Source organism: Chlamydotis macqueenii, chromosome 13 (genome assembly GCF_036417535.1).
Source record: "Chlamydotis macqueenii isolate bChlMac1 chromosome 13, bChlMac1.mat, whole genome shotgun sequence".
Lineage (NCBI taxonomy): Eukaryota > Metazoa > Chordata > Aves > Otidiformes > Otididae > Chlamydotis > Chlamydotis macqueenii.
Genome location: NC_141568.1, coordinates 11,402,002 through 11,624,845, shown reverse-complemented (window position 1 = coordinate 11,624,845; position 222,844 = coordinate 11,402,002). Strand labels below are relative to the sequence as shown.

At 38.0% G+C, this 222,844-nt stretch overlaps 9 protein-coding genes and 1 long non-coding RNA gene across 16 annotated transcripts; 5 read left to right on the top strand and 5 right to left on the bottom strand.

Moving 5' to 3' along the window:
* Window positions 1-9,135: 9,135 nt before the first annotated feature.
* LOC147599100 (uncharacterized) lies at window positions 9,136-9,932 on the bottom strand. Its single transcript, XR_015260064.1, has 2 exons — window positions 9,757-9,932; window positions 9,136-9,243 (listed from the first exon to the last, which is right to left on the bottom strand). It is a non-coding gene; the product is annotated as an uncharacterized LOC147599100 (long non-coding RNA).
* Window positions 9,933-10,005: 73 nt separating this feature from the next.
* On the top strand, window positions 10,006-14,776 carry PDCD5 (programmed cell death 5). The gene is made up of 6 exons (XM_086758429.1): window positions 10,006-10,118; window positions 11,250-11,290; window positions 12,469-12,530; window positions 12,977-13,068; window positions 13,311-13,382; window positions 13,765-14,776. Exons 1-6 carry the CDS (start codon window positions 10,053-10,055, stop codon window positions 13,810-13,812), a joined length of 381 nt encoding a protein of 126 aa, XP_086614555.1. The 5' UTR covers window positions 10,006-10,052; the 3' UTR covers window positions 13,813-14,776.
* A 1,401-nt stretch (window positions 14,777-16,177) lies between these two features.
* Window positions 16,178-59,173, bottom strand: ANKRD27 (ankyrin repeat domain 27). Of its 2 annotated transcripts, none has more exons than XM_086758007.1 (29): window positions 59,084-59,173; window positions 50,730-50,860; window positions 49,457-49,567; window positions 47,243-47,399; window positions 45,591-45,745; window positions 45,219-45,278; window positions 45,069-45,122; window positions 44,912-44,977; window positions 44,756-44,832; window positions 44,171-44,292; window positions 43,240-43,318; window positions 42,224-42,356; window positions 37,672-37,764; window positions 36,714-36,841; window positions 36,200-36,282; window positions 35,316-35,431; window positions 34,442-34,534; window positions 33,883-34,080; window positions 33,508-33,567; window positions 33,284-33,403; window positions 29,626-29,670; window positions 26,875-26,997; window positions 24,895-25,092; window positions 23,604-23,723; window positions 22,844-23,023; window positions 21,843-21,951; window positions 20,389-20,470; window positions 19,735-19,807; window positions 16,178-17,877 (listed from the first exon to the last, which is right to left on the bottom strand). In XM_086758007.1, exons 2-29 carry the CDS (start codon window positions 50,829-50,831, stop codon window positions 17,626-17,628), a joined length of 3,189 nt encoding a protein of 1,062 aa, XP_086614133.1. In that variant the 5' UTR covers window positions 50,832-50,860; window positions 59,084-59,173; the 3' UTR covers window positions 16,178-17,625. The 2 variants fall into 2 exon arrangements, with proteins under 2 accessions (XP_086614133.1, XP_086614134.1); XM_086758008.1 differs by having other exon boundaries at window positions 22,844-23,005.
* A 106-nt stretch (window positions 59,174-59,279) lies between these two features.
* Window positions 59,280-63,565, top strand: RGS9BP (regulator of G protein signaling 9 binding protein). The gene has a single exon (XM_086758340.1). The coding sequence runs from the start codon at window positions 59,758-59,760 to the stop codon at window positions 60,469-60,471; it is 714 nt and encodes a 237-aa protein (XP_086614466.1). The 5' UTR covers window positions 59,280-59,757; the 3' UTR covers window positions 60,472-63,565.
* Window positions 63,566-70,721: 7,156 nt separating this feature from the next.
* On the top strand, window positions 70,722-75,189 carry NUDT19 (nudix hydrolase 19). The gene is made up of 3 exons (XM_086758067.1): window positions 70,722-71,426; window positions 72,861-73,068; window positions 73,825-75,189. The coding sequence occupies exons 1-3, from the start codon at window positions 70,722-70,724 to the stop codon at window positions 74,049-74,051; spliced, it is 1,140 nt and encodes a 379-aa protein (XP_086614193.1). The 3' UTR covers window positions 74,052-75,189.
* Window positions 75,190-79,886: 4,697 nt separating this feature from the next.
* Window positions 79,887-117,134, top strand: TDRD12 (tudor domain containing 12). 2 transcript variants are annotated; one of them, XM_086758205.1, is made up of 30 exons: window positions 79,887-79,937; window positions 81,144-81,305; window positions 81,609-81,745; window positions 83,186-83,305; window positions 84,693-84,748; window positions 86,204-86,289; window positions 87,322-87,520; window positions 88,141-88,217; window positions 90,904-90,962; window positions 91,701-91,761; window positions 92,891-92,995; window positions 93,392-93,577; window positions 94,272-94,425; window positions 96,041-96,168; window positions 98,390-98,581; window positions 99,642-99,770; window positions 101,570-101,687; window positions 103,637-103,770; window positions 103,862-104,082; window positions 104,829-104,928; window positions 106,684-106,871; window positions 107,194-107,404; window positions 107,929-108,021; window positions 110,147-110,316; window positions 112,593-112,714; window positions 113,728-113,782; window positions 115,425-115,538; window positions 115,631-115,784; window positions 115,878-115,944; window positions 116,301-117,134. In XM_086758205.1, the coding sequence occupies exons 1-30, from the start codon at window positions 79,917-79,919 to the stop codon at window positions 116,384-116,386; spliced, it is 3,705 nt and encodes a 1,234-aa protein (XP_086614331.1). In that variant the 5' UTR covers window positions 79,887-79,916; the 3' UTR covers window positions 116,387-117,134. The 2 variants fall into 2 exon arrangements, with proteins under 2 accessions (XP_086614331.1, XP_086614334.1); XM_086758208.1 differs by lacking the exons at window positions 90,904-90,962; window positions 91,701-91,761.
* Window positions 117,135-119,642: 2,508 nt separating this feature from the next.
* SLC7A9 (solute carrier family 7 member 9) lies at window positions 119,643-130,261 on the bottom strand. Its single transcript, XM_010124785.2, has 12 exons — window positions 130,157-130,261; window positions 129,387-129,534; window positions 128,441-128,683; window positions 127,730-127,855; window positions 127,301-127,400; window positions 125,431-125,475; window positions 125,169-125,292; window positions 123,433-123,536; window positions 122,535-122,631; window positions 121,597-121,746; window positions 120,840-121,014; window positions 119,643-119,896 (listed from the first exon to the last, which is right to left on the bottom strand). Exons 1-12 carry the CDS (start codon window positions 130,259-130,261, stop codon window positions 119,832-119,834), a joined length of 1,482 nt encoding a protein of 493 aa, XP_010123087.1. The 3' UTR covers window positions 119,643-119,831.
* A 13,078-nt stretch (window positions 130,262-143,339) lies between these two features.
* CEP89 (centrosomal protein 89) lies at window positions 143,340-181,629 on the bottom strand. Of its 5 annotated transcripts, XM_086758252.1 has the most exons (21): window positions 181,536-181,629; window positions 179,511-179,617; window positions 178,062-178,217; window positions 177,431-177,450; window positions 177,249-177,349; window positions 175,995-176,100; window positions 174,365-174,396; window positions 173,083-173,137; window positions 170,429-170,647; window positions 169,911-170,053; window positions 169,517-169,567; window positions 168,436-168,519; window positions 167,384-167,491; window positions 166,139-166,250; window positions 164,289-164,469; window positions 163,203-163,370; window positions 162,489-162,630; window positions 160,413-160,502; window positions 152,262-152,431; window positions 149,996-150,097; window positions 143,340-145,769 (listed from the first exon to the last, which is right to left on the bottom strand). In XM_086758252.1, exons 1-21 carry the CDS (start codon window positions 181,572-181,574, stop codon window positions 145,541-145,543), a joined length of 2,415 nt encoding a protein of 804 aa, XP_086614378.1. In that variant the 5' UTR covers window positions 181,575-181,629; the 3' UTR covers window positions 143,340-145,540. The 5 variants fall into 5 exon arrangements, with proteins under 5 accessions (XP_086614378.1, XP_086614376.1, XP_086614377.1 ...); XM_086758250.1 differs by having other exon boundaries at window positions 177,249-177,450; XM_086758251.1 differs by having other exon boundaries at window positions 174,365-174,393; window positions 177,249-177,450.
* Window positions 181,630-182,642: 1,013 nt separating this feature from the next.
* Window positions 182,643-185,208, top strand: FAAP24 (FA core complex associated protein 24). Its single transcript, XM_010121188.2, has 4 exons — window positions 182,643-182,760; window positions 183,419-183,558; window positions 183,866-184,018; window positions 184,660-185,208. The coding sequence occupies exons 1-4, from the start codon at window positions 182,649-182,651 to the stop codon at window positions 184,900-184,902; spliced, it is 648 nt and encodes a 215-aa protein (XP_010119490.1). The 5' UTR covers window positions 182,643-182,648; the 3' UTR covers window positions 184,903-185,208.
* A 1,853-nt stretch (window positions 185,209-187,061) lies between these two features.
* RHPN2 (rhophilin Rho GTPase binding protein 2) lies at window positions 187,062-217,662 on the bottom strand. The gene is made up of 15 exons (XM_086758209.1): window positions 217,487-217,662; window positions 206,434-206,549; window positions 203,206-203,334; window positions 200,461-200,536; window positions 199,367-199,444; window positions 198,572-198,696; window positions 197,476-197,642; window positions 194,983-195,170; window positions 193,522-193,678; window positions 192,947-193,066; window positions 192,654-192,848; window positions 191,887-191,963; window positions 190,906-191,052; window positions 189,895-190,050; window positions 187,062-188,598 (listed from the first exon to the last, which is right to left on the bottom strand). The coding sequence occupies exons 1-15, from the start codon at window positions 217,553-217,555 to the stop codon at window positions 188,347-188,349; spliced, it is 2,052 nt and encodes a 683-aa protein (XP_086614335.1). The 5' UTR covers window positions 217,556-217,662; the 3' UTR covers window positions 187,062-188,346.
* Window positions 217,663-222,844: the final 5,182 nt, after the last annotated feature.

Below are 222,844 nucleotides of genomic sequence, written 5' to 3'. Positions count from 1 at the left end.
ATATGTAGCTTAACTAGAGAACGTTTCTGGTAAGAAACAGAAAGAAATAAAACCCAACATGTATTTAACTGCGTGGGATTTTTGGCATAAGTGAGTAAAACAAAAAAAAAGCCAATAAAACTAAATTTCACCATTAGAGTTAACTGACTACATAAATCGGGTATGCTGCAGGAAGTTACGACATTAAGCAGTTCCTCTTCAAAACACAATTGTGCTTTCAAGAATAAAGTCAAACACCAGTGTTAGCCATATTTAAGCAGTATATAAATCACTTATTTAATCTTAAAACTCATTCTGAGATTAAAGAAAAGCCAAAAAAAATACTCTGTATTAGTCACTTAACTCAAACTTTATGAGACTGAATAGTAGTTACTTTTCTTATACAACAGTGCATTTTCCTTATACTTCCCACCCAAGACTGTGAACAACTTTATAAACACAATATTGTACCTTCCTGACATCCTTTTAGAGAAACTGGTTGCCTTTGTGGGGAAATGGCAGTCCGGTATTAAGTAGAAAGGCTACAGGAGGCTCAGAATGAAAAATCCACCTGCTCTGCTATGACAAGAGTGACCTTCTCCATTTCATCCTGGAAGTCACTAAGGAGATACAAACCACCAGCTTCACACATTTATATATTATCTCCCTTTATGTCTCATACTGTGTCCCCTTTCAATCAAGCAGCGCGCTATTGTCAGCTGCACACTGGCAGTACTTCCCTTCCTCACCAACAGTGAGCAGCAATTTCAGACTGACAAATTTCTTTGGGATCCAGGGCAGTACTTTTCTATTCACCCACAGAATGGAATAGGCACAAGAACTTTCAAAAACAAACCATCTGTGCCTAACATGCATTAAAGCATGGAAGAGAGGAAAAAACGCTGAGGAAATGCCATCTGAGGTAGAACAGTGCTACTGATAAAGATGTGGTGGCACAACAGAACAGCAGAATCACTCACCTGAAACAAAATAAGTTCATCTGGAGTACTAAACAGGAATTGTTTCTCCCATGCCTCAAGTGTACCTGAGATTTCAAGCATTTTCAATTCTAGTTTGGCATAAAACCCGTAACGCAAGAAGTTGCTGTATCCGAATTCCAGTGCAGGCACAAATGTCTTGATTAGGATGAAATAAAGGGGTCACTCTTACATCCATTTTTCTAACATAATTGAATCTTCATTATAATTAGCAGTAATAATAATGAATACACCTTTTTTTTTAATTGAAAAATATTACAGATGTATTGACATAAAAAGTTGAGATAATGCAAATTCTTAGGAGATGTTTTCCTCACAAATGGCCTTGAAATCTCTATACAAAAGCACGCCCCTGTATGGGATGTTATCTTCAGTGCTTTTGTGGTGGCTTTTTTTTTAGTCCTAAAAAAAAAAAAAAAAAAAGAAAATTTGTGAGGTCTATGGATTGTGTACAGAAAAAAGGCCAGTACAGATTGGGATGGGAAGAACCCATAACTTGGTCACAAAGATTTATATGGTTCCAAAATAAAAGGAACTTTTCCAACATTTCCCTAACCAGTAGGATACTATGAAGAATCCACAACTAGTACTTGATCAAAATTCAATCAAACAATTTTGTGGAATCATTTTACTGAGTTCTGTTTTCTACATCCACAAGGGTTTCTCTCCATAAAAACTTTTTAAAAATATACCAGGAACAGAAGTACATTTTGAAAGGTCTTTCATTTCTGCCTCAAAAATTCAAAATACATTTTAATTAATTTAGACAAAAATGTGCTTCTAACTGGCTTTAAAGATGAGCATCATTCATGATTTCAGATGCAGAATTCAACCTACCTTATTTTAATCAGCATGTAGACAGAAAACTCAGAGATTGCACAAGGATCTTTTATTAAAATAGATACTTTATACTGTTGCTTGTTAAATAATAAAAGGTTGTTGATTTTTATAGTTCGCTGCCCTATGGTAATCATAGACAAATACTTGAGACTCTAATCCTATTACGAACTCTGCACATCAGTGGGAATCTAAACTGGTGCCCTGGATACCTGTACTGTCAGAATCTTTCTGACTTCAGCCCATCTCCAGAAGTCCATATGGGCACTGACTTTACAATACAAGCTCCTCAGCTCTTCTCCTTCACAAGTTAATTGAGATGGCAGAGCTAGAGAGTATAACATATATTACACATTGTTTGCTTCCTTTTCCTGACTGTTCAACTGCATTCTCTGAAGTTACATCAGGGTTCTCTGAATGTTCCAGACCATTCTCCCATTTACAGCATCTCCCTCTATTTCTGCTAGCTCTAATTTTGGATTTGCCAGGTAAGAAGTATCAGTTCTCACACTAAAGCAAGAGTTCTTTCCTTCCTCTGGCCTTGAATTACCTGTGTGCATCTTCTAATACAGTAATTGGAAGTTTCCCTCTTTTTTCTTTGTAAAAGCCAGGACTTATAACTGTTAAGAGTACACCTATACACCCCAGAACAAGCCTCTCGACCAGGCTCACAGGCTGTACAGATTGCTGCCTTGCAAGCCTGGAGTGCAAGGTAAGGAGAGTTTCCCGAGATCTCACATGATCGAAGATACCTGGTGGTCACACACAGCATCCATCGCAACCGATCTGCTGGTTATGAGGTTCGCCTGTGTGATCAGGTGATGGCAAGGCCAAGACAAAATCATAATCTCTGCCAAAAATTAATTTATGTTTGAAAATTACTGAATTACAGTCTTTGTAACTTATTGATTTATAGCATCAATGTAAATTTTTAAAGAAACATAATGCCAAATATTTGATAAAGAATTCGCATTTTACAAATTAGATTTCCTTTAAAATATGAACAGGAAATATTCTGAGGAAAATCTATCCTTAACCTTATGGAACTGCACTGTAAATACTGAGGCAGGAGAAAAGAATTATGCTAATCATTCTTCCTGTTTTACATGTACCTTGTAGCTGAAGGGCAGGATGGCTTAGGGAAGAGTGGTACAATTTACTTTGCTTTTGATCAAAAGGCAAATGTGCCCGAAGCAGTGAGTGCTCTTGACTGCGCATACTCCACAGCTGGCCTGCAAGGGGGAGAAAGAGACTGGAACTCCCCTAGGATATTTTACTATAAATAACTATAAACACATATCAATAAAAAAATTAATATACCCCTCTGGAGGAAGCTGATATGTCATCTGGAACACCTGACAGACATTACTCTCAAGCAGCAGTTTAAACTTCCAGGAAGGGTTCGGCCCTGCTGCACTTCTAGACAAAGGAAGCTCTTCCTACGCTATTTACTTCCCAGTCATGATTCTGCAAGCGTCTTGGCACACAGCTCTGCAGGATCCAGCCCGAAGTGACAAGATAGTCCCTGTGCTATTTTAGACAGTTTGTACATTGTCATTTTTTATAACAACATTTGTAGCTCCCTTTCCTCACATGCAAACATAAGTGATAATCCTTTCCTGTATAATTTTGCAAACTAAACCTAAATTATTCAGAAGTACAGCTGCTGTTGTCTAACCCTTGGTAGCTCTTTATAAAGCTTTCTCACTAGACTTCATTTTTTTTTCTTGGAATCTAGCAGTCGAATGAGCACAAGAAACACCTTCTGTCACGCTAAGAGCAGAATCCTTCCTCCAAAACTGAAAAAATGATGACATTTTCAGTATCTTTCAGTAGTTTGTAACAATCACTTTCTAGTTTATTTCACCTAGCTGGAAGACCTTTTCTGCTGTCAAGCACAGTGTGCTATAAACAAGTCTGAGAAGGTTAGACTAAATGTTTTAACTACACTAATTATGTAAATGGATGTACTTTTTATGCAGTCAGAAACACCTCCTACATAACTTACAATCAAATTAAATGAGCATTAAATGAGCTATACATACATACATATAAGTGAAATCTGAGGTGTGTTGAAATCAGACAACACAGTAACAATAAATCCTCACTCAATTACACTCTAGTGGTATAGTCTGTTTTCCCTGGCTGGTGCCTGACTACTTATCAAATTAATTACATTATTAATATTCTCAGTAAACAGCTTGATAATCTTTATAGAAAAGCTTTTCTTAAAAATCGTAAGGTTTTAGGGGATAGTTTTTCTAATAATCAGAATTTTGACTTATGTGACTGACACAGAAAAAGTAATTTCACTTTAAAAAAAAATGACTTTGGTAAATGACTTGATATTACTCTCTAAACATCCATTTTTCTCAAATCTATGCTTTATGCCTGTAACTGCCTTAATAAAATGTCTATCTGAGAAACAGACTGCTGGTTTTGCGTTTGATACATAAAACACAATGAGTGCATATGCCTGACACTGAATCTTAGTAAACCTTGCTTAGAGTATTCTTCAATTGTTTGTATACATGCAGTAAACAGAAAAACTCAATTCATTCTTGCTTGTATTTCCTATTTGTAAGCACAATTCTCTAAAACTTCAATATTTTTTATTTCGGTCATCACATTTCTCTGTGTTTCAGAATTCTAAAGTCTTTTCACCTCGGCAGAACTAGCCAGAAGAACACAATTTACACTGTCAGAATTTGCAGATTTGGCAAAGAAAACATGCCTGCCCAGTTCTGCCCAGGCTCCAGCAGAAGACAGGCAGGTTTCTGGCCAGCTTCTCACCATCCTGCCTAAAAGGCTGTTGAGAAACTCAGTCTTCCAGATTCCACAGTTCTGGAAGCACGTCATATGGACTTGGGTCCTATGGCTTAGGATGTTAAGGCCTCCAGGGTCTGGGGCAGACAACCGCTACAAAATTGGGGAGCCCACACCTGCCAAGGCCAGTAGCTCTGAAAGCCACAGACGGACTGAGCCAGATCCAGTGTAACACTCTTCCATAGAGATTTTCTAGATTTGAGAGGGGTTTGCTTTTAAGTGGTACAAACCAAATTTTTAAATATCACACATCAGCACATTTCACAAAAAGGTACTTACCTCAAGTTTATATAGTGTATCCTTTGAAGATATTGGGTTTTTTAAATAACTATGAACAGCGTGACAGTACCGCACACTGGTATCTGTGCTCATTTGAGGTGTCTCACACTGTACATCAGAATTAGCACATGTCAGTCAGATCAACAATTGCTGTAAGAAATATTCTGGTGTAGTGACTAATAAAGAATAATATACTACCTAGAAGGGCAGAAGCACATTTAAAGTTTTAAAGTAATTAGTTCATCTTTGAAAATTAAAGAAGCACTTGAGTGACACAAACCTAATCTAATATCTTCATTTGGCTGACTTCCACTTTAAGCTCTTACGTGTTAAAAATACTCAAGCATATTATCACTGGCAATTTAGAAACCAAAGCTTAGGTTTCTAAATTGGCTGCAATCAGGGCATATGCAAAACCTATACAAGGGAATGCAGAGAAAATATTCTTGTTTCTACAGCCCAAGGAATCAGTAAGGAATGATGCCTCCGTGAAGGAGTCATCATCTTCCTTCGTGGTATATGAAGGTGTGGTGAGAAAAGCTGAAGGCAATCAGTCTAGCTCTTATTTAATTCTATTGTAAATAATTCCAGGTAAAAGACTGCTCAGGCAGCAGATTGCCTCTTTCCTTGTAACAGTTTTAATATTCAATATTGTCCTGCTTCCACAACCCTTTCTTAGAACAGCTGCTGACTCACGTGTTTGTGGAATAGAGGTCAGCTCAGATTTCCTCACCATACCTTGACCTAAGCAACAGTAAATGACAAAAGTAAAAAAGGAGGAAGCAGTACTTTTTATCCTAGTCTCACCTTTCCTTTCCCAGCTCTACTCTTTCAATCACCTTCCTCCGTAGCATTCTATGCAATCTGGCCTCCATTTACTCTTCTTCCTCTCTTTTCATCTCTATTCATGAAAGAGCAGCCTAAAGGGCTAATGGACAGTGAGTTAAAGGGGGTTAACTTAAATGTTTTTAATGTGCATCTTCTATTCCACGGGCTCTTAATTAATTGAATAATTAGAACCAATATTGTTTCATTCTATTTGAAGTAGATTCTCTTCCAGAAGCTAGAGCAAAATGTAGTAGTTGGAATGCAATAAATACTTCTCTTAACAACGAAAAAAGAAAAAAAAAACTAGCGCACTTCTTGTTCCTGTATCATTTCCAAAAACAAGTTAAAAAAAAGGCAATCTTTTATCTTTGTTACTAAAGAAAGCAGATACTGAATACACAGCAGAGAACTGCTAGGTTAATGCATTTTATTTTTACACGGTAGTATCTTTTAATAGAGCCACACTTCAAATTTATCAAATTTAAAGGATATGGAAGGATTTGTTTGGTGTTGCTTTGGGTTTTTTTAAAAGTGAAAATTAATTTTGGTGGATGAGAAGGGTATACAACAGTATCTAAATTTAGCAAGAGTTTTAAAACTCCTAAATTAACACTTAACAAAAATGACAGTATCTAATTTTATCACATAAACCAATACTACCGGCAACTACAATAGCTTTACTTTAATTTAAAGAGATGTTTCTAAATTGTCTACTCCCTATTATTCATAGTTCTGTGATTTACCTGGGAGCTGTGGAACATGTGTTTCAGAACAAGCAATGTTCAGCTGCAAATACAGCTAAGGAAGAAGCACAATCCTGAAGGGCTTAACTTGCTTGGCTAGGCTGAATACAATGCACTGTTAATACAGTTGTTCTGTTCAAATCAATTCCTAGTTTGAATCTGAAATATGGTAAGAAAATCCTTAAGAAAAGACAGTAAGACAATATAGTCAACATTTGTCATGAATCAAACCAACAAATAAGTGACTAACTGCTTCATCTTGTCAAAATTGAACAATACAGTAAACACTATTATAGGAGAATATGATGATATATTAAAATCCCAAAAGAAAAACAAGAAGTTGTTCTAATCCATAGTCCACCCCTAACTTCATATATGTGCTGACAATGCAGAGTTCATGTTTTATTTGCTTTGTTGTGCTCCAGCTCATTAAACCCAGCTGCTTCATATTACCCAGAAAGAGAATGAACAATCCAAGGTATAAGATTTTAGCCAAAAAAACCCAAAGGCATTCATGCTCTAGTTCTTCATAAAGGAAAAGAAAAAACATTCATTGGAGATGTTTAAAAAAATTAAGACATCAAAGCATACAAAGCAATAAAAATCACATTAATGGCTTCAGCCAGGTTAAAGTAACTAATGGCACTTCTGTAGCAGAGCAAATCCATGCGTGATGCCAATCCTAAAGGAGGAATTATATACACATAGATATCAATTTCACCAAACTTTCCCATGGGCTGAAAGTCACACATGAACTCAGGTACTTTTCAGGTGCTGGACTTAAACCCTGATTCAGTTCCTACTGAAATCTGTAAGATACCATCATTGGCTCCACAGCTTCAGCACCAGACTTTAAATGCATATCTAGCATAAGCTGACAAATGCAGAGTATTCCCCTTAAAAATACTATTTTTCTCCAGTCATATTTAAAATGTTATTATTTTACTGCCAGAGTGAACTATTTTTCATCCATTTAAAAAAAATGCTAGAAGACTTTAGGAAATAATTTTTAGATTAATTTAACTAAATTACGCACATACAATAAAAAAGAATTAATCACAGTAACAAATAGAGTAACAATGTTCCTTTAGATAACTGTCCTCTTTCCTAAAACATTAGTCTGACTATAACGTGCATGATCAGAACCTGAATAGAGAGATTAGTTAGCAATATGTAACATTTTCTATTCTTCACACAATATGTTTGTTATGTAATGCAGTTAACATAATTATGGTACTTACATTACCTATGATATATAATATATACTAGGTTGCACTCTAAGAGATGCACAGTTATCAAAAAAGATGTTTAAAAAAATAGAAAAAACTATTTTTAAAGCATTTCTTTTGTGTTACCATTCTTCATCAACATAAACAACACGCAGAACTCTGCGGACATATCAAATGTGTATAAAAATTTCAGGAATCCACTAGTTCTACATCACAATTAAAAAGCAACTCAATCAGTATTGAAAAACCTGTATTTTATCCCTTCATGTTTTCACATTAAGAGCCGTCCAGTTTGCAGCACTAATGATATATACTGCTAAGCAGATGAAATAGAAACTAGGCAGCTGACTAGCAGAAAATGAAATACAACCTAAACCACTGTGCTACACGTCTCCCGATTTTTAAATGAACCAAACTCTTCTTTTTTGCTTCCGGATTCTCATACTGTAACTGACAATAACTGGAATGATACCTTCTCAAAACTCATCAACTGCCAGCTCACTGCTAATAAACTCCTTCAAAACCACTTATTAAGATATAACCTGTGAGTGTGTGAGCAAACAATGTGCAATCAAGCACGCAACACAAATAGCTATAATGCTAGATGAAGTATCAGGATTACTGCAGCTTTTTCGGACTGAAGCAAAGCATATGGTGGTATAATGGAGCATGAATTCACAGCCACAGAGATGTACGATATAGATTAAAGCTTCATCTGTGAGGACATACTGCACAACAAAAAAGAAACCTCAACATTTTTTTCTGTTTTATGGCATGATGAGCAACAAATACTCTTTTGTAGAACTAGGGCTCCCTCTGCTGCTACCATGCAAACAAAAACCAAAACCTTCCTCGAAATCCACTAAAAAAGTACTCCTGAAATAGACCTTGATTTTAAATTTATCAAGATATAAACATGCTTCTCAGGCTAGCTGGATGGATGTAAGCTTTTCAGGTAGGACTGACAGGCTCAAGTTATCCATTCGGAGCATGCAGCATGGAAAGCTCCAAAGAAAATTAATTCCACTCCACTAATTCTGTCTGCATTCACTGCAGGGGTTCTTAATCAAAAGTATTAATTTAACATGCACTTGATACTGTTCATTACTTTTAAAAACTAGATCAGAAATATTTGGTAATGCATCTTTATAGAAACCTCTATTTTTAGGAAGTTCTGGCTTACGTGTACCGGTAGAACACCTTTTAGTATTCAAGTTGTTTCTTTGTTTAAATTAAATCTGTGAAAAACATACAGCCTTTAACAAGAATGTGTGACTGACCAACATTAAAAGCTGAAACTTGAGATGTCAAACTTCCTCATTTAGCATGACTGAAGCTATCAAATGAATACGTTGAAAACAGTCGCCTTGAATTAGCATTAGAGTAACTTTGTACCCAGCCTGACCAAGGCCAGCACCTTTTGTCAGCTTTCTGTACTGTTGGATTCCAGAGACAGGGCCAGACCTCACAGCTGAGGGGCAGGAAGCAGTATCATTTCACGCTTTTCTTAGTCCCAATCGCCAGCTGTGGATTGAACATGGAAGGAGTGGTCATGGCACAACAAGTTATTTTTTGGGGACTCATAGCTGAACAGCCAAGCTGAGCTTGGCAAAATATCAGTCAAGGCTGCACATGCGGGACGTTTAACCAAATCCTGCCCCTTCACTCCCTCGCCCTTTCTTTTGAGGAAAGTGGAGGACCTATAGGAGACACATAGCCGAAGTGCAGTCAGCCCAAGAAGGTCAGTGGCTGTGACAGCTGTAGTAGCCCACAATGACACAGGCAAACGGCCACAGCACCCCAACGCCGTTCTGCAGCCTCGCAGCAGCTCACGGGCCGTCACGCACCCATTCGGCACTGCGGCCTCACAGCCACGGAGCCAGAGAACAAGCAGGCCTGACTCGGCCTGGCTGGGGCTCCTTATGCCAGCGGCTTCCACCAAGGGGGCTGTAATTGCCCTGCCCCTTCCCAGCATCACCGCTGCTACCGCCGCGCTGGAGAGATGAAGCTGCACGCAGGCTCACCAGCCTGAGAGACCTGGAAATTGCACAGAAGACGCCAGCAACGCTATGAACCACTGCATGGAGCGCGGCTGGGGACAGCCGGAGGTCGGGCCGGAGCCGCCCCAACCCCGGGAGGACCACCAACCACCGGCCCTTCCCCCCGCGGCCCAGGCGGGGCCGGCCGTGCCGCCCTGCAAGGGGAGGCCCAGAACCCCCGCCCGCAGGGAAGCCCCGCCCCGCGCTCAGCGTCGCTTTCGGCGGTGGATTGGTAGCGCCTGGCGCTGGCGCAGTGCGTGGCGGGCGCTGCGGCTGCGCGGCCGGCCCTCAGCCATGGCGGACGAGGAGCTGGAGGCGCTGCGGCAGCAGCGGCTGGCCGAGCTGCAGGCCAAGCACGGGGTAAGGCGCGGGCCGCGCCCCCGCTGCCCACCACCGCGCCGGGGAGAGGCGGGCGCTCAGCGGGTGCGGCAGGGCCTGTCCCTCCGCCCGCGCCTCGCTGGGGCCTGTGCGGCGGCCGCCCCTCGGGAGGGGGAACGGGGGAGAGGAGGGGGCGCGCTCTGTGGAGGCCTCTCCGTGAGTAAAGGCTTCGGCTCGAGGCCGGCGGCGGGAGCGGGAGGCGGCCCGGCCGCGCGCAGTGCCCTGGCTGGAAACGTCCCCAGCGCGGCCTCGGGGCCTGGCGCCCGGCGGGGTGAGCGGGGGCCAGGCCTGGCGCCCCCCCGGCCACCTCCGGCTGCGCTCTGGGCCTGCCTCCCGCTGCTTGCCTTGGCTGCCTGGCTGCCGCCTTGGAACGTTCAGCACGAAATCGTTCGCTCGGCCGCCTTCTGTGCCACTCACAATTTTACGGATTCCCAGCATCAGCCTTTTCCGTCACCTCTGCTTTTTCAGCTGAAGCGTACCAGTCTGTTCCATTGTTCCTGTGAAGGGATCTTCCATCCCTATGATCAGCCTCACTTTCTCTCTGTATGGTTTCCCATTCTGCTTTCACACGTTGAAATGTTACCTAGAAAATTTGAGGTGCAGATTCAACAGGAAGTTTGCTTTTTTTTTTTTTCACTTATTTTTTTAATTTGCTTCTGAGTAGTCATCTCGGATGCCTGTATTAGTCCCAAAATACCATGCTAGGATTGTGTTTTCTTCTGTATTGATAAATACAAAGCGTTACCTTGAATTTCATTTGTCCTTAGCTTACTTCAATTGGTTTTAAATGCGTTTGTCTGTTTTCTGGCTTTTGGGAAGGTTTATTATCGTAGACCTAATGGCAAGGCCTTTAATGTCCAAACCCACAACAAGCTGTGGATAGATCCAGTAGCACTAGTCATCACACTGGTTTGCATTCTGCTTTGTGAGGAGAGCACAGTATGGCGTGTTTATTTGCTGGGGTAGCAGATTCTTATTTTCAGGATCTCATCCACGGTCAGGTGGTTTAGCAGGCAGATTTAGCTGACGTTGACTCTGCTGGAATATTTAAACTTACTGTCCTGTGTGAAATGGTTTTGGATGATTGTTTTTTTTTTTAATCTAATTCTCTAGGATCCTTCTGGTGATTCATCACAACAGGAAGCAAAACAGAGGTATAAATGAGAACTATTGACTTTTGGTCTTTAATTGTTTTGAATAGTTTACTTTTTTTTCATATTTAATTTCTTTGGAATACTCATCTGATTTTTCATATTGTTGTTGGAAAAACCACCAATAAAGAAACTGAAACATTGAAGATTAATCCAAGAATAACTGAAATCCGATTGATCCAAGTGCGACTCCCAGGCTGTGACTATACTGGATGATGTACAACAGAGCTGTCAGGCAGTCTGAACCCTGACTGGGGTGGGAGGGCATGAAGGAAAACAGCAGTAGCAGCTCATTTTGACTTTGGGAGTCAGCTGAGTGCAGTAACCTCAAGACCCTTAGTGAAATACTAGGATCACTAGAAGCAGCCTCATTCCCACTGCCACCTGCTTCTGGAACTCGGAAACCTTGGCTTTTCAGGGTGGGTGAGAGTTGGCCATAAGAAAATCTTAAAGACTGGCAGAACTGGAGTTTTGTGTGAGTAATGAGTTTGCGTTTGGCTCTGTTAGTGCAATGGGAACATGCTTTCTACTTGATTTGATTTTTCTGGGACATGTACTGCAGTTAAAATTATGAAACAAAACTATTCTATGTCAGAGCTTAGTGCGGGAACAGCGTTTAGTATTTGCACTAAACAAAAAACGGAAAATAAGTGTTTGAAGAGAGAGACTTTGCATACAATCCAAGTTTGTGTTAACGGAAATGCACAAACTAAAATTTCAATTTTGCAACTACTTACTCAAATATTGTAAGTATAGGAAGACTTATTGAGAAATTCTAAATAAATAATGAAGTTTGGTTCTGTCTTGCAATTGCACGGACTGTTCCTTATGCCTGCTATACCATACACTGCCTTTGGTGAAATTCCACATGGAACTGAATGCAGAATCTTTACAGGGGGTGGCATGGTTTTTGTCTTTAAGATGTAATAACAAACAGTATGAAGGTGTAATTAGTAAACTGCATGTTGATTTCTTGGAAGATGTTGTCAGTTATGTAACTTTGTCAACATATGTACATCTACTTGTGACAGAAAGTGCTATAAAAGAAATCGTGCAAATGCAGTTTGAGGGGACCTAAAGAAGTCACTTAGATGAAAGTCTTCTGTAGTTTGCTGGTTTGTGCATATTATTTTAGGTATCTGAAATCTCGCTTTTAATGTGTGGTTAATTTTTCATTACAGAGAAGCAGAGATAAGAAATACTATTTTAGCTCAAGTTCTTGATCAAGCAGCTCGTGCGAGGTGTAAGTATCCAAGTCACTTTCTAATAAAAAATTCTCATCTGGTCTGCTCCAGTGCTGCTCAAGTCAAGTGCGTATGTGCTTGTATAGAGGCCAGACTAAAAAAATGTTGTTGATGGGAAGATAAAACTGTTACAGCTTTTCAGTTGGTGATATCAGTGATTGGAGGGAAGAGGTTAACTGACATCTGAATTATGTTAATTTTTTTTAAATGATAGTAGTAATTGTAGTGAGAGTCAAAATCAATTAATTAGGAACAAATATTGAAAAGTAAGAAATATAACTATCTTGTATCTTTATTTTATATAAATGAAAATGCCTTTTTCAGTTTATCTCATGACCCTGGTGTGACAAGATTGTTTCATGGGGCATTTGTCGCTTTCTAGTTAGTAGTGAAGGTATTTGAGTGTGTTTTAAAACAAAATGAACAGAGCTTGTTTTTGTTGCAGTAAGCAATTTAGCACTTGTGAAACCAGACAAAGCAAAAGCAGTAGAGAATTACCTTATACAGATGGCAAGATTTGGACAGCTACCTGGAAAGGTGAGTTATGTTTTTCTAATTCTTTCTCACATATATTCATTTTCAAACCTAATTCACTCTTAAAAGAAAGGATGTTTTTCATATCTGTAAATTAAAGAACTGAAAAAGGCAATTGAGAGCTTCTAAATACTATTATGTAATTCCATCAAACGTCTTTTCTAAGAAGAGAATGTGTGATTCACTTCTTTGATAGAAAGCATCTCTCAGAATGTATTTATATGGCTTTTCTTTTGCTTCCCTAGGTATCAGAACAAGGTTTGATAGAAATACTTGAAAAAGTGAGTCAGCAAACAGAAAAGAAAACAACAGTAAAGGTAAGCTTAATTTCCTAAATGTAATTTTTTAATAAAATACAGCGGAAAAATTGCATGTATCAGACCGCTTCAGTTCAGGGTAGAACTTAACTTTGTATTTACCACCTCTCTTACCTACACTGGTAAGTACTGGGATTAAATCGTAGCACTCCTTACCAGTAGTGTAATTTGCAGGTGCTGGCACTGGGATATCGGTGTTCTGCTGTGAGACAGACTACGCTGTGTCTGTCCTGTGCCATTATGCCGGGCAGGGGGAGTGTATGGTGTGAGCATTCTGCTCCCATGCAATATATTCATTGTCAAACGCACTGAATTTGAAAGACCTGATCTACGTTGGATTTACTGTGACCCTTCTATTTTCACTTCATGTGTTTCATTTCAGTTCAACAGAAGGAAAGTATTGGATTCTGATGAAGAAGATGATTATTAATACTACTGTAAGACTGTCTGCCAAACAAAAGACCTGGGAAAAGGCAACATACTGTTATCATGCAGAAAGCACGATCTGAAAATGTTTACGCTTCTTTGTTTGGTTTTTTTTTTTTTAAATAAACAGGCCAACATATGAACTTGTCTTGTAAAATAAATCTGAGAGGGGATTTTATAACTTAAATTTTTGTAGTGTAAGAGGCCTGAGAAGTATGGGGTTCCCCACTGATAAGTTAGCATGAACATTTTGTTGCCCCTTACTGTGTGTAAGCTATGCTTTCAGCAACTGCACACACTTAACTTGCTGTTATTGGAGATGGCATAACATAAGGAGGAGCTAAGTGTAAAGCTGGGAACAGCCCCTCCCTGTAGGATTTTAAAGACTTACCTCCAGGCTCTAAGTCGCAGGGGTGTTGTTAGAACCGAGATTTCTTGAACCACTGAAGGAAGCCTATCCAGCAGCTGACTGGCTCTCAAGTCCTGACTGGAAATTTATAAAATAAAGTGAAGGTATCAAAGTTCAGATCAGATTTGAGGACTTCATATCAGGGAGTCCGTGTAAGGAAATTGTAACCAGCATGCAATTGGACCATTCCCCTGTGAAATAACCAAGCTATCTCAAAAAAAGCAAGTTAACTGTGTAATACAGCACTGTCCAGACACTCGGTATTGTATATTCTTACAACTACCTCCATTTTTATCAAATGGCTGGAGTGTTTCTTACCTTGAAAAAAAAGGCCATTTTCCTAAACTTTCTGCAAATCTTGCATGCATAAAGTAAAACTGAACTTGTGCTACACATTTATTCAAAAATATGGTATGGAAATAAATAGGATAAATACTGTAATGTGCTGATAAACACTATCACCACAAAACCCTTTTCTGACATAATTTAACAGGAATGTGTATGATCCCAACTGCAGTGGTTTTTTTTGGAACAGAATAAAATTGTGCACTAAAAGTGAGCGCTAGTGGGTGTCCATCATCTTCTGTGAATGTGGTTAAAGTATTTTAACAGTTGTTACTTTTGTTTTATTTGGACTAGACTGGGTATTTTGCTTGTCAGTGTTTGTAATTAGGATTCCACAACTTTAGAAATATCATGTGTATGCTAGACTTCTTCAGACCAATGACACTCGCCAGTATGAAGAGTTTCAAGCCAAGGTGTGCTGACTGATGGTTTAAAAGTTTTCCCATTCAGGCTACAGATCTATCCTACACACCCATGCTTCACATTCCCATTCCCAAGTTTATCAAATTCTACTTGTAACAACATAAGGTTTATTGCCTTGCTGTTCTCCTAAAATGGCTGTTCCCAGAACCTCGGTTGTCAAAATGTGAAATAATGCTTTGGATTTTTTCAAAATTAAACTGGACTGTACAGTAACATGTTTTGCGGACAAATCGTGTCATGAAGTTGATTTCAGTCAATTTGCACTACAGATTGCTCAAGGAAGCTGCTGGGGTACTCCCTTCAAATCCTATTCCAGTTTAGCCTTTGATCATCATATCTTTGAATATTAAGGTATTTTTTAATTACAAGCTTGGTTAAGCATGTCAAAGGAAACTTGCAAACGATTTCATTTACCTAAATGTTAGTCATTATCTTTCCATCATTTAGATTATAGTTGAACAGTTTGGGATTTAAGTGCTTTTTTTTTTAAATATATATGCTATAAATCCAAAATGCCTGGAAATAAGCTTTAGACTGAACACTGAATAAAACTGAAGCATGGCTCAGTCACCTAAGTAGCCTCAGGTTCACCTGATAGCATAGTATCACCAGTATTAAAAAGCTAATAAACTGATTTTTCTCATCCATATTGTAAAGAAGTCTGAAGAATGACTTAGTTAAATACATAGTATAATTAAAACACAAGCAAGTAGTTTGGAAATCAGATCTATGAAAGTTTACTTGTATCTTAAACTTTGTAAGTAATATCTAGGTCATTTTTGCTATGGGTAAAGATAAATTACTCTAGGTCATCTTTATAATGTCACAAGAAAAAAAATCTCATTCATATCTCTTTCCTCTTGGTCTTCTGGCTTGTAATAGCTGAACATCCATCCTACTTTTTTTTTTTTTTTTTTTTCAAATGGGAATGTAGAGCTAGAGGAGGAAGTTACATGAGAAGGTTTGGTTTCACCAAGGATTCTCTGTTGTACACCTTTGTGCTTTAAATCCAAAACCACACAACCTAATAATAGTAATCTGTGAATGCAGGAGGGGAAGAACTTGAGAGTAAATTCCAACAGATCCCCCAGTCTACACATAGACACAAGGTGAAGTCTTCAAATGTGTACCAAAACAAAGGAAGAATGCATAGAAGACTCAATGCTTTGAGAAAGGCACTCAAAAGAAAACAGCATTTTCAAGAGTTATTTTACTAGTTTTTTCTTTCCATCATTTGGCACAAATCCAAGGCACATTAGAAAATCAGATGAACTCATAAATTATTAGAAAAATAAACACAGGACCCTCATCTCCAAATGTCCATGTGCACTTACTGCACATTTTACCTCTTAGATTAAAAAGCTATTTGAAAAAGTCACCAGTATTTCTTCCAGCTTTGTACTTTGCCAGGCAGTTTTCTAATACCACAGTTAAAAGAATTATTCATACAAATAGTTTAAGAAATAAAATGATAGCTGGATGTGATAAGCCAAGAGTAAGAAATACTGCACTTAGAAACCTGGCTTGTGCTGTTTACACATTCTCTTACCATAACCAAAACAGTAGAAAATCAAGTCCAAATCAAAGCAGCCATCTCAGTTACTGGCGAGCTTTCAATTCTTCAGTGATCACCTCAAGGACTGGGGTGATATTTGGCCTATTCCAACAAATGCTTACTGATGTGAGAAATTCAGAACTGGAATTTCACCTTTTTTAAGAGCAGTCTGGAGCAGGCTCCTAAGCAGCAGTTTTGTCTCCAGATGTTGCCTAGGTTCAGATTCATCAATATTTGTGCATTTTTTGCATTACTTGCTTTGAGGAAGGGAAAAAAAACCAAACAAAACTATTTTTTGTATCCTTATACGTGTTTGCTTCTGCGTATATTTTTTGGTTATGCTGTGAACAGTGAGTCCAAAGTTTAGCTTTGTCAAGGGCTTTCTACTTTTTCCCCAGTATCTTGGCTCCTGTATAAGAATTTGATCTTGCAGATCCAATACAGGGGAGCATTGCAAATAAATTAGCAAGGATTACATTACATTAATAGCACATATAAATTTCTTAATGCGGCATGGCAGATGTTGTGGACTATTGTTTTCCTAGCTACTGGAATATACAGAAATATATACTATAACAGTTTGTAACATTACAATAAAAATAGAGACATCTCAGTTACCTTTGCCAATAAATACCTTGTTATCCAATATATCTTTACATATATAAATATATATATTTATATATACTTATCCAATGTAGTGATAAAAACTGAAAATGCAAAAATTACTCAAAGACTTTTAAAAACAAAGTGGGTGGCTGAAAAATACAATACAGGGTTTGGTTTACCGTTACATATAATTTTTTTAGTAAGTGCTAAGTAGAATAGGAAAGTACTTTTGCTGTCTACATCTCTGTACGTCCCTGTTCATTGAGATCAGTAATGATCTGGCTGTGTAGTTACCTCCAGCATAAACAGAGGATTCAGTCTTCGAAAGTGCTAGGAATATTCCGTTTCTGCTGAAGGGTCATCCTTGTATTCTGTTTTGAAGGCAGGCTTGCAGGTGTCACTGAATTCTTTGATATATAGTGAATGGTTACTGAAATTAACACCACCTCAGCTTTTGGTATCAAATTCGCACTTCCTTGTCAATGTTTTGAAAGCAAGTCATCACAGCAGTCTCTGGATTGTGAAATACTATTATCACTGACATGCTCTGCTGAAAGTGGCACATTAACAGTGTGTCTTCGGTGCATTAATTTACTCCTGCGAGGAACTTCTATCATGTCATCATGTTTCACAAACTCAGCACTGCATCCTGCGTCAATAATCTTAACTTTGCTCTGGTCCAGTGTTTCAACAGATTTTAACTTGGTTTTATCAAAGCTTTTAATAGCTAACTGTGAGGATAGAAAGATGGTGTATTAAAAGCATTATCTACTTTCTTCATTACAAATAAGTAAAATGAATATCATTTCTTGAATATAATTACCACATTAATTTCATAGTATTCTTTATACTGAGAACACAGCCAAGGATTAAAAATAGCATACTTTGTAGGACAGTAATTATATTTGGTCTACATATGAGAAAATAAGAAGAGGCCAACTTGCCCCAGGCTACACACAAATCAGTACCAGAACTGAAAAGATAATGAAGGCATTCCAAAACTTATTTTCACTGCACTATCCCAGTATCATCCTAACTCTTCTAAACACCTTTTGTAATGCAAGTCTCAAGGTACTTGAAAATAACAGCCATTTCTTTTAACATTAAGAAACACGTAAGTAGTAATACAGACAGGCTAAACAGGCACTGCTGAAGGCAAAGGCAAAAATTCCTCGCTTCCAGATCTCATCTGTCAGGGATGAGACGCCTACCCTTCCCACCTCCCTTAAAGAGTCTTTTTGGTCATTCCAACTATTCTTATCTTCCATTTCCATCTCTGCTCCTGATCTTTCCTTTTCAGAGTGGGTGCCTCTCCTTGATTACTGGCCACTCTGCAAATGTTAAAATCACTAAGAGAAAAGAGAGAATCCTAGCATGCTGGTGACAGATTTTCTAAGATAAGAACTGAAGGCAGAAATCAATTATGATACCGTTTTACTGAAATAATGGCAACAATATTGAAAATGTTTCAGACTGAGATTATACATGTTTAAACCCAGCAACAATTTAGAGCTGTATGACCTCTAAATTCACAAGGCCACGACAGTATCTCGTGATTAAAGTGCTTATCTATCATGGTCACGTATCAGTTTTTTGACACTTGCTGTACTTGCATGACATACTGCCTTCAGCGATCCACAATTATAAAGTCTAAATCCCATGTTTAATTAAATAGTAGAATATTATCATTAATACTAAGAAGAATTAATAAAATATTACATTTTATAGCAATCATTTGCCATTCTCAGGAGTTTTGCAAATGGTGATAATCTCATAAAGGCCTCTACACAACAGGACCGTATTCCATTCTCTAGATGGAGATGAGTGGCAGAGTCTACATTTCCAAGGCTATGTCAGTCTAATAATGGGCAGCTACTGAACTAACCTGGTAGGAAACTGTTTTCTTTGGAATAGGTTAGTTTTTCTCTTGATTTAGTATGCTGAAATGGCTCACAGAAGGTCCAATGAGAATCAAAGCCAGTGTAGTGTAAAGGAGGAAAAGGGAGCACATGCTATGGTTGTAGGGCAGCATCCAACAGTCAGATTGGCACAGGGTGCCATGGTACCCCCAACCATGGATGAATTGATTACATAGATTTGTGTCACAGCTGACAACACAAGATGCAGCTTGCTATCACCCTTGCAAACAACTTCCTCCTACAAGCAGACTTGTCACACAAATCCCAATTTTAATCTACTGAAAAATTTATCTCTTGTAAATAGCATCTCTGCTTGGCTACAGCTCTGATAAGCTGTAGAGTTTTTCAAGCCTTGGTATAACCTAGATTTTGCTAGACAGGACACAGAAAACAAGACAGAGATGAAGCCTGCAATAAGAGGCTTAAGAGGTTTAAAAGTAAGCATAAGATGTTTAAGAGGTGTTACAGAATCACCATTGAAGTTTGAACAATGATGAGACATTAGCGATTTAGCAAACAGGTCAGAACCTTTGTGATTCACCAACCACCACTAGTAAAAAAAAAACAAAAACAAAAATACTTTCCTGTTATATGTATCTATATTAATAGCAGACAAAACAAACATATTTGCTGTATTATACAAATAATTCAAGCAAGATTTCCACTTACCTGATGCAATAACTGATAGTCAAAATTAGGGACACTTTTATCTCTTGTTATTGTTCGCCGTAAATGTTTTGCTCTAAAAAATATTTGAAAGAAATTAAATTTAACTACACAAGTCTTTCCACAAAAGTCTCGTTCACAGAAAATCCACAAGGCGGCACTGTCTCAACACAGAAAGGCTGCACTCTGACACCACCTTCTCAAAATGACAGCCTACTAGTATTTCCTGTATTTTATCACTGAACAGACTGCAACGCTTAAAAAGATCATAGCCAAAACCCAGCCACTGAATGAAGCACTAAGATAATGTTTTTTTAAGTGGTCTAGCTCTGAAATTCTCAATTTAAGGCACACCAAGTATTAGTGCAAAACCATTTAAATTTAAATTACTTCTGCAAGTACTCCTTCGCTGAGCAGCTTTTCCCTCCTGCCTCACAGCAGGTCACTGCTGTTCACCACCCAGGACTATGTCATGCCTAGAACATCTGTCTGGTGGTACGAGTGTGCATGCCTCGGAGGAGTCACATCTACTGTCAAATGAGTCCTATGTGATCTGTAACAAAGCTTAACCCACTTTTGGGCTTTATTAACGGCTGCATTGGTTGCTTGCTTAATGGGCAACAATAAACATACTTCTGAGGAAGCTTCTATACTTACTTGTTAAATCTGTTAATTGATTGGACCAGTTGAAGTTGTCTGCTTACGGGATCATCGGCTTTCTCACATGGCTTAGAATTCGCTAAGGGTTTAAAAGAACACGCAGCTAAAATTACAACCAAGTCACACTTGAAACAATTGAAACAACTGAAAAAACACAGTTCTGAATGAAAAGATGCATCTACTGATATTAGATTTAAAATTTTACTGTAAAACTATAATAGTAATAACTATTACTATCAGAGTCACGATTTATCTTTGGAAATTTTAAAGCATTTTAAGTCGCAGGAGTAAGCATTCTTCATCAAATTAGCATGACTGGCAAAGCTTCTGAAGAGACCATGTAATTTTGGACTTTGAGGCCCTTAATTCCAATTTTTACAAACCTGAATTAATTAACACATAGGTGGTATATCACCTCTTCATTAATATTACTTACTCATTCTTTTAGAACTAGTCTCATAATATTTGACAGGATTCTATCAATCTTTGACATCAGCATACTATGATTAATTTTGGTTTTGTATTAATGAAATAATTAAAATCTTTCCTAGGGAAGCAGGCAAGAGTTATTTTTGAAAAGCCTAACAAACTCATGGATGCTGAAATGGGCACTACTCCCGCTCCTCACCTTCCCTAATTCCTGCTTGTGCAACCTCACTGTCTTCTTTCCACAGTTCTGGTGGCAACGCAGGTCCTTTGCTATGCTGAGTTGTCTCGCTCACCACAAAACTTGTTACACCCCTTGCCTCAGATTAGTGAGCTGTATCAGCCTGAAAATCTAAAAACCTTCAGAGCCGGCCTAAGGAAAGTAGTGGATAAGAAAGACCAGAATCTGAGGGCAGCAGGGAAGAGGTGAGGATGGACAGTGAGTAACACCATCTCTTTTAAGTGGCAATAAGACATTACATCAGCTCAGCTGTGTTGTCAAACTCTACCACGTGTCGCAACATATTTGCTGCCATTTACTGAAAGACTTCTGCGAACCATGCTTAATGGTTTAGACAGTTACCTCTGTAGCTCTTATTTCTGTTCCAATAGTATGAGACACAGGTAACTAAGGGTGAGGTCACTCCCTAACCTGTTTTAGGGCAATGTAAATGACTAGAAGTGACTTAAATGAATCAATTCTACTTCCACTGAAATGGACAATTATTACATGGTTAATTAAATCATCTCAAATGTGGCATGTTTTTTAAGGTTAAATGGTTTTGTATGTAAAATACACACACACCCCCCAAAAAGTGAAAACTGAGTTTGCGGCAATGCCATGAATATAATGCAAACTCTGCTGCATTTAAGTTATAGTATTTGAGGTGCTACTTGTAATAAATATGCAAAATAGTTGTCTGTTCTTTAATTATATGTAAATAAATTATATAAAATATTTGATATAGTCGCATAAGAATTTCTAAATCCCTTTTTATTCATACCCGTGGAAATACAACATATACCTTTTTTTCTTGTCTTGATAGTAGCATGCTGCTCACACTCCTTTTCTCTCTCTGCTGATGTAGGTACATAGCTTGGTGCTGCTTCCAGCAACTTAATGATATTTGAATCCTTAATTTTAAAGGTTTCCAGGTTCACCATTATTAAAGAAAAAGAAAAACATCAGTACAATTTAGGATTCTAGTCTATGCAGAGCGTATTAGTTAATTGCTGCCAAAATGAATGTAACACAAAAATACCTCATCATAAATACAAACTTTCAATTGTATCCGGAAATGTACTGTACTGGAGTGATGATTTTGTGGTCTTGACCTATTATTTTAAACTGTATTATTTATGGTTAAGCTAATTTCAGTTTAAATGGTAATACACATAACTAAAATTGATTCAGTACAGAATTTTGTGGTCATTATGCTACATCTCAGAGGCTATTTAAGCACATAAAGATAGGGACCATGCATCAAATAATTTAAAGAGCAAAATAATTCTTTAATATTACATATTATGTTATTGCTATTAATAAAGAGGAAGGTTAGACTTATTGATGACAAGATAAAAGGTATCAAAAGGCATGAAGGGCAAAAGATGGTGGGTGGAACAAGAAGGATTGCTAGCAGTGTAACTGATCAGTGAAAGGTGTTCATTTTTCTACATTCAATATTTCTTCTGCTCTGTCTGCCATTACTAGCATAGATTTTAATGTCATTTTCATTCACATATGTGCTTTCACTCTCTCTAGACTAATCCTTTTTGTCTAGGATAAGTTAATTTAGAAACACAACGGGTTTCATATACCACAGGTATCATACGTTCCATTGAACAATAAACAGCCATCTTAGTCTCTACATACATCATAGTCTCTACGTACATCACGCATAATTGCTAAATACAGAAGTCTTGGCAAATACTGTTGTGACAAATAGTTACATTTGTTTTCTTTCCTACATTACACATATGGATCTTTAGGAAAATCTAACCTTAGAAATGAGCTTTCTGCACTCACCGGCTCAGCACAGTCTGCAGGGGTACAGTTCCTTTCGTTCCGTATGTGCGTCATGGCACCGTTCTGAAGTAGCAAGTCTACCAGGGCTTCATTCTTTCCTATCACAGCCTCGTGCAGTGCTGTATTTCCTTTGGCATTTGAAAGGTTAACAGAAGCTCCATGCTGGGCAGCAAGATAAAACTGAAGTTATAAAGACAGAGTAGCATGAAACGGAGATAACACATTACTATTCTGTTTTTCTCTCCTTTTATTTTCAATGTATGAATGAGAAAAATGCAACAGAAGCCTTCTAGCTGTATACAAATGCAGAAAGCATATGCTAGCCATCACCAGTTCAACAATAAACCACCTGATCATATTAGTTCCTCCTCTCTCATGGCCACAATTTCATGGATCAGCTAATTTAATTTTTGCATGTATCTATGGCATATTCCAAGTTTAAGAGATATTTAAAAAAAAAGAAACCAGTAACAAAAACTGCAAAAAACCCTATGCGATAGAATCATAAGCAAGAAAACCTAACACCTGCCACAAAAAAATGTTCCATAAAAACAGCTAGCTGTGCAATAATGTTTATTTAATAAAAAAAAGTGAAGGGAAGGGATTATTGAAAGGAATGAGATAACCAATACTCTTACCTTTTCCCCAAGTAGTTTTGACAGAGAAATGCATAACTAAAAATACTGATCCTGAGTACTGGGTAAGCATAGACGTCATCTAAGAAATACTATTCTGAACATTCTGTTTTCAGTAACCTTACCTGTAACAACAAGGCAGTAGTCTCATACTGACCATTCAAACATGCATAAATTAAAGGAGTATTTCCATAAATATCCTTTTTATTTTGTTTAGCATTGTAATCCATCAGACGCTTTACCACCTATTGAAAGAAGTAACAACTCTTTAAGATACCAGCTAACCATAATAATGCAGTGAAAGCCCCTCCCACCTTTTTCTTAAAGAAACCATTTTTTTTTAATCTAGAATGAAAAAGAGATGGAAGAAAAAAGTATGGAGAAAACAGGTTTCATCTTTGCCAAACAGACGATAACCACAAGCATCTCTTCCTAACATACTTGGTTTTGTATTTTACAACATGCTTTTTTAAAAAAAAAAATTAAGCAATGCAAGAAAGGCCAGAAAATAAAACTCAAAGTATATGAAAAGCATACATTATCAATAACTTAAGACATCAAAAACAAGCCACCACAGCAGCAGTATCCTTTCCCCCTTTCCAAACTCATCAGAACACTTGGAATGAGTTCTTCATGCTGTAAATACCTCCTGAACTAACCTTCATTAACCTACAAGTTTGAGTTGAATCCTCATCATCATCTTGCTTCCCCAGTGCTTTGTCTCCCTATCATCTTCACAATTCTATTTTTTTTTTCTCTTGCAGTCCTCAGCTCCTTATTCTTAAAACCCAAGTTTTCCACTTTTCTGCATATTCCCATTTGCCTGTCTGCACCTGCTTTTTCATGATCATTATTTTTCCCCTCTCATTCACTCTCCCTCCTGTTTTAACATCCTCCTCTTGCAGCTTGTGCTTCTCCTTCACTGCTTATGATTCCCTGATTTGAAGTCAGGGATGAGGTTATCCGTCCCAGCTCCACTTGGCTCATAATCTACTTAAATGAGTTACTCTGTTGAAGATACAGTAAATACTTAATAGCGTGGCTACTGAAGATACCAAGTCTATTGCATCATAACCTCATTGAACAGAGGGAATGGAGAGAAAATTCAGGAAGATTCAGCTGCATAAGGCATTTTTTAAATGTTTGAAGTATGACAGTAGCTAATTCACTGTGCTTTCATGAAACCATTATTTTAGGTAATTTAGAAATAAAAGGTGCCTACTGAAAACTGTTGCAGTTGAAAGATCCCCTTTCCATCTGGAGATTTTAGACATTGAAAGAAAAAACAGAATCACCAAACTAATTCTCACTGTTACTGGTTTAGTCTTATTGCTGAGCTGTTGATAATTTCACAAAACAGCTTTTTGTTGGTGGTTAAGTGTTAAATAGCTTGCATTTATGAAGAGGCTCAGTTACCTGGAAGTGGCCTTTCTGGCAGGCTAGATGTAGAGGAATGGCATGTTTTGCATTCTTGGCACTGATACTGGCTCCATGTTTCAACAGGAGAGAGACAAGTTCAGAGTGTCCATGAAGTGCAGCCATATGCAACGGTGTAAAACCATCTTGGTTTGAAACATTTACTCCAAGTCCATTAGCAGAGATCCTTGCAAATTTCTGTTGAGGAAAATACACACCAAAACTATATAACTGATCATGCCACTTTCTGCTGACCAAAAAGCAGCTAAATACCTGATAGGTATACACAAAACAGGCAGATGGACATTACAAGAACTTCTACAGAGCTTAATTTGAGACCCTCAGGAGAAGAGTTAGCAAACCAGAGCAGCTCGGTAGTATTTTTGAACAGAACAATGAGTTTTGTTTTTCTCTTTCTTCCAACATGATAGCTTCATATACAGAAATTTCAGGCAAAGTACTCATGATATTAAAAAGAGGCTACAGGTTGAGACGGAAGTAAAACTCTACAGTTTTTACATAGCTGTTAGGATGCTTTTACACATGGAGAGTAAGTGTTAATATTATGAGTTATTTTCATTCATACAGACATTACACACCTATTTTACTGCTACATGAAGCTCAACGTCATAAGGATAAAAACTAAAATTAATTTTATTCATGTGGAAGTAACACTGGCCCAGAGAATAGACTCCCATGGGGAGTCAAGATAAGGAAACTGTCTGGAACACAGCTTACACAGCAGTACAGAACATTGTTTTTTTTACTCCTCTTGCAAACTGTTAGGTGCCTAACATTTATAGCAGTAGACAATCTTTCATCCTGCCTTTCCTCAGTGTGCTTTTAAATGTGTGCCTACCTAATACAGTGGTTAACATTAGTTAACAAGTTCCTTCTACTTTTCATTCAGTAGGCAACTAAATTCTACAGCAAATGCCATTCCTTCCCCTGTTATCAACAAAATGAACTCTACAGTCTCAGGCTCTGGCATCTTTAGCACATGATCCCTGTACACAAACCATGCTCTCAGAGAATAAAGCACAGAGTGAATGTGAAGCATTTAAGGACAACTAGCATATTCTCAACCTGCACAAAATAAACATAAGGTAGCAGTGAGGAATTTAGAAGAAGTTAAGCCAAACCATCTCACATTTTCTCTGTTAAGTGATATGGATACTGTTACCTCAAAGCAGCCAATACACTGAAAATTTACACTTTGTTTTATTTTGCAATGACTTATCCAGTTATGTATACTTTCAGACATAGTAATATATTTTCTTCCTGAAAGGTAAGTAATTGGTTTTCTATCTCCAATAAGTTGAGATCATTCATTATTTAAATGAAAAAAAAAAAAAAAAAAAAAAAAAAAAGTATTGTAAAGCCCGATTCTCCTCTATAGTCTGTGATAAATAAGGGAAAATTAAGTCTTTGCAATTTAAAAGGAAGTCTTTGCAATTATATGGAATCTCTGAAGAGGTTTTAGATATAGCTTGTATGAAAGATGTCAGGCATTTAAAAAACATACTTTATCAGCATTACATTCATTATAGGATTATCAGGTATTCCATGCTAAACTGATTACTACCAGCTAAGTACATACTTTGTGACAGTTAGCAATGCAAACTGTAAAAAGAACGAGGAGAAACTGAGGCTTAGAAAAAGATTTTTCCCATTTATTCAAAGTTGTCCAAACCTTAATGACAGCAGTCCACATATTCTAAGACCAAACTGCAAAGTTTTTTCACTCCATTAGATATTGAGCAAATTTTTGAACACTGTTCCTGTATCCAAAATTTTCTATAGTTCAATTAAAAAGAGAACAATTTCACGACATCAAACTCTTGTTACAATCTGTATATATTTAATTGCTTTTTAGACAGAGATACAGAGGTGTTGGGCAATATAAATGCTACTTCCCTAAAGCTAAATGTTATATTATGAGAATATAAATTATTCTTTTTACAGAGTTAATATTCCAACCTTTTGTGCTGGCCCACATTTTGAGCACTGGCATAACGGATGGCAGAATTCTGGTTTTGATGTACTGACTGCATCGTCCTCATCTTCTAAGTCTTCTTCCACCCATTCCAAGAGATAACGTACCTGCCATAAAAAGCAAGTCCTCCTTTATAGAGTCCAAAGGTTCCACGTCCTAATAAATCTGCATATGTAGACAGTAAGATTTTACAAACATACACTTGTGAATTTCTCAGGGAGGCTCTACAGCTACCTCCTGGCATCAGCTGCCCACAGGCCAAATTAAAAAATCAAATGTTATTGTTCACAAAGCAGCTAGAAAGTTCACAAAGAACAGCAGTGAAGTAAATTATAAATGACTTCCTGCTGTCTAACCAAGACTTCAGTATTCACCTATTCTCAAACCATACTGTCCCAAAATATTTCTCACTATAGACACAGAAAATTTACCAAAGTGGACTAGATTTTATTTTCAAAATGTGAATTAGTTGCCATTGAGTCGCTCATTAAAATAACTGCCATTGATTAATATAATTATGTCCAATCTAAAGCATACTTGCTTTTGAAGTTTACAAGTGCTACGAGGCAACAAATGTCTTCTGGCTTCCTGGACAATCACAGCATAAAATTTATCTTGTTTTTTTTTTTTCTTTTTTAATTTTCCAGTTTCATAGCACTTTTTTTTTTTTTTAATGCCTCCTCTTGCAAAGCTCAATTGCCTGTCACAGCGGAAATCTACAACAGCACTAATGACCCTACTACTGTTTCTGTTCCTATGGAGACAGACCTCAGGCTGTCAGAACAAGATAAATTTTTTAAATAACCATGTTTTTTAATAGATATGCAAACTGTAACCTTTGTCATCCAATTGGACAATTCTCTTTAGAATCAACAGTTTTACATGAACTTGAGTAATGGGGAAAGTAAAGCCACAAAAAAGAAGGTGATTCTGCCATCTGAATGCATAGATTAGATTTTGATATGCTTGTCATTGCTGATATTTGTCAGTGCTAGATGCTAATTTTCCAGCAAATTAGAGCACTATATTTAATTTTCTTTAAATATTTTCATAATGCAGTTTAGATTTTTCACAAAGTCTGTGAAAAGTTAATTATAATGCATTCATGTTTACTACTTGCCAGGAAGATGGTAAATATCACTGTATGTATTGCTGTTTCTTGAAAAGTCTTAAAGGCTGACCTGACAATAATTACTAAGACTAAGTTACATTGTAAACCAGGATAATGATATTTACTTAACAACTGAACAGTTCTTTCCTCTATCAGGTGATAAATTTATTTGTTTCTATCATCTAACTGGAATAAAACATGACAGAATCAATATTAACTGTATATGTTTTGTGACACATATTATCTATTTTATTATGACTGTGTGATGCTTCACTAGCCCCTGGAACTCCTGGCACGTATCACCTAAACAAATTTTTCAGAACACTCAGCCAGCAGAGAAACCCTGCATTCTCACATCAGTTCACAATTTTGTTCTGTGAACTACAATTAAGAAACATACAGCCTTATATACATTTACAAAGACAAAACTTCTAAAGATTTCTGTGTCATCTTCAATTTTTCAGTAGAATGTCATTGGAAGACCCTTATTGTTCAAATTTTCAGGAATAAAGGGCAATAGTAACTAAAAAATACATCAAGACAGGTGGTATGTATCACAAATTACAGAACATCAACTCTGAAACTGGTATTATTATAGCCAAAAGCCATCTATTTGAAGTGAAATCCAAACTACAGAAAAGTTGTATGCTCCTGAGAACTTCTCTGTACTGACTGGTGTCACCTACATTTCCTCTCTGCATGAAATATTAGTAAAAAGGTATCACAACAAACAAAATAAGAGCCCATTTTTAATTTGTAATACCTATGCACAATTATTACATGCAGTAAACACACAATAAAGAGTAGATAATATTCTAAGCATTAAAGAAGCTGGCAATTTAGGAATCAAAAAACACTTGTGGATTTTAAATACACTATATTAGTGGAATGTTTCCTAAGTCAAAAAAATGCAAACTGTAAACCCCACCATTAAGGTGCACAGCACTGACACTTGAAGCACATGCATAAATTCACATATGGGTAAAGATAAGACACACTTCTGTGACATAAGAACAATTGACCAGGAATAACAAGAGTTATTGGATTTGCTGTCGAAAATCTTGTTTGCCTGAAAACTCACCTATTTTGCCTTTTATTTTTTGTTTTAAGCTGCCTGCATATCCGGTCCAATATTGTGACCTCAGCATAGAGATCTTTTTACAGTTCTGCGATGCACCATGCTCCCTCCATCTAACAACAGCACTTGACAGTGCAGCTTGAGCACCTGCAAGCAAATAATTTGCTCTTTCCCACAATATTTATTTTCAGCATGCTCGCCCTGAATGTTATTCTTCCCAAGTTCTTTTCATCTCCTAGAGGTGACTATGCATATATTTTCAAATGACAGGCCTGCACAAAAGAATTATTCAATTTAAAGTAACTTCTTTAGTGCAAGAGGTCACGGACATGTCAAAATAATGGGCCTTAAAGCACCGCAGGTAAAATTATTTGAGGACATGGAGTGAATACTCTTTGTAGAAAATTGTCTGAATTTGATTAATTGTTGCTGAAGGAAGCTATCACCCAAAGCACTCTTCACTTAATATTATTTACAAATAACTTCCTCAATTTGAATGAGGTAAATTGAAATTCAATAATATTCAACAGCCATACTAAGACTCACCATTTCCAGGTCCCCATCAGCAACTGCTCTTAGGAGTTTTTCCACCTATGTATGAAGAAAATTTATTTGGTTTGTTAGTAGCTATTAAGCTGTACACAGAAAATCCTGTGTCCTTTACTAACCTCCTAAGCTCATGTGGTAGGATTACTGCTGGCCCATATCATAGTTGTTGATAAAGTTTTACAGGAAAAACCTTCTTCCTTTATGAAACAAAAAAGCTATGCAAGGCCTGTGGCCATTTAATGATCTCTGACTTGCTTAGTTAAAGATAAACAGTAGTTAGTTAAACAGAGGACACATAGTCCACACATAAAGCCATATAAGCCGATATACATTATTTTGCGGCTTCAGCAGTAGCTCACCATGCATTTCTGTTTTGAACCTAACGTTAAAAATCCCTACTCAAGACAAATTCCTACCCTGATAAATACTAGTTCTGTTTTGACTCTTGCTGAGCTACCAGAAGCACAAAGGATGGCAGGTTTTATTTTGCTATTAGAGAAACAAGAAGTTAAGATTAAAAAGATGCTTTTCAATCGTTCCCTTCACATCTGCAGATAACTGGTTTATTCCTACGTTAGAAAACAAACATTTACAAATCTAATTTGATTGCAGGCATGAAATGTGTTTTCTTACTTAAAATCTGAAAAGATATAAATATCAAAGGGTATGCATTAGCAAAAGCCAGGTCTCTTCCACTTAGAGAGTTATTCCAGGGCACCAGCATTAGAGCAATTAAGTACGTGTAGGCTCAGGCCAGCTAATGCCCGAGTATGACTGCTTGGTGCAGGTGTTCTGTTTATGAGCTCTGCAGGGGAGAAAGAGGCAAGTGGGGGAAGAAGAGATGGAAGATGCTCTGCAGTGCACTGATGCCATTCCCCTGAGCCTTCCAATTGCTTGTGAAAGTAGGAGAATGATATGTACTTGTCTCACCACTTCTCTGATTCTCTACTCTGACATGGAGGAGTTGAGACCCAACCTGATAGAAATGGGATAGGTGCCAGTAAAAGGGCAAGGAGAGCCCATTAGTACTATCAATAGGCAAAGTGTCCAGCCTCTGCGGATTGCTGAAGAATCATTTAATAAGCTTTGTGAAAGTCTGTTTCAGCATTAGAGCAAATTATTCTAGCGCTGTGGCATCACCAAAGATGCTGCTGTGTAAACAAAGTTGTTTCAATATTAAGAAACATCTTGCAATTTGAAGATCTCAGAGTAACAGCTACAGTCACATTTCAATCTTTTTCTAAAAATCGCTGTCTGCTGACTGTGATAGCCATGTTTGGTAAAGCAAGCAAGGAAGAACGAGACTAAAAGGAAGTTGTGTTTTACTGGTCTGATCTTTCTTCAGGGTTTTAGCAGCAGAACAGGACACATCTACAGGTGAAAGATCAGACGCCAGATTGAATCTCTCCATCTAATTTTATTTCTTTTTAGGAAAGTTGCTAGGTTTTATTTTATTACTACCTTTCTAATACAAGGTGAAGCTCCTTGACGTCATGCACTAGGCACTCAAGGCAGTATTCCTCTTGCCTAACTCTGAATGTGTAGAAGTTAGCTGTCTAAATCTAAGCCAGTCATTTAAATACCCTCTCTGGTAACTACAGAACAGAATGCAGTCAACAAATGACACCTGACTGCAACTCAGGTGAAACTAAGCATGTCTGAAATTAATTCTTTTCTGGAGTTATAGATTTCTCTCCACTGACTAAGGAGGGAAAATAGGTATCTAAAGCTAAAGACAATTGTCTTTCAGACATTTGAAGTTAGGTGAGCCAAATCCCAATCTCTACACTTATACATTGAAAATGGACTATATATAGGACAATGTCACTGGAGAATGTAAAGGTCTTGATGATTTTCAGGAGCCAGTCTTATCACTTGCAAGGCACCTAACAATAATAGCAAGTGACCCACATGCTCTGATAATTTCTTTCCAAAAATAACAACTTCCTTAGAATTCTAAAAACTGCCTCAGGCCCAAGCAGTGGAGAAGCATACAACATCTGTTATGCAGCTCATAGATAATTTAGTAAGAGTACTTAGGACAAAATATCTGCTACATGCATTTCCCCATCTTTCCAGTTTGCTTTCTCTCTCCTCCATGGAACAGAAGTACCTTCCTTTAAATGTAAAATAGATAAATCTACTGCAATTCACTCTCATGCTCAGTTTTTCTGTTGCTGAAAAAAATTGTGCAAGGAGTGATTAGTTCCAACAGAGGAAGTTCCAAATTTACATGCCTGGCTCTTTTACTCTCTCTTTTCTAAGTTGTAAATAAGCCACACACCAGACATATATCATGACTGGCTCATTTAAGTGAAGAGTTTAATTCACAAGCAGTATTGATTAATAAAGATCTAACTGCATCTCCTTAATCCATGGTCTAAGCCTTGAATTCTAGGAAACTGACCTTATCAGCTTCCCAGTACTTCCAGTGGCATTCCCTTCATGGAGTGCTCTCAGGATTAGGCCCTTGCCTCCTTGCTTAGTAAGAATAAGAACAGTAAGCCCATGTGAAGCCTGGCAAACAGAAATGAGCTAAAGCTGGATTAGAGGAGAAGGTCATTAACCCCAAGAATCTAAGGTGTAAGCTGCTTGTAAACTTTTTCCCCAGTTTGAACTACAGTCTTAGCTCTTAGGTGTGATAGGTTGTTCATTTAAGGAAAATTAAACCCTCAATCTATGAAGTGAACTTTTATGTACACTAGACCTTATTTAGAATGCTTGACTCTGTACAAACAGGGAGGTACACTCCTCTACTGAGGCTCTCATAGAGGAACAGGTAAGTGTGAAGTAATACTGCCCAGTCAAACTTTGTTTTTGAGTTTCTTAAACATTTAAAGAAAACAGAAACTTTTGGTAAGAGAAGAACCTTTTAATAGCAGGAAAAAGGAAGAATTTGAATGCAGAGGTGATATGGAGAGAAACAAAAATACGAAGGAAGTAAAATTGGAAAAAATGGAACAGGGGGACTGGGACAAAAAATAAAGAGAAAAGTACCAGAAGGAAAGGTGATACGACAGTCTTAGGAGGGGATAAATGGAAAGTATGGATCTGAGGTCCCACGTGAAACAATCCAGAGGACGGCATCTTGGTTGGTATGAACAGAGCAAAATCAGCAAACACAAGTAAGGTACTTAGTATATAGCGTGTACTAGTTCACATGTTACAAAATTGATTTCCTATGCCTATTTTGAAAGCTTGTCTTAACGTTCTAGTTTGTTAAGTTGTTTGCCAGTATGCCTGTACTAGTCTCTTTTCTGTGGCAGATTTTGTAAGCTAACAATAGCATATAATTCCTGGACAGAACAGCAAGGTCCTTGGGGCACTGACTCAGAGAGTTATTCCAGGGCACTGCCATTATAATTTTGTAAACTTCAACAAATTCTCAAATTACATAGTTAATTGCAACAAATCTGAACAACTACTCCAAATAGGCTTTCAGTTTTTCCCCAGAAATAACCAGCAGAGCAGCTGAAATCATACAAAAACAAGTGATAGATACTGAGATAACAAGCACCTGAGGATAGCATCATACAATTTTCCAAACCAGACAGAAGGCTGTTACTGAAGAAGCAGTTCAAAACTGTATTGCAAGATATCTCTCCTCTAGCTTCCTTAACTTTGCTTATTGTCAAAACTTATACCTCAGTCTTACCTCTTTATAACTATTTTTTACTTCTTCTTGCCTTATATCAGTTGATGCTGATGACAGGCTTGAGACAGATGATCCTCTGCTGAAAGCTTCTGTTGAGCGCTGAGGAGACCTAAGTGGTGACTTAAAGTTGTTAAAAAAATCAAACAAACGGAGTAAGTTACATATCAGATTAAGCAGGTTAAATATAGGCAAAAAAAAGTTTAGCAGCTTGCACTGGTTATTACCTCGGAAGCACTCTGTCCTCTTTCAAACGTTAGATAATTTAATTCCATCAACGACAAAATCTGCATAAAAATATTAATAAAGAGAACCAATGTTAGTCCACTTAAAGAGGGATCTACTAACTGAAACTCAAATTAGCCAACAACCTAATATTAGTAACAGATTATGACTGAGCAGATTAAAAGTACCCATTTACAAGTTTATGTTCTATACCACAGACTGTATTCATGTGATTAGATTTAAAAGTCTTCCTTAAAGGCAAACACACACTTCCATTTTAATAGTACCAGACCACAGGTTCCTATTAGCAAGTAAGCTTCTACACTTCCATGGAATTGCAGCAGAAAGAAATCAGGCTAGAAGATAAAGAAGAATACCTTGGAATTTAATGCACACTGTAGGGAAGTCTCTTTCATTCGGTTTTGAATTTCTGGATTTGCCCCATTTTGCAAAAGCACTTCTATGATCCCTTGATAGCCCCAGCGAGCAGCTATATGGAGAGGAGTATCTCCCTTTTCATTACCAATATCCAGTCTACAGGAATGTACATCATAGTAGACTAAAGCTTTGACGCACTGGAAAGAAAAGGAAAGCTATCAATAAATTATAGTATTGCCTCTCAATTCATACAATGTGTGCAATCCTAAAAAGGTTTTTTTCATTGCTGCTCACATAATCTGCCCTAAAGGGCAGGCTTTTCTGGTTCAACGTTATTAAGCAAAGAGTTAAATAACTAAATTTGCACAATACTACTATCTTTAATGTGAATGTGTAATAAAATTGCTATGAACTGCTAGGTCCTAATTTACAGAGTTAAATAGTTAGCCTCCAAATTTTTTTATTTACTTTTAAAAATACATTAGTGCAAATTTGCATCACAGTTTAATTCCATTCCATTAGAATGTCCATTTAGTTTGTCACAAAACAATTACTTACATCCTCATGACCATAAGTGCAGGCTAAATGAAGTGGAGTATTTCCACTATTGTCTTGAACATCAGTACTTGCCTTATAGTGCAATAAGAGAAGCTTGAAAGAAAAATAAAAGTACACATTTAAATAACTAAAAAATTAATGGACAAACAATTGTTACTCTGTAGATTCCTTTAGGTTTCTGGCATGATGAAGCACTTCATGAAAAACTAGCTATGCCTCTCCTGCTTCAGACACCACCCTCTTGGCATTACAGTACTGTATTGGCCCTACCCTAAGAACCAAATAAAAGCTACTTCTTACATATTCATAGAAAAAAAAAGATTCATCTACTGCAGCAAACACTGCAATATATATACTACATGATTATTTATCCTGTATTTTAAGAGTCTATTTAAGTGAAGACACGGCTTAATTTCAACAATGCTAACTGAAGAATCTCAAATTTACAAAATTCAAGTGCACAGTAATTAATGCAGTTATACAGTCTGTCCTAAACACAACGCAAAGTCATTTAATTCATTCCAATGACTGCAACAGTTCTTCTGTCTTAATCAGGAGCAGAGATAGTAACAGGCTCTCCATTTGCATTATGTGTTATAGATTTGTATTAATAAAATGGATTAATTAATCAGGCATGCACAGCTGTCAATTGCTTGGTTATTAGACATGGCCGAAAACTTTGCAGTATAGGAAAAAAAATATCATGCAAACTACAATGATAAAGGATGCTCAGTTCTGATAGAGTAAACAGCTCTGGTGAAAGCTTCTCAGAACACCTAAATCACAGTAACAGTAGAATAGCTTAGTAAGAGTAATATTTATTATTTAGCTTAAATATTTATTTTCATTCCCAATTAAGCCTTTTGGTGCTTACTGTAACATTTTGATATCCCTTCTGACAGGCAAGGTGAAGTGGAGTTGAACCATGGTAATCTGTAGCATTGACAATGGCTCCTTTGGCTACCAGTAAATCCACTAATGACGTTTGTCCTTGAAAAATATGCAGACATTAGAAGAAAGAAGTAAACTTTGCACAAGAACATTGCTACTTTTCAAATTCAAACATGAACTATAAAACAAAATACCTGCATTTCTGCTTTCTATGTTTCTATATACTGTATATTCACTCCCTTGGTATTCAGGGGATTTTTGTTGCAGATTACTCAAGGTTAAAGCTCCATAAAAGAACCTCCAGCTAAAAGCAAAGTATGCTTATATCTTATGAGTAAGAAGAGAACAGAAAATAAAGACGTCACACAAAGCACTCTCCCATTGAGAGTCAAGATAAAAAAAAAAAGGAAATTATTTATTAAATAAACCTCACTAAGAAAATTAATACATCTTCTAATAAATGTAACATCAATGGCACAATGAACATTAAAAGACAAGAGATGGTACAGATCTACCATGCACAGCCAGCTGCAGGAGAGAGAAAAAATTAATTCCTCAAACTGTCAGTTCTTTAAAACAAGATTAGTTTCTGATGATGCATTTTTACTTTTTTCACAGCTGAAGAAAGAATTACTGTGGTAACCACTAATACAAAAGTCAACAGCCAGCAAACAATAACTTAGCCATAAGAAATTGAGCTTAAAAGAATATACAACAATTTCAGTCCATGCCAAGATACCAGTTTCGATAACAAAGAAAACAAATTGATACAAAATTCACTCTTTAATCAAAGCTGGAAAACATGCGAACATAGAGATAAGGAACATAAAGAGTAGAAAAAAACTAGCAAAGAAAACCAATACTCACCACAAATAGCAGCTATATGAAGCGGTGTATATCCCCGGTCATCTCGGGAAAATGGAGTAACAATGGAAGGATCATTCAGTTTCCTTTAAAACACAACAGTTTAAAAGCAGCTCAGTTACCTATGCAGCAGTGGTAAGGAGGAGAGAAAGAGAAAAATTGCCAAGGCCAACAAAAACTGATTTTGGAACTTCTTATCCTTTATCTTTTCACATTGACAAATTATTCTATACAGAGCTTTACATTTATTAAGAGATGTATTTTTGTTCAAGATGTGTAAGTTAGGTTAAAGAGAAGAAACATTTCACACCACATTTACAAAAGGACATACAGCCTCCATTACAAAACGGGCTGGTTCCAAGGCATTCAGTATTCTCACAATATTTCTTTTCCAAACCACACATCTCCAAGTGCTACCAACTTCCTCTATAACTAAAACCAGCACACTTTCTAAAGTAAATCTTAGCGTAAGACTTTTACATAGCTTTGTGTATTTGCGGAGATGAAAAACGCTTACCCAGAAACTAGCTTCTCACATTTGTCACAGTAACAGAGTGGATGACACATTTTCTGTACAGTATCCTTATCACTGTCACCTTGACTTAGTAACCGCTCCACTTCCTCTTGACTACCTGAAGCAATATGCTACAAAAAGCCAAGAGAAGAACGAGAATGAGAAACCAATGCGAAAAGCCTCCTTTTAAAAGAAAAAACCACAAACAACAACAACAACAAAAAAGAGTAATTTACTGAAGCACAAAACAAAAAGAATCAATTATATAAGACACGTATTCACGCATTAGAAAGCAGAAATGAACAATTCACAGCACAAAACCCCCTAATGGACATTCAGTATTAAAAAGAATCTGTTCTTGGCTTACTTAACTTTCTATAAAAAAATTACAACTATTCCTATTGTTCTCTTTTGATTCAGTCACAAAATTGAGCTCCCTCTGTGCAAAAACATGTCTATAAAATTACTAAGTCTCCAGCCATAAGCTGTGAACACGTATAATTAGAAGTTCTGCTTTGTGTTCTTGTATAGGCAAAATTCTTTTAGAATGACAATGTGAGATTAACACATAATATGAAGTAGCTGCCAGGTGACTATATTTAAATTACTTTAGAATTTTTTTTCCAATTTCAAGCACTAAAAGTTATGAGAGACAACCAGATAGTAATATCACATCTGTGCATTAAATGGGCCAATCAATGCCAACAGCAGTAGCGTTTTATCCTCATTTGCTTCTGTATTTCTCATAATATGTGCTGAAATCCATAAGATTATATTAACTTAGTAATGTTTTGGCACAGAAATGCACTAGATTCAAAACACACTCCTAGCATCTACTAAAACACATTTTGCAGTACTAATGTAATTAACATTGCATTACATTTCAAAAAAATGCAGAAAGGAAGGGATATAAACATGCAATACATGAGTATATACATATCCTGCCATAAAAGTTATTAACCTTAAATAAGCAGTCTATTGGAGTAGCAGACATCTGGGACAGTAAGTTCATCCTTTGTCTTAAAAGCAGCTTGTCACACAGTCTCTCAGATTCCTGAAAATTAAATATATAGATCGATTATCTACATATTCGTTTACAGGCAAAAGTACTTTAACAGTAGAATTAACTTCTAAAAATATTAAACACTGTATTTACCACTTGCAAATTATCAGATGCACGTAAAACCTAAATCAGTTTCACGTCTAGGATTCCGAGACCTAAAAGGCTGCACACCTGCAATAAGTAGATGTTCACCAGAATACTCCTTTACTGTAATTCTCCATGAACTAACTGAGCATTAATGAAATTATGGTTGAGCCATCTAAAAAAAAGAACACAGTAAATCTAGAAAATACATTATAAAGACAAGAACTGTAAGAGATGCAATGCAGCTTTCTTACAAGGAGAAATTAGGATTCTTCACTCTGGAAAAAATATGACTGCTACAGCAATCTATAAAAATTAAAAAAAGTCCAAAGAAAACATGTAAAGAATTAAATTTCTTTGGATGTTATTTCTGGATAATGACTATCTCCCTAGAAATGGAAAGACTCCCAGCATCCATCAAACTGAAGACCACTGCATTTGAGATCGTCACCCACGTATCAGATAAACTTTGATGATTTATGATGCTGGCTATAGCTTCTGCAATTAAGTCCGTAAAGATCAGATACAAATAAGTAAAAAAAGTTCGACTTGGCCCTTAACATTAGAAAGTCAGCATGAAGTTTATGGAACCAGTGAACTGCAAATAAACAAGATTATTTGAACACCAAAAATAAAGAGTTCAGATTTTCTAGAAGTTTGATCACTCAAGTCTAAACAAACCTCCATTGTTACAGCAAATAATGTCATTAAAAACATTAACAAGGTCTAGAGATAAAAGTTCAGATCTGTACTTCACAGTTAGCCGTTTGTATTTAGAAACATGAAGATGAAAAATATAAGCCAATCTTTTCAAAACTAGGTACTTTAGCTAAAGATACTCAAACATATATTTTCAGAATTACAAGGTGCATAACACTGATCTTCTTGGATACATTCTTCAGTGTGATCAGGAATAACTTCCTTAAGAAATACTCAATAAAAAATTGTATTAAGTAGAAAAATACATTAAAACTTTACTACTGATACAAGCTTCTGAAGTCTTATCAGAACTTCTAATATTAATTGCTTGTAGACAGCTTTATACTTTCACTATGGAGAATCTAAGTAACCACTAGCAAGACCTTGTGTAGTTTTAGTACTGTTCCAGTGTATTTTACAAGAGAAGCGTTCCCCAAGTGGAATAATTATTTCAAAGAGTCGCTTGAGACAGTAATCATTATGTAGTGCTATTATCTTATTTGTTATATAAATCAGAAAAAAAAAATTAAAAATAAAAAGTCTATCTCAGGTAAAACTTTGTATCTTTGAAAGTGAAATACAGAATGGCAGAAGAATCGCATCTAGGTTGAAGTATTAAGCAAGTTTGGGCCTTCAGACAAAACTCATTCATACCAGCTTTACTTGTACTCCAGCAATTTAAAAAAAAAAAAAAAGAAAAAAAAAAGAAAAAAATTGCTTTGAGTGGGACTCTCAGGTATTTTAAATCTACATTGTCTAGAAATACATATCCAACATGAATGATCTTCCTACCTAACATTACTCTCTGCACTAGAGACATGAAATATTTGCTCCTATGAGGGTGTACCTGCATAATGATCCATTCAAGGTGACTTTCACAGATTACAACTGATGACCTGGGGAAAATTACCTCTACTCCCCTTCCCCCTCAAAACACTTTATTAGCCTCAGCTTGTGTTCAAGTCTTCCTTTCCCGGCTTCTCCCTCCTGCACTCCCTCCATGCCAACTTCATTGCTACCTACAACCCCCTCCACACAGGAACCAAGTGCTGCCTCCATCTCCCTACTGCAGACCTTACTGCAACCCTCTGAACTGGAGGGTCTTATTACACGTTAGCTGTGCATAGGAACTTCACTAAGATCCAATACTTATTAACTGGAATTCTCATTAAGTAAGGCTGACAACTCCCAGAAATTAAAACGGAACCTTTCATGCCATCAGTTACACATTCCTCTCCTCCCCACAACTAAAATATCTGTTCAAGACTTGGGTGACTTTGGGTGAAGGGATTTGGCAGGTGTCTCCTAAGTGCAATTTTCTTATTGACATAAGGGTGATAATATGCCTATTATCCCACAGGGTACATTAGTTCCCTGCTGAGTTTTCTTTATGTAGCTAGCTTCATTAGGGATTGGACAACAACATTACTCAGCTGCCAGAAGCTCCATCTGAAGCCAGCTATAAAATTAAGTGTAACCACATGAGGGGCTGTAATGAAGCCCCAGGGCACAGCAATGTTCCTGCTCACTTAAATCCCACAATCCCTTCCAGCACTATCTGGAAAAGCAAACCATGGGGCATCACCTTCACAGCTGTTGCTGCCTTAAACAGAAAGTTGATCTCTTCACCATAAAAATAAAGGTGTTATCTCAACTGATAAGTCCATGGAAGGAGAGCAATGCTAGCAGAAGTTCCTAGCATGTTCCTCTACCTGCTCACTGCCCTTTTTCAATTCCTGTCAAGGGGCTATTTGCTACCTAGTTTCTTCATCTTCAGTGTGTACCACTTTATTCTCTCTTACCCTACACTAGAGAAAAGGGTGATCTAGCTCTTCCTTTTTGAGCTGTGCTTTGGGCACAGGGTGACTCACTTCCTTGTTTTCAAGGTTCTGCTGTTTTCCACCTCACCTCAGGGTGCTGCCTTCCAGCCATGTTAATGCCTGGGAAAGGTAACATAGAAGAGAAGTTCCTGTTGCACACTCACTGTACCCACATTGCAGTGAAAAAGCTGAAGGCTAGCACTCTAGGTCTGGTGCTGATCCAGCTGAGGTATGGACAGAAACACTTACTGCTTAGTCTTATATTGGTGCAGACACTAATATAAGAGTACGAAACTGGCCTTGTTTAGACTTCCCAAAGATGTAGTTCATCTTTCACTATAGATGCCTCTCGAAGAAATAAATATAATATCTTAATGGCAGTGGCATTTAAGTTATAATCACTTGAGGGCAATCCCAGTATTAAAAAAAAACCTGCTATCCTTTACTCTATAAAGAGGGATAGAATCAGGCATTTAATAGGAAATAGTTTTTATTCTAGAAATTTAAGAGTAGCATATTCTTTTTTCAGCTTGCTGGCATTGTATTGTTGTGGAGGACAATTGTACTTAGGTTCCAGTTGTTCATCCAGACCACCAGCATTGCTATTTGTACACTGATTATTAATGACAGCCAAGTGACTGCAGAAAGCAAAACTGTTTGCCAAGTTTTCCTTTTAAACTAACATTTTTATTTTTTTAAACATAATTCAATACAGCATTACAGACAAGAAATACTACAGTCTCTTTATACAAAATTAGTGCTTTTTTTTTGGAGTGTACAAAGCAAACCTATGCATGACAGGTTCATGCAAGAGATCCCACAAAATAACAAAACCAAGAATAACAAAAGGCTAAAATATTACTTTAAGTGCTTCTTCTTTAAGATTGTGCCCCAGGTTGTCCCATCCCAAGCCCTGCACACTGAGCCATTATTCTGGCCCCTGCAATTAGACTCCAGTGCTTTGTAGCTGGGCAGACTGAGACACGTTGAATTCACTCTGGTTCCAAGTTCACTTCTTTTGATTTCCACATCAGATCAGGAAAACCTAATTTTGCAACAGCAGAAAGTTTTACAGGAGCAATAAGACTGGATTGCTTTACTACATAAGATACAAAGTTCTTCAGCTACAGAAGTTTCTAAAGTCACATCAATATCATACTTGAGGGGCCTGCAGGGATTTGACCTGATGGACAGAAGGCCTATAGCTACCCAGCAGGACGTAACTCAGGCATCCACAAACTCCCTGCCCCTGCTAGGTTAGAGATACTGAGAGCCAAATTTAACCTTCAAACACCACCTGCACTCCATCCAAGTTTAAACTATAAACTTGGTACAACATAGTAATTGGCACTGCAAACACTGAATTTTTAGAGTATGAAGATTTACTGAGTAATTCTAAATTACACTCCAACCTCCATTCTGCTAGCATACCTGAGCTTTTTAAAGTTATTTAAAAAAACTGTTTAAGCTATGCCTACTCTTAAGTCCTGCACTGCCTTCACAATCATGACAGAGAGCAAACAGGAGATACTACTGAAGACTCATCTTGAAAACAGTGCTGTTATTTTTCCTCTATTCATATGAAGAGGCAGACTTGACATTTATCTCCTTCATCAAGAAGTATACAATACAAAACAAGTATTGCTATAGGATTAGGACTTCATTGTGATCATGTAGATCGTTTTAGTATTTGCTTCAATTATAGTTACCTCAACACATTTCCTTAAGTGCAAAAAAGGAACTCTTATATTAGCTGTTGGCATCCTCTGAATGGAATTTACTCCTGCAGTGGTACAGTCCTACAAGCTTACCAAACACAAGTTTCACACATTTTAGCAGTAGCTTACTGTTGATCTGTCAGAGAGGTTGCCTTGTCGTATGTATTCTATTGCAGCCTCAATTGAGGTTAGACAGTATCCCAGTTCATCCTTCACTGAACTGCAAAGCCTGAAGTTCTTTATGTAACTCAAGTTGGCCATCCTGAAACAAAAAGTTAAAGCCATGAACCACTAAATTAAGACAACACTATCATAACTATCTTAATATTGCAACTCATCTCAGGCAATCCAGGAAGACAATAGGTGTGTTAAGAAAAAGCTTATAGAAACACTGTTAGGCTAGTAATACTATGGCAGTTCTGAGCTTCGTGGACAGATCAGAACTCTATTTGTCTCTCAACTATTCAATGAAAAGTTATTAATTGGATATAAGGAATATAAAGGACATAAGGATAGCAGTGGCAGATTGTTTCACACATTTCAAACATGTTAATGTTTCAAGTACCATAAGGACCAGTGTAAAGTGATAGCTACAAATCAAAGGAAAAACAGCAACCTAAATAACAACCTCTGAAATATGGGATACACCAACACTAAATTTCAGTTCAGGTACAGGTGGAAGGTTTAGATATACTTTTACTAATAGTTAGGAGACACAAACATAACGGTATAAACTAGCAGCAAGCAATTAAACATTCAAATCTAGTTTCTCTGTATCAAATTTATCAAACATCTAGAAGCTGCATAAAGATTTCACAGCTCCTAACACAGACAAGGACGGACCAGCCTGTGAAGTCTGTACTGACATGTAGATTTGGTATAGACAGCCTCTCACTACCACTTCTTTCTACGTTAGGAATCAAACCAGCAAAAGACACAGCACTTGAATGTCTGATAAGTCCTTAATCTGGTCACACCTGTAATAAATCTTTGCTGTTTGTTCTACTATAGTTTTCTGCATTACTGAAGGTGTATGAGAGGCTGATTATGAGTTATTACTACATGTTCAGAAACATTTGCCCTTACAGCAGCATTACATATAAGATGACATGATGGAGCTCTGTATAACCAAAGTAGTTACATACCAGTTTGGGATTTCTGTTTTTACAAGTAAATACAGCAAAACAGAGAGAAGATCATCTGCACACATGGTTTCCATGTTAACTAAAAAAAAAGAAGTTGTATCTCATGTTAGTCATGTTATCGTTCAAATCAAGAGTAATACCTATAAATGGAATTCTACTTCCTAAGGCTAATGGCCAGCTCTACTAGTACAGAATGCATTCAGTAACCTTGGCAGCCCTTCAAATAGTCTCAATCTCCCTCTAAAATAGGCTGCCAGAACCCAAGAAACAAATAGTTTGTACCGTAGAAATCACAATATTTGACTAGCATCCCCTCCTTCCTATATAGGAAGAGCCAAGCTCAAGATTCCTGAAATTCTTGAGGGCAATGAGATCAAGTAGTAAGTTCTTTGTACTACTCCATTTGCTTAGTGGAATTATCTTCTCTCTCTAGGCTAGATCAAACAAATACCAGCTTAAGAGGTCCATGCTTTCCTATTACAGAATCATTTCTGTAATCTATAGCACCACTCTGAAGGCAGCATATAGAATTTTTGTCCCCCACCACTACTGTACTTTGCAGTAGGTGCATTTCAAGATTATCAAGGAGCATGGACAAATAAACAAGAATGATCTAGCAGCAATCCTCAGTGTTTAAAATGGATCATCCACAATTCTGCTGCATGAGAAAGTGTCCTAGCACATACAAGCTTCTCACATGCTTTAGCTAAAACATAGCTACCCAAGTACCCCACCTCACTCCATGAGAAACAATGCTGAAGTGTCTATCTTGTGTCCATTTCGCTTTATTTAGGGACCTGGAAGGTAGACTCCAGTCCAATTGTGTTAAATCCACAAGTGCTATTCAAATAGCTGTTTAAATACAAAAACACTGTGTGTGTACTGGCTAAGAAAAAAGTTAAGTTAAATTATTAATTCACTAGTTACTGACCTCTTTGGCTAGGAGATTGCATAATAATTTGTACCACTTTCCATAGACAAAGTAACTTCTGTTGAGGGGAAGTACATTTGTTCAACTGACTGAGTTCTCTCTTTGCACGTGGTATATTAAAACTACAAGACAATTTGAAATAAATGGTTAGCATATCAAGTTCCTGTGCAGGGTGTCATAGAATCATAGAATGGTTAGAGTTGGAAGGGACCTTCAAAGGTCATCTAGTCCAACTCCCCTGCAAGGAGCACGGACATCCCCAACTAAACCCGAGTTCTAATTTATTTAGAGCCAAAATGAAGAATGGTATTAAAATAAATATTTCCATCTCTACTCCAAGTACATTGGCATTTCTGTACCCTGTAGATGGAGAAGGAAGTATAAGAACATAAAAGCAAAGAAAATAATGATCAATGCATAGACTGCCCTAAAGTGACACTTGCAAAGCTTTACTTTTCCATCTCAAAGGAACAAAGTATAAGAAAAACTTGCTATTGTCTGAAGGAAGACAGTTTTTGGCTGGCCTGAGATCTATATGACAGGATCTCAGTGACTCCTCGAAGAGTCCACAATCATCCCTCTCACCTGAACTCAGGCTTCACTCCAATGTCTTTTTGCTGCAGGTCTTGAAGGCTCCTTGTAATTTTGTTAAAAGCAGCATCCTGATCAATAGAAAGGCAATAAGTTTTTTTAAATGCACTAGATTAATGTAACTAATCTTCAGGAATCAAACAAACTTACCTCACTTGCCTCAATAGTCCCTACATATTTAAAGACTAGGTCATAAATAGCATGGTGTATATACATCTGTGGAAAAAAAAACACCACAGTACTTAAGGCATGAAAGGGAGAGTTAAAAATAGTTTGCTAATTATTTTCCTTCATTTCAGATGCTTACTTCAACTGCTTGTTTAATCAGATTCATCTGCTCCTCTTGCTTTGCAAGCATCTTCTAAAAAGGAAAGCCATACAAACAGCAAGAAAAAGTTAGATAATCTATTGCTTAAGTAACACTGTGTACTATGTATTTAGTGGAGTACATGTTTACCAAGTGTGAATCTCTCAAAAGATGCTGGAGACATTTGGTATAAAGTGCATTGACAGAATCCTAGGGGGAAAAGAAAAAAAAAGCACTCAGACTCAGGTTAATCTGACTTGAAGCAACAAAGCATAAATAAGAAAAGAAAGGAAGCTCTCTCTGCCTTCGAAGTGTGCACTATGGTAAGATTTTTAGCTAGAAAAATTGTCTTTATCCAATAGTTAAGATGTGGTAATTCACAGTTAAGAATTCTACTTTCTCCCTTCCCACCTTCCTCAACTCTAGACTACTCTGACATAGAAAAGCTCAATAATAAAGATAACCGAAGCAGCAAAGTGAATCATATTTAGTAAATTAAACATCCAGAAGCAAGATACTGACTATGTAGTGGCGGAGGCTTTTCCTTTCATGTTCTTTAAATGTTCTATAGAAAGATCCTATGTACTTATCAAATCTCTCACAGTGCCTTCCCAAGAATTCTCTAACATCTTCAATATTTTTAAGAGAATAAGTGTTTGATGAAGCTGTAGATTCACCTAAAATAAAAGCCAAGAATTAGCACATAGGTGTAATATATATGCATGGTAAAGTATATTCTGTTCCTACCTAAACAGCCAACTTGTGTGCAATGAAACATTATTTCAGCTTACCATACCTTTAACTGAAGGTATTGCTTTTAATTAAAATAATTTAATGCATCACATTTAGGGTAGGCTCTATTGCCTTGTGTGTCAAGTATTTATTTGGAATAGGTCAGAAAGGTTTCACATGCTTTTTTTTTTACCCTGGGGGTAATTTTTTGCTGCATACACAACTCAATCTGAGTGCAAGTCAAGCTCAAAAACAGAAAAGCACATTACAGCATTGACTGAATGCCCATGCAGGAAGTCAGTGTGCTGTGAGCTGTAAAAACCCCATCTTGGTTTTTTACATAACCTATCCTTTATTTAGGCACACTTTCTCTGAATGGGAGAGCAAAATTGCTTCATGTAAACATTAAATCAAATCCACTTTCCTTCTGAATATGACAATTGGATCCCTCACTTAAAATTCATATTGCTTTTCCAAATTTTTTTTTCTAGGGAAGTCTTTCATTTGCAAAGGCAGCTAGCCAATAACAGGGTTAAATATCATTACTGAAATTACTAGTTACCTCACTTCTGAAAGACTGCTATACAACTACATTTATTAACAGCCAAAAAAAGGAACACTACAAGAATAATTTTTTAGGTTTAGATTAATATTTATAGAATTTAAGCCTATATGTATGCCAGCTTTTTTTTTTTAAATAAAGTTTCATACTTCCTTCACAGTATTTTCACACTACCCTAGTATTACTTCACTTCATCATCATTTCTTTCAAATAAATATTCTTATGTATTTAGGAAGAGTAGATGGTTTTATTTCAGAAAAAGCATATGTTTTAAGAAGCTTCTGTTCCTTTTAATTAGTAAACACAGATTGTTATACAAAAAAATCACACAGAAATCCTATTATATTCACAGCTTTAATAGTAGCCTTGGAAATAGCATTCCAGCCTTATCAAGAGCACTTTCTGTACTAGGACAAAAATTAACACATTCAACTTAATGAGACAGACCACCATCAGAAGTGTTGCTAAATAACTACGCTATGCAACCTCTGACTAAGTGATCAGGAAACAATTTACCTCTCCAGTTTTTTGTGCATCCATCTTGCATCTCAAAACACATGTCACATTTAAGACTAAATTCCTTTTTTAAGCAGTCAGCACTAAACTGAGCATTGCTAAAACTCATGCTGGATCAAGTATTCTGCAGAGCATTTTTAGTGCCGAGACTGGGGCATAGACCCTACAGAATTAAGTTTGCCTGGTAGCAACTTAGAATTTCTCTCCAGTAGCATACCAACATCTGCCCCAGCAGGCTAATAAATACCAAGAGCTTTCAAGCAAGCCAATGCTTTTTAGAATGAAGGAAGTATATTAAGCATATCAAACATATTAATTTGCTCACTGTGCAAACACCACCACCAACCTACACTTCAATACTTACTTGAGCTTTCTGTTTTTTCCAACGGATGAGCTATGCACAATATACTAAAACTTTCTTCTTTATCATTGTAAAATGTTTCCTCAAAAAGAACAGGTACTGAGAGATGATAACTAAAACCAGTTCCTAAAATGATGAGGTTTCCTTGTATGAAGATCTCCTGAAACAAAACAAAAAACAGATCAACTGTAAAACTCCACCAGAAGAAAGTTACTCTTTGGCTTCTGCATTGCATAGTTACATATCCACAGAAATAAGAATCTTGCAAGACAAGAAGGCCCCAGATTCAAGAGATTTCATATTCTCACGCTGTGTAGACACTGAAACAAAAACTCCTTCAGTCTACAATGGCCAGCTGACCTCGCTTATACCTACTTTCTTTACAAGTCTACTGCTAGAGGAGGCTTCAGACAATCTCCAAGGTCTAAGTGACTATCTGCAGATTTTAGAGCACTTTCAGTAGAAGGGACATTGAAAAACAACCTAGAATTGAGGCCTAAAGTCCAGCTTCAGAAAAAAAACACACATCTTGTCTACGTTTTTCATGCTGAACTTTATCTCCCCAAGCTGCTCCAGTGAGGACAGCTGCAGTAGGAAGCTCTAGATGACAGCCTGCAAACAGGTGCAAGCCTTTGACACTGTCTCCCACGGTATTCTCCTGCAGAAGCTGGCAGCCCATGGCTTGGATGGGTACACTCTTGGCTGGGTAAGGAGCTGGCTGGAGGGCCGGGCTCAGAGAGTGGTGGTGAATGGAGTTAAATCCAGCTGGCTACCGGTCACAAGTGGTGTTCCCCAGGGGTCGGTGCTGGGGCCTGTCCTCTTCAATATCTTTATTGATGATCTGGATGAGGGCATTGAGTGCACCCTCAGTAAGTTCGCAGATGACACCAAATTGGCTGGGAGTGTGGATCTGCCTGGGGGTAGCGAGGCCCTACAGAGGGATCTGGGCAGGCTGGAGAGCTGGGCTGAAGCCAATGGGATGAGGTTCAACAAGACCAAATGCCGAGTCCTGCACTTTGGCCACAACAACCCCAGGCAGCGCTATAGGTTTGGGGCGGAGTGGCTGGAGGACTGTGTGGAGGGAACGGACCTGGGGGTACTGATTGATGCTCGGCTGAGCATGAGCCGACAGTGTGCCCGGGTGGCCAAGAAGGCCAACGGCATCCTGGCTTGCATCAAAAACAGTGTTACTAGCAGGAACAGGGAGGTAATTGTCCCCCTGTACTCGGCACTGGTGGGGCCGCACCTCGAGTACTGTGTTCAGTTTTGGGCCCCTCACTGCAAGAAAGACATTGAGGCCCCGGAACACGTTCAGAGGAGGGCTACGAAGCTGGTGAGGGGTCTGGAGCACAGGCCTTATGAGGAGCGGCTGAGGGAGCTGGGATTGTTCAGTCTGGAGAAGAGGAGGCTCAGGGGAGACCTTATAGCTCTCTCTAACTTCCTGAAGGGAGGTTGCAGTGAGCTAGGGGTCGGCCTTTTCTCTCGTGTAGACAGTGATAGAACTAGAGGCAATGGTTTCAAGCTGCGCCAGGGGAGATTCAGGCTGGACATTAGGAAATGTTACTTCTCGGAAAGGGTAGTCAGGCACTGGAATGCACTGCCCAGGGAGGTGGTGGAGTCACAGACCATGGGGGTGTTCAAGAAACGTTTGGATGTTGTGTTGAGGGATATGATTTAGCTGAGAAGTATTGGTGATGGTTGGACTGGATGATCTTTTAGGTCTTTGATAATAATTCTGTAATTCTGTGAAGATCTCAGACTGTACTGCAAAGTTACAAGTGAAAGAAGTGACCCTATGCAGTTAGCACTGGTTACCATGGCTTGCTGCTACATTGGTCTGTTTCTACTCCACTTACTGAACTGAATTAATACATCAGGTCTCAGATACAACTCGGTACCTTTAACAAAATTCCTAACACTCATAAAACACAGATAAATTGACAAAGCTGCTTTGCCAAAGTAGTAAGATGAAATCAGAGGCAGTGTTACCATCTGAATAAGACAGATATTCTTGTGTACATGCCAAAATACAGCTTTTGCTAGAAAGTAGTATATCCCTGAGAACTTTGGCTTAGATGGGCAACATACTATTGTCAGTTAGCACTAACTCCTAGCTACCTGTCCTGTAACCACTACTTCATACTATCAGTCACCAACTGCAGAGAATCATTTGTTGCAGTGTCCCCAGGCAACATTCACATATTAAAACAGAAATACCTTTCCATTTAAGGTCTGAAAATTTTCTTCTAGAGGCTTCAGAACATAAGATTCAAACTGGCAGGCAGAAAGACTGTTGCTTGAAAGGCTTCCTTTGCATGGAACTAACACCTAAAAAAGTTAGATCATGCTTTAGAGAGAAGTGTCATGTATCACCAGCTAAACCCCAATAGTTTTTGGCCTTTAGAAGCAAGTAATTGAATCTAGCTTATAGGCAAATGTATAGCAACTATAAGCACTTTTGTTTAAATAAATTAAAAGGAAAGGCCACTGACAGACACACAGTCCAGTAATTAACCTAGAAGTTTCAATTACTGACTTATTGAAAAAGGATGACAGATGTAACTGAAACTAACAATACTAAGAGAAGGAGACGAACACTTGAGTTACTTAGCACCAGTCACCCAAATGACTCCAAATTACGCAGCTAATAGAAGTGAAGTACATTTTCAAATTGAAACAAAAATCCATCAGAAAGAAGAAAATCTAAGATAATAAACATCTTTGGGCTACTGCACATCAACAGATTGGCAGTTTGAAACAAATTCTAGATTTGAAAGCAACATATTATGAATACAACAAACATTGTATACTTGTTGAAAAACATCTCATTGTCAATGAGGAAAAGCATGAAGCTAGTGGTTCTTTCAGTACTCAGAAGCTTTCAGAAACGGTGTTAGAATACACACAGAACTGGTGAATAGATTTTAGCATTTCTACTGATCACATCACCATCTCAAGTAACACACAGCTGAGAGAACACTGTCTAATTTAAGGCTTAATTTTATAATTAGGTAACTATAAACTCCAAGTTAAATGGAGTCTCCACAGACTTAATTTTTGATGAAGACTAACTGCAGAATACCCAGATCAGAAGTCTTAAGAACTAGAATTTTTTTTCCAGCTCAGTTCAGTGGATTTTGCTCTGTAAAATGCTGTCAGAAACAAGTGATTGTCTGTCCACCAGGGATTTCAAAAGGTCAATCCCATTTTAAGTTACAAGCAAGCGGGAGAATATGTAACTTCAGATCACAGCAAAGAAAATAAGCTTCTGTAAAATTTAAGAACATCAATTTTGACCATTTACTACCATACAATATATCAAGAGCTCCATATTAGTAAATAACACACAGCTTAAACTAAAAGTTGCTCTGTTTCACTTCTAAGTTTGGTAGGCTTGCACTAATCTTTAACTTATGCCTGCTGTGACACTTGTCAATTCATACAGCTACTACCTAATAAGCAGCTTTTAAACATACTTATTTGTACTTACAATACCATGGAATTCTGCAACCTTGCTGCACAGATCAGGACGCCGCTTCTGAATGGCCAAATAAAATGGATTTTTCAAGATATCTTCATCATACATAGCCATATGGACTTCAGATATTCCAAGGAGATTTTCTGAAATACATATGGAGAATAGTTAACACATCATACATGGTGTCTATTAAAACATAACATTTGTGACTATCTAGGGGGCAGTTTGAATTCCCTTGTCTAAAAGGAAAAAACAATTTTATGTCTTTGATGTAAGCAGTCAATAGCACGCTTAACTAATAAGAAGATAACTATGGTTCCTCAGAAAGATTATTTTCCATGAATATATATTTCCAATTACATAGTTATTTTCATAATGTCTCCTTAGGCCTTCCACATGCTGGAGTCTAACAACACATTAAGTGTTTAGACAAAACTTAGGAGAGGAGGAAAGAAGTTAAGATCTACATTATTACCACTTTGATATACAAGCTAACTCACACTGCTAAGATCTGAAACAAGCCAAGAGATACGAGTTAACAGCTTTACACCAAATACTATTGTATCACAGGACAGTGATGTAAGACTTAAATGGGCATACCGCAAAAACAACTCACCTGTGTAATGATTACTGACTGACACACACCAACAAGATAGCATAACAGGAACCCTTGTGTAAGGAAATCCTCAGCTTTCCAAGGAAAGTTACAGGGAAGAGGTACACCAAGGATATATTAAAACTCATGTCATAATTAAGAAGTTACCACAAAATGCAGTAATTGTGGTCATCTCTACTCCCATGGAAAAAGTCTCAATGATCTGAGGTCAGGCTGATGCCTAACATTTGGCAAAACAGTGAGCCAAAAAGTGACTGGAGATAGCTTTTCCAATGCCTACAGGTTGGATTTCTATCACTAGGTGTGTCACAGGGGAAAAAAAAATGATGTCTAGAGGCATCAGACCCTTGACTGCTTGCCTCATCAATTCTAATTCTGTTAGAAAAACTATGACACATCCTAGACACAAGGCCAGGAAAAGCCCTAGCAAGTCTCTTCTGGAATAATTTCAGAATGATTTTATTCATAAGAACTGAGATTAACAGTGTTTCAAGTGCTTAATTAACTAGACTGTTCTATGCCTTTTCTCCTCATCCAGCTTCCCTTAGCAATCAACAGAAGTTGCATGTTATACTCATGCAATTTCAGCTACATGACCTAGGAAAGAGCGTGCACAGCAGCAGAACTTTAATTTGAGCAAGCCACTGACACAACCAATATTCCCCAGTTTTCTTAAATGTAGAATTATACTTAGTACATTATTTGCTCAGTGTGAGCTTGTTATGCTTGCTTTGTAGCACCTGTAACATCTTACTACCTAACACCATACTGTTACTAAAACATGCCTTTCTCCGTAGATCGTGGAAGAGACATGAAACCTTTGCACAGCAGTTTAACAGTAGAAAAAATACACACCCAACTCCCACTGATTTTTAGATAGCCTTTGAGTTCCAGCTATGCTGCTAACTGATCTATAGTCTGTTAACCAATCTACAGTCTAGTCCCTTCTTATAATTAGGCACAAGGAGAGTTCCCCTTAAACAGCTAAACACAAACATGATCACCTAAAGCTGCAAGCAGTTTCCACTCTAAAGTTAGCATCAGTTACTCACAGCTTGGACAACCTCAGCCTGAACCACTGAAGTTCAGCAGTGGCAGATAACTGCCTCAAGCAGAGTTTTCCTGTGAAGTTGCAGATAAAATGGTTCATACACTTTCAAAATACACAGTAAAACTAAGAGCTTCTATGGAAGAACACTAATTCAGTAGTCCAAGAAGTGTGTTCTCTGGAGCAAAGATCTGAAATTTGTCAACACAGAGGGGAAGAAAATGTTTGCTCATTGACACCTTCAAAAGACTAGCCAAGTTCAGTATTTACAAGACTTCAAACCTAGAAAAATGTACAGCTTTGGACAAGATCTATCCTACCACAGTGCCTGAGTACACAGGATCATAATCAGTAATTCCACAGCTGATGAGTGCTATAAACATTTCCTGGCAGGCAGCTGCAATCCAAGTTCAAGCTGTGGGCTTCTTCAGCCAGTGGTGGGGGAAAGGAGAAAAGGCAACTCAAGCCCAGCAGCAAGCCTGTCACCCATCTTGAGCAGAAGCAGATTGCAAACTCCGAACTGCTCACCACATGCCTATTCCTACACAGCAGGAAATCACCACCACTAGCTAAATTAGTACTGTTTAAAGAATCACAATTCTAAATTTCCTTCCCCTTTCTCTCTCCCTTACCCCTGCATCTGCTTACTGCTATATTAGTGAATAGCTATCACATCCAATTAAAATGTGGGTATGAAAAAGAAAGGGTGGAATACTTAAAACTGAAACAGTTACTATACTCACTTGGACCTCCCCCACCTATCCACAGCATTCTTGAGAGAGACAGAAGTGTGAATGTACAAGCAATCTACAGTTTAAGTAAGTACAGAAAAAAGGACTTTATACTAAACTTAAGTAGATTAAGTCTACAGAATCAAGACAGTATATTAAAGCACCCCCTCCCAATTTTGTCTTAGGCATTTTTTACTTTAAGTCAATTTCTTTCTACCCCAAAAGTCAAATGCATCTGAAAATACTGGCTAATGCATTGTCATAATTTTAGGAATGCATTAGAATACTCCATTGAGAGATTGTCGGCAGAATACAACATCCAACTTCAACCTAATTTAACTTGGGAGGGGTGGGGGGGTGGCACCAGAGGGGATACAAACTCACTCTTCTAGTTGCACAACATGAGGAAAGCAGGAAATGTACAAAGCCTTATAAGCATTAAACAGCTCTGGTAACATATCACAAAAAGCCCACTAAAAATTGTCACAATTCACTATGAGATTTATTAAATTCTACCACGCTGAGTTGTAAAGCAATACACAAATACTAACGTTATATAAAAGGTTTAAACGGAATCACACAAGTGTGTGACTTCATGCCTGTAAATACAGAAATAGCTCAAATTACTGGAAGAACAGAAGCTAATAAGCATTATGTTACTGTTGTAAAAATCCACAGTGATAACACTAAAACACCCAAATCCTTTTTAGATTAAAAGCAGAGTGATAATTCCAACATTACAACTCATGGTACAAGGGACAGCTAAAGCGAAAAACATACCATGGAACCTAAGCACATTACTTTTCTCCAAAACACTGGGAATGAAGTCTCATAACCTTCAGTACTGAAAACAATGAGCAGGATTTAACTCTGACAGTTTATTTTGTCATTGATGCTGTTTTCCTTTAGAGACAGTCAAGTGATGTACCTTTTACAGATCTACCAGGTTTCAGTTCCTTTTAAGAAGGATTTTGAAATTTAGAAAGACAGCCATTAAAGATGTCACTGTAGTTGCATTGCTACTTGGCAGTTCCATCATGTCCACATTCAGTTATCTAACAATTCACTCAATTCTTCGGCACATTATCTTCTGAATGTCCTGCTATACCACTAGTGAAGACCCAACGAAACACACTGCAGATAAAATGCCTTTCATAACAGAATCGGGGATTCTGTATACAAACACTTCATATTCAACGTTGAACACTACAAAATTCTGTTTTCACTAAGGCATTTCAAGGACACTTCGGCAGAGAAAGGACAAAAGAATAGCTACCAAAGTTGGTAAAAATTATTAGCCTAGTTCAGTAACCTGAGATCTCTCCAAGAAAGCAAGTTACATTGGGATGCTAACATCAAGTACACCATTGTCCTCTCCACAAAAGTCCAGCTACAAAGCAACAGAATGCCACATTCTCCAAAGTTTTCACACCAGATCCATTAGTATGTCATGTTCAAGACTCAAATTCACTGAATTTTACTTGCATAGCAATAATGCACAATTTCACTCCTCCTTAGTTTCACATGACAATTTCATCTTAGCTTGCAGACTCTACAACAGTGACAACTAAAGCTTAGTAAACCAATAACTAGAACATCACTTGCTGAAAGGCTAGAAATAATAAGAAAACCAAAACAAGCTGCAACTCAGTACTCAACTAAAAGGTATTTAGCTCAGAGTAGCAGACACTTCTGATAAAGTTTATATGTGTATTTATCATACTAGCAAACTGCAGAGATCTGCAGAAAAGAAATAAGCAGCAATTGTTCCCCAGTTCTAAATGAGTTTTTTTTAAAAAGTGCTTTCTCCCCCCTCGCACCCCCTGTAAGAGCACCACTTGTTAGCAGGAATAGCTGAAGTTAAGCATATCTTAAAGCATTTTGCAAGCAAACAGTGGCATTTAATTAGTATCAGTCCAAATAAAAACACATTTACCACTTCAGCTACTGTTTTACCTGCACTATTACTCCTCATATTTACCCCACTTCCAGGCAAAGATGAAAATCTAGACTTGAGCACTCAGAATAAAAACAAAAGATCCTTTCTCTGTTTCTGAGCACACAAGAAACCTTACTTCCTCCCCTAAGCAAACGAACACTGAGCATCTTTCGGAAATAGCTAAAGAAACACGTTCCAGAGCACCTTGCTCACCATGAGGGAGCAAAGGAGGAAACAATCTATTCCCACCCATTTTAGATTGAGCTACAGCTTGTATTGATTTTGAGAGAGTGAAGTATGTCAGAATAACACCTTTGAATTGTCAGATTAGAGTGGTGAATTTGCATCAGTCAGCTCAAGATTCCCTAGCAACCAGGGGAAAAAAAAAAAAAGTTTTTTTTGATCCCAGAACATATCTGACAGCAATAGAACAGGGTCTGGAAAAGAGGGGTCAGAAGCATTCCAGGAAGAAGCACCCCCGCTTCAGACACACATTTCTTCTAGTGAAGGTTAAGAGCTAGCACAGGATCTCAAGATTTAGGTTTCATCTCTGTTCAACACCCAGCAACAACTCTGGCTCTCCTACCACTGCTCCCACCATTCTCAGACATACATCCCCCAGAGACCCCAGACCCCACAGCACCTGCCAGCAGCAGGGCAGTACGGCACAGATCAGTTTCTACCACGTCCTCTTGCAGCTTTTCATTATGACTGCCCTTTGTAAACTCTAAAACTGAGCTCATTCTTTAAAAAGAAAGCGGCTCACCCTTTGTATTTTAACAGTGTACCTGCACCATAGTTTGATGTGTACAGATTCTTACTTGCCTCAGACTTGAGGTCACAGAACACACTGGCTTAACTCTCCACAGTCACTAGGTCTTTCCTCCAGAGAAAGCAGATGTTAGCACGAGCAGCTCATCCTTCAACAGGCACACTTGCCACTTTTACCCAGTCACTTCTGCCGATTTTTGAAATAGTCTTACTTGTCATTAGCCAAGTACTAGGAACAAGCTGCATTCTCCTCTTCACAGCAGAAGAGAGACTAGACTCCCATTTCTCAGTTCTTGTAGGTTTAGAAAGCCACCAGAGTAGCTGCAAAGAATTGTCCTTCTTTGGCTTACAACTATTAAAGCTGCATTAAGTTCTCAGGTGGGGAGCCCTGAGCTACTAACAAGCAAGCCCTGGAAGAGAGTGCAGAAAGTGCTGATCAGTGAACCACATAAACAGTGACAAGGAACACATTTAGAGGAAAAACATTAACAGAAAGTACAAAGTTCCCAAAACAGCTTCTCAAGCAAGGATACTTCCTCCAAATATTAGTGAGCTGTATTTAAGGCCACCTCCTCAGGCTTGCAGAGGTGCCAGCAAATGCATTTTTTTGGAACAAAAACTAAGGAGTTGAAATACAAAGATAAACAATGTTTTACTTAAACCAATTATTTTGATCCTTTAGTTACTGAGACCAAATAATTATGTAACTCCTCAGCCTGTGTACTGAGGGTACAAGCAGGCCTGAACACTGTACTACTGAGATGTGAGTCACAGAAGGTAACAATTTTTTGACTAGAGTTACAGACCACCACTGTTCATAGCAGACCACATAAGGTTAGTATCAACTCCAAGACTAGTGGTAAGTCTGTAAAGAAACCACGTATGGAGGGTCAGAGCCAGCACAGGCCACCCACAGGGAACTGAAGCCAGCAGCCCTGTACCTCACTTACCTTAGTTTTGATTGTCCTTAAATCAGACAACTTGCTCCAAAAGCAAGTCCATCAGGCAAGGCTTACCAACCACTTCAACAAAACAGCTTTCTATCTACCTAAAATTCTACTCTAAAGTCTATTAAAACAAGAATACAGCATTTAACAAGTAGTGATGTTCAAGAAGCATCACAGAATACTTTGCAAACATTTTTAAGGGTACTACAACAGGAAAATATGGTCATTAACATCCACTGCAAGAACACCTTTCCACCGAAGCAGGAAATACATTTCTCCTCCTAGTCTTCATGCTGCTTCCTAATTCACTTCTAAGGATTTTTACACTTCATTATAGTAGTTTTCCCTGAACAATATTTCAGCTAGTCAATACCTTGTTTGAAAGCAGTATCAAGATTTGGATTTTCAGAACATCGTGTCTGTGTGATAAACTACAACTGAATTCTAAGAGTTTCCACAGTCTACCCAAACTGGATAACTGCATGTAGCTGAACTTAATTTAGAACTAATTTAAATAACAGCCTCTTTCTTCCCACATGACACACCTAAATATGTATTTAGGCATTATCTGATACAGATTATAACTGCTGTCACCTTCAGGTTTAAGTAGTGACACGTTCCTGAAATTATACCACTCCCTCCCCTTTTCAGCTACTTTGAGCGAGGCTGTTTCAAGACTCTGATGTGCCACAATGACCACTAACGTCAGTGATATGCGGCAGACTTGAAGCACAGCTACTATACGCACACACAAATATGCATAATTTAGATAGCAATAAGCTTAGCACTTAAGTCACACAGGACTCCAGATTCCAACCCAGAGCTAATCCTTTTTCCACCTGACAATGATTAAGCAATTATAAGACTTCACTTACAATCAGGTCAAAATCACCCTGTGTTTCTTTATTCCTACAAGGAAATACGCATTACCTATTTGCTGCTTCTAGACTACCAACATATAAATTGGTAGAGAGCTGCTCAGTTTGCTCTGCAGTAACTCAGCAATCCACAGAAGTTAAAAAGTAGTTTCTTCCACAGGTGGCAACTTGCAGCAGAAGCTACATATGGCTTAGAATTAGGGCCAAAATTAATGCAAAACAACAGAAAAGTCAGTGGAGTTCAAGCTATAAAGATCCAGAAGAAAGAACACAGTCTAGACAAGACTCTTCAGGTCAGGCTCAGCACCTGAAAGCCAGGCTGCCTGGACTCTGCTCCTCACAGGAAATTATCTGGCTCAGAGCACATACTGCACTACAGAGGTGGCATGACAAGGGAACGGATCATGCTCCCCTTCTCACAGGAATGTCTTCACACATTTTTTAAGTTACTATAGCATCAAAAAAACACTCCATTCCCTACAAACACCGAGGCATACATAGCAGCATATGTCATGACAAACAAGTTCTCCAGAAGCTCACTTTGGCAAAGACATATCATGTGCTAGAGACAACACAGTTTACTTTACTGTGTACTCATCAATTCAGTTCTTCTGGAAGGTTCAAATGTACACACAAACAGCCTAGTGTCCATCACTGATTGTTATACTGCACATGCACAACAGTGGCCTGTTAAGCATCACTTCTGCTAGCAGAGCATGTCTTGGACTTTCTGATGTGCAATTGCTTGACCTGAGCCAACTGCAGACATTCTGGATCACACAGTGCACTTCCCGCAGGACTTCTATAAACACCCCGTGGGAAAGGCGAAGCCAAGAAGAGTTCTCTCCCCAGCACTGCCCCGTGGCGCCCGCGACGCTGCGGGACACCCTCTGCGCCGTGAGGCCCGGCTGGAGGCGGGCAGCCCGCACCCCACGCAAACAGCCTAGGCAGCGGGGGTTAATGCTCAACGACGCATTGAACGTTTCTACCGCTTCACGGGAGCGGGACGGCGGGCAGGTGCCAGCCGGTCGCGGGCAGTGGCAAGTGCCGCCTGCCCGTGCGGCCGGAGGTGCCGGCGGGCGCCCGAACGGCACAGCAGCGAGCACGGCCTGACCCCCGCCCGCCGCAGGGCCCCTCGCGGTCCCGCCCGGGAGCAGGCCGCGCTGGAGCCTCAGCGCACGGCACGCGAGGGCGGGCGCGCCCTGCCCCCCTCCCCCGTCACGGAGGGGCGGAAGGGGATCAGCGGCACCACTCCGGCGGCGGCGGTCCCGCAACCGCGCCGTAGACAGCCAGTCCTCCCGCCGAAGAGCGGGGCGGGGACGCCCGAGGCGGGAGCGCTACTTACACCGACAACATTGTCTCCCTTCCTCCCCGGCCGCCGAGAGCCGCTGACGGCCCACCTCCCCCAACCGCCCCGCGCCTCAGCCAAGCCCTACCGGGATCCAGGGCGGGCCCGGCACGGCGGCAGCGCCGCACGAAGCCAATGGCCGACCGCCGGCGGAGACCGAGCGAGGAACCAAGCAGCCGCCGCGGGGTCGGAGCACGCGGAGGCGGAGCCTGCGAGGGTTTATAGGGCCGGTCCGCGCCGCGCCCGGGAGGCCGCGGGCGCTCCCCGCGCGGCGCCACGTGACTGCGCGGGAGCGCAGCTGGGGCGAGTTAAAGGCGAGCGGCGGCCGCGGGGCTCGGGCAGCCGGGGACAGCCGGTTTCCCGGCTGTCGCTCTCCAGAACTTCATCCAGCTTTTTTTTTTTTTCTCCGTTTCTTTCTCCTTGGCGTCTGCCACTTTTCAAAGCGCAGCGCCCGATCGCAGAGAGCCCCGGCTGCCGTTCCGCGCGGAGCGCAATGAGCCGCCCCGGTTCCTCTGCGCGGTGGCCGTAGCAGGCGCGGAGCGATGGTGCCAGCCGCCCGCGACTCCCCGCAGCCCGCCCGGGCTCCGAGAGGCGTCGGCGCCGCTTGAGCAACCTGAGACGCGAGGCGGGTAAGAGGGTGCCGAATGCATGCGCGACCCGAGGCTGCCACACGTGTGCTGGTAGCGTCCGGCTTCGGCAGCGCCCTGGTCCCGGTACCGGGTAATCGGGGCGGAGCGGCGGGGACGCGCGGCCGGCGGGACCATGGTGAAGGAGGAGTGCAAGGCGCTGCTGGACGCGCTCAACAAGGTGACCGCCTGCTACCGGCACATGGTGCTGACCATCGGCGGCACCTCGGACTCCCAGAACCTGCGGGAGGAGCTCAAGAAAACCCGGCAGAAAGCCCAGGAGCTAGCGGTGGCCAACAGGAACAAGCTCACCACGGTCCTGAGGGACAAAACCGTGAGTAAGGAAGACAAAGCCGAGTTCGAGAGGCTATGGGTGATTTTCTCCACGTGCCTAGAGATTCTGGAGATCGACATGAGGAGAGCCTTGGAGCTAGGCCACGAGTTCCCGCTAAACGTCCCCAAAAAGCACCTGATCCAGACAGGCATGAGCGGGGGAACCTCTGGCGTGGCCGCCCGGGCGATGAGCGTCCAGAACATGAAATACGAGGCTGAGCACAATATAGACGTGGTGGATTTGAAAGACCTCGAGAATGAAATCAACCAGGTAGGAGAGATGATGTATGAGATGGAAATGAAGGTCAATGTCCCGCAGTGGACAGTAGAGGCTAAGCAAGACCCAGGGGCTGAACTAAAATCCACCATCAGCGTGGGCGCTTCTTCTATTGGCATGATCTCCGTGGAGGAAAATAAATCCTTCTGCGATATCAGCAAGGTTCTAGCTGGGATTATTTTCTCCGCTGTGCTCATTATCGCTATTGTCCTGGCAGTGTGTGTGGTAAAACTCTCTTAGGGTGGTGCAGGCTCTGACAAGAGCGACCCCCCCTACCATCTGTCTTTGGAGTGTTTCACGCCTCACCTTTCAACCTTTCATTTCAAAACGGGTCACTTGGATGAGCTGAGAATTTTAACCTAGCACTTGAAAAAACAAAGGAAAACTTTTGCCTCTCAATATCCTAAAATGCACGATTTGTTTCCTGCTGCTTTTTGAAGAAAAGAGATGCAAATCAGCCTGCAGAATAGGATATCTTCATTTGCTGGACTTGTAACTGTTAACTATGAAGTATCAGGGTATTATCACCACTGACTATAACAGAGATTTGTCTGCTATTAATAGATCACTATTCTCAGACGCCTGTATTTTTTGTTCTTGAATAGGCTCTGGTGTTTGCTGCTGGTCACTGTTTACAGCATGTGAGAGTAACACAAACGTGGAGGCTAACGCAGGTGTTTGGTCTCACAAAGTGAATAGAATATGGGGTTTTTCTCATCAAATACACAAAATATTATTTAAGTGGAGGAAAAGAGGAAAGATGAAAACCCCAATAAATGAACGTAAACAACCTCTATTTTAGATAAGTTAATGGTTGGGGAGGGAGGAGATGTGGAGGAGGATCGGGAAAACAGAACAAGCAATGTTTGATACCAAAAACTGTTGATTTACAGGGGATTGTACAGAACTCAATTGCAGGGGTTGGCAGAGAATATGCGAATGACTAATGGCTTTCCAAATCCAGAGAGAAAAAAAGGGAGAGTTGCATACTCAGAAAAATACTAGCGAGCCTCGTGGTTCTCATCCACATTTACCATTTACCACGATTTTGTCTTCCCCTGCAAAAGGCTGATTCTTGCCACTGGTTCAAATTTTTATTTCTGTTAGAAGGAAACAGTTTGCACTTCACAATTAACTATGAAATAGGAGCAATGAATCTACCCACAGCAGAAGCAGTAATTTTTGAAAAGAGATTTTGGCAAACAAAAGTGATGTCGATTTAAAGCTGACCTTGTTAATAATCCAAAGAGATCCCCTCTCACGTTGACAGGCAGGGACTGATGCCTGCATATGTACAGTCATATTTCTGCAAGCTCCTGAATTCTTTGCAGAAATCTAGACAAAGCTAAAAACGTGTCTCAGTTTCGTATCTCATTCATGTCTGCTTAATCATTTGGGAAACAAAAAGCCTGTAGGATTGGTCCGATTTGATACACTGCAATTCTGGGAGGTAAATGCAAGGGTAGCATAAAACTTTCTAGTGCTTTCCTATAAAACTGTCAACATTGAAATGTAAAATTGGGGGGTGGGGGGGACAGATACTAACTTTGCAGAGCAGCTCTAGAATGCTTTGTAAAAGGGCCTATATATTGTGGTATTTATTATGTAACTTATGGAAACGTCTTCTTACTGTCAATACGCACTTTCCGTTCACAAATGCTTGGTACATACTTAATAGTGCCATAGGTGTATGAGGCACTCCACAGACCCTGTAATATTGGGGTTTTAATAAGCTATTATTATTCTGCACTGATTATTATAGATACATTATCAAAAAGTAACAGACATATTTTATGAAGTTACTAGACAAGAGTCTTCATGCTTGTTAAAAAAATTATGTTGACAACACTCATAAACAGATAGTATTTTTGAGTTAAGAACTAAACATACTTTGAAAAACTGCAGCAAACAGTTTATTCTTTAAAACTTAAGACAACTGGATTTGAGGAGAAAAAGTGTGTGACAAATTTGAATCTGGTCACTTGTAGGTGAGAAAAAAATAATGTAGGTAAGAAAATACAGTAAGTGGAGGCCTGAATTAAAGGCTATAGACTATCATTACATTGAAGGATAATGCGAGTTCTGCTCGTTGATCCAGTCTAGCGCCATTCTCCTGGGAATTAACAGTTCTGTATAAGACGACCCCACTTTCCTTTCTATTGTACTTCACTCATTCCACAGGATGTGTTTTATACATAGTTAAATCTAGGTTCGTAGGGATCCCCGGCAGCATTCTAACAAAGTCAAGCCTGTATTTATCGGTGCTACTGTTTGTCTAGACAAGGTGTAATTGTTGTGTGTTGATTTAAATGAGAAGATCTCCTTCACAGTCATATTGAATAAGCATATTTATGGCAAATACAGCAAAAGCTGCAGGAGAATGTGCATATTTGGATTGCCACCAATAGCCATTAAGGATTTGTGAGTATTTTCACTGTTTGCAGTCTCCTTTTACTTAGTTCACAGGCAGGTGGGTGAGAAGTTGCACTCCATTCTGTGCTTCTTGAAAACTCCATGTTCCTATTGAAATCAGATTGTTTAATCACATGTTCTGAAAACCCAAGTAATGTATGTCTGGTGTCTGGTGGATAAGTAAATGGTTACACAGCATTCATTATCTTGGTATCCTGAAGTGGGTATGCTGTTTATCCACAGTTAGTTGTATAGAAGAGGTTTTTAAGAATAAGTAATCTCATCTTCAAAAGCAAGCCTGAGTTAGTTAACTGACTGTAAATTTTCAGTCTGTTGCATTTTTTTTGGAATTTGGATTTTTGAATACAGGACTCAATGAATTTATATAAATAGCCTATAATTATGTAAGTCTTGCTTTATTATGGATATGCACACAATTAGTATTTAAAGCATTGGACCTTGGAAAAATAATGTCTTTTCAAATCTTAAGACAAAGCTAGCTGCAGATTTACTCATCATTAGTTTGTTCCTAAAAATCTGTATCATCTTATATTTAGGCTATCTGAAATTAAAAGATTGTGTAGAATTCTAACAGAGGATTGGCACCATCTAAATGGATAACGTTCCCACCATTAACCTCCTACACTTGATACAAGTGTACGCTCAATGTGACAGTGTTCAGGCACAACAGTGCACAAAATCAAAACAAGATGAAACCACCATTGCGCAAAAGTACTGATGCTTCTTTTAAATTAAGAAATAAAGAGATGTTGTAGGTTTGCAGTCTTGCTTTTTTTTTTCCCACCAGAATGCGACTGGAAGGAGACTCAAAATGCTATTTTTGTAAGTGAAAAATGGGAAGTCAAACTCCACAAACCTCTGTATTTAAATAGCACAATAAAAATGCAAATACTCTCATGCTGATCAGTGAATGAGAATGTTATTGTGTTTTCAGTACAAAAGATGATGGCCATTGCTTAATTTCAGTATTGTTCTACTTCAGTTCTTTTGTCTTTATTCACAGGATACACACATTAAATTTGCTGTACACTAAATCTTATTCCTGACTTGAATTATACTGGTTTTGCCTGTGCATGGGTGGTATTTTCTACACTTTGAATAATTCAAACTTGTTACTGTCACTATTTATTTAATTTAAAATAAAGTACATTCTTATAACTTACTGGTTGGCTTGCAGCAGTAATTAAAGCCAAACAAAAACTGGAATATTAATACAGCTTTTCAGTAAGCTCTTCTAAACAAAAAGTTCCTATTTCAACCACAGGAATAAAAGTAACATGTTATGCCCTCTCATTGCAGTTTTCTTCACATAAATGCACCCTTCTCAAGCTCCCAAAGTTGAATATAGTGATATAGCTTAAATTTATACTGCAAGGGAATCAGTCTGAAAAGTTAAGAAATCTCTACCTTAGGAAAGAGCTACAATAATATTCAGCATAACAGGGATGACGTTGCCTTCAGCACTGCTGGTTCAGTGTTGCTAAGTATGGAACCATTGGCTTCGGCAATTTAAAACTAGAGACCATATTAGACTAGACTAACGTATTAGATCCTCCCTGTGTTAGGATCCAAACGGTGCCCCTTTCAGCCAGCAAAACTTGCATTTCCTTCAGCAAAAGATATACACAGCCTAAGGAGTACAAAATTTGGTCCTGTGGAATTAATGGCAACAACAATCAACAGTTGTATCAAACTATCAGAACTGAATCTGTTAAATGCAGCAATTTGTAATTTTATTACAGGACTTCCAGTCTATCACCTTAAAAACACTCTCCACCATTTTTAAGTTTACTAACAAAATGAACACAGAATCATAACTAAAGTGATTCTCCTTATGTTGTAAACAATGTAACATCAAACTTCAGTGCTTTGAATAAGAAATAAAATTAGTTTCAAAATTCTTCATGTAAATATGAAAATATTTTAATGTGAATGTATCAAATGCAATTATTTAAAAACAGACTAAACAACTGATGTCATTAGCTTTCAGATTAAAAATTAAACACGTGCTTGTTATTTGTAGTCTGAACGGATTGGTTATGGGCTTTCTTTTCGTTCTCTTATAAGGTTTATGTACATTCTCCAGAAATACCTTGTATTTAAGTGCCAATGGAACTCCTCGTCAACATATTTACCCTTCACAGATTTTCATTACGTAAAAAGTCATTCAGTAAGACCAGTGGATTACAGATCTCTAAGTGCTTTCTCTCAATACGATTATGTAAGTCTTTTAATGCAGGAAGAGATCTGGACAAAATAGTCTACACGTGAGCAGCATTTGCTATGGTAAGCATACAATAAAAGTGGGATTAGAAAATAACGTCTTTTATGCAAAATTATCTGCATGTGTTGAGGGAAGGACAAGAAAAGGAAGGCGATGGATGTGTGTCTCCATCTTATGTTAGCAAAGTATGCTTTCTGTTAAATATAATAGCATCACAACGTTAAACTGTAATTCTGTATAAGGCAGTATCTTACATCCAGTGGAACAAAGAATATAAAATATCCCTGAGTGGAACAGACTATCCATTCTCTGATTAATTCAATACAGAATAAGAGTAAAAATATTTTTATTTGCTACATGTTGATACCAATTTTACAAAAGGCAACCCTTTTCTCTCCCTGTTTCACACTACAAGGGACTTTCCATTGGAAGCAGGTGGTCCCAGAAGGCTGGATTCTCTCATCCATCCTGACAGCTTGCTGCTGCAGTACAGTGATGCAGCTGGAAATCTAGCGTAATCAGCTACCACTGAATAAACCTGTGGAAAGGTGAAACATCACATGGCATTTAACTAGCATGAAGGCTCTTCGGCATCTTCTCGTACAGCCAAGTACAAGCATTTCATGCTGGAAGCAATGTGACTAGAAGTCATGTAGGCAAATACTAATAAAATTACAGCATCTCTGAAAATCTGCCACCCACAGAGCCTAGTTAGCAAAAGCAATTACATTTATTGCTCAGTTGCAGTAATTTTTTTCAGAGTATCTACTGTGGTTTTCCTAAGTGTCAGAAATTGACTTCTTGAGTCTCCTCAGGATCAGGTGGGGTTTTTTGTTCTGATTGAACTGTATGTTTTATTTTATTTACACTGTATTGCATGGCATTATTTATCATATACTTACTTATTTATCATATACTTACATAAGATCTTCACTAAATTAAACAAACAAATCCTCTAAAAGCTAGTTCTAATTCAACTGCACAGAAATGGAAGTCACAATCATAGTACAAACATGTGGTCTGTTATTTCAGTCACTTTTTCACTATGCATTAAAATAATCACTGAAGTCTATGATCAACCAAATCTGTCCCTTGCATACAAATGCTCAAAGAACATACACAGTCAAACTCATTGATATATCACAGCACTAAGGAATTACATTGCAATCATGTGTTTTTTGTAAGAATAGTAAACATCAGGTCATACAGCCATGTATAATTGTGTTGAGAAAAAAAAATATTTAAAAATTCAACTGCAATTCCTTTGTATGGTCTTGAAGAATCTATACATAAATAGCATAAACCTTGAGGGAAATACAAGTGCGAAAGGTGGAAATGAGAAAAGACGACGAAAGAAAGTATTTAACTATTTATACCATATAAAATGACTGAGTACCTGACACACCAAACATGATACTCTCTCAGCAACTTAATCTAATATGCTAATTGCATGTGTAACTTTATATATAAATACACATTTGAGTTCTGGGTCCTAGACAGAGTGGTCTGAATCATTACTCATATAAGCCATCGCTATTGAGTTTAGTGAGAAATCACATGTGTGAAGACTATTCATGTAATTAAAAACTGCAGAATTAGAACCATAATTTCAATTTGCATAAGACATGTAATCCATTATGCGTGTGTTGGAAGTAGAACATCTCAGCTGTTAATATTATCTGTAACCTAGTTTTCTGATCTGCTTTGATTTGTTGGAATATTGTTTTGTATGAAGGTAGCTGTATTTTTTAATTATTATTTTTAGTGAGTCTATATAATGGTGCTGTAATTATAAACCTGCATTTCCTAGATTTGACATTTATTCATGTTTTGGACACAATACTTGGAAAACTATACAGTGAATAATCTATTTACTTTTTATATTATTTGTTAAGTCTGCCTATTCATTCATATTATATGAGCTAAACAATCTGAAAGCTTTAGAATGTTATTTTGAAATGTCAGTTCAAGAAGTAGTAAACACGCCCAGTGAAATGTCTTAAATTTTTGATACTTGAGGTTGGAACAATTCGTTAGATATAGTAGACACTACATCTGCATGGGCACAAAGCTTTTACCAGATGCATATAAATTAAACCAAGAACTGACTTAGCAGAATCATCTGTAACTCACAGGATAGCATGTAAGCCACATAAAACTGTCAAATAATGGTGAACTTTGTTTTCAATAACTACAGTGATGTGATCTGCACGTGCAAAATAATTTATGCAATAAGGCACCAAAAGGAATGAAGTTGTTCCATTGCTAAGTATTCTAATCATGCAAAAAAACCCAGAAAGCGAATTTTACAATCATTTCTATGTATCTAGTGACCAGAATCTGTTTTCTTTAAACAAACTAATGTTTTGTTTTTGTCATAACCAGTAACTGAAATGGAGAAACAAATGTTGACGTAACCCCCACATCGCTGAAATATGATCCCACAAGGAATTATTCTCAGAGCAAAATGGTGTTTCATTTGATATAACTTTTGCATCATTTCAGAAGGGCTTATTTTTCAATATAGCACAATCTTTTTTTGAAAACAACCTGAAATACAGAAGTATCTGGGGTCTATTAAGTTAACAATTGTGTGTTCTGGCATAAAAGAAGCATGAAAAGTAAATTCTAAATTTTTTAGCAAAAATACTTTTAAAAAAAATAATTTAAATGTGGGGGGGACCTCTGGCTCTCCAGCCTTCTCTCTTACATCTTACTGAGTATCCCACATATCTCTAGCTAATTCTTCCTAAGGGGAGCCTTTTCTCCAAACTAAAATCTACTGTATTCCCAGTCTACATACTGACCCTTGAAGCATGATCCTGGGGCCCACCTGAATGTAGACTGCCCCGGTGCTGGAACACTTACACTACAGTAATGGAATAAACTAGTAGGCTTAGCTTAGGAGTGCCATTCCTGAGCAATAGATTTTCTCAGATTTTCCATTCTTTCTGGAAATCACTTGTAGTACTATACAAACTTTTAAGTACAAGTGAGATGAGCTCTGCATTTTAGCAGAATATATTGAAGAAAGAAGTAATCTAAGCTGGAGATGAATAAATGAAATATGCTTTATAGATAACCTTACATCTACTTTGGCTTTAAGGCATTTTCTGTATTCATTTGAGCTATATCCAGCAAGTTAGCTATAGCTTTCGGAGAGCAGAGCACACTGACAGCACTTAGCTTTTGCCTTTCTTAGCAGGAAGCTGGAAGGGGATAAAACATCCCTTTGCACCCTTGATCTTTGCTCACAGAGTTTCTGAGTGTTTCTTTAGAACCTTCTGCCACCTCCAGTCCTGATAACTGGGTCATCTCATCCTCCTGGAACTTTGCATGAGATGACTTCAGCTTTGTTACAAACAGATACTGAACGGCTCTTTGTAAGACAATAATGAAAGGAAGTTTAAAAATTGCCATCAATAGGGTGAATATGATGACCCCTGGGTAAGGAATTTCATCCTTCTTAGGGGGACAAGGTGCCTTACATACCCCAGGACTGTGTGGAAAAATGCAGGAACTGGTCTAGAGAATCATGTTTGCCTTAACTTGCACTTGCACCTGGCTGTCTTTGGTTCCACAGGACTGCTTCAGATGCTGAGAACAGTCATGGACAATGCTATAACCACACAACTATTTCTCTACTGACAGTTCTGGTATTCTGTATGTGTTTGAGGTTGCAAACAGCAGCATGTATGCCAGTAACATATTCAATTTCCACTCCCCATGCAAGAATGCAGTGGGGGTATCACCAGTGGATATCAGTGAAACCAGAGGAATTGTTTTCCAAGGTATTCCTGCTTTACATACTAGCACTTGTGAAACTTTAGACTGCGCTAAGCAAATATATATATATATATACACATATATATAAACACTAAATTTAGAAACTTAAGGTAACAATATAATCTGCACTATTCTCTATTATCAGATTTTCCTAGAGATGTTCTGAAATAATGTTCCAGGGATATCAGACATTGCATTTTAGCCACAGTAAGACAGTTTTGTATATGTGCTGGTATTACAACTGATTTGAAAATGACGCTGTTCATTATTGGTACATTAGTACTTTCTACTTAAAATGCCTTTATGCTGAAATGATCTGACATAATGGACCCTAAATCTTTTTCATCAGCCATCAAGCTCATTGGACATTAAATCTTGAAAAACCTCAGTAGTTTATTAATATTTCACCACTAAGACAGCTTTTAGGCAAAGCACATTCCTACAAGATGTATACTTAACACAATAAAATAGATAACTACACTAAGAGAACAAAAGACAAACAAATATGAGGTGAACATCAACTATTAGGAAATAGGCACATTAGTGGACTTCATGCTTCAACTGCCTAAGATGGTAATCACTGATGAACAATAATGGTTAAATTATTTTCATAAAAATGAAAAAGGGGGCTAGAGTTACAAGATGTGCCGGTTTTGCTTGCGTATTTGGTCACTAGGAAGGAAAGAGGAGGGAGGGCAGACTTGTACATTGTCTGGCTATAGCACAGCTGGTGTTCTGCCCTAGTTTTAGTATAATCAGCCGGCTGGCTGACCTATTCTCTGCTGACTACAGCCTAGGATCAGGATGAACTTATGGCCCAGCTGTATCTATGGAGACCTTGACGGAATTTCTGGTTTGGTCAATTGACATACTGCAGCATCCCACTGGTTCAATTACCTCTAAAGATCATTTCAGTTATGGTGAGCCACATCTCATAGACATTAAGCACATGCTCAAATAGAAAATAAAATGGAGAAGTTGTCAGAGACATGTGCAGGTATAGGTATTTGTCAAACAGAATCTAGCAAGAGAAGTATTATGAAACAAAAATGCTGCTCCATGTTACCTACAAGTAACATTCTTAAAATTTCTCAACCAGTGTTACCAGCTTTCTCCTGCTTAAACGTCTTACAAATTCAAAAAAAACCCCAATATATTACTAAGTTGAGGAATCAAAATTGAAATGTTAAATTAAATAAAATAGAATGTTTCCTAAAGTGAAATGTTCACTCCAAGGACTTTTTCAAGGTTTTGCCATCTTGCCTGAATATATCTTTTTTCAGGTAACAAGGTACTTAAAAGCCACAAATCAAAAGAGCTCTGGAATAAAAATTAACCACAATTCTACATATTTGTCCCCTTTTAAGTCTACTAGAACAAATTCAAACACCTTGGAGCATGACATGTTTAATTAAAGACCTAAAATGATTTTTGTTACCATCGAGCCTTGACACAGAGCAGAGATAAGGCGATTTCTGAGGCCAGCGGGCGGGTCAGCAGCAGCATTACAATCAGAAACCAGACTCCTTGGCTCCCGACCCTGTGCTGATTCCTGGGGCTGTAACTACAGTCCCTTCAGTGCTACTCGGGAACACCCTGGCAGTCCCACGTAGCTATTCAACATTTACATCTTGTCATGCTGTAAATACACTCAGCGCTATGAAACCTCAGGAAGCGCGAGCTACTCCAAGCCAGTTTTTCCAGTAAACTGAAAGCCATCGCCTCGTTTCTCTCAGCCGTTCGCGCTGTGCCTGTAAACCCGCTGTATATCCTTAAGCTCTGACGCCTGGGGACACTACTTACCGGCTTAAGGCTGACCGGCACTGAGGCGTCACTGTTTCTGACCGGCCGGCACCCCGCCGCGTCTCTGGCGGGCCCAGCATTCCCCCGGCGGAGGTGCGCTCAGCGCGGCCCAGGCCCGCCGGGCCGTCCCGCCCGCTGCCTCTGGCTGCAGTGGCTCCTCCGGGAGCCCAGGCGGCGGTGGCGCCCGGGCGGCCCCGCAGCGCGATCGCTACCGCGGCCACCGCCTCCTCCTCCACCCCTCAAGATGAACTCGCGGCTGCGGCACTGGAGGGAAGCGGCCACGCTGCTGCTGGCGGCGGGCACGCCGGCGCGGCTGCCGCGCTCCCCACTCGGGGCCTTTGACTACGAGCTGCTGCTGCTGCAGCGGAGCTCCCGCAGCGGCTTCATGCCCAGCGCCCACGTCTTCCCGGGGGGCCTGGTGGAGGCGGCGGATTTCTCCGCTGACTGGCTGGGGCTGCTGCCCGCCTTGCCTCAGTGCGGGCTGGGCCTCGTCAAGCCGCCACCTCTCGGCAGCAGCCGAGCCCCGCTCTTCGCCACCGACCGGGAGCGGCTGGGCTCGCCGCTGCCGGGGGAAGTCGCCTTCCGCATCTGCGCTATCAGGGAAACGTTCGAGGAGGCGGGAATCCTGCTGCTAGCGCCGGGACGCGGGCCGGCGGCGGCGGGCAGCGAGCCGCCCCCGACGCTGCCAGCGGAGCGCTTGCTGAGCGCCGCGGAGCTGAGCGAGTGGCGGCGCCGGGTGCAGGAGGACCCGGCCTGCTTCTTGCAGCTGTGCCGCCACCTCCGCTGCGTCCCCAATATTTGGGCGCTGCACGAGTGGAGCAACTGGCTGACCCCCGTGAGCAGGACTGGTGGCGGCGGCCGGCGCTACGACACGGCTTTCTACCTGTGCTGCCTGGAGAAACAGCCGCCCCGCACCTCGCAGGACGACCGGGAGGTGACAGCCTTCCTGGTAAGGGCGGGCGCAGGAGGAGCTGCCCCCGCTGCGCCGCGCGGTGCGGCTGCAGCAAGCACCGGGGACCCCGCTGCTGCCCCTGCGGCCCCCCTCCTCATCTCCCGGCCCCGGGAAACCGCCCAGCCTCTGGCCTGTTTCCAGGACAGCCCGGGGCAAAAGGCGGGGTCCTCCAAAGGTCTAGCTCTCTCGCTGTGCTGATAACGCTCCCCCAAACTGTGAAGAAAGGAAAGGGAGTTTCCATCTCCGTAGTAACGCGCTCTCGTGTACATCTCCCCTCCCAACCGGTAACTGCTACCGCCCCCCGTCACCAATCGTGCCGCGGTAACTGCTGCCAGAAGAGGCTGCTCCTTGAAGGTCATTTTACATGAAGTTTTATCGCGTAGGAGGTGTACCCTGCCAGGTCATTTTCACCTTCAATTACTGTATCTCTCAGAGGTGGATACTGCACATTCATTCGTGCAGTATCCACAAACTATTGCCCCTATACCCTTAAAAGTCAGTATGCTTGCAGAGATCCCTGTGGTATGTACACTGTTCCGGGCTGCAAGAGCTGCTAATAATTTTTGTCCTTTGTAGACTTACTGGAATATTTTAATTAACATACAAACTTACTGAAATAGTGCATTATTAAAAGCATTTTTGAGCTATATTGATTTTTACTTTTTTTTTTAACTGGAGGAGGTAAAAGTAAAAACTTACACTCTAATGTACCTGACCCTGAGCTGTTTTCAAGAAGTTTCTTCATTAAGTTTGAAAGCAAGTTAGAAGTTCTGTAAAAGTTTACCTATCAATTTTGGTATTACTATATTTATTTTTTAAATAGACCTTGCTACTGAAATTCAAAAGTATCTGTGATCTTATCTGCAAAAGAGTTCATTTTGTTATAGTTTTATTAATAACCACATAAATCTATTGCAAATGTTTATGCACACATAGTACCAAATTCACCGTGTGAGATGCGAGTGCAGTGTTTAAGCATGAATAGCTGGGCATTCGTGCTCTGAAAACAATCTGTACAGGAAGCAGACGTTTACAGGTACTTTTAATTCCTGAAGCATCAGTAGCAAGCTCTGTTAACTGAGTTCACACTGAGTTTAAGGTTTTCTGTTGGTTTCAATAGACTTAGGCCCCTAAAAGCAGTCTCAATTTTAGTTTCCAAACTTGGCATTCCTATGTATAAAAATAAAACTCATTTTTAGATGAAAATAACTAATTTTTATAGATTGTTTTTACTATGTTTTCAATTTTTTAAAACTTCTTGTTGTTGTTGTTATTTTGGTATAGTTTATACATGGTTTTTGTTGTGTTCAGAAAATATGGACTGTTGGAAGCTCTTTCTGTAAAGATTTCCTTGCTAATGGCTTTTAAAGTTACTGATACTTTCTATCTGCTGATGAAACTATTATTTCAAGGCTGCTTTTCATTTTACAGTGGGCATCACCTCCCAAAGCCATTGAACACTTTAAATCTCAAGAAATATGGTTTGCTCCACCTCAGTTCTATGAATTGTGTAGGCTGTGCAACTTCTCATCACTCCGTGAGTTACACAAGTTCAGCTCTGATCGAGCTCTAGAGGGGTGTGAACGTTGGTTGCCTGTGACGTTAACTGCTTCAGACGGCTACATGCAGCTATTGCCAGGTAAGAAAACTGATGAAGGTTATTTTAAATATAAAACAACTTGCAAATTAATACATACTCAAGCCAAGTGACATAGACACATCTACACCTGCACGGTGTCAGTCACTGCACGCTGTTTCCACTGTTTGGCTCACTACTTTGATACAGTTCATAATGGCTACTGTCAAATACAAGCTACTGAATCAGACAGCATAGTTATTTCTGTACTTAATCATCATCTTCACTGTCTCATATGGTTGCCATTAATATGTTTATTTATTAAGAAATTCTAGCATTTCAATGTTGGGGTTTTTTTTAAATCTGAAGGATGTATTAGAGCTCCTCCTATTTAGTGCTTTTCAGTGGGAATTCTCATTTACTTCAGTTATCTGTTTGTAAGGGCAAGTGCATCAAGCATAACTGCAGTATCGGTCTTCACAATTGTAGTGACAGGGCAGTGATCTAAAAAGCTGCACTAATTCATTTTCCTCCTGCCCTTTCTCCTACTTAAGTCTCTCTCTCATTTCATAATCTTGTACATTTTGGCCTTCTCCTTAAAAAAACCCACATGTACTATTTATTTTTGTAAAGACACTTCAGAACTGCTGTATCTTTAAATCTGGAGATGTTTTGGGGCAATTTACTTTTGTATTGTAAAATACATTCCCACCGAGTTTCATGTCCTGATATATATTAAAAAATTGCTAGTGTCACTTGATCAAAAGGCTGGAAAATAAGATAGGCAATGTATAACTAAATCTCTTTTTCTGCCCCCAGGAGATGAGTTATATCCAGAAGATCCAGATTATACAGGAGAAAAGAAAATAATCATGTCAACAGATAAGAAGGTTGAAGATCTCATGAAAGAGGGTAGCATGTTTCACAGGATAGTAATAAAAAACTTAAACAGTTTTGCTGTCTATGTTAATATTGAAGCAAAATATAAACATATGAATCCATTGATGATAAACTCTGATGGTTCAGATTACAATAGCAGATTATAATATGTTTGGTTTAAAGCCAAAATATTTTTAATTACATACATATTCACTGTGATTTTGGTCCTTTCTAACTGATGCCAAATAGTCAGAAAAATATTCCTTTGTCCTGTGAAAGCATTTTGTGTGTGCGTGGTTTGAGATCTATGTGTACCTAATTCTTTCAGTCTTTGAAACAGCACAGTTGTGCCAGTTGTGATGTTTAGAGGCTACTGAAAATTTAATATAACCATCAACTTAATTATTGCTTAACTTAAATGCAATATGATGGTAATTATACTGAGTCATTATGACCTTACTCTACTTACATACTAACTGCTGCACACTGGTTTGTTGGGCCACACAGGTCCTTTTCTCACTGAAAATTTAAGTATATATTATGTTCAGAACAAACATGTTTTGAGCTGAAGAAATCTTTTACTGTGCTTCCCAAAGGTATCTATTAGACAACTGTAATGCTTGTCTAGGAATGAATGAAATCTCCCATTCCATATCTGCTGACATCTCCCAGTCTATTCTCTCTCTCATTTTGGGAAAACTAGTATATAAGTGTATATATAGATTTATTAGCTAAAGTTCACTTTTTAAAAAATTATTATGAAGTTAATATTTATATTTAATATAAATAAGTTATTTTTATTAATGGTAATCTATTTCAAACTTTATAATTTTCAAAGGTAGAGATAAATTAGACAAACTAAGTCATCTATCGGACTGAGTGCATTCTCAACATTCGTTTTGTTCAGGGTAATTTTTTATCTTCAAGTTGTTATCAATTTAAAAACTAGAAAAATTAATTGTTTACCTCCAAAAAGATACCAACAACTGCAGGGAATAATGTACTATCTTGGAAATACCCACTTCCGTATTTTAACATCCCACGTTTTGCTTCTCAACTATTTTACTAAATATATCTGAGATTTAAGAACTTAAAAGGAAGGATTGCTGCTTGCTTTTTTTTGTTTGGGTTTTTGTTTGTTTGGTTTTGTCTTTTTGTGCAATAAGTGGAGTAAATGGAACAGTGCTATAAGATCTGGAACAGTAATGAATGATGCCTTGAGATTAGCCAGTAAAGTTGTTCCTAAAGCTTGGCTTCAGCTTTTGTTCTGTATTTCAATTAAAATCTTCTGCAATATTTTCATTAAATTGAACTGGTTTGTAGCATTCATTTTGATTGGAAAAATGCATGTCCCTTTCTCCCCAAACATGCTCAGATTGTTCTTGATTTTGCAGACCTTGTTGAAATTTGTATACTCTGCTAATGGATACCCTTCACATGGATCATGTGAAGCAGTATATTATGTATACTGCATATGAAGCAGTATAGTATCTCCTTCAGAATATTCTGGCAAACTGAATTATTCTGAACATGAAGAAATCAGGAAAATTAGAATAGAGAGCAGAGGAAGCAAAGCAAGTACCCTGTATTGCTGTCCTAGCATGATTTTTAGCTCTTTGAGACAAACGCTGTCCACTGTAGTACTACGACAAGAGTGAAAGGCATGCTTATGATAATATTTGTGGTGTCTATAGTAACAAATATCTTGGCTTCAAAATAATTCAGTTATTTACTCATAAAGGGCAAAGTCAGTCATCTGAGAAATCGTTAGGCTGTTTTACAAGTTACAATGAGAAGATACACAAATCTAACAAGATATAGCATTGATAAAGATGTTACATTGGTTGGGCTCTCTTTTACCTTCTGTATAGAGCCAAGACTCCTTATTTTGAGCTGGTGGACAATAATGCAGCAAGTTAAGGTTATTCTGTCAGCCCACATAAGAGGCACAGAGAAACACTTGCAAAAGTATTTCTATTTGATTGTTGTTGTGTAGCAACAATGGTGAACTATTCTATTCTTGCAGACAGAGGCTTAAAAAAAATGCCCTGTGATAATTAGTAATACAGTCATAGAATGTCTTTGGTTGGAAGGGACCTTTTAAAGATCATGAAAGCTAACATCCCTGACATGAGCAGAGACATCTTTTACCAGATCAGATTACTCCGAGCCTCAGCTGACCTGACCTTGAATGCTTCCAGTGATAAGACATCCCCAACTTCTCTGGACAACCTGTTCCAGTGTCCCACCACGCTCACTGTAAAAAATTTCTTCCATATATCCAATTTAAATCTACTCTCAGTTTAAAAACATTACCCCTTGTGCAGTCACTACAGACTTTCATTAAAAGTCTCTCTCCATATTTCTTGTAAGCCTCCCTTTAAGTACTGAAAGGCAACAATAAGGTCTCCCCAAAGCTGCCTCTTCTCCAGGCCAAACAGCCCCAACCCTCTCAGCCTGTCTTCACAGGAGAGGTGCTCCAGCCCCCTGATTTTCATGGGCCTCCTCTGGATCCACTCAAGCAGGTCCATGTCTTTCTTGTACTGGGGTCCCCAGAGCTGGATGCAGTACTCCAGGTGGGGTCTCACAAGAGCAGAGCAGAAGGAGAATCTCCTCCCTCGACCTGTTGCCTGTGTTTCTTTTGATGCAGCCCAGAATAGGACAGGCTTTCTGGGCTGCAAGTGCACACTGCCAGCTCATGTCCAATTTTTTATCCACCAGTACTCCCAAGTCCCTCTCTGCAAGACTGCTCTCAATCCCTTCATCCCCCAGTCTGCACTGATACTAGTGACTACCCCTACCCCGGTACAGGAGTTTGCACTTGGCCTTGTTTAACTTCATGAGTTGCACATGGGCCCACTTCTCACACCTGTCCACATCCCTCCAGATGGTGTCCCTCCCCTCCACCCTACCAACTGCACCACTCAGCTTGGTGTCATGAGCAAACTTGCTGCGAGTACGCTCAATCCTACTGTCTACATCACTAATGAAGATATTACACAGAACTGGTCCCAGTATGGACCCCTGAGGGACACCACTCATTACTGATCTCCATTTGCATGAATTTTTTATTTTTCTGTACTTTATGGTTGTTCTACCAGTTTGGAGAAAATATTTTTAGGAAATAAGTAATCCCGCAACCTAGATACAGGTTAGATTGTTACAGAAGTTTTTAAACACCTGCATGTTGTGGGAAATTAAGCCTTTAATTCTAAGTTTTGCTGTATGTCAAAAACGGTTACTTCAATACCAGATGCATATCTTAAGTAAACAGTCTCTCTCTCCATCTTTGATTGTCTCCTACTGATGCGCGGATCAAATTCCCTGTATCACTACAAGTTTTTTTTTTTCACCAACAAAAGCAAAATGGACCAGTAGGGGGAGCCTGAAGGCCAAAGAACAAAAAAAAAAGTAACAGAAAATAACCAAAAAAAAGTAAAAAATATACTATTCTATATAGAAAGTTTTTACAATTGTTAAATGGAAGCATAAATCGTTTAGAATATATACAGCAAATACCTTTTAAGTTTAAAATACTGATGGTTAAAGCTGTAGCTTCAAAATACTGAGCCACTCTTGAATATGAGCTTCTGCCCACAGAAGTAGGCTGTATTTCCCAGCTGCACGTTTCATCCCCTCCTCTTGGGATGGCACTCTGTCTATGTAGCCTTGTGCAAAACTATATGAGGCTTGGAATACCTTTTTTTTTTTTTTTAAGACTGAATGGAAAAGCTGCTATACAACAAAGTAAATTAAAAAAAAAGAAAAGTTGCTTTATCACAGAGCTTGAGATGTGAGAGTGAAGATTTTTTTAAAGGCCTAAATGCTACGGAGCATTTACAACAGATGTTTTCTGTTGCAAATATGCATATATTTAAGTAACACAGCTGAACACCAACAGAAAAGTGCCTGGTGCTTTTTCTCCCTGTCTACCTCACCTTACACGCCTCTCAAGAATCCACTCCGCTCCAGGCTGTGCGGCCTCTGGGAAATACGCGAGCTGCAGAAGGCCCAGGAGGCACCGCCTCGCGGTGCGGGATGCGGCCCTGCCTCGGGAAGGCACCGCCACGGGAACAACCCCGGCCCGCCTCCCAGCGGCTCCACCGCACTAAGCCTGAGGCACCACCAGCGCTGCACGGCGCGTCTTGCCCCTCCGAGCCCGGGGCAGGAGCGGCACAGAAGCAGGACTCTCGCTTAAGGCTCAGCTACCACAACAATACACTCAAGAAGCCGGGAACGCGCCATTACCGCGCTCGCAGCCCGCGCCGGCCACGTCCTGTACCACCTCCGCCAACCCGCACATGCGCAGTAAGCGCAACGCCGGGGGCACGCGCTGCCTGCGGCCTGCGTACGCTTGCGCGCTGGCGGGGATTTTGGAGGTGGAATGGCCGCCTGTTTCTGGAAGCTTCTGAGGGACTTCGTGCGGGGCTGTGCGTGGGAGCTTGTGGCTGTGGTTATGGTGGTGACTGAGGTCAGGGGGTTTATTTTTACGAGGGAAAACGTGGAACTAAGATAACATGAAGGAAGCTGGGGAGGGTAAAGTAAAAAGCATATGTTTTTAACAGTCTTACTTTTTGCTGCGCTCATCTTTCCTTGTACTGTGTCTGTTAGGTGTGAGTTCTTTAGATGGAGTAAAACCAACTAGAGGGAGAGAGGCTGGGGTAGCGAGCTGGTTATGTTTTCTAGGGGTGTTTGTGTCAGGCTTGTGATACTGGAAAGGCATCTTTTTGTCTTAATGTTTTCCTTAAAGTAGGAGTTTGGGGTAAGGGGTTTAATGATCTCTTGCGTCTTTTCATGGTAAATATCCTTAATATTTGGGTATGGACTTTGAGCAAAAGTTTGTGTTCTCATTTAGTTCTTGATAACAAAGTGGAGATGTTAGTAAGATTATATTAGGACAGCTAGCCTTTTGCAGGGGTGCACTTTATTCTTCATCCTTTGATAGGTCATTTATTGGTTTTGCACCTTTCAAACTGAAAGATTAGCAGATGTTATTTATGCCTCTCACGTGTTATTCCTACAATAAAAGTGTATGTATTTTTGAGTGTCTAAGGCAGTACTATGTATCTGATGTTATAGTACAGGGTTAGAGGCTTACATGTAGGTTGCCTGATATGCTTGTACCGTATTAGGTAAAGGTTTTAAAATAGTTTCAGCTGTTTCATTGTAGTGTCACACTAGGAATAATTATTACCATCTCTTTGCAAAATATATTGCTCGTTATGACCACCGTGTAGCTGTATTGCTTCGTATTTAGTGTGGACTTGTTCAATGCTGTCTGTGGACAGGGAAGGCCAATGTCTTGACTTTCTTCTCACAAACATTTTATTAGGCACCTGCTTCTAGTGTGTTTTCTTCTCAGTGGTAAGCTAGACACTGCGATGATGATATTGCAATGTGCTGGTTTGTGCAAAAATGAAATGCAAATTACTTTAGTCAGGAGGTAGTTTATTATTCCTTTGTAATTTTTAGGTATTGCAGATAAAAGTAATGTGAAATACTGTTAAAAATATCTATTATGTTAGAATTATTTCCTAAGGTTGGGACTTTTCTTGTGTGTTAGTGGGTTGTTGGTGGTTGTTTTTTTTTTTTTTGTCCTAATGATGTAAGCATTTGCCTTTGGAGTTTCTGTCCATTTGGTCATGTAGATAGATCGCAGCAGCCCTTGTCTTCAATCAGCCTATTTCTGTTGGCCTTTGAATGTAACTCAACTTACTTACAGTGTATAGTATATAACAGGTATGTTTTCATGTACTTAAAATTGATGTGGTTGTATGTAAATAAGCGTGGCTGGCAAATCTTAATAACGCTTTAACATAATGCCTCTATAAGAAGGCTGCTTTGAACCCTTTGGTATATGTAAATCAGTTGCCTAGACTAATACCCCTGAAACAAGTAGCAAAAATCTTTAGGCTTGTTTTAGATGTATGTTCCTTAGATATGCTTCAAAACAAATAACGGCTTTAAAAGAGGTTAATCAAATGTTTGTTGTTCTTTTACAGTAGTGTTGAGGAAAAGTCTATCTGAAAAACATGGACGTCTTGGTGTTACAGGTATGGTGGCCTTTCTTTAAAGGCTGCTGTTTGTCTATTTCAGCGTAACTCTCTGGAAGTCAGATTTACAAATAAGATGATGTCTCTGTGTTTCCATTCAGCAGCAGTTTTTTACACGTGTGGGTTCACATATGGATTAGATACATTTTGTAATTTCTTTTAGTTGTTTATATTGGTTTCATCTCAGAGATCAGTAGGGGTACAGCTAAAATCTAAAATGGAGGATGTGCAACGTAATCTTAAGTAGAGTGTAGTATAGTCCTAGATTCTACTAAGTTCCTCAAGAGATCGTGGAAAAATCATGTTCCCAGAATACAGCCAGGACCACTGACCCCAGCTGACCAAAGGGATGTTCCGTACCATGTGATGTTGCACTCAACAATAAAAGCTGTGGGGAAAGATGAGAAAAGGAGGACGTTTGCAGTTATCAAATTTGTTTTCCTGAGTTAGTGTCATGTGTAATGAAACCTTGTTTCTCCGGAAATGGCTAAACAGCTGCCTGCCAGTGGGAAACAGTTGAATGCATTCCTTATTTTGCTTGCATGTGCAGCTTTTGCTTTACCTATTCAGCTGTTTCTGTATCAGCCCATGAATTTTCTCACTTTTACCCTTACAATTTTCTCAATCTTCCCACTGCAGGGGATTGGGGGAGCAGCTGTATGATGTTCAGCTGCCTGCTATGATTAACCCACAACAATTGCAGACCCAGATCAGCTGAGAGATTGGGATAGAAAGGTTTACAAAGGCTGAGCAGAAAGCTATGACCCTGTTTAAAATAAACTGTCTTGTAGAATCTCTTGAGCATGAAGAAAAGCCCATTGGTGGGGTTTGTTGTGTTTTTGGGGGTTTTATACGCACTTCTTGAAGACGGTATGGAAGTAAAAAGCTTTGTCTTTGCACTTTACCCACTGTTTGGTTTAACCGAGTTTTTAGATAATGATGCTATCTTTTAGACTACACATGGCAATTAATTACAGTGCTAAAGAAAATTGCAAGCTGAGAAGTCGTTTAATGAACTAATGGTCTGAAATTGAAAGGTGTTTTGCTTGTAATGTTTTGTATGCTAAGTATCCAGTCCTCATAACTTTTAAGGTGCCTCACTAAAGATTTTAAGTTTTGTTTTTACATTTGCTACTCGGATGTTCTTTAAAAACATCCTATCATTTTAGCAGAAGCTAATATTATTTGATTTTGTTATCTACCTAGATTGAAGATCCAGGTTGCTTTTGGGCTACTATGAAAGGATGTGGGCCGTATGTAGTTGATGAAGTAGAATATGAAAAGCTGAATGCTGAAATGAATCAGTTCTATGACAAATCTTACAAAGATGTGGATGAAGTAAAACCACTAATGGTAGAAGAAGGCCAGGTAAAATCATTGCAATACTGTATAGATAGAAATAATCCATTATTTGCATTGGTTTGAGGGTGAAGTATCGGAGATATGCGTTAATTTTCTTTTTTAGTATTGCTATGTAGAAAAATGGGTAATGGCATCTATATGGGTTACATCATCTTATTAGTAAACTTTGTAACAGCATAAGCTGCAACGCTTACATTTTAAAAAGAAAATTAAGGGTTGTATAATAAATACCGTGTTCTTGCCTCTAAAAAATCTTTGTGTAATTTGCTCAATTTACAAGAACCTGTTGTCTTGTTCTTTCTTTTTCAGATTTATGTGGTTTTCAGTGAGGAACTCAAATGCTGGTGTAGAGCAGTTATTAAGTCAATCATGTACTGTACAGATCATTATCAAACAGAGTGTTTTCTTGTGGATTATGCTAAAACCATTTTTGTTAAATTAAAAGAGTAAGTGTTTGGAGTTTTTAATACTGTCACTGAAATGTATTTGTTAGTTCATGCATACAAATACTACTAATATTTATTTAGGTTGATAGTGGCAAGGACTTGGTTTAGTTGAGGTGTGGATTGGGTCCATATGAGCCTGCTAGCTGTGTGATAGACTGTTGCAACCGTGGATACAAACCAGTCTTTGTTTTGTGAATTTTTAAAGGTGCTTTCTCTTGTAGGCTTTGTTTTAAGACTTGAAATTGAAATAATGGCAGTTTGTTATGACTGAAATGTGTGATTGTTAGTTAAGGTTTTTTTTATGTATACTTTCCTCCCTTAGTAAGTGATTATATACAAAAAAAACAACAAAACAACCAAGGGAAGATCATTCACAAAGGGTATATGGAAGCAGGGTTTCACTTACTGAACCAGGTTTTAACATGGAGACAAAAATATGTGGGTGCTTTCCCACTGCAGTTTACTAGCTTGTTTACTTTACTAAGACCTGAGAGTCTGTTTTGGCATGGTGCAAAAAAAGGTGAGGTTTTACAGTTTTAAATAAAACCACAATGAAACTTACATTTTCTAAAAACTTGAAAAATACATTTTTAAAAATAACTGTTCCAGTTCTTAGCTAGATTTAAAGTTCATTTCTTTAACAAAACATGCAACTTTAGGTACAAGAAGCTTTACCATGCAGGGGTGTTTTTCACTATTCCACAAAATTAAGAAAGCTTATTTTAAGTAAGTCTTAAGTTAAAATAATGTTTATAAATTGGATGTTGCTGTATTGCAAAACAACTTGACAATTCCTTGAGTTTCAAATAAGTTCAACTAGAAGTAAATGTCTGATTTAAAGCTTTTTCATTGCAAAATAAATATTTGAACAAAAGTGATAAATAGATACGTATCTTCAAAGCTTTCGATGTACAGCATCTTGTCGGTTATTAAAAGTCTCCAACCAAACCAAGTGTAAGGGATAAGATTAACCTTGTAGTGGTAGCTTTATAAAGAATAAATTTTTTTTTTTAGGAAAAGGAGTACAAATGCAAATTAGTGCATTTATTAAATTTCCTTTTTGCGGATGTTAATATGTGGTTTCTCAATCAGAAATAATAATTCCAAAATGGAATATGCAGTGCCAGGTGGTGTATGTGGTAGTATGAGGGCTAAATATAATGAAAAGACTTCAAACTGTAGTGGTGGAGGATCAGAAAGATTTTGAGTAAATAGGAAGTGTTTTCATATTTGGAGTGAATCTGTTCACTAATTGCTGCTGGTAATACCTCTGTTGAAGAGGAAAAACAGTAGTTCCAGGGTGTTTCACAGTGACAACCAAACTTTTGGAAGAACTGTGTTATCAGATACAGGGTAACAGAAGGATGTGTATGAGACCAGTGACTTCTGGAGAATAAAATCTGATTTGTAAAATGAGATTATTTGTGCTTTGTTTTTAAGCATTCGAGTTGCACTGGAAGCATTTATGCAGATCCCATATAGAGCAAAAAAGTGTAGACTGTATCGCACAAAGCCAGTGACGTTGCGTATTGACTTCTGTGAAGATACTGCAAAAATAGTGTAAGTAATGTTTAATAGATTTATTCTATTCATGTATTTTCCAAGTGTGAAGTTTTGGAGTAGTTTTTTTTTTTAGGAGAGTTTGTTTCAAGAAGAACATAGGAAATCAGATTTGGAAAGCTGTTCCTATTTCAGAGCCACATTTCTTAAGCGGAACTAATTAGTGATTCTTCCTTAATGATTTTGGTTCTGTTATTCACCTATTTGAATGTTTTTATATTTATTTTAAAACCTTTGGAAGTTTAAACAAGTTTCTGGCAGTTTTTGCCCTTTGTCATCGTAGAGCTGTGTTTCTTGATTTCTAGCACTTTAACTTCGTTACTAATCTATCCGTGTGTGCTCTTTCTTACAGATGCTCTTTTTTTTTTTTTTTTTTTTTTTCTTCCCCTCCTTGTGGCACTTACACGCTTAACTGAACTGAAGTTCTACAGCTGCTTGTAGGTAGCTTTGTTTTTTCCCCATTCTGTCCTTTTTTTTTTTTTTTTTAACCTATTTTGGATTCCTGTTGTGCTTTCCTTATATTAATATATCAGCTTGTTCTCACTGCAGTTCTGAAGGACTTGAATAAGGCTTTCACTGGGGTCTGGTGTTAAAGAAACATGCTTTTGTATCGTTGAGTTCAAAGATGTTATTGTCGAAGATCCTACCAACTTGAGAGGGACCTGGTTAGATCAGTGGGGAATATGCCTTCATAGCAAGAAAGCTACTTTGGTTTGTGTCATCAAAGAATATTTAAAACTACATGTGGTCAAGCGGGTTTTTTTTTTTATACTTTGTTTGGAAGAAGAAATTAGTTTTTTACTACCAGTATTCTGACAGAATAAATATTGGCATAGTATGGATAGGAATAACGTACATCTTGAGTGGGCCATTGTGAATTATCAAAAAAGTAGTAGATTGTCATATTTTGTTTACAGTGCTCTTCATTTGATTCTTTTTGTACTTAAAGTCATGGAAGATGGTAAAGAATGAACTTGATTTTCTGTTACAGACCTTTCAGTCTTCAGCACTTCAGTGTTCAAGTGCTTGTTCAAAATTGCTCAATCCCTGTTTAATTAATATGTTGCATAAGTGGATTCTTGCTTTATTTTTGGTTATTCTGTTTCAGTTCTAACCATCATGTTTTGTGCTGGATAAGCCCTCATACCGTGACAAAGCAATATCCAGTAATTTTTGATCAGTTCTTTTTATTGATGAGCTGAAAGAGGATTATCAAGACTGAAGTTATATTCTAAGTAGTAAGATTCTGCTAATGTGTCTAGTCAGTGCGTTTCTTAAGATTTGAAATGACTTGAAGCAATTTCTTTATGTGCATCCAAAGTTTTTTCCAAAATTATCATTTTAATTTTTGATGATGTGGGATAACTGGTTGTGTATATTTTCCTAGACCAGCCAAAAGATGGGACAGTGCTGCTACTCGGTATTTTCAAAGCCTTCTCAAAGGTAAATAAAACATTGTGCCAAAATCGTAATTGGCATTTGTATTTCAGGAAAAATAAACTGTTAGAGAAATTTAGTACTTCTGTTTATATATTTGATTGTATTTAAGAATGTTGTATATTAAAAATAAAGAGAAAGGAGCTATGTAAGGTTTTCTGTATGGACCAACTAAGGTAAAAATATTTGCGGAGCTGCATCTTGAGTACTGTGGGCTTCCATGCTGCTTAGATTTTGATAGTTGACTAGGTGGTATCTGGCTCTTGGACAGACTAAGTAAGGTAACTCCCGTAACATTTGTTTTGGACAGTGCAGTCTTTCTGTGTATTTAGCTTAAATCTTTGAATCGGGATCACAGCTGTTTTTTTGTAGTTTTGTACAGAGATGGCAAGATGTGGCTTATGAGTTTGCCATTTCAATTGGTTTTTTTTGACAAGGATCGGCTCGGAAAAGGAGTATCTTTGTTGTAGTTGTTAACAAGTATACAAATACTCCAAGTAGTTATTCAGTAAGCTAGAACTGCTTTTTCTCCAGCCTGTTCTTGTCCTTTCCAGTGTTTGGTATTTCAGTAGGTAATCCAGCCTTTTTCACATCAAGCATTCTATTTTGGTATGAAGAAGCTTTTGGTCTTAATAGAAAAGTAGCTCTTTACTGAAATTTTCTAATCTTCTTGCTTACATGTTTCTACCTGAAAAATTACCATCCTGGTTACTCACAGGTATAACAAACTCCACATAAAAGGTATTTGGGGAGGGGAAGTTGACTTTAGGAAAGCAATAAAAAGTCTATAGGCTGATAACTTCATGTGCTAACAGCAGTTCTCGCTATTTACTTCTACCTCCCTCATCTAAGTGTCACTATGCAAAGTAAAGGTTAGTTGGGAGCAGTAATAACATTGAATTTAATTTTGTAGATATTCCCAGACTGTGCCATAAGTAGCAGTACATACTTTTAAAAATTGCTAGCACATAATTAGTGTATGCAGAAGTGGTGCTTCAGAATTTGTTAACAGACTTTACCGGCTCTGTTTGCTTGAATGAAGAGCCTAACCAAGCTATACAAATGTGCAAATATAACTTTTTTCAAGAAAAGTAAATGTCGGGTTTGGAGACTATGTGTTTGTACTGTAGATTGTCAGAGGCTAAAAGATAAACTAAGACTTTTAATGTAGAATTAAGACTAGTTTGTGTGAAGTGGTCATTAATCTGTTTCAGCTCTCAGTCTTCCTTCAGAGACTAAGGATAACTTCGTTTTTGTAGCTTTAAGGGTTTTTTTTACTGCTTTGTTACTTGTTTAATTTGAAAGTTATTACATTTGTACTAACTTTTCTAAAAAGAAAAGGTTACGTATCAAATTGTGATTTCTATTTTCGTCTATCTCAGAAAGTAGAAGTGAAAAATACTGATAATTTGGTAAGGGTTCAAGCTTTTTACTTGTTCTTGTGTCTCTTACTACATTTAGCAACTACTCAAATGAAAGCCAAGTTATGTGCTGTAGAAGATAACACATTTGATATTTTTCTTTATGTGACAATAAAAGATGAAAAGGTAAGATACTTATACATCTACAAACATGTTCATGCACTTTGCTATGTAAGTTGTAACTGTGATTAGTTTGTAACTCAGAAGCATTACTTGGAGGAAAGTTTTGTGATTTGTCAGGTACAGTAGAAGCTAAATCATTAACTTATTAGAGATTTTGGTTTATATTTCTGTTGCTTGTAAAGTTCTGAAGGAATTCAAAGAGGCAGAAATCCCATTTTTCTTCAATTTCTTCAAGTCAAGTCCAGCAAGTACTTCACATGGACAACTATGGGAATTATTGAGTGTACTTTTGCATCTTTTTGTGATATCATACTTGAAGATGTTTCAATAAAGCAGTTGCATAATATTATAAAAATAAATAGAAGTTCACACTTGCTTTTGCATAAGACTGAGTCCTCAAACCTTTTGGGGGCGGGGGGGGAATAGTTCCACTTGCCAAAACATGTAACTTGTGCTAAATCTCTGCTGTAGCTACTGTCAGACTCAAGCAGCTGTATGGTAGATGCAAATTAATTTGTTTGAATACTGCTTCTGCTTGAAGTGTTTTATCAAGGTTTTTAACACTGGGGCTGTAATCTTTCCCATGGACTTTAAAGGTACGTATTTTAATATCTTCTCTCAGTTCAGAATCCCCACTGGCAATAGCATCACTTGATTGCTGAGCCAATGGAGTTAAGAAGGTTTAGGTTTAGTATTACTTTTCTCTGCCAGGTTTTGATGCACGCTAAGTCAAAAAGAAATAAACCAACTTGACTTATAGTTCTTTTAAAAAATGTTTAGGGCTCTTAGAAAAAATTAATTGAGTACAGAATTTTAGGCAGAAGAATGAAACTGGCAATAACTAACACCTATTTAGAGAACATACAGGAAGATCCGACTGACTTTCCTATTCTGGAGTTAATATTGTTCAGAAAGCGTTCGCTAATACTGTGTGTGTTTTACTGCTGTTGTTTAAAGCTGCAAATAAATTCTAAAACGAGTGTGTGATGATGATTGCTTGTTGATACTGGTCAATAAAGATCCTGATTTTTTTAGGTGTGCGTTAATGATGATCTTGTCTCAAAGAACTTTGCTCGTTTTGAGGAAACAAAAGAGAATACAGGGAGTCCTGCAGATTATCAGGAGGACCAAACATCATCAAATGTTGCATCTCTTCCAGTGAAAATTGTTAATCCTGCACTTGCTTTCACGCCAGTGCTGTTTCAGGAGGAGGTATCAACAAATCTTGAAACAGGTGAGAACCGTGTGCGTTGGAAACAATTGTACACGCGTTCTGTATCTTTAACTGGATATATTGAACATAAACCTACTGTCTCAGTTCGAATCCAACAACTGGATCAAATAGTACCCTTCCAACAAACCATGCTTATGTATCAGACTTCACAAAGACCAGTCAAATCATCAGATGCAGGAGTACTGTAAAGCTTTTTGTCCTATATAAGACAAAGGAAGGCGAGTTACACAGGCATTTGTTGATATGCTTAATAGCATTAGATGTTATTGAAGTTACCTGTGGCATTGATTGGTGAGGCAGTACTGTTCTGAGTTTGGAGGGATTTGTTTGAACAGAGGTAATTTTAAAACTAGCATTTACCGTGAGTTGTCTCACTTAGTGATTCAAGTCTCTTACGCTTTTAAAAAGTATGCTGCTTTCCATCCAGCATCCTTGTTCACTCAGTTCATCTGTGTAGTTATCTGTACATAAAGATAACTATTTTTGTTGTCCTTTTTACTATTACGAAATAATACAAGCAACTAAACAAGTCAGTTGCAACCTACAAATTGTAAATACAAATACTGTCTTTATGTGTTCAGATAATAAGAAATGTGTTTCTGCATTTTTTTACTTTCTAGGTCTTGCTGGTTCCGGTTCCTTTCTTGAAGAGACATACCAAAGGTCAAGCACAGATTTAAATGGAAGTACTGTGTCTGTAAGTGTCACATTTTGTGTTAAGTTGTCAAAGATGAACTAAATGAAACATACATAGGACAGATTAGCAATACTGTAGTCATCTAGCTTGTTACTCGATATAACATAGATCTAGGGCACAGCACTAATTCTTCATATAGTTAAAAAAGAACATTCTACTCCAGTTTCATTTTTTAAATTGCAGAAAATTTTAAATGTACTACTGTCCTTGGAAAGGTTGTGCCTCCTTTTGCATTCCTTTTCTATAGTTTTATGAACATGATAGCTGTCTACGCTGTACAGTTTTCTGAATATATGCAAATGTAAATTTTAATTTTTCCTTGAAAACAAGAGACTTTATGCTGTACTATGGTAAACATTCATTGGAGTCTCTTCTTATTTGTTGCATTGTGTAATACTTCAAATGTATAATTTGATTTCTTGCTGTTTTCTGGGGTTTTTTTTGCTTACTGTTTTCTGAAACGTTTTCAGAAGGTCAAGGCTCATTTTTGAGTGTTAAATTGTGTACTGAATGGTACAATTGGAGCTATTACAATGACTATGGGAGGAAAGGAAAATGAATCAATAGATTCTAGGCAAATAATCACTGCTGAGTGTATCCCATCTCAGCTCTTTAAAGAGCTGATGAGCAGTTCCATGTCCTGTTCTGCTAGATGCTTTAAAGGAGAAAGTTTCGTCTATGATAGGAATGGAACTACTTCTGTCAGGTCAAGGGGAAAAAAAGTTCTATAGAAGTTATTTTTTTAACTCTGCTGAGGATTGAAGGATGACCACCACTCCTGAAGTTAAATTTTAATAACTTCTTGAAATATTTTTGAAAGAATGATGCTGAAAGTTGTAGTGTGGATTGTTACTGAAACAGAGCAAGATTACCTTCTGCAAACAGTCAACTGAATTACCTTTACCAGTCACTTGAGTGATGCAGGCCTTTGACCAACTCATGTTTGGTGATTGCTGAGGACTGGTGATGAACGCTAGAAAATCCCCTGTTCAGAATGGGGCATCTTTGGGGTAACTAGATCCAGTATCTGCTACTGGTTACTCCTTTGAGGATTTACAGTGCTGTTCAACTTAAGTTCATGTGCATTGTTGTTCTGGTTTTGTTAGTGAGGGGGGGGCCTAAGGTGGTAGCTTCTGTAGGAAACTTCTAGAAGTCGCTCCCCTTTGTTCAGTGGACTCGGCCGGGCCTAGGGCGGACCCGCTGCTGGCCAAGGCCGAGCCGATTGGTAGCAGAATGTCCCGTGATAACGCCTCTGCGATAACGTATTTAAGTAGGGGAAAACAGGAAAAAGAGGAGGAGAAGATGTGAAGCAGCTGAGCGGGGGGCAGAGAGGGGGAGGCGCGAGCCTCATGGGCCTTGCAGGCCTCACCCTCTGGCCTCCCGCCGGGCAGCCGACTGGGCCCAACTCGGCCCGGCCTGGCTGCAAGAAGTGGAGAGGAGATGAGAAGTGAATAAGATGTAAAAAGGATCCTGAGAGGCGTCTGCCAGCCTGTTGTGAGGAACGGCTGCAGACGCCAAGGTCAGTGAAGAAGGAGGGGGAGGAGTAATACGGCTTCTGGCCAAGATTCCTCTGCAACTCGTGGTGAAGACCATGGTGGAGCGGGTTGTCCCCCTGCAGCCCATGGAGGTCCACGGAGGGGCAGAGATCCACCTGCAGCCCGTGGAGGACCCCACGCCGGAGCAGGTGGAGGCCTGAAGGAGGCTGTGGCCCGTGGAGGGCCCGCTGGGACAGCTGTTCTAGAGGGACTGCACCCCGTGGAAGAGATGACCCACGCCGGAGCAGTTTCACGAAGGACTGTGGCCCGTGGGAGGGACCCCACGCTGGAGCAGAGGAGGAATGCGAGGAGTTCTTCCCCCGATGATGATACAGCGGCGTAAAACAACGCGTGATGAACTGACCGCGACCCCCATTCCCTTTTCCCCCCCCGTGCCGCTCGGGAGGGGAAGGTAGTAGAGATAATGTTAAGCCCGGGAAGAGGGAGGGGTGGGGGGAGGTTATCTTGTTCCCTGTCTCATTCTCCTGCTAATTTTAGAAATAAATGAATAGTTTTCCCCAAGTCGAGTCTGTTTTGCCCGTGACGGTACCTTTAAGAATTTCTCCCCGTCCTTATCTCAAACCTTGAGCCATTTTTCTTATATCATCTCCCCCTGTTCTCTCGGAGGGTGGGGGGAGCGAGAGACAGACTGCGTAGTCTGGTCCCAATCAGGGCTGAACTACGACAATTGTTTTTATAAGTGTGTAGCTGGGTAACCTATTTTTGTTTTTCCTTCTGTCTGGTGTGCAGACTTTCCGTGGTTTTTCTTAATTTTGTTTTAAAAATGAGAACATTTAAAAACTAATTGGTATGTGACTCAGGTCTCCAGTTACAGCTACAGCTTGAGATGTGACCATGAACTAATTTTTCTGTGGTGAGGGTAATGTTCTTGTTGCATGCTTGATTCTTAGTAAAGAAAACACTGTTCTGTAACAAGTTAGACAGTTTTCTAAAGTTTATTTCATCTAAATTGTTACCTTATTCAGACAAATGTGTAATTTGTACAAAAGTTCTCCAAAATACTTGAAGAATCCTAGACTTAGGTCTAAGAAAACTACTTCCAACTCAGTAGATTAAAGAAATAATTTTCTAAAATGTTAACTTTTGAACGGTATTTCAGTGCTAAAAATATATTTGTGTTTTCTTCATAGATTGTCCAAGAAGTTCCAGATTTGCCTTTCAGAGAAGATACAGCGGTTCACGCAGACAGGTATGGTGCAGTGTGTTAAATACTTCAAATGGTTATGTAACTAGATAATTAAGAGCTGTAGCATGCTTCCAGTTACTGTTCTTAGGGAGCAGGTAAGAGAAGATGCACGCGTATGCTTTTGGTGAAGAACGGAATTTGAAGCTGCTGATACTTACCTAGACTACAGTAAAAATACTAGTTCTTTCTAAACAATAGCTTGGCAACAAGGATGTGATGGGGAAGTATTTTTTTTTTTCTGCACACTAAACGTGTTAGTTGCTTTATTTTATTCTTTGTGTGATATATAAAGTTTTCAAACCTAATGAAATATGACTATGAATTGATTTGTGCAACACTTCTGCTATGCTGCTTGTCAGTCGATCCATATGTAATAAACTCAATGAGTGTTTATTAATTCAGTTTCTAACTGTTGCAGAGATATATTGAAACTTTAAGAATCCTTTTCCTGCAGTCCAGTTTGATTTTCTTCTAAAGTTGAGGAACCTACGTTCCTCCTAATCCTCATTTAAAAATTTTTCTTAGGATTATTTTCAGATACCTAAAAGGTAGTATTAAATTTTGTTTTCAGAATGGTGCTTTTTGATTTCTTCTGTCATGTTTGAGGGTTTTCCTTCTTGACATACATCAGAAATTTTTGCAAGTGAATTGCTTTATTACATTTTAGAAATATTAGATGTATTTATAAATTGCATTTTACTTTTGCATTTTTGTTGGATTTAATATTTGTATGTTTTTCAGACTTCAGCAATTTTTAAGTTCTGATCCTCTGAAGACACACACAATTGAAGATGACCAACAGGTATTGCAAGCATTAACTTTTTTTGCACAATTATATTGTGTGTTATGTGGAAGGGTTTGGTAGCGTTGGGGCTGCAGGGATGGCCTTTGTGGAAGGAGGTCAGGGACTGATTCCAGCCATATCAGCAGCAGGACCTACTGCAGGCCAGAGCTGAGCCAGCCAGCAGAATTGGTGGTGCCTCCGTGAAAATGTATTTAAGAAAGGACAAAAAATGGGGGGGAGGGGGGTGAAAAATAGAGGTAATGCCAATGTCGGAGGCATAGAGGCATAGGAGGTGCTCTGTGCCAGAGCAGGTGTACCTGGAGGGACCGCAGTCTATGGAGCAGAGGAAAGAAGTGAGAGGGAAGGAGGAACAGAGAGAAACTGCTGTGTTCTGACTGCAGTCCCTGCCTTGTGCTGCTCATTGCCTCAAGAGTGGGACTGAGTGTAACCTGCAGTGATGAGAGGAGGCTGGAGTGAAGTTGAGCCTGGGCATGGGGGAGGGAAGGTGTTTTTCTGAGGTATGTAAATGTTTGTTTCCTTGGGTTTGTTTCCCAATAACCAAATCAGTACTCATTGTATTAATTGGCAACAAATCAAGTTAACCTAAAGTTGAGTCTGATTTGCGTACATCAGTAATTGTTATGTAACAACTCTTGTCTCTATTTTGACTCATGAATCTTGTTCCTCACTCTCCCTATCTTTCTACCCAATCCCTGTGGAAGGGGAGAGTGAGTGAGCCAAGTGGCTGTGTGGATGCTTGGCTGTGAGCCGAGGTCAACCCAGCACAGCAAATTTTACAAGTAATCTTTTTCATTGTGCCTTGATTTTTTTTTTTTAATTTTTTTTTTATAGCTGAGTACTAGCTGTACGCAGAACATCTAGTGCATTCTCTTGAGTGGTTTAAGACAGTTGTGTTAAGACAATCTTGATAAATCTTTCTTTAAGAAATACTAATGTTGAGTATTTGCCTTGCTGCTGATCTGTATAATTTAACTGTATGAGTCATACTTAGTCTGTTTACAATTTCTTTGTCTTTTTCTCATCAAAATGCCACTTTTTAGATACAATGAATGCTTTTAAGTTGTATGGAAGCTAAAACCCTTTTATTAAGTATTGCCTTTATCATCTGTTTGTCCTATGGTTTCAGAGTTTTCATAATCTTAGTGAAGAAAGAAACTTTGTCTTTCTTAACAACAAAGTTGAGCCATCATCAGTTCTGGAAACAGCACCACTTTTTGATGGTCTGAAAAAGGTAATGCTAATTTAATATGTTACACTGAATATCTTTTTAAGGCTAGTATCATACCCTAACTTTTGATACTAATTATTGTAGTCATACCTAATTTTGATTGAGGAATGTCTGGGAACTGGTTCATGTGGTTGAATAAATGAAGCTTCAGAGAGATACTGTAAAAACTGTACGCATATCTTCTGGTATATCAACCGCTGCTGCAAGTCATGGGATTTGAAGCTTAATGTAATAATTTAATTCCTTAGCCCAGAAGAACTTTTTCATATTGCATGTTAAGGACATTTATTATGTAGTGGGTCAAAAGCTTTTAAATAACTCAGTGTAGTGTTTTGTCATGTTCTGTTAGTGTTTAAGTACACAGTTTTGATGTGGAACTCTTAATTTCTCTTTTTGTAGGAGCTTACTTGGAAAAAATTTTTAGGCCCTAACTTCACAGAATCTTACTGTTGGCCACCAGTAGCTCGAGGATGTGATGTAGTTGCCATCTCGTATCAGGGAGATGATCCCCTTGTATATATTCCACCAGTTCTTACATTTTTGCAGTTGGGAAGCTGTTACAAAGCCTTGTCAAACAGGAATGGAGTACGTATATCTTATAGTAGTAACAGGTTTTATCTTTTAAGGGGCAGATGTAGAATAATGGTCAAAAAGATAGTGGATGTTTAGAATGTATACGCTAAATGTGATCTTAGTGCATTTCATGATGCTTGCCGGTTTATCTAAGCCCTCTGTTTAGAGGCTTACAGAGATGAACTGCGTGAATGTAGGAGTCTAAAACCTATGTATCAAGTAATATCTAGCAAGTGGTTAATGTCATATCACTTCAATGCTTGATGAAGCTTTGTTTTTAAGGGTATAGTATGTAGTCGTTAAATTTAAAATTGTATTAGCTGTTTTAAATATTATCATTAATTTTCTAACTTGTATTATTAGATCACAGAAACATGGAATTATTGAGGTTGTGGGGGACCTCTGGAAATTGCGTAGTAGAACACCTAGTAAGACTAGATTCTCCTGCTTCTGTTAAATTTTTGGACATTTTACTGTATTTTGCTGCATGCGTCCTTCTTGTCTTCAAGTAGCCTGGTGTATGGTTCCTTCAGTCTGCAACATCTGCATTTAAGATGTGATTTAGTACTAAAAGCTTCAGTTTTAAATACTTCAAGGGCTGTGTTGCAGATCTTATTTTTGCCCTAAATGCTGAAGTAGTACGGTTCTTAAGATTCTGAACTCTTGTCTAATACTATGGTGTAAAATTTTGTACATATGTATGTAGCCACTAGCAATTATTTTATGTCCTGGATGGAAGAAGGCACAACTTGTTTTTGAGCTGCTGAAAACATACGGGAGGTGCTCCAGACAGCTTCATCCAATGTTGATAATACTTGGGCAGAACAAAGGAGAAGCTGAAAGCGTGAAAATCCGAGGATGTAAGAATACTTTCTATGTTCTTACTTATGCTTGAAAACAACGTGGGTCACCTTAACGACAGGAAATTGTGGAAGAATCCATTTATACCTAAGTTTCTTGTTCTATAAAGTGATAAATCTGTATCTTTAAATGCTATAACTGTATAGTGATATATGAACCTTCAGTAGTGCTATTTAACAGTAAATGGTATTAAGGCTGGTATTACTGCACAGAGGTACTGGGTCTGTCAGGGATGGAATAAATTCTCTTCATAGTCTGTGTGGGGGTGTGTTTTGCATTGTAACTGGAACGGTGTGGATAACCCAGCAGTGTTTTGGCTCTTGCTGAGCATCACTTGCATGGCGTCAAGAATTCTCGTTTTCCTAGTCTACCATCCAGTGAGCAGGCCAGGGGTGGGCAGGAAGCTGGGCAGTAACACAGCCTGGACAGCTGACCCAGCCTGACCAAAGTGATACACAGTGCTGTATGTCATGCACAGCAACAGAAACTTGAGGGGAGGGGATGATGTGATGAGTGGCTGGGCATCTGTCTGCTTGCAGGATGTTGTTAGTGTTTGCCTTTGCGTCGTTTCCACCTCTCCCTCCTTCACTTACTATGCTGTCTTTTTCTCCACCCGTGAGTTTTCTCACTTTTTTTAATTCTTGAAATTAAAAGAATGTTGGAGAAGTGAAGGATTGGAAAGGTGGTAGTAGTTCTCTGAAGACAAAGTTGCGTAAATGTCCGACTTGGATTTTAGATTGAAGTAATTATTTCTTTAAATGGTGGTTTCCAGCTTGCTTATTGCAATAAATTGAAGTTATTTGCACATATAACTTCAGTAGTATGCAGAAAATATCCCATAGAGAAGAGGAGGCATAGAAGTGGTGAAATTGCTGTTGGGAGACTTACCCTACTTAAGTGTATTTACTTAAAACAGTTAGTTTAACTATTGTTGTTTGATCTTTTAAACCTTAATTGATAACTGCATTTTTTTTAAGTGACTCCTTTTTGTCAAGGAAGCAAGAAATATGGATAAAACTGTGAAGAACTGTGAAATTTGAAGTTTCAGGAGTTTGTGTTCTTAGATAAACCATTCAAGTTTGAGAGCCTGGTGGATGAATTCTGATCTACCAGTAGAGCTGTTGGTATATTTGCACAGATTAAGATTGGTGTGGTAGTTTATGTTGAGAGTGAGAGAGAGTGAGAGAGAGAGAGTGAGGCTTTTGCATGTATTTCAATATTTACCTTCTGTCGATCTGGTTCTAAAGTTCTTATCTGTAATTCCATTACCTTATTGGAAAATGAAATGGTGTACTACTTTGTAAACTTGTTAATGTTCAGACCTGTAACTTTTTCAAAAACTCAAGAGTTTTATCTGCTCAAGTCTTGTAGACATGCACAGGTAGAAAAAATACAAGCAACTGAAAATTACTGTTGACCAGCAGTCAGAAAATAGAGTTGTGTTCTCTATTTATAAATAAATAATACCCAAACAAACTCCCCCCCCAACTTCAAGATGAGGCATCTGAAATGCAGCTATGGCCTTTCTAATTAAACTGACATGTCCTATGGTGTCTTATTGATATTCTTTCAAGTTGTAAGTTAATGTTAACAATCTTTTCTTCCTGCTTGTAGGTGAGCTAATTGTGACTACGCCATATAGCCTCCTGAGACTGTTGAAACATCACAATCTATTATTTTGTAGACTTTGCCATCTCGTACTTGATGGGATTGAGGTACTGTTCTCCGATGCCACTGAACAGGTAAACTGTGTATACATTCAGATGGTAAAATGCTGTTCTAGTTTTGCATATATCTTAAACAGTGGCATATATTGGAAAAAAAACCCCAGCCTTCCTGAATCCTTTGGTAGAGTTGAGAAGAAAACAGAATTTTAAAAATCACGTCTGTATACTTCTGGCAGAATGAAACACTGGAAAAGTGGAGCTGTAATCTATTGGATCTAACTTTCTCTGCACTTTTTTTTAGTCAGAGGGCTCTGTCTTATCCTGTTCTACATTACTGCCCCATTACACAATCTTCTTTTGCTGTGGATGGTTTCCCAAGGACGTGCTTTTTTTTTTCACCTTTGTAGCAGTAGTTCCAGTGTAGGGCTCTTTAATGTAATTCAAAGACTTGCATTATCTGTCTTCTGAAGGATTTCCTTTTCCCTCTTATCAGTGCTGTGTGAACAGCTTCAGTTCAAGAACTGTCTTTATTGGTAAGCTTCTCAGTCTCTGTAGAGTGAAAGGCGGAAGTGAATGATCACATAGTCTTGGAAGCAATTATAAAACCTTTCATTGGGTCTCAGTGACAGTGCAGGCAAAAGGAAAAGCTAATCTCAATTCAGATAATCTTGGAAGAGGAAAAGCATTAAGTTGCATCTTGACAAAGATCTATATATTGAATCAGTTTCTAAATTATGACTTAAAACTCACATTTGAGAAAATTATCTATTTTTTTAATTGCTACTTTGAGCCTTCATAAGACAGATGCTTTCTGTCCTGTTGTATTACAGCATATTACATCATCAGTATGAAAAAAAACTTACCTTTTTTCACTGTCATGTTTTTTTGGGTTTTTTTTTGTTTTTTTTTGTTTTTAATAGTTAACTTAGAATCATAGAGTGGTTTGCGTTGGAAGGGACCTTTAAAGCCCATCCAGTCCAGCCCCCTTTCAGGTTGCTCAAAGCCCTGTCCAACCTGGCCTGGAATGCTTCCAGGGATGGGGCATCCACCACCTCTCTGGGCAACCTGGGCCACCACCCTCATTGTAAGAAATTTTTTCCTAATGTCTAATCTGAATCTACCTCCTTCTATACTAACTTCTACTCCATACTATACTGCACTAACTTCTCTTTCTGCTACTTACTTTCTAATATTGGCCATTTAAAAATTGATGATAAAACTGAAAGGCCATGTTTCTAGCTTTGAAAAGCTAGAAAAACTTCTTAATGAAGATTGCTCGATTCGCTGTATGTGAAACTGTTAAATGTGCCTTTGCAGCAGCAGATATCAAGGCATAATGTAGGTGAAATGTTATCCTTATCCTGTGGGTCATTCCTTCTTTCTGTTTAGACTGTTCTTTCTGTGGTATTCCTGTATGTATTGAGACAGAGTGCAAGCATACTATAAGAAGATTGTAGGAAAGTTGGTTTGTAAAATACTGTGCATTATCTGCCTCTTTTGTAGGATCTCAGCTTTTCAAAAGCCTCAGTCTTCAATAGAAAAAAAGGAGATACTCTTTCAGATGGAAGTGAACATTTGATAATGTTTGGACTATTGTGGCTCTTTTAAAGCGTTGTGTTACAGAAATGTTATGTTCTTAAAAATATTGCTGCTATGGGTAAATTTAGTGCCAGGTTGAGAGAGAACTCTTAAAATTGTGCTGGAGCCCTAGAATACTTCTTAGTATGGTAGTGCTTTGGCAGAAGTCATGATGTTGTTCCACAACTAGACTGCTTGTCACTTATGTAGTGATGTAATGAGGTATATATTAATTCTTAGTGATTCTAATTTTTTCATAAATGATTTTATGGCATCTCTTTTTTTCTTCTTTTCTTTTCTTTTTTTTTTTTTTTTTTTACTAATTACTGTATTGACAAGTTGGGCTTATCTTCTAGTTTTTCCTGAGTTCCTGTGACATCTTGGATATACTTTTACCTATACTTAATATTTTTCAGATTTGAACATATGCTTATCCATCTTCTCTGGGGCAGAATCCTGTGTTATGATCCTGTGTACATGCAGATGTTGTTCCTTCGTGCTGTCCTGTTGCTTTCTTCTTGTTTCTGAAGCCATTCAAATAATAGGATAAAAGTGCACAAACCAAATGCTTTGTTTTGGAATGTGAAATTTGTATTTTGCTGTGGTGGTGGTGTTGTGACTGGAAAAAAGTGTACTGAAACAGCGTACTTTTCATTGCTGTTGTATACTTATTGGAGTAGGGTAAGAGAATAGAAAAAAATCTCTTTGTTCTTTATAGGTTTTTACTATATTAGATTGTTATAAAAAAGCCATTATTACTGAAAAGTGGGAGTATTCACTGCATCAGATTATTGCTGTTGGAACTCATTGGAATAAACATATAGCACGCTTGATAAAGGACTTTATGAATGATCCTTATATTGTGATAACAGCTGTGGAAGAAGCTTCCATCTATGGAAATGTGCAACAGGTAAAAAATTGGGGATAATGTCATTGTTTATTTAGTAAGATATTTTGCAGTTTGTACTGATCAAGGTTGGTATACACGGTTGCTGATTGTTTAAGTGCTACAATCCTAACTCAGACTCTTCAGGTGTACCTCCCATGTATGAAGTGAGGTGACTCATAGAAGACCTGTGCGAGTTAATCACTGAATGAGCTGAAGATATCTACCTTGTTTTGTATGACTGAGGTGAAGATATTCCCTCAAGTATTTAATTGTTAGTGCTAATGAATGTGAATTTTATGTGAAGTATTTGCAAATGGTATAGTTTGTGTCCAGAATTGTATCGGAGTGTCTTTGCAGTGGTTAATTTTGTGTGGCAGAACTACAAGGTAAGTTATCCCAAGGGAGAGCTAGTAAAATACTTGTTTTACTGCTGTGTGCCGCACAATACAGAAATTAATTTGACCTAAAATTTACAGAAAGCTGCTACATGTTCTTAGGTGTCTTCTCGTTTAGTTTTCAGTCAATGTAGTATAACCCTTAAGAATACAAAATGTTGTAAGTATGGTCTTGATTCTTCTCAAAAATTGATAATTTAGAGATTGAGAATGTTGGGAAATCTCTAAGACTAGACATTCTGAGCATGATATGAAACTGAAAAAAACCCACTACTTTTTGTGAGAAGTCTGACTAATGGTTTCGCGGAACTGGAAATGTCGTGTTTTGATGCTGTAGTTATTATGAGTATTTTGGGTGGTGCAGTGTGCTTTCGAAGTGTGAACCTTTTTTAGTTGTCCTTGAAAACGCCAAATTTAAAGATTGATAAATTACTTAAAATTAAGTGAATGACAAATTTTAATGTGGGATTGTGATTGTGTTGGATTTTAAATATGCTTTTGGAAGCTGTCCAGGTATGCATACTTTCTGCGAGTTTAACAGAAGGCCTACCACTTAGTGGAGCTACCATTTACTGGTTTCTCTTTGGTATTATGAAACAATGCTTAGTGCTTATTACAAGGAAGAATTATATAGTAAAATAGGTATAGATTACATTATCAGCACTCTGTTTTGTTTCTGGTTCTAGATCGTGCGACCTTGCACAAACAGTGAGAGAACTGCTGTGTTACTCAAAATGTTGGATTTTACCCACCGTAATCTTGAGAAGGTGCTGGTATTCACTAATTCAGTAAATGAAGCAGAAATGGTTCATAAGGTAAGAAAGTATTTGAATTTATACAGATAATTTTTTTTTTTCTTCTAATTTATTAAGGTTTGACAGGATGAAATATCTTGGCCTCTGGGAATAAAGGAGTGTGAATTTGGAAGTTAATTATTTCTGCTAAAAATAGCCCCAACCCTCCTCTTCTGCCAGCTAGAAGAAAGCCTGGCTGACAGGAATGTCTGGCATAGAATGCATTCATTACTAAGTTCTTAACTTTCTTAACATTCTGTCTGTCTGGTTGGAACCTGGAGTTGAGTCAAACTGGCTTTTTTCCAGTGAAAGTTCAGTCAGGTTTGTTTGGGTTTTTTTTTATTATTTTTTACTATTTACAAGAGTGGTATTGGGAGAGAAAAGCCACTGTGTTAAGTTCTACTCTGTTGGTTTCTGCTCTGGAGTAGTTGAAATTGTAGAAGACTGTTTCTCTAATTTGAAAGAAACATTTTCTGTCATGTCTACCAGAATTTAGTTAAGCTTCAGGTCATAGGGCATGTGAAGAAGACAGCATGCTTAATACGTATTTTTTAAAAAACTGTCATAAAACTGCTTCAGAACTATCTGCAATAGAACATGCTCCCATTTCCCACCTTCTTAATGAGATTGTATACTTGATATTTCAGAGGTGGAGAAAGCTAAGAAGGAGTTTTCCTGCAATAGTTCTTTCTTCAGATGTTACAGAAGTGAATACATGTAACAAAATAGCAATAGAAAAATCTCTTCTATACTTTCGTTGTCTCTTTGCTTGTCCTCCAACAGTGCAAAGTCTCTTACTAGCAGTTCTGTTAAGCCTGGATAGGATGATGTGGATGATAGGGATGATATTGCTAAAGGAGGCAAGCTATGAGGATATTGGGATTAAAACCTTTAGTGATACCTTCAGGGATGGGATAACAAGGGGATGTGTTGCTGGATTATTCATGTGTCATGGGAAGAGCTATGTCAGTCCTGAAACATGGGAATGTATTCCCTTTCAGAACTGGAACAGATCCTGTGATACTTAAAGGATAATTCTTATGTGAGTGCTAGTGTATCTGGAATGTTTAATCTTTGACACTTGTTAGTGGAAATAAATTTGATTTTGTCTCATGAGTTTCTAGCATGTTTTACTTAAATATTTGAGGATTGATTTCTTCAGGTGTATCAAAACCAACCCCAGCACCACTTAAAGGAAGAGTGTTTATTGATGCTAAAGAAGTATTGAAGCTGTTTGTAGTAATCCTAGTGTACGCCAACTTAAAATACTGTACATGATCTGCAAAAATATTTGAAGTGTTAACTTACTTCATCAGATATGCCAGTTTACCAAATAACCAAGTCTTTTGTAGTGATTAATTTGTGAACCTTGAACTTCAAAACTACATAAAGCCTTTTGAGAATACTACATTCGTGCAAGTTAGGTATGGGTAGATTGTTCAGGGGGTTTGGGTGCTTTGTCTGAGAAACTGACACTTGAGCCTTCATGTTGTTAGATGATAGAATTGACTTAGAATAAAGAGGACACCTTAATGGTGGGAAAAGCTTCAAATGGAGTTTGTACTTTCTTAAACATCTGTTTAATATATTAATCCAGAGAAACTTGAGCTTTAGTTTTCTTTTTATGCACAAAATTTATAAGCTTAATTTCCATACTCTCTATTTTCTTTTCTTTGTATAAGCAACCTAAATTTCGTTAACTCTTTCCCATGGTTATCTTTCCAGGAGTTAAGGTATGCTAGATGCTAATAAGATACACTGTTTATTAGACCAGTTGTTGCTTTATTGGAAGAATGTATGACTTCTACTTTGTCATCCAGGCACTGAAGAGCAATTCGATATTTTCCTTGAAAAGACATAAAGGGAGCGAGTTTGATTTCAAGTATATCTTGGAGCAGTGGACAAAAAAGTGTAGTTCTGGCCCTAATATTGTGTTAGGTGAGTATTTTCTTTTTGTCCAGTTGTGATTATGTCTTCATGGTGACTGACCATAGAATCATAGAATGATTAGGGTTGGAAGGGACCTTCAAAGGTCATCTAGTCCAACCCCCCTGCAAGGAGCAGGGACATCCCTGACTAGATCAGGTTGCTCAGAGCCTCATCCAGCCTGGCCCTGAATGTTTCCAGGGATGGGACATCCACCACCTCTCTGGGCAACCTGTTCCAGTGTTCTACAACTCGCATTGTAAAAAACTTTTTCCTAATATCCAATCTGAATCAACCTCCCTCTATTTTAAAACCATTACCTCTCGTCCTATCACAGCAGGCCCTATTGAACAGCCTCTCCCCATCTTTCTTGTAGGGCCCCCTTGAGGTACTGAAAGACTGCTATCAGGTCTCCGCGGAGCCTCCTCTTCTCCAGGCTGAACAGCCCCAGTTCTCTCAGCCTGTCGTCATAGGAGAGTTGCTCCAGCCCTCTTATCATCTTCATGGCCCTCCCCTGGACCTCTCCAACTGGTCCATGTCCTTCTTGTGTTGGGGGTTCCAGAACCAGACACAGTACTCCAGGTGGGGTCTCACCAGGGCAGAGTAGAGGGGGAGAATCACCTCCCTCGACCTGCTGGCCATGCTCCTCTTGATGCAGCCCAGGATGCGGTTGGCCTTCTGGACCGCAAGGGAGCATTGCCTGCTCATGTTGAGCTTCTCATCCACCAGCACTCCCAAGTCCTCCTCCTCAGGGCTGCTCTCAATCCATTCCCCGCCCAGCCTGTATTTGTGCCTGGGATTGCCATGACCCAGGTGCAGGACCTTGCACTTGGCCTGGTTGAACTTCATGAGGTTGGCACGGGCCCACCTCTCCAGCCTGTCAAGGTCCCTCTGGATGGCATCCCTCCCTTCCAGCGTGTCGACGGCACCATGCAACTTGGTGTCGTCGGCGAACTTGCTGAGGGTGCACTCTATCCCACTGTCCATGTCGCCGACAAAGATGTTGAATAGGGCCGGGCCCAACACCTGACGGACGCCACTCGTGACCGGTCTCCTCTTGGACATTGAGCCGTTGACCACCACTCTCTGAGTTCGGCCATCCAGCCAACTCCTTGTCCACCGAGTGGTCTGTCCATAGTGATGTTCTACACTAAATAGTTATACTAGGTTATCTAATTGCTTTCACGGGGTTATCCATGTACTTATTAATGTTACAGCTAGTCATCTTTCTTTTGTTGTTATTGTTCCTGAGTGGCAGGGTTAACTGCTGCAAAGGAAAACCTTATTTATTAGAGGAAACGTAAAGGAGGGGTTTTCATGCATTGGTTAAAAGAACTGCTAGTACTTTCAGATGGTTTCCATGATTTCACAATTATATCCTACTAAAGAGAATACTTTCAGTTTGGAATAATTTAGAAGCTCCAAAGACTTACTGTAATCATTTCCCATGTGTTCTGGTAGAATTTTATTTTTCAAGTTGCAGTAGCGAAGACTCTTACCCAATTTCAGACTTTTTTTTTCCATTTTTGTACATTAAAAGTAAGAAAACTGACTTAATTGGGTCTGATTTGTAGGTTCATACAAAGGTGTTAGCATTCCTGCATTGCTTCAAATGTTTTCTATCTTACTCTTGTGAAGTAGTTGGCTGTGGGCACTTCTCTGTATTCTGTGATACTGATAGGAGATACATAATGGGGCTAGATTATTAGATCCTAACATGAAACACTGTTTCTGCCATGTGCTTATGAAGTGTTTTGACTGAAGAAATATCATGTATGTAAGTGTAAGCCTTAAAGAGGTGTAAGCCTTAAAGAGCTGTAAGCCTCTGGGAAAAGACCTTTTTCTTAATTCTTAAGTCACTGGATGGGGAGAAGAAAGTAACGGCTGATAATGTGATTTAATACTTCATGTGCTTGAAGTATTACAGTTATCTTATGTGTGTGCATAAAACCTGTGCTTAGTTTTAACAGATGACTGCATGCAATCTTTGGGAATTACAGATGCAACTTGCGTGATACACTTCAGTTTACCCTCTCCGAGAATCTTTGGTCAGCGTCTACACAGCATGTCTGACAACTTCTGTAATGTCATAAAGGTTTGGGTAAAACTTTCATGAATTAATATTACATTTGATTATTAAGTGATGGATACATAAAAGCTTTTTTTTTAAAAAATACTTTCTTTAGGATTCTTCTGTAGACAAGGAATATACGAAGGCAAAGTCGGTCGTTCTGCTAACAGAACACAGTGCATGTCATGCACTTGGGATCCTGCACTATTTGCAGCGCGCAGAAGCTGAAGTTCCACCAGAACTGCATTATTTTACTGACAAGATGTTAGAAGCTGAAGAAGATAAGAAAATGTCAAGGCCACTGTGTGCCTATCTTAAAACATTTGGGATTTGCAAGTAAGGAAATAGCAAGTTTTCTTAACACCCATACTGATGCAGGAAGGCATTGTATGCTCTGAATTATGACTGCTTCTACTTCCTTGATGAGTTTTCTTGTTGATACTTTTATTTGAACCAGATTTTGCTCATGATTTTTTTTTTTTTTTCCTCTTCACGGTTGCATTTGTTTCACTCTTAGGTACTTTTATGAAAACAAAAATATTAGCATTTTTGTGGAGACAATCATATGTAGTCTGACATAGTGGCGTAGTTCATTGTAACTCCTGCCTAGATGTACTTGAGGGACTTTAAGCCATTGCTTTGAGTATTTTACCAATAATTGCACAAGGTTTGTGCCTTACTCTCTCCCCTGTTATCATCTGTCTCCAGAATGGCTAAGTAGATGATGACTTCTCAGAGCTCTGTGTAACTGGGTTCTAGGTAGTGACTGAAGGAGGAAACTGAAGTGTTCTTAGGTGTGACTTTTAGTGTAGATAACTGTTGTTGCAAGTAAACAAAAAGTTCAATTTTAGTGTTTATTTTATTCTGAAGCAAGTTTTCTGGTGTATTTTGTTCTGTTTTATGAACTTTTCCACCAAGAGCTTTTTGGCCATTTCTGTCTAACCCCCAAAGTGCTGTTTCAGACAGAAATTGAATATTGAGGGCTGATGAAGTCTGTGTTTAAAGCTATTGTAGGTCACATCAAAATAGTTTACAACTGAAAACAAAGGGCTTTTTTATAAAATATTTTTTTTGATATGTAGGAATAGAACAATGTGTCCAGACCGTCATCAAATGAACTTACAAGTAGATATGACCCATAATATGCCGGATAAAATTGTACGAACGCCTGGATGTGTGACAGTAAGTTGTTATTATTTACCTTGGTTCTGGGTACCGAGAAGACAGATCTTAAATAGCTACTTAAGGTATTACTTTTTTTTTTCTTATTACGTTAATATTGCTATATCATGTAAACTATTATCTTTTGGATAATTGTTGTTTGTTTGCTTTTTTCTTCTCTCCCTTGCATAAATAAGTGTGCCAGATTTTCCCTTAATCTTTAGTTTCAATTGAAATTGTTTTGCAGATGATTTTGAGTTTACCTCGGATCTTTTTCTGTGTTGAAGGTTCCCATTCTATGGGAAGAGGGCGTATTTTCTGTTTATTACTTCCTCTATAAATTGAGACCATACACCAAAATTAACAAAGGTTAAAGTTCATATAAACTTCAATTGTATTTATTGTAGAGGAAACAAATTAATCTTTTGGAGTGAAGAGAAGTGGAAGATGGATGTTTTGTCGGAAGTGAGGATTTTTTCTTTGCTGACACGTTCATGTGAACTTGGTGAAAAATGAGCATATTCTAGCCCTATCATTTGAAACTAATTTTCATTGCCCTGATAGAACAGTTATTTTTCTACTAAAGTGTCACTGCTTTTTGAAAACACTTTTGATGCAGAGTGCTGTTCTATTGGACCTATTTTTTAATAGTTTCATGGTCATGAAACCTTTCATGGTTTTTGGGTTGACTTTGCTATGGTGGTTCTTCACATCCTACTAAGAGGTTGTATCTCCAGCTCCCTTCACCTGGTTTTTCAGTCCTTTCTATACTGGAGTGTCTTCCTGTACAGCAGTATTGTGCCGTCTTTCTTGACTCCTTTTTGGATGATGGTTGCTGAGGGCAAGTGTGTGGACATTGGTACTTCCTTCCAAAGTTATCACTTAGATCTAAGAAGTGCTGGATGCCTTCCATTTGGATGAGCTGCTTCCACCTTCTTTCTGTCTTATTTAGGTACCTTCAGGTCATGCAGTTAGTGTTATCAATTCCCAAAAGGCATAGGTTTTGAGAATATAAAATAAGGAGAACTGGTTAGATTCTTTAGTATCATTCTGTTTCTGCATAATAAATAGGCTTTTGTTGGTAGATACAAGTTCAAACTCTTTGACAACCTACGTGTATCTGATTTTAGTGTCTGAGACCAGGACAGATTTGATGAGAGTCCTGTTAAAAACTTGTACTCACCTGTGGTGCACTCAAGGCAGCAGTTGTGGTCTCATCCATTTCCTTGTCTACTTTTGCTTCTCCTGACTGCAGAGCCTGGGTGTCTGTCTTACAAATCAGTGATCACTTTGATAAGTACTGCCTTTCTTTTTTGTTCAGGAACCCAGTATAATGTTTCCTTTCTTTGAGTCCCAAGTAGCATTGTGCTTTTTTAGGATCTTTATTAAGGGGAAACTGGCTTTCTGGTCCTCTTACTATTGTGTCTGGCCTCATACACCCAGCTGTATCTCAGTATTTCTGCCTGGCATGACCCTTATAACGAAGTGCACCCAGCATTTTATGCATTGATGTTGATGTTGGTATATTCCTAGTCTTTCATTTAAGTAGCTTTAGTGCAAAAATAGTGAAGACCTCATGATCCCCTAGTCAGTTAAGTATGAATTCATAATCTTTTAAGTAATAGAATAATAACTTAAAATCTTCTGAAATGTGTGTATGCAGCAGCATCTCTGTCACCTGGTCTGGAAAGAGGTGATCTTGAATATTAATTAAATGTAATTAACTTAAGAAATTATCCAGTCCTCCTTTTTTTCTAATGTGTTTTATGCTTTCAGATACTGCCTCTCCACATAGTAAATGCAACCAACTACTTTGGTCGAATAGTAGATAAACAAAAGGACCAATATACAATTCTTGCTGAAGAAATTAATGAGTATTTTAAGAAACCTAGTAATAAAATTTATGTTAAAAATGTGGAGAAGCTGGCATTTTATGGATTATGTGAGCAAACACTTTTTCACAGGTAAAAATGCCTTTTTTTTTTTTTTTTTAAATTATTGATTTGCACTCTTTTGTATGAAGTAACTTAAACCTTTCACTGTTCAGTTAAAGTCAACCCACTCCCAAAACCAGGAAAAAATAAATCACTGCTATACAAATCATCATGTAAAAAGCTATCATGTACTCTTTAAGTTACCAAATGGAAAACAGAATGACTACCTATGTGCGCACACGCGGTTATTTTGCTATGACAATATCAGTTTTTAAATGAGAGTAGATTAAAAAACTTTTTACAACTGACTTATATGAATAATAATTCTGTGTTTCCTCTTCTATGTATGAAGGGTTCAGGTGATAGAGATTTCTCCAAAAGAGAAGGAAAATTTGTTCTTTAACGTCAAAATTAAATACATAGATGAAGGCAGAACAAGTCAAGTTCAGAGCTATCAGCTGCTTCACTTACCTGCAAGGTTTCAGTGTCTGCCACCTCAGGCTGTGGAATTTGTAGTTTGTAGAGTGAAACCCATTGATAATGACACTGAATGGAACCCAAAGGTAATATTTATCAGCTTTTTCATGGTATTTCCTTTAAGTTCTTTAATTTCTGTGTGTTATTTTCTACAAGAAAATGGTTATGATCTGCAAATTTAGTTATTAAATTTCACTGCTTATTAATATTGCCAATAAATATCTGCCATTGGACCAGATTCTAAGAAGTCAATTTACTTGTTTGTTTTCCTACAAAATAATAAAAGTGAAATATATGGGATTTTTCCTTTCTGTGATTTAAATAGCTTCTTGCAGAACAAGTTATTACCGCTTTTGAATCGCGGGGAGTAACAGGAAAGGGGTAGCGTCTGTAAATTGACCTCTGTTTGAGTATTCTTTCATTAAGGAAGCTCCTTCCTTGAAGGCTTAACCTACAGTGAAGTTTGAGTGTTTAACTCAAAACTGTTTTTATTTATTGAATACCTTTTTCATTGTTAAGCTCAGAAGATTGTTTCATTGTAATTTAAGTAACTGGAAGATTATGTTGGTGTACATCTAAAGTGCAGTGAAAATTTGTTTTTTTTTCCTAGGTAACTCATTATATTAATCACAAAATTAAAGGAAAACTACATGAAGCAAAAATAGTACATACCTTGGGAAATATAGCTTGGGTTGACCCGATGGTAGGTATAGAATTGCAGCATTACAAAATACTTGTATCTAAACTCCTTTATAAGAGCACCCATTCTTCTCTTTCCTTCTGTCCATTCCTATTTTAATTTTATTCTGCTTGGTATTCACATAATATTGTTGGGTAACTGTGATGGTGTCTGAGCCCTGGAACAGGTTACTCAGAGGTTATAGAGACTCCATCCTTGGAGGTACTCAGAAGCAATCAGGTCCTGGTCCTGGGCAGCTGACTCTAGGTGACCCTGCTTGAGCAAGGTTGGATGAGATGACCTCCAGAGCTTCCTCCCAACCTTAACCATTCTGTGATAAGTGTATGTGACTATATATAGATGAAATACGTGACTGAGTAAAACTTGAACTTTACATCTGGAGAGCTGAATATGCACCAGTAACAGCACCAAATTAATTATAAATGTCATCCAGACTGTTCCACAAAGTGAATAACAAAAGTATATTTTGTAAGTACTAGTTTTCAGTGTTTTGTCATGTAAAATCATTTCTGTAGTTCGTCACACATTCCTCTGAAAGAATGAAACTTTGATCCTCCAAGGTTATTCACTGATGTCTAAGACCTCTTATATTAGTCTTAAATTATTCTGTTTGTATTTTGAAGTCTTTACTGTCTTTTATGGCTCTTGCAGTAGTTTAGAGTTTTATTCTAAATTTTTCTGCAAATTAGAAAATGCTTCTAAGCACCTTTCTTTACTTTTCTTCATCAGAATAAGAATGGTTGCTTTCATTCTTGCTTTTTTTTTTTAAATTTTACTTACCTCTAGAAGACTTCTTCGTCTTGCAGAGTGTTAATGCATAGCGGTGTGAGTTGGTTTGTGGTTTTTTTTTTTTTTTCATAAACTGAATTTCTTTCTATCAGCATTCAAAGGAGGACCTGTAACCATCTATTTGATATAAAGATTGTGGTTCTGACTTTTCAGATACTAAGATTTTTTTTTTTTTGTCTTCTAATTGTAGTAATCTCTGATGTGATTAAATGGCTTTAATTGTCGGTTCTCTGAGTTGACTTTTTAGGTTTTCCTGAAATGAAAATGTTACGGTCAGTGCTGTGTTTGTGGTGTTCTGTCAGTTCCCTGGCCCATAAGAAAGGCGATACTGGCCTGGACCAAGTATTCCTATTGGTAGTGCTGACTTGGAAGGTGGTAGCTAGGGAAAAGTTAGTTGTCATCCATATGATAATGTTTCCTCCGAGTATTCTCCTGTTTTCCCAGAACTTTGCAGGTAGGAGATAGCCTTAGGGCTGTGGTTTACTTGAAAGGAGGTTTTTTTTTCCAAAGGTGGGAGTCTATTCTGGCAGTTACATCAAAGGACAAAAAAAAAAAATCAAGTACCTTTTAAGCCTCTACTAATGGCATGAGCAAGCGAGTTGCAATTTTATTATATCTTCTAAGAAATAACTTTGTGAGCAAAGAGTTCTGTGAAGAATTGTTATCGAAGGTAGCTCACAAGGGGAGGGATTTCTTTTTTTTTTTTTTTTTTTTTTAATGATCTGGACAAGTTCATCAGAAGGGCTTCCATATATCTCAGGATCATGATGTGCCTCTTGTGGCTGCTTCCTCTTGCTAAAGAGTACAGTAAGTTATTCCTGTGCTTTGGAATGTATTGTGCTTTGTTTTCCACCTGACCATTCAGTCAGCTGAAAAATAATCTGGAAGTAATTCTCTTTTGTAGCTTCCTGTCCCATGAGGCGTATCTCCACCTTTCTCTGGCTTCTGTGCTTCTGGTTTTGTTTAGGGGCTTTCTTACTGTGCTCTGCCAGCAGTTTTATTGTTATTTGGGTCTAGAAGTTATTTTAACTGTGTGGTAAGTATTTTGGCTGTAATTTGTGTAATCAGGGCTAGGATGGTTTGCTTCATTGCCATGTTGGTGCTGTTAGATGGGACTAGGTACTAGTTACTTGAGCTGTTATCACTGTGAAAAGATGGCCATACTTTGAAAACAATTAAACGTGAGTAGACTCCTGTTTGAAAATCAGAGAAAACAAATTACTTACAGGTGTAAGTAAATGGGAGTATGTTTAAAGCTTTACTTAAAGAGCAGCTTGGAGTTGCAGAGAGACTGCATTTATGAACTATGGTTTCCATTTGGTGTGGTTTGTAATTCAAGGTCCGGGTTACCAGGCTTTCAGATTTGAAGGTGTCTGTCAATGAATACAACGTTCGATCTCTGATTTTGTCTACGGGTCTGGGAACTGACAATCCAGAACATGTAACACAACTTCGGAAGTTGTGGGGACACATGGAAGAATTGGATCATGCAAAGAACGTGGAGCCTTTGTAAGTGCTTACAGATTTTTTTTTTTTTTTTCCAGCATATACTTTACTGGGAAAAATATTATATTATTTAACTGGATATCTTCTTGACTAACATTACTAAATGTGATTTTTCATTTAAACACAGAGACAATGGTGTTTGTGATATGTCTGCTTTCCTTTATTCTTTAGCCACGTAAACATCGTGGAAATAAAAATATAAATTCTAGAAAATGTTAAACTAGTATTTTATACAGATTGTTAAGTTTATCATAAAAATACAGAGTCTGAATTCAAATTCTATTATCTTTTAATGTGATCAGTGGTGTTTTTCAATGTTTACTAGTCAGAGCATATTGTTTGTACAACTACAGAGTTCAAGCTGGAAAATTTAAACTGTTTACTTGAAAAGGATTAGGGCCATAAACTTACTGAGTATGGCTACATGATGGTTTTTGCAGTGACAGCACTATACCATTTTTTTTCTTTGCCTTGTAAACTTCTAGAATTGAGTAAATAGTGTATGTGGTGAAAGGACACATCTCACTGTGGTCTGTCCTGGATCCTAGGGCCCTTGATTTAAAATGCTTGTGAGCAAGACTTCTGTAGCTTTTTTGTTCTGGCCTTTGTGTGGCACTTGGTTCAGGAGTTTCTCCAAACTTAACTCTTCAGTTTGCAGAGCCATCATTGAAAATACAAATTAAATGCTTTTGTCTGACCAACCAAGTTTTGTTAATATTTACAAGGAAGAGAAATTGCAAATGTTTTCTTTCAGAGAGTAAATATTGCTCCATAAACAAAAAAGTCCTTGGAGTACTGGCATGGGAACTGTATGTTATCTCAGGACTGGGCAGGTTAGTTAAGGCTGCTGTTTCTGTGACTTAGCCAGTCAGCAAGATGAGGAAGCCTGACCCCCTCCATAGTCCATTTCCATCTCACATTAAGGTTCCTGCATTTCTATCTAAAACTGTACTGGAGTTTAATCTTAACTAAAGGATTTGTTTTTTCCTGTATTTTGTTGAACCTTGAAAATCAGTATTTGAGAACAGTGTTTGCACTGTTGATGCTTAGAAGACTCTTTAGGTTTTATTCCTTACAGAGGAGACTCGGGCTCTGAGGTTTCTGCTACCTTAAGCACAGTCTTTTTGATTTTTTTTTTTTTTTTTTTTCTGTGCCATGCTGTTGCTGAACGAGAAAGATGGGTAACCTCTTAATAGTCACCAGAGCGTGTAATGCCAGAGACCAGACAATTTTGTAGTGGTGCTATGTGCAACAGTTCCATCTCAAATATCTGTAATGCAACTGCTTGGATTACTTTTTGCAGATTCACTAAGCCTGATAGTACTGTTGAAACATTCAGAAGTGACTGCAGTCTTCAGTATGGTAGTAGTTGAATAAAGGGGACTCAAAGAGCTCCTGTAAGGTGAAGTTGACAGAGTAACTTCATTTGTGTTTTGGCAGGAATATTTTCTCCCTGTTGCAGAATACGCATAGTTACATATTGGTTATGCAGATTTCGCGTAATGCTTCATTGCAGATTTATGTTATAAAAGAGATGTATACTACTTAGTATATAGCAGATCACTTTGCCCCTTAACCTGTGTTAGGTGTTTGGAGGTAATGGAAGAAAGTATTTTTCATTTCGACAGATGACTCTGTTTCAAAACTTAGGCACTGCTGTGTTCTTCTCAGTAACATTTTGATGGAGACTTCCTAGGCTATTGCAGAACAGAGGGTCATGATGCCAATCTCTGAGCTCTCAAGTAGATTGACTCCATTGCAGTGTTTCCTGAATCTTGAGTCCAGCTAGTGAAGCCCTTAGCTGTACAGCTGGAAAATCAGAGGTCTCTTACTAATAAGTTAAGAACTCGAAGTATTCTGAAATTTTTACTTTTTCCAAGTCGGAATGAAATAAGAGCAAGAAGCCCTCAGACTTACTGGAATTCTTTGTGAAAGGGAATATTTTTTTTCTATCTAAGTCTATCACACACAATAATGCCAATAGATCTGTTGTTGTTTAAAATTTTTTTTAATGATTCAAAGGAAATGCTGCTACTGTTGGAATTTTAAGTGTTCTCCTAATTTGGAATTCTGTATAAATGCTTTTTACTGAGTTACTGAAGTTCAGCAGCCCTGTGGTGAGATTTGCAGTTTGCTAGAAGTGCTTTTTACTGTATTTTTTGTATATATTAGAATTAAAAACTTAATTTCAGAAGGATTTCCAACTATGACAAGGAATCTTTCCAGTATTAAGCATATTAAAACCCTTTCTTTTAAAAATAATCTTTTTCTGTGTTCAGAAGCATAAGGAAGGATACAGCTGGTCCAGAGAATGCATCCAATCCACAGAATATGTCAATACAGAAAAATTCTACTGAAAACTGTGATTCTTCTAAACCTACTTTTGGGAATCATCCATGTGGTAAACCTTTTCATAATTTTAAAACTTTAAAGTTAGGTGCTTAAGTGTCAACCGAAAAAGTCATGTTACCAAATGCAGACTTGTCTGAGTATACAGACCAGCACTGTGTAGCTAATGTTTTCGTTAAGGCACAAATACCTTATAGTTAGCAGCCTGGAGATGCTGTGAGAGTAAGCCATGTTAATATAGCTGTGTTACTATTTGGGAAATACTCTGTCTTTAAGAGACTCAGAATTGTTTGGCTCTGAATGGAATATCTGAGCAGGAATCTCTCCTGTAGAGCAGATGAGCATTTTGCTGTCAAAGGCCAGAGAGTTTGAGGAGGTAGAAATACGGGATGAATGACGTCCCTGTTCTCTGGGAGGTTTAATTCTTTTTTTCCCTGAGGTTCAAGGTGGTAGAAAGTGTTTGTTTTTTCTTTTTAATGCTTAAATTCACACTGCTCTATTCAGTCAGTAGAGGCTTAAACGCACGTAGCTTTGTCAGTCATAAAAGGGGAACAGAGGATGATCTGGCAGCAGTTGCCATGCGAGTTTGGGTAATGAAAGCTGAGTTGACTACAAAGTTGCAGCAGACAAAAGTCAGATAAGATCCTGGAGTACTTATGATGGAAGGCTTTTTTCCTGGTGTAGTAGAGGGACTGTAATGTCATGTTTCATTCCTGAAACTCTCAAGTCAATTTCTTAAAATTACATGTTTCAGGTTTCAGATAAATAGTGTCTTGAAACTGGGAAAACCTTTACCTGACGTGGAAAACTGTGCATTTTTAGTGGTTTTTAGAATTTTCTTACACTGACTATAATATTCTTTTTAGTTAAAATTTTCAGTTGAATTATAACTTTATTAAATCTTTCCAAATAGGAAAAACTGAATATAAATGCCAAATAAAGTCTTTCAGTAGTGATTTCATTGCTAGCAAGTTATATTTATGATGGTACTGGGGTATTCTGGAAGTATCTGGTTTCTATAGTATAGATAAATATAAAATACCTTTCTGGATTTCTTATTTTTAGATGATGTAGCCCAGACTAAGGAAGCAGAGGACACTACCCTGCATCAGCGTAAAAGGTACAAAAATTCAGTTACTTGTTTCCATGCTTGCTTTCTTACGTGAACTGTCAAACAAGACAATCGTCCTTACTGAGATTCTGTTTTCTGAGCAAATAGGTGTAATATAGGTAGAAGTATTCTGCTGAGCTGGGCAGATCACTGTTGCTGTTAGATATATGTGTATACACAAACATCATCTGGTGAATCCCTTTAGTAATTTAAATTACTCCCTTGCTTGCTCCTGGAAGCTGACTTTATCTGTTGAAATGACATGATCTTTGATTAGACACCATAGTACTAGGAAGTGAATGAAAGTAAACACTTTTTCAGCCCAGTCCGTGGGTATAAATACTCACACTCGTCTGGATTATTTTTTAACCAAAGACTGTCCTATTTGAGATCTAAATTGTAACTCCTACCCTTCTGTCTCTGCATATTGGTATTTAATGAGATGATGCAGTTTTTATGTCTCTCCTCTTAATGTAATTCTGTTCTTAAAAAAAAAAAAAAACAAACAAAAAAAAACCCAACTGATTTTATTTTGAAACTGTATCTGCAACATAAAAGTATGACCCATTTACTTTTATTTCTTTTTTTTTATTGTTTTTTGCTTGTTTGTTTGAAAGTGGATCCATTATCCTTATTCCTTTGTGGATAGGACAATTTCCATTGATAAATAATTTGAGAAGCACACAGTAGAAATTAATGCTAAATTTGTTTGTGGTTATGAGTATGCTGAAGGACATCTTAGGGTGTAGTTTGTGGGGAAAGTCAACAGATAGCGGATCGTGAGAAGTTTTTAAATTTCTTACACACTTTGGGACTAGGCAGTGCTTTCCTTTGATGTGGCTTGCTCTTTTTCTTCTAACTGTTAGTGTTAGTTACGGGTGACTAACATTTTCTTGTGCAAGTAGGACAAGTATTTTGTATTTTAGCTGATTGGAAAAGTTCTTTGTAGGGTGATTGAAGCCACATGCATCTCCTTCTGCAGCTTGACTAGCACAGTTTAAGATCATCTGCACTATGTAATAGATGTTGAGGTATGGCTTAGCAGTTAAATGAAGGCAGGTTTGCGTGTGACTGAGGGTATTATAAGGGAAGTAACCTAAATGAATGGATATTGCAGTCTGCTAATAGGTTTTATTTTTCACTGGTTAAAACCTTTCAGCATTTGTGGAAAGTTGGAGACCTAACAGCTGTAGAATAAGCAGTTGAAAACTTTGATGAGAAATGTGTATTTTTGTCTATGGTCAGTTGAGAAGTTTACTTTGTCTTTCAGAGGTTGGTCCTGCTGTTACATTTTCCTTTGCCGTTTCAAGATTAGATTATGATAGCCTCCTTTAGATGAGGCAGTAATTTTGATTCCTTTGGATGTCAAAGTTAATGGAGTGTATCTCCCCACTTGAACTAGGAAATATTACCCTCCAAAGCCTGAGATCATAGTGCTTTTGTAGCAGGCTTGGCTGGCATCCTGTCACGTGCTTTCCTGATGCTACTAGTCAGTGTTAAATTATTATGATTGAGTACACCTATAGATGCTGAAACTCGGTTGGTTGGTTGTAACCTAGTGGGAAAACTCTGGCTGTGTGTGAGATAGCTTGTCTAAAACTCAGTTGTTTTCTGTTTGGGAAAAAGTCCAATTAATCTTTCTTTATTTTAGCTTTTTCCCAGAAATAAAATGGTTTCAAAATGAAGAGACTGTAACAGTGAAGGTAAAAACACCAAGTGTAGCTGACTGTAAATGTGAGTTCTCTAAAGAAAAGGTGGTTTTCAGGTAGGTGAAGAAATTTAAGTATAATAAACACAATGTTTGACTGTTGGCTTGCATTTATTTATTTTTTTTTTTTACACTTTTTTATAATGCAGTGCTTGTTCAGGAGACAAACTTTATTTGGCTGACATGGAGCTGCATCAGTGTATACTGGCAGAAAAGTCTGTGTGTGTGGTTAAGGATAAAGAGGCTGTTATTGTTCTCATGAAAGAGGAAAAAGGAGCATGGTGCAAATTACTGAAGAACAAGGTGAAGTGGAAATTGATTTGAGAATTATTGAATGTTCTGAACATAATCACTGTGTGTTAGTACAGATATTTCAAACAATGTTTTTGTCAACAGAATCCTCGTGTGTCTTTTGACTTTGAACACTGGGAAGATTCTGAAGATAAAAGCCCTTTTCTGGTTGGTAAGGAATAAAAGAGTCTGTTTATAGTGCATAAAATTATTAGCAGCCTAATTTTTGTGTTGGATTTATCTGAAATACTCATCTCAGATATGTGACACTTCACTGGCTTGCTCAAATTCTCTGAAAACAGCTGAGAGGACCTCTGATAGCAAACTGTAGTCAGCAGCGTATTTTTCTATTGGAACAGCACAGACTAAAAGCAGTTTGAAGTAGTTTTTAGTGTTTTGGTCTAGTTTGTAGTCCAAAATGTGGGGTTTTGTTCTTTTGGTTTTTGTCTTAATGCTACTACATATTGTTCTGAAGCTCTTGGGGTTGTTTTTTTTCTTCATAAATGTGACAATGTTAATTACCTCTAGGTCCTAAAAAATTGTCTTGCGCTGCTGCAGTAACTGAAGAATTGGTTGACTCCTCAGAAGACAGTGGAACAGAAAGTGATGAGTAATTTGGAGAGAGATCTTTTCCTCTGCTAAGAATTATGCTTCAAAATAGTGTCTCTTGTGCGAGTATTTCCACTGAAATTGATAAAACTAAGCATACAGGTTGTAGAACTGTCCTTAGTTATAGGAGGAAAATGACAAACAACAGTGCTGAGAATCTGAGGAAGTACTCCATAGGAAAATATTAATGTATGTTTTCCAGAGCCTTCCCTTCAAAATTGTTCACTTTAGTGATGGTATGCACGTATGTACGTGAGCTGTCCAAATGGTAAAATCTAAAAATTAAGCTTGGATTGTGAAGCAGTTGAATTTATTAGTAATTACAGAGCTTCTAGTTTACTTATCTGAGTGAATTTGCTGTGTTAGCAAGTTAGTAATTTTTAAGTTTCACAAATCCTGATGACCTGTCAGTTGTTTCAACCATATCCCTCATATTCATACAGTATCAGTTTGTTGGCAGTTATCACGTTTGTCAGTTCTGATCAAGAAATGATGCCTCAAATCCAATGGCAGTTTTTGTTACTTGATTGGAAGTATGTTGACTTGGTATGAAATACTGTAAATACTGTATAGTGCAGCTCACTGTAGTAACTTCTGTACAGGTTTTGTGGAATGAGCACTGTGATGGTAGATTCAGTATTTGTTTCAGTTTGACATTTTCAGTTTTCATGCTCTTATTTCATTCCTTCTTATTTGTCCAAAACTCTTTTCTCCTTTGCGAATGAGCAATAAAATCTTGCTGGTTAGCCCTAAGGCTTTGCATTTTAATACGCAATCTTTTACTAAATAATTTTTCACTGGTACATTTTTGCACATCCAGAACATCTTGTAATGAAGTAGTAATGTAAAAGATAAAATTAGTCTGGTATATATTTCTTTGCCTCTGTAGATTTTAAAGCACATAGTTTCCCAAACATAACTATATGGTGATTTAGAATAGAGACTTAACAGATCCATTTTATTAAGCATAAATTTTGTTGTATCCTTGACTAGGGACAATATAGTTTCTTGTTGGGGATTATTCTTTCAAGAGACATTGGGATGCCTTTACTTCAAGAATGGGAGGAAGACTGTATTAATACATTTACACTGACAGCTACAGTTTTTCCAGCATTATCAGATAATAAAGCTTCTTTCTTAATATTTAAGAATATTGATGATGCCAGTGGAAAACTGCCATGTGACAGAAACAGTTGTAATGGTTAGTGTACGGTTAAAAAAAATCTGTGCTGTTGGGAACCTGACTACAACTGAGCTTAATTATAACCTTCACCTTAGTACTGGTACTTGCAAAGCTGTAACTGTTGTAAAAGTACTTAAGGAAATTACTAATGTAACTGTATTATAGTCTTGCTCTGTATTGTGATGCAAACAGAAGACTGTCAGATCACCTGAGAAAAAAGAGTGGTGGAGTGGTGTTTGCTCTTCTTTGACTTGTCTGATATCTAAATATAATATAAGGTGATTTTTCTTCTGGTGGATAAATCTAAGGGGTTTAATAGACATAATTTAGCTGTAATTTCACATTGGAAAATAAGACACATTATATGAGGTCCAGGAAAAGCGGGTTTTAGGCATACATTCTTAGCAGCTGTCAAGAGACAGTCCATAAAGAACAGTGTAAAAAATGTAGCAGTACATTCCAAGAGTATTATTTTGGCCCCAGGCAGTTTTTGGTCAGGGTCTTCAGGAGGAAGAGGTTTTCTGTGGACTACTTATTCTTGAATTAGTTCTGTTGCATTTTGGAACCTGTGTCAACTTCTAAGATTTCTCCTGCACTAAGGAATTCAGTAGTCAAATAACATGTGAGTAATTTTTTTGTTTTTTTTTTAATTTTGAATCCATCTCTATTCTGTTTGCTTGAAATCCTGTACCCTCAAGATACAGTGGGAACACATAGCTTGCTTTTCCCATTTTCTTGTAACTTAAGACTTTGCCTATGAACCTCTATCATTGTTTTTGCCCTCACCCTGCAATCAGGTCTCTCTATTTCAGCTTTCAAAATTGTAGTTAGGTAACAATTCCTTGTACACAAGTATTCTATGCCTTTGGTCTTTCCTGAACCTTATAGTTCTGTTTGACGTGGTACTGTAACCAACTAGGGTAGGGGAACAGGAGTTACAGTAGCATCCCTGGGACAAAACACTGTGACAAGTAGGTACTTTATATGTAATGACATAATTACAATTTTGTTTTGTTCTCCCATTACCTTTCTTAGTTGCCTTTAATTGTCTTTTTGCCTTTGTTTCACCCTTATTGCACACAGAGCTGATCTTTTAATGGATCTGACTTTTAGTCACTAAATCTCCTTCAAATTAATCAGAACCTATCATTTTTATATGTACGTTTGGGGTTGCTGTTCATGTAGGTAGATGCAAAATTAAATGTATAGAAACTTAAGTTTTATTTATTTCTTCATAGCTGCAAAATTATAGAAATAGCTTCTTTAGTTGAATTTGCTAGGATAGCAAATAGACTTAGTATGGACTTAGATCTTAAGCCAATTGCTTAATATTCTGTGTTACATTTTTAGGATGAATGCTTAGTTGCTGTTGAAAAGGACGTGTTTTCAGTATAAACAATTTTTCTCAAATTTATCACTTCAAAAAATTGACAAGTGACTTGATAAAATTCCTTTATCCATTTGCACAGAGGGAATATACTAGTAAATAATGTTACCTAGAATCCATAAGTTTCTTGGGGAGGGAAAGTAAAAGCTGCTTACATATATATGCTAATGTAGTGTCTAATTTTTGTGGTTTAGCTACCAAATGAAGGGTTTCTAGGATGATGAAGTTACCTCTGAAAAGTCGCATTCCTGCTGAGGATAACTTCTGTGGCATTTACTCACTGTTCTGTAACTCTAGATTGTGTTGGAGAAAACATACCTGATTATATTGTTTTAATCTAAAAAAAAAAGAAAAAATATACAGCCCCATCTCTTCTTGTCAGCTGTGCTTGCCATTTTTACGTGATTCCCACTTTCTGAGTCTTTAATTTTTTGATAGCTAGTGATTGATCTGAGAAGCTGAGAATGAACTTAATCTGATTTTATTTCTGTCCTTTTTATGTGGCCTGTTGAATGTGATGCTGTAAATGATAGCTGCTTCGTTCTTTCAGCAGTGTGATCAAAAGCATTTTGACAGTGTTATTGGTAAGTTTTGCCATCTCCATAATTTAAAACTTCCTCTTGTTTATTTTGAGTAATTTTAATGCAGAAAACAAGATACTGTAACACATGAACAGACAATGAAACAGCTCTGCTAGACACTGATCTGGCTCAAATCTTTTATTCTTAGTTATTTCACATTTTTCAAGTACTAAAGTGTTGCAAAAATAATACACCAGTATGAACGTAACCATTTAGAAAGTATAAGTTTGTGCCAAACTAAATTGAATCTCCTTCAGCCAGTATAGCACTTAACAGCAGCCTGGTACATACAAAATATTTTATTCAGTAACTTCCTCTGCTGGAACAACTTCCAAAAGCATCTGCAGGTGCATAGTGATGGGCTCTGAGGAAAAGAAGTTATTGTTAGAGGCTTCATGAGTGAACACCATTTCTGTTAGTACTTAAACTATTTTTCCAAGTGAGAAAATTATCCTTGTGAGTAGTTGTCTGGCTTTTCTGTATTGATATCTCAAAAAATAAAGGGTGGGAAATAAAAATAATCTTAAGAGCCAAGCTGCAAAATTCCAGGGTTTCTAAACTTGCTCTTACTAGAGTACAATGCTTCTAATATGTAATTACATAATATTTAATAATCTCAAGGGGCAGGAGATAGATGATGGATTTTTTTAAATGTCTGTGGAACTACAAATTCTATTCTCTTTAGCTAGTTCCACTTTCCCTTTTAGAAATATCTCTGTATCCTGTTTTCCCTGAGATAATTGCAAAGAGTTTCTCTTCAGACTATGCAAAATCATTTCATAAGTGGTCACACTAGGTTCTTTCAGCTTCAGTTTTCTCAGCAGCACTGTGATTATTTTTGGTCTTAATGCTATTAACGTTTTCTTTCGTAAGTATTTTAAGATTGGTAACCTGAGCTAAAAGCACGGCATTTTGTGGCATAAGAATATATGTCTGTTAATCTTTAGTTAATGGATAAAGCTCTGGTTTGAAATACAGCCAATTGAAACACTTAACTTTACAGATAAAATAGTTCTGTCCATTTTGAAAGTCAATTTCTTTGTGCTACTACAGTGATGTATTGCTTTTTCATGAATTAAGTTTCTTGTTTCCTGAAGTCAGACATCACCTTCCTTCACAGGAAGGAGTAAAACAGTATCTTTAGCAATGCTCACTATATGCCCCTTAATTTGTCTGGAAAATTGCCTCCCTCCCCACCCCACTCATGTGATTTAGATGGGATGGACCATATAATAAGCCTCTTTAAGTAATCTAAACCTTGGCAGTGTTCTGTTGAATTTGAACCTGGCTATCCACGGTATACTTACTTGATATTTTTTGGGGCCAGTCAAATTTAAAATGAACAAAAAGTACAAAAACTATAAGTCCACTAAGTATAAATAAAACACAGTACAAGTAGGCCAGTTCAGGTGCACTGATGATTGGTGCAAATACCAGTAAAATGGAGATTAATGTCACTGTGACTGGAATGATGATGGGTATCTGCAAGATACAAAGCACAAATTACTTGTTTCTTCTTTTGCTGTTTTTACGGAAGTTGCACATATGAAAGAATATTTTAATTGCCTTATGTTTTTTTTTTCCTTCTTAAATTTCTTGAATTAGATGAGGCAATTGAAAGAGTAGCAAGAATGTAAACCGGGAAAACTCTTCTGCTGAGTCATTCATTGACCAAGATATCTCTATATTGCAAATTGCAGTGTAAAAATTGGCTTTCTAACAAATCTTGGACATGACCCCAGTGCAGTGACCACTCAGTGGTAGTCTGCTGACTGCAGTTTCCCTATCCCTGAAAATCTGACTTGTGCCTGTGGTCTGTGCAAGTAAAAATAAACATTGGATAGTCTTTTCCCAGTCCTTATGTGCTTTGTCCTAGTGCAAAACTGGAACAAAGAGAAGAACTACAAATAAATGGCTAGGTTTCAAGTAAGGGGGGAAAAAAAACCAACAAACAAGGAGTTGTCTGCTTGAGGTGGTTGTTTTCAGTATCCAGATATTTAGGATGAGTTCATGTTTCAGTATTTTTGGGAATGGAGCAAAAGCCATGCTGAATGCTGAACTTACCCTGATTGGTCTCCTGAGTTCCTTTCTTGTAAACCTCATAACAATGAGTGCCATTACGGTTAACCCATAAAATATCCAGACTGCGAAACTGAAATAATTTATGAGTGTGTTAATATCCCCAGGGATAATGTAAATAATTGCAATGGCCCCCTAAAAATGAAAACAATAATTAGTATACTCTATTATAAAAGAAGGCTGACTTTCACTTACGTGTTAGTATGGGCTTATGTTTACAGTGTTCCAGAGTGTGATCTGTAAATGGTTTTACTTAACCATTTGGGTGTAAGTGTATTGCAGCACCTTTTATCCACGTCCTGCCAACATGCATTTATTTTTGTATGCAATCTTAATTCTGTTTTAAGTGAAAAGACTTTGTATGCGTTAATCTGTTTTATTGTTGGCTATATATCTTGGAGGAAGTTAAGATACTAAATATATTTTAGGTTATTAAATTTACTGGGAGTCTACAGAGCAATTGAATTTTGAGATTATTCTGTTTTACCTTGAAGATAAGATAAATGGGTAAAATAAAAATTACAAGGTAGTCTAGACTTAATTTAAAATGCTTTTACTGACTAGATTAATTTTTTTAGTGACATGTAAATGCATTCTTACAGGGAGGAAATACCGTAGTGATAGCTTACTTTCAGGCATCCTGTGAAATAAAGGATTTGCCTAATACTAATAACTCATTTTTTAGTTTGTTTTCATGCTGTGGATTCTTAAACATTTTGATTTTAAAATCTAGTTCTGGAATGAAACTGAGTTCAAATGTTCAAACTGAGAAATTGGGAGTTTTTATATAGCCTTTTTTCCTAATTTGTATTTAGCAATTATCTTGTCTAGATAGTCAAAAGATATGTGTCAAGACTGCTGATAAGAAATTGTGAGAGCATGTATTACTGGAGAGTTTTTGTTAGTAATTTTTCTGTACTTACGTAAAAGATGATAGCAGGTGCTGGTGTTAAACGCTTAACACTGATGTAAGATAGCACCTTTAGCATGTGCCCTTCGCGACCTGCAACATAAACAAGTCTGCCAAAACAAAAACAAGGCAATCTAGTTAGTGTGGCACATAGACTTTAAGTGGCATTACTATATTAAAAAAAAAAAAAAAGTACCATTAATTTTCAGGTTTGTTGTAATGTGTGGCTACATCTAACTGTAATTTCATCAGTATTTCCTTTGATACCCAGTGGGATTTAAGCAGTATTGTAGTAAACTGAAATAAGGGAGATGAAACTAATTCTGAACCAGTATTAAAGTAGTGAACCCTGGAACTAATTTCAGAATCATTAGCTTGCAAATTTAGTTTAAAATTATTTTGGAAGAAAATGTGAGCTATTCTGTCCCTTTTAATTAAAATATTTCGGGTTTAATTTGCTTCATATAAAAAAACTATGTTGACAACCTTCTGTCAAAAAATTGATCTTTACAGCGTTGAACAACTGATAGAAAGAAATAGCTTCTCTTTCTTTTATCATTACTATTGTAGTCATGTTCCTACTGGTAATTTTTTTTTTTTTTTTCTGTCTAATTCTTAGCTTTAAACTTGATCAGAGGTGAAAAAACCTTTTGTGATACACCTGCTTTGGATTAAGAATGAGACCTTACCTTCTGATTTTTCAAACCTGCATAGCCACTGTTTCTTTCTGAAAATTAAACAGTACAGCTAGATTTGCAGGTACTTTTTAATAACACTTTGTACATTTGGATGAGAAGAATGTCTGTATCCTTATGTGTGTAGATACATAAATATATTTGTAGATTTTGCCATCCTTCAAAAATTTTCATTTAAAAATATTTAATTTTAAGATATTTGGAATGGGAGCTTACCTGCCTGCAGTAAAACAGGTCCCATTGGCAGATCCAATTGTAGAAAAGGCCACAAAGAGAGGAACTATCCAAGAGGCTGGATAAAGGACTCTATCCCCGAATGTCTGGGATATGGGATTAAAATGAATAATTTCTGTCATTTTAACTACCATTTGGTATATTCAGTGATGTTGGAGCCTCTTTAAAAGTACAGTAAATGGGTATCTAAGGTATGTTACCAATAAAAACATTTGTTGTGTCTTGAGTTATTCAAGAATGCTTTGCCAAATGAAGACTTAAGTTAACTCATGAACCACTCTGTAAGGAGTGGAATATTGTTATCGTGGTGTTTGAGATGCAGCATCTGTAGGAAACACTGGGAGACGGATGTAAAAAATAGACAAATTAAATTCTGTTAAAGACGCCTGGTTTGGGGATGTGTCTGCAAAACAAAAAGAAAGATAGCATTGCAGCAGAGAGCCACGCATACACGAGCCGGTTTCAACCCATACAGGAGTAATGCTAACGGCGACAGCGTGCCAGCCTAAGCTTTATGGGTGAAACGAGTAAAGGACAGACTTGCCCAGGTCTTTCACTGTGCTTCAGTTTTTACCTGTGCCATGGTGTGTTAGTCGTTACTGCAGGGTGGATTGAATCTAATGTAGGTACATTGACCTACTGTAAATGAATTTGAATTAAAACTTTTTTTGACAAGTAAGTTTTAGGTTTTTAGTTGGGTGGTGGTTAACCTTTTCCAGTAAGTCAAGCATACAGAGTTCTGTTTTTGCACAAATGTAACATCAGTATTATTTCTTTGTCCAGTAGTAGGACATTCATCAGTGCTAAGCAAGAAGTTTACTTACAGATGTATACATGTTAGTGCACTCTGTTTGCTATGCTGCCTTTGTACTGCTCAGTGGCAGTTCTGAGGTTGTTGCTAATTTAGTCTGAGTTTAACGCTAGTGGATGTGTGTTTTTCTGATTGTAAGTCTAGTGGTATATTGAAGAAGACTAGTTCTTAAGCTGTAACTTGATACATACATGACCTCTTGGTGAAAACAAGATGCTGAAATGCACCTGAGTTTTACATTTTAAAGGACTCTTTCTTTTTTAACATTTTAAAGTATGTCTATGCTACGCTGTATTTTACACGCATGTCACATGCTGTTTATTTTCCGCAGAAACTAACATTAGGAAAAATTGCTGCATGACCTTTCAACAGTTTGAGACAAAGGTCCCACAGAAAATTTATCAGGTGGAACTGAAGGGACAGGTGTGTGTGTGTGTGTGAAGATTTTATAAATGTATGTAACTTTTTATCTCCAGAATAGCACACTTTGATCTACTGTCATTTTGCATGTGCTTGTTTCTCAGAAATATTGGGAACACTGAAAAGGGCAAAGCAGCAGTCAGATGTTAGTTTTCCTTCCATCTTTTTGGTGCTTACAGAAAACAGTCAACCTTTGAGCTGCAATTTTTACAAAATGTTAGCTGAAGACTGCATTACTTTCCCTTTTTTTTTTTTTTTTTTTTTTTTTCCTTCCCCCCCACCTTGGGATATTACAGAGCTACTGTTTAGCATTACTCAAGTTTTAGATTAAGAAATGACAGTAGATGGGGGGGGGGGGGGGAGGTGATACTGATAGCTTAGATAGAAATTAATTGTATCTTAAGAAAAATAACAGGTTTCTTTTTGCTCACGACTTTAATGCATGCAGGCATCTTCAGATGCTCTATTACAAAATAAAGTGGCTTACCACAGCAACTGCCTGGGACTGCAGGAGTTCTGTTGAAGTCATTACGGTGAAATACGAAATGTTTATCAGAACGTAACAAACTGTAACCAAGGGGATTCCAATAATTATAGAGAGCGGTAGATTTCTAAAGAATGTGAAAGTAAGACTCCATCAGCATTGCTGTATCACTGGTAGGTTTGTCATAGTAAACTGTGAATTCTTAGCTTTTCCCCATGTGCTGCTTAGGTGTATTTACATTTCTTTATTGTAGACATAGTTTTACCTGTAAGGATTTTTAAGTTCTTCTGTGATGTAATTGAGCTGATTCCTGGAAGGAAAAACATTCATACAATGTTATTAGCAGTCAGGTGTTGAAATACTAATCTATTATTAAGTCAAGTGTTATTTCTTGTGTTACTGGTTTTTACCTTTTCAGTTAAAAACCAAAAAAAACTACAACTAGACTTTTAAGTAGTAAAACTGCAGGACAAAAAAAGTATGTGAAGTTCTTATCCAAGTATCAGCCCTTGATTCACCATTTTTTCCTCCTTTATCTTTCCACAGTTTTAGAAGTATCAGTCGGATAAAATATCCCAGAATAACACAACAAAAATGTGGCAGATATTTCTCTCACATTTACAAGATTGCTTTTGAACTTCAAGCTTTGCAATATTTGAGTCTTCTCAAATAAAATCACAAGTGTACCCATTGCAAGGACTGAAGCAAGTCTGCTAATGTTTCACAATTGTTTTGGAAGTCATACTGTCCAGAAAACTGGCATGAAAACCTCTTTAAGGATTACACCTATCAGAATTAGAATTTCCAAATATTAATTTTTACTAGAGCATGTAGACCACATTGAAACAAGATTTCTACTTATCCACTTCTGAAAGTATGAGGAGGAGTTGGTATTTACAGTTCAACAGGCTAATTTTCAAATGTCAGTGCGTGGTGGTTACATATTGAAACAATTATTTAAACACCAGCTTTCCTGCTGCGTTAAAAAACTCGAGGTTAATGTCTTCAGTTAGCAGATTTACATGTCTGAACTGGGAGATTCAAGCTTGAAAATAGAACCTGAGAGAGTAATCTATTTAAAAATAAATTCAGTTTTAAGCATCTGAATGGGACTTGGCTTTGTTGCATGTTAGGATTTATATTCTTAATTCCTTCCAAAATATCGATCTATATGCAAAATTTTACAGTTTGAACGTTTAGGAATAGCATTAATAGATCAGACCTTGGTATCAATTTGTGCCAGCAGAGCCCTAGACCAACTAACTTTCCCTTTAGTTTCAGGAAATGAAATATGTATACTATTTTCTGGACTCTGGCAGAGATTAAGTTAAATATTCCTGCCAGTAAATAAGTTTATTCTTAGGAAAATAGTTCTAGAAAGCACTCTTCAGAGTAGTAAATATGAATGCTGCCTATAGACCATAAACATAAACCTAAATCATCCCTATCTGTGATTATTTTCAAGTGTAAGTGTTTTCTTAAATCTAACATGGTAGATAATAATGAATAAACAGATGTGGAGATTTGAAATTGAAAGCTTCTCAGGGGAGAAGACTTGAGTGTTTTTACACAAATTCCAGATGAAGCTGAATAAGAGAAAACTGAAAGTTGAACTTTATGAATTCTAGCAATTGGTTTTTTTTATGTGCTCCTGTACTAATCAAACACCACTGTATTTCACAAGAAATAGAATTTGATGGGGTAACCTGTAGGGGCTTGGGGAAGGCTATTTTACCGAACATAATGGAATTAAACTGTTATTTTTCTCCTCATTACACCTCTGAGCACCTTCAGCAGCAAAGCAGTAGCCCTTTCAGGATCTAGTATAGTTTCTTTCCCTAATAAACAGCACCTTGAGGATTTGGGGGCTTGGAATTTTGCTAGTTTATTGTTGTGTGTAGGTTTGTTTTGTTTTGGTTTTTTTTGCTTTGTTTTGGTTTTTGTGTTTTGTGGGTTTTTTTTTGTTTGTTTTTTTTTTTAAACCAAACTGGTGTTCTTTATTCCAGAATTCATAAAGAGAATTGTAATAACAAGGCACATGTTAACTTTTTCAGATCACATCTTTTGAGTTCTACAGGGAGAGAGTAAACCAGTTAAAGGCTGTTTAACAGTTAAAGCTAGTAGAGATACTTTACCATCCATCATACGCCCAGAGTCCATTATAAAATGCCAGACTGACAGAACTAACAGAAATTTTACTGTCCTTAAAAGAATCTTTAAAGTTTTCAGTTTTTCCTGCAAATAAGATGTAGAATACTGATCAGTGTTGAAATTAATTTCTTTAATCCCCACCAGATGAAGAAACATTCCAATGTTTGTTTCACATTTTTAAACATTTCACTGTTAAAATCAATTAATACTCATTTTTATTAATTGGTGTGTAGTGTTGCATTTCCCACCCACCCCGCTTCTTGAAAAGAAAATACCATAGTTCCCAAGAGAGCTGGAACTAAAACACTGAATAAAGAGAGCCTTATTGCTGTGCCGCTTCAGTCAGTGGAAAATTTTTTCATGGTCATAGCAGAAGCTAAGATAACTTTTGCAAGTTCAGTATATTCAATTACCTTGTGCAAGGAGAACAATTCCACTTACAATGATGATTGTGACAATGATCATTTTAGCAGCTGTGAGAAAATTCTGCAGATAGCTTCCCAGTTTCACACTCAGTGAATTCACTATTGTAATTACCACTAAAAGAAATAAATGTATTGATTTCTGCATTAAATTTGTCAGAATTTAAAGAAAAGTTGCCTCTTACCCCACCTCCCCCCTTATTTACTGTACTGCTTTTTCCTCCCACTGTTTCTCTATATTTTAATATTTTTTAACATACTACATTTGGATAACTTTTAAAATAGTGAGGAAAAACATTTTCTGAATTAAATTTTGATAGTACCTTTAACAAAAAAAAATTGAAGTTGCACAGCATTCTGATAAATACAGAAAAAAATATCTCCACACTTATTTTTTCTTCCTTTTCTGCTGAAGATAAACATTCATTGAACAGCTATATCTATTTTATTCTCTACTAAGATAAACTTAGTCTGGGAACAAACCACTTTTAAACCTATTCTTTGTATATGTTGTTGAAGGACTTACTTTACTATGTCCCTAAGTTTTCTGCTGCTTTCAGCGTAGGGTTGCTTCATGATGTCAAAACGAAGAATAACCTGCACAAGTCTCACTGTGCTGAAATACATTCATTGATGGGGCCAAACGGAAATAACTATGGAACTGTGCATCTTGTCTCTTTCTTGAAAAAGTATGAATCTTACCAATGGCAGCTGCTGCAAGACACTTGATGACAGCTTGGGGTGGATCGCAGCCGGGATAAAAAGGAGCTGATGCATATTCCGCAAAGCTGAGACAAATGATTGCAAATGAGCTGGGTTTTGTGACAAGTAAGCTTGTCCAGGAAAACAAAAATGCTGGAATTGGGCCAAATGCCTCCATAAGGTAAGGATATTCTCCCCCAGATTTTGTTATTGTTGTACCAAGCTCAGCAAAACAAAGTGCACCTGAATAACAAGAAAAGTATTTCTTATTGGTTTATAGTTCACACATTTCTTAAGGTATGACAGATAATCGCTTTTTCAAGGGTAGAAAAGTTAAGGAAATTGATATATACAGTGCATCATTACTCTTTCTGTGTTTCTTTATATTTTAATGTGTACACAAGATAAAAATGCAACTATTTGTGAGCAATGGGAAAAAAAATATACTGAAGCTATTAAGTTACTGTCCAGAATGTACTACTATTGATATTTAAGCAGCAAATACAGTTCAAACATTCTGATTTCATACTAAATTTCTTTTTAAGAAACCAATACTGTAAGAAACATCTAAGTGACAACTGCACTGCTGACCTACCTTTTGCAAATGTGAAAAAAAACCTAGACTTGCTGTACAGTTTTGAAGTGAACTTCATATTTTGCTTATAATTCAAGTAGAAAAGTATTCTCTTTCATGACAGTTAGAGGATGAAGTAAGCAAAACAAAAACTTGTTTTCAAAATGAACTGAAAATGTGCTTTACAACTTTGAAATTTATCTTTTCTATTCAGTGTACTTTTAAATTTTGCCTGAGTACTGGTGCACTCATCAGGATATGACTGATTTTGGTCTAGGTGCTATTAACTAATATGTGAAATGAGAGGAGTATGCAAAAACAGTAGATACCAAGAGTTAAGTGAAGATTCACATTCTGTTTTGATTCATTTACCTAATGTTGCAAGAACTCCACAGGCTGCCCAGATGATTAAACAAGGACCCACAGCTTCAACATTGGCAAGTACTGATTTTGGAGAAATAAAGATACCTGAGCCAATAATTGTACCAACAATCATACAGATTCCACTGATGAGGCCCACCTTGAAATGAAAGGAGACGTTTTGGTAAAGTACTTCCAAGTAATTCATGAATTACTTTCTGGGTTAATACAATTATAGTAATTGTCAATGCTGACTTTTTTTTTTTTTTTTTTTTTTCTCCAGATTTCAATATACAGGTTCTACTAAGTAATACATTAAACTATGTCAAGTTTCTCTTTCTCTTTGACATGCATACATACTGTGGCATACTCCGGCTGTTTCCAAAAGTACAGTTACTAGTACTTCACCTGCTTGTGCATTTGCTTTATTAAACCATTCTTTGGGTTGTGTGGGTCTCAAATCTAACCTCGTACAGGTGAACGTCCCCTTTCCGCTCTTTGATTTAAACTGTAAAATTCTTTCATGAGCACTTGAGCGATTCTGAATTTTCTAAGCTTCAAAAATTTGCTTTTCTGTGTTTCTCAGCTATTTAATTAGTAGTTAGCCGTTTTCTAAAATGTAAACCAGCTGCACTGTCAAGGTACTGGTACATCCCTGCTAACCGGGATGCGACTGCAGGTTTTGGACAATGACATGTGGGCGCAGGTCCGTCCCGCTCCCCCCCGCCTCCCTCTGCCAGCCCCTCGCACGCACGCTGAAGGGGGAAAAGAAAAAGGTTTGCCTGCTTTTGTAGGTTCATCGTTTGGAGTTCATGACTCTGAATGGATTGTCCATCCTCTTTTCCGTTGACCTCTCCTTTTCTTTTCCTCAAGCTTTCTTCACCCATTTGGTTTACTTGTTGAAATCTCTGAGGAAATTGAAATACCACTCTAGCATATCATTTGCTTGAGCTTTCCTGATGTATATGGATCCAAAATAGCGCAGTTAAATATTGCCAGAAAACATAAACGCACACATACACACTGTCATTCACAGGCAAAGCACTTGCATCTAACTACCTACTTGGAGGTTAAATCGAAGAGGTGTCAGTCTGCTTCAGCACATCCATCTGACCTGCTGTGGATTTTCCTCATGCCCACCTGGCAGTGAACATCTTTGTCTTCTGTCTCGGGATACGTTCAGCTGAGATCTCCTTACTGGAACAACCTAGGTTTTTATAGCTAGTCCCTCCTTTCAGTTCCTCCAGAGGTCCAGACACACTTAATCTTTCTCCCAAAAGCTAGTCTGTTTTCTTATCTAGGACACTGTCTTTCTGATCTTCGTTAAATTAGGCCTTGTCTCAGTTTCTTGGAGATGCAAGTATCTGCTAAACTAAGTGTTGGCTCCTGTAATTGTCTAATTAGCAGCTTTTTGCCTCAAAAAAGAGTAATCAGTCTTCTCCATGTTGACTCAGGCTGAATGTCTTCTGCTGAACGTTTTGTTCTGTTTAGAATTAGAACGTAAACATGTTTTCAAATTTAAATTTAGATTTGGGGGTTGGTTTTGGTTTGGTTTTTTTTTTTGAGATTTTGCTTGTTTCCCGTAGTTTTGGGATAAAACACAACCTGAGATAGTGAAGGGAATTGATCAGGTTAGGTCCTGATTCTCAAAAACTGTTTCAGTCAAAAGTCTCTTCTCTCCTCAGACTCTACAGCTATAATTAATAGAATCTGAATGCTGAAGATCATTTTGCAGTTATATAGACAGCAATTCAGGAGTACTTCATGTTTAGATGGCTTAGCTAGTATTCGTTAATTCTTGGTTACAAAAATTGTAGCATTTTAAATTGACAGAACACCTGTCTCATACTGCTGGTCTTCAGAAACATTTTGGCTATAAAGATGTCCAGTTAATGTTTTGAATTAAAAACTTCTAAAATAAATCACCATGAATCCACCTTTTAAGATTAAACCTACAATACAATAGAAAAATGCCCACATAAGGAATGCAGGGCTTGGGTCACTGAATTCTATTACAGCTTTGTGCCCAACTTCTGTATTTGAAGTCTTGTATTTAGAATGTTCTAATCATCATCTTTTAGCAATTCATACTGTCACTTACCTTATTTATTTATATTTGTTTGGTGTTAATCGGGCTCCAGGACTCTTTGTAACAGTGTATTTCTTTATTTCTCCTGTTAGATCTACCAACCAGTTAGACAGCAAGACATATCCATGTCTGAAACCAGAATACGCAGAAGCAGCAGTGGCTTAAGTACAGAGGTTATAAAAGGTAATAATTAAACCCATTCTCAGCCAAGAAGCTTTGAGATGGGAGCCACAGGTAATCCAATAGTCCAGTTAGTTTATCTTTAAAAAAAAAAGTCTTTGTTCCATTTGTGAGACTGTTTGTCCAGTATCTAAGTAGTATATTACATAGTGAGAGTGAACTGTAATTTGAAGAGTCTATTTTGATGGTTTATATCAAGCAATTTCTAATTTAGAAGTACTCTGGAATGGTAACCTTGAAGTAATTGTCATGAGTGCATTGAAAACATCTGTCCAGATGTTAGCTGCATCCTATAAAAATAGTTGATGTTTTTATCTTAAGAAGGTAGTGTGTGCAGAAATCTTTCCTTTGTTTTTTCATTAACCTGAAGGCAGCTGAGTGGGCAGCTTGTGTTCCTTCACCTGCAGTTCCAATTAATTTTCCATTGTTGTAACTGTTTAAAAATCTTGCTGTAGTGAAAAATGGCGTTCTCTATTTCTATACAGTTGTATATCCAGGAAAAACGTATTGTTATCTTGAATGCTGAAATAAGGTAGCTTCTTTCATTCCAACTAGTCATCCCTAAAATAAATCGTGTTCCACTTCGTTGGTTTTGGCAGTGCGCTTGTACAACTCCTTTCCAACTCCTTTCCTTTAAGACATCCAAACCAGTAAGTCCTGATCAACCTGATCGAACTTCAGCTGGCTTTCTTCAATAAACGTCTGCTCTTAAAAGCTACAAGATGTACTGGTATTAGTCACTGATGTTAAGATTTGTTTCCTAGTTAAGATAATGCCTCATGAACAATAGTAGTATGGGACTGGAAACAAGAACAAATTGTTGGACCTGAATATCAACAAAACTGTATCCTGGCATGATTTAACAGTTGTTCTTCTTTATTTATTTTTTTAACCTTCTGCTTAAGCATGCAGGCTTAGTCAACAGGAATTCCTTCCTTTTTAATGTTGATGTAAATCTGTGACTAAAATGGATTCCAAGAAAATGTGAAACAGACTTGCATTGGTTTACATTTGCCATGTTTTGTGATGGTTGAGCCAGACTCTGTGCTGTGAATGTCTTTCCCCAAGACTGAGATTGCAAAGTAACATCAGTACTGAAAACAAAAGCAAAGCTGTTGTGTTTTGGTTTTTTGGTGGTTTTTTGGTTGGGGTTGGTTTTTTTTTTTTCACTTACGGCCTTTTTCCTCTTTATTTTTCGTGTTTAATTCTCACAGAAATAGGGTTAAGCTTCAAGAGAAGCTCTTCTATCTTAACTAACTACTTGTTCAAAAATTACCATCTGAATGACGGTCTGACAAAGTTCTTTATTCTCTTTATCTGTAGGGAAAAAAAAGAAGTGTTAAAATTATAGTTTTACAAGTATATCAACTTAATCCTTTTTCTGTGTCTTTTACAAGGACTTCAAAATATTTTTCATGGTAATTGTGATGTAGGGTTAAATAAACTAATATTTTCATATCCATCAATTGCAGATGTCTCATTTGGGCTCAGATATTATGTAGTGTTCTCTGTAGCTGATAATTTTAAAATTAAGTTTTATAATCATCTTATTCCTATGGTTTTCCTGACATGTAACAGAGACTATTGAAATAGGTAATGTGAAAAGAAAAAAGAAGGGGGTAAATTTGTCCCTCAAAATAAAGTAGACACACCTTTCACATCATCTCTACCCTGGAATCTCCCACCCAACTAAAAAAGGGAAAAAAAACGTAGGTAATTTTGATCAAAAGATAATGAAGTGTGCCATCTTCAGTTCCATATTAAGTAAAGATTTTTGCTTAGGAATGTTGTTACATTTAGTGTAGGTAACTTCGAAATTTTTTTTTGTGCAGATGTATGTTCTACATGTCTTGTGATGTTTTCAGAGCTCTCTTTTTTTCATATTGCGTATATATTCTGTTTCTTCAGATACAATGAAGGCAACATTGAAAACACATTGTTAGAGTTTTTTCCTAAGCAGCTGGTTGTTTTAGTCAACATGGAATGTGTATTTGGAGAGTTCCCAGCTTTTCAGTAGGTGTCTTTAATCTCTGCCAGTGGCTTGACCTTAGCTAGCCTGTGTTTCCTTCTAAAAATGGAAAAGTATTTTCATTTATTGTCTAGTTTTGTTTTAGAGCTTAATCCTCATGGGATGTTGGGGTGCTATAAACTTGTTAAAGGATTTGCAGTTTTACCCGCAATCCTTCTTTTCCTCAGTCGTTTAAAGAAAAAACAAACATTGAGTTCAAGGATTCTACTGTTATTTTCTTCATGGACAAGAGAAATGGCATTTTACAGCCATGGGAAGAGACTCCTTCGCTCTCAAATATGTGCACAGATGAAGAGATCAAGGAGTTCAAATTCCAAGGGGCTGCAGAAGCAAACACTCTGTGGGCTGGTCCTGTCTAAACAGTGTAGTTTGGACCTTTTCAAATGCTATTTACCAATTAAATCGTAAAAAGTAATTTTCAACTTTAATTCGGGAAATAGCAAGGGCACAGTGTATAAATAAACCTTTTATTATCATTAGTCACTAATAATAAAGGTTAATGTTTGTTAAGGTTGGTATTTATTGCTTGCAGTAATGCACATGTTCTGCTTTGACCAATACTTGAGCAAATTGTGAGGATCATTGACTTGCAGTTTTTAATTGTAGCTTAGCAGTATCTCGGAGTGGGTACTTTCCATTCTAACCTTGCTACTTAACAGGTTACTTCATTTTTAATCAGAGTATATGTCTGTCTGCTTGCACTTGCTCTTCAAATCCTGCCGTTAACAGGTGTGCTGTAAGAAGTGATCTCACTACTGTCATCCATTATTTTTTTTCTGAGTGATTGCAGGCATGCTGCAAGTGGAATATAAGAAAACAGTCTTTTTTAATATCTGTGTTGATGCTAGGTTATGCTACTGGGTTGCAAGAGCTTTGCGTCTTGTGGGAGATAACAGGAAATATTAGATTACTATGTAGTTCTTAATGCCCATAGTACATACAGTTTTGAAATAACCTGTGGTTTTTTCCCCTACATAGTTCTTGGTTACAGTGCAGTTGGTTGGCTCCTGTGACAAATGAGGCTGTTAAAGATCTTCAGGTTTGCTGAAGGTTTTGCACTAGATCTGCCTGAATAGTGCACATTTTTTTTGTAAGATGGATTTTTTTATATTATGTTTTTTTAAGCACAGCTATTCAGAGACTTCAGAAACTTATAAATGCTGGCTATATTGTTCTATCCAAAAGATCACAAAAAAAAAATCAAGGAGTCTCTTCTTAAGGATATTCTAAAAGAATTTTGATGGCCTCTGAAGAAAATTAGCTTGACTATACCACATTAGTTTTTTCCAGAGCTTTTGGGAGCCAAAGTTTTTAACAGTGTTTCAGAGCCTGATCAAAATTCTCTAATACCCAGCTGGCTCCTCTTCTTTTTCTGTTTGAGGAATGAGTGCCTCACTTTGATCTCCTTGAGTCCAAAATTCAGGTTGCATAGGCTGCATTCCACTGGTGGAATTCAGGTTCTACTGGTGTTTCATTAGGAGGGATTACTAGATAACATTGGCTTTGGAAGACAGCATCTTTAGTGCGCCCATTTCTGGCTGAGGGAGGAAGCAGTGAATCCTGAAGCACTCTCCAGAGGTTATGATGCTCTATGCTACCTAAAGTCTCAGTTGAATTTTCAATTTACAAAAACCAAACATTTGATATGTAAAACAATTTTAAGTACTGCGGTACAATATCTTTAGGTATTTCATATCTGTGTGTTTATTTAGATGCATTGAGTTTAATTTAGTACAGGAAAAAAAAAATCAGAGCTAAAAATATCTTGAGATCTCACTGAGAAACGACACTTTTAAATGTAACGAAGCCTTCAAAGTGCATCTGCTCTTCTAGATTCAAGCTGATTCACGCTGTAGAACTTTGACCATCTTTACTGACATTAGATTTGCAGAGTAGAATGAGTGCTCAGAGCTCTCCTAAGTGGAAGAGCTGTGCCCAGGCAGCCAAGGATTTGTAGTCCCAGAGGAAAAGCTCTTAGAAGTCCCAGATGTAGTGTGCCAGTGTAGTGGCATGAATTTTTCATGGTGAAAAATCTTAGGAGACTCTGTCTTCTGAGCTGTTGAAGAGCAGTGTTCTCGCTAGAAAGGTAACAGCATCTTTCTGGCTTAAAAATAGAAGAAGGGAAAAAGAAAACAGCTGGGTTTAAGTGGCTTGAAAGTGGGCAGGGCAATCTTCTAATAGACTAGAAATTAGAAAATGAATGACTGTCAGCTCCCAGGACATTAGGCCATACTTATCTGAGTGTGTCTGAGCTCAGAATCTCCCTGGTATTTGCACAACTGAAGCACGGAGTATGTGATACTCTGCTCTGAGCACAGAGTAAGAAGTAATGCCGATGTATTTTAACAGTAGTTGGAAAATGTATTGGAACTACTGAGGTTTACTCCAGACTCTCCAGTGATTTGTTTTGGCTTTGGAAAGGTGGTGACAGTGTTTGCTTTTTTAATTCATTTTATTGTTTAATTCAGATGTTTTTCTAGATAAAATTATGTTCAGTTATTATGGACAGAATATGCTCTGTAAATTCAGCAATGAAACTTTTAATGTGATTGCAGTTCCACAAATTCTGAATTATCTTCTCAGTTTCTTGATAGAAATTGAAGGACGTTCCATGTTTTTATGTTTGGTTTGTTTTTTTTTTTATGAAAGGAAGCTGAAACAACTTTATTGGTTCAACTTACGGACAGGAAGATACTGTCAATGGAAGGAAGGTGTGGTGTGTCTGAACTGGTATGCTCTGTCAGCGGTGACAGAGGCAAAGTAGTAAGTTGCTAGTGTCAGATGGGTAACAGAAAAAAGACAAGTTGGCATGTGTCATTGTTTAGCCCCAGCCAGCAACTAAGCCCCACGCAGCCGCTCACTCTCTACCCCTCCGGTGGGATGGGGGAGAGAATCAGAAGAGTAAAAGTGAGAGAGCTTGTGGGTTGAGGTAAAGACGGTTTAGTAGGTAAAGCAAAAGCCACACTCGTAAGCAAAGCAAAACAAGGAATTAATTCACTACTTCCCATCGGCAGGCAGGTGTTCGGCCATCTCCAGGAAAGCAGAGCTGCAATCACGTGTAATGGTTACTTGGGAAGACAAATGCCATCACTCTGAACGTTTCCCTCCTTCCTGCCCCTGCTTCATATGCTGAGCGTGACACCATCTGGTACAGAATACCCCTTTGGTCAGCTGCGGTCAGCTGTCCCAGCTCCATCCCCTCCTGATGTCTTGTGCACCCCCAGCCTCACTGGGGGGGTGCTGTGAGAGGCGGAAGAAGCCTTGACTCTGTGTAAGCGCTGCTCAGCAGTAAATAAAATATCCCTGAGTTATCAACACTGTTTTCAGCACAAATGCAAAACATAGCCCCATACTAGCTACTGTGAAGAAAACTAACTCTATCCCAGCCAAAAGCAGCACAGCATGGGTAGAGTTTCTGTAGTAGAATAAAAACGTTAAATAATTTCTCTAATACAGTATCTCTGTTTAGTGTAGTACCTATGAAACAAGGCAAAGTAACATGAGTGAAAGAATCTCTGGATTTTTAAGGTACAGTTTTCTTCAGTGCCTGCATATTAACCAAGCTCATTTACTTGATTATGCAAAATTCCAACACATTCACACTTGAGCTGTTTGGAACTTGTTTCTAAATGAAAGATGATGATTTACTCCGAACGGGCACTTTAAAGATGCGTAAAAGCTGTACCTGTGCAAATAGGAAGAGTATTCTGCTGTTTGTTTGTTTGTAGTGCCATAGTGCCCAGCAGTAACAGCTGTGACACTGGACTATAAGGGAATGAGTTGCAGTGACTATGAATTTATCAGAAATTCTGTCAAAATAAGGTGGTTTTATTTCTCTAAGTCATAAGCCAAGCGGATAGGGGAGAAACACTACTGTATATATCAGTTTTGGAGCCCTTTTATTAGTGACTCTAGTCTCACCAGCAACTTGTGTTGGCAAGGTCTAAAAAATTACATTTAAAAAAAATCTGTAATAAGGTAGATGAATAACTAATTTGAAAGACTTGGGCGGAAAGGAGCAGTGGCTCACTGTCAGGCTGGGAAGAGGTTTGTTCTGCAGGAGTGCGTCCTGGGTCTGTTCTGTTCAGTGGTTGTGTTTATGCCGCAGGTAATGGTACTGCGAATGTACAAATTTGTGAACAGTACAAAAATAGGGAGGGAGCTCTGATAGAGCAGGCTGGTGAAGTGTTAGAACGTGTTGCTCAAAGAAGTTAAAAGGATTCCTTTGTTAACACACCTTTCATTGAAGATTAAACCAGCATCTGCCAGTGGCCCAGCAAATCCTCCTGTAAGGGCATTTTTCAGTGATCCTAGATTTTCTGTAGTGTGCTGGAAACTGCACTGAGCATGGGAGAGAAATCAAAACAAATGTACCAGCTTCATAGGACACGACAGTTAGAATCATGAAACACTTTGTGGTTCCTTAGTTACTGTGTATAGAAGACATCCTGAAAGCTCTGGATTCATGCTCGTGAACATCCAGCAGGATTTGCATTATGGGCTTTGGTATGTGCAAAGCGATTTCTATGCAAATCATGCCAGTTGGAGAGAAAAAAGTAGACCTTTGTTTGTTTGATTGCTGCGGGAGGTACAGGCTTCAAAGGTTTACAATATACATACAATGGCCAGAAAATACGTGGTAATGCTTTGGAGTGTAGGTAGCAAGTTCTATTTGAGCGGGTGTGACAGAAGCTCTGCAGCCTCTGTCAGCCTCAGGATTTGGAATTTCTTAGGCAGTTGTTTTACAGTTCAGATCGTGCCTTTGGTACTCTCTCCCAATGCTATTTTCTTCCATGAACTTCATCCCATTACTTAGTGTGGCTTGGTTCAAAGGTTACTTGAAGTAATTTATTTCCATCCTTGGTGTTAACAGAAAAGTGAAGAATGATTACAAGTTTTGTTTCTTCCTCAGTTTTTACATGCTAGTTAGAGAAGAAATCTGTAACTGTGTTTCTCAGAAGTTCCTTCCAAAGATGAACCTACAGTACGTGTTGCCAGATTGTTAGCTTTCTTGTGGTTTAGCATTATTGCATTTTTGTATGTAGTAACAAGGACTGGAAACAATTAAATTGGTCGGTTGCTAGTGTTGTATAGTATTTGGGCTAGAGAGTTTAAGAAAATTGTAGTGGGGGAAGTCTTCTTTCACTCTGTGGAGAAAAGGTAAGATAACCAGATCCTGGTAGTTACTTGGGGGTCGACTGCAGCTGTGTCTAATACTGGAAGAGAGAAAGTGTTTAAGTTTCTTCATTGTTAAAGAATTTATCTATAGCAAAATGCACTGTATTGTTTACTCTTCTGCATTGTTTGCTTTTGTTGTTTGTTTCTCTGCTGAAGCAACGTGAGTGGAGCTTTCTGCTGAGTTGGTACAGGCCGGTTGAACAGCCTTTTGTGGGTGCTAGCAGACGGATTTTACCACGTGTCGGTGCAAATGCAAAAGCAGGAGCCAGCGGGTGTCACGTTCGGTGTTACATGGTGAGCGCTGCTTCTGTAAGTAAAAACACAACATCCCTCGCAACCAAAAAACGATCACACTTTTGCAAGGTGGTAAGATTGTATAAGATGTGCTACTATCTTGATATCGTAGCCCTTGCCCATTCTGCATGCTTTTTCATGCTCTCGTTGTTTATAGCAGTACTTGGTTTAGATGCTGTTCATGTCACGTAAGCGGATCCTGTTGTAAAGAGGAGCTCAGTGTACTGGAAGCTGGTGGCCTTGGTCTTAAACACCAGTTAATGATTTATGACCATTGTCATAATTGCCCTTCATGAAGGGACCTTCTCTGAAAACTAAAGCTTTGTATATGAAGTTTGAAAAGAGCTGAGTTCCTAGTATTTATGAACGTGTTTGTGGTTACAATTCACGTATCTTAAAGCAGGATGACAGCAATCCGTAAGTAAGCACAGAGTCTGTTTCTGCACTGTACAGCTTACAGCAAAGCCATCAGGTAGAATTTTATCCTGATTCGGTATCTTAACACCCAAGCAGTTCAACATTATAAAAATATTTGTTTCTCTTTGGTGGAGACATGCCGGTTTATTTTGAATGGGTGGGAGTTTTTTAGTTGCTTTTAGTCAGCTTTTGTATCAGAAAAAAAATACTTACAGTGGTGGTAAAAAGGCTGCATCTGGTTCCTAGGAAATGTAGTGCTGTGAAATGCAGCCGTCTTTGCTGAAGGTTTCTCTGACAAATGTGGCTTTTAAGTACCTCATATCACCCATCAGTTTTGACGTGCTGATGCAGAATTGGTTATACTGGCTAATTATAAGAAGCTTTAGTTTTTCTGTCTATGCTAAATAGTTCTAGTCAGAACTAGTTCTTCAGACTTCGAGCTATCCATAGTACATGGCTAAAAAGCAGCATGCAATAATTAATTTTCAATTACTTTTTGTAGTGCTGTCTTGATCCTCTGTCCTTGTGACTGCGTTACTTTAGATTATACAGGCTAACAAATTTTTTCATACCAGAATCTGAGAAATAAGTGTGTGTGTGCTTCTGCTCAGAATTGCAAGATGATTAAAATCGTTTGAGCGGTGGGGAGGAGAACTAATAAGTATTAAACAGTGTTTGGAATGTATGTATGTGTATGCCAAAGGATTACTACAGTGAAGATGGAAAAATTCAGATACTCTTGTCTTTCTAGTGGAAGTGATGCCCTTCTTTTCACCACTGATCTTCGGACCGCAATTAATCCTTCATAAAACATTAGATTGACTTAGATTGGACTATGTGACAGCGTTCTCTTATAACAATCTGATACTGTTGTAAAGGGAAGAACACATACCAGCAACTGGCTTTTATTGGTTCAAGTCCTATCCTCAGTTGTCCGTTTTGCTTCTGACTTCTGTAGCACCTCTCTTTCCTGTCTTCCTGTTGGGGGCTGCAGCAGAGCAAGAAGAACACAACTGTGGAGAAGAACGACTGTGCACAAGGTAGCAGTGTGTTTGGACAGGTATTTTAATACGGCTACAAAAGGAGAAGGTAAGGAGGGCAGTGGTTACCTGACAGCTGAAGTAAAGCAGTGTCACTCTGTCTTGCCACGTCGCTTCTCATGAAGCCCTTGGTGGCCGTGCCTGAGAACTGCGGATCGCTCTGTTCTTTAACTGTTACTTCACACTGCGATGAGATACATCTCTTTCTTCAGACTTGTCTCCCTGATGCCCCTTTCTTTAATCTGTCAGTTTTTCCTGATCCTTTGATAAAGTAAAATGAGTTTCAGAAACACTTTGTGTCAATCTCTTACTTGACTGGAATATAATTTAAAGTATGTTACAGACTGGATGTTCCCGTACTAGCAGCTAATTCACTGATTACGCTATGGTGTTGAAGTGGTGTTTCGTTGGCAGTGCATCTTTATGGAACTAATTTGTAATGACAGATTCATCCTAGAGGAGAATGTCTGTTCATTCCAGAAGGATGGATCGTGTGCTTGCATCGTAGCATGTATTTGGTATTGATAAACAAAAAAAGTTTTTCATTTTCCACATTCTAACCTAAGGAATTAATTTTTTTTCTCTGATTTCAGATGGAATCAGTGTGTTCTGTAATTTGTTTTAGTTACCTGATTTGAATCAGGGCTCCTGCTGCTGGATAAATGCACCTGTTTTATGGCAATGTATAGAAAAAAGTATATGCCAGGTATTTTCAGGCTGTGAAATAAAAGGTCTTTGGATTGGAACAGTTAAGTTCAGCTCCTCTATCTGTCCTTCAGTGTGTTGGTTACATTGTGTCTCCTGTGGCTCATGCTGGGTTTATTTGCCCATTCAGAGTTGTAATGTGACATAGGAGCTGTTTACAGGCCTTGTAAACCCAAGGGCAGGCTGAAGGTCCCTCTTTTCCCAGTGGCAGACATAAGCAATGGTACTGAACACACACAAGCGTATTCACTAAAACCGCGCACAATTCTGGTAGCCAAAAGAATGAAGTGGTTTCTGGCCAGTTGTCACAATTCTGTGCAGCTTCAGTCACCGTTCCCAGGCAGTGCCAGAACCTGGGTCAGGCAGGCTGTGGGTTTTGGCCTGCTGAGGTGCAGCTGACGGCAGCTGGTGCCTTGGTGAGGCCATGGACACCTGATCAGTGGGTCAGGCGCCAGCTGGGAGAGGGCAGCCTGAGAACCCAACATGAAGAAACTCACACCTCCCCCCCCCCTTGACTTCTCACTCTCATAACACCCATTTTCAAATAGGTTGTAACCCTGTATAACTGGATCTGTGATGGTAAGTTGTAGATGTGCTCAATCCTTCTTAACCATGCTTGGTGCTGGCATCAGGAATTCAGCACCTTCTTGGGTGGCTTTTTCAAGCAGCTGACTTCAATATTGTGTGCATGTCTTTGGGGTGAGTATGTCAGGAATTAAAAATGCATGTAACTTTAAAAGATTTTTAAAAAATAAAATGTAGGATTAAGTGCCGGTAGTGATTCCTTGTGGCATTTGGTTGCTAAATAATGCAGTTAAATGGCACCTCCTAGGATCACCTCAGTTCTCAGTATTCTGAAGCTGGGGTCAGTAACTGCCAAAACACACAAAATGCCTCTAATTGGGTTGGTTTCTAGTGGCTCACTTGGGTTTTTTCCAGTGCTCAAAGAAAATCATTTTGTATTTATTTTTAACAGCTTCTTAAGCATAGAGGTGATGGTGATCACAGTTTAAGCTGGTTTTCTCCTGGTTAGCTTTCTGAGACATTGGATATTTGATTATTTTAAGTAGTGGTATTGCCTGCTAGGCAATCTCGACTCTTAAAATTATCAACTCTGTTAGTAATTCCAGGGGGATTTTTCTGTTGTTGTTTTTTTTTTTTTTTACTTAGTGTTTAAATGTTTTGTTGTAATAAACAATTACTCTTTCACTTTTTCAAAAGAATATGTGTAATGCCTGTCTCTTCTGGTTTTTCTAATCCTAAAATCGGTGATCTACAATAAACATTAGTTCATGTACCTTTTTTACATAAAAACATACTAAACCCAAGTGTTCTAATGCAAGATGAAAAATATCCAGAGCCTAAGATTTATCTTTCATCTGAAAGAGATTAAAGGGAAAACCTATTCTTTGAACTGTTCATAAAGTAGAAAATTAGTTTCTTTCCGAACTGTCAGAAGGGAGTGGAGAGAAGCACCTGTCTAATCATTAATTCTATTTGTACAATACTTGACACTCTTGCAAGTGTGTTTGCTTTTATTAATCTGAAACAATTCCAGGAATGTACTGTTCAAGAATGCTAAGTGGGTGGTATGTACTTAAAATACCTTTTAATAGCGTTTTTTGGTATGCCAAAACAGTGGTCCTCAGCCACAAAAGGACTTTTTTCATCCATGGGACGCCTGTGTTTTCTCAGTTTTCTTGCAAATGCTTTGGCAACTGCATGTGGATAATCTCCCAGGGATCCGATTAAATGTTAGCTCATTTAAAGTTTTAACGTGATGTTTTAATGATATGCAAATGAAAAAGCAAGTGTGGCATTTCTGAACATGGGTGTCACTGTCGAGGTGCTGTGCTTTGAACCGTACATTGACACCTACTCGAAAATGGGAGCTGTGGAAATGGGAAGCAGATGTGGCAGAAGTGTAATTCTAGGACATTCCCGGTTTACGTCAGTGGAAGAACAGTTAAGCCAATGTTGAGAGAGTTTTGAAAATCTTACTTCTGTTTCTGATGAATTACCAACATGATGGGTTTTTTTTTCCTCTAAAGTTGTTTATTTTTACAAAATCTTGAGACACATACAAAAGGGCAATTAAAAACAGATGAGAAGAATACATAAATCATTTACACACACAGTTCCAAGGTTGCATTTGCATATTCAGAGGTGCTTATCTTGAAAAACATGACATAAAAGACTTAATTTTCAAAACTTGCATTTAAAAACATGAAAAATGATGTGGGTATAGCCATGTTTGTTCTTTCAGGATCACTGTAAGCACCTAGGAGCTTGTATGGGAATGAGAGGAGTGTGTGTGCCCGTGTTGTCTATATGTGACTTGTCTGGACAGTACTTCAGACCTTCCGTCTCAAGGGAGTGTTTTCATGTTCAGGGAAGAAGGGAGACAGGACTGGCTCAGCAACAGACCACCCCCACCCTACCTTCCCCCCAAAAACCCAGCAAAACCTTCTCCTGACAGCTTCACATATTAAGTTATTTAAGGCTGTGCTTAAAAATAGTTTCTGATGATGTTTTGGTTGTCACTGTGAGTCGCTGAATCCTGAAATACTCAAGTTGAAGAAGCCAAGAGAGTGAAAGAATCTGAACGTGCACCTCTTCTTAGTCTCGTTAAGGAGACCATAAGATGGCAGTTCCTTTTCAGGTCTTAGTGTGGCATGTTGGAGTTTTATCTTGATGAGCTGATGAGGCTGTTGCACTCGGTTTATTGCCAGCAAAGGGAAGTAATTAAAGTACCTGTTAAAGTCCCACTCAATACAGGACTTGTATGTATTGGACCTGGCTACCTCGGTGGTTTGTCTCTTGCGAAGGTGGTATCTGGGTGTGCCAAGATTCTGCAGGTGCTTTGGGACTTTGTAGAAGACTCTGACTTCCCGCTGTATTTCAGAAGATGGCTTTAAAAACAGCGCACCTACACAACACTAAAAATTGTGCTGTGATGGGAGGGGCTCTTCCTACCCTCATAACTAACCCTGTTCTGCTGAGTCATGGCCTTACTCAGAAGAAAAACCCTTCAGGAAAGTAAGAAACTTTCTAGATGCTAACAGCATGTATTCTTTTTGGTATTTTAACTTTGTTTTCTACTCTTTTGTTAACTTTGATTAAAGCAAATGAGATTCTTCATAATTTCTAATATTATACAACCATGATACTTACAGGGTTTTTGTATTGTTACAGTTTTCTGGCGGTGTTTAGGGTTTTGTTACAGAAATTAAGTAAAAGCAAAAAGCTGATCCAACAAGTTGTATGTAAATCCAAAATAAAGTCACTTCGTCCCTCTACATAGTACTGCAACGCTGATGTGCAATATCGTGAAAAATCAAGAATTACGAAAGCTAAAACAAACACGTGCCGCCATCTAAAGGTTGGCACTGCTGCGGAGGATGCTTCTGGAGGCAGGGGGGGAAATGGCTTCTGAAGCTGCAGACTCTGAAGTGGGAGGGACAAGACAATCTGGAGGAGGGCTGCATCCTCTGCTGGCATCTCATCCCCTTGGCAAAACTGCGGTAGGAACTTGCCGACGCCTGGTCTCCTGTAAATCTACGTAGTGGTCAGTTGTGTGTTCAGGCACTGCCCGTCGCCATGAGGATGTGTCTGTCTTGTCAGCTTCGCTGATTCACAGTCAGATTTTTCTCTGTCCTTGAGATGACCACATTTTTGGCAGGCAGGCTGGTACCTTGCATCTCAGGAAGTCAAGATGCTCCATCACCAGCAACAAGAACAGACAACAAATGTGCTTTTTTTTTTTTTTTTTTTTTTTTTCTCCCCAAACTTCAATCATACTCTGTACTTTATTTGGTGATTCGGAGAGAATGTATTGAAATCTGTCATTTTAATTAAAACATATATAATAGAGACATTACTTACCATATTTGGAGGCTTTTTGTCTTGCTGTTCAGTTGTTTTTGTCTGTGCTAGAATGCCAAGCTTAGCAGCTGTTTATCTTCTGAGCAGGATACTTGTCTTTTTATGTTAACCTAGAGCTGCACTACTTTGCCTTAACTAAGAATAGCCTTTTCACAAAAAATATAGTTGTATTTTAGGCTAGAGATACACTATTGGTGGTACAGCTGGAGAATATGCTGTTGTCATTTTGATGACAGTAAAAATACAGTAATTTTGAAGAGGGTCAATGTTCCATTACATCTTGTGTTGAAAAAGTCAAATTCAGGCACTGAGCTCTTTCTTGGATGAGATGTGTAATGCATCTTTATTCTTACCACGGAGGTTCTTGTGGAATAGGGTTCGAAGGTTTCACATCACAGTAGCTAAAATCATGTCTGTAAACGAAGTCCTTGTGAGAGCTTTCATCTAAGCAGGGCTCATGAACTGCGACAGTACTCCACGTGTTGTTCTTCTCCAGGGATTTCTGTAAGAGTTCTCTCATTCTTTTGTTTTCTTTGGATGTGGATTCCCAAATTATTTCAAGTTCCCCTTCCACTTTCCTAGAAAAAAAAAAAAGAAGAGAAATCCTAATTTTAAAACAGTTTTCAGCAGTACATAATTACAGTATGTAGATAAGCAAATTATAAGCCGTGTGTATTTAGATGCCTGAAATTACTTGATTGAAATTTGTTCCTGTTTTGTTTTTAAAAATCCCACTGCATCTGATGCTAGAGAGGATATGGTCAGAAAAATAAATGATTTGGGCCTATGTAGTAGGTTGGTTTAAGTTCACAGGAGTGATGCGTGTGCGATCCAAATACCGTGGCTGCCGCTCTCCACTCGAGATCCGTGGTCATTGCAGTTCTGCTGCCTGTAAGAGGTCTGTCTGTAATGCCTGCACCCGCCGCCAGCTGCCACCAGTCTGGCATCTCTCCACGCAGAGGCTAAAAATGTCTGATCAGAGTGATGGACTTCGTGCTTAGCTAATGCCTTGTGGTGGAGGTCAAACAGAAGTGGTGTATGCTTTTTTTTTTTTTTTTTTTTTTTTTTTTTTTTTTGGGGTGGGGGGAGGCTGGCTGTGAAGGACAGTCCTTAAGGCATTACAACCTTATGGGCTGATTTCTCTGACTGCCCAGGCATAAATGAATGAGTGATTTACTATTTTCTCACAGAAATGCTTATTTTTCAAACATCACAGCTAACAGGATTTAATAATGCAGTGTATTCCAGCCACAGACTTCTTAGTAAGTTATGTCTGGTCAAGGTTAAGCTCTTGGGTTTCCTCTGACTCACTTCTAGGATATGTCAAAATACAAAATAATCAGAAATAATCAGAAAACCAAGATTATTTGAAGGGGAAAGGAAAGGTATTGCATAGAAAATGAGGACACAAATCTTAATGGTATAGTCACTTCACGCCACTACCTGAAGCACTTGACAGAGCCAGCCCTTTACGCAAATGCACCTGAATACCAGCTTCTAAAAATGAGAAATCGGTGCAAAACATAAATGTGTTGAGATTAAGTGCAGTCAGGCTCTGTTTCTGGCAAAAGGTGTATACTAAAAAATATCTAATCAGTACTTCTTACTGATGAAGTACTTCTTACTTAGCCTTTGCGCTCAGTAACAGTGAGAATGAAGTGGTAAAAAGTGGCCCGGACCCAGTCCCAGCTCATTTTGTGTTTCACCTCATGACTGGATATACAGATGGAAGATGAAAAAAAAACCTTCCTGAGAAGGCCTTAAGAGGATCTTTGAATGTAGTGCTTGGAATTAACTTTTGGTAGTGGAAGAGATCATTAACCATTAAATTAACCATGGAATTAAAGCAAAAGGCAGCAGGTGAAAGCAGCACAGTTGCTGAGAGTAGCCAAGGGGAACGTGAGAAGCCACATTAACGAGCTGGACCTAGCCATTTCTGCCAAGTCTCTAAGAGGCGATTGAGAAGCAATCTCTTTTGAAACACGAAAACAGTACATTCCTTTGTTGCCACAAAGTGTATTTTTCCTTGAGCCCACAGCAAGTGTCTAATCCTACCAGTTACTCAGTACGTGCTTCAGAATGCTTTCCAAGGCTGCTGCCGTTTCCCTCAGCTTACCCTTTGGGGGCTGCGAGGCACGAAGAGTAAAATTACCTGACTGACCTCCCCCAGCAAGCCAGCCTGAGTTTCACCCACTGGTTGACTCTGGCCCCTTGTACTGTGATCTTGGAACCTTTTCAGCATCTTGTTTTGTTTTTAAATGAACTTTTTTTTACATTTTCATAGAGACAAGCTCCTGTTCTCTGTTGCCACTTCTCTCCAACTGGAGTCTGCACGCAGTGTGCATAGCACTCATGTTCTACTATTATATACAAGAGCTTGATCTGGTTTACCCTTATTGTAGTGCAGAACGTTACTCAAGCTTTATTTCATCTGCTGATTTCTAAAACCAAGAGTTTTTTTTAAAGATTGTTTCATTATTAATGCTTGTATGAGCTTGAGGCAGAGAAAATTTGAGGAAGATGAAACCAAAGAAAACTGAGTTCTGAACTGGAGTTTAACACTGGCAGCGTGCCTGACAAAAACGGGATGCTTATTTTCAGTCCATGCATTCAGTTCAATGGCAACTGCATCAATTTTGGAAAAAAACAGTTCAAAAAGAGATTAGTTTTAAAAGTATCTATATGGTTAAAATTACTTCAGTAGCAAGGAAACAGATGCCTTTAGAGGTAGTGCTGCATCTGACCTCTTCTTGGAGGATTAATTTTTAAACAGAGCTGAGAGGTGCAGAATCGGGAAGTGCTCAGTGACTTTGCTTTGGAATGAGCAGTCGAAGCATGTTCTTGTCGAGGAAGCGCATCGCAGATACCCCTGGCTTTGCAGGCAGTAACAGCAGCCATCGGTAAGCCTTTCCAGTGCGGCAGAACATACTGCTGTTGTAGTGCAGCTGTCCTTCAGGTGAGCTTTCACAAAGTAGCAGTTATGACCCAGCTGTAGTTAGGGAGGGGTGTTTTGTCTCTGTAGGGTTTTTTTTTGTTTTAAAATTCTGACCCAATCAAAATCGAAAAATACTCTCAGCAGAATGAGTTGGGGAGGAAGGTGTTTATTCTCACTAGTCACAACCTCCCAGCTGTCTTAGGAACTTGGATTACATAGCAGCTTGGTTACTGTAGCTGCTGATGGTCTGTACTTTTTTCTCAATGCCAAAATTTCCTTGTTCCTACTTCACTGGGCAGTGGCCCTCACTGCCCTCTCTTACATTCTTCTGGATGTCACCAGAAACTCCCTCATGCTCTGCACAGCATTACTATCCTTGACTATGAGTACTGTGGCATTACCCTGTGCAGATCTCAGCCTAACAGGTAACCCTTGCTATTCCACAGTGCCCTGAGCAGCCCGTTCGTCTCTTCAAATGCAAGTTTTTGTCACTTGGCATTTAAAACTAGATATGCACTCAGTAGTAAATGTGTACTGTTTCCAGATGTCTTTAGGCAAAAAACAAGCATTATATTGGTTTCTCATAAATGTAGGCTGCTATTACTTAAAGGAGTAAAAATACAAATTCCATTCAACCCCTAACCTAGCCAAAATATAAGGTTTTTTATCTTGTTGAGAATAAGCAAGGTTGCCAATGCTGTACTGATGTCTGAGGATGAAAAATTTGATGAGGTGGTCTGAAATCAGATCCTTCTTTACAAAAGACAAAGCTTTCTGCCCTCGTTGAACTAAATTCATTCAGCCTTAATCTCTTAAAATTTTATTTAGGCTGCTGGCTTCAGAATTAATTTCTCTGTCTCCTGTAATAGTTTATTTAACTAGTCATTATCACATAGATCAACAATTTTTATGATAGTTACAGTTTTATATGTAACCTTACAGGTAAGACAGCTCCCCTCCCTCACCTGTGCACGGCTGCGAACCTTTTCTACTGTTGACCCTCTTCTGAGGACATTCTAAGGCAGTTTTGTTACGCAGGCTGTCAAACCTCCATTTAACATCCAAAGTACAGCAGCTGTAACTATCTCAAAGAACTGTCCCTCTGCAGAAGATTTATGAAATGCATTGTGACCTAGAAAACTCATAAAGGTAAGTGTTCCTTGAAATAAGACTTGAGGCGTTTATGAACCTGGTTTTCTACCCTAGAACCACACTAACAACTTTGTTTATATCTGAAACTCGCCATGTACTTCATTTAAGGAAAGGTACGTGACAATGATGACTCCTACGATTGCTCTGTAAACAATGACAAGGTCAGTATGATTATCAGCTGCCTGAAGAACATAAACTGATAGCGCTTTCTCGTCAGCTGACTTAGGCAAAGGTTGCTGTGAATTTGCAATATTCTCTAGCAAAGGCTGTAATTATTGAGAAGGCTCTACAGAGCACCTTCTAGGAAGGTAAAATTTGCATATCTTTAGAGGTTTTAAAAGCTTTTATTTATCAAAAGAACTATTATATCTACACGCATCTCTTTGAAAACTAAGCGGAAAAATTCTGTTCCCTTGGACGCAACGGGTAAGTAGTGCAACCTCTGATTTGTGTCCTCAGGTGAAAGATGATGCAGGAGGGGAGAAAATTTCAAAGGAAAGTCACCTTTGTTATATTTTAGGAAGCTCCTGTTAGTTTGGATATAGACTTGTTAAAAACAGAATGATGAGAGAAGAAACAAAAATGAGGAAGCACATGAGTATTGCTGCTGTGCAGAAGTCTAAGCACATGTGACTTCTGAACGTGCTGTGATGGGCAGTCACTCCACCTCTGGGCACGCTGGGCCTGTGTGATGCGCCATGGTAAGGGGGTCCTGACCTGCTGTCACTCAGGTTTGCTGTAGTCCTCTTCAGATCCAAAAGGTGAGGCATGTTATCTCTGATGCAGTGTGTTGCTGAAAGAACCGTGCTGTTTCCAGATCTGAAGTGGTATCGTCCCTTGTTTTAAAAGGAAACTTACCACCAACCATAGATACAGTTAACTTCTACGATAAAGACTTTCATGAGAGTCGCTAAGTCAGACTCGGTATGATTTCCTAACTCCAGTATTACAAAATGAAATGCAAAAGCAATTATATGAAAAAGTTTTCCATCTTCACATACTTATAGTGCTTTTGAGTAGACTGACTGTGGTCAGTGCCTTTAAAATAGCTTAGTTTGTTTTATAGTCTTCCTAAAGAGAAATTGTAACTTTAAAATACAGAATCAGCTATCCAAAAGTCAGCGTACCTTCAGTTAAATTTTAAATTAAATTGGCTTTCCTGCTTAAAACTTGGCATGCTACTTTGATTTTCATTACTTAAACACTGAAATTAAATAATCTAATATACAATATATTTATTGTATGCACTTATCTTCCTGTTTATACAAGTACCTTGAATTGAAGCATTATCAGCTAGACAGTTATCTGGATGATCCAGAGCTAGTGGAAATAAATGTAAGTGTTTGCTACTGTCCTGCTCTAGTGACTTTGGTTGCCAAGCTACAGATGACAAGCAACATCTAAACTAGAAATAATTTTCCCTTCCTTACTCCTGTGACTGTGTGGAGGGAACAGAGAGAAAAAATAGTAAGCCTTATAAAACCAGGAATACATGAACCCCACCAAAATATACGTTTAATTTCCGGCAGATAGGCATAACAGGGTGCATACATATTTGGATTACCTTGGGAAACTACTTTATATTACCACAATATTTGAGATGTATAAAGGAACCTGGGGAAACTAGTTTATATGAGCAGTACCAGCCATGGTGTTAGTTGGCTTTATTGATTTTGTTTTATAAGGATAAAAATATATTCTTTCTACATAGGTGTAGAATTCAGCTTACTTCTCAGTGACACTTCATTTTCTTAATCTAGAGTTTTTCATATAGTTATCAAAGCAAAATAGCAGATGATGACATGAACCAAAATACAACTTGAAAGATTACCTTTTTTTTTTTTAATTCAGAGTTGTATTCATTATACTATACTTTAATAAACACTGTTAAGGCTTAACTACTTTTGGGGCTAAAAAGGTAATTTTTGAATTATTCATATTATGGGACTTTGAACTACGCTCTATCCTACACTGAAAAAAAGTCTTTATTTAACTAGCTGTTCTCCACTATAAAAAATTGTAACAGGAGCCCAGAAGTACGAAGAGCACTTAATTAGTCAAAAATCCTAAATAATTATTTCCAGAGAAATGTGGAATAGTCAATATACTGTTTTCTCACGCAAATTTTAGAGATTAGTGAGATGTTTCTTGTACAATTCACAGCTACTCACACCTGTTTAATAGCAATGTACAAAGTAATTGAGAGGAACTGTGCTGATACCAAGCCTTGCTTTTCTGTTGTCTTTCAATCTGTTATTTCACAATGGCAGAGAAGACTTGCAAAGTCATTAATTATTTTTCCTCAGTTGTAAAAAGTTTTTCCTGTATGCTGACAACGTGAATGTGCTATGAAGCCTTCTGCTACCAGAGGGGAAAAATACTTTTAAAGGACTCTACATTAAAAGGATATTTCAACACAGACAGTCACAATCTTGTCTAAATCTGTTAAATTATCTTTTCGTCTTTATTCTGCATGGAGCCAATCTACATCATTTGCTAACAGAACAGTAAGGTAGATTCAAAAGGAAACCCATCGTATGCGTACTCATTAGATTCCTTTAATTTCCTACTATTCTCAAAACTGTTGAGAGGTGGAAACTGTGGAGGAGAAAGCATTCAGCCTTTAGTAGAAGATGCTATTAAATAATTAACATATAGCTTGATGATTTATAGCTCCCCCCCCAATCATCCAAGACTGGGCTTAGATTGATATTCTTCTTAAGAAGAAGTCTTAAGAACAAGAGTAGTCATCCAGAATAAATTCCTCCTTCAAAAGGTATTTTTTGGAGTTGGGAAGGATGGAATTAAGAGGAGCATTTCAACGTTTTCAGTATAGCTAAAACACGAATGAGAAAAGATACCCAGAACATACCACATGAGGCTCTCATGAAAATCCGGAGCTTGCAGCTGTGTGCAGTTGCCTCCCCTCACCCCTTTTACCTGTCAGATCCAACGGGATTGCTTCTGCCTGGGCCTGACTTACCTCTTCTGCTGCAGCACTTCCTCAAGGGTCTCCTGCTTGTCTTGCAGCAGGCGCTGGAGGTGCTTAATTTCTTGCTGGTACTCAGCAGTCTTCCCAGCAAATTCTTTCTCCTGCTCAGTCATTTTGAGACTGATATCTCCAAGCTTCCCAGCTGCTTTCTTTTTATATACCTGTAAGAGGTAAAGACAACAGCAACAAAGTGATTATAGGAGAAATGAGGACAACTCACTACCACAAAGAAATAGCTACTGATACTAATTTGCAGTTTAATCTTTACATCCGTGCTGCCTTGCTTAACTATGTCAGGTAGGTTGCATTATGTTTGTTTGGTTTTGGTTTTTTTTACCTATTTGTTAATTTGAAGGTGTTACACTTGTACTTTGTTCTGCATATAAAACTAGTGTATACCATACAGCATGTTCCTCTTATGAGTGAAAAGAACTGGCTGCAAAAAAAGGGTTTGTTTTCCACGACGCAAAGCTACGCTTCACAGCACATGTTGCTTACCACGTTGCTTGTCCAACAGTCACATTTATCAATGCATACCCTGGAAAAGTGTTTGTGTTCTGTTAGTTGTTTAATGTTAATACTAAGAGGAAGAAAAGAGTGGCTTCATGTTTTAAAATACCTTGCTGCTTCACATAATAGCTCCTTCTGTTCAGTGAAGTGCAATGGATTTTTTTGCTTACTGGCAATAATAACCAAATATATCAGTCTAATCTCAAAAACAAGGAATCCTTTTTGTACGAAGGGATTTTGCTTTCTGAAATAACTTCCCCATTAAATTACCTAAGCACCTGAGGAACTGAAAAACACTGTGTATTGTTACACATTTCTACGTGCTGCTGCTCTTGGCAAAAACAATAGGTATTATCCATTATTACAAACACTGCTTAAACTGTTACTGTATGTGCAGAATGTGATGTTTGATACAGGCTATAGGACAGAGTTTTGGGATGGAAGCACCTCCTTTAATAAAACTGCAAACTATTTAGTGAAGCTTTGAAAAAAAACCTGCTATTTGTATCTTCCTAATATAAAGTTTTATCTGAAATGTTAACCACTAAGGTTTTATCTTCATCTGAATCAAAGCAGAGAGAGGATGACTTTTGGAGGAAGAAAAAAGAGAAAAAAAAGGCATTTTTAGGTATGTGCTGCAAGCTATACAATCCTTTCCACAAACTGTTTCCTTTTTAACTCTTGTAAAATGTGACATTTTGGATTTTCATTTTGTGGAGGTGATGAGATAGTAATAACTAATACTATTTACCTAGAATGTTAGTCATTCAATATTTAAGGCTGACTGCCATGGTTTTGTTCCCTAGCTTTTCCCTGTTAGTTCCAAGAAAAAAAATTAGAAGACTGCAAGTTAACCAGTCACATCACTCAACTATTTAGATTCCCAGAGGTCTTCAAAATGCTGAGTTAGATGCTTGTGCTTGTAACACTATGGGAGGATGAAAGTAAACACGGTCCCTCTGTGCAGAGGGCTGCTTAGAGTTAGCCTGGAGGCAGCGCAGAGCACAGGGAAACAGCTGAATTTTCACCTCTGTCAGTAAATGCCTCCTCCAGCTCTGGACCCGGAACCTGAGATTCTCTCTTTAGGGCAGGTGCCTATAATTATTTCAGAGAACTAGAGAGAGCTTCCTCTCTTTTTTTAACACAGAGAAGGCTGATAAAGCAGCCAATGGTACTGGTGAAATCCATTTGTTACCTAGTGGTCACTGATCACCCAGCTAGTGGGAGCTCTGTGTTTTAGCTGCACTCCGCCCGAGATGGTTCAAGCCTGTGGCTCCTGCACATCCCATGGCTGCCCCTGCGAGCCTGGCCTGCTCTGCTCCTCATCTGCAAACTGAGGCTGTGTCACGTGCACAGAATGGCTGCAAAATCAATGGGGCACAAAGGGCAAAAGTGCACCGTTTTCTGACCTAATGATTAGGGCATGAAACCAGATATGAGTGAAACATAGTTCTGATCTTGCTCCTGTGATTGATTAGAAGTCTATTTAAAATGCATAAGCTAGCTCAGCAGAACTTCAGCGGGATGGGTGAAGCACGCCTGGACTGCTCCGTCCTGTGGGAGCCAGGCCGGGGTGGTTCTGGGCACCCTGACACGCGCAGCTGCTAGCTCTTACAGACCCTTCACAGCAGGCTACTACCTTTGGATTGTTCAAGACAACTCCTATTAAATTCCTCTGAAGTGAAGTAGGTAGCAGTAAACATACTGGTGGAGACAACAGTTTTCAGGGAGAGTGTGATGGCATGTAGCTGGAAGTGGAAATATTTTCCTCTGGAGCTGAAAAGAGAAGTCTGGCCGAGGTCACAGCATCGCACGTACACAGTAAGCACCCAAGATGAGGAATGATTATGAATGCAGCAGCTGGTACTGAAGAGGACATAATTTACGCTCTTCTAGAGTAGTTTCAGGAAGGTATACTCCTGGGCACAATAATTCTTTCACACCTTGTGTACTGAATTATAAACTGGAAATTGGAGAATTCTGGATGGAAAGCCAACAGAACATTATTTCTACAACTGTAGCCTGCTGGCCATCATACCTGTAATGACCTGGTCCCAAGATCCTTGTAACAAAACTAAAATTCACTTTTCTGTGAATCATGTATTATTTTTCTCCTGTCCTTTATGAGTAAAAATTAGTATTGTCCCTTCCAAAAGTGATCAAAGTACCATCTGAAGAAAACTGTCTGTCTCTACAAGAAGTGTTATAATTCTCATCCTGACAAAATAGCCCTGTAATGGGAACCTTAATTAAATTTTTACTGGATGCTATGGAACATTGCCAATTGTCTCCCGTAGCAACCAAAAACTTCTAAAATACAGTAATTAAGATCACAGACAGTTATCTTCAGGGCTGTGTAAAAAGTCAGACATTGGGGGGCAGGGAAGTCCCTTTTTAGTAGTAGATAAGGACAATGTTTATACCTATAACCTTCCCACCTGGATGTGAGAGATGAAAAGTGACAACTTATATATTCAGAAGTTTTAGTGAAAGAATGTCTTTTGTCCAACAGTATTTTGGTGTTAATTGAAAAAACATTTCCTCACAAACACTAGATTTCTGGTCTGTTAAGCATTTGTTTTTAGAAGGTTTAAGGAACCAACACACAAAACTTAAATTAAAATAATAATTCCTGAAGAATAGCATACAGGAAAAAGAAAAATTATAGAAGTTTTTTTTTTGTTTTAAGGGCTCATGCCTTTGCTCAGCTCTGGAAATAAGAGAATTCTTAAAAGTCTTAGAGGGGATTAACGTTTTTGCAACTTTAGATGTTTGTTAACTTCTGGGATTTGTCACCATTATATGACTCTGTGCTGCAGTTTCCAGGATTGTCTGGAACACCAGAGGTCTGTTCTGATTGTGACAGAGAGGGAAAGAGTAAACCTGTGCTCTTGTGGTTTTGATTCTTTGGAGAATGCACTGAAATAATGCACTCCTCCACTTCCCATCCACTGCTTCCATAGGATTGACTGAGACAAAAGCCACTTGCCAGAGATGAAAGCGTGTTTCTGTGGAGACCAAAGGTGATTTCTAGCTGCTGGTCTATTGTTGTAATCAAGACTGAGACCAGGCATGGTTAGAAAATGGTTATGTAAAAATTCCAGGAAGGTGTGGATCCTTTTCTAGGTAGGCACTGAATGATTGCTTAGAACAAACCTCAATCCAAACAGTATCAAATGGCTAGCCGGATGTATTATGATGACAAAATGAATATGGCATTAAGAACAAAGTATTTCTTCTAAAGGTTGAATGCAAAATGTCAACAAAACAACCCACCAAAAAGGTAATTGCTATGCTAACCTTTCATACTGAAAATATTGGTGGGGGAAAAAAGTAGTAAGATATATTTTAACCAAAGTAGTAAGATACATTTTAACCTTTTTTTTTTTTTTTTTTTTTTTTTGCACATAAAAGCTGCTCCGTACATAGTAATTTGCTGGTTCTGTCTTGATATTTAATTCCCTAGAATAATTCAGCTGGAAGGGACCTATATCAATGACATAAAAGCACATCTAAGTGTGTCATTTCATTTCAGTCATAAAAAGTTTCCTGTGTCAAGGACCCTTACAATCACTGCTGACAGCGTATGAGCAATGTTGATTATACAGGTTTCATAGGTAGTTTCAAGGTAGTTTCCTTGGCTGTATCTTCTCCAGGGACAGGATGCAAATTAGTAAGTACAGTCTTCCCTTCCTGCCAGGAAGACTATGACTGGATACTGCCAAAACAGGGTAAAAAAAAAAAAAAAAAAAAAGTAACGAATTCTAATGCTTTCTCTGAAGTCTTATTTAAAGTATACAATGCAGATGTGAAATAATTAAAGTTGCCTTTCACAACTGATGTCTGTAGATATAAAAAGAGGAGAAATGCTGCTTTTTAGAAATATACAGTAAGATGGATTTACAAAGACAACCAAAAGAAACTACATACTGAAATTGAAAACATTTTAGTGGGCCAGGCATATGCTTAAAATAATGAACACAAGACAGTTAAGCATCTCTTGGATATTCTGAGCTGTTCAGACATCTCAGAGGTAAGTAACAAATGGTTTTAGGCCACCATCTCATTAACTGTGAATAGACCAGATATTTGAAGGTTATTTATTATTAAAAAACTACCCTGTTTTTATCAAATACATTGTCACTATTTTTAAAAACAGATGGAGATTAAAAAGCTCTATGTTTGACCTGTTTAAAAAAAAAAAAAAAGTCCCAGTACAAGCTAGTTCAGATTTGAGTCAAATCTTTTATGACGTCAAAGGGAAATGAAGTTGCATTAAACACTCTGCTCTACAACCAGATTTTTCAGAAAAGTTTTGAGTTATGAGAATTATGACAAAGATGCTTGTAGCTGAATCTTAAAGGGCCGAGTAAAGAACAGATTGTAAGTAAGCTTTAATATTTTTCATGGTTCAGCATGCCAGAAAAACTATCTGACATAAACCTAAGTATGCAGAAGTAGAAATCAACTTAATTTGTTTTAAAAAAATAAAATACCAAAGTTTTGTTTCCTTAACATAGTTCCTGAACAAAAATTATTTCTTTTTCTGAATATCTGTATTAAACCTATTTGATATAGCTCTATTGTTATTTTCTAAATTTCACGTGCTTGTACTGATAACCTACAAAACACTATACACAGTGAATGCGTTTATGAAGTTTGATAACAGTAATTGCTAAATCCCAAACTGAAAATGGGTATTTATAAAGAGAATCCCTTTTATTTTGCTACCTAACTTAAGCATACACAGTTTAAAATATGTAATAAAGCTGTGTATCTATATATCTACATGGTTTTGGGTTTTATTTTAGCAATAGTCTGTTATTTAGCTCTAAAGACTTTCATAGTTATTCTGTGTTTAATAAAGGATTTGTCAGATCTCGATTTATTTTGAAGCTTCTCAATGAAAAACCAAAACCACGGGATTTTTCTTCATTTACTTTCTCCGACAGAATTCACTAAAAGGAAGAACTCCAGACCAGAAGACCAGCTCCACTTTTATGTGCAAAACAAATGACCTGACTTCAGAGGGAAGTGACCTAAAGGGAATGGAATTGCCAGCTTTTTGAACAACCGCTGTCTGTAGGGTATGTGACGTGTTTCTGGTGAAGAATGGCTGCCCCACCTTGCCTTCCTTCTTTCCTCCCATCAACATTTGCAGTGATGTGAAAGAAGCCCCAGAGAATCTTTTGACACACACACACTCCATCTGACCTGTAACATAGTTTTGGATGAGCTTTTGCCTGCCGAGATATGAGGCAACAAATTCACCAAATGGTAAATATAAGATAGCTGGTAATGTCTAAAAAATAGAAAATACAGACTCACACTGTAGGCATTTGAAAGTAACTGAAACCTGTAGGCTAGAAGCTTTTCTCTCATCACAACCCAAGGACTGTATGCTCTAATTAATATGATATAATTTGTCTCTTATCTTGTATCTCGCTGAACTAGCTGAAGATGGCTAAAAGCCAATGCAAAACACCCTTTTCTAAGATAAGAAATAGCGTAACACTACGTTACCAATAGCTATATCACCCCTTCAGAAAAATGAATGCATTTTAAATACTATTATCACTGGAGACAGATTATACACCTAAATACCTCCTGAGAGCTTTATCCTGTAACTCATGATACAGGGCAGTTTCCCAGTTTGTTATTTCCTGAAGCAGCTGATAGTAGAATTCCTTCAGCTGTTATAATCAGACTAATGAGGCTTCCAACTTCTCTCACTCAAGCTGCTGTTCAAGTTTCGTGGTTGTTAGAATTGTGCATGAACTGTGGAGGCAAAAAAGTATCTTCCAAGTGAAGAATCCTTTTGCCTTTCCATGTTCACCTGAATTTTTATCAGCAGCACCTGAAAAAGTAGTGTGTGCAATGTGGCCTGTCCTGTTTGAGGAACTGCATTAGATATTGGGATTAAAAAAAGTCTTGTGACTAAAAAGAACCAAACAAAAAAGTTTACAATGTGTTTAGACTTACGAAAATATTTTTTTTTAATATGTAAAACAAAAGGATCCCCATAACTTTCTATAAATCACTGAAAAGAACAAATTAATGAAGCTTATAATTTAGAAATGTGTTACCTGACTGGAGGTTTTTAAGAAATTAAGGTGTTTTTAGCAAATAAATAAATGGTACTGGCTTTTAGAGAAGTTCAATTAATAAGACAACCAAGAAGTATGTAATATTTTAAGGTATTTTGTGACTGTTTAAGCTCTCTGCTTTACTGACAAAAATTAAGAAGTTTTGCAAGTAGATAAGTCTTACTTTTGCTAAATAGAAACAGCAACATTTAAGAACTTGATTTATAGGCTGTTTTTTCTAATTTCCTTTAACAGTTCATGGGTTAAAAAGGATTTTTAAAAAATTTTATTTGGTTTTACACTTAGAATTTACAGCATGTACTGCATGCAAATTTTCTTAATTTTATGCAGGTCTCTCCTCTATCTCTTATAGTAGTCACAGATCTATTAAGTTGCAGAAAATCTGTATTTAAGAAGAATACAAGCCACTGTCTTGGTGGAGGGGATGTTTTCTAAATTTAGATAGACATGAATGAGGGTAGAAAATGGCTAAAAACTTTTTCTAGTTGTTTTAGTATCATTAAAGAATTCTCTTATGGCAGTGTTTCACGCATTCAGGTATTTTATGAAGGGTTCCTTACAAATTCTAGCTATTTTTCAGCTTACTGCTCTCTCTTTATATCTACAAATTGGTTTATTTTCTTTGTTGCTACTTCCTGGGCTGTGTTGATCCTTACAAGGAAAGTGCAGAAGAAGGTGGTGTCTGGTAACACGGTGGTGCACATTTGAGTCATATGATGCAGGAACAGCAGCACAGGTCTCGACTGGAAAAGCGCAGTGGATGGAGACTCTAGGCTTTTGGGTAAACTGCACAAACTTGACTCAGTAGAAAACAGCTTTTGTAAGTAATATCTATTACTTTCTATATACAGAAACCAATATGCCAGATATCATTCTCCTTTTTTTTTTTTTTAATTGACAGGAAAAGCAATTATGGTAGCACCAAAGACGTTAAACCATAAAAGTTTCAAATGTATTTCAGGCTATATGCTGTTATACTACAGCTGCACACTATACTTTGTATCTGTTTAGACAGTTGTAAAGATAACCTATAATAGATGTTTGAACATCCTCTGAGTTTCTAAACCTCCTACCCTATGGCCATATGAAACTACTTGAGGATAACTACAAGTTATACACTTGGAATATGTTTTCCTTCTTCCAAATCTAATTGTAATGGACTTAAAGTTGAAGCACTATAGTAGAGCCTCAAAAAAGTAGGAGAGAGAATTACTGGCCTACATTACAGAGCAAAAATGAAATACAAATAAGGTATAGTTTTTAGTTACTTTTACAACTAGTCATAATTCTCCACGTAAAGATGTAAATGCAATGACCTGGTAGACATGCAATGTACAAATACAATGGAAAAATACATTTCTGAAAACTGTAACAATGACCTGTTTTGCTTTTTAAAAACTTTTTTAAAAATAATCCATAAGTCTTTCATAAAAACACTGACACAATTTAACTACTGACTTTTCTCATTAAAAAAAAAAAAAACCAATAAAAACCCTTAAATATTTAGCTTAGAAATACTGCTTACCTTAACTTTTTCTTCCAATCTTCCTAAGCGTTGACTGCCTTCTACTATTTTGTTGAGAACACAATGATTCTCATTTTCCAGATGTTTAGCCTGCAAACATAGAGTATACATAACTAATCATTACTTTAGACAGGGCAGACAAAACACCTACAGAGGAAGACAAGCTATTCTGTTTTGTGCTCAAATAGTCTGAAGAACCAAGATGGAAAAAGAATCCTGAAAATTATTCTAATAATGGCTAATTAATAATTCATCAACTGACTGCAAATACTATCTCACTAACAAAATAATACCTTGGAACAGTTTTATTCTGGAAGGATCATAAACACTGCTATTGTAAACCCAACCAATTTTGCATATTCTTCTACACATCTATGTATGTATATTTAGGGACCCATTTGTATGCATGAGACTCATCCTTCTGGGTCAGATTTAATAGTCTGGCTCTAATTCTATTAGTTTTGTTTTATAGGCCTTCCCATCAGACAACCTTACCAGATTATGTGACTACAAGATACCTGCAGTCTAACTTTCTGTCAAGGTAGGTTTTAAGTTCAGCAATTAAAAATAGGAACAGGTTGTTCTGATTCAGCTCTACCAGACATCAAAGTAAACTTGAATGTTTAAAGGTTTTACTGATATTAGACTATTTCAGTAGGAAAGCTTGTCTCAGAGTATCTCTGCTGTCAGCCCAGACACAGTGATTTCATAAAAAAAGCAAAACTTGTGCGCTGTTTAGTACCTAAGCCACAAAATGGAGAAATAATGGACAGCATGTAAGTATGTATCATCATCATACACATACACAAGAGAATGTGATCCAAAAGGAAGAGATAAATTCTGTTTTGCATGACAGGACTGGCTTCTAATTGCTGGATCAGTTTATACCTGTCTACAGAAAGACAGGCCATAGCTGACTGCATTTTGGGCTGCATGTGCATGAAACTTTTTTCTGCTGTATACTTTCAGGTGCGGGTTTCAGAAGGGAAGAATATGATGTCAAATACTGCACACTTGTAAAGATAGGGTTTATGCTACCTTGTGCTGATTATAGTTACGTTAACACACCTTTCCTTCTGAAACAGGCTTTTACGGCTAAAAGTATTATGAACGTCTACCAGGGTATTATTAATCCAAATGGCACACCTTGTACTTACAGGTAATTCTGGATTTCTGTTATATTTCTAATATGGTATGCTGAATATTTGAAAGTAGATATGCCAGAGATTGAGAGATAAGAACCAGTTCCCCTAATTCCTAGCAGACACTTATTGTGCCTAAATTCACAATCCTGAAGTCCCGTTCACAGTGGACAAGGATTTGAGTTGGGCCACCATAGTACTAGAATTAGGAATCAACCACATAGAATCTTTTTACCCAACACTCATTACAACCTTTGTCTACTACCTGAACAACAGAAGAAAAAGAAGCTTTATTTTAACAAAGTTTTGTGAAATGGTTTCCAGAACCAATTTTGAAGACAGGGTATCAATATGTAAAATTGAAATTGTGCCCAAGATCTTGTAAAGGAAATGAAATGTGCCTATAAAAAGCCCAGTAACTTCCATGCCAGACACTTCCACTAAACAGAAGTTGTTCCAGAACTATCAACCAGCCTGTCAAAATGACTGCTGACCAAAAAGGAACAATAACATGCATCCACACTAGAAAGTCCATACAGATCACTTCAGGGCTAATAGTTTACCTCTAGAGTTAGAAATGTGTATTAAAAATTTATGATTGTGTGCTATTTTTCAATATGTGTAGCTTCAACAACTGAAGCCAATCTCTAAAATCAGATTTTAAAAGTCTATTAAACTTGATACATACTATTGCAAACCCTAATGCTGATGTTATCTCCAGAAATCCAGGTAGTTGCTTTTAACCACTCTTCTAGAAAATAATCTTTTGCTGCTCCTATCCTATTTGCAAAAGTCTATTTAAATAGCTAAATCCTTAAACTGAAATGATAGCTTTCTTTTTTGGTAATGAAAATTAACAGTAAGTTGTGCCAGTAGGATGATAATTGTGTGAAAAATATCAATTAAGTCATATTAATTATTTAAAGATAATTACCAAAAAAATAAGATGATCACGTTCCCGAGCTATCTTCTCCACCAAACCAATAAGGTCTGTTAGACAGTGATGGGCTACAACTTCTTTTTCCATTGCTTCCTCCAAGTGCAGTTTCAAAAGAGCTACTTTCTTCCTTAATCGCCTATAAAATTAACAGAAAAAGAAAAATCTTCAGATTGGGAATTAATAATGGGATTAAAAGAACTTGCATTGCATGTGCAAACCAACTTGTACAAGTCTCAAACAGTTAAATATACCGTTAAAGACAACAGTTACAATTATGCAAAAGAACAATTTGTGCAATGGCTATAAGCTCCTATTTCTTAAGAAACATAACAATAATGTTTTCACAAGTATTGTGTGCCTAAGTGAACTACGCGGGTGCACAAGAAGGTCTGCAAATAGCATGAAATGCTACTTTTCAGGTGAGTACACAAATAATTACTTGCTATAGCTAACTACTAGCATTAAAGATGTACTCTTAATGTGCATGTAGACATAGAAAAGCGTGCATGAAAACATACGAAGCCTAGCAAAGTTACTTGATGACCAGACCTTTAGATGTTACAAAGATGTGTTTAGAAAACATGTTTTTTCTGTAATAGGTAGAAATCACACACTGGGGGATGTCCAAAAATATTCTTACAGCTATTTCTGCTCTTATTTTTAGAAATACAAGTATCTCTATATAAGAAAAAGAGAATGTGATATGACCTGTTTGTTTTTTGTGTCATTTCCATTTCTGTTTCCAGGATCTTGTTGTCAGCCATGAAGTTATTTTTCTCTAAAAGCAGTTTCTTGTTTTGAGCTTGCAGTGATGCTATCTTTCCCATTAGATCTTCTACCTCACAGTGCTTTTTCTCCTGCTCCTGTTGTAAGTGGCTGGAAGAACCAGTAGCGTAGAACAGGCGTCATGTATAGACCTACTGCACTAAAAAGCTAAGTTACAGTAAGACACTCATGTTGAAGGTACGAAAAAGACAAATTGAGAATGCTTAATGTTCAGTGGTGACATCAGAGAGGTATTACAATCTCATGATACATCAAATCATAAATGAATTATAATACAAGCAAAATTATTCAAATAATTCAACCTGACTGCACCAGAAATATAATTTAAATTCTAAAAATATCCTATACAGTCCAAATGTATTCCCCTCCTATTTTTTTTCAAGAAATTACTAGCAATGACAAAAACAAGATCTGAGAACTTCTCAAGAGGGCACTGTACCAAGAAACAGTAACTTCCACTATCTGAAGGCTTGAAAGTAAACAAATTTACAGAATGTCTTCAGAAAAACAGTACTTTACAGACTATGCTGCATGATAGTACTTTTATGTTGTGCTGTTTAATGTTATTTCTATATTGTAAAGGCTGGATAAATTTAATATTTTTCATTTAGAATTTCAGGATCCTTCAGACATTGTTCCAAAGATGGGAACAAAAGAATGAGAACGTTTTATATACAGTGTTGATAGAAGTAGATAGATTTGACAAAAATATTTTTAATGCCTCCTTTTCAACTGTTTAAAAAGCTACATTTAGCAGTGTGCACTCTACAGTAGAAACACTTGACCAGTACCTCTAGATCTGGGATTTCCTTCTGTAATTTTCATTGTCTATAAAAAGCGAGACAGTATTTTTGAAATATTTCTTTACCTTTCTTTGTACTTTGGTAGTTACTTTCCTAGATTACCAGCATAAGTTTCCACTTGCCTCCTACCTGCAGAGTGATGCGGATCTGTTTGTATGAACTCTTTGCATAATTGTTTCTCTGTGCACCATACGTAAACTCATACCTTTTTAAATCATTCACCAGAGCAAAGTGCTCTTCTGCTGCTATTCTGCTACCCAGTTTGGCTTTCAGCTCTTCACAAGTAGAATGCAAAGCTTCCAACTGTTTCTGGTATTCTGCTATCTCTTCTTCTTGACTCTGTTTCTTATCTTCTAAGATTGTTATCTTTTTGGTCAATTTTGAAGCTTTTGGGAGGGGAAAAAAAAAAGGTAACAACTAGGTACAGCAGAACTAATTCAATCACCTAGTGAAACTCCAGCTAAACCAATAATATGACAATTCCTAGCTGTTCATAGCATTATGTAACAGTGGATTTGTCAGTTTGTTTCATATTTTAACAGCTTGGATTTTTTTTTTTTTTTTTGCTGTCTCAAGCAGTTTGTTTTGGAAAAGTACCAAAATTTCAAGACTACTTGTTCTCAGGGCTATTAGCTCACTGAAGTGTCATTTTACTCTGAAAAATCCTCTGATTCAGATTTTACTAATTCTGGAAAAGAACCTAGAAGGAAAGATGACTCTGTTAGGCTAGTAGATAGGGCACATATCTAGTGACTGCCTAGTTTCTGTTCACTGATCTCTCAATTTTTTCTGTAGTATGTATTTCAATTGCTGGATGTGCTGCCAAAACAATTGTAGGAACCTAATGGAAGATCAGGGCTCTTGTTTCCTTGTGAGAATTTCACCAATAGATAATAAAATCTGCCAGTGTTTACTACGGATGTTCTGAGAACTCATACTAGATCAAGCTATTTTAATATTTGGAAGGAGGAACACCTGATTTTGGGGTATTGTCTGACCTTTGGCCTTTGGTATGATGAGTTGTTATCTTCTAAACACAATGGATATAGAGAGATAAAAGTCTAAACAACAAACTCGGGAGCTTTAAAAGCAGAAAGGAAAGTGTTCATGGAATTAGGTGGCAGATTAATAAAAAATCTCAGAATTGGAGTTTTGCTCTACAGGTTCACTTAAGGAAACTGTTCTCATCACCGACTTAGGTTAATCATACATAGTTATATGTTTTTCAGAACATCCTAATCTGTGAATTAAGTTTCAATTTTGCTTTTTAAACTTCACAAAGAAATATTACTTTCAGTTTGGGGATTTTAAACCATAAAATGCTTGTTCTTTTTCTAATATCCAGTCAGAAGGCTATTAACAAGAAATATCCAGAGAAATCTGCCAATGCAAAAATAACTATCAGCAGAAAAATTAATCTTGGTCAAGAAATAGTATTTACAGGAAAGACAAGGAATATCAAGTGTTCTGAATTCAAGCAAAGCTCTGATAAAACAGCAATAGATAACAGATTATTACTTGAAGATGTATGTAAATTTAAGCAGTATCAAATTATAAAAGTGTAAAATCAAATACTGCTACTTATGATACAATTAACTATATTAAGTGATAAACATTGGTTACAAAGCAGAAAATTAAAGAACTCTACAAATTCTAAATGGAACACTTAAATATGCAAGTAATACCTCACAAATACCAACCTGTAAAGTTTAAAATGCTCTTAAATTATAAAAATGAGTGCATTGCTCTTTAACAGTTGTGTCACTTTTTCAGAGGAAGCAAGTTAAACTGGAGTATGCTGTATAGTGTCAATAGGTAATATTGACATTTCTTTTCAGTATCAGCTGACATACAGAACTTGATCTCATATTAGTGTCAGATGCATTCAGTGATGTTTTGTAGGCATATATGAAGTTGCAAAAAAAATCCAAAACCAAAAACCCCCAAACCCTACCAAAACAAAAAAAATTCCACAAATAAACAAACAAACAAAAAACCAAGCCTGCAGTACTATCTCTGGCATAGTTCAAATGACTAGCAACTCAAGCACTTTACCTTCTTGCACATGTTGCCTGTGACTATCTTTTGCTTTAGCTTGTTGAATTTCGAGTTGCTGCATCAACAATCCATTTTCTTCCAAGACCAGCTTGGCCTGAGTTTGCAGCTGCTGCCTGCAATGACAACTGGCTTATAAACAAAATATAATTCAAATATTAACTTATGTCCAAAGAAAAAAATGCAACTGACTTTCAACAGTGTAAACTTATAAAATCATACTTGAATGTCTTTAAAAAACAAATTTTAAATCCTCATTGAAAGCAACATTGGGATGCAAGGTAAGCTTATTAGAGACATGAACTCACAACCCTCAAAATGTAAATTATTTTAAATAATGTTTAAAATCTTTTACTAACTAAAGCAAAAATTCCCCACAGAAAGAAGGAAAAATATGTATGTCTGAATTAGAATTGCAGCATCATAGAATGGCTGAGGTTGGAAGGGATCTCTGGAGGTCATTTGGTCAAACTCCTCTGCTCAAGTAGAAGCACCTAAAGCCAGCTGCCCATGACCATGTCCAGATGGCTTTTGAATATCTCTAGGGATGGAGAGATGCCATAGCCTCTCTGGACAGCTTGTTGCAGAGTCCCTCAGTCCTATAAATGCAGCTTAAGTAGTTCTTGTCGTTGTTATTGCCCAGCCTCTACTAGAAGGACCTATTCTAACATACCCCAGGACTATACTGCCTATTTTTCTTCTTTACAGCTGTTGCCCTAAAAAGCTCACAACGATCTTGCGATGAAGAAGTGAGATCAGTCTCTTCTTCATCTCAGTTGCCACCTGATGAATGCCTGACTGAGGTAAATTGTTATTAAACCTCATACATATTTTGTATTACTTAAATTCCTGATATTTGCATTATTTCACTTCTCAGGAACGTCAAATTCTTCTAATGCCATATTCCAATACCATTTTATATTAATGAAAAACTGATGTCATTGGTACATTCCTACTATTAGAAGATGTGTAAAAGTTAAGTATGAACCCTGCAAGGTCTGGGACAGAATTACATGGGCTTTAGGTGCAAAAATACACATTCACTGTTTAATCTTTACTCCAAAATTATTTCAGGCATTGCAGATCAGCATTGTTCCAACAAGACATAATCATGACCCTATTAACTCTTCAGCAAAACTTAACTTGCTTGAGGGGAACAAAATTTTTCCTTAAGATCTGTAATCTCAAAAGTTTGCATGCAAAGCAAAATAGAGTAGCTTTTAAATTAATTACTAGTAATATAACTTGCCATTCTGTAGGAGTAATAAAGTTATTTTTATTTAATTGCTCAAGCAGGTCTTCATTCTCCTTCACCAATTCTTCAACTCGTACTTTAAAATTCTTCATATCCTCCTGGAAGACAAAGGACTTCTCATAAAATTCTTTGGAGGTAAGTATTTTGTTTTAACTTTTGCATCAAAAAAAACTTTAACAAACATCCATGCTTGGGTGCCTTCTAATTCTTCTGTTAACAGCATATTATCTCATTCATCTTTAATTCACATGTGCATACTTCTAAAATACTTCATCAAGCTAGTAATATTTGATTTTAAAAAATAGAGATATTTTAATTGCAACATATTTTGGCCAAGTGTCATTTGAACTAAGCAAGTTGTAGATCCTTAAAGTATGGATTTAAAAAAATGAATTCTGGAAATTACTATAAGATACTATACATTTTCAGGATGACTGACATGAAATTGAATATGGTAGGACATTACAGTGAATTTACAGTAATATGAAACCCTCAGTGTTTTCTGCTTGTTTTATGGCTTTTTTTTTTTTTGAAGGAAATAAATTATTTTGAAAAGCTATGGCAGTTTTGCTTTAAAGCCCCACTATTTATCAAGGGTTCAGTAACAAAAAAAATACTTCTGAAGAGCAAAATGAGTACACATTCCTTAACACTCATTCCTTAAATAACTAGAAGTAAATATTCTTCTACCATAAAATCCACAGGCCTGTAGCTGGAAGAGCAGCTATACAGGGCACTGCATGCCCATTATGAATGACAATAGTAAATTCTTTCTACCACAGACTGTGTTTATGGCTTACTCTATTCAGAGAACACAATTCTTGTACATCTCAGTGTAGTGCCTGCTTCTGCATCTGAACAGGCGGAAAAAAAACAAGCAAGCCAAGTAGGATAAGAGACAGCAAAATAACTATGCATGGAAAAGTAAAACAAAGTCACTTTTAATTTTGGGCAGAAAACAGCTTTGATAAATTCCTTTAAAAAATTTCAGTAATTTACTTCTGCTTTAGTAGAAGTATGTTTTCTTTAAACAGCAATTTACCTCGTGTTCAAGATTTAAATCTTCCTTTTCTCTTATTCTGTCTTCATAGGCCAACAGAAGAGGTGACAAATACTTCATATCCAACTTAAAAAAAAAATTTAAAAATCAATCCATATAAATCAATTACAAACCATACCCTCATCAATACTTTTTACCACTCCTCCTGCTATATATTGCTAGTTTTAAAAGCTATTAAGGGTTTTCGTATATGCTTTGCAGACAAAAGTGCATACACACACACACACACACGCAAGCATACAAGCACACAGACCACCATATGCAAAATGATGCTGCAGAATGTGGATGAAAATTAATACAAAACCAAACTGGAACACCACAGGGAATACAGTTAATAATAATGAAATTTAGCCCAGATTCATTAGAAAGTGAGAAAGGAATTTTTGGGCTCTCAAACCTGCATCTTTAAAACTAAGTACATACGTATGCGATTCTTGGATATTATAACTAGAAAGACAGAGCAGAAGGAGGACTTTCCTATTTCTGTATAGCTCTGAATAACAATGGGGAAAGAAAATTTAAGATCTGATTAGCATTTCAAGGAGAAACTATTTCACATATTACAAATGCATTCAATTTCTCAGACTATTTGCCTTCTCCTTGCCAGAAGGTCATAGGCTACTAGTAGACCCATGACCATTCCTACCATCAGAATCACTGAAATATGCTATTTTCTTTTAGCATCATCTTAAAAATAATCACAGCAGAGGATTAACAGTTAAGCAACAGACCTTAAAGCAAACTATATGCTAGACAATACTAAGTAAAGATTGTATTTATAATTCTCAGGGTAAAAGTACTTCTTCTTAACTTGCATTCAGTAGTTCAAAGTTGTGATTGTATGCAGTCTGTAGCTTACTGCAAGTTCAACTGGGGCAGTCACACATTCATTGCAAAGTTCTGCCCTACATATTTTTATGCAACAAACATGGATATTTAATATTCTACTAGTATGTGACAGTTCAGCAGAGTAACTAAACAGTATGCTGAATATTTTGGTTCCAGTAAAGAAATTCTACTACTTAGAAAGAAATTAACAGGTTAGTAAAAATATTTTACTTACCAGCCATGGTGGTGGTGGTTCTTTCATGGGTAAACTTTTCAGGTTTAGATGCTAAAGTAGATTTTTAAAAAGATCCTGGAATTATTTCTGCTTTTTGAAACACCAACCACTGCCAACTGCAGTCACAACTATTACTCCAAACAAGCTTATGTTTTTATGTAATTACATGTGTTGCATATGTAACACAGACTCAACAAAGTTGACAAAACTGGAAGTTCAATATCTTACTAAAGTTAGACTTAACAATAAATGCTTATTTTAAATTTCAGAAAAAGCCAATGCCATTTGTAGACTTTGTGGCAAATTTGGAGAAAATAGTCTTAAGAATTCAAAGATGAATGAAATGACAATGGGACATTTCAGTACAAATGGCCTTTATAACCAAGATTCTCACCTCTTCTTGGGACAGTGGCCTGAATTTAGTTTGATAGCGACTTAATTCTACATTTAAACGATGGACTGTCATTTTCAAAGCATCATTTTCATCTACCAATTCTTGTGCTTGTTGTCTGAGAGAAAGTAATTCTGTAGCCTCCTCTATTAAAACAAATATCCAACAAGAAAATTCCATCAAAAGTCAAGAAATGTTCAGAATAATCTGTTAATTTTAAGGAAAAAATGTCAATAAGCTAGAATCATAAGAGAACTCTCAAAATACTGTAATGGAATAATCCTGTGAATAATTACTAACAAAATACCATTAAATTTCAAAAACCTAATTTCTTTTCATGATCATTTAATTATTCCTTAACAAAATTTCTACAAACATAGAAAATACTGTTGGGAAACTAATTCTGCATAGATACTTTCTCAAATCAATGAGTGGAAACCTACTACTGCAGGAAGAAGTTGTAAGAAATAAGAAAAAAATCAAACAAGATAACTACAGAATAGCTTATACGTTTCTCCCACCTTCTCTATGCGACTTCTCTGCAGCTTCTTTAAGTCTTCTGTTTTCTTGTTCTAGTCTCTTCAGCTTTAACTGCTGTTCTTCCATTTGCTGTTTTGTTCCCTCAAACTGTTGGACCATAGCCTGATATGCCTTCTTAAGAGACCAGTTTTCTTGTTCTAGTTCTCTGAACTTTACTTTAGTCATATTTTCCTGTGCTTGCCTTGCCCGAACAGATACATCTGTAATGACACAGTACAATATATTTAAATGGTATTCAGACTTGAATAAGAGTTTCAGCAAATTAAAATCTTTTTTTTTCTAATATTAGCATTATATATGAGTGATATTTCATCAAATACAAATCAGCTCATGACTCCCAGAAGATAAGGCAAGAGAATGAAAAAAGTGAACTTGGAAAGAGAGTTACACAGTGGAATGGCTGCAAGTTCACATTTTTTTCTCTCAGACACTGAAAGCATTCCTTCCTTAAGGGGAAAATAAAGTCTTAACAGATCTCCCTCTCCCTAGCATCATGACTAGAGAGGTGAGACAGAAATATCCACTGCAGTAAGCAAAGTGTATGTGCCCAACATGAACTAGTCAGCCCTTTTGACCCCTCCTTATTTTAATCACCTATGTAATGAACGCTTTACCTTCCTTCCCACTGAACAGGCTTCATTAATCTGTTACTGAATAGAAGTTACTTAATAGTCCTTACAAAAGTAAAATTTTAGATCATCTGCACAATCATGGATATATTGTTGCATTAGTAATAATGAATCACACTTCCAAATTTTCCTTTTCATCTGTATGGGCAAAACAGATCACCTGTTAAAACGAAGGCTGAGATTTTACCCTTACCATCAGAGCTTTAAGAGCCAGCATAATCTAACAACATACAGGCATGAATAGAACTTAGTACAGAACAATTCCTTACTACAGGATATATATAAAACCCAAGAACTGGTTTTGAAATACAGAGCTATCTCTTGTTATTGATGACATATAACAGCTTCATGTGTTTAGTAATATTTCAGGAACTTACGGTCACTGTTAACTTCCTGTGAGAAGGCATAAGATACTTGGACAGCACAGAAATACACAAAACCCCATAAACTTCTGATAGGCACAGATCCCATCCATGTGACACACAGAGTTCAGAGGTGCTATGCCTGGAACTGTTACGTGGATGCACTAACATACAAGTAAGGCACTAGCTGAAGGTAGACCACATACCTCATATCACTACATGTTTACCACTGCAGTTGCAATGGGATGTTTAATAATGGTGACATCCTCTAGTGCAGATGAAACTTAAGGGATGGGAGAGTTCCAGTATGACTTTAATTTCATTACATCATTTCACAAGCACAGATTCATTTAGGTTGGAAAAGACCTTTTAAGATCAAGTCCAACAGATAACTGCCAAGTCCACCACTAAACTAAGGCCCTAAGCACCACATCTACAAATCTTTTAAATATCTCCAGGGATGGTGACTCTACCACCTCCCTGGGCAGCCTATTCGAATGCTTGACAACCCTTTTGGTGAAGAAATTTTTCCTAATATCCAATCTAAACCTCCCCTAGCACAACTTGAGGCCATTTCTTCTTGTCCTATCACTTGTTACTTGGGAGAAGAGATCAACCCCCACCTCACTACAGCCTCCTTTCAGGTAGCTGTAGAGAGTGATAAGGTCTCCCCTCAGCCTCCTTTTCTCCAGACTAAATGACGCCAGTTCTCTCAGCCGCTCCTCACAGGACTTGTGCTCCAGACCCTTCACCAGCTTTGCTGCCCTTCTTTGGATGCACTCCAGCACCTCTATGTCTTTCTTGCAGTGAGGGGCCCAAAGCTGAACACAGTATTCAAGGCACGGCCCCACCAGTGCTGAGTACAGGACAGACACTTCCCGAGTCCTGCTGGCCACACTATTTCTGATACAAGCCAGGATGCTACTGGCTCTCTTGGCTACCTGGGCACACTGCTGCCTCATGTTCAGTCAGCTGTCGATCAACACTCTCGGATCCTTTTCGGCTGGGCAGCTTTCCAGCCACTCTTCCCTAAGCCTGTAGCACTGCATGGGGTTGTTGTGTCTAGAGTGCAGGACCTGGCACTTGGCCTTGTTGAGTCTCATACAACTGACCTTGGCCCGTCAATCCAGCCTGTCCAGATCCCTCTGCAGAGCCTTCCTACCCTCAAGCAGATCGACACTCCTGCTCAACTTGGTGTCACCTGCAAACTGACTGAGGGTGCACTCAACCCCCTCATCCAGATCCCTAACAAAGCTGTTAAACAGAACTAGCCCCAGTACTGAGCCATGGGGAACACCACTGCTGGTGGTGACTGGCTGCCAGCTGGATTTAACTCCATTCACCACAACTCCTTGGGTCCAGCCATCCAGTCAGTTTTTAACCCAGCAAAGAGTACTTAAGATTCCAAAAATCACTCAGATTGGGTTTTTATTTTCCAAACATAAAAAGCCTAGAACTATTGTTTTTATACATATTGCAGAGCACTCAGCACTTTCCTATTTTCTGTACAGGAGAAATATTTTTTTTTTTTCCCCCCTCACAAGTTAAGCTTAGAGAACACAAGCAGGAAAACGTATTTTTATATACATATGCATATTATTAAATTAAAGATATGCAGTAAAGTCATAGAAAAATCAGAAGTACCTGGGGACAGTGGAGGCTTCTGATGTATCAGGTTTTCAGCTAATATTTTTTCTTCCTAGCAGAGAAACAAAAAATGAGACAATTTGTTTTAACAGTTATCCTTTCTAAAGTACTCTGAACAGCATTACTCTTAGAGAACTTAAGAAACATAACTTTTGAAGCGGTTTCTTTTATATCAACAAAATTTAAGGTTGGATTCACTACTGACAATATACAACTTGTCATTTACCCATCTTGACATCATTTTGTCACTTACCACTGCCATCAGTCACTTGTGGACATTTGCAATTGTTAATATTTTCTTTAGTTGTCAGAGATGTACAGTTCTTAAAACAATTTTATGACTGACATAAAAGTTATATAAACATAAAGCTTCACGATCAAACAGAATGGATATTGCTCCCACTTGTTAGTTTGTGTAAGACTTTAGAATAGGCAATTATGATATTAACTGCCAGTCTCTAACTGGGCATCAGTGAATAAATTAAATGTAAAATGTTCTTCAAAAAAAGTTGAAGCACTTTTTTCTCCCTTTGCTGGTAAAAAAAAAAAAAAATTAAGTACCTATTTTTACATTTTCAAAAGGTTCTTTCCTCAGGAAAGATCTACAGGCTAAATTTATACTAATATATTTACTTGAGGCAAACATGATCTATATACAAACTTTCTCAATATATTTATGAAAAAGCAGTGAAGTTCAGTAAAGATATGATGTCATGTAATGTAATATACTGAGGCACTGATGACTAAATGAGTCAAAACTCAGTTTCAACAGAAAATACAGGTGGTCAAGAACTTGAATTTTTAAAAGTTATGTTAACAATAGAAGAACTGACCATTTTGTAAACAATATTCCAGCAAGCTGATCTGAGAAACTAAACTTTTGGGTATTCTTTTTCAAGCTTATGAAAGCAGGCAGATGGGCCTAGCTGGAAAACAACATAAAAATCTGGTGAAGCCAGGCTCAGAATTTGAAAATTATCAGTAAGAGCTTATCTCTTGCTACAACATGCTGTCTTCCACTCTCAGTTTCTTTCTTTCACATGAGGAACAACAAAAGATATATTAAAAAATTAATAATAACCCCCAACTTTTGTATGGCCTAGTTACGTATATAGTTGTAATTTTTCAAAATAAATTATTAGCCATTCTTGTACTCCAAAAGAAAAATATTCCGTAGTGGCAATACATTAGTTTCCTTTAAGTGATCATAAACTATCAGCTCTTTATAACACCCTTTTTTCCAAAATGCATCAAAAATTAACCTTCATGTAAGTCTTACCTTTAAATTCAAGGCAAGATGTTGGTCTTCTGCTAAAGAAAAAAAGATCTTTCCGTCAATTAAAAGTATTTGTAAGTCTGTAAATTATAAATGGTTCATATGGATATGTAAGCATGCATATTATATACCCCAAATAAATGTAAGAAAGTCCTCCCAAACCCACAAATTAGATCACTGACTTTCCTTTATCTCTTTCATGGTGTAGCAGGATACTGATGTGAGACCTTACTTTACCTCACACTGTATACATGCAACCATGGAAGAAATGAAGCTGTATTGTTGTTTTCCACGATTATTTTAGAATTTTACTAAAGGACAAAAGAAATATTTTCACTGGGTTTGATTCCTATTGCATCTCTGAACAAGGCAAGTGCAAATGTGACAGCTTCCCAGATCCGCAGCACTTAGTATGTAGAAGAGGGATTAGGAACAGTTTATATATCCTATTCTTTTCAGTTTAATGCATCCACTTCCCACATGGTTTTATCAAAGCAACCTATTCTTTCTGGATATTGTTCTCTACAAAAGTTTTCAAATAACTCCACTGAAATAATATTGGAACAACACTGGGACCCAACAGGAATAAAAGTTAGAAGGATAAAGATTTTTTTTAAACTGACTCAGTTCTGCTTCCTCTTTCCTATGCAATAGCTACTGGAGTGCTGCCATCCTCTGCAATAACTGCATTTTGCAGCTCTGGAACAAATTCTGATTTTAAAATAATAGGCAAGATAATTATGCAATAAAACTCCTATACAGGTAGATTGGTCTTGCTCTCGTCATCATTTTTTCTCCATTATATTCTATTGCTACAGAAAAATAGCTTAATGACAGGCCTAGCTGTGAACCAAATGTCCCTGATCTAATTAAATTACTTATTGGGAAAAAAAAAAAAAAAAAAATCTATTTGGGAAGCGTAACAATTCAGAGCTTAGGGTGATAACCTGAGACTGATGATCATGTTCAGCCCTCTGTTTTGTCAGAAACTTCCTGTGACCTGATGTATAATTTTAACAGCCAAACCTTAAAAGACAGCAAGAACAATAGAATTTCTGTAGAAATGGGAAACAATCCTAGTATCATGTTCTTGGATTATTTAAAAAAAAAAAAGGTTCTTACTGCTGATTTTCAGATGTAATACTTTTTTATCCATGAAAAATTATGGATTAAAAATGTTTTCTTCTATCTCTTTAGCTTTTTTTTTTTCTTAAATATTGGTAGTTTTTACTTTTTTCCATTTCTTGAGCACAGTAACACTCCATTAGTTTCCAGAGTATAAACTAGATTGATTCTGGCACAAACATCAACAGAAACATAGTAGAGAATGACTGTACCAGAAAAGACAGATTTCACAAACCTTTTTCCCCCTCCCCCCTCTCTTTTTACACTATCTGACAGTGGATGTTTAGGAGTTTCAGTTATACAGTGAATATAGACCAATCTTCCCCTCTTCATGAAGATTTTTAATTTTCTGTAACTACTAGAAATTGCTAAGTATCTAGTAGTATTTCTTTCACTGCACTTTACCAAAAAAATCATTATAATATAGTATTAAATTTATTTTATTCAAAAATTATTTTTCCAGTGGTTTCAAAGGTACGGCATTTTGACTTCAAGTAAGTTTATTTACCTTCTATTTGCACGTTTGACTCATCCACCACCACCTGCAAATCAGTTTCATGAGAAGGCACCTCTTTCTTGTCAGCATTAGTACTAGGTGATGGTAGAAATTCTTCCTATGTAAAAACAAGACAAGCCTATTTAAATTATGATAATACTGTTAAAATATCCTGTATGTCTTGATATCTGTATAAAACTTTTAGTGTACTAATGTCCCAGTCACATTCAGAATTGTACTCCAGTATTTTAAGATAGTAAATGATACGGTATGCTTTTTGTTTGTTTGTTTAGGGCTCTATGTAAATAAAATCTAAACCTTACAATGATCAACAAACTATGATAGTCATTTAGTTTACAGGGCAAATACTCCCTTGTCACCTTATTCAGTCACAATGGTCTGTGAAAGTATCCTACATTTGCCTGTTTCCTGTGTTGTCACAAAACTTGCTCTTAAAAAAAGACCAACCATTTATCTACTGTGTCACAGCACTGAGGGATTCATAAGTCATTTTTAACATTGTCTTCACTGTTTTTGCCCTGCTGATTGCACACCAGTGTCCCACATATTCCACTCGCTCCCTTTTTTTTTTCCTTCCCTCGTCTTACTGACTACTATCTCTTCACTTAGGGTTGTTTTCTGATTTCTTTCCTATATATAGCATTTTATTGCCTCTTTAGTACTCAGTTACTTCTTCCTCTTTGTTACATTTTTGTATAATTTTGGACTGAACTTTAAATGTGCCTTAGGAGTATTTATCTTGCTTATTGCTAGTTAAGACGGTCCAAACCTATAAAATAGAAAAATCTACTTGTCTTCAAGAAAACAAGGTAATTTATTTTGTTTGATTCTGAATTTCCCTGTCTCTACATAGGTCTCTGCTCATTAGCACAATACTGAATCATTAACTAAGCTTTCATCATATAAAGGTAAAGTTCCTAGTGCTTCTAATCTACTAGTTATGTGTCACACTCAACATAAAATATCAGACATTTTGCAAGACTAAATTATGCACAACATTTATACACCATATCAGTGTTTTCCTAATAAGAAAAGGCTCCAAATAATCAGAGATATGGAATCTGTGAGGATGAACAAACAAACATAACTTGTATAGGAGTAAATGAATCACAAAAAGCAGCATGTGAAATAAAAATTGAATAAATGTCTAAAGTGTAAGAAGGAATGAAAAGCCTTAGAAATACCTAATATTTGCATTAATATATTAAAACACAGTAAACGAATTAACGCATTTGAAAATCCTACCTTTTTTTTCTTGCAGGGAACAGCATAAACAGCATTGGTGCTAAAGCTTTCTCCCTTTTTCTCATTACTGTGACAGCTGGACTCTGCCTCTTTATCAGCATCTGAAAGACAGGTATCCATGTCCTCGTCCTCACCATAATTGCCTGATATTCCCAGGGACTGTGCGGGAGAACTGTCACTACCATCAAGTTTCCAGTTTGGCCTGCAAGTAGAATGCAGTTTAAAGCCTGTTTCAGTGTTGCTTACCCTTCCAAAAATATAAACACTAGTAAAGTAGAACCATCAGTCTTACAGTATACACAAGTCCAAAGAGCCGACACAAATGGACATCTAAACTTCTGTCAGCTCCAAAAAACGAATCCAGCCTATATGTACGCTTTAGAATACATGATTAACACTGGAGCTGAATTTTCTTCTCTATCTTAAAGAAAATGCCAGCTAGAGATAGAAGTGTGCTAATTCTACCAAAATAAGAGTCTGAAATAATTATTTAGCATAAAGGAAATATCTGACATGTAATTCAGATGATTCCTCAGTGATTAACTGTTTGTATAACTGATCATCATTTGGCAGAAATAATATATGGTTTTACTCATGACTGCTGTACAAACTAAATCTTCCTCTCTGAAGATGGTATGCGTGACATCACTTTATGAGAAATGGAATTATTGTAGACACTTCAGACCCAATTTATGTTGCAGTGAGAAAAAAGTGGCTGTAACAGCAGGAGTTTGCTCTAACTCTTTGGTAAAATTGTATCATTGACACATTCTGTTTGTAAGATATGATATCAGAACAGAAAGTATACGCTACCCCATTCTGAGCTCTGTGACTGTTGCGTATGGCTCAAAACATTCTTGTTCCACATAGGTGGAATCACTTTCAGAAAGCGATCGCTGCCGAGGCTGAGGAATAGCAACAGTGCGCCCTGTTAGTGTTGTCGCAAGGATAGCTGCTGCTAGAGCAGATCTGGAAGAAAACAGAATAAAGCAATGAAACAACACTGATGTCTTCTCTGTGCTCCACATTTTGTATTTTTTTCCATTGCAAAGTGTCTTCACTATTTAAGCAAAGCAAAGTTCACAGTCAACAAGCATAAACAGCACTGAAAGTGCTAAGGGACTGGTTATAAACTATTCACTCCCAAAGTAAAGCACAAAACTTGGCAAGCTATTGTAACACAGCTCTCTAAGAGTAAAGTACAATACCTATCAGTTTTCCCAGATCACATGCATGAAAATCACGGAATATACTGAGTTACATTCCCAAAATTGACATTGATAATTTACAGTACTTAGCATTCACTTTAGCCATAACAAGACTACTTGGCATTGTGTTGAAAAAGTGTTCCATGTTCCGCTATTTCATCTCCTAGTTTCCATTATTCCATACTCTGAACCTTTTCCTGATTTCTCTGAAGCTGTTAACAAACGCTGACACATTGCAAACTAGGGCAAGTGTAACTAGATAGAAGTGCCTATTTGTGGGATGCTGTGGAGTACAGAAAAGGGTAACATGAAGAGGAAGGAACAAGTAGGAACAAAGGTTAAAGGAGAGAAATGGTGAGGACTGTATCAGGAATGACAACAACTGGAGGTCAGAAAGGAAGAAATGAACTAAGATGAAGTAGGAACATTACAGACACTAGAAAGATGATAGAAAACAACCAGAATTGAACTAAACATAGAGAAAATATAAAAGAAAAACTGTAAGAAACTACAAATGAGAAGAAAAAGAAATTTGTCTTTTCTTTTTATGTAACTTGCCTATATGGCTAATTCAAATTGAATCCGACGTGGTTTTACATGCCAGTTTTTGAAGTCCCTGCTTTTTTAAATATGTAACAAAATGGCATTGTAGTAACATTTAAATTATGCTTTTCTAAAGAGTTAAAATGTCCTGACTCATGGTACTAGTACCGTTACAGTCCTACACTCTATGTAGCAGAGACAAACTAAAAATAGCTCTAAATTTAAATAGTCCATTTGTTTTTAATTGAGTCAGATTTATAGTAAGTTACATATTCATAATGGCCATTGGCCTTATTATTTAACAAGCTTAGGAGTGGGAGAAAAATAGGTATCTTAAAAGTTCAAAGAAGAGAACTGCCCCAATTAAAGAGATATTCTGTTTATGAAAAAGCTTATGCAAATACTGCAGCAAGGACATGCAATTCTTCTAATCATGCTTTTCTAGTATGCTACTGTAGTTGATTAAGAAAAAAAAAAAAAAAAACAACAAAAAACCAAACTCAAAACCTACCTGGGCCTTTCTGGAGAAGGGTTTGGACTACGAGGGGGAGGGGTGCGGGGAACTGCAGGTTTAGGAGCTATGGTAGCGGCAGGGACCAGGCCATGAGCTATATGTTTCTAAACAATTTAAAATAAAATTAGTTGACAATGACTTGAAGGCTCACAATGAAAAAAACACAGAATTGAACATGCAAAAAAACTAACAGTGCAAAATAATACAAAAAGGAAGAACAATTACATGCAATTAATGTAAACAGAAGACTTGAAATGGTTCTAAGTTTAACTTTTTAACATGTATGAACAGCTGCTAATGAAGGTTAGAAATGTAATTTACATAAGACCCATGAATGTACGTTTTCCACCCCCTACATCATAATCTGTATAAACCAGAATTTTAACTTACTCAATTTGTTTTTTCCTTTATATATATCAAGAAAAAATGAGTACTGGAAATTAACTTTTTTCAAAATATTTGAACCCTGCTTCTGAGTAACACTGCATTGTAGACTAACCCAGTGTTAACCAAGTAACAGTCTACTCTTCCTTGTAGAAAGAGTCTGTCAGTCAGAAGTAATCCTCAGCCATAGCAGTATAAGATGGAAGAAAAAACTATCACTAAACAGGTCTTGTAGTCAAAGGTTCAACCTGAATAATAATAAAAAAAAAATCTTAATGTGTTTTTATCAGCAAACCCAACAATTTTTTTTTAGAAGGACAACATTACATATCAGCTCAGAAAAACTGGGACGAGTTCCCTACAAAGAGTACTTTGAATGGAATCACATAATGGTTGAGGATGGAAGGGAGCTCTGGAGATTGTCTAGTCCAAGTCCCTGCTCAAAGCAGGGTCAACCAGAGAGGGTTGCTTGGGATCCTGTCCAGTCAGGTTTTTAATATCTCCAAGGGTGGAGACTCCACAACCTAGCTGGGCAACCTGTTCTCGTACTGGACCACTCTCACGGTATTTTTAAATTATTATTATGGACCTCTCTCACAGTATTTTTTTAATTATTATTATTACATTTAAGTGGAATTTTCTGTATTTGAATTTTTGCCCATGACCTCTTGTCCTCTTTCTAGGCATCGGAAAATACTATGTCATAATAAAGTCCATCACCTTCAAACAGATGTTACTGTTGCAAGGAGTAAAACAGGCTAAGATTCTGCTATTTCTGCTACAAAGATTTTTTTTTTTTAATTATTCTTTGATTGTCTTCTCCAAAAGGATAATGGACAGGTGAACTGGGAAATATTTCCGCCTTTACAGGAAGTTGCATCAAATAACTAAATGGTGCACTACAAAGACTGTCTTTTTACTCACTCTTATCTCACAGATGCACTGCTCCCTAACTTTGGAAGTCTGTCTGGCATGCAGCATTTTGTTTACTAAAGGCTGTTGACTGTATAAGTCTTACTATGATTATCAGGGAATACAGCTGAGGTAAAAGGATGCTGTCATCTCACAGTAAGACAACAACAAAAGATCAACGCTTTATTTTCATTCTAATAATAAAGAAACTTCACGTACGTTAAAAGATAATACCCGCACCACTGCTGACAATCCTACAAGCTTGGCTGCTCTAACTTTTCGCTACGAACTTTTATCAGTTCACTTTACGGCAATGAACGAGTGCTTCGAACACCACCTCGGCAAGCGCTGGAAGCGAGCGACCCCCGCCTCCACTCCGGGGGCTTCAGCCCGCGCCGGTACCGAGGCCTCCCTGGAGGGGAGGGGCGCCGGGTGCTCCTCCCCCGCCCCGCCACAGCCGGGCGTGTCTGGAGCAGACGGGCAGGCCCGGGACTGAGCGAAAGGAGATCACCAGCGCCCGGGCTCCAGACACCGTCTTTACTTTGCTTAGGATTTATTTTTCTCCCCGTTCTTCGCTTCAGTCAAACGGCTCAGCGATCGCTGCCGTCAGCCGCAGCCGCCTTCCCCGGGGGCCTCCGCTCGTCCCGCTCAGGCACGGCCGCCCGCCTCCCCCGCTGGCCCTGCCTCACGGGGACAGAGACCGACCCTGGACCGGGCGATACTCACGAAGGGGCCCTTCCGGCCTCTCCAGAAACTGAACGCCATCGGGAGCGAGTAGGGGACAGCGCTCTGCCACCGCCTCACCACTACTTTCTTCCCGCTTCGGACGCTTCTCCGGCGACCCACTTGCTAACAACGACGTGGCGGATTTGCTGCGGGTTTGCGCTCCCCCAATCGGCACGCGCCTTACTCACCCCTCCTCCGGCCTTAGCAACCTACCAGTGACGACGCCCGCCCCATCCCGCCTTCTCATTCGCTGACGGGCGGCTGAGCTCTCACTTCCTATTTGCGGCCGCCGCTGTCAGCCAGGCGCGTGCTCTGAGGCGGGTTGTTCGTCTGAGGGTTGTGAGGCGTCGCCTCTCCGGAGGGGGTGGCGGGGTCCCCTTCCCGGCGGGGTCTCCGGAGGAGAGGCTGCGGCCCCGAGAGGCCGAGGTGCCCGGAACGGAGCTCAGCCTCTTCTGGGCAGGTCAGCGGGGGGCCGGGCCCCGCGCCTCTCAGAACGGGCCTCCGGAGAGGGCTCGCTCGGGGCCGGGCCGCAGGATGCGGGTGGTGTTTGCGGAGCTACCGGCTCGTCTTTGGCTCTTCTCCGTACGCCGTGCCTGGCCCTCAAAGACTCCCATTTCCTCTGGAGTCAGAACACCGCCTAAAGCTGGCGAACCTGAAAATAACCTCTCCCAGCAGCTACCCCCTAATAATGTCTGGTGACTTCTGCCAGCTGGGGGCTGGAGATGCCTCTGGAGTCAGCTTTGTAATTGCAGCAGACTTTCCCCCAGCAAGGGTGGATGAAGGCATAGAAAAGGCGGAGTGTGATTTTTCTTTTTTTTTTTTTTAATCATCTGTGTGTCCTAATTCAGGGTTTTTTCAGATTGACTGGCAGAGTTGGGAGTGGAACTTGAATGCCAACAGCCTGTATTCAAGCAAACAGAGCAGCTTACCAGTTTTCATATAGTAACCATAACTGTAAGGTAGCTTCAAAGAGGAGATAGTCTCTCTTCCAGAGTATTACATCTTATAAAATTTAATCATAAAATTAAGTTTGGAGCAAGTTTATAAAATGTGTTACTATCTCCTCCGCATTTTTTTCTAGAGTGTAGCTGCTACTGAAATAAAGGAGGCGTGATGACAACAAAAGCCAACTTGCCTGTAACAGCAGAATCTATAGTTGTCCCTTTTGGGCATGTGATTGGAAATGAGAAGTGGAGGGGGTCAGAGATAGCCCAAAGGCTACAAGGTAAGCACAAACAAATTAGAAGAGAAAAAACAATTCAGGCAAAGCATTCCCCTCTGTCACATGGTGTTGTGAAGAATGGCTGGAATATGTTTTACTCTATGCCTGACTGGTCCCATATTTTTGGTACAGCCTATGTTAGCAGGTTGAAAATTCCTATTTGTCTGTCACGTATTTACATTATCAGTTCTGTCATATTTGCATAGTTGCTGAGCACTGTAGAGAAGAAGCAGAAGTACCTGCTTCTTGGGAACCACAGCAGTGGGAGTGTTGGGAATACCCACCTGCACTTAATTTCCTCGAATTTACGTGGATACTGTGACTGTGCTGTCATCTGTTGACAGAGCAAACTGTGCCAGTGATGATAACTTCAAAATAGCATGTGATGGTTTTGCTCAAGTACAGTTTATGGAGAAGCTATAGCACTTTCAAATCTGTAGTTTGAGAGTGCCATTAATTGGTATTACTAAAGGCATCACACAGTACTTTGGATCGCCTGTACCAGTTTTCCTTAAAGAGAAGGAAGGCTTTTAAAGAATATGAATTTCATTGTCGAGTCACTAGGATTATTGTCACGTTAGGAAGGTTGTTCTGTGAAGTAATTATTGGTATTTTTTTAACTAAACTGCTGTATCTCTTCTTTCAACGATCTCACCTTAAGGAAAAATTAGACTCATCTTTGAAGACAGATTGGGACTTGTGGATTTTCATCTTTCAAACAGAACTTGCATTTTATATATTTCTGAAGCAGATTTGGTTGCAGGGGATGAATTCAAACGAAGATTGGTTCGGTTTAGAAATGTAAGTACTATATAAAGAGAAAAGGAAAAGTTTTCAATTTGTATTTTTTTTCATGCTTCTGAAAACATTCTTTTTGTGTTATTTTTAAATTGTAGTGGAGCGAAACTTTTGTGATAATTTCCACCTGAAAACTGAAAAATTATGCAACTGTGTAATAATGCTGTGTTAAACCTTAGTACTGTTGCTGTGACTTCTGTTCTTCCTCTGATTTGATTTCAGGCAGCGCATACCTGACAGTTTTCTTTCTGTTGCATTGCATCAGCTTGTCATTAACTAGGACTTTTCTTATTTTTTCCTTTAAATACAGGCCAGCAGCCTTAAGGGAATTGTAATTGTGGAGAGAACCCAAATAAGTGATCAGTACTTCTTAGCAGTACAGAAGCTTGTTGTGCTAGAACTTGGAATGGTGTTGCTTCCTGTGGCAAATCAAGGAGAAGCTTCTCAACTTATTACTCAGCTAGTAAGTTTCTATGTTAGTGGACAAACATTTATTAAAATATGAGACATGAGGAGAATTACCTGTTTTCCCACAGTCATCACTCATTTCAGAAATAATATCCGACATCTTAAAGAACGCAATATGTTTTGTTGTTTGAATGTAAGGCATAAATATCCTGCAACAGTAATGTGGTAGTATAGCTCAGCAGAAAAAGGGCTCATTTGGGAACAAAGAAAAAAAGTTTAAGAATACAATACTGGATTTTTTTAATGTGATCTCTCACTGAGATATCACTGGATAGCATTAGGCAACCCTCACTTTTCTCTGTCAAAACTGACTTGAGATTTTGCTTTGTCTCAGGCTAGGGAAACTTGTGTTCTTATGTTGTTTCTCTTTTCCTTTGTCCTGTCTCTGATTGTGTCAAAAATATGACAAAATCATGGTTTTAATTCATAGTTGGTATTAAGAAACTGTTGGTTTCCTACTGAGACTTTGTAGATCTGCATCAAAACCCTTAGTAAGGGCATACACCTAAGGGAGCCGATTTTCTAAACTTCCTAATGATTGCATTGAACTCTCTTGAGACAAAACTATTTTAAACACCAAAAGCAGAGCTCCAGCAGAGGGCACTCCGTGTCACTTACGGTTTTGTTTTGCTTCAGGTCCGTGAACAAAGTAAGGATCACAACAGTAACCCCTTTCTTCGTAAGCAGTGTTCTCAGCTGGCAGAGCCATCAGTGTTTCGGACCGTGCAACAAATTCCAGGAGTTGGGAAAACAAAAGCTCTACTTTTACTGCAACATTTTGGAAGCATCCACCGGCTTTGTAATGCATCTGTCAAAGAGCTTGAGCTAGTAGTTGGACAAACGGTAGCACAACAAATTTATACTTTTTTATGTTCCTGACATGCATGTGTAGTGCTGTTTGGGCAAACAAAGACTTCTTGTTCGTTTGGTTCTTGTGAATTATAAAATTTCATTTTTAATAATCACATATTATGGTAATTTCTGTAATCCTGGTAACAACTGGAGGGTGTTGACTAATTGTCTAGATATTACTCTGCTGCTGCTTTTTACAGCTGTTCTTATGTAGAATGAGCTGTGAAAATTGCCTTGGAAAGAGGGCTGTGAAGTCTTTTGCATCTGTCTTTTTCAGCATCCACGAAAGAAAAATGGAAAAGCAATTTTCTTGCTTACTTCCGTCTTCCAGAAATAAACTTTATTAATATGTGGGTGATGTTACCTTCTCAGTAACCGGAAATGTGAGCTAGAGTGCTTTTAAAACACTAGCATACATTGCTTTATAGGAATATGTTTGATTTAGATCTTCTTGGAGTTACTTTGGAAAGTCCTACTGGAAGACATCTTTGACTTCACACAAACTTATGTTATCAAATTTATTCCTTTGTGTCTAATATCCAAAATCTTGGTTAATTCATGTTGTACTTTGAATATAGGTTGGGATAACTATAAACAATTACAATATATTTTGATGTATTAATTAACAGTTGTATTAATTATAATACAAATTATAATAATACATGACAATGAGAATATTAGAAGCTTTGATCAAAATTCATAATTTATCCTGTTCTTCCAGTATTGACCTTTTCAAGAGTTATTTGTAAAGAGGAGGGTTGGTTTTCCTGACATCTTGCATTTTATTTTAAAATATCTTCTTATCCTATTTAGTAACAGTAAAATTGCCTTTTGCCTTTTGTACCCATTAAGGAGGTGTGTGAAAAGCTTCTTTCATGCTACTTGGGTTTTGGATCACAGCAGAAAGGTGGTTGAGCAGGATTTTCAACTCCCTTTTGTAAACTAAAAAGAGAAGCGAATAATAGAACCTTGGAACCTGTGTTACCAGTCTCATCCACTGGTTAGTGTGGACAGCAGATATACCTGTTATTTATATCGATTCCTTACTTTTGATGAAAATACACTTATAATTTGGGCATAAATATTTATTTTACTGAATACTAAACATCAGAATTTCCAGAACTACAGAAAAAGACACTACTTTCTTACAACTAGGGCATGCTTAAGCTTCTTTATATATCTATTTGCTCCCTCTTTCTCTCAGACTTTGGCACTTTGCTATGGAGACTGGATTTCACATCTAAAGGTATGTGGCTATTGATGTTGCAAGGCAAACACCTTTTTACTACTTAAAATGGCCATCTGTTCAGTGCATTAAAAAAAGGTCACTTGAAGTAGTAACAGTTAGTACCTAATGGAGCTATAGGCTAAACTACCCATCTATTGCAAACTTTTATTTTTAGGGCTTTAGAGTAGCCCTATACATCCTTGTGGATAGAAACTTTTTACAGATATTCCTGTAGTCTAAGCAAGAAGGTAACTTGCTGTTGGCTACCAGTCAGTGTAGAATGAGTCTTTAGTTAGCTGACAGAAAACAGTAAGTATGTATTTGTATGGCACTTGAAAAGCTCAAATATTGATTTGAATGGGGTGGGGGGGTGGTTAAATAAGAAAAGACCCCCCCTAACCTTTCCTCACAGACTACTGAGTGTAATGATGGGAACAGAAAGGCAGTTAATCGTGCAGCTAAGAGGAAAGATATTTGTAGGAAGACTATCATCGTGGGCTAAGAGAAATGAAGTGTGACTTTTAGCTAAAGATTTCATTAGCTGGATAGTAATTTTAGCTATACATACAAAATAAATCTCTTCTGTATGGAATATTGTATGGCAGGGTCTTTTGTATCAGTATATGAATGCTGCTGCTTGTGGTGTAAAACAAGTGCTACTACAAACACACGTGAAAAGCAACTTTTAAGGATAGGTGAGTCTAAGTAAGTCATTTACAACATTTTTAATGTAACCTTTAGAGGGAAATCTAGAAATCTGTTAATGCTCTTTGTAAGGAAGCAAGTTTTACAGTGTAACTTCCTGTATTATACAATATAAACTCCTAAGACACTTTCTTAGATCTTTGTAAGCAACATTACAGGAACATGCAAAAGGTATGCCAGCACTAAATAATGAAAACCTGTCAATTATGCCGTATCATCCAAGCTGTAGCAGAATCAAAAAGCTACTACTAAATGTCAGCAACTGATTTTTATTCTTAAATAAGTGTTATCAACATATTTACACCTATTACATAAGAAACTAAAAAAAAAAAAAGACAACTTTAAAGTTTACACCCAGATGCAAACTGTCCCCACATTTTAAGTTTTGAGTATCAAACAGCATATATCTACTCTGTAGATGGCAATATTAACTAACACTACAGTGTTAGCAATTTTCCATTAATTTCAATTTCAGAGAATAGAAGACTCTCAAAGAAACGCTCACACAGTTGGTTTGGTTTTTTGTTTTTTTTTTTTGTCTCTTTCTTTAATATATATAGCCAATACTTGCTCATGAATTGCTCTAAGGGGAGGAGGAGGACTTTATATCTGTGGTTATTTAGCTGGTGTGGTAGTAAATAAATATTCTGTCACTTAGCCTCACAAGCACTTTTTTATCATATTTTAAAGCATCACCACAACTTAACATACTCTTGATCAATATATTGGAATATGTCAGTTTTGAGACTTTTTTTTTCCACAGCTATCAATTTTATCAAGACTAATGAGATACAAAGTCTTAACGGTAAGTAGGTTAATAATTTCAAGTTTGGCATAAAGCCTGTTTTTAACAATTGAATCAGCAGGCATTTAAAATGTAGCCTACCTCAGAAAAAGAACAGAGAAAAACCTTTTGCAGTTCAAAAGATCTTTTGACTTCTAAGCCTTCTAATTCTCTTCCCAAATTAAATTAACTATTCAGTAGAATACATCTGGTACTCTCAGAAAAGAGAATGTCTATGCATAAAAACCACAACTACATGACACTGCTCCTTGGCACAAGGGTAGTTTCTCTGCATGTTTTTCTGTCTCCCCTGTGGTTTGTTAAGATAATTCTTTAAAATTGTGCTAAGTGATTTATTATTGACTCAACTTTTACAGCAAAAGCATCCTTTCATATGTCCCCTATTGTTTTGCACGCAGCATCAAGTTTGTAATAAATAACTCCCATCTATCATAGTTATAAAAAAATTAGTCATGATACTATTTTGACATTCCAAAGGAATCCAGTCCTCATGTAAGCAATTTTATCATCTACTAATTGTTATTCCATACTCCCAAACCACTTCATTCTAATCTTCAAATACTTAAGTTTTACAGTTTCTGCCAGCCTCTGACCTTCATCATGCCTCACTACACAGTAAATTAGGTCAATGGCATTTGTCTCAATTTATACACATATATATGATAAAATTGATCAATGTATTTTATATACATTTTAAAGAAGAGTATCATGTTAACAGATCCTTCTGAAAGATTCAGTACAATGAACTTTCTGTATTCAGAAGTGTGAAGGGAGACAGCTTCTTCTTAATCTGAGAACTTCCAGCCACAGCTGAAGGAAGGCAGAGGGTGCTTGCAGCCTTCTGTCTGTTTTTAGTTCCCCAACTTAGAAAAGGCAGTTTTAGTGGGGCTTTCTTGGTCTGATCAATCTTATCCTCTTCCATAGCTAAACAGATTAACGAGTATGTCTTCTGCATTCCCACAGAATAAGTTGCACTTTTACTATGCTGTAGGAAAAAGAGAAGCATTATAAGAATCAGTCACCGAAAATGGGTCAAAATTCTGAAGGTAACAAAAGATTACTGTGCAAACAGTTTTCAAAGGCAGACTACAGCAAGCTTTCTGTGCTAATGACATACTAACTGAACACAAGGCCCTTCGGAGAGTGCTGTGATTCTGGTATTTAGCCCACGTTGACTCAAGGGTATACTACACAAAGCGTGGAGGGACTTGTGAATCTTTTCCATGGGTTGTGTTATAGTTAGCATTTACTGGCTTCTAGCATTAACTGTACGATATACATACACTAACCTCTCTACAAAGCTGAAGTTATGTAGGTCTTGCACAGATCTCTGAAGGGGAGTCTTTTTGCTGTTTCTGGACAGGTGCCATGTTGATTGCAGCTATGACAACAAGAGCTACTGTAGGACATTCTTTTTGGATACCTGAAAGGCACAGCCTTCTCTGTCTTATCTTAGCTGCACCCTGAAGCAATTTGATTATATTCTAGCCTTTTGTTTCCAGCAGCAGCTTGGAATGGCAGGTATGCAGTTCCTTATTTTCAATAAGGAAAATTGAGTTCTTAAACAAAACAAGAAAAGCTAACAGCAGTAAGAGCACCTTGATCGCTTCTAAGGCAACGTAATTCAGTGCCTAAGCTTGCCAGGGAATGTTAGAAGCATGAAGCAGTGGATTTAGCTGAACTACAGGTTCTCTCAGACTACAAATAAGTTTTTTAGAGCTTAACATTTTTTAATCTTGTGATTGTTTTTCCTTAGTCTAAAGCTTCTACAGTACCTTAGTAACTGACTAGGCAGTTGAAGTCCACCAAAATATAAAATACATACATTAATTGGTGATTTAATACAAAAGTCATGGATCATTTATGTTAACAGTGCATAGAAAATAAGCATGTAGTCTTGGGTGTTCTATTTAATTCCATTATTGTTTCACTGTGGCTTTTCCAATGCCAAACAGGGTAATATTTTCATCCTCTGGGACAAGTTAGGGGGAAAATAAAATATGCCCTGGAATTCATAATGCAATTAATCTAAGCAGCTCCACTACAAACACCCTACCACCCAACCACTCCCATGCACACAGACTACTTTAGCTTGCTAAGTCATGATGATTTAAACAGACTGTTTAAAGCTGAACACATGCCTGAAATGCTTTATATATTCACTGTATGGAGTGGGATATCTGACTACATTAAAATAAACATTAATCAGGGACTGAAGCCAGGAAAGTTAAAAAAACTCTCACATATCCAATCTGCAAAACATATTTGCCTCACTACATACCATGGATGCTGCTGTATCCTGGCAACTGATAACCTCAATCTCAATGGGCTGCTCTCCCACACTTTTGAATTTTTCCAGCACCTCATTCACTCCAAGCCACTTGCAATCCACACCACCAACAGAAACAATGTAGTCGCCTTCTTTTAGGCCCATCGACTGTAAAAAGAAATTTGCACAAGTTATTATCTGGAATTATAAAGTGGTGTCAAATGCTTTTGTCATCATACAGTATTTGCCCTAAAGGCATTTCCCTCTTATTTGCTATAAAACCATTGTCCAGCCATACATATGGAACAAAAGCGTATACACATGCAACTTTTTCAGGTACACAAATGACCTATTTGAGTTACCATTGATAAATCTGATTCTTGCATACTTAAACGTTGGCTCCTTTTCACTTTTCTCCTTACATAAGTGAAACCTGTTTTTTGCTACCCTATCATCCCCCATGAGCTATTTTCTCCAGTTTTTACTTCTATTTCTTCAGTATTTGTACTTCTGTGGTTGCTTCTGCTTTTCCTATAGCTAAACTATGCTCATCACTGCATGCTGCTTTATCCCTTTGGTTTTTTTTCCTGCAAAAGAACAACATATCAGAAGCCAATAATACATTCTTTCCCCTCTTTTTCCTTGGGTACGTGCTACTTGGCCTTCCCTTCCTGATCTTCATCTTTGTCGTTGTTGCTACCTTTTAAAGCCTTTGTCCCTTCTAACTTCCTGAATTAGATAGGGAATAACATTTGCTTTTGTTATTTGGGACTTTTTATCTATTAAGTGTGAACAGAGGAAGACATCAACAGTTTGATGAGATGTGAGAGATATGGATAATCTAACACCAAAAGCGTATACAGCACTGAAAACCTGTTCCGAGTATATGAATTTACTATACTGATGTACAGTAGAACTCAATAAATATTCTGTACACCAGTACAAACAAGCTAAAGTTACATTTCAAAGATTGTAATGATAGAATCTGGAGACAAATTGTTAATATTGCACCAATGTACTTACCGCTGCAGAACAAACTGGATCGAGACAATAAATCTGCACTGGTGAACCTCCTTTAAGACTGAATCCCAGCTCTCCTGCTTCATGGTGGATGCGAATGGTACGTGGAGCCGTCCATCTCTGCTTGGCTGAGAACACTGTCAGTGGGCCCTGGAGGTAACATAGCAGCAAGGTACATTATGGTTTACTGTCATTCCTAAGTAAGCATTTCTAATTTTTGAAGTTATAATGCTTTAAGCTCATCTTATGTAGGTTTTGCTCAGGTTAACTTCCAGCTACTTCCACTGAAATCAGAATCATAGAATGGTTAGGGTTGGAAGGGACCTTCAAAGGTCATCTAGTCCAATTTATCCCAAAAGTTTAAGATGTCCCCTGACATGCTCAGCCCTATTTCGCGACTGTTCAGGTGATGCTTCAAGATGACTGAGATGAGAGCAACTTCCAAGTTGTTCTGAGATCTCTGTTAAGGTCTGCAGAATCTTTGGCTGTAGCAGGCTCTAAGGTCCTATATTACTCCATTTCAGAGGCGATACATTGATTCATGAAACATTGCATATTCTGATCCTGACCTCAACTCCCAATTCCCTTTGCCCATGGATACATACAGAGCCACCTGAAAGACTGGCTTTGTAGCACGCAACATTACACTTTCTGCATGCCTGTCTCCAAATACTACAAGTCTCTCCCTGCCTTTAAATTGTATACAATTATCCATTGAAACTTCACGGGACTTTTATGAAGGTTATCAAGAATGAATGCTGTACAAAGCCATATACAAATGGCACTTATATTCTTTGCTCGTCTCAAGTTGACTTATACCTCTGAAAGTTAGCAGTGATCTCTCCGATAACTTCTGAAAAAACCCAGTTACTACAGGGCCATTTTTTTTTCAGGCTACAATACTTGCTTCTCTTCCCACCCGTTAGAGTGAATTTATACTTGGTAGTGAAATGACAGGTTGGTTGGCATTAGCATGTTACATACCAGCCTGTGAAAGAAGTCTTTGACTTTCACCTTGGAAAACTGAGGAGTGATTGTTTCTATTTTGTACTCCGTCTTAGCTAAAATAAAAAGAAAAACAAATTAATTTTCTCTCAAGTATTAGTTAAAAGACAAATTTATTTTTCTTGCATTCCAAGCTAGATAGAAACTTCACCTGAATTCTAATTAGGCTGTAGAAAACCTCGTTTTTGTGGAAACATGCAAGACAAATACATGAATTGCCTTAAAAGTGTCTTCAGAGCTCATAATATTAATACAGAAAACTTAATATTTAAAACCAGCACTCATTCTTTCCCACTGCTTCCAAGGAGGAAAGAGCTGGATGAGCTGAACTAAGGTATGAAGAACCAACAGCAGTCAAACTGAGTTATCAACTTAGACCAGTACAAGAGTTTTGCTACAAGAAACAGTTATTAGGTTTCCCCTGTACGATTTTAGCTTTTAAAATTTCTCAATTTTTTCTAGCTCAAATGATAGTCACCAAAAAAGCTGAATTCTAAATAATAAATTATCTACCCCAAAAATAGAAACACTGTAAAGCAGCTGTAACAAAATTCATTTATCTGTGATTGAGGAAATGTGTAAGAAATCTGAACTCAAATGTAGAATACACAACTTGTGCATTGTTTATATTATGTATAGATGCATATTATGTATCTATACATATATATATAAAATAAAGGCATATCCCCATGAAAGCATATACATATATGGTTAGATACCCTTTATTTCTAGCTGTATATACTTACGAAGGATATCTGGAGCTTGGATTAGACTGAGAAAGTCATCTTCTGTCTCTTGCTGAGCATATTTTAGAAGTGAGCGCTTATGTGCAGCTGTCAGAACCTCCTGAAGAATATCAATGTTTCGAAGCTTTTTGCACAGACCGCAGACTCTTAGAGCTTCCTCATGGTAAATAATGGCTTTGCGTAAATGTGCTTTCCCTGACAAAAAATGAGAAACTGTTAGTTGTCCCCCACAGGCAATAAATACAAGGTAATTTTCAAATTGTATCTAGTAGCTGGCTGAAACTGGCAGTTACCTAGTTGTTTTCTCTGAACTTTGTCCTTTAAAACTGTGAGAACCATCAGTCCTTCAGGCATGTAGTCATACAACTGGGAGAAGGCTTTCTCCTGCTGATCTTCATCATCACCAGACTGCACTATAATAATTGATACAGAACATTAACCGTTACACATCTCTCGGTGCCCTGTTCCTTTAGGTGTACTGTTGTGTAGTTATTACTACTTTCTCTGCAAAAGTAGTCAAATATTTTTACACATATATTGATTGGAATTTTTAGTTTTTAGGACTTTTATAAATGCTGTTATCTGCAGTATGCAAGTAATAATTACACCAGAACATTCTGATGAGAATTTAACAATTTAGTAGCATATAATGCATATAACATTTCTTCTGTTCTGCAAAAATTAATTTATTGAACTTTCACATTCTTCTGTAAAGGACAAAAAAGCCTGGCCTTAAGTCTGAATGAGAAAATGGCCACCAATTAACGTACATTGAAACCTTACATTTCCTGGCTCCTACTCTTAAATTATAACTGTTTATGTGTTTATTATTGTTTATATGAATATATAGGAAATGTAGGATTCTTACATTCATGGTCACACAGAATGGTGGCAATGAAGTAATGTGCCAGAGCCTTGTAATGGTCTGACTTTATCTGTGCCAGTTTAGACCAGGAATAGGGGATATTCTCTTTCACTGGTTCCTGATTCATTGCAGTGTTAAGCAGCACGTAAACCTCTCCCACCTAAAATAAAGCACAGAATTGAAGTATGAGAATTTAACATTAGTTATTAGGAGCTTAAGTAAGGGATAATATATTCAGCCTTAAGATAATTTCATGTGCATTGTATTAAAGGGTGGGGGGGGGGAGGTGGTTAGAAAGGGTTGGAAATAAGCTTTGAGAAAATTTGAAATTCCATCTCTGATTTTTCCCTTACAAGAAAAGTAAATCAACTTTCTACAAGAACAGATGGACTAAGTCAATCTATATGAATTCAGAGTTCAATAAAAACACCATACAATAAACTGTTTTTAATTTACAAATATATCTCATCAGGTTAATTCAGCTGAAGAAACGGGGGAAGCATATTACTTATGCAATAGGTTTGTGCTTCACTTCTGAAACTGTCGAGTCATATCTAGCCTTAAGTTTGCGTGATCTAGTTAAAACTGGGCTACTATTCTTTATGCAGAGGAAATAAAATAGCTTTTCGAGCAGTGAATCCTGCTTTAATCGACAAAACAACTCTACGTGACAGAATCCAAGAAGCTTTCCCCTGGAGCTGATCAATCCTACAGATAAGTCAGGGTGGCTTTACAGGGTTGGTAAGAAAGGCTTTGCCCATTTATCTACTATGGAACCAATTATATATCTCCTACTCTGAAATGGCTCAGAAAGTATATTCATCTTTTGTTGGCATACCCAATTTTTGATGTCAACAATCTCAATCAATCAAGTATGAACACTAACTTCTGGGGCACAGCTTGCCTTCTCCATTTTTCATGCAGCTACCAATCTGACTCTGCTCATCAGGGTCCTTCCCCCAGTAACAATTTAGTTATTCTTTTGGACTTAGACTTTGTAGGTTTGCATACCTCCAGTTGCTGGGAAATAACAGACAGGTTGTGTTCAGTACTTAACAGAGACCAACACAAACAACCCTGTCCTTTTTTATGTTGTTCTGTGGACAACGTGTACTGTTTGAAAAAGTAATATGATAAATAGCTTGTAAAAACCTTCAGCAAGTTTACTGCCCAAGTGTTCCAGCATGTTTCTATTAAACTTCATGGATTAAGAATTTTTTTTAAAAAAATCCTAACAATTCTAAAATAATTATACTGAAATAGTAGCTATTAGTGCTTTTATCTTCTGAAAGGTTGTGATTCTCATAGTAGCTCGTGAGCTGTCCTTTGTTACTTCTGTTTTTCAGTAACGGTTGTTAGCATTTAGGTTTAATAAATTCTGTTACTATGTCTAGAGGCTATAGCTAGAAACACAGCACTGGAAACAGTTAACTTAAAGACTCAGTTCTAGGTCTCATATGTTACCTTGGCAACTTCCTGTGTCATTTTCACTAGTGTGAAAAACTCGTTGCGTATTCCAGGAAGACCAATCTGCTCAAAAACACACTCTTGAGCTTGTGCAAGCATCATTTTTACTAGTACATTCAGCATAGCTGGGCTCATATCATAACTTGGTGTGTGAGTAAAGGTCTCCTTTAAGTAGCTTAGGACTCCTGAAATTACAAAATGGTTTTGTCAATATTACAAAGAGAGAAACAAGTGAACTTAATTCTAGCATGTACCATAATAATTAAGACTGAAAGTATACTTTCTAGTATTGCACTACAGCACTCTGAAGGGATTCTTACTACACATTAAATTAGACTGACTTACAGGTTTTGTTTTGCATTCCCATCAAATGTCTCCAGGCACAGTTGTCAAAATTACAATTCAGAGGAGCAACAGAAGCTGCCATTTTTAAGGGCAGTACCTTCAGATTTGCTTGTAACAGTTCTTGTGATTGATCATAAAGTTGTGCTGAAATGAATGTGACTTGTATATGGGAGTGTTAGTCTAGGGCTTATACATAGGACAAAAAAGAAGGAAAAAAAAAATCTATGCAGCTATAAGAAGGTGACAGTAGAACCCTTGGATGGAAGGAAAAAACACAGACATACAAACTTAACTTATTATTAATATCTTTTTCAGATGCTGCTAAGTGCATTGTGTGTCCCAATGAAGGCTGAGTTTCATCCCTCTAACTAGAACAATATATTTAATAGGGTGAAATTAGATTCTGCTCTAGACACTTGGTTCCACCAACATATTAATCGTTTCTATCATTTATCAAATTAAAAACAAACACTAACTGTAGTGCAAATATTAAGTAACAGTTTTACGGATGGAAGCGTAACCTTCAGCATGCACGTCATCCAACTGGTTTAGTAAGTTCTACTAGCCTGCTAATTGCTGATAATACTACAAAAGTGTAAGGATAAGACCTCTGCTTTTGAAGTGTCTCAGCTTCTGTAATCTTACTACTTGCCATGACATTCAGTTCTGGCCACGTTGTGCTGTACTTTCCTACTACCAGTTTATGATTTTTTTCATTTTCTGTGTTACACTTGTATCTTTTAACTTATTAATATGCCCTTATAGAAAATTTGTATTATGGCCATCTCTGTCTTTTTGCAACAAAAGAAAGAACTCCCAACTTTTAGAGGCACATCCCAAGTACTGATGGAGTGCCCTGCTGAAAGGAACAGAAAGTACAGGGGGATTTTTTTTTTCTGTGTTCTCAACATATTTCTGCTTATGTGGTAAGCATATACACGCTGAGTGCTTTGTTGAGGCTAAATTCTGTGCAATATCTTCCATTCAGCACAAACAGTTAATACATGCTCTATATCATGTCTCTACCAACATAACAAGCAGTTACAGAGCCATGCACAGGTACAATGATATGCCTCCTGAGCACATTGCTTTGGGGCCCTGCAAAGGTACTGTAGTAGCAAATGATGCATTTCAGTTTTGTGAATTAATTCTGTTCTGCAAATATGTTGAAGTGAAAGTTGAAGTGAAAAGCAGTGATATTTTACCTGTAAAAATGGAGAAATTTCTCAAGTATTGAAATTCTTTTACATTAAATACAAAGGTTGAAAGACAATTTATTTAATAAATGCATGAAGAAATACTCTCTTTTTTTTAATAGCTGTGTATTCAAAGGCAGGGGTTTATGACAATCCAACTCTGCAGTCCAGAGTTTGTAGCTCATAAAGCTACCCATACAGTGGAAACCAGTAGCCATAGATTGCTAGTGCAGAAATAAACCTTACAGTACATATTAATTATATAGGTAATGTCTTTAAGCATTATGTGTAGCATAATTTTTAAAATTAGAAAATCTACTTTGAAAAAAAACAAACCAAAACAAAAACTTGTATAACATTCTAACCATTCTATGATTCTATGATTTTAGTTCAAGTTATATTATTCCCTTTATTAGAGTTTGTGTTTTTCTTTCCTTGAGACAGAGTTTTATTACTTTGAACCTGTTTGCTTTTGGAACCTATGAGAAGTACGTAGTCAACTTGCAACGAATTACAAGTTTCACCAGAGAACACGGTAAGATTAATTTTGAAGAGATCATTTGGAAAACTAGGTTTTAAATCCTTTATCAAGCCTTTAAGTTGTTTCTTGTACAGATTGTACACCAATGTAATATCACTGAGGTAGACGCAGCTATGTGAAACAAAGAATGAACAGTGAAGCACTTAACGTTAGGGCTATTACTCAGACCTTTGAACTACAGTTCGTTAATGGTTAACCACAGTATTCACTGTCTTTATCTGCATGTTCAGACTGCAGTTCCAGGTTTTGAATTACAGCTTCATCTCAGCTCTTCACTAGGCTTCTTGAATTTCCCTGTTTCTCTTTTTTGTGTAATAAAGTTGGTGGGAAATGCAGAAATCTGGAAGATGTGAGGATGAGATTAGGAACGTTTGCCTAAAGACCTTGCCAGTATTTTTAGATTTGTACCTGCAGCTCTCTGAAAAGCATCAACAGCATTTTCAAGTCCAGCCTGGGTCTGACGATTGCATCTTGTTCCAATCTGGGTGTAGAGGGCTCCAATGTTGAATAAAATACTAGCTTTTTCAAGCAACAGATTTTGCTGACACACTGGGACACCTGTGAAGGAATCATACCTTGGGAAACAAATATTAGAAAAATTGTTAAGATCATCAGTGTCCATTGAAACAACAGGTTTCATTCTATTTTTCAGAAGAGCAGTGGAATTCTTACTAATTGTTCTGTTACAGTGAAAATAAAGGTGAACAGAAATACCACTGTGTACTGTAAGGACAATCTAAGTGCTGCAAGCCAGAAAACAGCTTTATCTGAGGCTTAGTTTTCAGCAGGTTTTACAGCAGTGTCTCCATAAGCATATTATATCTAACTCAAAAGTGCCTATAAAACATCTGAGGCTGAGAGATACTAGGGAAGCATCCATATGTGCTGTTATTTTCTCATACTTAGATGTTGCCAAAGATCAACTGTTGGTATGGTCAGATCCTCTGTAGCTTGTATTTTAAAGTTCCTTCTTGCAGTTATGACTGGAAATTTAACAGTGCCTCTTGGCTCTAGGGTAGTCATCTTTTTTCATCATAAAAATAAAAATTCTGAATTCAGAGTCAAATTTTGCTCGTAGATGTAGTAAACACTCCACTATAATATATTAAGTTGTTCCTCCTCTTTTCTGGCCCAAATGCTGCTCTTAAATTGAAGGATAGGAATTAAGGTCTGACCCATTCCCCATCTGCTTCGTGCACCAATGTTCAGAGTCCAGGAAACATCTGCAGTTGTCCAAAATTAAGATTATTTTATCTCATTTTCCCTTGTGCTAACCTGTAGTTCAAATCGTAATCTAGCCAATGGCTTCACTCTAAGCATGAATAGGGTGTATTGTATTCAGGTTTACTCTTAACACTAAAAAAAAAAAAAATGACAACACACACTGCAGGGCGTGGGAGGGAGAAACATACTGACGTGCTTCAAATTAAACAGAAGACAGTTAATGATTAACAGTGTTCTGAAAAAAAAAAAGACAAGAGACAAACATGAACTATGCACTTACCATGTAAATAAAACTCCCATGTGCCTGGTGGGTGGGAAAAATCTGTTTTCTACGTAACCAAGTTGAAGGAAATAGCTTATCAACATCTCAATGCCAGCTTCATCTCGGCTAGGAGTGCGGCAGGCCTTAAAATACAGTAGATTAAAATTAAGTGTATTCTGTTGAGTTACAGGATGAATACTGAAACACAAAGGATAAAGCTCTGCTTCTTTTGGACATAGAAATGCATGGAATCCGAGAACAGTAAGCTTAAGGCTACATGGATGCATTCCAAATAACAGTTTTTCAGCTGCACAGAAGTAGCACGTAACCTTTAAGGAAGCAAAAGGCAGTTTGGCAAGTCTCAGAGTTAATTAAAGAAAGACTGTAGGTAGTTTATGAAAGCTACAAAAAAAAAGTTTATGTTTCTAGTATAATACAGGAAAGAAACAATAGTTAGAAATAACCACCATTCTACTATAATATTTTGCCAGATGAATTAACTTCAACACTCTTCCTGCTAGATTTAAAATACTTTAAAGTAAAAAAGGTAGATAAGAATTCTTAGCTTTGCAAATTTACATAGTTGTGACAATAGCTCAATCACTTTTCCTAACTTCATCCTTTTCTTCACTTGCTCTTTACTCAGATTGTACAGCTCTTGGACAATGGAGATTCATGTTCCGTACCTCAGAAATTAAGTCAGTAAGAATATGGTAAGTTAGAAGTAATAGTGGCATATTCTGATTCCTTACAAATGTTCGTATTTACAACTGCAGATTAAAAGACCTCATGGTATGCCATTCTTGAACTCACTTGTCTCAGATCCATAAGATCTGCTATTTCATCTTCATACTCAGAACTGTCTTCACTATAATGTTCCAGAATAAAGTCCTAAAAAAAAAAAAAAAAAGGTAAAATATTGTAATATCTAAAATTAACATAAACTATTCATTATTTTTTCTGCAGTTGCAAACACTACAAAATTGATTCAGTTTTGGTTTGCATGTCTGCTCCCTTCCAGTCAATCGTACAATAACATACAGCAATGAGACTAGAAAAAGATAATAAAACTAATAATTTGATTTGATATCTGAGACAAGAAATTTCAGTCTGGTGTAAAGGAACCAAACACCATCAACTCCATTAGGTTTTAAAACAACAACACTTAGTGGGTTTGAAAGGGACAAATGAACCCTGTTAGCAAAAATAACAAGGGAATCAAGTGACCATAAAAACTTGTTAACAGAAAGAGACTGCCAAATTCTTGTCAGCTATATTAGGCAAATTCCACTTAAATTAACAAAGCTTCAATGGCATAAAGTGGTACCATAATCCGACCATGGAGATTAACCAACAGAAGTAAAAGCAGAGACAAATGCTGCGGTGATAGAAGATGGTTTACCATGAGATAAAAATCTACATTGCACGATACAAAATGCTCCAAAAAACACAGAAGGTGGCTTAAATAGCCAGCAAAGTATATTAGCCAACAAACAAGCAGTGCTAATGCTGCAACACTGCTTCCCAACTGACCTATGTTAGTGCAAGTTGGAGTATCACTGGTGTGCTGAGTAAAACTTCAATTACTACTTCTTTTCACACTTAGAGTAGTAATTAATAGTTTTATTGGAACCAAAAACAGTAGAGGGAATTTTTATTCTCTTTGGTTGAGCTCTACTGTCTCCAGAGTAGGATTTCATATAACATCTTCTTACTCCTTGTCCTAGTTAGATATGAGCAACCACCCAAATAATTGGTGGTTAATTTTTAAACACATTGTGATCTCAGTTTTAGGGCAAATTTAACAAAAAATAATTTGTACATAAATTACCTCTACTTCTTTAAACAAATCTGAAATGGAAGTTATTTCTGTCAACTATTCGTTTGGAAAAACATCTCAAATTTACCTTGAGGGGGAGCGTAAAGTCCACTTCTTTGGTTTCCTTCAGGCCAAGAGGTACCAAAGGAATGCTGAAAGTCTCTCTATGGAAAAAAAACAAAAATATTCAGAAATATTTGTTTTCTGTTTGTCTGTTGATAATTACTTTTGTTTCATTTAGTGAAAGTTAGTATGCTGATGGGTGTTTAGGTAAAAGGTACATAGTTTATAACAGTTCCTTCCTGTCCAAGAAAGTCTGCTTAATGGCCTATGACTCCTCAAGAAGAGAATGAGGAAAGTGCACTTGGCTGCACTTTTTTTTTATTTTATTTTTTTAAATCTCCTCTCTCATTTGAGCCTTCTTTCCTTTTCCTTCAAGGAAAGAAACAGAGACTCTCAAAGGCTGGCTTACTGCAATTTAGCATAACCTTTATAAACCTGCACAAGTTATATGGACAGAAAACAGCTCCATAGCTGCTAGGAGATCTGCCACGGTAAGAGCTATGGTAACGATCAATAGCTATCATCAATATTTTACATGCTCCCAATTGTTTCATATCTAAAAGTGACGAGCGTCTAACAGGGGAAAGTGGGCCAAAATATACAAACTTTAACAGTGAAAGGTCGAAGAATAGGAAGTCTGAGAACTCCTTAGTTTCTAGACAGTGCTAGGTGTTCCTCTCTGAACAAGTCAACCTCTGAAATATCAAAGGGCAATAAGGATGACAACTGTGACTTTAAAAAAATCTGATTCTCCAGAGAATACACACCTATATCACAGACTTAACCCTGGATATTAGTAATAACAACATTAGCTAATAAGACTATTACGAATTACAGAGCACCATTTATCCCTCAAAAGCTACATATATTGCTCTCCCACTAAGCATATTACCCAGTTATAAAAAACAAAGATTAGAATTGGTTCCAGGTACATAGTTTGTTGAATATGTTTGGCATTTTTGTTTTTCTTGAAAACAACTGATTGACTGTCTAATCATTGTTTAGAGCATTCCATTACGAACTACAAAATCCCATGGGTGTGATTCCTTCATGGTCTTATCAGCAAAGCTAGCAAAATCACTTTCTTAGTGGTGAAAATTCCATCTTGGGAAGGCAGGAGTAGGAGTGCAGCTTCCTCAGCAGAGGAAAAGTCCTTAAGCTGGCTGGCATGATCCTGAAAGTGGCTCTGCTAGTTTGAAAAGGATTTCCAGGATACAGAGCCAAAACACCACTGCAGGTAGTGTAAATCATCTGATTTTGAAAAAAATCACACCACTTTACCAACAGATTATATCAAGGCTTTTTCCCCAAAAGGAAGTGAGACAAACGCAAAAGAAATCCTAACTTGCTGATTTAATGAATTCTAGTACCACCCACAGTCCCTGTAGGCACCAGCATTTGTCATTTAAAGGAACTGAGTTTCTATTTTTTAAGTTTCCAAGGTGCCACACCCATGGAGTCAACATCATGGGGGCACTGAACATGGGGAGGTGATCCTGGATTTCCAGAACTGAGTAGAAATAGCGTCATGCTTCTCAGTCCAGCCGAGATGCGTGCAAGTACTGGAAAGGCCAACCATTCAGATTGGTGTAACGCAATACAGCGTAACTTAGCAAAGTGGGCATGACCTCATGTTGATTATACGCACAATAGATTCGGAGAGCAACTATTAATAGCTATTTGCTATGAAAGAAAGGCTGGAGAGCAGTTACAGAGGGAGTGAATTATTTTAGCTGATGGAACATAAAAAGCATTTAGAGTTTAGAATGAACAGTATCAGAAAGGTAACCATTCACAACAGATTGGGGAAGCAGGAGTTTGCCATGGAGGTGGAGGGTGGGAACTTCAGCACAAGTTTATTTGAGAAAAATGAAATGTAGATATTTTGCATCAGGTGAGCAGGTGAGTTGAAAGATACCCCACTGGAAATGTGTTTAGTCCCTCTACATTAATAATTCCTTGTAGTCCACCTGGAAGATAACACCTAACTGAAAATAGCGCTGAGATCCGAAACAGTACCCCCCTCACAGGAAGCACTTCAATTTGTGTCTTGAGCTGCTAGTATTAACAAAATACTAAATATATAGTTTTAGGAGAAACAAGGCATCTAACTGATAACAAAAATCATTGCAGTATTCAGGCAATTAATAATCTTTAACTTTGAAGTTTTATCTTTGAGGAATTCATTGCAATGTGAAGTTTAGTGTGCTCTTTAAAGTTGGAACAATTCTTACTTCATCTGCTAAAAACTTCCCTGGTTTAGCCAGCTAATTTATGAATTTCTGTCACAGAAGCGCACACTTTAAAGATTACGTCAAGTCTGCTTTGAGCTCCCAATCAGGGTTATACTTCTATTCTCCAGCTAAAAAAGGACTGTTATATGCACTACATTTGAGAACAGATATTGTAACACTAGGTTTGCCCACCCTAGAATGCCCTGAACCAATTAGCCACTCTAGTACTGGAAATTCTGCTAGGTGCCGTGTGTCTCCCCATATAGCCCCAAGAGCTTTCGATTCTCGCAATACTCTCCTCCACGAAGGAGCTCCCTGTCTAAGGATTACTGGTACATACCTTTCCCAAGTGAAAAACAAATATGCAGACTAACCCTTAGTCAACAAATCTACCATCAAATATGTTCTCTTCTTATCAAGCTCTCTGTTATTTCACACAATTATTGTCCAACATTCACATTCACCTAGAAACAATTTTGCTTCCAGTGGTAAACAAAAGATCTGTTAATAATTCAGTAACTTAGCTTTATACTTACTCTGTATTTTGATAAACTTCTACGGAGATATTAAGTCCTTCCAATTCTTCCTTTAAGATCTGCAGGTCTGAGTTTACAAAACTCAGTTCCAGTAGTACTTGCTCTCGTACTTTGTTGTTGGTGGTTGCTCTGCAGAAAGAGACACATAGTTTTTTATTGCTGAGGAAAACATTTTGTACCTAAGCTTGGTTGCCCCCCTTGCTAACATTCTCAGCATTTTTAAGATTTTTTTTTTTTTCCCCTCTCCTTAAAAGATGATACAAGACCTCATGTTTCAGAATTTATTAGGTTTTTCTGTCAAGAGAGAGCCTGGGATAATTTCCAGATAACAACACACAGAAGGTTTGTGATGTGCTAATTTTTTTTTCTGTGACTAAGGGTCAAGCTTTTTTTCAGATACATTAAATCAACAAAACTAAAGGATCTGAAACAGAATCACTATCCTATTCTCAGATTATGTGATCTTTTCTTAGAAGAAGATATGAGGGTGGAGGTTGGGGGGAATCAGGAGATTTTTTTTAAGACTTCCCCACTTTATAAATTAAATAATGATCTGTTGAGACTTCTCATCTTAAAAATAAAAGAAAATAACTTTCCCATAAAAGTGTTACTACAGAATGTTTTACGACTAAATATACAGGTGGAAAGATATTTCTTTTTCATACAATTTTCTCTAGAATTTTATTTTGTCGGATGCAAATAGGATTTTTTTATTTGCTTATTTCCTTTGCCATTTATATACTTACATGACAACATTTTGAACTGCTAGCACAGTGGATGTTAGTATCTTGCACGCCAGTGTGATTTCTTATCTGTGTATTTCAGGATATTTTATCACTATTTCTATCTTGATTCTCCATACAGTGTTAGTTTTCAAGAGACTCGAACTGTTATCTATAACCACAGATGTGAGTTTAAGATAAAAGGCCTTGATCTACATCCAGGCTTAAGATATGTACTCCTATATTAGGCAGTTCAAATCATTAGATAACAACAAACTTAAAATAAGTTTATAGCATTTTGCATTTACCGTTATTTTAAGATAAAATTCCGCTCCATAAATATTTATGAACAACTCTTTCATGCTTCTAGGCTCCACTTGGAACAATCCTCCAGTTTTATGGAGCACCTTAGTGAAAAACTAGTTATTCCAAGGCTAAAATTCTAAGCTTGTACTTCGTATTATAAATACGTGTTATCTGGATTTTCTGAGCTGTACTTTATTGAATACCTGAGACTGCTTAGATTAAACAGTATTAACATCTGCTGCCTGCATAAGCCAAGCTGGACACAAATACAGAGTGGAGTGGATCTTCCCTGATAAAGGCAGCACCACATAGATAACTGGGCGAGCTTTGATGCTAGCAGCAATTTAATGACAACATTAAGGCTCCACGTTTCACCTAGCTTACCAGCCTCCAACAGGAGGGATTCTAATATCTTTCTCAGAAACACCAATGTTCCATCCAGGTGAACTTCTCTAATATGGCTGTATCGCTCGGAACGTCCGTGCCAATTTAGAGTTAATTTGATTATCTTTTCATGTTGTTGCACTGTAGACATATTTTGTAATGACAAATGGCAAAAGATAGCAACAGGGGCAATGTGGTATCCTTGAGATCCACATAACTCTACTTTGAATTCAGTTTTAACTCAGAACTTACAGGGGGAAAAAAAAAAAAAAGACAATTAAAAGGAGAGGGCAACTTTCAGAAGTTATAAAAACAAAAGTCCTTGCACTGTATGGATCATTTATTTCAAGCCCAGTGTTTACTTTCAGCCAAACCTAAAGAAACCTGCATTTCCAGTTTTTTCTCAAGTCCTATTGCAGGAGGCCTCTTATGGACAGAAGTTGGTTTGCTTCTTTTAGAACTTGATAAAAGGCAAATAGAATCTGAAATCATAAAGCTCGTTTCCTTGTTTTTCCTGAAGAGACTGTAAACACGTCTAGTCGTGTGAACTATCTAGTGGTAAGGTTACTTTTAAAATTACTTCTTTCAAAGAACTAGGAAGTTTTAATAGTCTAACAGGTGTAAATTCATTTTAGATTTTTAATAACTTAGAAGTAAGCCTGGCGTGCAAGAACATCTACTGAATGAACGCTGCTCCGTTTTGAAAGCAGATACAAGAGCTTTGCTATGCATACAAAAGGTAGCAAAAGACCCTAAGTCTTACTCCTTAAGTCAGTTACCAGAAAACAAAGCAAAATACAGTCAGTCATGGAGGCTAAAACTATGTAAGCTTTGGACATATCACCTCACTTGCCAAGGGTGGAGATAAAGGCAGGTGACAGGCAAAGGACAACCTATCAATTAATGGCAAGTTTAAGAAAAGTTAATTTATCCAAGCATTTTCACTTTTCTGAGGGAAGTATATTGACTGTTTTGTTCTCGGAGATTCATTGTTCCTCCAGTTGCAGAGAAACAGACACTACAGGAGCCTACTGCAAATGAGTATTGTGGAAATTTTCAGTTCTGTGTAACAGAGGAATGGATTGTTGGAAAGCTACAGGACTATTTGCTAAGCAGTTAATCACTGGATGCAATAGCCTCAAGACAGGGTCAACATAAGGCTATTCCTATAGGGACAGCCACGTAAGAAACTACATCTTAAAAAAAAAAGATTTAGTGGACAAAATATAACAGATAAAGGGCAAAGTCTCTTCCAGTTACCTCAAACTGTAGGAGAATTTGGTGGCAACTGTAACCCAGCTCAAATTAGATGTGCGCTACCCTCCTACTCCTAAATCACTACTACATGGAGTAAATAAAGCCAAGTGATGGTCCTTTCTACAGTGGAGCACGGATCTAACGGATCTTGGAAAAAGCAACTGCATCGTGACAATACCTTCATTTCATTTAAGGTGTAAAAAGGACCCATCACAATACTCAGCAAGGTTCACTTGCCATTATCACTGGCAATAACGCTGATCCAACAAAGGAACATAAGATAGTCTAACATTCATCTCCTTTGCTACAACATAGCAGCTTTGAAAGTGCACTTTATAGCACTATAGAGCTCTATAGCTTTTAATGCTGCAGCTCCATAGAGTTATAGAATTAAAAAACTCCAGCGAGATTCACAGAGCATCCAGCAGTGATTTATGCAGCATGTTAGGGGAGCAGTTAGGCAGACCAGGAAAAAGCAATAACTAAGAGAGTATAAAACAATTTTTTTTAAAATACTTTTGTTGCACCAGCAAGAAAACTAGGAAGACGTGACACATACCTTAAAAGATTTTCAGCACCAGCTCTCATTCTTACTGCTCTTAAGATCTGTTGGTTTAGGACAGCTCTTTGATTTTGCAGTTTGCTTCGACCAGTCTCAGCAAGAGGATTACATCCCTAGAATTAAGGAAACAAGTTTTTTTTTTTGTTGTTGCTGTTGGAATAGACTCTGAAAAAGGAGCAATGCTGAATTTCAGTGAACTTTAATGGCATGGGTTTTGTATGAATACAAATTAACTACATTGACATCAGTGATGAATGACTGACAGTCTTTCTTTTCTCAAACTTGGTCATTAAAAAGCAAGAGACACCATGACCAAAGCATTCAACATTAAAATCCAGGCAGAAAATATTTGTTTTAAAGCTTATGGAAACATATGAGCCCGTCTGTCCACCCCCAGAAATCTTCTGAAGCTATTTTCCAATTACAACCAAATTTGACAGAGTGCTATTAAGTTTCTACAAGTTTCATAAAAACAGTATCTGGTAGGGCAGTAACTCCTATCAAAGCTTCTGCTTAACTTTTGCAAAATATCAGAGTTCCATACTTGGACATAAGCAGCCTTGAAATACAACTCTACCAGAAAACAGGCTTTGGTGGCACCACTGCTCACAGTTTTAAGAACCTTTAAGAATCTCTGCTCTTTTTCCTTCTGGTGCTCAGACCTTCAGTACAGTTCCTACCCATCCATCCCTAGGTTCCTCTCTTTACATCTCAAACTTATTTTTGGCACACTACTGCTTATGTGCATGGCTCTTCTTCACACCCAGGAAATGCTCTTGGATCTTTCAGTCTACCCTGCCCTAACCCAATAGCACCTTTGCATACTGCACCAAAAATGTGAAATATGAATAAGCTTTATAAGTTATCTTATCTGTGTATGTTCACAGTGCCAGATGCAATTATTTATTTGCCCATTAGTTTTTCTTGTTACCTGTTGGCCAAACTAAGATTATATATTGATAGCTCAGTATCAAGTAAGATGTGAAATGGAATAAGATGAGATGGGATATGGAATAATAGAGCTTGATGGGATAAGATGATGATTATACCTTTGGATATTCATCAAATTAAGCCCTTAAAGCATAAAATTCAGAATTTACAAGGATGCTCCTATGTACATGCACAGCTTACACAAGCACAAGTGTCTGAGAAGGACTGAGGCATTGTATTCTGGTGAGCACTGATAAGCTAAAACTGTTATACATTAATAGCAATGCATGTTTGTCTTTTTTTTTTTGAGGGAAACAGAATCTTAACACCTTTTTAAAATAGGTTAGAAGTTTCACTTCCACTTTTTTCTTCCTTACCCCTGCCCCCTTTTTAAAAAATATCAAATGTATTTGAATAATAATTCTCATTTATAAACATAAAATATATTTGAACATTCATACTCATTTATAGCAAACCAGCACATCCGTGCACCCTTAACTACTGATCTTGAAGCAGATAAGACCACTCTGTTTTAAGGCTTACCCTTAAAAAAAAACACATCCTTTTGAGTGGCCTTACTGGGTACGATTACAAACCTTACCAGGGTCCCACTGGATCATGCATTACACAGGAAGGAGGCTCAGATCAGTCCAATACAAGTCTTCCCTCAAGTACTCCAGCCGCTAAACTATGCACTATTTTTGGACCTCACCCTCTTAGTTTTGACTAGAAAAAAAAAGGTTTTGATATAATAGCATTTAAAAGTCTCTCAACAAGCTCTAATTATGAGTTGTCAGGAAATTACATACCAGCACAATAAAAGCAAGTATTTAAATAGAACATGAAGTTCTAATCATCTGCTTGAGGTTCAGTTGTTATTTGAGTTGGCAAGTGAAGGCAAATTGAGCTGACAATAGAGAAATGAGCTGATCAATCCAGATTACACTAGTTCAACTGAGAAAGCACATAGCCTAACATTGTTAATTTTAAATTCCCAGTTTGAAAATTTTGTAATAAATAGGTGAAATTAAAGGAAGTTTGTGCAAACATCTTCAGAAGCGCTGTTTGCCAGATAACTTGAAAACACATGCCACATGAAATTACTCTTCTTGCAGAAATGTTTCTGCATTGAAGTACCAATTACAGCAGAAGCCCAAAACTTGGGTGCGCGGTTTATACTCTCTCCGTTGGGAAAGCACTGGCAGCAAGCATAATACACAGAAGATTAAATTCTTACTGGAGAGGACACGCACATGTAGCAAACTTATTAATTCCTCGAATTAAAAGTAGTCCTTTAACTACCAAATACCTGATGCTAGTTTACACACATTGATACATCGAGACATAAGAAAGGCACACTTGAAGGTACAACATGGTCTTATATCCACAAGTTGCTTTCTGCTCTTAGCCCGTTTCTTTTTCTGGGCTGCCACTGGTTTTCCCACTTTGTTATTTTTTCCACTTTGTGTTGTATAATCTTTCTCTACTCCTGGTATTCAAAGTCTTCTCTCCTTCCATTCTAGCCATGCCATTTTTCATTTGAACCCTGCCAATTATTTCCTCTTGCTTTTTGCGTTCAATACTTGATTCTCATCTTGAGCCTTTCATCTCTATATCCCTGTATAGGTCTGTGATGCTCTCTTCCAACTTCTTTCTTGACCACTTAGTCCAAGCATCCTTCCTAAACATATCCTTGCCTTGCCCTTGTCTTCATTTTCTCTATAAAGCTCCAACTTCTTTACAGAACTCCCCGCCCTTCCTGTGTGCCAAACAAGTTTCATTACATCATTCAAATACTTCTTTACAGCTCTGCTTCTGGGAAATTTTTCAGGAATATCAACTGCCTGACTCCCAAGCCCCAGAAGCTCTGGAGAAGTGGTGTGTTTATTTCAGTAGATCTTTGATCAAGCTCCAGCCTAGAAATCAAACAAGCTGCCAGTGAACGATGAGTGCAAAATTGCAGTGGTCTTAAACTCTGCGCAAAGAGAAAAAATGGCAGAAATGTTTCCCTGCATTTCAGGACCAGCCACTAATCTCTGTGTGAAGCTTTGATGCAAAAACAGCCCTGGGGCCTAAGAGGACATGGCCCTGAGAGGCTGCAGTATCTGTATCACCTCCAGCGTGCCTGGAAGTGCTTCACTTTTGTCTCTTTGATGAAAGGCTTCTTGTGGATAGAGGAGTCTGTTTTCAGGATAGGCTCCCCTGCTGCAAGAATATACCTCCCATTTACTTCTCAAGGCTTAAGGAACTCGTATTTTACCTTTCAGAAAACGTTGCTTTTTACATCTCCTGCACAGGAAGGGGGCCACTCAGCCAGTTTGAATTCATTTGCAGGCTTAAACTTTTTACTGTAATCAGACTGCCAGAAAACTGATGGGTATAAGTTTGCACAGAGGACAGTGAAAATAACCAGTATCTGCAAAAAATACAGGATATACACAATCTGGGGAAGATTCCCCCTTGTGTATAGCACAAATTCTGTGTACTAAAATGTTACTTAGCAGACAGGTCCAAGGGAGTGCTTCATTTTTTCTTCCTCCATGTTAGAGATCCCTTTCCCAGACAGCCTTTGTACTTGGTTCACATTTGGACAAGCCCAAGAATGTTAATGTTCAGTTCATTACAATATCTGGCAGCCAAACTTCCCAGCGGTTTCCACACCTACTGTTTCATTTCTTGTCAACAGGATGCTAGATGCTTCATTTAAGCTTCATTTAATTACTGTTTATTTCTTTACCAAGACAAGACGACTCGGAGAGTGAACTGGATTTTACCCTGGCTTACACATTAAAATCATTATTTAAAATTAAAATTATTAATTAAATAGCAACAAAAGAACAGTTATTACTAAGGAAGGTGCAAAAATGACCAAGATTTTATTATTTAATCTTACATTGCATGCATTTTGGCGGGAATAAAATAAAAGACAACTAAATTGAGTAACTATGCTGTGAAGCAAATTCCAATAGGAAACTCAGCTATCAGTTTTTGAGCCTTTTTTTCCCCTCAAAGCATAGCTGCACTTCATAAAGAAGTGTTTCAAGTGCTTAAATATTATCTTTAGCTCCTGAACCCATAAAAGCTTTTTAAACCTAAGGTTCAGTTAGCTAGCTACTTTATTTCATCCTGCTTGGTTGAATAGTATTGCTGAACAGCAGAATCAGGAAACTGATATGTTTTAAATGTATCATTACCAGAGGCAAGACTTGCTCAAGGGTTATAGATTCTTGCCGTATATTATTTATGTACCTAGCCAGGTAACTTCTTGAAAGAAGCAGACAATTATTTTGGACAAAGAAACATGCACCTCCTAATGAAGGTTGGCCTGTGCAGGGCCTGCATGTTTGATAGCAATCCTCTGACTAATTACTGGAACGTGCTGGCAGATTCCAATGGGATTGCTGCTCATCTCTTGTTAGAACTAATGCCTGAGCTTAGGTGGCAGGATATCCCACTGGGTTTTATTTTTAAGTTTACAACCATCATCCCACACATGCTTATTTGGCAAACAGTTGTATTATAAATGCCTGTGGGATCTCAGTGCGATGCTATCTGTCAGACCAGGCACAGGCAGCTCAACAGCAGAAGCTCAAGCGGAGCTAGAAAGTGGCTGACTGACCGTTCAGGACATGCATGGAATTTTGGGGAGATTTTATTCTACAGATTACATGGGGGCAGAGAGGGTAGCAAGACAAGCCTGTAGTCAGGTACTCCAGGTTAACTATGGATGGACAGTGTCTTGCCTCTGTACAAGGCAACAGTGCTTATCTCCCATTTGCAAGAGCCTTAAAATCCCGCAGTCTAAAGGGTATAGGCAATATCCTTGTGGTTTTCCAAGTTTCAGCTCCAGGCCTTGAGAAATTACCTGCCACAGAGGGAAGACAGCTCGCAAAAGTATGGGTTCCAAATAAAGAAGCAGTTGTATTTAATTTGGATGCTAGGAAGTTCTTGCTTCAAGACAGAAGTATTTTTTAACATCAGAAATCCAGTTGCGATGGACAGAAAAATCATGACTGTTTGCCAAACAATGAGTAATCACAGTAAGCATGTGAAATTAACATAAATATGAGTTATAAAGTAGTGGTTTGAACTTTTAAGATGAGCCATACACTGTCTGAAGGTGACACGGAGTTGAAACTGGGTGTGCCTTCTTACTTAAAATAAAACATTCCTTTCCAGCCAGAGCAACCTGTGCTGCTCGTCAAACCCAGTAGTGTACGCAAATGGCCATATCCTCCAGATATTTAAACGTGTACGTCATTTAACTTATGCACGTAACTTTTTTGGCTGTCATAGCAATTGTAGTAAACAGCATGATTCACACCAGTATTTCTTGAACTGATCCTAAGTACTACTGAATTTTTATATTTATTTCCTTACCTTCTTCTACTACTATAATTAAAGTTTCTCTTTGCATGTTTCAATTTTGAAATTTTAGCTATATACTGCAAGTCTTTCAATAGTAGAAGTTTTATTTGAGTTAAAAAGGAGCAGTGGGGAGGAGGAAGATCTGCTCTTCCACAGCCTGGTCTACTTATGCTGTGAACAAGTATGTTACAGTTCTAAGTGCCTGACCCCAAAGATTAATATAAAGTTTTAGAACTAATTATTGTATTAAATTCTAAATATATGTCTTCTATACAATATTCCATCTTGTCACACTGCTCTCTAAGCAAAATGAAAATTAATATTTCAGAGACGTCTGTCTTTTGAGTAACCAAGTTTCAGATGATTCTTAGTTTTCACATTCAGTTTTGGGTATTATGAATTTGTATACAATGAGTGGATATGCCATGACAGGGAGTGTGAATCATCACAACATTGTTTCTGTCCCACCAGACAAGTGGAAAGAGAACAAACAGGCAAATAAATATTCCTCTGTCAATGCTAATGTTGATGGTTGCCTGGCTACTAATGACTAAAAAGAACCACATGAGCTAAACTCCAGCAGAAGCACAGGTATAGCAGGTTGGTAAACTGATACATTAACCACAGTTGGGGGGGAAGCCCTGCAAAAGAAACCCCAAAAGCTAAGGAGGGGAAGGAGAGAGAGTTAATTAGGGAAGTGCTGATTCATGAGCTGGTTACTGTACCCATCATTATTTTCAGCCTAGTGCTTCATTTATGGAACTGCTTGTTTTCTGTTTTTAGCCTTTTCTCTTCACAAGGAGGACTAATATATATTGTCTTTCTTTCTGAATCATCAGTTTGGTCTATATGACAAGTATTTAGCCTCACAGATGGAACCAAAGCTTTAAGACAGGGAAGATAAAAGAAAACAAGCATCTTCATTAAACTGATCAGAATCTAAAGATTCATTAAGCTAGCTGTCCTACTGCTCTGCCTCTATGTAGCACAATAGACTGCTATCCAAAACAACCAAATTGAAGACTGGATGCTTAGTGCTGTACCAGCAGATGCTTGGAGAGCAAAAGGGTAAGCCTGGAAAATGGATTATGTCTATTTCTTATCACTTATTGCAACTTCCTGACTGATTAGGAAATTTGAAAAGTTACAGTCTGCATAAGGTGTCACAAAGCAGTAAACCAAGATGGAAAAGATAGAGTAGAAAGACCTTGCTAGATATCTCTTCCTTGCTCTGCAACTACCCACCCCATAAAAAAAAAAAAAAATCCCAAACAGGGTAGGCATCACCTACTAATAGATCACCACACAAGCCTTGGATCCTCTGACTGGCTGAGTACTGCTTTATAAATATCCCGAGTTCTGTATGCTGATGTGTTTTGGGGATATTTACTTTGTGAAAACGTACTGGTTAAGTGCGGTGGTGTGCTGTAATGGAAAAAAAGAAAAGAAAACAAAAAAGAAGGGGAGAACAGCTTGAAAAAGAGAGTTGTTTCTCCCACAAAAATTAAAAAGTAACTAAAAAAAAACAGGAAAAGGTCTGAGAGGCCAAGCAATCCACAGAGCCGTGGCAGGCTTAAAGAATAACTTCCCCAGAGGTGGGAGAAGCAGCTTGCATAAGCAAAGCAGCACACAGGGACAGACTGGCTTTAAGTATCATCAGTCTGCTGAAAAATCCTTCCTGTCTGAATGCCTTGCTCTACTTTTAAAACAAATTCTTTGCTCATATCATTAGTTTTGTTATTATTTTTCTGCTGACTACAGACTCTTTCATAGGGAAGAAAGACCGGGGGCAGAATTTGGATGGACGTGCAGGATACGCATGGTTGATTTGCAGGTTGCTGCCAGTAACAGTGAAAGTATGTGGAACTCTGCGCAGAGGAGGTCGAGGCACAAGGCTGACGATCCAAAAGCACTTGCACTACCCAGAGTACAGGTACAATTTGCTCTGGCAACATACCATGGAATATACTGAACTAAGCTATCCGCGTGTGATGGTTGAGATAAACAAAACAGTAGCAGAACCAGTTTCCTGGTGCGTTACCTTCACAGAAAGTATAAAGTTCTAGACAGAAGCTCCATCTTCTTTTTGATGGAAAGCAAGGTGCTTCTTCCACTTTGCCATATCCTCTTCAGGATGCCAGGAAGGAATTTTTTTTTTTTGTCGTCTGTTTTGTTTTTAAAACTAAAATCCTTCTCACAAGTTTGGCTGTAGATAATCAAATTATTAAAGGATTGTTTTGAAACAGAAATATAAGGGGAAGGGAACAGAGGCAACATTGTCAGAGTTGTGTATAACCTGTGTGGCTGCACAGATAATTTCCTTAAAGTAGATATTTTGTTTAAAAAAGCATCCAGGCCACCTTAAAGCATCTTATAGGTTTAAGGAAAACTTAATTTTGGCTATATAAATGACAGGCCTTTGCCATGGGGAACAGAAGGTAATGGACAGAATGGGGTAAGGGAAAGAAAAAAAGGACCCTACAGAGCAGCTCTGACATAGCTGGAAGGGAATGGAGAGAGGGAGTCTGAGGAATGGTGCAAGTGGACTGCAGAAGCTGCCACCCATGAGACTCACCTGGCAGTGTCATAGCAACCCTAACTTTCTAGTGTGGCAACAGAGGTCAAAGCAGGAAACAGGATTGTGTATCTGTTTCCTCGTTTCTGGTCATAGCCCTTTACGTAGAGCCAGTCATAGTTTTTACAGGGCCGCCTCCCTACAGAAGTGGAGGAAAAAAAAAAAAAAAAGGCACTAAAGAAGAATTAAGTAAATAAGTTGTTTTACATATTGCATCTTGGCAATACTGAGGGCTGTTATCTGGTATGCTATATTTAAGACTTCAAAAAGCGTAATACACAAAAGGGCACTGTACGAGATTTGAGCATACTTCCCACAGTAATCCATTTATCAAAAGAAAATATCAAGAATATCAAGAGTCCTAAACAAATTGATATTGTATGAACGGCTAATTTTTTTTCTCAATTATAAAAATTCATTGTGCACAATAATCTTGCAAAGTATGGAAGGCAACCTCATTATGTAAATAGTGCTTGGAAGCCCTTTTGTGAGCAGGACTGATACAAAGCAAGTGTTTTCATCTTGCTCCACAGTTTATAGAATAAAAATGTCCATTAAGTAAAGTCTTTTGATTTAAAAACACAAGGACTAGCCTTGGAAATTTATGTGATTCTGCACCAATGAAATTGGTAAACCAACCCTCAAATCCTTTCAGGAAAACAAAAAGTACTGTAATTTTAAAAGGAAGGGGAAAGCCATACAAAGGAACTTGGGGCGGGGAGAAAGACCCATGGACACACATAAACAGCTGAATCACTAGTTTCAATTACATTAAATCACCTAGCATACCATTTAGATGAACATGTGAGGCCTAAAGCTACCATGTCCAAAGTATCTCGACATCTCCAACCAGATCAGGTTGCTCAGAGCCCTGTCCAACCTGGCCTTGAATGTTTCTAGGGATGGGGCATCTACCACCTCTCTGGGCAACCTGTGCCAGTGTTTCAGCAGCATCATTATAAAAAATTTTTTCCTTATGTCCAGTCTGAATCTACCACCCTCTATTTTAAAACCATTGACCCTCATCCTATCATAACAGGTCCTGCTAAAGAGTTTCTCCCTGTCTTTCTTATAACTCCCCTTCAGGTACTGGAAGATGGCTGTAAGGTCTCCCCTGAGCCTTCTCTTCTCCCCAACTCTCTCAGCCTGTCTTCATACAGCTTGTATCTGTTCAAGAGTCCAGGAATGGGATTGTTTGGGGTTTTGGTTGCTTTTGTGGTTTTTTTTTTCCCCTCCCCTCTTCTCCTAGAACTGCTGAGTTGGAATGAAAGCTCTGATCTTTGAGACCACTCAACTAATGTATAACAAGAAATACTGGTTTCTTGCTTACACCTAACTTTCAGGGACAGAAGGCTTTGAACATCTAGCCTGATCTGAAGTTTACAATTTTATTAAAGATATTTATAAGCTGGATGAATCTTTCAAAGATCTGAGTGAACAGAGGGAACAATGTTCCACTGCAACACTGGCTCATCAAGATTTATTTAGTATCATATTCATATCCATTTTCTACTGCTTTAAGAGATAAGTAATTCAAAAGTATCAAAGATGTTCATAATTAGGTGTAGAATTTATCTTAACAGTATTTTCTTATATGAGAAAACTTCATTCCTGACAAGGATATGGGCTTTACACTGATGTAATGCTGTTTCTATTAACTTAACCTTAACACACAACAATTTAAGTTAAAAACTTGGTCCTTTAGCAAGTATGAGTGCAGAAGATATATTCCCCTTACAACTTAGGAAGCACAACTTGGCTATTAAACTTCAGTTAGTAAAAACAAACAGGTGGAAGAGTTGATTTCTAACTTAACAAGTTCATGAAATGTCAATTTTCTTACTAACATGCCTGAAGGCAGCCTATGAGCATCCCATAATAGAAAACATAGCTGTGAAAACTCTAAATAATTACAACTTTGCCACACTTCATGATTTCCTGCTATGGACTACTAAGAAAGAAGTGACTACTCACCAAATATTATAGTACGCTTACTCAGATGAAGAAACCAGACAAGATTTGGTCAAAGTTTTCTTTCAGTCTGTCTAGTTATTTGTACGGCAGTACTGGTTCCTTGCAGCATGGCTGGCACAGGTAAAACTTTTCTCTTTTTGGCTGCGTTTCCTCTGCTAAAGGGCAAATATTGTTGCTTAAGCTCCTGCAGGCTTATGAATTTGGTCACTACTAGGGGCAAAAAAAACCAGCCCATAAAGAGGGCAACAGAGTAAAGCATATGTGCCTCCCTGCCTTGTAACCCAGGTGGTGGCTGAAGTGCATTGTAGGGATATTTTTGTGCAGAGGTGAGCAGCAGCAACAACCTGATGTTTTTTCCGCCACAGAATAGAGAGTTTATGGTCTCGGATTCCAGAACCTACATGGAAACCTTCGTGTACCTATACCTCTATTTGAAGCCCATCAGCAAAAGTCACCGGCGCGGAGAGCTTCAAAACAGGGAGGGAAGGCTGAATCACAGCTCCCCGGACTCGGCCCGTACTGCCCTTTACCGCCGGTGAAGTTCACAGGAGCCCCCGCGGCTGCGGTACCGGCGATACTTAACTATAATTACTGTTCTGCTGAAAGAACTCGGGTGTAGGTTATGGCAGAAACCGCCCACTCAGTCTGAGAAGTATATGGGACAGATGTTCACTAAAAACTTCCTAACGAGTCTGCTAACTTCACTGCCTTACTCCGGTAAACTTTCTTACAGGTACGCAAGGCGATTGCTAGAGAGTGAGCGAGGGATGCAGCCAGGAGCGAACAGGAACGAGCGCAGGGGAAAAAAAAAAAAAAAAAAAGAAAAAGAAAAAAGGGGGAATTTCACTCATTTTGTAGAGGTACGAGTGCTCCTGTCCTGCAAGGTGAAGCCTGGCCAAGGGACAGCGGAGGGTCGCGCCCGCCAGCACGTACACAGCCTCCCCCCCCCCCCGCCCCGGAGCCCGGCACGGGCACTCCCCTGCCCCGTCCCTGTCCCCGTCCCTGTCCCTGTCCCTGGCAGGCAGACGCGCTCAGCCGGAGCGCAGTCCCCGTCTCCCCTCCGTTCCCCACCGCCCGGGGCCGGAGCTGACGATGCTCGGTCAGGAGAAAGCAGCCCGCCAGCGGCGGCCAGCGCACCACCAAACCCAACAAGCCCCTGGAGGGGGCTGCCCCGGGCACACAGCCCCCCGTCGCGCCTCCCACCTTCCGAAAGTAGCCGTCCTCCGCCGGCTCGGCCGCCTGGCAGCCGCGGGGCGGCAGGGCGTCTGTCATCTCCGGGCGAGCCAGCCGTCCCTCTGCTGCTGCGAGGCGAGCGCTGCCGCGGGGACCCTGCGGGAAATGTCGGTGCTGCCCCGCGGCGACGCCCGGCTCCACCTCCGCTGGTGGCGGGGAGGAGCTGCCCCGCCCCGCAGCGCTGCCCCTCCGCTGTCCCCGGTGGGGTCCGCGCGGCGACCCCCGGGCCGCTGTGCGCGGAAGGCCGGGCGGGCCAGGTGTCCCTCGTCCAGGGACGGGCGGTGGCGGTGGCTGTGACTGAGTGGAAGCGCAGCCCGGCGCCGCGCTCCTCCCCGGCCCTGCGGCTGCGCTCCGCTGAAGCGTGACGGAGCCTGGGTGCCCGCCCCGAGGGGACCGCTCGCCTCTTGCCGCTTCCCCCGGCACCGTGGGGCCGCCGCCAGCTTTCCCCGGGCCCGGTGCCCGCCTCCGGGAGATGAGGTTTCCCGCGGGGAGGCTGTCCTTCAGCGTGGTGCTCTGGTCCCCAAACTCGGGGGTGCCCCTGGCCGCGGGGACGATTACCGGGGGCTGCGATGGGCTGTGAGGTGTGCGGGACCGCCGGCGTGGCCCTCAGGCCTGGCCTCTCCCTCGGCCTGCGGTGGGGGCCGAGCTCTCGCACCCTTATCTGGGGAGGGCAGGAGCCCGGGAGAGATCCCGGAGCTGGGGGGCTCCGGCCCTGGCCCGGCCCCTGATAAGGGCCACGGTATCTCGGTGAAAGGCAGGGCTGGCCCCGGCTCCGGGAAAGTGCCGTGGAATCAACCTCAGCATTGCAAAAATCTGCAGTGTTCGCACTGAAAACCTCCCGTCGTCAAAATATTCCATTGTGTAACTGTTTTCACAAATGTTGTTGGACGCCCGTGTAAGGAAATTGCCAATGCTGGTTCCTAGTACTTGCCAGGCCTAACCTGCAGAGTTATGTGGGCATTTAGCATTTAAAGATGCAATACAGAAAAATACTTAAAGCAATATTACCAAACATGTCTTCCTCCTCCCTTCTTTTGGAAGCCTGGTGGAGTTGTGTCAGGAAAAATTCTGCAGAGATAACGTTTCTTTATCAAAGAAAAAATATCTTTGGAATTACATCCTTAACTGAAACTTTCTTTGAAAATGCCGCTCTCTCCAGAGAGTTATGCAGAGCGCTGCAGTTAAACTGTATCTACTGCCTGTTTTTAAGGAGGAAGACTAGAGTCAGAAATTGATATCCAAAGATGTGCTGCTGTCTCTCTTGAAGTCAGCTGAATTTTTCTCTTTCTGATTTTGTTCACTATAGCACCAGTACTTTTTCCCTTTTTTCAATAATTCTAAAGAAACTGGATTAATGCACCCGATTCTATGTTAAGTAGAAATAGGTAAAAGTGGGAAAGTAGTTTAACTTGCTCCGATGTCTATACAGAGGGTGTAAAAATGTTTTAAATTATTTTTCATGCTATTAGAAAATGTACTTACCTGCCAAATTTTTAAAAAGTATTTTAAAATTTGTCTTGCCAGATCAATGTAAAACTCCAATGCAATACATACAAATTAGTTTAAGTTAATATAAATGAGAGAGAAAAGTCCTAAGAGTTTGTAGCTACGCCAAAGGGTCAGACAGTTAACAACAGCACGAGTGACTATTGTAATGGTTATGTGTACAACAAAAATTTCAGAAGTTTCTGGCCAGTACAATACCAAAGATAATTTCTAATGTAACTTAGTGACAAAATGCAGCCTCTCTTCCTTGCTGGTGGATTCTTTTCATAAAACAAAGTCAGCACAGAGCAAATTTCCACAGCAAATTCAACAGAGTCCAAGATAGCTCTTAGAGGCTTCCTCCCCCATCTTCAGTGTTTTGGGTGTATAGCTCAACACTCCCAGAGCTGCCAGATTAGAGTGTGCCTTCTCCTCACTTGGACAAAGGGCACTTCATCGTGACTGCATTGGTATCATGTTTCTTACTTAAGTCATTGTAAGTTTTGTCTGCATATGATGAATATGCTTTTTTTGCAAAAGGCACACATTCATTCTGTGGTCTCAGTAGCTAGGGCTGAGCTGTGTAATGACTAGGTACGAGTGCTCCCTGACCCTGGAATGTAAATTGCAGCTTAGAACATTCCAAAAACTGATTTACTCTCAAAAAAAAAAAAAAATATCCCTGCTCTTCTCACCAGTTGGTTAAACAGCTTGTCTCCAGTAGCTTTTTGGTTGCTATTAAAATTCCTAAAGAGAGGTGGGTTCATACTGCAGACTTTCTCAGTTTCTCACGATTTTATTAATCAGAAGGTTCGGTTTGCCACATTGTACACATTAAGTAATAACAGACTAGGAATCTGGAACACATGCACTCAGAAAAAGGGGCATATAGATGCAGCTGTTTGGTTGATATTTATCTTTAATATTAGAAGAGAGTAAATTCAGTGATCTATTGCACTGGACATGGCACTATCTCTGAGAAAGCATCAAATGCCTAAGAATTTGCATCCAAAGAAGATCAGTATGTTTTGCCTAAAGCATTGAAATTGAAGCAATGAATCCTATCTCTGCCTCAAATCTCTTTGTTTTACAGAACTCGGTGCTATCTGGCTTTATGCATCTTCACAGATAAACCTTCCAGGTGATCCAAACAATGACCACGCTGAAAACAGGCAGAGAACGGCAGAGCTTGAGTTGTCCCAGATTTTGTCCCACAATACTGAAGGTAAGAAGAACCAGAATTTGGATAGCCTTAGTGAAGACACACGATTGTATATATGATATACACGTACACATTTTGTGCCATATTTCTGTTAGGTTTGTGTCATTCCACTTGCTTAGTCAATCCTGTAATTCTTCTCCTCCTCCATCTTGAAAAAAAATGTGAATATATGAAATTCTGTCTTTAGTCTTCTCTTTGGCCACTAGGAAACGGTCTAGTTTGGGAAATTAATTTCTTGCTGAGATGTGTATTGATGCGCTGTTACATATTGAAGATGTGAACCTGCTTTGACTTAGTAAGGATGGATGCTGCTCTCCAGAAAGATAATGTTTCAGGTTTTTTTTTGTGATTTTTACAGACCTTGTGGCTACAGGATGGTAACAGGTGCCTCAAAGACAGCTTTTGTTCCAGAGAGACAGAGAGGCTTATCAGCAAAAGCACATTATAATGTATGAAGGTAGAAGCATGCATCAACTCCTGCTGTTTGTCAAGGTAGATTCTTGAATTCTGAACCTGACACATGGTTACATTTTTATTCTATTGTTGGCAGCTTTGGACATTAAACTTCTGTTCAAAAAGATTTTGTCAGTAACCCTGTCAGCCTATAGCTTTACGGTCAATGAATTCAACTGCGGTTACTCAAGTTAGTATCATCCTTTATTCCTGAAGATTGCCGTTCTTAATGAGCAAATGTCTGGCTACTGTAGGGAAGTTTTAGGTGAGAAGAGAGGAAAATTGATCATAGGTTGACCCCCTCCTCCTTCAATTACTTCCAAGTGTGTAAATTGGGGGAAAAAAAAGAGACTGAAAATGGCAAAAACAGAGCTCGGGGACACAGCAGCAATAGTGAGGTGAATCTGCTTTGGGACTGTTTTAAGTTTACAAGAGGTAGGAGATTTTCAAGTTAGAAAAGTTGAAAGTAAAGAGTAAAGAATGGGAAGGTATTCTCATAAACACAAGAAGTTCTGCATTTTATGACAGAGGACTTGAAAAGTGACCAGACAGGAACTGCAAGAAGTGCCAATAGATGGTTTCTTACCAAGATATTTACTGAGCGATAGCATAATGGTATGAAAATGGTGCACAAACTCAGTATAAGGGCGTTGGATGGCCATGATATGGTTGGCAATAGCTGCAGCATTTCAGTGCTGCTTTTTCAAGTTAACAGCGTGGGGCATGTGTTAACTACGGGTTTAGGCTTTATCTTCACTGAAAAAAAAAACCCATTTACTATTGAATAGGTATTGTGCTTTGCCTATTCTACTGTGAGATCATATTAGAAACAAGACATTGCAGTTTCAGTGGGAATTAAGAATGTAAGGCCAAACACGGGCAAAATCATCACCACTTTTCCAGATAATGCCTTGCCTTTAGCTGGGGATCCATAGATAAACATCTGTGTACTTAAGGACAATACTCGTTATCTCTTTTTGTTGTTGTTGTTCATTGTTTTAAAAAATGAGGATTAGTGCTTTGTAGAAGCTAAAGCAATGCCTCAGGGTCTGTATTTCATGTGTCTTTAAAATAATCAACAATAAATCATCTGTTTGAAGAACTGGTTTTAAAGAATATAACTAAAGATGTAGGAAGACACTATTATGGTCGACCTTCTTGATGCACTAATTCAAAAACATGTTGAAAATGTATTGGAAAACTAAAGCTTGAAGTCCATCTATGGCTTAGGGGCTCACTTTCAGCCTTATATGTACTGGCAAATATTTGCAATTTCATTGAAAAATGTTGATGCTTTTTTCACCAGCCAAATGACAGTAAAAATTTAGTTTAAGCGTAAGCTATCCAGACCTACTAATATTTTGGTTTCATTACAGATATCAAAAGACACTGTAGTTACTTGTTTAACAGCTACAAATAGCAATTGTGACCTGGTTTAACAATTGTAAACAGGAGACAAAGTTTACCATGGAGAAGGAAATACCACTGGGATGCAAAAGTAATTCTATTCTGATAAAAGCCTAAAAGGGGAACAAAAAGTCAACATTTTATTATCTCAAGTCTTTTAACATAACCAACAAGACACCCAAAAGATTTTCTGTTAACATTGTGCAAAAAAGGTTTATTTAAGCCTGTGTGTTACATCAAAGTCACATAAAATTGACTATTCAGGAACAATTATTCCCTAAACAAAGAGAAACAGCAACTGTGCTAACAACTCATTTTGCCACTATATGTTCTAGCTAACTGCTTCCTAATGATGAGAAAAGATAATGCATGTAGATAAATGTCTGTGGCTCCTACTATATTGTTTTAAAGTGAATTAGAGACCTAAATTAAACAGAGTACTCCCTGTTTGCATGGAACAGTGTAAATATTTCCTATGGAAAGCTGAAACCACATGAAACTCCGGTAGTTTCACTTTGAAAGAAACCAGTTCCGTGTACATAAACAAAAATACTGGATTAGAGAATACGCTACTAAACTTGCAAAAGTCTTATTTGTTCAGGGCAGGAATCTCTCAAGGCTGTGTTGTGATTTATTTTCAAAGGTTTGAAGAAACTGGTGATACTTGCTTACAAAAGTTGTGGATCGATAGAATCAATTGTCCGTACAAAATGAAGTGGTTTTTATTTGTGTTTGTGATGGTTTGGGTTTTGTTTGGTTGT

Excerpts from the sequence above, each read along its gene's own strand:
- PDCD5 (XM_086758429.1), top strand. The coding sequence starts at position 10,053 with ATGGCGGACGAGGAGCTGGAGGCGCTGCGGCAGCAGCGGCTGGCCGAG. Across the intron at positions 10,119-11,249 it reads AGCTGCAGGCCAAGCACGGG|GATCCTTCTGGTGATTCATC; the intron begins GTAAGGCGCGGG and ends CTAATTCTCTAG. Across the intron at positions 12,531-12,976 it reads TCAAGCAGCTCGTGCGAGGT|TAAGCAATTTAGCACTTGTG; the intron begins GTAAGTATCCAA and ends TTTTTGTTGCAG.
- ANKRD27 (XM_086758007.1), bottom strand. The coding sequence starts at position 50,831 with ATGGCTATGTATGATGAAGATATCTTGAAAAATCCATTTTATTTGGCC. Across the intron at positions 23,724-24,894 it reads GCCAGAAAGGCCACTTCCAG|GTGGTAAAGCGTCTGATGGA; the intron begins GTAACTGAGCCT and ends TTCTTTCAATAG. Across the intron at positions 17,878-19,734 it reads ACTATCAGTTATTGCATCAG|TTAGCTATTAAAAGCTTTGA; the intron begins GTAAGTGGAAAT and ends CTATCCTCACAG.
- RGS9BP (XM_086758340.1), top strand. The coding sequence starts at position 59,758 with ATGGTGAAGGAGGAGTGCAAGGCGCTGCTGGACGCGCTCAACAAGGTG.
- NUDT19 (XM_086758067.1), top strand. The coding sequence starts at position 70,722 with ATGAACTCGCGGCTGCGGCACTGGAGGGAAGCGGCCACGCTGCTGCTG. Across the intron at positions 71,427-72,860 it reads GGGAGGTGACAGCCTTCCTG|TGGGCATCACCTCCCAAAGC; the intron begins GTAAGGGCGGGC and ends TTCATTTTACAG. Across the intron at positions 73,069-73,824 it reads CTACATGCAGCTATTGCCAG|GAGATGAGTTATATCCAGAA; the intron begins GTAAGAAAACTG and ends TTCTGCCCCCAG.
- TDRD12 (XM_086758205.1), top strand. The coding sequence starts at position 79,917 with ATGGACGTCTTGGTGTTACAG. Across the intron at positions 79,938-81,143 it reads TGGACGTCTTGGTGTTACAG|ATTGAAGATCCAGGTTGCTT; the intron begins GTATGGTGGCCT and ends TTATCTACCTAG. Across the intron at positions 99,771-101,569 it reads AAGCAGAAATGGTTCATAAG|GCACTGAAGAGCAATTCGAT; the intron begins GTAAGAAAGTAT and ends TTTGTCATCCAG.
- SLC7A9 (XM_010124785.2), bottom strand. The coding sequence starts at position 130,261 with ATGGGTGAAGAAAGCTTGAGGAAAAGAAAAGGAGAGGTCAACGGAAAA. Across the intron at positions 123,537-125,168 it reads AGTCCCAGGCAGTTGCTGTG|ACATTCGGGGATAGAGTCCT; the intron begins GTAAGCCACTTT and ends CCCATATCCCAG. Across the intron at positions 121,747-122,534 it reads CACCTGCTATCATCTTTTAC|GGGGCCATTGCAATTATTTA; the intron begins GTAAGTACAGAA and ends TTTCATTTTTAG.
- CEP89 (XM_086758250.1), bottom strand. The coding sequence starts at position 181,574 with ATGGCGTTCAGTTTCTGGAGAGGCCGGAAGGGCCCCTTC. Across the intron at positions 170,054-170,428 it reads AGAGAAGTCGCATAGAGAAG|AGGAGGCTACAGAATTACTT; the intron begins GTGGGAGAAACG and ends TTGTTTTAATAG. Across the intron at positions 152,432-160,412 it reads GATTGGAAGAAAAAGTTAAG|GTATATAAAAAGAAAGCAGC; the intron begins GTAAGCAGTATT and ends TACCTCTTACAG.
- FAAP24 (XM_010121188.2), top strand. The coding sequence starts at position 182,649 with ATGACAACAAAAGCCAACTTGCCTGTAACAGCAGAATCTATAGTTGTC. Across the intron at positions 183,559-183,865 it reads GATTGGTTCGGTTTAGAAAT|GCCAGCAGCCTTAAGGGAAT; the intron begins GTAAGTACTATA and ends CTTTAAATACAG. Across the intron at positions 184,019-184,659 it reads CTCAACTTATTACTCAGCTA|GTCCGTGAACAAAGTAAGGA; the intron begins GTAAGTTTCTAT and ends GTTTTGCTTCAG.
- RHPN2 (XM_086758209.1), bottom strand. The coding sequence starts at position 217,555 with ATGACAGACGCCCTGCCGCCCCGCGGCTGCCAGGCGGCCGAGCCGGCG. Across the intron at positions 197,643-198,571 it reads ATGGGAGTTTTATTTACATG|GTATGATTCCTTCACAGGTG; the intron begins GTAAGTGCATAG and ends TTGTTTCCCAAG. Across the intron at positions 193,679-194,982 it reads TGACACAGGAAGTTGCCAAG|GTGGGAGAGGTTTACGTGCT; the intron begins GTAACATATGAG and ends GCTTTATTTTAG.